General features: G+C 41.5%; 1 protein-coding gene across 6 annotated transcripts; it reads left to right on the top strand.

Annotated features, from left to right (window-relative positions):
• The first annotated feature begins 3,723 nt into the window (after nucleotides 1-3,723).
• LYPD6B (LY6/PLAUR domain containing 6B) lies at nucleotides 3,724-240,668 on the top strand. 6 transcript variants are annotated; one of them, XM_086352692.1, is made up of 7 exons: nucleotides 3,760-3,903; nucleotides 7,811-7,945; nucleotides 206,764-206,819; nucleotides 225,049-225,201; nucleotides 227,886-227,984; nucleotides 231,933-232,063; nucleotides 239,938-240,668. In XM_086352692.1, the coding sequence occupies exons 4-7, from the start codon at nucleotides 225,087-225,089 to the stop codon at nucleotides 240,100-240,102; spliced, it is 510 nt and encodes a 169-aa protein (XP_086208818.1). In that variant the 5' UTR covers nucleotides 3,760-3,903; nucleotides 7,811-7,945; nucleotides 206,764-206,819; nucleotides 225,049-225,086; the 3' UTR covers nucleotides 240,103-240,668. The 6 variants fall into 6 exon arrangements, with proteins under 6 accessions (XP_086208809.1, XP_086208824.1, XP_086208818.1 ...); XM_086352691.1 differs by lacking the exon at nucleotides 7,811-7,945 and adding an exon at nucleotides 123,209-123,279; XM_086352683.1 differs by lacking the exon at nucleotides 7,811-7,945 and having other exon boundaries at nucleotides 3,724-3,903.
• The last annotated feature ends 47,690 nt before the right edge of the window (nucleotides 240,669-288,358 follow it).

The following is a 288,358-nucleotide window of genomic DNA, read 5'->3' on the forward strand; positions in this document are numbered from 1 at the left end:
TGCTTCAGACTCAGCACCTGCCAAGATTAGCCCCAAAAGAAGCATGTCCCCTGTGGGCCTCACACACCAAAATGGCACTAGACCTAAGTCCTCTGTTTCAGGGTCTTATTAGCCTGTGGCTTTAGAATATGGGACAAAACATCGACATTTTTGTAGGATGTCACTTGGGAGTGTTAGCTGAATAGCCTCAGCTGTTCAAATAGCAGTGCTAGATACGACTTGTGTGGAGGGGGTGTGTGGAGGGGGATGGCTGGACTGAGGGATGTGCGTGCTGGAGGGGGGTGTCCTAGCAAGACAGGTTTAGGCTCCTTTAAGATTTAACAAGCTAGCTCTCAGGTAGCTGCACATGTTATTTTCCTCATGAAAGAAGGCTGTTTTGTTCGCTGAGTGCTCCTTGTGCAAAGCTGGGTTGTGCAGGGAGAAACATGTCTTTCCCTTGGTTTGGGTGGGGTGAGGGCTTGGCTGATTGGCAGATGTGGGCTGGAAGGTGATTCCAAGTGAGCTGATCCCTGGGGCTGCTTCTCACCTGAGAGATGAGAAGGTTGGATGCTATCAGTTTCCTAGGCTCACCGGTTGGTAAGTAGCACCTAACTGCTTATCCCACAACCTGTCGGCCCTCCTGAATCAGACTTCTCGGGCGCAGTGGTTTGCACCTTGAGCAGGCCTCCTGGTGAACCTCCTTCTCAAGGATCTCTGCCCTTTGTGGGGGCTCACAAGTCTTCCAGTCCTAAAACCGCTGGCTAAGTTTGGAAGACTGATTCCTAACTGGTCTTGAGACCCAAGGCTTATTTGCAAATATAAGGACAGTTGTGGATGCTCTCTTAAGGAAAAACTGTAAGATATAGAATACTGAGTCCAGGTTCAAGGTTTGTGATTCCTGGATGAATCCCCACTCTGAAGTCAACTGTGAAAAGAAAATCTAAGCACCTAACATCATGACCAGCACAGAGTAGCTGCTCAATGAAGGTTAGCTATTCTTTTCATGTCTCCAGCTTCTTCCTCTGATATACTAGTATTATCTTCATTTTATAGATGAGGAAACTGGAGCATAGTGAGATTCATAAACCATGACTGGATTTTAACCGAAATGGTCTGATTCCAGAACTAGTGAACTTAAAATTCTGGGTTACCTAATAAACTGATTCTCAGATTTGCCTGCCTGAATCCATGGTTCTTTCTGATCCTAGTAATTCTGATCACTTCAACACCTCTCCCGTGTTAGTTGTAATTAATCGAGCAGTTATTATGTGCTGGGAATTATCCTAGGTACTTTATATGCATTGTTTCATTGAAAAATGTGCACAGAAAATGGTGTACCATGTTAATGTACATACTGAGTGCTATGTAAAAGTAGGAAAAATTAGGAAGGTAAATATATTCCAAGGTTCAGAAAATTGGAATTATTTCCTCTTTGGATAGCTTCTCTTCCATTATACTATCAAAGATCTAGAGATGGAAAAGAACCTGAAGATTTCCTAGTTCGGATATCCTTCTCCTGGGGATCACAGCTATTTGCAAGGATTAATTTAGTATAGATTCTCCAGGAGTCCATCAATGGTTTGGTCTTTATTTTCAGCACTATAATAGCTAACAGATATCAGCCGGCTCTCTTGGCACTGCCAGGCTGAGCACCATTTACTGAGCAGGTGCTTTGTGTGGCCCTGTGCTCATGTACTTCATGTACATTCTTTCCTTTAACCTCACAATGGTATCAGCCCATCATATTTTGGATACCCCTTTCAAGTAAAGGACTTCAAGCACAGAGTGTGTCTGATTTCATGCATACACATTTCCCAAGTAGGAGAAATGCATAACTGAGGAAGATGCTTAGGGCTCCTCAACAAGCCCAGAGCGGGGAGAGAGAGAACAGGAACATCAGAGCACAACTTGCATTTACTTTCCTGATGATTCTCAGGTTAGCCCAGGTGGCATCACCTACCAGGTTGGCCCAGCCAAGATCACACACAGAGTGGGAGGATCCTAAATCACAGGGGATCACACACTCCACTGACTGAAACCAACATGCAAGAAGGGCTGGGTCCATGTCACGTGGGTGAGACCCAGAGGGATTCCTGGGTTCAGCCTCACCTACTAGTGCCAGTGGCTGTCCCAAGGCTGTCCCTGTCACAGTCCCGGGAGGGACACCAGCCTCCCCACCCACCATGGAGGGAGTGCAGCTGGAGGAGGGCACACTGGGTGGGGCATCCTCTGTGGCTTTTTTCTGGGTTGGCCTTGCCCAGTGCCAAGTGGCCAGCCAGGCCATACCACATCTTAAACACCCATCTGTGCAGGACTCACTGATGAAGGGACATGGGGTCCAGGCCTTAAGAGGGTTGAGCCTATTGTTCAACACAATAGGGGAGGGGTGGCCTTGACCTCATCTTAAGAGCCTCCAGTTATGGCTTCTGAGGTTTAATGTGCAGTCATTGAAGAATATAGAAATAGTTACAAGGAGGAATAGTCTCTATACAACTTTAAAGTTGTACAGTGTTTCCTGTAGTGGGCTTGAAATGGATTTCTTTAATGAGTCTGGAAATTAACATGTTAGTAGCAGCATCACACATCATCTCCTGTGTGTCTGTGTGTGAGAAGACTATTCATTTGTTCAATGAAACACTTACGAAATATACCACACTCTTTCTATCCTATTCTAACACGTCTTTGTTTTTGAAACTGTCAGGGCCTCAGTAAATACAAATGGCTCAGGTCACACCTGACCTTTGAAAAGCTGGGAAAGGCCATGGATTAGAGAACTCAGAGCAAACCCAAGCCCTACTTCTGCAGAAGGTCAAGACTTCCCATCCACAAGTCCCCCCACTCAGCTCTGCTATCAGCTGTGGGATGTCAGGTCAGTCGCCCAAACTCTGGGCTGTGCCTGAACAGGGTGGGGCTGGCAGGACAGCATTGTATGTCCGAGTTCCTCTGCCTGTAACATCTTCAGGAGGTAAAGATTTTCCAAAGGTGCCCCTAAGACCTTTGCAGACCTCCCACAAGTCAGCTTCTCGACTGGCACTGGGAGGGAGGTACGCAGTACAGAGAGGATGGGTGGTCTGGAAGCCAGGCAGCTTGACTCTGGGCTCTCTGACAAAGTGGGAGGGGGGACGCTCCAGCAGACTCTGGCCTGGGGGGACCAGTAAGAGGCTGGTCACGCCTCAGTTATTCATCAGCCCTTAACTGAGCACCTGCTCTGCCCTTGGTTTGTTCACCTCTAATGATTCATCAAGGACAGGAGAGTTTGCTGTCCCACCTGGGGCTTACAGTCTCCAGGTGGGGAGGACATCACTATCTGAACGACCTTATTTATAGTTTAAAGTCATTATTTTAAAAAGGATCATTTGAAGTGCGGATGGGAGGGCAGAACGATTAGAAAAGGCCTGTCTGAGCTTTCCAGTTCTGAACTTGCCCTTGGCCCCATCAATTTAACCCGGAGGCTCTCGGTTCTTGATTTCTACAGCCCACAAAGAGAAGGACTGGCCTCTCCTTTTCCTGTTCAGGGGTTCCGGCTCCCACGCTCCGTGATCCATTTCCCCAATGGGCCAGACTGTGTGGAAACGGTCTGTGTGTGAGCCGGGTCCTGGCTCCCCGCCCCTCCCAAGCACTAACTGTCCCAGGTGTCACTTATTACGGGGCCGCCGGGGCCCCGCTTCCACCCCGCGGAGGATCTCGAAGGAGTCCCGGGCTGCGGGCTGCGGGCAGCGGGCGGGGCCCACCTGTCCCGGCCCTGCCCCGCCCCTTCCCGGGCGCCCCAGGTGGCTCGGGGCGGGGAGGAGCCGCACCCCGCCCCGTCCCTCCCTGCGCGGCCACACCAAGGCCGGCCCGCAGCGAGTGCGCTCTGCGCTGACTGGGATCTGAGAGCCGAGACCCGGGCTGGCGCACGGAGGCCCGGCGAGCGCGGCGGTGCAGGTGAGCGGGACAGGCGCACCGCGCTGGGGGCGGCGGGCCCCCCAGCCTGGTCCCTGCGGGGCCGCGCGGCCGCGGTGGGCAATGCGGGCGCCCCTGCCCGGCGCCGCTGGGGAGTGGGGGCGCCGGGGGCGCGGCACAGCTGAGGGGTCGGGGTCGCGTCGCTGCCTGGGGGCAAACAGCTGCAAATATCTGCCCCGGACCCGGGCGCGGGGACATGATCCGGGCTGCGCGGGTCTCTCAGCGGCCCAGGCGGCGCGGAGGCAGGGTTTGCCGGGAGCTGGTGGGGAGAGCAGGGGGGCCGGCTGCTGCGGAGAGCGCGGAGCTGGGCGGGGGGGAGCCCAGGGCGAGCTCCCGCCTCTCTCTCTCTGCGGTGCTTCCCGGGCCCGCGCAGGTGTCACTGTTCCTTCTGCCCTGGTCTTTACTTCTGGCGCTGGTGTTGAGAATCCGACAGACACCTGGGTTAGCTACCTGCGGCTTCCAGAAAACTGGGTATGCGAGGCTGCCCTGACTGCAGGGGGCCGAGGTTGTCAGGGTCCATCCAGGTCTGTGTGTCCTGGGGCGCTGTCGGTGTTGGGGTGAAGGTGGAGGGCTGCGCTCCATCTCACAGGCCCTGGCCATCAGAGTGATAAAGTGGAAAAAGTATAGAATTTAAATTCTAGTTACTAGCTGTATGGCCTCGAGTAAGTTACTTAATTTCCCTGATTCTGTTTGCTCAGAGGTAAGAAGGGTATTATAATCATCACAACAGTTAAGTTATAAGATATTTGTAAAATCCATAGTAGGTTGCTTGATGAGAATTCTCTCCATTTTTTTTCTGTATCTAGTTAATGTAACACTTTGTGCCTCCCAGAGGTTCAAATTCATTTCTGAACAGAAGAGAAACAGATGAGGTTCAGATTACCCTCCTTTAGGAGGAAAGGCAGTGATCATGGTGTGTGTTTTGTTCCCCGAGAAGGCAATGGCACCCCACTCCAGTACTCTTGCCTGGAAAATCCCATGAACGGAGGAGCCTGGTAGGCTGCAGTCCATGGGGTCTGGAAGAGTCAGACACGACTGAGCGACTTCACTTTCACTTTTCACTTTCATGCATTGGAGAAGGAAATGGCAACCCACTCCAGTGTTCTTGCCTGGAGAATCCCAGGGACAGGGGAGCCTGGTGGGCTTCCGTCTATGGGGTTGCACAGAGTCGGACACGACTGAAGTGACTTAGCAGCAGCAGCAGGCCTCCTCCAGGCTATCTTAATTGCCACCACCATCCTAGAAGCCAGGTTTTGAGAAGTGACAGCGCACAGGTCCTGAATGTAGAAGAGATGGTAACAGTTTGCTTTCAACATTATTGACTGTATTTGTCAGAATTCTTTTCTTTGGGTTGTGTTTTAGTCACTTGAAAATTGCCTTATGCTATATTGAAATTGCGGAGAAGGTGATGGCACCCCACTCCAGTACTCTTGCCTGGAAAATCTCATGGATGGAGGAGCCTGGTGGGCTGCAGTCCATGGGGTTGCAAAGAGTCAGACACAGCTGAAGCGACTTAGCAGCAGTAGCATATTGAAATTGATTGAGTTACATAAATGAAAAGGCTGAGGGTTTCATCTGCAGGCATAACTTGATCCCGGGCACACATAAGGTGGCATGGCTTTTTCTCTCTCTCGTATGTATCTTAGCTCTTTCCCCCCACCCCCACCCCCCATGTTGACTCCTTCTTCATATGGAGTGATAAAAGCACTGGCACCTTCAGGCTTATCTGTTCCTTTGTGGGAGGGGTAGGGGGGATGTCTTTCTCCTCTTCCATCTCCTCCATCCTAACAGTAGATCTTATCGATATACTAGACTAAAACTGGGCCAAGCCATCTCCGTGGACAGGGAGTGGGTTTTCACCATAAGAGTGGGTACTTTGCTCAGGTGCCACTGTGATAGACAGCTCCACCCCAGCTTCCGGGGATTGGACGAGGATAGTTTCCAATGAGATGTCTGACTTCCAGGCAGATAAAAATAGGACCTGCTCATTGTACTGTCTCAGCCTTTGCTCACCACCACCTAAAGGAAGTCTTTGGTAGGATGTAGACAGCCTGTGTGCCATATTCCATCTGTCAGTTGTCAAGGCTTATCCAAGGCATGGAAGGCGTCCTGCATATTCATCCTTTGATTTCTTATTTTGCTGTTTGTTTGTTGGTTCATTCATTCACTCAGCATTTAGTAAGTGCCCAGTGTATGGCAGGGCCTCTGCCAAGGGTGAAAATGTTTGCTTTTGAGAATTTCACAGTTTAGTTGGAGAGGCAGATGTGCAGATAACAGAGTCTGTGTTTAACTATCTGGGGACAACCAAAGCCTTCCCAAGGAAACTAGTTGAGCTCTGAATCGGAGATAAGTAGAGCTGCTCTAGGAAGAAAGTTTGAGGGACTTCCCAGGCCAAGTGGTGGGTACTCTCTGTTGTAAGTAATATTGTTTAGGTTATGGGACTGTTTGCTTAAGAAGTCTAGAGGTGGATGGTTCAAAACAGCCACAGTTTTGGGTTGGCTTCTTGAAGATTCTCTAGGTTTCTGTCCTGCCACAGGGTGACTGGAGCTCCAACATGCCTTCACATGCTAACATCTAAAACAAAAAGGGAGGGAGAGGGCTTGCTTTCCAGTGATTATCTAGACAACAAAAGTCATAATTTCTCAGAAGTTCCCTATGTTCCCTATGGTCATGTGTCCATGCTCAACCATCAGTGGAAAAGGAGGCAAGCGTGGCTGTGATTGTCGTGGCCAAGCTGTGCTCTGGAGCTGGGGGAGGGTCACCTTCCCTGAGCACATCGGTGCCCATATCTGAAAATCAGAATTCTGTTAGCTAGGCAGAAAGCGAAACTGCCTGTCAGGCTGTTAGGTAGGCAGTCATCCGAGTCTCCCAGAGGTGGTGACAGATGATGAAAGACATGGCCTTGTGGGCAGACAGGAGAAGCTCAGGACAATAGGAGACGTCTAGGGTGTGGCCGAGGGAGGGAAGGGGTTGAGGTTGGAGGCTCTGGTAGAGACAGGAGAACCACTCTGGGCATCACTAAGAAGCCTAAATCTTGGTCCCATCCCTCAAAGAACTTATGCTTAGAACCTGGTGAAGCGTTTGAATCTTTCATACTTTCATAGTGACAGCAATGATGGCTCACTCTATGGGGGTAACTGTGGGTGGTTTAGGTGGAGGAGTTTAGGGCGGGGCTAAGTATAGTTAGAAAAAGCCTCACAGCTGGTTCTGCTGTGCCTCCCACCCGCCAGCACCCTGGCACCCTCTCCTCATCCCTTATTGGGAACATCTGCTCTCAGTCATGACTTTTAAGTGTTGTTAACTGTCTTCAAACTAACAGCTGGTATTTGGTGAAGATGCAGTTAGCAGTAGGTCCTGGATTAGAGAATGATTCTCCTGATGATAGTCCAGTGAGTAGATACTTTATAACTCTGTTCAGTAGGAAACCAGCCTCTACTGTCCTCTGCTTTTGGAGCATTTCTCCTGTTTGCATTGAAATTTGAAGTGAGCTGCTGTTTGTTTCCATTTGACATGGTGGACACGGTGGGCGTTTAGCATTTGATTGGGCCACAGGGTGCTACTTCTCATGATCCTTCATCCTCAGTATCTACTTAGCATAGAACTTGGCAGAAAAATCTAGTCACTAATCCTGGAAGAAAGGAGGGAGTGGAGGGCAGCATATTTTGTTGTTTCCATCAGCAGTCCTGCCCAGGGTCCCTGAAAGTGTGAGGGGATGAAGTAGAGAGATGCCTTGGGCAGTCAATTCATTCACACATATTTATTGAATACCCACTGTATGGCAGACACTGCTCTGGGGATTAAAAAAGTATATGAGAAGGACACAGTCTGTGTTCTCATGGAGCTCACACTTTACTGGAATGAGATATATTTGTTTTGTCTCCTGTGTCAGGTGATGAGAAGTCCTATAATGAAAAATACGTTAAGAGAAGACTGCAGTAGTGTTGAAACAAGCTGTGCATAGTGCTGGAAATCATCAAGGTTTAGTATCTTTCTGGTTTCCAGCAGAGAAATATGGCTTGCGCAGGTATGGTGTTGGTGTTGGGGAAGAAAGACCTTCACGTGGAGGAAGAGGATTATGTATTGAATAACTTGATCTTAAAGAATTTCCTTCATGCAGAATCTCTTTGTTTGCTATACCTCATTATCCCCAAAATGTGATTTTTAATGACTTACAAAACATGGTGCCAGGTGACAAAATAAGTGAAGAAATATGAGCAAAGGGAAAATAAGGGTCATTTCTTTCATCATGGTGTTCCATAATTGTTTAGATTTGGTAGCAGGGGAAGAAAGAAGTAGGGTGATTAAAAATGATTCATACTCAGGGTTCATTGTTTAAAAGGTGACAGTGTAAAGTTTCGATGTCCCACAGTTATAACTCATTTGGGTGTGTGTGAAAAGAGCTAGTTTTATTTGATAGGAAAAAATAGTCTCTTTATTAAAGTTGTGCATGCAAATTATCTTCTGAGTTCAAAGAAAATTAATAGTTTTATTTTTATAGGCCAGTTTAAAGTGCCCAAAGGTTAACAGAGATCAAAAGCCTAATTCCAAAATCAAAGCAATATAGTATAAAAAATTAGTGAGAAGTTGAGTTTGGTCTGATTACTAGCTGGGAAAAATAAACAAATTCAAATAAAAATTTATAAAATAGAAGTGTTATGCAAAGGTAATTTTGAATACCTATTTTTATTGGGTTGTTTGTTTTCTTATTGAGTTTTGAGCGTTCTTTACATAATCTGGGCTTCCCTAGTGGCTCAGATGGTAAAGAAACTGCCTGCAATGCGGGAGGCCTGAGTTCAATCCCTGGGTCAGGAAGATCCCCTGGAGAAGGAAATGGCAACCCACTCCAATATTCTTGCCTGGAGAATTCAATGGACAGAGGAGCCTGATGGCTACAGTCCATTGGGTCACAAAGAGTCAGACATGACTGAGTGACTGATACTAATACTACATAATCTGGATATATATCTTGTGTCAGAAATGATTTTCAGAGAAATTCTCTCAGCCTGTGCCAATCTTTTTATTCCCATAGCAGTGTCTTTCTTAGGGCAAAAGCTTTAAGCTTTGGTAAACCAGTTTATCAGTCTTTTCTTGTGGAAGTTTTCTACTACATTTTCTTCACGGTTCTGTGTTTTACATTTAGATGTAGGATTCATTTCGGGTTAATTTTTGTGTAACATGTAAACTGTGAGTCAGGCAATTTTTTTCATAGCACGTGGAATTCTAGTTCTTTCAGCACAATTTGTTGAAAAGACTATTTTTTCCCTATTGAGTTGTCTTGATATTTTGTTGATAATCGGTAAGGTTATAATCAAAGGTTTATTTTTGGATTGCCAGTTTTATTCCATTGATCTTAATGCCTGCTTTATACCACCACTGCACTGTCTTGATACTGTGACTTGATGATAAATTTTGAAAGCAGGTAGTATAAGTCCTCCGATTTTATTCCTTTTCAAACTCATTACGGCTCTCCTGGTTCCTTTGCCTTTTCATGTAAGTTGTAGAGATCTACAAAAAACCCTGCTGGGATTTTGAGTGGGATTGCTTTGTATCTATAGATTCATTTAGGAGGAACTGACATCTTTAGTTCCAGTTCATGAACACAGTATGGCCTATCTCTTTATTTCTGTTTTTATTTTTCTATCAGCATTCAGTAGTTTTCAGGATATAGATCTTCCACATGTTTTGTTAGATTTATACGTAAATGTTTCACTTCTGATATTGTTTTTGTTGCTCATATCCAGAAATACAATAGATTTTTGTATGTTGACATTGTATTCTGTTACTGTGCTAAAGTCAGTTATTGTTGTAGGTTTATTTGTAAATTCTTTGGGGTTTTTTACATATGCAGTCATATCATCTGTGAATAAATACACCTTTATTTCTTCCTTTCCACTCTGGTTGCCTTTTATTTCTTTTTCTTAATCAACTGGTTAAGAATTCTAGTTGAATGTTGAATAGAAGTGATGAGAGAGAATATCCTTGTTTTGTTTCTTATAATAAGAGCGAAATAATCTTTCATGATGAAATATGGTGTTAGCTGAGTTTTCCACCTGAGGTTAAGGAGTTTCCCTTTTATTCTAGTTTACTGAGTTTTTATTATGGATGGATTTTGAATTTTGTTGAATACTTTTTTTCCCATCTGTTGACAGGATCATGTGATTTATTCATATTCACTGTGGTGAGTTCAGTTCAGCTCAGTTGCTCAGTCGTGTCTGACTCTTTGTGACCCCATGAATCGCAACACGCCAGGCCTCCCTTTCCATCACCAACTTCTGGAATTTACCCAAACTCATGTCCATTGAGTCGGTGATGCCATCCAGCCAACTCATCCTCTGTTATCTCCTCCTCCTCCTGCCCCCAATCCCTCCCAGCATCAGGCTCTTTTGCAATGAGTCAACTCTTCACATGAGGTGGCCAAAATATTGGAGCTTCAGCTTCAGCATCAGTCCTTCCAATGAACACCCAGGACTGATCTCTTTTAGGATGGACTGGTTGGATCTCCTTGCAGTCCAAGGGACTCTCAAGAGTCTTCTCCAACACCACAGTTCAAAACCATCAATTCTTCATCACTCAGCCTTCTTCACAGTCCAACTCTCACATCCATACATGACCACGGGAAAAACCATAGCCTTGACTAGATGGACCTTTGTTGACAAAGTAATGTCTCTGCTTTTGAATATGCTGTCCAGGTTGGTCATAACTTTCCTTCCAAGGAGTAAGCATCTTTTAATTTCATGGCTGCAATCACCATCTGCATTGAGTTACACTGATTGCTTTTCAACTGTTGAAACAGCTTTGTGTTCCTAGGATAAATCCTACTTGATTGTGATGTATTTTTGGAAGAGACTCTGTAGGACTGCTATTATTTCTTCCTTCACCGTTTGATAGTGTTCGTTAGTGAAACCATCTTGGCCTAGAATTTTCTCTGGTAGAAGGTTTTTAAACTACAAATTTAACTTCTTTAGTAGATATAGGAAAATTCTGGCTACCCAGTTTTTCTTGATAAGTTTCAATAGTTTTTATTTTCCAAGGAATTGGTCTTCTTCACCTAAGTTGTCAAATTTATAGATATAGAATTGTTTGTGGTATTCCTCTATTAGCCACTTAATGTCTTTGGGATCTGTAGTGATGTTCCCCGTTTCATTTCTGATACTGGTAATTTGTGTCTTCAATAATTTTCTTAGTCTCTCTAGAAGTTTATCAACTTTATTGATCTTTCAAAGGTCCAGACTTTTATTTCATTGATTTTGTATCTTTTTCTGTTTGCTTTTTTCCTCCAAGCTAATTTATTTTTAATTGAAGGAAATTTTGTTTTCAATTTTATTGGTTTCTGTTCTAGTTTATTTCCTTCCTTCACCTTGCTTTGGGTTTAAATTACACTCCTGTTTTCTTAAGGGGTAAGCTCTTATTACTGATCTGAGACTTTTCCTCTGTTTTAATATATGCATTTAGTGCTATAAATTTCCCTTTACTGCTTTAGCGGCCTTCCACAATTTTGATAATGTGTGTTTTAATTAATTTAAAATGTGCAATGCTTTTTATTTTTTTAATATAAATTTATTTATTTAAATTGGAGGCTAATTACTTAACAACATTGTATTGGTTTTGCAATACATCAACATGAATCCACCACCCTTGTACACGTGTTCCCCAGCCTGAACCCCCTCCCACCTCCCTCCCCATACCTCCCTCTGGGTCATCCCAGTGCACCAGCCCTGAGCATCCTGTATCATGCATCGAACCTGGACTGGAGATTCATTTCACATATGATATTATACATGTTTCAATGCCGTTCTCCCAAATCATCCCCCCCTCCCTCTTGCACAGAGTCCAAAAGACTGTTCTATACATCTGTGTCTCTTTTGCTTTCTCGCATACAGGGTTATCATTACCATCTTTCTAAATTCCATATATATGCATTAGTATACTGTATTGGTGTTTTTCTTTCTGTCTTACTTCACTCTGTATAATAGGCTCTGGTTTCATCCACCTCATTAGAACTGATTCAAATGTATTCTTTTTAATGGCTGAGTAATACTCCATTGTGTATATGTACCACAGCTTTCTTATCCATTCGTCTGCTGATGGACATCTAGGTTGCTTCCATGTCCTGGCTATTATAAATAGTGCTGTGATGAACATTGGGGTACACGTGTCTCTGTCAATTCTGGTTTCCTCGGTGTGTATGCCCAGCAGTGGGATTGCTGGGTCATATGGCAGTTCTATTTCCGGTTATTTAAGGAATCTCCACACTGTTCTCCATAGTGGCTCTACTAGTTTGCATTCCCACCAACAGTGTAGGAGGGTTCCCTTTTCTCTGCACCCTCTCCAGCATTTATTGCTTGTAGACTTTTGGAAAACCCAGAGATAAATCCACGCACCTATGGACACCTTTGAAGAAGGAAATGGCAACTCACTCCAGTGTTCTTTCCTGGAGAATCCCAGGGACAGGGGAGCCTGGTGGGCTGCCGTCTATGGGGTGGCACAGAGTCGGACACGACTGAAGCAACTTAGCATGGACACCTTATCTTTGACAAAAGAGGCAAGAATATACAATGGAGAAAAGACAATCTCTTTAACAAGTAGTGCTGGGAAAACTGGTCAACCACTTGTAAAAGAATGAAACTAGAACACTTTCTAACACCATACACAAAAATAAACTCAAAAATGGATTAAAGATCTAAACATAAGACCAGAAACTATAAAACTCCTAGAGGAGAACATAGGCAAAACACTCTCTGATATAATTCACAGCAGGATCCTCTATGACCCACCTCCCAGAATATTGGAAATAAAAGCAAAAATAAACAAATGGGACCTAATTAAACTTAAAGGCTTCTGCACAACAAAGAAAACTATAAGAAAGGTGAAAAGACAGCCTTCAGAATGGGAGAAAATAATAGCAAATGAAGCAATTGACAAAGAATTAATCTCAAAAATATACAAGCAACTCCTGCAGCGCAATTCCAGAAAAATAAATGACCCAATCAAAAAATGGGCCAAAGAACTAAACAGACATTTCTCCAAAGAAGACATACAGATGGCTAACAAACACATGAAAAGGTGCTCAACATCACTCATTATCAGAGAAATGCAAATCAAAACCACAATGAGGTACCATTTCATGCCAGTCAGAATGGCTGCAATCCAAAAGTCTACAAGCAATAAATGCCGGAGAGTGTGCAGAGAAAAGGGAACCCTCCTACACTGTTGGTGGGAATGCAAACTAGTAGAGCCACTATGGAGAACAGTGTGGAGATTCCTTAAATAACTGGAAATAGAACTGCCATATGACCCAGCAAGCCCACTGCTGGGCATATATACTGAGGAAACCAGAATTGAAAGAGACACGTGTACCCCACCAGTGTTCATCGAAGCACTATTTATAATAGCCAGGACATGGAAGCAACCTAGATGTCCATCAGCAGATGAATGGATAAGAAAGCTGTGGTACATATACACAATGGAGTATTACTCAGCCATTAAAAAGAATACATTTGAATCAGTTCTAATGAGGTGGATGAAACCGCAGCCTATTATACAGAGTGAAGTAAGCCAGAAACAAAAACACCAATACAGTATACTAATGCATATATATGAAATTTAGAAAGATGGTAACAATAACCCTTTATGCAAGACAGCAAAAGAGACACAGATGTATAGAACAGTCTTTTGGACTCTGTGGGAGAGGGCTAGGGTGGGATGATTTGGGAGAATGGCATTGAAACATGTATAATATCATATGTGAAATGAATCTCCAGTCCAGGTTCGATGCAGGATACAGGATGCTCAGGGCTGGTGCATTGGGATGACCCAGAGGGATGGTATGGGGAGGAGGGTGGGAGGGGGGGCTTCAGGTTGGGGAACACATGTGCACGGGTGGTGGACTCATGTTGATGTATGGCAAAACCAATACAATGTTGTTAAGTAATTAGCCTCCAATTAAAGTAAATAGATTTATATTAAAAAAAACATAAAAACCATTCTTTGCTCATAGGTCATACTAAAACAGACTTTGGTTGCCATTTCCTTTTCCAGGGGCTCTTCCCAACCCAGGGATCAAATCTACATCTCCTGTGTCTCTGGCATTGGCAGGTGGATTTGTTATCTCTGAGTCACCAGGGAATCCCTAAAATAGACTTTGGGCTGAAGTTGGTTTGCAGGTTGTAGTTTTCTGACTCTTGCTTAAAACATTCAGTTACCTTTTATAGCAATTAAAAATAAAGAAGAATTGTATTTGACTTTTGTTTATTCTATTTATAGCACTTTAAATAGATCCAAGTTTCTGTCTGACATCATAGTCCTTCTGCCTATAAAACCTCAGTATTTATTGAGGTGTACGTCTCTTGGCAATGAATTCTCTCAATTTCTGTTGGCCTATTGCAGTTATTTCTTGCTCATTTCGGAAAGATATTTTCCCTAGGTAAAGAATTCTGGGTTGGCACTTTTTATACCTTTCAGCACTTCGAAGATGTTGCTTCATTTTCTTACTTGCATACCTTCTGACAAGGTGTCTTCTGTAATTCTTACCTTTGTTCCTTTGTATATAATGTTTCATTCTCCCCCACTGCATTTGAGACTTTGTTCTCAGTTGTCAGCTGCTTTAATACGGTATGCCTCTGTGTGTGTACGTGTGCACATGCATGCACATGCTTGGTATTTTTCCTCCATGGTGTTTTTGAGCTGCTTGTTTCTGTGGTTTTGTATCTGTCATTAATTTTAGAAAATTCTCAGCAATTATTTCTTCAAATATTTCTTCTTTCTCCTTCTGAAATTTTGACTACACCTACATTAGGACTTTTGGTATTAGTCCACAGCTATTGGACACTTTGTCTTGTTTCTACTGTTGAGAGCATCCTTCATTTCTCTTACTGTGTTTAGCATTTCAAGCATTTCCATTTGATTATTTCTTATAGTTTCTATGTTAAAATTATACATTTGACCTTTCATGTTGTCTACCCTCTTTTCCATTAGAATCTTTGACCACTGATTACTGTTATTTTAAATTTGGTGTGTCTGATAACTTCCCCATCTGTGTTGTATCTGAGGTCTAGTTCTGTTAATGGCTGTGTCTCTTGGCAGTGTTTTTTCTTTTTGTATGCTCTGTAATGTTTTGTCAAGACATGGACCTCTTGTGTAGGACGTTAGAGACTGAGATAGTTTTCATGTTTGGAAATGGGAAGGCCTCTCTCTTTCCACTAGGCTTTAGTGTAGGGAGTTGATCAGTCTGCTTGGGAGTTCACTGGATTCGCAGTTTGTTATGGGTGTACTTCTCCTCAATGCCCCACAGACTTGAGCTTCCTCTAGTGACACCTTGAGTTTAGGTGGGGGCTGGTTTGCTGCAGGGCTTGCCTCACTGTTTCGGTGTGAGCCTTGGGCCTCCTCGCGCCCTGTGCTCAGGGTGGTCCCTGTCTGTGCTCTGTCGACTCCCTCAGCAGGTTCCATTGGTGTTTGTTACTTGTGTCCCAGTGCATCTGCCTCGGGTGAGCAAGTGCTTGTCTTGTCTTTTGCTTCAGGTGCCTGGTTCTCAGATTCTGGGCTAGTTTGTTCCCCTGTCACCTCAGCTGTCTAATAGACTCAAGAGAGTCATGAACTTGCAGTTTATCTGTTTTATTTGTAAGCATGGGAGTAATGCTCTTTTCAGCTTTCTGTACCTGGAGCAGAATCCAAACCCTTGACTTGATGTTTTCCATCCACTTCTTTTTATGATCTTCAGGTACAATCCTGGTGCTGTTTTCCTTCCCTCTGTGCTTTATAAAATGTCATTTTTACATTTTACACATATAAATCAGTGGTTTACAACTCGTACCTGGGGAACGTGAAACAAAATACAAATCTTGGGCCCCAGTGTTTGAGTTGAGATATGCTGGGATCCAAGCATGGGTGTCTTTTACAAGTTCCCCAGATGATTCTGATGTACACCTAGGTTGAGAGCCCTCGGTCCAAGTATCACTTACAATGTTTCCTTTCACAGAGGTACTGTTCCAGTATAAATGACCAAATGAAATTTCACCTCTGTGACTTCATGGAGTTGTTTCCCTTCTAATTGTTCCTTCAGTGGTAATTAAGGGCCTGTGGTCTAGACTTGACCGTCTCATACATGGGGCAGATACTTAGAATTCTTCACATTTAACTTTCCACCAATGTGAATATCCTCCTTGACAATCTATGGCTTTGGCGCTGCTTAGAGTCTTTTAGAGGCTGGAAGCTGTCTGCCATTCACAATAATAAACCCCCTTGTGAGGCAGTTTCACTTGTTTGAGGTGTTTTCCTTCTTTAAATGTGTCTTTCTCACAATGTTTGTCTAATTCAGCCTTGCAAACTGTTAAGAAATCCATTTGTGTGACCCTGTGCTCATGCATGTGTGCACAGACATGTACACTCACTTTTATGACAAACATTTTATGAAACAGCACTTACTGCAAATGTTACCTCTAAATTGACCTCATGACCCCACTATGGGCTGTTTCTTGTAGGATGAGAAATGCTTACGGAGCCCATCTTCCATTAGACAAGCTTTCAAAACGTTCATGACCACTCTTCTGGCTCCCCAAGAGTTTTCATGTGCCTGGTGCTGTACTGGTTCTTTCAGCTGTGTTCAGCTTCCTCACTGCTCTGGCCAGAGTCCCACACTAGGTGGACTTCAGCACGTGGTGTCTTCTGCAAATGAATGGCCTCGTTCAGAGGCCAGGGCCCTGCAAATGGCAAATCAGTTCAGAGTAGAGAAGGTCCCTTGTTTTTCCATAGATAGCATTTCACTCCCCTGGCCCAAATTCAGTGGGATGTAAATTGAAGCCATCTCTTGAGGAACATTGTTGATGGCTCTTCTTTGGAGCTTATCCAAAGCTCTTACTTTTTCCATGTTAATTACATGTTATTCTACATATGGGTCTTAATTTCCAAGAGACTGTGAACTCCTTAGATATCAAGAAGAGTATTACCTTCTTTTTCTCCATAGTGAACAGCACACAAAATTTTGTTTGTTGAATTATTCTTAGAAAACTGCATTCCCAGTCAAGAAATTTTGGCCTTTAGCAGTATTGCTCACAATTATGCTACCAATTTTCTCTCTAACTTACCAAGGGGGCGGTGGACAAAGTGGGAATTAGATGAACTTGTCACCTTGGTACTCATGCATGAGACACTGTAGAAGGTCCTGGGTGAGATGCCTAATATGTCACAGCCTACAGCCTGGCACGGGGACACGTGCCATGCAGGATGTGTGTCAGTGAGCTGTGTAGGATTATGTTCTCTTGGAGGTCACAGGTGAAAGAAAGGTCACAGCACTGGTCAGGAAAGTCTTGATTTTGACCTTGAAGGTAAGCATCAGGCATATGGAATGGACAGTATTTGGGGGTGGGGAGGATTTGGAGGAAGAAGAACACTATATTAATAGTCTCCCAAGTTCTATAACACCTTAGCTCTCTCATGGGTTGACTTGGATCTGTAGAATCTGGGAGAAACTGTAGGTAAAATACAGAGGGAAATCTAATTTACATGGTTTCTGTACGAAGGATAGACATCAACAGAAGGTAACAGGCTCAACTTCCTCACCCTCGTCCCCAGTGTCTGAATCCTCAGGGACACTGACGTTGACAGATGTCGTGTGGAGGGGCTTCTCGTTGCGGTCTTCTTTCCAGGGCCACCTCAGGCCTGGTAGTTCAGCTCTGCCTCTCTGTGGCTTCCATCAGCTTTTGGAGCAAGCATCCATGGCCACTGACCTAATTTTTTCTACTTTCACTTCTCAGAGGGCTCTTAAATATATTATTAAGAAACTTACATTCTTAAAGTACATCACATGTACCAGTCTGTGATCCACTGCATCCGTAAGACAGTCTTCTGAGTATTCTTGTGAAAGTGACACCATCAGCATACTGCCTAAAAGCTGGATATTCATCATTGATGCCTTATTGAAAACATCTCATTCATCTTGAGACTATTTTGCTATGGTAGATAAATACGGATGGGAGTACATTATGAAAAAACAGGGGCTGGCTATGTGTGTGATATTTGTCCCTTAGTGAGCAGTGAGAACTTCAGTTCTTAAGCAACTACAGGAGTCATTAGAACAAAGTGTACATCATATATTTCTCCTAGAATCCAGTGCCAAGATGGTAGTTTATATCCTGGGAAGAACTGATAAGTCAAGCAGTGGAGACTTATATAAGTCTTCATTTCTCTCTGTGCCTTGGCAGTCAGGAGGCCTAGACTTAAATGTGAAAATACTCAACTATCATGATAATTTTATTTCAAGTTCTAAGGACAAAAATTTCCTTTATTAAATCATATGATTTCATCTTTTTAAAAACAGTAACTTTTTTTTTTCCTTATTACCTCAGTCATACATGTTCATTATAGAAAATGTGGAAAATAACAGATTCACCTCCCTCATCAGATATTTTCCTGCCACATAGTAGCTGACATTGTTTTAATTTTTTTCATTTTTTCCAAGCCTATGTATGTCTGTATTTTTTTCTCAAAAAATGAACTGATACCTCTTGGCGGTGGTTTCATTGCTAAGTCGTGTCCAACTCTTGCCATTCCATGGACTGGCTCCTCAAGGCTCCTCTGTTTATAGGATTTTCATATTGGAGTGGTTGCCATTCCCTTCTCCAGGGGATCTTCCTGACCCAGGGATTGAACCTGGGTCTCCTGCACTGCAGGCAGATTCTTTACCGATTGAACTACCAGTGAAGCCCAAGCATGTGTATGTATGTATTTTTTCCTTAAAAAATGAAATGATCCCTCTTACACTGTATTAAAGCTTTAAAAAATGTAACCTTTGTAAACAGCTTCCATGTCATTAAATACTCCTGCACAGCATTATTTTTAACAGCTGGTATAATACTCCACTACAAGGCCCCATCTCGTACTTTTAGCTTGAATTTAGCCTTCTGCTCTCATAAACAACTCTGTCATGTATGTTCTTGTAGGTAAACCTCTGAGCATATCCACAATTATTTCCATAGGATATTTTCAAGAAATGACGCAGTTGCTTAAAGGGCTGCAGTATTCTTAAGGCTTTAGGTATGTATTTCCATGTTGTTGTCCAGAAAGCATGAGCTAATCACCTAAACTTTGAGAGTGCATCTTCCCTAAGCCTCTTGCAGTTCCAAGGTGATGATTTTTCAGAATTTCTGTCAGGAGACAGGATTCTGGCTATGGCCACATGAGGAAGTTGCACATCTTCTTCCCCAGAAAGCAACTCTACATCTGGACAAAATTAGCAGAAATAGCCATTCTCATCACTCTGGTACCCATCCATCACACCACATCCATCTGCGAAGCTGCCCCACCCTGTGGTGCAGAGGTGTTGTCTCAGCAGGGGAGGGCCTGCCCTTTGCTGCCCAGATCAGAAGGACTTGCTCCATCTGTGGTGGGCGATCCCTGCTCCCAGTGAGGGTTTCTTCAGATCCCTTCTCCCTGTCAGTTTACTTTGAATCTTAACATAATAATAATAATAATAACAGTATTCTTTTATCCAAACATTTTCATTTATTACCAGAAAAGTGGAAAATAAGCACAAAGAAATTTAAAAGCGTCTACAAGGCCTCCTGGTGTGTATTCTTCTGTATCTGCTCACTTCAGTGGAACTGTCTGCTGTGAAGGGAATGTTCCGTGCTGTCCAGTACAGTAGCCACTGTTGCCATGTGCTTACTGAGCACCTGATGTGGCCAGTATAACTGAGGATCCGGATTCTTAATTTTTGTTAATCTTAAGAATTTAAATATGCACATGGGCTAGTGGCTATAGTTTGGGCTGCCTAGTTCTATTATTTCTATAATATGGAGGCATGAATACATACATATATAGTTTAAAAGCTGGAATCAAGATTGCAGGGAGAAATAGCAACAACCTCAGATATGCAGATGATACCACTCTAATGGGAGACAGTGAAGAGAAACTAAAGAACCTGTTGATGAGGGTCAAGGAGGAGAGTGGAAAAGCTGGCTTAAAACTCAAATATTAAAAAAATGAAGATCATGGCATCCAGCCCCATCACTTCATGTCTAATAGAAGGCAGAAAGGTGGACGCAGTGACAGATTTCCTCTTCTTGCCCTCTAAAATCACTGTAGACGGTTGATTGCAGCCGTGAAATGAGAAGGTGATTGCTTCTTGTCAGGAAGGCTGTGACAAGCCTAGACAGTGTGTTAAGAAGCAAAGGCATCAGTTTGCTGACAAAGGTCCATATAGTCAAGGCTATGGTATTTCCAGTAGTCAGTACGGATGTGAGAATTGGACTATAAAGAAGGCAGAGTGCTGAAGAGTTGATGCCTTTGAATTATGGTGCTGGAGAAGGCTCTTGAGAGTCCTTTGGACTGCAAGGAGATAAAACTAGTCAATCTTAAGGGAGATCAACCCTGAAAACTCACTCGAAGGATTGATGCTGAAGCTCCAGTACTTTGGCCACCTGATGCAAAGAGCTGACTCATTGGAAAAGACCCTGATGCTGGGAAAGATGGAAGGAAGAGGAGGACGATAGAGGATGAGATGTTTGGATGACATCACTGACTCAATGGACATGAGTTTGAGTAAACTCAAGGAGATAGTGAAGGACAGAATATCCTGGAATGCTGCAGTCCATGGATTTGCGAAGAGTTGGACATGACTTGGTGACTAAACAACAGCAGCAGCAGCTACATAGTTTAAAAAAACAAAAATATGATCAGACTTCATATTGCATTTTGTATCCCTCTTTTTTTCAGCTAACAGTATATCAATAAATATCATTTTCACAGGTGACTCCTTAAACTGAATGAATGTGCCATAGTTGGCTTAACAAAATCTCTGTTGTGCCTTCAGGGTATTTACAATAATTTGCCACTGTAAACAACATTACGGATAATCCTTAGAGCTAAAGTTGTGACTTCATAATTATTTATGGAGGATAAATTCTTAGAATTTATCAGGTAAATTTTGATACCCTTTTCCAGACCCCTCTTCTAAGAAATTCTGCCAGTGAACATTCTCACCAGCATGAAAATATGTGAAAATATCTCACTGTTATTACTGTTAATTGTAAATTGAGATAAATACATGTGCCATCAAATCCACCCTTTTAAAATATATACACTTCAGTGGTTTTTAATACATTCACAGAGTTGTGCAGCCATCATCACTGTCTAATTGCAGTATGTTTCTATGACTCCACAAAGACATCTCATACCTATTAACAATCATTCCCCATTCCCTCCATCCCTCAGCCCCTGGAAATCTCTGATCTACTCTCTAGCATATGGATTTACATATTCTGGACATTTCATATAAATGGAATCATCCAACTCAACATTCAGAAAACTAAAATCATGGCATCTGGTCCCATTACTTTATGGCAAATAGATGGGGAAACAATGGAAACAGTGACAGACTTTATTTTCTTGGGCTCCAAAATCGCTGCAGATGGTGACTGCAGCCATGAAATTAGATAATGCTTGCTCCTTGGAAGAAAAGCTATGACCAACCTAGACAACATATTAAATAGCAGAGAGATTACTTTACCAACAAAGGTCTGTCTAGTCAAAGCTATGGTTTTTTCAATAATCATGTATGGATGTGAGAGTCGGACCATAAAGAAGGCTGAGCACTGAAGAATTGATGCTTTTGAACTGTGGTGTTGGAGAAGACTCTTGAGAGTCCCTTGGACTGCAAAGAGATCAAATCAGTCAATCCTCAAGGAAACCAGTCCTGAATATTGACTGATGCCGAAGCTGTGATAGTTTGGTCACCTGATGTGAAGAGCTGACTCATTTGAAAAGACCCTGATGCTGGGAAAAATTGAAGGCGGGAGGAGAAGGGGACTACAGAGGATGAGATGGTTGGATGGTATCACTGACTCAATGGACATGAATTTGAGCAAACTCCAGGAGATGAAGGACAGGGAAACCTGGCATGCTGCAGTCCAAGGGGTCACAGAGTCGGACACCACTGAGCGACAGAACAACAAATATGCAGCCTTTTGTGTGTAACTTTCTTAGCATAATGTTTTCAAGATTTAAGGTTCATAAACCAGTACCTCATTCCTTTTATGACTGGAAAATATTCTATTGCATGGATAGACCGTATTTTGTGTATTCATTCATCTTGATGGAGATTTGAGTTGTTTTCTTTCTTTTTTTTTTTTACTATTGTAAATAATGCTTCTATGAACATCCATGTACAGATTTTTGTGTGGACATGTTTTCATTTCTGTTGGATATATGCCTAGGAGTGGAACTGCTGGATTATGTGGTTAAGTCTATATTTGACTGTTTGAGGAACTGCCAGACTGTATCCAAAGCAGCTGTCATTTTGCATTCCCACCAGCAATGTGTGATGGTTCCAACTTCTTTACATCCTCCTCTACACTTTTTATTGTCCATGTTTTTGCTTATAGCCATCTTAATGCATGTGAAGTAGTATCTCTTTCTGGTTTCAATTTGCATTTTTTTCTGCTAACTGTGTTGAGTGTCTTTTATGTGCTTATTGGCCATTTATCTTTTTTGAAGAAATGTCTATTAAAATAACTTTGCCAATTTTATTTGGGCTATTTGTCTTTTTATTTTAGAGTTGAGAGAGGTCTTTACATATTCTGGATATCATACCCTCATCAGATGTATGATTTACAAATATTTTATCTCCTTCTGTAGGTTATCTTTTCATTTCCTTGCTAATATACTTTGAAACACAAAAGTTTTAATTTTTATAACATCCTGTTTTTGTTTTCCATTGTGCTTTTATTGTCATATCTAAGAAACCACTGCCTAATCTGAAGTCACAAAAGTTTACTTCTATTTGTTTTATAATTTTAGCTCTTCCATTTAGATATTTGATCTGTTGTTGTTCAGTCACTAAGTTGTGTCTGACTCTTTGTGACCCCATGGACTGTTGCCCATCAGCCTCCTCTGTCCTCCACTATATCCCAGAGTTTGCTCAAATTCATGTCCCTTAAGTTGGTGATGCTATCTAACCATCCCATCTTCTGTTGCCCCCTTCTCCTTTTGCCTTCAATTTTCTCAGCATCAGGGTCTTTTCTAATGAGCTGGCTCCTTGCATCAGGTGGCAAAGATTTTAGAACTTCAGCATCAGTGCTTCCATGAATATTCAGGTTTGATTTCCTTTAGGATTGATTTAGTTTGATCTTCTTGCAGTCCAAGGGACTCTCAAGAGTCTTCTCCAACACCACAGTTGAAAAGCATCAATTCTTTGGTGCTTACCCTCCATTATGATCCAGCTTTCACATCTGTACATGACTATTGGAAAAACCATACCTTTGACTAGACAGACCTTTGTCGGCAAATTGATGTCTCTGCTTTTTAATGCACTGTCTAGGTTTGTCATAGCTTTTCTTCCACGGAGCAAGTGTCTTTAATTTTATGGCTGCAGTCACCATCTGCTGTGATTTGGGAGCCCAAGAAAATAAAATCTGTCACTGCTTCCACTGTTTCCCCTTCTATTTGCCATGAAGTGATGGGACCAGATGCCATGATCTTAGTTTTTTAAATGTTGAGTTATAAGCCAGCTTTTTTACTCTCCTCTTTCACCTTCATCAAGAGGCTCTTTATTTCCTCTTCACTTTCTACTATTATCATGCTTATCTGCATATCTGAGATTGATGATATTTCTCCTGACAGCCTTGATTCCAGCTTGTGATTCATCCTGCCTGGGATTTCACTTGATATACTCTGTATATAAGTTAAATAATCAGGTTGACAAAATACAGCCTTGTTGTACTCCTTTCCCAATTTTGAAAGAGTCCATTGTTTCATGTGTAGTTCTTACTGTTGCTTCTTGATCAGCATATACAGGTTTCTCAGGAGACAGGTAAGGTGGTCTGGTATTCCCATTTCTTTGTGAACTTTCCACAGTTTGTTGTGATCCACACAGTCAAAAGCTTTAGTGTAGTCAATGAAGCCAAGGTAGATGTTTTTCTGGAATTCCCTTGCTTTCTACATGATCCAGTGAATCTTGGCAATTTGATCTCTGGTTCTCCTGCCTCTTTGAAACACAGCTTATACATTTGAAAGTTCTTGATTCATGTACTGCTGAATCCTGACTTGAATAATTTTGAGCATTACCTTACTAGCATGTGAAATGAGCACACTTGTACAATAACTTGAACATTCTTTGGCATTGCCCTCCTTTGAGATTGGAATGAAAACCTGACCTTTTCCAGTCCTGTGGCCACTGCTGAGTTTTTCAAATTTGCTGGCATATTGAGTGCAGCACTTTAACAGCATTGTCTTTTAGGATTTGAATAGCTCAGCTGGAATAATTAAGCTGGATTCCATCCCTTCCATTAGCTTTGTTTGTAGCAATGTGTCCTAAGGTCCATTAGACTTCACACTCCAAGATGTCTGGCTCTAGGTGAGTGACCGCATCATCATGGTTATCGGATCATTACGACCTTTCTTATATAGTTTTTCTGTGTATTCTTGCCACTTTTACTTAATCTCTTCTGCTTCTGTTACCATTTCTGTCCTTTGTCGCACCATCCTTGCATGAAATATCCCCTTGATATCTCCAATTTTCTGAAAAGATCTCTAGTCTTTCTGATTCTATTGTTTTCCTCTATTTCTTTGCATGTACATTGAAGAAGGCCTTCTTATATCTACTTGTTGTTCTCTGGAACTCTGCATTCAGTTGGGCATATTTTTCCCTTTCTCCCTTGCCTTTTGGGTCTCTTCTCTTCTCAGCTATTTGTTAAGCCTCCTCAGACAACAACATTGGCTTCTTGCATTTCTTTTTGTTTGGGATGATTTTGGTCACTGACTCCAATATGTGTTATGAACCTCTGTCCATAGTTCTTCAGGTACTTTGTCTACCAGATCTAATCCCTTGCTTGAATCTATTCATCACTTCCACTGTATAATCATAAGGGATTTGATTTAGGTCATACCTGAATGGCCTAGTGGTTTTCCCTACTTTCTTCAATTTAAGCTTGAAATTTTCAATAAGGAGCACATAACCTGAGCCACAGTCAGCTCCAAGTCTTGTTTTTACTGACTAGGTAGAGCTTCCTTGTCTTTGGGTGCAAATAACATAGTCAGTCTGACTTTGATATTGACCATCTGGTGATGTCCATGTTTAGAGTCATCTCTTGTGTTGTAATTGTGTATATTTATGATCAACTAATTTTTTGTAGAGTTCTATTCAGATGGTGACTGCAGCCATTAAATTAAAAGATGCTTGCTCCTTGGAAGAAAAGCTATGGCCAACCTAGACAGCACATTGAAAAGCAGAGACATTACTTTGCCAACAAAGGTCCATCCAGTCAAAGCTATGGTTTTTCCAGTAGTCATGTATGGTTGTGAGAGTTGGACTACAAAGAAAACTGAGCATTGAAGAACTGATGCTTTTGAACTGTGGTGTTGGAGAAGATTCTTGAGAGTCCCTTGGACTGCAAGGAGATCCAACCTGTCAATCTTAAAGGAAATCAGTCCTGAGTAGTCATTGGAAAGACTGATGCTGAAGCTGAAACTCCAGTACTTTGGCCACGATGTGAAGAACCGACTCATTGGAAAAGACCCTGATGCTGGGAAAGATTGAAGGTGGGAGGAGAAGGGGACAACAGAGGATGAGATGGTTGGATGGCTTCACTGACTGGATGGACATGAGTCTGAGTAGGCTCTGGGAATTGGTGATGGACAGGGAAGCCTGGCATGCTGCAGTCCATGGTGTCGCAGAGTCAGACACACCTGAGCAACTGAACTGAACTGATGACAATCATTGGAGGAAAGAATACTCTTGTACACAAATGGTGCTGGGACAACTGGATACTTACATGCAAAAGAATAAATTTGGATCCCTAACTCACACTGTATACAAAAAGATCTATTTTGAGGTAGTTTTTGTATATGGTGTGAGTTAGGGATCCAAATTTGTTCTTTTTGCATGTAATTGTCCAGTTGTCCCAGCACCATTTGTGGACAATACACCATTTGTGTATTGTTTCCCCCATTGATTTTCATAGCACTCTTATAAAAAATCATTTGATCATAAATATATGCAATTACTTCCATGTTCTAAATTCTACTCTGTTGATCTCTATATCTATCCTTATGTCACTGACACACAGTCTTGATTGTTCTTGTTTTGTAGTAGTTTTGAATTCTGAAAATATAAGAGTTCTAACTTTGTTAGAACTTTGTTAGAACTTTGTCAAACTTCTAACTTTGTTCTTTTTTCCCCCCAAGATGCCTTTGGCTATTCAAGGCCTTATATTGCTATACAAATCTAGGATTATTTTGTTAATTTTGGTATTAAATCCAGTGGGGATTTTGATATTGATTACATTGAATCTGGAGGTGAATTTGGGGATTAATGCATTTTAACAATATTGTCTTCTTGTCATGAACATAGGATGTTTATCCAGTTATTTAGGTCTTCTTTAATTTCTTTCAATGATGTTGTTAATTTTCAGTGTTCAAGTATTGCACTTCTTTTGTTAAATTTATTACTGAGAATTTTATTCTTTCTGCTGCAGTGTAAATGAAACTGGCCCAGTTTTATTTTTGGATTTTCTATTGTTATTGCATAGAAATACAATTGATTCTTATGGTTTGATTGTATATCCTGAAACCTTGCTGAAGCTTTTCTTATTTATTGGCTCTAATGATTTTTAGTGAATTCATTAGAATGTTTATATACAAGATTATCTAAAAATGGAGATAGTTTTACTTATTTCCAGCAGAGATTCCTTTTCTTTCTTTTTCTTGCCCAGCTAGAAGTGACTTGGCTAGAAGTGACAGTACAATGTTGAACAGAGGTGATGAGAGGAGACATCTTTGTTTTGTTCTTGTCTAAGGTTCCTGGTTAATGAGATGGCGAGTGTTATTTATGCTTGTTTTTGATGATTGTTTTTATGTTCTAAGAATCTGAGTGATGGGGCAGGAGTTGCTGCTTGGTTCCTTCAAGGGAAGGAAAAATAATAAACAATCGAAACAATAAAATCACACAATAAACATTCCCTTTGTCTTGTACATTGGAAGGTTTGGCATGGTACTTACTAGAAAAGAAGCATTTTAATTGAGGTATTTATTCATGTAACATCTAGGTACCAAGGAGTTTGATTAAACTTTTTATTTATTATTATGTAAGCATTATTTTAAAATAAACCTTAAATTTTCCTATGATATTTTCTACCCTATATTTCTGCAGTTTTGGTTTTCCACTGTGAATTTCAGGTACCATGTGGGATCACAGAGATGAATTAAACACAGGCTGTGCCCCTAGGGTGCTTGTGGAAAAGTCTTTTGAGGGAGACAGGAAACAGGAAGTTTAATATTCTGGCAAGTGGTTTCCATCAAAGGATAACCTGTCAGAAGAGGTGAGCTTCACCGTTAGTATTTTTGGATCTTAGTTTTCTGATGGAACATTCACTTTCTACCCTATAGAATCAAAGAATTTTGGAACTAGAGGCTTGTAAATCCTTTTAGTAACATCTGACCTCATATTTTTTTAATAGGAAGAACCTCTTACCTTACCCACAATTGCTGTTTTCTCTTAGCAGTAAGCAACTCTTCTCACTCTGGAATGTTTTCTCGCGTACACAGACACACACGAATGTACATGTACATGCTAGGTTGCCTGAGTTGTGTCCAGTTCTTTGTGACCCCATGGACTGTAACCTGCCAGTTTCCTCTGTCCATGGAATTTTCTGGGCAAGAATACCAGAGTGGGTTATCATTCCCTTCTCCAGGGGATCTTCCTGACCCAGGGATCGAACTCAGGTCTCTTATGTCTCCTGTGTTGGCAGGTGGGTTCTTTGCCACTGAGCCTCCTGGGAAGCCCTACCAGTGTACACATGCACAATATTTTCCGTAGAGAGGCGATCCTGTTCAGTCCACTTCCTGCTCCATTGGTTGTTTGGCTGGGGTAATATAACACCAGCCCCCATGTTCATCTTCAGGGTGACTTGTCTAGGATTCCTGCTTCACTTTGCCGTCAAAGACTACTCAGCATTTTCCTTCTGATAGGTGTTGATGACGTGGAATTGACAAGGACAGGGTGTTATCTGACTCCAAATCTGAATGACCCAGAGGTTGTGGGAGGTTTCCTGTTCTTTTTAATTGTACATTCAACATTTTTTTGTAAAGAGCATACTCCAACCATTTTAAACTTGTCAATTCGGAGGATTACCTAGGACACATATAAAGACATACCCGTTTGCTTACTGTAAAGTCATCTTTCTAGAAAAGAAGGCAAGTGGTATTAACAAAAGCAATTAAATAGACACATGCCTTAAAAATCTTTACAGAGGCTTTTAAAAAACGTCAATTCAGGATGGTAGGGAACATGTGTTTCCACTTGGCTATTTAAAAGAAACTTTTAATGTAACTTCATTATATATTATTTATTATTAAAATTAAAATAACATGTGGTTACTTTTTATCATTCCACTGGTAAAATGGAATGTGAAGCTTATGGTCTTAGACTACAAAAGGAAATGAATTGTCCATACAAACCTTTCAAGTTTAATTAAATTTCAAACAAATATGAAGTTCTAGTTTCCTCTTCTCTTTTCTATTATAATGTGGTTTTTTTTTTTCTTTTTGATTATGTGAGGGTGAGATAAGGATGCAGGAGTGCTTTCTGGTTCACACTGTTACTGTGTATGATATAGTAGCCAATTCCATCCAAAGGGAAATAGGAAAATAACTACTCTGTTTGTGCCTCGTAAGCAGTCTGTAAAGTCCTCTTTAGTCTCTATGATTAAATATTGGCATCTCCCCTTGCAGGCTTCTAAAATGAAATTTAAAAGTGGAGCAAACAGCATTTTAAAACCAAGCACATATACTGTGTAGGAACAAATCCAGCAAAGAGAAGAATCACAGCACCGCAGACAGTCGTTTGATTCAGTGCTGTAGGAAATGCTACAGAGGGAAATGGATGGGGCAGGGGAGCTTGGGAAATTTCAGGCCATTGAAAGGCTCTGATGACTTGCCCATGTTGGGGGCATTTGGGCTGGGGAGTAAGGAGCATGGGATGGTAAAAAGCAGAGCTTTGCCTCGTGTGTGTGACAAATGCATCAGTAAGGCATATTGTCACTGAGTTCCTCTTTACCTCAATCTAAGCCCTGGAGTGGTCTGGGTCTTGCTCTGGGGAGGGTGTGGAAGAGAAAAGGGGGTGGCACCTAGAAAAGGGGGTGGCACCATGTGGAGGAAAGAGTGTTTGGTTGGGAGTCAGGAACTGGAGTCCTGAGCTTTGTCCTTCTGGCTTCCATTCCATGACCCTGGATGAGTCACCTTACTCTCTGAGCGGTGGTTTCCATACTGCAACATGTAGGGCTGACTTAAGGTACATGATTCCCAAACCAGATCCCCAGGCTGCCATCAACCAGCTCTGAGGCTGTTCCTGTACCAACACTGGGGTTCCTGGCCCTGCCCGCTGAAAGGAGCAGCCGCAGCCTCCTCTCTCGTAGCTGTGCTTCTGCAAGCTGTTGTTTGAACAAAGCTGTGACTGGAAAGTGAAAATTATTAGGTGGTCTGATCTTGAGGATCTTCTTGTTCTTATATTCCAGCTGTCTCTGTGACATCCCATCCCTGCTGAATGTGACAGGGGTCAGGAACACCCGTTATCCCGGCCTCTCCCATCTTGGCCAGGAAACACCAGGGACGTGTATCCTCAGCAACAGAAACACAGCTCATTAGTGAACGTGAAGCTGCAGTGAGGAAGAGTCTGTGTTTGTGGGATTTCAGCCTCTGACTCGTGGACAGACCAATTCACTCTCTTTGGATGTAGTTTCCCCCTTTCTCCAAGCCTGGGGCCTGGATCCTGTCTGTGGTCATGTGGTGTTGAGGGCAGCTGCAACCTATACCCCTCTACCCTAGTCAGCTTTCCACAGGTGCTGTCCGGGTGCTGAGTCCTGACCTTCACTGGTGTCTCTGAGGTTAAGGCAATGACAGCCACCTGTCAGCTGCAAGTTGGGGTTCTGAGCACTGGGCCTCTCGCAAGAGTCACTTGCTTTTTCTCCGTTGTGTCAAGTCATCACTTATCTGGTTTTGTCTTGATCATTCTCCTTTCACTTATTCATTATGTGACTCTCTCTGTCACAAACTTTCCTTTCTTTCTTTTGAAATGATAGTACATGTGCTCTTGTGTTGCCAGGACTGAACGTTTAGGGAATAGGCCTTTAATTTCCCTGCTGTTTCAAGCAGATATGTTACTTATCCCAAGACAACCTGATGAGAACAGAAGCCTATAAGGAAGGTTTGGCAGAGGAAACCATCATGATAGACCTATTTTAATTGACAAATATGTAGCTGGACACCCAGGGGTGTTGAGCAGTTTGATTAATGTTTATGAGGAATGAAGACATGTTGTTCAAGAATGAAAATCTGGACATTGTGTCTCCATATCCATTTCTCCATCATGTTGTGTTCCTTTCACTGTTTTGTAACTTAGCAGACTCTCCTTAAGTTCCCTGATGAGAGCATGGGCCTTGGTGAGCATGGGGCTGTCAGAAATGTATGAACCCAGGTGTTGCCCTCAAGGGGCATGTGGCTGGGCTCGGGCAGGAGCTGAGTGGTGACAGCTTGCAGTGGTCACTGCACTTTCAAGAAGGTCCTTGGTGTTGGGGACACTCAGGATGGGCAGTCACGTGCTCCTGGCTGGGGCAAGGAGTGTTCTTGCAGGAGGTACCCCAGAGGGATGACCTTGAGGTGCCCCAAAAAGTGGGGGATTCCAGGGGGAGGCGAAGGACTTGGTGGGCTTGGTCAAGTGTAGGAGCCCAGAGTTGTCATTGGGCCAACCCTGAGGGATAGATGAGGAGGGGGAAGGAACCTGGACAGGATGAGCAGAATCAGGCTGGGAAGGGTCTTGAATACTTGACTGTCCTGCCTGTCAGTTTGGGTTTTACCCCCAGGGCATGGGAACCCAGAGTAGAGTGTCAGGCAGACTAGGAAGTATGGCAGGAGGTTTGCAAGGTCATTGAGCATAAAGTTAATAAGCAAGGGCTCTTTGTGCAGGGGACTGGGGTTTGAAACCTGCCTTTACTACCTTCCAACCATGGGCAGGTTACTTAACTGTGTCTCTGTTGCCTCATCTTTCAAATAGGGATAATAGTCCTTTTTGTCTGATAGGGTTCTTGTGAGGAAAAAATAAGTATGTCCAACTTTTGGGGCTTCCCTGGCTCAGTCAATAAAGAATTCGCCTGCAATGCAGAAGACGCACATTCAATCCCTGGTTTGGTAAGATCCCCTGGAGAAGGAAATGGCAACTCCAGTATTGTTGCCTGGGAAATCTCATGGACAGAGGAGCCTGGTGGGCTACAGTCCATGGGGTCGCAAAAGTTGGACAGGACTGAATGAGTCAACCACCACTAAACCATGATACTCTTACCAAAATGGGCCCATAGTAAGCACTTATTAAAATGTAGTCATAATATTTTGGGCAAGGGGACATACCATATTTGCCATGAGCAGTTTCTTAGACTGTGTATCAGTTAGCTGTTGGCATAATAATGCTGGCTAACAAATATAACACAGCAGCTGACAACAGTGATTTACTATGACTTTTGCAGTGGTGGGTTGGCAGTGGAGCTTGGCGGCTCCACCTTGGACTTCACTCAGTGGCCAAGCCTCAAGCTGTGGCCTTGACTGGGCCTGCAGGTTGGTTCATGTCTGCTCAATGTGGGGTCCAGGCTGAGGGCAGCTGTGGTCCCAGGGTAGCTCCTCTCAAGGCTGTGGCAGAGCTGGAAAGGCTAAGAGGAATCCTGCGAGACTGCTTAAGGCCTGGGCTCCCTGCATCAACAGCAAGTCCAGGCCAGCAAACCCAAGGTCAAAGGGCCAGGGATTCTGATCCTTGTTGGTGGGAGGAGCTGTAGGGTCTCTTGGGAAAGGCCATGCCCACAAGGGGTGGGGGCCAACAGTAAGGAGCCGTGGGTGGTACTGGCATTCCTCCTAATGAAGCTTCTAGAGGGGAGTTTCCTTGCAGGGTGAAGCAACACTCAGCCGGACAAGGTGACCCCAGGGGCCTGACTTCAATTAGTGACCTTCCTGCGCTTGTCCCAGCACCGACCTTCAGGCTTTACAAACGCCTGCTTTCTCCTGCTTCTCAGAGTCTCAGGGAAGCCTGCACATTTCAGGGAAACTGTACTGGTGTGGGTTTGAATCTTCAAAGTGGGGATGGGCACAGGCTGTAGTGGCCCTTACTGGAAGGATGGGAGGTCCTACTGCAGGAACACTGGGCAGCCTCTTGCAGACTCACCAGGCTGTGATGACCTCCACTAGAAGACTTACTGCTTAGACCCAAGAATAAAATGTCTTCGCTTACATGTGTTTTTAGATGTCTTTCTCCCAGTATAGTTGAGGAATTGCATCTTTTTCTGGTTTCCCTGACATTTGCTTTCTACTCCCTGGGGACCTCCTGCGAGGTGTGCCTTGCTCTCCAGGGTCCAGCCCTGGGCAAGTGCTGGGAGGGAGGCAGGGAGAGGCAGCCGGGCAGGATGGGTTAGCGGGTAACTCTGCCTCTTTCTCCAGCCTCCCTGGCGCTTGGGAGGAGGATGGGGACAGAGATGGGAGGAGCCGAATGCGGTTGCTTTGCCAGTTTGTAAAATAATCCCTCCTCTTCCCTGGCCTCCTTATGCTGCATACAAAAGTGTCCATTCTTCTGTGACAGAAAAGAGAGAAGCAGAGAGGACAGTGTTATAGTTGGACTTTCCTATTTTATATATGAGACAATATTGTGAAGTGGAATATCACATTTCTTAATATGCTGTTCACATATTAGACTAAAAAATTAAGCAAGATCTCTAAAATTATACTTAATAGTTAAGGGTAATATTAAATTGAGCAATTTTTTCAGAGATGTGGAAAAAATGCATCCTAGGATTTTTTTTTTTTTTTGGTAAGCAGCACCAGATATATTATAACAAGTACATACTTAATAGCTTGGAGAACATTAGGTGCTCAGTAATTGTACCTTTGATGGTGGTGCTCTCTCTAGTTCGTTTTTGGTAGAGGGGATTGAAAGCAGAGAATGCCAGGCTGAGCACTGCCATCCAGTGCCTTGGTCCAGAGGAACCGCTCAGCCATTTCTTTTCTGGTTGGAAAAGCAGCAGGGAATTGAACCAGAAAAGCTCAGATTCTAAAACCAAGCCATGTATGAACCTTCGAGGTTATAATTTTTTTTTTTCATACAGTGGTTGCTTCTAAAAAACCCAATTCAAAATAGTTACTGCAAGAACAGACATGCTGAAATCCTAATGGTGTAATTCTGTTTTGTTGAGTCAAAAAAATCTGGATAATGATGAGTCCTAGCTATGCAAATGAAAGATCATCATGCCTTGTGCTTCAGGGTGTGAACTGATGGCAAAAATCCGTCCACATTACTGTGTAGAGGAGATAAATTCAGATGAAAGCATTCAGTGATAATATGTTGTTTTTCTTTTTTCCTTCAAGCATCACTTATGACTGAGATGCTAAGACAGTTGATCCATTGGCAGCCTTTCCTGAGTGTCCACTGTGGGTAAGGCTCACTAGAGGTCTCTGCAATGACTATACTTGAGTCTCTCCTTCCTTCATTGGCGAGTAGCTTCAGGCCTGGCTTTCCAGGAGCTTGTGTCTTGATGGGAGTGGCAAGGTGCAGACGTTAGAACCTAAAACACAAGAGCCGATTTACATAGTACACACTATGTATGGTAGGTTTCTAGTAGATCTGGAGGAAAAATCAATAGAGTAAAAATCCATGATTCTGAATCTTGACCAGTTAAACAATGAATTCTTAGACTTTTATTTTTCTCAGGGCAAAGGGGTATTATTTCCAGGTGTGTCAGGGTTAGAATAACATTGCCACCCAAGAAGTAGCCCCTCCCCATAAAATAAGCAGAGAATCCAAACAGTTGGTGACTCAGCTGCTGTATACTTATATACCCCACAATTACATACTAAAGCCTTGTACCGAATGGGAAGAACTGATTTTAGACGGAAATTATGGCTCAGTTGACTGATGCCCCACTGAAGATGAAATGGCTTGATGATGTCTTGATTTGCTCATAATCTCTTACTGAGATTTCTTACAAAACTCTTATGTATATTTGGATTTTTACTTTGAGGTTCTTGTACTTTAAAAAGTAAATTGGAATAATTTCCTAACTATAACTCAAATATGCTAAAATTTCAAAATAAGGCAATGAGGAAGAATTATTTAATAGATTATTTAATAAATGGTTTGGATATAGTAAGATATTAATTGGACCTTCACCAAATGTAAGCTCTGGAGAGTTGAATATTGCAAATCAAATGATAGAAACACTAGCAGAGAATATAGCATGTATTAGTTCTGCATAGGAGTAACAATTTTCATGGCTTTAAAGAAAAAGAAGCAACCTGTGAAGAAAAAATGAGCAGATTTGAATATGTTAAAATTTAAAACTTCTGTACAAATGAAGAGACAACATACTGGAAACATTTGCATTACATTTTTGACATACCTATATTCAAATGTATTAAAAAAACAATTGGGATTCTAATAGATGTAAAATATGATTGGTCCCATATATTGAATATTTTTCTATGCCCACATAGATTTACAAAAAATCAGGTTATAATGAATGTTTTGTAACCAGCTTTTCTCTTACTAACTAGTCTTCACAATTTCCAGGGGTTGCAAAATGTTGCACTGGGCAGGAAGTAACAACTCAGTTTTACTTAATTACGTTTTCAGGGCTGGATGTGAAGGTTACGGAAATCTAATTGAAGGTGATTTTTCTATTGTCTCTTCTACTTATGAAGCTCTTGTCTGCTATGGGAATGATGGTTATGGAAAAACACATCCCCTTGTACTGTACAAAGAAGCACACCTGATACTGTTTTTATCAACAATTTTTAGGGAGTGTTTGACCCTGAGATCTGTTTTAGCGAAAGAGGAAGTATCATTTGAGGTCCAATGCTTTTCACAACATATCATCAGTTGTCTTTAAAGGCTGTGGTAAAAGGAACACGTTAATTACCATTCCTGTGAGTGTTTCTAGGGTGGTGATGACTGTAGTGTTATATTAGGGCTCTCTGTCAAGCATGTCATTTCCTTATCTTGCTTTTATAGCAGAGGAAATAAAGGCACTAGAGAAATGTCTTTGAGGTCACACAACAAGTTAGCAGCTGATAAACATTAGAACCGGCAGCTCCGGAATTCCCACTGTGTGTAATTAGTTCACTGCAGGCAGGAAATGGCAGCATGGGGGATAAATGGCAAGTGTGGTGTTTGGGGACCTGGAGGCTGGTAGAAATTCTCTGTGTTCTTCTGAATGGTTAATTAAGTTTGTTTCTTTCTGAGGTTCTCACTGTGCAGAACTGGGAGGCCTCTCAGCCAGGCACCTTACTCCTTAAGGTGAAAGGAAACATTAGTCACCCTCTAGTGTCTTGATGGCATGGCACCCCACTCCAGTACTCTTGCCTGGAAAATCCCATGGATGGAGGAGCCTGGTAGGCTGCAGTTCATGGGGTCTTGAAGAGTCAGACATGACTGAGTGACTTCCCTTTCACTTTTCACTTTCATGCATTGGAGAAGGAAATGGCAACCCACTCCAGTGTTCTTGCCTGGAGAATCCCAGGGACGGGGGAGCCTGGTGGGCTGCCATCTATGGGGTCGCACAGAGTTGGACACGACTGAAGTGACTTGGCAGTGACTGGCAGATTAGAATCACCTGAGAGCTCCTTCGACCTGCTCTCACACATCATCTAGGTGGTTATTCTCAAGTTTGAGAAGCACTGGTATGTATGGTGTTAAGTTGTTTGACTTGGAAATGTAATTTGATCAGTGGCCAAACCTTTCTTCCTGATTTTATTTTGTATTTATATACTTATAAGTCTTAATAAATACTCAGTCCTTTGACATTTTGGTAATTTAAACATTTTTTTAAAAGTTGTTTTTCATTTTAAATTACTACATTCATTCTAAAAGCTTCAGAAAATACAGAAAAGTGAAAAGTAAAGGGCAACTTACCCTCAAATATACTTACTCAGAACATTTTAAAGGTAGGTTTTCTTTCTGTTTTTTTCTGTGCACAATTTTGAATAACTTCTTGTTTTTCATGGTAGACATAATATATAATCCTTGAAGAAAATCAAGAAACTAGGAACAAGCATAAAACAGAATGGAAGGCATCATATTTATTAGGTTTTGGAGTTTTGTATAGTGTAATAAAGAGGTGCTTCCTAGTCTTTGCCTCTATCCTTTGGTTTTAGAAGATCTTTTCAGAAAATGTTTTTAGTTCTTATGCTACTTAAAGGTTCAATTTCTTATTTCAATTTGATAAAATTTTAGAAGACGCCGGTGTAATCACCAGTGTCTCAAATACTTATTTTTATGGTCAGAACAGAGAACTTTTTTGTGCAAATGAGACGCTTACTTGACTCCTCATCCGGGGGGTGTGCTCTGTGGTATATGTGAATCTTTGATCAGAAACTTTTCTGTGGGTGGAAAAGCCTTTACTGTTGAAGGATGCATGACCACACTGGAAGATAAGGGATGGACCAGTTAGATTGATGATCCCTAGAGAAAGTTCTTCTTTCTTGAGTCAACTGATTAGAACCTTCTAGATGATTGGAGAACACTACTGCAAAGAAGCAGATTTTTGTTACCTGGACTTTCAGCCGAGACTGGAAAAATACAAGAAAATGAATCTTTGCCCAAATCTCTACCTTTTTAGGTAGTTTGGGAGAAATCTAGGTTTGATTCTGAATGTCTGTAGAGTACCTGGCTTCAGTGTTTGAGGTAGGCAGGGGACATCTGGTGGTGATTTTCTCTGTAACATCTTTGGCACACTTGGTTTTGGAATATGTCATTGCCCTCAGTAATGCAGACTGCATTGTGTCAGGTGAAGAATTCACTGCATTTTTAACAGTTTTATTTTTATTTTTTTATTGGAGTATAACTGTGTTACAATGTTGTGTTAATTTCTGCTGTACAAGGAAGTGAATCAGCTATATGGTACATATATCCCCTCGCTCTTGAGCCTCCCTCCCATTCCCCAGGCCCCCTTCTAGGTCGTCACAGAGCTCCGAGCTGAGCTCACTGTGATATACAGCAGATTCCCACTAGCTGTCTATTTCACATATGGCACTGTATATAGTCAGTCCCAATCTCCTGTTATCCCACCTCCCTCTCCCCCGATCGGTGTCTGTATGTCTGTTCTCTACGTCCTGCTTTTCAGATAGATTCATCTGTACAGTTTTCCTAAATTCCACATGTATGCATTAATATATTTGTTTTTCTCTTTCTGACTTACTGCATATTTTTATGTCTGTGAACTAGACTATTTGCTCAAGTCTGGTTGTTCCAAGAATGCTAAGTCGCTTCAGTCGTGTCTGACTCTGTGTGACCCCATAGACGGCAGCCCACCAGGCTTCGCCGTCCCTGGGATTCTCCAGGCAAGAACACTGGAGTGGGTTGCCATTTCCTTCTCCAATGCATGAAAGTGAAAAGTGAAAGTGAAGTCACTCAGTCGTGTCTGACTCTTAGCGACCCCAGGGACTGCAGCCTACCAGGCTCCTCCGTCCATGGGATTTTCCAGGCAAGAGTACTGGAGTAGGGTGCCACTGCCTTCTCCAAAATAGTTGATACAATATACCACCCAGAGGAACATAGTGCTGAAACTAAAAGTAACAAATATTTCTAAATCTCAAACTTTACTTCTTTTAGAGAACATGAAAAAGAGATTCAGTGTTTCTTTTTAAAAATTCCAAGTAACATCTCTAAAAGTTCTCTCCCTTCTCTGCTGCCTCACACTTCCCCTTTCATCTCTCCTCAACACTCATTTTCACTCCTATGATCCACACCTTCCTGGGGTTCTTAGTCACTTCTTCCCTGCAGTTTTTCACTCTATAGATCACTTTAGCCCCAATGACTTCTTTACTTTGAAAGAAGTTCTGAAAACTTCCAACCAAGAAGAGTTATGAAATAACCCAGCAACAGGAATTTGTCCATTTTTGTGGGTGGGGCAGTGGCTGTGGCCTCAGCAGAATCTGAATGGGAAGGATTGTGACTACTTAGTTATTAATAATAATAGCTTTTGAAAAAACTGTTGCTGTTATACAGGTTCCAGGTATGCCCTCTAGTCCACGCTTGTTCCCTTGGCCAAGCTGTATGTTCTTAGGAACAGTGGGGTCACTGCAATGAGTTGTGTAGAATTTCTTATGAATATTTGTTCATTAGAAGACTAAAGAATTTGAAAAAGAGTAGATACAAGTATATGTATAATGGAATCACTTTGCTGTATACCTGAAACTAACGCAGCATTATTAATCAACTGTACTCCAATATAAAATAAAATTAAAAATGGGAACACTGTGTATATGATGCATGAAACTGGGCTGATCAGGACTGAATGGAATTGGAAGATAGCCGATTTGAAGGTACCACCCCCCAAACCCTGCTGCCACAGATCTTGGCTGATAGCATCTTATTCTTGTTGAGAAGCTGGTTGGGCAGGAAAGGGGTGTGGCCTGGATACCGCATTAGCCAGCTTGGCATTTAAATTTGCCAGAGAGTTTGATGTATTGCAACATTTAAAAACATGTCCCTGTGGTAAATTTCAGTGCTTCAGTCTCCTGTAATTCTGCATGTTATTCTTTTTAACCAGTTTGACATCTTTCCATAGCATCAGTGCATGTCCCGTTGCCCATGGTGTTGAGCTGTGTTCTCTATTGTGATGCCTGGTCCCAATCCTATAGAAGCTTACACTCAGAGCTGCAAACTATTTCCATTTTTATTAATAGGAGCTTAGGATTTTCCCCTAGGCATATGTTGGCTTGCTGTCAATTTTTTTTTCTTTTTATAGAGGGCAGGCTGTTCTCTTGAATTATGCAGATACAGATTCTTGAAGAAATAACCACTGGAGAGTTTTGAGGAAGTGAAAATTAGATGGAAGGGTGGTCTTTTGTGATTGATAAAAAGGCCTATGTTGTCAAAGCAGGGTTCAGAATGGTCCTGTTCCTGATCCTCTAGCAGGCTTATTTCCTTGTCTCTCCCTGTGAACATCAGGCTCCAGCCACACTGGCCTTTGTGGGGCCCTCAACATGTCGCCCATGCTTTGTCATAGAACCTGGCATTTGCATCACATCTGCCGGAAATGCTCTTCCCCATTGATCTGTGAGCCTGCCCCCATCACTCCCTTCAGATTTAAATATGAGCCTCTCATTGAGGACATCATTGGTTGTGCATCCGTTAATTTCACTCCCTCCCTTCAGCCCTTTGACAGTTCGTATCTAGCCTCCTTGTTTTGTTTTTCAGGTTTTTTTTCCCCTTATCACTTATCAATACCTAACACGATATACATGTTGCTTATTTCTCTTGTTGATCTGTCTCTCTCTGTCACTGGATTAACCTTTGTGAGGACGTGGTAGGGTGTATCTCTCTGCTGTTCCTAGTGTTTAGATTCCTGCATGGACCATCATATAAATACTTTGCCATATGAAGTGCTCAATAAATAATGGCTGATAGGAGGTGGGAAGGAAGAAAGGTTGTGAATGGCTCTTGTTGGCTTCTCCCTGTCATAACTGTCCTCCCCACACCTTAGACAGCCCAGTGTCCGCTAGCCCACACCACACAGAACAGTGTGTGATTTCCAGGTGCATTTGGAGGCTCCCAGGTTCTGGCAGGCTTCAGGGACGGTAACCATAGGAAGTCAACTTTCCTTAGTGTTTGGTGTACGGAGGCACGTCTGGTGACACTGGTTCTGCTGTTTCATACATTTCCAGGAAGTCAACAGTTGGTAACAGAGGCAGCCTGATTGATTTCTTGGAGGTAAAGACAGCGTATTTGCTATGGGATAGGTGAATGGACTCTTTGGCACTGGGATTCCTTTATCTTTTGTCCATGGATAAAAAGTATATGATGAACTTATCATTTAATCCCACACCTGGCATTAGGGGTGGCGATAGGTGAGGGGGTATGAGGAGAGGGACTTGTAAATAGTGATAAGATGGTGGGAGCGTAAAACAGCTTTTTACCTTGTAGGAGGGTCTGCTGGGGTTTTGCTGATTCCAGAGTGATATTAATTAACTGTGCAAACATTCTGTTCCAGATAAGACTGTAACAGTTGCCTGGGGGAAAATTCTTTTGAGTCAATATTTGTTTGATCTTGTAGAGAGTATTTTGGCTCTACTCTAGCAAAGTTCCCATAATAGATGCCATTTTCAGGGATTTGCCATATTTACACACAAGGTCAGTCCTGGAAGAGGTTAAAGGATTGAATCACTGTCTAAATAGAGGTTCTAAGGGGTTTCAAATGAAACTTTAAACATGGAAATCCTTTGTTTCCATCACTTGACAATAATTATTAAAAACTAATGGTAAGTACTCTGGAGGAAAATTTAAAAATCCACACGTAAGATGTTGGCCCTCAATTTGCTTGTAACCTAGCTGTGGGAATAAGAGTTTAATTAGTATATGTGATACAAGATACTTAAACTAAATAACAGGAATAATGGCTCTGATTTATTGGCTAATAAACAGCACTGCAACATCCTAGTACTTCCCTAAGCATGAGCTGACCCGCTTAGTCCTCCCACTGAGGCAGGTGCTGTTGGTCAGTATGGTTTGCATGGAATAGACAATGCTGAGGGGTCTGGAGAAAGGGGAGAGAGGGGAGCAGAGACGTGAAGGAGAACCTTCAGGAAGAGGTTTCTCAATGACTGGGAAACAGTCATTGATGGCTGTGGCATGGGAAGAAGGAAAAGGGCTTGATGGACATTTGTTGGTTTTCTCTTGCATTCATACCTTCTTTCTCTCTGGGAAGTTGTCTTACCCTTCCATGACTCTCAGCACATGTGCTTCTGGTGAAGGGCACATGAAAGGCACACAGATATAGATGGAAACATACAGAATGTCAGTGTGATAAGTGCTGTGAAGAAGAAGAAATGCAGGGAAAAGAGCATTTGAAATTTAAAAAGGGTGGTCAGAGAAGGCTAATTAAGACATTTTGGTGAAGTTTGAAGGAGAGAGAAAGAGCTATGAAGGCACCTGTGGTCAGAGCCTTCTAGGCAGAGGGACTAGCAAGTGCAAAGGCCCGGGGTGTCCACTTACTCAGGATCATCAGAGGCCAGAGACTCAGGAGAATGGCAGCAAGTAAAGCCTTTTAGAGGCAATGCATGCCTGGCTCCTGCTGGTTTTGGTGATGAAAACACATATGCTGGACCATTGCCAGAGTCCTTGGGGCAGGGCTGTGACGCATGGACTCCTGTCAGCCAGGTTTGCCTGTGTCTGATCATTCCCTTTGGTCCCTGAGGCTGATCCACTCAGTTATAGGCAGAGACTGTTTCCGGGAGGATGGGGACTTGGCATGAGGGATGGGAATCCAGACCAGGCCGGGTGAATGGAGGAGGAAGCAGATATGAGGTATCTGAAGAAGCCTTGATGGAACACGAAGCAGCCTGCTCTAAGGAGACTCAATAAAGAGCAGAACCAGGACAAGCATTTAAGGGGTTAGGGTTGAATATTAATTAACAAGTTGCAAAGGCAACAAGCATTTTCCGTCTTATAGCTGAGATGTGACCAAGTAAAGTAAAGAAGAACGTGTCTGCCTTGGGGACCCCATGCAGGAACAGGTGGGGCTGGGTCCGTATGGGTTAAGTTCAGGGCAGATGGTCAAGCTAATGTTTGCTCTGAGGGTCAGCCACAGGGTCACTGGTGTGAGCACACACCCACGCACACGCTCATGTACACACATTCTCACCCATTCAGTCTTTTGGTTTCTGTTTTCAGTCGTTGTTACATCTGTGTCGATCTGAAACACCAACTTGGGTGCAGTTGAAAGGAACCATTTCAGTGCCAAGGGGCCCAGTTCTCAAACTTACAAGAGGTTGAGGTACTAGAAAGTTCTCTGCAATGAGAACCTGACTCACTAGGGGTACATATACCACATGGAAGCTTTTCCGAGTCTCCTGTGAATCAAAGCATGCTATTGGGCCCCTGTGGTGCTGGAGAAGAGTAGCGGGGTTGAAAAATGTTATTTCAATAAAAATATAATATTGGTGTGATCACAGAAGGTGATTAAGGCATGTTCCTTCTTTAAAAATAAATGCTAACAAAGTAAGTGGTCTCCCCGGCTTAACCACTTACTTTCTTCAGAAATGGATAAATTTAACATTCTGTTAGCTTCCAGAATATTCTATGCAATGCTTTAAAATTTTATAATATAATTTATTTTCTGAATAGGTAATTGACTCTTGTGATTCAACATTTAAAAACTACAAAAGAATATCATTGAAAACCTTTCCTCCACTCCCTCCTTGCAGATTGACTGGTTCCTTCCTCAAGGCAATTCCTGTTACCAGTTTCTGATCTATTTTGTTAATATACAATAGAATGTGCTCAACCTGTGTGAATATTAAGGAAGAACAAGGTGACTTTTCTCTTGTTAAGAAAAGGTGTGCCAACCAATCATTTATAGCTGTGTTTTTGAAACTTTTATTGTTAAGTCCAATAACGACAAAGTTCTTATGTGCTGAAGTCTGTATTTGCTACTCGGTTTTTTTGTTCCTCAGGGCTTCCCTGGTGGCTCAGAGGGTAAAAAATCTGCCTGCAATGCGGGAGACCAGGGTTTGATCCCTGGGTTGGGAAGCTCCCCTGGAGAAGGAAATGGTTTACCCAATCCAGTATTCTCACCTGGAGAATCCCACGGACAGAGGAGCCTGGCGGACTACAATCCATGGAGTCTCACAGAACCAGACATGACGGAGTGACTAACACTTTCACGTTTTTGTTCCTCAAACCAGCAGGGGTAAAAAGCACCTGAGAGCCTGTGAGAAAGCAGAATCTCAGGTTCCACTCCAAACGGTCAGAGTCAGTATTTCATACATACAAAGTGATTCTGAAGCGTCTGAAGATTTGAGAAGCCTCTGCTGTGTCTCATTGTCCCAGCATTGGCCTCAGGTAGCAGGGTAAGCAGAGGTCTGTGTTTGAGTGGAGAGAGGCAGAGATGGTCCTCATGTAGAGCTCTGTCCTCACCTTATTCTGAGGGCTCTGGTTTTTTTTTTTTTTTTTGCTGAAGTTACAGTGGCTGATCTTTTCTTAATTTGCCACAAGATTAAGTTACTATGTAAATTTTTGTGCTTTGATTTTTAAATCCAGAAGCCTTCCTCCTTTTCTCCCCTGCTCCTCCCTTATGAATTGTTCTTAAACCTTGGCATTTGCTGTTTACTTCCTTGTGGGGCCTTGCTGAGCGAAGTGAGTAAGTAATGAATGAATGTTAATAGGAAAATGTAGGAACAGCCAATCAGATATAGATTGGCAGGTTCTGGTTTGATGGTTACATGTTTATGGTTGTGGTTTTATGTTATGCTTTGCAGTGTGTTTGTATACTTTATTTTCACAATTCTGAGCACTTTAGACTTCATGTATGTGTGCTAATCTCAGGGTGATGGAGGTAGTTAATGGGATTCTGAAAAAACAATTTAAATTCCTTGAAAGTTGTCAACCTTCTCTTGGAGGAAAGAAGGAAACTCTGTAAATAGAGGAGTTCTTGTTCACTCGCTCAGTTGTGTCTGACTCTTTGCGACCCCATGGACTGCAGCATGCCGGGCTTCCTTGTCCTTCACCATCTCCTGGAGTTCAAACTCATGTCCATTGAATCAGTGATGCCATCCAACCATCTCTTTCTCTGTAATCCCCTTCTCCTCCCGCTTTCAATCTTTCCCAGCATCAGGGTCTTTTCCAGTGAGTCAGCTCTTTGCATCAAGGTGGCCAAACTATTAGAGCTTCAGCATCAGTCCTTCCAATGAATATTCAGGACTGATTTCCTTTAGGATTGACTGACTTGATCTTGCAGTTCAAGGGTCTCTCAAGAGTCTTCTCTAACACCACAGTTCAAAAGCATCAATTCTTCACTGCTCAGCTTTCTTTACAGCCCAACTCTTACATCCATACATGACTACTGGAAAAACCATAGCTTTGACTATATGGACCTTTTTTGCAAAGTAATGTCTCTGCCTTTTAATACACTGTCTAGGTTTGTCATAGCTTTTCTTCCAAGGAGCAAGGGTCTTTTAATTTCATGGCTGCAGTCACCCAACTCCCTGCCACCCCCAACCAGGATGATTTTGAAGCCCAAGAAAATAAAGTCTGTCACTGTTTCCATTGTTTCCCCATCTATTTGCCCTGAAGTGATGGGACCAGATGCTATGATTTTAGTTTTTTGAATGTTGGGTTTTAAGCCAGCTTTTTCACTCTCCTCTTTCACCTTTATCAAGAGGCTCTTTAGTTCCTCTTCACTTTCTGCCATAAGGGTGGTGTCATCTGCATATCTGAGGTTATTGATATTTCTCCTGGCAGTCTTGATTCCAGCTTCTGCTTCACTCAGCCCCACATTTAACATGATGTACTCTGCATATAAGCTAAATAAGCAGGGTGACAATATACAGCCTTGACGTACTCCTTTCCCAATTTGGAACCAGTCCATTGTTCATATCTGGTTCTAACTGTTGCTTCTTGACCTGCATACAGATTTCTCAGGAGGCAGGTAAGGTGGTCTGGTATTCCCATCTCTTTAAGAATTTGGCACAGTTTGTTGTGATCTGCCCAGTCAAAGGCTTTAGCATGGTCCAGAAGTAGATGAGTTTCTGGAATTCTCTTGATTTTTCTATGATCCAGTGGATGTTGGCAATTTGATCTCTGGTTCCTCTGCCTTTTCTAAATCTAGCTTGTACATCTGAAAGTTCTCGGTTCACATACTGTTAGAAGCCTAGCTTGAAGGATTTTGAGCATTATCTTGCGAACATGTGAAATGAGTGCAATTGTGTGGTAGTTTGAACATTCTTTGGCTTTGCCCCTTCTTTGGGATTGGAAATGAAAACTGACCTTTTTCCAGTCCTGTGGCCACTGCTGAGTTTTCCAAATTTGCTGACATATTGAGTGCAGCACTTGAACAGCATCATCTTTTAGGATTAGAAATAGCTCAGCTGGAATTCCATTACCTCCATTAGCTTTGTTCGTAGTGATGCTGCCCAAGACCTACTTGACTTTGCACTTTAGGATGTCTGGCTCTAGGTGAGTGCCAGACAACTATCATGGTTATCTGAGTCACTAAGATCTTATTTGTACAGTTCTTCTGTGTATTCTTGCCATCTCTTCTTAATATTGTCTGCTTCTGTTAGGCCCATACCGTTTCTGTCCTTTATTGTGCCCATCTTTGGATAAAATGTTCCCTTGGTATCTCTAATTTTCTTGAAGAGATCTCTAGTCTTTCTCATTCTATTGTTTTCCTCTATTTCTTTGCGTTGTTTATTTAGGAAGGCTCTTTTATCTCTTCTTGCTATTTTTTGGAGCTCTGCATTCAGATAGGTATATCTTTACTTTTCTCCTTTGCCTTTCGATTGGAGTAGAGAGCAGAAATGGAAAATTCTATGACAGGTGAACCTGTAAACTAGTGCAAATAATTTGAAATTAGCTCAAAACTTGTGGAAAATTTATAAAAAGAATATTAGAAAGTAGGTCATAGGACTATGTTGTTGTTAAATGCTTTAAAAATGTTTCTAATCGCTAAAGGTTTTACCTTCTAAAAAATAGGTAAGATAAATTTGTGACATCATTTAAAAACTAATGGTAGAGTGGGGGATGACCATCTGATACACCATCCAGACCTTGGACCGGGGCTGAAAACTTGACGTCCTAGAAATAATTAGGACTTATAAATAAAATCATTTTCATACGGAAGAAAAAGTTAATGGGATACTTTTTTGAATGTGTTGTGTCAGAGTTGGAGGATGAGTGGTGTAGAAACAAAGTCAATGCCTAACAAACCCTGACTTGTTAAAAGTGAGACAATGAAAACTTCCCGGGCAGTTCTACTACTGATGTGGGCAGGAGGTGTAAGGGAGGAAGGGAGCCAATTCAAGAGAGAAGTTTCCAGAGAAGGGTGGTTGAGGAGAAGAAAGTTTTCTGAATATGGGAGAGAACCCCTGAGACAGTGTGATAGTGAAAACTTAAGTTATTTGAGCATTTGGATAATTACTCACACCTGCAATAATTCTAACACTAGAAATCTGTTTTCAAGGAAATGTCTGAAATTAAAAATTTTTGGCATAAAAATGTTCTTTAAAGTATAATTCATAATAAAAATGGGAAGTGAGTTTTCTAGCAGAGAGGGAATGGATGAGTTAATTTTAATATATCCATAGGATGGGATGTTTTACAGCTAAAATAATGATTATGGCATATTCTAAATTAGGTAAGAAACAAGATAAAAATAGTTTGGAAAAATGACAGGAAGGAGGTTTGATGGTGGTTGTATATATGTTACGGGGTTACAGAAAAACATTCTGGATCTAAAAATAGGCCATAATAAGGATATATTACTTGATCAAGTGTTGGAAAAATCCTTTTTCTAATTTTTAAAGAAGAGCAAAGGTTGAAATGAACAGAAATTTGTTGGCTTTATTTAGTGAGGATATTATCATGATGATTTAAATTTGAGGTATTGAAGGTGTTTCTGTATATTCCTTAGCAATGTCATGTCAAGGTTAAGGTGTGCCGGGGTTGGAGTTGGTCATACAGGGAGGAGAGGGAAAGAAGGAATTCTTAGTGGGGAGAAGTAACACATTCCTAACCTAGAATTCACACAGTTTGCAGGCTCCCCTGACCCTGTAATGTGAGGCACTTACAATTTGTGGAGATGACAGTCAGTGCCTCTGGCTATACGTGGCTAAGTGGCTGGCTGCCTGGAATGCATGGACGGCCATGGACTACTTGGTGACCAGCGTTCTGTTAAATACCACAGGACATTTCTAATTCTGCCGAATTCCCTTGCAACTTTGAAAACATAAGGCGAGAGATCCTGCTGGGGCTGTACCCAGAGCATAAGCAGCCCCAGTGACGTCTGCAGGAAGCTCTGGGGACTGAAACCTACCAGACTTCCAGCAGCACAGGGAGGTGTGGGCTTGGGTCTCTGGCATGCTTTAAATAGCCATCTGGACATAATAGATGAACCCTGAACAATATGTTCCCTTTATATTTGGAAACTATCATATTTCTGTATGTTTGGATTTTTCTTAAAGACAATGTGACATATAGTAAGGAGTGGTAACTATAATTAAAAACAAATTTCCCTAGGATTGTCACTAGAGCAGCTTCTCAAAGGAGGTTTTAAAAGTGATTTTGAAGGGAGTGGCTTTTAAGGGTTTTATCCTTTTTCATGTATCTTATTCTTTAAAGTCGGTGAGTTGAGCACATCCACATGAACACACGCAACTATAATTGCTCCGTTTTTGAGCTTCTCTGAGCCGCAGTGAAAGATCAGCAGCATTAGCACAGTGTGTAAGCCTGTAGCCTCAAAGTACTGGATGTCTTTTTAGTGGATAAAATGCAAGTTTCATAATGTAGAAGCTGAAGTTCGTCACACTGATGTCTAGCCTTCAATTAATCATTTGGCTGAAAGTGACTGGATTTCATTGAGGAAGAAGATAAGGTGGAATGGCATGAAGTCCCAGCAGGGTAGCTTTGGGTTAAAACTTGAGTTGCTGCTTCAGGACGAGCTGAAGGGGCTATCACCGAGGCTGCTCTGAGCTGCTGGGTCCTCAACTGGAGCAGGAAATCCTGGGATTCATGCGAGGATGTGCCTGTCAGCACTCTTCGTTTGCCTGGTGGGCTGACACTGTCAGGTCAGAGTGCTGAAGGGCAGGCCAGGGGAGGGTCCTTGAAGGCCACAGGGGACCTCATATAATAAGGTGGTGTGAGTGCTCCGGGCGCCCCTGCCTCTCCTGGGAAAGCAGAATGATGGCTGGATGGAGGCCTGTTTCCTGTCATAACCCGATCTTCATCTCTGTTGATTTTGCTTCACTCTCTGTTCATGCGATGCTTTACTTAGATCTCCTCTGAGCTTGCTGGAGGGCATACTCCTTTGTGTAAACCAGTAATTTAAAATATGGACTTGCAGCCAAGATGTTGGACTTCCTGGGTGACGCTAGTGGTAAAGAATCTTCCTGCCAATGCGGGAGACATAAGAGACGCAGGTTCGATCCCTGGGTCGGAAAGATCCCCTGGAGGAGGGATGGCAACTGACTCTAATGTTCTTGCCTGGAGAATCCCCATGGACAGAGGAGCCTGCTGGGCTGTAGTCCAGGGGATCACAAAGAGTCGGACACAACTGAAGGGACTTAGCATGCACGCATGCAGCCAAGATAATAAGTGCAGGTTCTTGAAGTAACCTGGTCCTGTGAAGAGTAAATCAGTGACCCTGGTTTTCTCAGTCCACCCACTGGTCCTCTTTTGAAATTGGCGCACACACAAAGGGGAATGCCCCTCCCAGTCCATACACTGTACCCAAGAGGAGCCCAGAACCCAGCTTCTGGTGTTAACTTCGATGACCACCATCAAATGATGGCGGTCTGGCTAATTTTAAGACTCAGAAGAACAAATAGAAATTTCTAAGATGTTTGTCACTAAAATTTCTCCTTTAAAGACCAGCAGATATCACCTCTGTGAGTTACCTCTGAACTCTAGTTTGAGAGCTTCACTCTCAAATCTGTGAGGCTTTTAGACAGGCTGGTGTCTATTTTGTTCACCCCTGGATCTGCCTTTGAATGGGTGGACTGCATCCAGCATGTGGCACGTGCTCAATTAATATTTCTTAAATGTGTGGCTTTCCATTGAATAAAATCTGACTCTAGCCATATTGTTCCAGCTACTATTAAATACAATCTAGATATTACTGATATTTGTTGTAGTTTGAATTTTAGCCATAACTAGCACACACCAGAGATCTATTAATAAACTCTACCCTAACACTGATTGCTTTTAGAGGTTCATTTTTATTTTCTGTGGTTGCATTTGAAATGGACACCATTGTGCAAGCTCTTTACTGGACTGACACTTTTGGAACACAATGTAGATTAATTCTATATAAAAGTTCAGAGGTGATTCTGAACTTCTAGGCTCCCTAGATGTCTTAATACTTATTAAAATGCCATTTCTATTCACTTTTTTTTCTTGCATCATTTTCAGTCCCTACATTCTTTTTAGCAGATGCAGGCCTTTGAAAAGTAATTCATTCCCCCGCATGGGAATTACAAGTCTTGGCACAGGTATGCTGTGTTGGCTGAGATTTGCAGGGGTGGGGGCCCCTTTCTCTGTACACAGGCACCCCCCTCGGCCCTCCCAGACAGGAGTTAGCAGGCCTTTGGGGAAAGACAGTTCACCATTTTTTTCATGCCTTTATTACAACTTTTTGGATCACTTTTCCCCGTGATTCATGAGTTCTAATCTTGGCCAGTGAGGGCCAATACAACATTCTGCATTATTTCTCTGTACTTGTTTCTTCATCTACAAAGCCTTAACCCAGACTCAGGACCTTAAACAGCTCACAGTTCTGGAGGCTGGAAATCTGAGATGGAGGGGTCAGCAGGTCCATGCTCCCTTGGAGGACACTAAGGAAGGATGTGTTCCAGGTCTCTCCCCAGCTTCTCATGGCACTTCTCATGGTACTTCCTCATGGCACTGTGACTCCAGTCTTTACATGGCATTCCCCATGTATGTGTCCAAGTTTTTCTATTTATTTATCTTTTTTTAAAGAAACTTTTTTATATTGGAGTACAGTTGATTAACAATGCTGTGTTAGTTTCAGGGGTACAGCCAAGTGATTCAGTTATGTACATATCAATACACGTATCTATTCTTTTTCAAATTCTTTTCACATTTAGGTTGTTATTAATACATAATATTGAGCAGCATTCCCTGTGCTATACAGTAGGTCCTTATTGGTTATCCATTTTAACGTAGCAGTTTGTACATGTCAGTCCCCAATTCGCTAACTATCCCTTCCCTCTAGTAACCATAAGTTCATTCTCTGTGAGTCTGTTTTGTAAATAAGTTCATTTGTAACATTTCTTTTTAGATTCCACATATAAGTGATCAGATCAGATCAGTTGCTCAGTCGTGTCCGACTCTTTGCGACCCCATGAATCGCAGCACGCCAGGCCTCCCTGTCCATCACCAACTCCCGGAGTTCACTCAGACTCACGTCCATCGAGTCAGTGATGCCATCCAGCCATCTCATCCTCTGTCGTCCCCTTCTCCTCTTGCCCTCAGTCCCTCCCAGCATCAGAGTCTTTTCCAGTGAGTCAACTCTTCGCATGAGGTGGCCAAAGAACTGGAGTTTCAGCTTTAGCATCATTCCTTCCAAAGAAATCCCAGGGCTGATCTCCTTCAGAATGGACTGGTTGGATCTCCTTGCAGTCCAAGGGACTCTCAAGAGTCTTCTCCAACACCAAATGGTATTTCTCTTTCTCTGTCTGATTTCACTCAGTATGATGATCTCCATGTTGCAATATGTTGCTGCAAATGACGTTATTTAATTTTTTGTAATGGCTGAGCAATATTCCATCGTATATATGTACCACATCTTCTTTATCCATTCCTCTGTCTATGGACACTTAGGTTGCTTCCTTGTCTTGGCTATTGTAAAGAGTGTTGAAATAAATATTGTGATGCCTGCATCCTTTCAGACCATGTTTTTCTCCAAATATATGCCCAAGAGTGGGATTGCTAGATCATATGCCACTCTGATGAGTTTTTTTAAGGTATCTCATACTGTTCTTCACAGTATCTGTGCCAATTTACATTCCCATCAACAGTGTAGGAGAATTTTATATATATATATATATATATAAAAGTATATATATATATATTTTATAAGAATGCCACTTGTATTCAGGTCCATCCTCCTCCAATATGTGAAAGTGAAAGGTGAATGTTGCTCAGTCATGTCCTACTCTTTGTGACCCCATGGACTATCCAGTCCATGGAATTCTCCAGGCCAGAATACTGGAGTTGGTAGCCTTTCCCTTCTTTAGGGGATCTTCCCAACCCAGGGATCGAATGCAGGTCTCCTGCATTGCAGGTGGATTCTTTACCAGTTGAGCCACAAAGGAAGCCCAAGAATACTGGAGTGGATAGCCTATCCCTTCTCCAGCAAATCTTCCTGACCCAAGAATTGAACCAGGGTCTCCTGCATTGCAGGCAGATTCTTTACCAGTTGAACTATAGGTAAGCTTAAAGTGAAAGTGAAAGTCATGTGGTCGTGCAATTCTTTGCAACCCCATGGCCTGTAGCCCACCAGGCTCCTCTGTCCTTGGAATTCTCCAGGCAAGAATACTGGAGTGGGTAGCTGTTCCCGTCTCCATGGGATCTTCCTAATCCAGGGATCAAAATCAGGTCTCCCCCACTGCGGGCAAATTCTTTACTGTCTGAGCCACCAGGGAAGCCAAAGAGACATATTTTCATGAAGGAACTGGGGAAAGTTGTGAATATTTTGGTGGTGGTGGTTTTTTCGCTAAGTTGTGTCTGATTCTTATTATCCCATGGCCTGTAGCCTGCCATGCTCCTCTGTGCATGTGATTTCCCAGGCAAGAATACTGGAGTGGGTTGCCATTTCTGTCTCCAGGGGATCTTCCCAACCCAGGGATCAAACCGGAGTCTCCTGTACTGTAGGCAGATTCTTTACTGACTCAGCTACCTTTTCAGTTCAGTTCAGTTCTTGCTGCACCCAATTCTGGTCACTCCAGTGTATAACCTCATCTTAACTAATAACATCCACAATGACACTATTTCCAAATAAGGTCACATTCTGAGGACTAGGGGTTAGGACTCCAGCATACAAACTATGGAGGGAGACAATACAACCCATAACAGTAGCATCAAATAGTGAACAGTGAAAGATCAGATAGGTCAGATAGGATTGTGAACAGTGAAAGTTGCTCAGTCGTGTCTGACTCTTTGCGACCCCATGGACTATACAGTCCATGGAATTCTCCAGGCCAGAATACTGGAGTGGGTGGCCTTTCCCTTCTCCAGGGGATCTTCCCAACCCAGGGATTGAACCCAGGTTTCTAGCATTGCAGGTGGATTCTTTACCAGCTGAGCCACAAGGGAAGCAGATAGGATTGGGAGGTTTGAAGTAATAGACCTTTCTTGCTTTTATAGAATCTGATACATTAGGAAAAAATGCCAAACTGGGACACATAGATTTGCTTTCTAATTGGGACCCTGCTTATAAAGGCCAGACAGAAGTGAACTTACATGAAAATTTTCATTTAATCCTATTTTCATGTCAGGATGTTAGTACCATCTTGGTCCTTCCCTGAACTCAGCAGCTGCCATGCAGAGGTGCAGGGGCTGGGGTTGGTACAGTGCACAGATGAAGACACGCGGGCTTTGGCAGGACGCTGCTGGGCCTTGTTTGTTTCCTGGCTTCTTGGAGATCCCAGATAGAAGATATAATAAAGGATCAAATGCCTTTGATCCTAGCCCCAGTAGTTCTTGCTAATGCCTGCAGTTACTTGTACAGCCATGCAGGAACTGTGTCTCATTTCACTTTACACATGGACTTAAGATTAATTCCTAATCGCCTTGAGCTCTCACTTTCTTTGAGTGGATGATTTTACATAACACCATTTCTGAGGTCGTTTCAAAAGTAGGACTCAGAGATCTCTTGGTATAGGAATATTCAATTGTCTTCATATTTGTTTATGAAAAATATAACTGACATACAACTTTATATTAGCTTCAGGTGTGCAGCATGATGATTTGATATTTGCAAATATATAAAAAATGGTTTTATATATATTGCAAAAATGATCACCACAGTAGGTCTGGTTAACATCTGTCCCCATACATAGTTACAGAATTGATTCCTGTGATGAGAAACTTTTAACATTTACTTTCCGTGACTTTCAAATATACCCTTTACTATTATTAATTATAGTCACCATGCTGTACACTACACCCCTAAGACATTTTTGCTGGACATTTCTATCTTTTGATTCCCTTCAACTCATTTCACTCTTGCCCTACCTCTGGCAACCGCCAGTCTGCTGTCTGTATCTGTCAGCTTGCTTGTTTATTTTTTAAATTCCACATGTAAGTGAGATCATACAGTGGTTTTCTTTCTCTGACTTACTTCACGTAGCACAGTGCTCTCGAGGTCCAGCCATGTCACAAATGGCAAAATTTCATTCTTTCTTAGTGGCTGAAACACATGCCATTATATATGTATGTATGTGTGTAGATATGGACAGTATGAAAAAGTAAAATGATAGGATACTGAAAGAGGAACTCCCCGGGTTGGTAAGTGCCCAATATGCTACTGGAGATCACTGGAGAAATAACTCCAGAAAGAATGAAGGGATGGAGCCAAAGCAAAAACAATACCCAGCTGTGGATGTGACTGGTGATAGAAGCAAGGTCCGATGCTGTAAAGAGCAATATTGCATAGGAACCTGGAATGTCAGGTCCATGAATCAAGGCAAATTGGAAGTGGTCAAACAGGAGACGGCAAGAGTGAACGTTGACATTCTACGAATCAGCGAACTAAAAGGGACTGGAATGGGTGAATTTAACTGAGATGAACATTATATCTACTACTGTGGGAAGGAATCCCTTAGCAGAAATGGAGTAGCCATCATGGTCAACAGAGTCCGAAATGCAGTACTTGGATGCAATCACAAAAACGCAGAATGATCTCTGTTCATTTCCAAGGCAAACCATTCAATATCACAGTAATCCAAGCCTAGGCCCCAACCAGTAATGCTGAAGAAGCTGAAGTTGAATGGTTCTATGAAGACCTACAAGATCTTTTAGAATTAACACCCAAAAAAGATGTCCTTTTCATTATAGAGGACTGGAATGCAAAAGTAGGAAGTCAAGAAACACCTGGAGTAACAGGCAAATTTGGCCTTGGAGTACAGAATGAACTCAATGACTGTTAACTCAATGGCTAATAGAGTTTTGCCAAGAGAATGCACTGGTCATAGCAAACACCCTCTTCCAACAACACAAGAGAAGACTCTATACATGGACATCACCAGATGGTCAACGCCGAAATCAGATTGATTGTATTCTTTGCAGCCAAAGATGGAGAAGCTCTATACAGTCAGCAAAAACAAGACTAGGAGCTGACTGTGGCTCAGATCATGAACTCCTTATTGCCAAATTCAGACTGAAATTGAAGAAAGTAGGGAAAACCAATAGACCATTCAGGTATGACCTAGTTCAAATCCCTTATGATTATACAGTGGAAGTGAGAAATAGATTTAAGGGACTTGATCTGATAGATAGACTGCCTGATGAACTATGGACTGAGGTTCGTGACATTGTACAGGAGACAGGGATCAAGACCATCCTCATGGAAAAGAAATGCAAAAAAGCAAAATGGCTGTCTGGGGAGGCCTTACAAATAGCTGTGAAAAGAAGAGAAGCGAAAAGCAAAGGAGAAAAGGAAAAATATAAGAATCTGAATGCAGAGTTCCAAAGAATAGTTAGGAGTGATAAGAAAGCCTTCTTCAGTGATCAATGCAAAGAAATAGAGGAAAACAACAGAATGGGAAAGACTAGAGATCTCTTCAAGAAAATTAGAGATACCAAGGGAACATTTCATGCAAAGATGGGCTCGATAAAGGACAGAAATGGTATGGACCTAACAGAAGCAGAAGATATTAAGAAGTGGCAAGAATACACGGAAGAACTGTACAAAAAAGATCTTCACGACCAAGATAATCATGATGGTGTGATCACTCACCCAGAGCCAGACATCCTGGAATGTGAAGTCAAGTGAGCCTTAGAAAGAATCACTACGAACAAAGCTAGTGGAGGTGATGGAATTCCAGTTGAGCTATTTCAAATTCTGAAAGATGATGCTGTGAAAGTGCTGCACACAATATGCCAGCAAATTTGGAAAACTCAGCAGTGGCCACAGGACTGGAAAAGGTCAGTTTTCATTCCAATCCCACAGAAAGGCAATACCAAAGAATGCTCAAACTACTGCACAATTGCACTCATCTCACACGCTAGTAAAGCTCAAATTTCTCCAAGCCAGGCTTCAGCAATACGTGAACTGTGAACTTCCAGATGTTCAAGCTGGTTTTAGAAAAGGCAGAGGAACCAGAGACCAAATTGTCAACATCTGCTGGATCATGGAAAAAGCGAGAGAGTTCCAGAAAAACATCTATTTCTGCTTTATTGACTATGCCATAGCCTTTTACTGTGTGACAGTGAAAGTGAAGTCACTCAGTCATGTCCTACTCTTTGTGACCCCATGGACTGTAGCCTACCAGGCTTCTCCATCGATGGGATTTTCCAGGCAATAGTACTGGAGTGGGTTGCCATTTCCTTCTCCAGGGGATCTTCCCAACCCAGGGAACGAACCCGGGTCTCCTGCATTGCAGACAGACACTTTACCCTCTGAGCCATCAGGGAAGTCCTTTGAGTGTGTTGGATCACAATAAACTGTGGAAAATTCTGAAAGAGATGGGAATACCTGACCATCTGACCAGCCTCTTGCCAAACCTATATGCAGGTCAGGAAGCAACAGTTAGAACTGGACATGAAAAAATAGACTGGTTCCAAATAGGAAAAGGAGTATGTCAAGGCTGTATATTGTCACCCTGCTTATTTAGCTTATATGCAGAGTACATCATGAGAAAAGTTGGGCTGGAAGAAGCACAAGCTGGAATCAAGATTGCCAGGAGAAATATCAATAACCTCAGATATGCAGATGACACCACCCTTATGGCAGAAAGTGAAGAGGAACTAAAAAGCCTCTTGATGAAAGTGAAAGAGGAGAGTGAAAAAGTTGGCTTAAAGCTCAACATTCAAAAACCTAAGATCATGGCATCCGATCCCATCACTTCATATGAAATAGATGGGGAAACAGTGGAAACAGTGTCAGACTTTATTTTTTTGGGCTCCAAAATCACTGCAGATGGTGATTGCAGCCATGAAATTAAAAGATGCTTACTCCTTGGAAGGGAAGTTATGACCAACCTAGACAGCATATTCAAAAGCAGAGATATTACTTTGCCAACAAAGGTTCATCTAGTCAAGGCTATGGTTTTTCCAGTAGTCATGTATGGATGTGAGAGTTGGACTGTGAAGAAAGGTGAGCGCTGAAGAATTGATGGTTTTGAACTCTGGTGTTGGAGAAGACTCTTGAGAGTCCCTTGGACTGCAAGGAGATCCAACCAGTCCATTCTAAAGGAGATCAGTCCTGGATTTTCATTGGAAGGACTGATGCTAAAGCTGAAACTTCAGTACTTTGGCCACCTCATGCGAAGAGTTGACTCATTGGAAAAGACCCTGATGCTGGGAGGGATTGGGGGCAGGAGGAGAAGGGGACAACAGAGGATGAGATGGCTGGATGGCATCACCGACTCGATAAACATGAGTTTGAGTAAACTCCAGGAGTTGGTGATTGACAGGGAGGCCTGGTGTGCTGCGATTCATGGGGTCACAAAGAGTCAGACATGACTGAGTGACTGAACTGAACTGATGTACATATATGTTTTTGTGTTTATGTATAATTTCACATTTTCTTTGTCCAATCATCCATCAGTGACCACATAGGTTATTTTTTTTTTATCTTGAAAGAAAGTGAAAAGGAAGTCACTCAATCGTGTCTGACTCTTTGTGACCCCACGGACTGTAGCCTACCAGGCTTCTCCGTCCATGGGATTTTCCAGGCGTGAGTACTGGAGTGGATTGCCATTTCCTTCTCAAGGGGATCTTCCCGACCCAGGGATCAAACGCAGGTCTCCTGCATTGCAAGCAAATGCCTTACCCTCTGAGCCACCAGGGAAGACTCAGAACCAATTCAACTGTCATCAATCCCTTCCCCACAAGTTTCAACAATTGGGGAAGATTGACTTATCACTGGATAGGAGACTGGAAGTCAACCCAAACTTCATCCCAGACTCTCATACCTCCCACCTAGTCTTCAAAGCCCCTTTCATTCTTCCTAAAAAGCACTCACTCACTCTCTAAGAGCTTAGATCTCTCTCCCCTTTCTCTATGAAGATGGTCTAATCTTGAATTCTTTGCCACCTGGGGGAGTTACTAAGCTTCTCTGATAACTCAGTTGGTAAAAAAATCCACCTGCCATGCAGGAGACCCTGGTTTGATTCCTGGGTCAGGAAGATCCACTGGAAAAGGGATAGGCTATCCACTCCAGTACTCTTGGGCTTCCTTTGTGGCTCAGCTGGTAAAGAATCCGCCTGCAATGCGGGAGACCTGTGTTCAATCCCTGGGTTGGGAAGATATCCTGGAGAAGGGAAAGGCTACCCACTCCAGTATTCTGGCCTGGTGAATTTTATGGACTGTATGTAGTCCATGCGGTTACAAAGAGTTGGACACAACTGAGTGCCTTTCACTTTCATATCTTGGCTGTTGTTAATAATGCTGAATTTAACATGGGGGTGAGTGTTGGTATCTCTTTGAGATAGCAATTTCACTTACTTTGGATATGGATATATACCCAGAATGGAATTGCTGAATGTACAGTAGTTCTATTTTAAATTTTTTGAGGAACCTCCATTTTGTTTTCCATAGTAGCTGCACAAATTTACATTCCAATCAGTGTTGGAGGAGGGCTCCCTTCTCTCCAAATCTTCTCCAACACTTGTTGCATCATTTCATTTCTTTTCTTTTATAATAGCCTTACATCTAACAGATGTGAGGTGATATCTCATTGTGGTTAATTGTTTTCACATTTTTAAACTTTTGAAGTCTAACATACATATGGAAAGTACACACAGAAGAACGCAGTTCAGTGGATTTTCACATGCAGAACATTTCTGTGTAACCAGCATCTATATGAAGAAATAGAAGCTCACCAGCCTCTAGTGACAGTCCTTGCCCATGGTGCCCCTTCCTAGTTACTATTCTCTTCAAAAGTTACCACTGTTACATATGGTAACAGGTTACCATATGGTAGAAAAGCTAGTGAAAATCTGCTGTATGACACAGGGCGCTCAACCCAGTGCTCTGTGACAACCTAGAGGGGTGGGATGGGGCTGGGATGGGGCTATGAACCTATGGCTGATTCATGCTGATGTATGGCAGAAACAAACACAATATTGTAAGTTAATTATCCTATAATTAAAAATAAATAAACTTAAAAAAGTTATGAGAAAGAGAAAAAGTCACCACTATTCTGAATTCTAACAGCATTAGTTATTTTTGCTTGGTTTGAATTTTATTATATATACATAAATATATTTTAAAAATTAAATTTTAAATGAATAAATTATACAAATAAATCATATCAGTATATAGCCACATTATAGACTCTTTTAGTGTCTGGCTTCTTGTGTTCATTATATGAGATTTCATCCACATTGTTGCCTGTAGTTCCCATTTATTCTGTAGGGGAGGAAGAATTTTCCTTCAGTTCTGAGACCCCTGTATATAAAAGATAGGTTAACAAGAGAAAAACAAGTTAACATGTGTCCCTCATATATATATGGGTGATACAAGGGAAAATTTAGTAACTTCCCCAGGTGGCAAAGAATTCAGGATTAGACCATCTTCATAGGAAAAAGGGAGAGAGATCTAAGCTCTTAGTGGAGAGTGAGTGCTTTTTAGGAAGAATGAAAGGGGCCTTGAAGAGTAGATGGGAGGTATGAGAGTTTGGGATGAAGTTTGTGTTAACTTCCAGTCTCCTCTCCTGTGATAAGTCAATCTTCCCCAGTTGTTGGAACTTCTAGGGAAGGAACTGATGCCTGGAAAATCCCATGGATGGAGGAGCCTAGTAGGCTGCAGTCCATGGGGTTGCTAATAGTCAGACACGACTGAGCGACTTCACTTTCACTTTTCACTTTCATGCATTGGAGAAGGAAATGGCAACCCACTCCAGTGTTTTTGCCTGGAGAATCCCAGGGACGGGGGAGCCTGGTGGGCTGCCATCTATGGGGTCACACAGAGTCGGACACAACTGAAGTGACTTAGCAGCAGCAGAATTGGTTTTGGAAGCTCTATCTTTAGGCAGATAAGGGAGTTGGAGGAAATGTCTCTGTGCATTTTCTCTTCTCCCAGTGCCTACAGCTCAAGATAATCAATATACCCAAGTGACATCTTCAGGGTGGTGTGTCCTGAACCCCTGTGGCCCTGTTTTGGCATGCTGTATTCTGCTCTTCTTCAATTCTAATGGCTGCATTATAGTCCAGGGTTCCTTCTTATTAATAAAATATACTGCCTTCCGTGTAGTTACCAGATAGTTAAATATTAGAGTCCGTCACTAACAGTTGGCCATCCTTCCTGTTTTTGTCTATGTTCATGTGATTCAGCTGCCGACCTCCAAGATTCGAATGCCTGCCTAACTTCCTCGATGTTTGTAGGTCTTTTTCCCCCTTTATTCTATCCCAAAGGATATTTGAAGCTTAGTTTTCTCCACCCTCAATAACTATCTGCAGTCATGTTGAGGAGGGAACAAATGCTTTAGTCCTTAGAAGTTTCTAGAGCCAGTGTGTGAAGAGAGCTGTGAACGATGGCAAGTGATTGATGAGCGGTGACCTGGGAGGAGCAGCTGGGTTGGGTGATAGGGCTTTGCTTCTCCTGCTTTGGTTGCTGAATGGCAGGAAGACAGCTGTGATGTTTGACAGTGGTACATTCTTCCTCATGATAAATGGTTATGGAGGCCAAGACTTGAAAGACTGAGGGGGGATTCACAGTAATGGTTTTTAGGAAATACTGAACCTCCTCCCACCTCCAGTATCAATTCCCATTTTTTCAAGCAAAGATGACTCAGCCTTCTGAATGTGAGTACTATTGCAAATTACTTTTAGTCTTTGCCTATGCTGACGGTTTCAGTCAGTCCTGGATAGTAGTACTTAATGATGATATGATAAAGTACAGCTTTATCATGACAGCTCCTGTAAATCCACACATTAGGGTACATAAGGCACTTGGTGTCTGGCACTAAGTAAGTACTCAAGAACTGTGGTTGTTTTAACAGTTATTGGCAAATATTTGGCCCTTTTCTTGTGCCAGCTGAGGGCCCATACTAGCTGGACTCTGTTGTGTGGTTAATCATTATCAGCTTGTTAGGTGGCCGGAAAAGCCTGTTAGCTGAACCTGGCTGGGTTTGGCTATAACTCAGGCCTCCCTTTCTGCCTCACTGCCTGTAGGAAATAAGGAGTTCATGGTGTGGAACAGCATTCTCACTGGCTGCCTGTGTGCTCCCAGCTGCACCTCCAAAAAGGGAAGCCAGTGCCAGCACACAGAGCAGAGGCTCCGGCCATCAGATGAGAAAGCCGCTGCAGAACTCAGGTCCCCAGGCCAGAGTCTGGAGGCGCTGGGCCAAACGCGCTTGAGTGGGGGTCACGTGGCTCTGTAGGGCGTGACTGCAGAGCAGGTCTCTTACAAAAGGAAGAGCTTCATGGGTTCCCTGCCAGTATGCCGCCCCACAAACAATATTTTCCTCTATCTTCTCTTCTGTGAAGTTTCAGACATTAGAGCATCTCACCCCTGAAAACTTCAGAATGATCTCCTAAAAATAGGGACATTTCTCCTTCCTTCCAATAGTACAATAGAATGCCTAAGAAAATGAACAGTGATTGTTTTTGCCATCAAATATCCAGTATTTTCAAATTTCTGTGTTTATTTGAAAAATGTGTTATAGTGTTTTTTCAACATTAGGATCTAATCAAGGTTTATGAGTTACATTTGCTTATATCTTTTTAACAATCTCCACACCTCCTCCTCTAATGTTTTAGGGAGTCTAAGGGGAGAATGTCCCATATTATGGGTTTCTTGATGGTTTCCTCATGTATCATGTATTTATTCTTTAATGTGTATATATAGGTGGCACAGTGGTAAAGAATCTGCCTGCCAATGCAGGAGACACAAGAGATGCTTGGATTGGGAAGATCCCCTGGAGAAGGAAATGGCAACTCACTCCAGTATTCTTTCCTGGGAAATCCCATGAACAGAGCAGCCTGGCAGACTATAGTCCATGGGGTCACAGAGTCAGACACAACTGAGCATACACACACACACACACAAACACAGGGTGTGAATTTCTTATAAACTGGAAGTTAGTTTTAAAAGTGTGAGTAGATTTCAGGTTAAACATTATCTTAGTCCACTTGCATGCTAAATCACTTCAATTGTGTCCGACTCTTTGTGACCCCATGGACTGTAGCCCACCATGCTCCTCTGTCCATGGGATTTCCCAGGCAACAATACTGGAGTTAGGCTGCTCTAACAAAAATCCTGTAGACTGAGTGGCTTATAAACAACAGAAATTCCTCACAGATCTGGAGGCTGGAAGTCTGAGATCAGGGTGCCCCCGAGGTTGGGTGGGGGCCCCCTTCTGGGTTGCAGTAGGCCTGCTTGTACCCTACATGGCAGAAGGGGCAGTGAACTCTGAAGGGTCTCTCTTGTAAGGGCACTAATCCCACTGATGAGAGCTGTGCCCTCGTGGTCTAATCATCTCCCAAAGGCCCCACATCCAAAAACCATCACCCTGAGGAGGAGGTCTCAACATAGGAATTTTGGAAAACAGTCGCCAGAACTATTTCATAGGTGATGCTGTGAGTTTCATATCACATAACTGTCCTGATGTCTCAGTATTACTGATGCAGAGCTGGTGACTGCTGGGTCTTTCCACCAGAAAAGTATATTTTCCTTTGTAATTGGAATTTGTGGGCTGATTTTTGGGCAAACATCCTGTTTCCTAAAAAATTTTAAACCAAATTTTTACCTTCCTTTGATCCCTGCCTCAACCAGCGGTTACACTGAAAGTATTAACACTAAATGGAGACTTGGTATTCTTTTGTTGTTTCTATTTTGTTGCTCTATATTGAGCTGCGGGCGCTCAGCTGTAACGAGTTTTCCTTACTCACCATTTTCCTGAGTGTCACTATAGATTTGTGGATTTCTGATGGCTATTCTTTTTGATCCTCTGGATGACCTTCATGTTGAAAGGTTAATGGGAAATTGAGGTTGTTAGTTGACAGGTTCTGCTTGTGTAAGAATGATAGTGTTGTGGTTTAGTTTCTTAACTTCAGGCAACTGGCTTAACAGTTGGTTATGCTCAGAGGATTTAGGATGCTCCAGCGATGAGGGTGGATTTGTGGGGTGGGAGGACGTTAGTTCTCTTTATGAACCAGCTCTGTTTGGGGTGATTCTAAAACTGTAGAGCCTAAGAAGGGATTTGATGCTGAATATTGCTAGAGCAGGGAGGACAGTGAGGCATTCATCTAGTAACTCTCATGTTACGGTAACTGAAGCTTTTTTCTGATTTGAAGCATTATCCTTTCTCCAACTTTTTTGTCACTAACGTGGAAGAATGACCAAAGACGAGTGAGAGAGGATAAGAAGGTAGTGCTGTCCAGAAGGTTCATCAGTGAGGACTGGAATCGCTGAAAGCGTAAAGTTAGACCATCAGGGCCTCTCAGTTACTGCAGGCAGCCAGAGAAAGGCCCATTAAAAACAGCTCCATCAAAGTCCAGGAGGTTGCCAAGGATCTGTGCTCAGATGGAGGTCTGGGCCTTTTGAATGCACAGATGCACCTTAGGGGAGGTGTTTTGATGAGGGTGGAATGTAGCTCATTTTTCTTCCAAAATGAGATGTTTCCAGAATATACTCCCCCACCTCCATACACATAAACACTTCTCCAGTGTTAAACAGTCTGCCCATGTGTGGGTATATTTAATGATTGTAACACCAGAGGAGGCTCCATCTAGAAAATGGAAAGGAACCATCAGTTCTCTCCCTAACAAGAGAGGCAAGGATGAGGCAAGTTAGTTTGGGGTTTGTGGATATTGAACTTCTTTGCTCGCAGCCCTTCCCTCCCCACTTGGCTCCTCCAGGCCCAGGAGGGGAAGAGGAGTCACAGGAAGTGAGCAGTCGTGGTACCATGTGCGTCAGGGTATCACAAAGTGATACCTTGTTGAGAATCTGGCTCTGCTTTCTCTCTCTCCTTTTTCTTAGAGTGTTGACTCTGACCATGGCTGGCCTCCTTTCAGAACTAGGGCAAGTACCCTGTCCTAAGGAAGGTATTGGTTGAGATAGGATTGCCTTGCTGTTTATACAGGTATGTGTATTAGCTTGTGAAGCCTGCCATCACAAAGTACTACAGGTTGAGTGGAGTAAACACCTACCCAGGGTTCTTCTGAGACCTCTCTCCATGACTTGCAGGTGACCACCTTCTCCCTGTGTCTTTATGTTGTTTTCTGTGTCTGTGTTTAAATTTCTTCCTCTTAAAAGGACACCAGTTATACTGGATTAACACCTACCCCGATGATGTTGTTTTAACTTAAGTGAAGTTGCTCAGTCGTGTCCAACTCTGAGGCCCCATGGACTGTAGCCTACCAGATTCCTCCATCCATGGGATTTTCCAGACAAGAGTACTTGAGTGGGTTTCCATTTCCTTCTCCAGGGGATCTTCCCAACCCAGGGATCGAACCCGGGTCTCCCACATTGTAGGCAGACACTTTACTGTCTGAGCCACCAGGGAAGTCCTTGTTGTAATAATTACCTCTTTAAAGACCATATTTCTAAATACAGTCACATTCTGAGGGACTGGGGGTTTGGACTTCAACCTATGAATTCATATATGAATTTTATATCCCATAACAGTAGATATAGAAACACATCCTAATATTTGACATGACTATTAAAAATCATCAATATATTTGTAATTTAAAAGCAAGCTTCCTGGATGCTGCTTTAGTGTGCAACTTGTCCCTTTCCCTTTCCGCAACAAAAAGTACCAGAAATAAGAACAAGAGCACAGTCATCTACAATAAGTGAGTTTAGTGGAGGAAAGTACTTAACTGATTCTTTCCTTTATGTCTGCATCTCTTACTCTGTATTCAAGTTTTAGGTTTGTAAGGAAAGGAGAAATCAGTCCTGATAGACTCTGTAACACTCTTAATATACTTCTCTGAGCAGATTGTACATTGTTGTACAAGTACTCTGTACCTGTGCAAGTCTTGCTGCAGTTCGCTCACTCACTAACACATCTTCAAAGTCACGTGGTGGCAGCTGTCAGAATTGGAACCTTGGGCCCAAAGGAGGTTCTGTAGTCTCTCGATCTGGTGCCACCTTTATCAGAATCACATGTGGTGCTTTAAACGTGCTCATCATGGGCACTGCACTGTATCTAGTGCCTCAGTGTCTTTGGAAATAGGGCCTGGGAACATGAATTTTAAACACATGAATCAGGAAATTCTCAGGCAGGTAGAATTGGAGAACTACTGTGCTGTTGGCAGGGTTGCAAAGCTGCACCACCATGAAGTGCCACAGTCGTTTCACTTGTCAGAAGCCACTGTTTCTGCTGCTGCTGCTGCTGCTAAGTCGCTTCAGTCATGTCCGACTCTGTGTGACCCCGTAGACAGCAGCCCACCAGGCTCCCCTGTCCCTGGGATTCTCCAGGCAAGAACACTGAAGTGGGTTGCCATTTCCTTCTCCAATGCATGAAAGAGAAAAGTGAAAGTGAAGTCGCTCAGTCGTGTCCGACTCTTAGCAACCCCATGGACTGCAGCCTACCAGGCTCTTCCGTCCATGGGATTTTCCAGGCAAGAGTACTGGAGTGGGATGCCATTGCCTTCTCCGCACTGTTTCTAGGTAAATAATTTAATGCTGTGGCTTCCGGCCCCTGCCGTCTTCCTTCCATGTTTGGTCTCATTAGAACAGAGTTGAAATCTCCTTGTCCCCAAGTCCCCTACTCTCTGCCTTTGGAATTATTATGTTTAATTTGGTGTCAGGTGTCTCCTGGGATCATGCTTCTTTGTAATGGTGGGTAGTTTCTAGAACCTTGTATGACGTCTAGGAAACAGACTAACCATATAACACAGAGGTTTTGTTTGAAATGCTTAGGACCAAGGTCATTTGGAGACATTTTTCTAATTATCTGTGGTCTGTGTTCAGTGTAGACTAGATTATACCATCCCAGAATTTGGTTAACCTGGCAGGGGAGTAAAGTATGAACAGATACATTAACAAGTGTTCTTTTATTGAAAGCTGATCTTTTAGTTTCCAGTTCTAATTATGTGAGCATGTCGTCTTTTCAGTTTGAGAATTTCTTCTTTGGATCATTGATTCCTTGGAAAATCCTGATGTCCAGGAGCAAATCCCAGCCACCTTGCCTTCTCTTCTTCTGCTTGCTGGTGGTGCCCATCCTCCTGTTTACAGCCTAACACCATGATCACTGTGGTCAGCTCGACCACACACGTCCCTCTTAAAAATTTGTCTTCTAGGTGGAAGAATTTTTTTAAGCAGTGTTCCGTTTTGCACGGTGCATGTGTATTAGTAAGTTATAAATTGAACCTTTGATGTTTAGGACCGTATGCAGTGGTTATTCAAAGTGTAGTGGAGTTGACAATTTAGCAGATTTTCATGGTAGTCATAAACTGTCAGGGCTGGCACAGAAAGATGAAGACTGTGATATTCTCCTATTGAAAGTTAGTCACATCAAATAGACAGTTTGAGCCTTTGAAAAGACATGGAGAAACATTATAGTGTGGTGGTTAAGAGCACAGTTTTAGGGGTGAGAACTGAACAGACCTACGACATACTTCCTGGGTGTTTTTAGAGTTGTTTACCCTCTCAAAGGCTGTTTCCTCTCCTTAAAATGAGGATAATAACAGTTTCTAACATAATAAGGATCAAAAGTTACAATTAATGCAGGTAGTATAGTGCCCACCATGTTATAAGGGTATTTGTGTGCATTTCATGATCCTATGAATGTTATTTTTAATACTGAGATAGTTATTTGGCATGATGCATAACAAAAATAGAGAGCATTGTAGTCCATTAGTTCACCTTCAGTTGTATGTAAATCTAATAGTAATCCAACTTGGAGTTGGTTAATGTATTTTATTATAGGTTGAAAGTGGCTAATTGTCAAGCTGCATTGAGGATGGTGAGGCTGTGTCTGAATGCCAGGGTAATTGCTGGGGTGTTTATACAGGTTCTAGAGGGTAGATTGGAGACATCCATGTTGTGCATTTGCCAATCCTCTATGTCATAGCTAAGCTCTTTGATCAGTACTGTTTTCTTCTATATCTTTTTATACTAGATAGAAACAACTGGTTCTATAAGATAATTAAAATAGGTAAATCTGATGTTAATATTTTTCCCATGTGACCATCCATACTGTATGTATTTATGGTTTGGATATATTATACTTCACTAGATAGAGTAGAAAATTTAAGGAAAGAATCATTTTGCATAAGTATAGAGGAACTAAATTAACTTCTTCGGTTTATTAACAGTTCCTTTTTTTTGGTTAGTTTTTAATGTTGCTGTGCAGTCTTGCCTGTCCTGCTGCTTCTAATACTTTTAAAATATGTGTTTCAAATATTTGAGTTGTTTAATAAAGCAATAAAAAATCTATTGAAAAACCAAAATTGCTTAATTGTACAGAGGCTAGATGAGTGCATATTTTAAAAAAAAATTTTTAATTTTTATTTGGCTACACTGGGTCTTTGTTGCTGCATGCGGGCTGTCTCTGGTCGTGGGGAGTGGGGGCTGCTCTCTAGGCGTGGTGTGTAGGCTTCTCATTGCTGTGGCTTCTCTGGGTGCAGAACACAGGCTACAGCACTGGGCTCAGTAGTTGTGGTGCTTGTGCTTAGTTGCCCTGGGGCAGGTGAAATCTTCTCAGGCCAGGGATGGAACCCATGTCCCCTGCATTGGCAGTCAGATTCTTAACCACTGGGAAGTCCGATGGGTGCATATTTGGAACACTGTTGCAGCCAATCACATTTATCTTTTATAGGTGGGGGAAGAAATCTCGATCCTTTATGCACATATCCTACCTCACTTTCTTCCTCCACAAAAGGCACCTAACGGTGTGTGGTGGGGGTGGAGATGACCTATTCTGTCAACAGAAAATCCGTGAGTCTGCATTGATATGTATATTGGAAGGGCCAGGGAATTTGTGGTTCTTCTCTCCATGTATTCTCATTGTTCTGTTGTGGTGAAGATTTTGTGTCATCATAAGATGTTGAATTAATAATAACAGGTAATATCCTGAGAAAAAGGACTTTATGTTTCAGAGATTTATGTCCTTCAAAGGATGAATTCATATAACCAACCTAAGGTACTAAAATAGCATAGTGAAAGTGAAAGTGAAGTTGCTTAGTCATGTCCGACTCTCTGTGACCCCATGGACTGTAGCCTACCAGGCTTCTCTGTCCATGGAATTTTCCAGGCAAGAATACTGGAGTGGGTTGCCATTTCCTTTTCCAGGGGATCTTCCCTATCCAGGGATCAAACCCAGATCTCCCACATTGCAGGCAGACAAGTGAGCCATCAGGGAAGCCCAAAATAGCATAGAGTTACATGCAATTAAATAGGCATTTTTAGCAAATGGACTGATTTTCTGAGAATGGTTCAGATATAATTTCCAGCTGTCTAGTGGGTCATAATGATTTACATGGCAAATGAAACTAATGTGGGCTTAAGTAATATGATTAAACCAGTCTTTCTGGATCACTCTTTTTCATTTTAAACTGCCCCGCCAACCCCCTCCCCCACCACAGAAGCCAGAAGTGAGAGGTATTTACAGAATTTTAGGAGTGGAAATGATCCTTACTGTTGTTGGTACTTGTTTATACAGGATTGTTCATATTAAACCAGACTTAAATTCTACATACAAGACTTCCACAGAGGAGCTCAACATGGCAGAGTAGAGGCATATGGAGCTCACTTCCCCTTCAGATATATATATAAAAAATACATCTATATGTGGAGCAATTCTCACAGAATATCCACTGGAAGCTTACAGATCTCATACAACCAAAGCTGCAAGAAAGATCCCCACATTACTGAGTAGGATGAAGGAGGAAAAAAGAGGAAGAATGGGGAGGGAAACTGCCCCTGGGTGGGAGCTGTGAAGTAAGAAAGGTTCCATCACTCTGGCTGGAGATCTGCTGAGATAGTAAGGGAGCTTCCGAGGCTGGAGAGGAGAGAGTTTGAGCTTGCCTGCAGTCCTTCAGGGTAGAGGAACACCAACATAGATGGTCCTGACCGCATTGCAGCCCCTGAGACGCATGCTTGCTGATGTGTGCAGTGACAGGGAGCTGAAACTCAGGCTTCAGTGGATAGATTGGGGCAGGGGGGTAGTGCGACTTGATTTGGCTGTGCACAGACCACCCAAAGGGCCTACAGTGCAGTGCAGACTGCAGCTAGGGGCACATGCAGGATGGAGTGCAGATCTGCTGTAGGAGTCCCATTGTCAGCATGGAAGGGACGGGGCATGGTTTGCCATGGCTTCAGTGTTGGCATGCTTGCAGTGGGGCATGGATCTGGCCCCACGGGTTCTGTGAAGTTTGTGGGCTCACACACACATGTGGAGGGGGACCTGAAATCTGAACAAGTTACTGGTAGTCCCACTGTGGGTGCCAGGATGTGGCTACACTGGGTTCTTGCTCTGGTGAATTTGGAGACTTGGATTGTACATCCACATGTCTAAGGCCCTTTTGAGTCAATTACCTGCAGGTTGGGGACATGGCTTCTGTGGGTTTCTGTGCCAGTGGCTTTGTGAGTGCACATGTGTGCCTAAGGGGCTTCCTAGCCAATTACAAGGGGCCACAGGCAGAGGTCACCAGTGAGGGTGGTGCTGGCAGCAGTCATCTTTGTGGGTATGCACAGCAGGTGGTATCAGAATTGCATGTCCCATTGGACACCTCCTGTGGAAGAACGTGCAGCAACTTCTTTCCCAGTGGAGTCCTCCAGGTGGGCCTACCTCACACCACAGCTTAGAATCAGATCTGCGGCTTTTACTCCAGCAACTGGAGAGCAGACTCTGCTGCTGACAGGGTGATGATAACTGCAGAGCAAAGAGGAGAACCTGCCCAATATCCAGTGTAGGATCTGGTCATCACAATGCTTCTGTCAAGGGGATAATGGCCAGGACACCCTTAGGAAAGACATGGCATACATCTATACCGAATTCACTGGACTCAAGCAGGCTATGCAGGGATGCTCTCACATAAAAACAGCCCTTCAAGGTGAAAGTAGATAACTATTTTTCATAGAAAAAATTGAAGAAAAAATGAAAAAGCAGAGGAACCACTCCCAATTACAAGAACAAGAGAAATCCCTTGAAGAAAAGTGAAATGAGACAGACCTTTCCAGTCTACCAGATTCTGAGTTCAGGTGATAGGTGAAAGGAGGTGATAAAATTACTGAAGGGATTAAGAAAGGTTATTGATAGAAATGCAGATCACTGCAACTAGGAATTAGAAACTGTAAAGAGGAGCTAATCAAAATTAGACAAATCAATCATTGAGATAAAGTGATCTAAAGACAATAAATAGCAAATTAAATAATGCAGAAGAATGAATAAGTAGTCTGAAGGGTAGAATAATGGAAATCACCCAATTAGAGGGGCAAACAAAAGACAAATTAAAAAAAATTAGACATATGGGTCAATGGAACAGAATAGAGAGCTCAGAAATACACACACACCCCTACATCGATTAATCTTCAACAAAGGAGGCAAGAATATACCATGAAGAAAATACAGTCTTTCAGCAACTAGTGTTGGAAAAGCTGGACAAGCTATATGTAAATCAGTGAACTTAGAACACTCCCTCATGCCACACACAAAAATAAACTCAAAATTGCTTAAAGACTTAAATAAAAGACAAGTCATTATGAAACTCCTAGAAGAGGACATAGGCAAAACGTTTTCTGGCATAAATCCTAACAGTGTTTTCTTAACTCATTCTCCCAAGGCAATAGAAATAAAAGTAGTAATAAATGAATGGGACATAATCAAACTTAAAAGCTTTTGCACAACAAAGGAAACCATCAAAAAAGTGAAAAGACAACCTGTGGAAGGGGAGAAAATATATTTGCAAACAATTCAACCTACAACACTTTAATTTCCAATAATATACAGACAGCTCATACAGCTCAATAACAACAATTTAAAAAATGGGCAGAAGACCTAAATAGACAGTTCTCCAAAGAAGACATACAGATGACTGATAGGCACATAAAAGATTTTCAGTGTCACTAATTATCAGAGAAATGCAAATCAATCAAAACTGCAATGAGGTAGTCACACCAGTCAGGGTGGCCATCATCAAGAAGTCTACAAAAAAATTCTGGAGAGGGTGTGGAAAAAAAGGAACCCTCCTACCCTGTTGATGGGAATGTAAATTGATAATAGCTACTATAGAGAATAGTATGGAGTTGGGCTTCTCTTGTAGCTCAGTCAATAAAGAATCTGCCTGCAATGCAGGAATCTGCCTGCAATGCAGGAGACCCGGGTTCGATTCCTGGGTCCAGAAGATCCTCTGGAGAAGGAAATGGCAACCCACTCCAGTATTCTTGCCTGGAAAATCCTGTGGACAGAGGAGCCTGGTGGGTTATAGTCCATAGAGTTGTAAGAGTTGGACACGACTTAGTGACCAAAGCACCACCACCACCATTAAAAAAAACTAAAGACAGAGTTACCATATGATCCAGCAATTCCACTCCTGGGCATATATCCAGAAAAGACAAAAGCTCTAATTAAAAAAGATACATGCACCTCGGTGTTCATAGTAGCACTATTTACAATAGCCAAGACATGGAAGCAACCCAAGTGTCCATCAACATGAATGGAGAAAGAAGATAATGATACACCATGGAATGATCAGGGTTCAGTTCAGTCACATAGTAGTGCCCACTCTTTGTAACCCCATGGACTGCCATACTGACATGTATGGCATTCCATACACACCATGGAATGTTACTCAGCTATAAAAAGGAAATCATGCCATTCGCTGCAACATGAATGGACCTAGAGATTATCATCCTAAGTGAAGTAAGACAGAGAAAGATATGATATCACTTATATATGGAATCTTCAAAAGTATACAAATGAACTTATTTACAAAAAGACTCACAGATGCAGAATGCATATATATGGTTATCAAACAGGCAATGGGGGATATATTGGGACTATGGGATTAACAGATGTACACTACCATATATAAAATAGATTAACAAGGATTTGCTGTATAGCACAGGGAATTATGTTCAATATATTGTAATAACCTGTAACAGAAAAGATTCTGTAAAAGAATATATATGTATAACTGAATCATTTTGCTACACACCAGAAACTAACACTACATTGTAAATCAACTATACTTCAATGAAAAACTTTTTTAAAAAAGGAATGAAGGTCTACTGTGTATTATTCTGGGACAATCTCCATTGGTTCCTGATGATCCCCATGATTTAAGTGCTATGGGTCATTTCTTTAAAGATCAAGTTTAGGTTCTTTTCCTTGGATTTGCTATTTTGAGCTGCACGTGACTAGTGCGGATTCGTTATCTAGACAAGACTGGGTCTCTTTCTTTTTTTATCTCTTTCTGCATGTATATTCTAATGTTTTCTTCATTATCCCAGGCTTCTACAATTTGTAATTTTCTCTTTCCCCTAGAACATTTTTACACTTCTTGTATTTATTAAAAATTTGCATTTTGTTTTACTTCTTCAGCTGTCTGTGAATAATTAGATTTTTCCCAACTTACGATGGCTACTTAATTAAAATTTTTTTTTTCTTAGCTACACTAGTTTGTGATGCATTTTATCCTTCTCTTACCATTTTGAGATTCCTTTACATCAACTTTGTCTTTCTAATTATATTAAAACAAGAGTTTTCTTTACTTATTTTTGCTCCTGTTGTATTCTAATGCAATATTACTTTGGTCTTGAAAAGTTGGTATAAAGTTGTAGAGCAATAAATAGGTAATATAAACATATGTAATGAATAAGATTTCCTCTAGCAAATAAGAAAACAATTATCTACTTAGTTATCTCATTTAATTATTTTTGGTCCCTCTGTGTGAATGAATAGACATAATAAAATAGTACATAGATCAAATCTCTTTTGTCTTCCTTTTTAAATGTTCAAGCAAAGATCTGAATGCCAGCATGCAATTTCACTAAATATATATGAATGATGTTTGGACATAGGAATGATTGGACTCTGGCTCCCATGAGGAAAAATTGAATAAAGCCTTGTAATTTCACTTCTGGAATGCCAGGGACACAATATAGTCTGGGGGACATATTTTGCCTGTAAAGATCATAATTAGATTTGCTGAACCAACTGTGTATCCAAAAGATTGCCTGAAAAATACTCCTGAACCTCAGGCAAGAAGAAATGAATACTTAGACTGCTACCCTGGGGTTAACCACTTAGGGAGTAAGTTTTGCATATGCTGCATATTAGAACAGGAGAGTAATTACACATTTCCCGTAAGACTGGAATTCTTTGAGAATACTTGTTAATTCTCAGATTCTTCTTTGAAAACAAGAATGAATAAAAGTAGATTTTACTTTAAACTTAAATTATTGAAAAATGAAACATTTATAGACAATAAGAACATAGGTACCATTTGCATCCCTATTTTCATGACTGATCCTTCAGTTCAGGTCAGTTCAGTCTCTCAGTCGTGTCTGACTCTTGGTGACCCCATGGACTACAGCACACCTGGCCTCCCTGTGCATCACCAATTCCCAGAGTCTACCCAAATTCATGTCCACTGAGTTGGTGATGCCATCCAACCATCTCATCCTCTGTCGTCCCCTTCTCCTCCCACCTTCAATCTTTCCCAAAATCAGGGTCTTCTTTAAGGAGTCAGTTCTTCGCATCAGGTGGCCAAAGGATTGAAGCATCAGCTTCAGCATCAGTCCTTCCAATGAATATTCAGGACTGATTTCCTTTAGGATGGACTGGTTTGATCTCCTTGCAGTCCAAGGGACTCTCAAGCGTCTTCTCCAACACCACAGTTCAAAAGAATCAATTCTTCGACGCTCAGCTTTCTTTACGGTCCAACACTCATATCCAAACACAACTACTGGAAAAACTATAGCTTTGAGTATATGGACCTTTTCTGGCAAAGTAATGTCTCTGCTTTTCAATATGCTGTCTAGGTTTATTGTAACTCTTCTTCCAAGGAGCAAGCGTCTTTTGATTTCATTGATGCAGTCACCATCTTCAGTGATTTGGGAACCCAAGACAATTAAGTCTGCCACTGTTTCCATTGTTTCCCCACCTGTTTGCCATGAAGTGATGGGACCAGATGCCATGATCTTCGTTTTCTGAATGTTGAGCTTTAAGCCAACTTTTTCACGCTCCTCTTTCACCTTCATTAAGAGGTTCTTTATTTCCTCTTCACTCTCTGCCATAAGGGTGGTGTCATCTGTATATCTGAGGTTATTGATACTTCTTCCAGCAATCTTAATTCCAGTTTGTGCTTCATCCAGCCCAGCATTTTGCATGATATGCTCTGCATAGAAGTTAAATAAGCAGGGTGACAATATACAGCCTTGACGTCCTCCTTTCCCAATTTGGAACCAGTTCATTGTTCCATGTCTGGTTCTATCTATTGCTTCTTGACCTGCATATAGGATTCTCAGGAGGCAGGTAAGGTGGTCTGGTATTTCTATCTCCTTAAGAATTTTCCACAGTTTTTTGTGATCCACACAGTCAAAGGCTTTGGTATAGTCAGTAAAGCAGAAATAGATGTTTTCCTGGAATTCTCTTGCTTTTTCAATGATCCAACGGGTGTTGGCAATTTGATCTCTGGTTACTCTCCTTTTTCTAAATCCATCTTGAATATCTGGAAGTTCACGGTTCACTGCTGAAGCCTGGCTTGGAGAATCTTGAGCATTACTTGCTAGTGTATGAGATGAGTGCAATTTTGCAGTAGTTTGAACATTCTTTGGCATTGCCTTTCTTTGGGATTGGAATGAAAACTGACCTTTTCCAGTTCTGTGGCCACTGCTGAGTTTTCCAAATTTACTGATATATTGAGTGCAGCACTTTTACAGCATCATCTTTCAGGAATTGAAATAGGTCAGCTGGAATTCCATCACCTCCACTGGCTTCGTTCATAGTAATGCTTCCTAAGGTCCACTTGACTTCACACTCCAGGTTGTCTGGCTCTAAGTGAGTGACCACACCATTGTGGTTATCTGGGTCATTAAGACCTTTTTTGTATAGTCCTTCTGTATATTCTTGCCACCTCATTTTAATCTCTTCTGCTTCTGTTAGGTCCTTACCATTTTTGTCCTTTATCATGCCTATTCTTGCATGAAATGATTCCATGCTCCCAGATAAATACAGTTGAAAACATTTCATTCACAGTGAAAATTAATGTGTGTGTGTATCTCTAGCTGGGCTTTCCCCCTCTGGTTGGGACTATGGTTAAGCACAGTTGTGCTTTAGTGATTTGTATGCCCTTGGGTTGAATATGGAAAATGATTTACTCTTAGCTAATCTGGTTAATTATTGCTCTGTGTTTGATGTTGCAGGCATTAGATTCCGTGAGGTGGCAGAGAGGGACTGAGAGCCAAAACATGAATGCAGTGATGTGAGAGAGCACAAGTCAGAGCAAGAGATGTCAGGGGTGTTAGCAGGAGGGAGAGGCACACACAGACCCAGAGAGGAGGGAGGAGGGAAGGAAGAGAGAGGGAAGGAGGGAGAGAAAGAGAATATGCAAAAGCAAGCATCAGCAGGGGAGGGAACAGAGAGAGAAACGGAAGGTTGGGAATATGGTTGAGGAGGTCTTTGTTACACACCTTGGTAACTTCCTGTATTCCCTCCTAGTGAGTGATTATGAGCAAATGTAGGTTTGTTATATGCTGTTTAAGAAGCAGAAAACCATTTGAGTGAGAAGTAGCAAACTTACCCCTATGGGTTAAATTTCTTTGATTTCCACTTAGTCCATGCTTTCAGATTCTGAACTTGGGTCCTGAGCTGTGTTAATCATTACTTAATACTTATATGGAATTAGGTTTACCCTGTTGCAAGTCCCAGTTTCAATCAGTAAGTAATTATGAAAATTAGTCTTAAAAATGTTGTGAAGGGGTCTTGCTTTCTAGGCAATAATTAAGCCTCTCAGCCATCCCTGGGTGTTTTTTTTTTTTTTTTTCTTCTTCTAGTTATTTTTTTTCCCCAAACTTAGTTTCTGCAGGTGGGAAGAGATAGCAGGTTGCTGCCGGGGACGGGGAACCCTGGTGGGCTGCCATCTATGGGGTCGCACAGGGTCGGACACAACTGAAGCGACTTAGCAGCAGCAGCAGCAGCTGAATGAGGGATTCATTAGTTGAGGTAGATAAAGTTTCTATCAAGAGAAGGAATGAATGATCAGGATATTTTAAAGCTAAAGAAAAGAAGGATATCCTACTTTCTTCTGGCCTAAAGAAATATATATATATATTTTAATGTGAACAGAACTTTTAAAACTCCAGGTGTTTTCATGGGAGTATTTTTGATCTCAAAACATGGAGCTAAATCTCCATCTTCAGTGGGAGCCAACTAAAAATGCTTGTGAATTTTAGTTCCTGGCATTTAGTAAGCAGGTGCTCAGAAATAGCAACACATAATAATAATAGGAATAATAATAATGATCAGCATCCATAAAGTGCCATAGTGGCTGAGCATTTTTATATAAGTAGAGCCGATAAGTCTTACAGGCATGCTGCTCTGGTGGCACCAGACACCATTGCCTTCTGATCCTCCCGGGGAACCTGGGGTTTTAAAGGTTCTGTTGACATTTAAAAAAAAATTAAACTTCCCCAAATCATTGGCTGTTGATCCATCAGTGAGAAATACAAGTGAGCTTGAATCTAAATATCAGTAGTTTTCTTGGGCTCTTTGATTATTTAATTATGTACCCTACATGAGTTTTAATGTACAGCCACAAAATTTATTTAATGAGGAAAGAAAAAGGAGTCTAATATTTTTAAATTATTGAGAAAAATACTGCATTTTTATTACTTTGAGGCAGTATTATTTAAAGCTCTTGCAAATAAAAATTTTTTTATTTGTTGCATTTTATTTATTTTGCTGTAACTTGGGCTTTTGTTTGCTTTTTGAGGGTGTTAGCATAGGAGGGTGGAAAATCCTGGGAGTTAAAAGACCCAGTCTTTTTTTTTTAATTTATTTTTTTATTGAAGGATAATTGCTTTACAGAATTTTGTTGTTTCCTGTCAAACCTCAACATGAATCAGTCATAGGTATACATATATCCCCTCCCTTTTGAAACTTCCTCTCATCTCCCGCCCCATCCCACCCCTCTAGATTGATACAGAGCCCCTGTTTGAGTTTCCTGAGCCATATAGCAAATTCCCATTGGCTATCTATTTTACATATGGTAACGTAAGTTTCCATGTTACTCTTTTTTTTTTTTAATGTTATTCTTTCCACACATCTAACCCTCTCTTCCCCTTTCCCCATGTCCATAAGTCTAGTCTCTATGTCTGTTTCTCCATTGCTTCCCTGAAAATAAATTCTTCAGTACCATTTTTCTAGATTCTGTATCTATGTATTAGAATATGATATTTTTCTTTCACTTTCTGACTCACTTCACTCTGTATAATAGGTTCAAGGTTCACCCACCTCATCAGAGCTGACTCACATGCATTCCTTTTTATGGCTGAGTAATATTCCATTGCGTATACGTACCACAATTTCTTTATCCATTCATCTGTCCATGGATATCTAGCTTGCTTCCACGTTCTACCTATTGTAAATAGTGCTGCAGTGAACAGTGGGATACATGTGTCTTTTTAAGTTTTGGTTTCCTCAGGGTATATGCCTAGGAGTGGGATTGCTGGGTCATATGGTGATTTTATTCCTAGTTTTTTAAGGAATCTCCATACCATCTTCCATTGTGGCTGTTAATTTACATTCCCACCAACAGTGCAAGAGCGTTCCTTTTTCTCCACACCCTCTCCAACATTTACTGTTTGTAGACTTTTTGATGAGGCCTGACCGGTCTGAGGTGATATCTCATTGTAGGTTTGATTTCCTTTTCTCTAATAATGAGCGATGTTGATCATCTGAGTTAAAAGACCCAGTCTTGATGCTCTCCCTCAGTTATTTCCTTTGTGAGCAGGTGCCAGTGTTTTTACATCCTGAGTATCATTTTGAATTCTTGCTATGTAGATTTTCAGGGGTTTCCTTAACATTTATGTTCTCAAATTGATATGGATCCATGTTGTTCCTTGCATGAGTCCTATGGGACATGACCAAAGGGAATTTTAAAATGAGTTTGATTTCTTGCATTGCTTCTGTAAATTAAGCTTATCTATTGTATGAGTATGAGCTGAAGAAATGATGCTTTTGAACTGTGGTGCTGGTGAAGACTCTTGAGAGTCCCTTGGACAGAATGGAGATCAAACCAGTCAATCCTGAAGGAAATCAACCCTGAATATTCTTTGGAGGACTGATGCTGAAGCTGAAGCGCCATTACTTTGGCCACCTGATGTGAAGAGCCAACTCACTGGAAAAGACCTGATGCTGGGAAAGCTTGAGGGTAGGAGGAGAAGGGGACGACAGAGGATGAGATGGTTGGATGGCATCATTGACTCAATGGGCATGAATTCGAGCAAACGTTTTCCAGAAGATAGTGAAGCCTGGTGTAATGCAGTCTATGAGGTCACAAAGAGACATGACTGAGTAATTGTACAATAACAACGATATTTTATTATTGTAACAACTCATACAATAACAACAATTGTATGAGTACTTGAAACTTGGAGATATCTATGGATTGATCATTGATATATATGTAGACATACATATATCTAGTGGTTTTTTTTTTTTAATTCATGCTGTTTTCAAAGTGGAAGGTTTAAGACAAGTATGAGATGACGGGATGTTGATGTACTGCCAAATCCTGCACTTTAACAAGGCCCTAATGCCTTTCCCACGTATTGAACTGTCACAGCAATGATCAGTGGCTTCGAATGCCTCCTGAATTCCTGACCAGCTGCCAAAACAAGTGCTTAAGTAAATGTTTCCTGATGTCTGGTGACCGTCAGTGTCCCCCTGTATCTACTGGTTATGAGCTGAGATTTGAAAGATGTAACTGTTTGTACTCCAGTGAAATCTATGAAGAAGCTTTATTGTTGTAGTCCACTGGATGAGGGAGAGCAAGTAAAGCCTTTCAGAGGGACAGATGCACTTATCTTTACATCTGTTTCTTTAGAGACCACAGTGGGTCTCTGAACTGCCTGATGACTCTCATGGTAGCATCATGCAAGTACCAGGAGGAGACATGCCCTGTTCTAAGATCCCCCAAGCCTGGAACCCTCCAGTAGAATCAATCCTAAGACTGTTGGATATTGTATCTCTGAATAACAATGTGAGCCCTGGTAACCTGGATGTAGCAGAGCCCATCTCAGACTTCCCCCAGTTCTCCAAAGCTCTGTGTGTGGTACCAAGGGTGGTGCCTGGTCTAGGATTGCGTGTTTCTTGTTATGGTGGCTGATCTGCAGGAATACAAGTCTTAAACCTCAGTCAGTTCAGTTCAGTTGTTCAGTCGTGTCCAACTCTTTGCAACCCCATGGACCATAGCACGTCAGGCCTTCCTGTCCATCACCAACTCCTGGAGTTTACCCAAACTCATGTCCATTGAGTCAGTGATGCCATTCAACCATCTCATCCTCTGTCGTCCCCTTCTCCTCCTGCCTTTAATCTTTCCCAGCATCAGGGTCTTTACAAATGAGTCAGCTCTTCGCATCAGATGGCCAAAGTATTGGAGTTTCAGTTTCAAGATCAGTTCTTCCAATGAACACTCAGGACTGATCTCCTTTAGGATGGACTGGTTGGATCTCTCTGCAGTCCCAGGGACTCTCAAGAGTCTTCACCAGCACCACAGTTCAAAACCATCAATTCTTCAGCACTCAGCTTTCTTTATAGTCCAACTGTCACATCCATACATGACTACTGGAAAAACCATAGCCTTGAGTAGATGGACCTTTGCTGGCAAAGTAATGTCTCTGCTAGGTTGTCTAGGTTGGTAATAACTTTTCTTCCAAGGAGTAAGTGCTTTTTAATTTCATGGCTGCAGTCACCATCTGAAGTGATTTTGGAGCCCCCCCCAAAATAAAATCTGCCACTGTTTCCGCTGTTTCTCCATCTATTTGCCATGAAATGATGGGACCAGATGCCATGATCTTAGTTTTCTGAATGTTGAGCTATAAGCCAACTTTTTCACTCTCCACTTTCACTTTCATCAAGAGGCTCTTTAGTTCCTCTTCACTTTCTGCCATAAGGGTGGTGTCATCTGCATATCTGAGGTTATTGATATTTCTCCTGGCAATCTCAATTCCAGCTTGGGCTTCCTCCAGCCCAGCATTTCTCATGATGTACTCTGCATATAAGTCAAATAAGCAGGGTGACAATATACAGCCTTGACGTATTCCTTTTCCTATTTGGAACCAGTCTGTTGTTCCATGTCCAGTTCTAACTGTTGCTTCCTGACCTGCATACGGGTTTCTCAAGAGGCAGATCAGGTGGTCTGGTATTCCCATCTCTTTCAGAATTTTCCACAGTTTCTTGTGATCCACACAGTCAAAGGCTTTGGCATAGTCAATAAAGCAGAAATAGATGTTTTTCTGGAACTCTCTTGCTTTTTTGATGATCCAGCAGATGTTGGCAATTTAATCTCTGGTTCCTCTGCCTTTTCTAAATTCAGCTTGAACATCTGTAAGTTCATGGTTCATATATTGTTGAAGCCTGGATTGGAGAATTTTAAGCATTACTTTGCTAGTGTGTGAGATGAGTGCAATTGTGCAGTAGTTTGAGCATTCTTTGGCATTGCCTTTCTTTTGATTGGAATGAAAACTGACCTTTTCCAGTCCTGTGGCCACTGCTGAGTTTTCCAAATTTGCTGGCATATTGTGTGCAGCACTTTCACAGCATCATCTTTTAGGATTTGAAACCTAGGCACTTGTAAAACTTTATTTTCCCAGAGACTGAAAGGAGAGCTAGCATTCAAGGTGAGACCACCCTTGCTGGCCCAGCATTAAAGTTAGACACAGCAGCATGATAGTTAATAGATAAGTGGCTACAGGTTTTGATCAGGGACTACCTGCTCAGTTCATGCAGGCTGTGTAGAGCCATTCTCAGCAGGAGTGGTCCTCTGTTACAGAGTCCAAGCTCGCTCTACTCACCGCACAATAGGCCAGTAAATCCCAGAGACTGAGGTGTTGAGACAAGGAAAATGACTTTATTCAGAAAGTTGGCTGACCGAGAAGATGACACATTAGTGTTTCCAAATAACCATATTGTCGGGGCCTGAATGCCATATTCTTTTATGGATCAGAGTTGGGGGAGGTGAGGAAACAAAGTAAAAAGATGATTTAATTCTTGCAGATGTCTCCTAGAATGGGGAGCCTTGGGCAGGGGGATGTGTTCGTTTCACTTCCTCACAGTCCTCTCCAGGTGGGCAGGCTCAGGTTATCTCACTAACAACAAAAGCGGCAAGATAAGGGTAAAGGTCACAGAAGCAGATCCAGTATGAATTCAGAATTAACCCCTACATCTCCATGGTTTCAGCACTGTTCTGAATGAGGGTTTGTCCTCATTTTGTTCAGTGTGAGAAATTTCACATTTTTGCTCTAAAGAACCATTTATACCTGTTCCGTTTCCTGTTAGGAAAAGACTGGCTGTTGATGTCTGCTAGGGGCTACTGGGGAGGGATGGAGTGTGGTGGAGTAATTCATAGTCTAAACTTAATGATAGTATATTTTAAAGTTACATTAAAGTTTAAAGTTATAGGGCTTCCCTCATAGCTCAGCTGGTAAAGAATCCGCCTGGAATGCAGGAGACCCTGATTTGATTCCTGGGTCAGGAAGATCCCCTGGAGAAAAGATAGGCTACCCACACCAGTATTCTTGGGCTTCCCTGGTATCTCAGGTGGTAAAGAATCTGCCTGTAATGCGGGAGACCTGGGTTCGATCCCTGGGTTGGGAAGATCCCTTGGAGGAGGGCATGGTCACCCACTGCAGTATTCTTGCCTGGAGAATTCCATGGACAGAGGAGCCTAGTGGGCTACAGTCTATGGGGTCACAAAGAGTCGGAAATGACTGAGCAATTAAGCACAGCACAGCACCTAAAGTTATAGCCTCTTTTCCTGGGGTTCATGTATAATGCCAGAATGTTTCTCAAGTCAGTGTTCCAAGTTGTTATTGTTGTCCTTGCTTAGTTGTGTCTGACTCTTTGCAATTCCATGGACTGCAGGACCCCAGACTTCTTGTCCTTAACCATCTCCCAGAGCTTGCTCAAACTCACGTCGATTGAGTCGGTGATGCCATCCAACCATCTCATCCACTGTTGTTTCCTTCTCTCACCTTCAATCTTTCCCAGCATCAGGGTCTTTTCTAATGAGTGGGCTCTTCGCATCAGATGGCCCAAGTTTGGGAGCTTCAGCATCAGTTCTTTCAATGAATATTCAGGAATGATTTCCTTTAGGATTGACTGGTTTGATCTTGCAGTCCAAGGAACTCTCAAGAGTCTTCTTCAACACCACAGTTTGAAAGCATCAATTCTTCGGCACTCAGCTTTCTTTATAGTCCAACTCTCATATCCATACATGACTACTGGGAAAACTATAGCTTTGAGTATATGGACCTTTGTCAGCAAAGTAATGTCTCTGCTTTTTAATACACTGTCTAGGTTGGTCATAGCTTTTCTTTCAAGAAGCAAGCATTTTTAAATTGCATGACTGCAGTCACCATCTGCAGTGATTTTGGAACCCAAGAAAATAAAGTCTGTCACTGTTTCCATTGTTTCCCCATCTATTTGCCATGAAGTGATGGGACTGGATGCCATGATCTTTGTTTTTTGAACATTGAGTTTTAAGCCAGCTTTTTCACTCTCTTCTTTCACCTTCATCAAAAGGCTCTTTAGTTCCTCTTAGCTTTCCACCATAAGGATGGTGTCATCTGCATATCTGAGGTTACTGATGTTTCTTCCAGCAATCTTGATTTTGGCTTGTGCTTCATCCAGCCTGGCATTTCACATGATGTACTCTGTATGTAAGTTAAATAAGCAGGGTGACAGCATGTAGCCTTGACATACTCCTTCCCAATTTTGAGCCAGTCCATTGTTCCATGTTCAGTTCTAGCTGTTGCTTCTTGACCTGCATACAGGTTTCTCAGGAGGCAGGAAAGGTGGTGTGGTATTTCCATCTCTTAAAAAAATTTTTTTTAATGTATTTATTTATTTTAATTGGTGGCTAATTACTTTACAATATTGTATTGGTTTTGCCATACATTGACATGAATCAGCCATGGGTGTACATGTGTCCCCCATCCTGAACCTCCCTCTTACCTCCTTCCCCATCCCATCCCTCAAGGTCATTCCAGTGCACCAGCCCTGAGCATCCTGTATCATGCATTGAACCTGGACTGGTGATCTATTTCACATATTGTAATATACATGTTTCAATGCTATTCTCTCAAATCATCCCACCCTCGCTTTCTCCCACGGAGTCCAAAAGTCTGTTATTTACATCTGTGTCTCTTTTGCTGTCTTGCATATAGGGTCATCATTACCATCTTTCTAAATTCCATATGTATGCGTTAATATCCTGTATTGGTGTTTTTCTTTCTGACTTACTTCACTCTGTATAATAGGCTCCAGATTCATCCACCTCATTAGAACTGATTCAAATGCATTTTTTTAATAGCTGAGTAGTATTTCATTGTGTATATGTAGGTGTTCCCATCTCTTTAAGAATCTTCCACAGTTTGTTGTTCCAAGTCATCACTGCTACTCATTTGGCCTTGATTCATGAGCTGATGCAGCTTTGCTACTTCTGTTTTAGCTGAATTAGTTTCTCTGCTTCCTTCTCTAGAAATTTGTATTCAAAAGTGGCTATTTGGGTCTTTTAAAAGCAGGTCTCAGTTGGTGTCCCTTGGCTTTGGCAGGAAAAAAGGCCAGGACTGGAAACATCAGGGGTTTGGCATTGGAGTCCTTGCTTTTTCCCAGTACGTCTCCCTGCCCTGTCACCAATGGGGAGTGTGTCCTTGGACTAGGCTAGAGGACCTCATAAGAGACTTACCTTCAAGGACAGTGAACTTGTTAATATGCCTTCTTCTTGGACAAGTTTAATTCCGTCTTACCGCCCTCTTCCGTGGGACTTTATGGACCTTTATTATAGTGGCTTTGTGTGAGCTATTATAAAGTGAAAGTGAAAATGTTTGTCACTCAGTCATGTCCGACTCTTTGCAACCCCATGGACTGTAGCCTCTGTCCATGGAATTCTCCAGGCAAGAATACTTCAGTGGGTATACATTTCCTTCTCCCGGCATCTCTCCCACTCAGGGATCAAATCTGGGTCTCCCACATTGTGCAGATTCTTTACCATCTGACCCACCAGGGAAGCCCAAACTATTGCAAAAGGCTAAATGAATTCATCTTTGAACTTAACATTTTAGAATCTTCCTTTTAGAATCACCATGCAGGCTTGGCTGCGAGTTACCCAGAATTTGCAGTGTAAATAGTGAAAAAAATATAAATCTGCTGCCTGTCTGTGCCAGTACTAACTTAGGCCCCTCTGGCCACCCATCTCTTTGTAGCATTTTTAATCGGCACTCTCATTGCTTGGACCAGCCCTTGTCGGTGTTCTAATTTTTCAAGGCAGAGCTGTGTCTTCACACAGAATCCATTGACTTAAACAATAGACCTTCTTGTCAGTTCTGCTGCTTTCAATACTTTACCTTGACTTGAAGTTCATTAGTGTGTGCCATTGGCAAAAGAGGCATACCTTCAAACTTAGCTAATTACTCAGCTCTTCAGTAGCAGCATGACTAAGTAGAGCCTAGCCATCTCCACAAAGGGGGCTTCTCTGCCAGAGCCAGCCTCGAATGTAGTAGGTGACCGAGACAGGGCTAGCATCGATGAGCCAAAACCAGAGGAGTTGTAAAACTTTGAAGGCAACTGTTAGTACATCCATTCCTCCCCCAATAAATTCCCCTTCCACATTGCTGTGGAAGTACTGCTGAGCCACTGCCTAGCCCAAAAGCTGGAAATGCAAAGGAATTGGGGTGGAGTAGGGAGCGGACACCAGAGAGCTCTAGAAAGTCAGTAGACTTTCGAATTTAGTAGTAACTGGTGAAAGTGCTGAGGCTTAGCTCACGCTTGGCAAACTATCAAGTATAGCTGTGCCTATTGTTCATTGCACAAGGGCGCTGAGCCAGAGGGTTAAGTGGGGTCAGAATCCAGCCCTTGTTCTGTCTGGCAGAAGGCTGTATTGGCCTGGAGAAAGGGAGGCCATGTTCAAAGGCTGGCCTAGACACTGTCCTCTTACCACGCCACGCACACACACAGGGCTCGTCTGCTCAGGGAGGGCGCCTTTCCCTAGTCTGCTTAACAGTGCTCGGTGGGCTAGTAGGAGCTGTGCTGCTTATCCACAGTCCTTAGAGTATGTCAGACTTGTGTGGATTCTGAGTCCATCTTGACCTCAGGGTCTCCTGAGGAGATGGGTTCTCAGAGATCCTCGAGGGCACGAGAAGATTTCAGGTGCACACAACAGCACATGCGAGAGGTCGTGTGTGCTCTGTCACTAAGTCGTGTCCAGCTCTCTGCGACCCCATGGACTGTAGCCCACTAGGCTTCTCTGTCTGTGGGATTTTCCAGGCAAGAATACACGAGTGGGTTGCCATTTCCTTCTCCAGGGCTCTTCCCCAACCAGGGATTGAACCCAGGTCTCCTGCTTTGGCAGGTCAATTCTTTACCACTGAGCCACCAAGGACTACACATGTAAGAGTTCATTCCCTTTGAGCTGTTTCAGTCCTGCTCACTACTCAGGAAGAAGGTATTAGGGTGTTGAAAATGACTGTCAGCAGGCTTCCTTGGGGGCTCAGTAATAAAGAATCAACTTGCCAATGTAGGAGACACAGGTTCAATCCCTGATTGGGGAAGATCCCACAGGCTGTGGAGCAACTAAGCCCGTGTACCACAACCATTGAGCCCATGTGCCTAGAGCTTGTGCTCTGCAATAAGAGAAGCCACTGCAATGAAAAGCCCTTGCACTGCAACTGGGGAGCGGCCCCCGCTCGCTGCAACTAGAGAAAAGCGTCCGCAGCATCAAAGACACAGCACAGCCATGAATAAATAAATTATAAAAAGATAAAGCACTGTCAGCAAGTGCTGGAGATGCCAGGTTAGCCACCCAGCCCCATGAGAGCTAAACTTAGACCCAGAGGCCTTCATGCATGTCGGTAGCAGTTATTGTATTTATGTTTAGAATATTCTTTTATCTATGCCAAGGGGTCCTGGTTTCCTACTTAAAGAAGTGAAGTAATGCTTAAAATATAAGTAAATATATAAAGAAAGGAATTGCTGTCTTCATTATTTTAGTCAAATCTAAGTTGTCACTGGCATGGACTGAATTTAGGAAACAGATTTAGTGTGACGAGACCAAATATGAGAGTGAAGAAGAGAGGCCTTTTCAGAAACAATATAGGTTTCTGACAATTCTAACGAGGGTAGAAGGAAGCATTTGCACTGTTGTTGGAGAGATTTGGGTTCCAATGTGCAATGTGTGTTAGTGTGCACTTGTTCCACAAAGGAAAGTTGAGAGATTGTAGACTGAATTTTGGAGGGTGGGACTGGAATATGTAGGAGAGCCTGGAGCTATTTTGAAGTCGAGCAATTGACCCCACATTTTTTTCTGAATGGAAGAAAGTTCCAGAAGGGAAACACAGCTATTAATTGAGATTTGACTCAAAGGTCTCCCTTCCTGTGTCCTTCGTCTTCATTTTCTCTTTCTCACACACGAGTGCACTCACACTTGTATACACACCCCAACCCACCAAAGATTCAAATCTGCTGCTGTCTCCCTGGTAGGAGAATTTCCTGTAGAAACGACAATGTAAAGTAACAGGCATGCCGTGGAGAACTATAAAAGCATTGTTCTGAGACTTCTTCAGGTGAAGAAACATCCAGCTCTTGGCATGAGCATGACTGAGATAACTGCAGTGAAAGCATTGTTTGGTATCCAGTGGCAACCGTTATTTATGTTTACATAAAGGGAAAAAAGTGTCCTCTGATATACTCTCAGAAAACTGCTGCCACAGGCTTTTGAAACAATTAGACTATTTCACAGAGCATTAAGCTTAACAATGTCAGTCTGTTCCTAAAAGTTCTTTAAGAAAATTTTTGCAATGAGGTCAAAATTTAGCTTGGCAAAATAGAAACCTCAAAAGGCAATTTCATCCTTAAATTTTTTTTTAAATTGCTTTTTTGAGATATAATCAACCTAAACTAAACTATTTAAAGTATGTACTTTGCTCATTTGACGTGTATATCAGTGAAACAGTCACCATAGTCAAGAAAATGAACACATTCATCACCCTAGATGCTTTCTTTTGCACCTTGGTAATCCCTACCTTGCACCTGCCTCTGTGCATCCCTTTCACAGGCAGGAAAGTGCCTCTGTCACTACAGATTAGCTTGTCCTTACTGCTGCTGCTGCTAAGTCACTTCAGTCGTGTCTGACTCTGTGTGACCCCATAGACGGCAGCCCACCAGGCTCCCCCGTCCCTGGGATTCTCCAGGCAAGAACACTGGAGTTGTATATTAAGAGCACTTACATATGCACTTTTATCTGGCTTCTTTCAGCATAATTATTTTGAGATTCATATACATTGTATCTTAGTTCATTCCATTTTACTACTGAATAACATTCCATTCAGTAGTATGTATGGGTATGCCACAATCTATTATCCATTCGCCTATTGATAGTCATTTGTTGGGTTGTTTGTAGCTTTAGCCTATTACAAATAAAGCTACTATGAACATTTGTGTACACATTTTGGTGTGGATATATATTTTCTTTTCTCTTGAGTAAAAGGCTAGAAGTGCAGTGGCTGGTAGTTGTATGACTGACTAATAAATTATCCACTGTTTTCTAAAGAGTTATACCATTTTACATCCTCAACAAATGAGAGTTCTGCTGTTTCCCATGTAAGAGAGTTCCAGTTCCTCTGCATCCTCGTAAACACTTGGCATATTAGCCATTTTCTCTCTTTATGGTTTTAATTTGCATTTTCTGAGTAATGACACTGAAAAGTCAAAGTGTTAGTTGCTCAAATGTGTCTGAGTCTTGGCTCCTCTGTCCACAGGATTCTCCAGGCAAGAATACTGGAATGGGTAGCCATTCCCTTCTCCAAGGGATCTTCCTCACTCAGGGATCAAACCTGAGTCTCCCACATTGCAGGCAGATTCTTTAATGTCTGAGCTACCATGGAAACCTATTGAGAGTATCCTTTATGTATTATGTACCATTTGTGTATCTTCTTTCATGAGATGTCTGCATATTTTTAAAAATTGGGCTGTTTTCTTATTCACTTTTGAATCTTTTTATATATTGTGAATGTTTGTGCTTTAAAAATCTGTCGAAGAACTGAAGTTTTAAATTTTGATGAAATTCAATTTAATTTTCATGGTTTAGGTGTTACATCTAAGAACATCATCTTTGCTTAACCCAAAGTTGTAATTATTTTTCCTACCTTTTCTTCTAGAAGTTTTATAATTTCAAGTTTTACATTTTTATCTATGATCTATTTTGAGTTCAGTTTTCTCGTATGGTGCATGATATGGATCAAAGTTCAACTGTTTACAAATAGGTACCAGATGATTACAGCATCATTTGCTAAAAAGTCTGTCCTTTTCTCCATGGAATAGCCATTGCATATTTGTCAAAAATTGCTTGTTTATATATTTGTCAGTTCAGTTCAGTCGCTCAGTCGTGTCCGACTCTTTGCAACCCCGTGAATCATAGCATGCCAGGCCTCCCTGTCCATCACCAACTCCTGGAGTTCACTCAGACTCACGTCCATCGAGCCAGTGATGCCATCCAGCCATCTCATCCTCTGCAGTCCCCTTCTCCTCCTGCCCCCAATCCCTCCCAGCATCAGAGTCTTTTCCAATGAGTCAACTCTTCGCACGAGGTGGCCAAAGTACTGGAGTTTCAGCTTTAGCATCATTCCTTCCAAAGAAATCCCAGGGCTGATCTCCTTCAGAATGGACTGGTTGGATCTCCTTGCAGTCCAAGGGACTCTCAAGAGTCTTCTCCAACACCACAGTTCAAAAGCATCAGTTCTTCGGCACTCAGCTTTCTTCACAGTCCAACTCTCACATCCATACATGACCACTGGAAAAACCATAGCCTTGACTAGATGGACCTTTGTTGGCAAAGTAATATCTCTGCTTTTCAATATGCTATCTAGGTTGGTCATAAGTTTTCTTCCAAGGAGTAAGAGTCTTTTAATTTCATGGCTGTAGTCACCATCTGCGGTGATTTTGGAGCCCCCCAAAATAAAGTCTGACACTGTTTCCACTGTTTCCCCATCTATTTCCCATGAAGTGATGGGACCAGATGCCATGATCTTCATTTTCTGAATGTTGAGTTTTAAGCCAACTTTTTCACTCTCCTCTTTCACCTTCATCAAGAGGCTCTTTAGTTCCTCTTCACTTTCTGCCATAAGGGTGGTGTCATCTGCATATCTGAGGTTATTGATATTTCTCCCGGCAATCTTGATTCTAGCTTGTGCTTCTTCCAGCCCAGCGTTTCTCATGATGTACTCCGCATATACGTTAAATAAGCAGGGTGACAATATACAGCCTTGATGTACTCCTTTTCCTATTTGGAACCAGTCTGTTGTTCCATGTCCAGTTCTAACTGTTGCTTCCTGACTTGCATATAGGTTTCTCAAGAGGCAGGTCAAGTGGTCTGGTATTTCCATCTCTTTCAGAATTTTCCACAGTTTATTGTGATCCACACAGTCAAAGGCTTTGGCATAGTCAATAAAGCAGAAATAGATGTTTTTCTGGAACTCTCTTGCTTTTTCCATGATCCAGTGGATGTTGGCAATTTGGTCTCTGGTTCCTCTGCCTTTTCTAAAACCAGCTTGAACATCAGGAAGTTCACGGTTCACATATTGCTGAAGCCTGGCTTGGAGAATTTGGAGCATTACTTTACTAGCATGTGAGATGAATGCAGTTGTGTGGTAGTTTGAGCATTATTTGGCATTGGCTTTCTTTGAGGTTGGAATGAAAACTGCCTTTTCCAGTTCTGTGGCCACTGGTGAGTTTTCCAAATTTGCTGGCATATTGAGTGCAGCACTTTCACAGCATCATCTTTCAGGATTTGAAATAGCTCAACTGGAATTCCATCACCTCCACTAGCTTTGTTCATAGTGAGGCTTTCTAAGGCCCACTTGACTTCACATTCTAGGATATCTGGCTCTAGGTGAGTGATCACACCATCGTGATTATCTGGGTTGTGAATATCTTTTTTGTACAGTTCTTCTGTGTATTCTTGCCATCTCTTCTTAATATTGTCTGATTCTGTTAGGTCCATACCATTTCTGTCCATTATTGAGCCCATCTTTGCATGAAATGTTCCCTTGGTATCTCTAATTTTCTTGAAGAGATCTCTAGTCTTTCCCATTCTGTTGTTTTCCTCTATTTTTTTTGCATTGATCGCTGAGGAAGGCTTTCTTATCTCGTCTCGCTATTCTTTGGAATTCTGCATTCAGATGCTTATCTTTTTCCTTTTCTCCTTTGCTTTTCGCTTCTCTTCTTTTCACAGCTATTTGTAAGGCCTCCCCAGACAGCCATTTTGCTTTTTTGCATTTCTTTTCCATGGGGATGGTCTTGATCCCTGTCTCCTGTACAACGTCATGAACCTCAGTCCATAGTTCATCATACACTCTATCTATCAGATCGAGTCCCTCAAATCTATTTCTCACTTCCATTGTATAATCATAAGGGATTTGATTTAGGTCATACCTGAATGGCCTAGTGGTTTTCCCTACTTTCTTCAATTTCAGTCTGAATTTGGCAATAAGGAGTTCATGATCTGAGCCACAGTCAGCTCCCGGTCTTGTTTTTGTTGACTGTATAGAGCTTCTCCATCTTTGGGTGCAAAGAATATAATCAGTCTGATTTCGGTGTTGACCATCTGGTGATGTCCATGTGTAGAGTCTTCTCTTGTGTTGTTGGAAGAGGGTGTTTGTTATGACCAGTGCATTTTCTTGGCAAAACTCTATTAGTCTTCGCCCTGCTTCATTCCCTATTCCAAGACCAAATTTGCCTGTTACTCCAGGTGTTTCTTGACTCCCTACTTTTGCATTCCAGTCCCCTATAATGAAAAGGACATCTTTTTGGGTGTTAGTTCTAAAAGGTCTTGTAGGTCTTCATAGAACCATTCAACTTCAGCTTCTTCAGTGTTACTGGTTGGGGCATAGACTTGGATTACTGTGATATTGAATGGTTTGCCTTGGAAACAAACAGATCATTCTGTCATTTTTGAGATTGCATCCAAGTACTGCACTTTGAACTCTTTTGTTGACCATGATGGCTACTCCATTTCTTCTGAGGGATTCCTGCCCTCAGTAGTAGAAATAATGGTCATCTGAGTTAAATTCACCCATTCCAGTCCATTTCAGTTCGCTGATTCCTAGAATGTCGACATTCACTCTTACCAGCTCTTGTTTGACCACTTCCAATTTGCCTTGATTCATGGACCTGACATTCCAGGTTCCTATGCAATATTGCTATTTACAGCATTTGACCTTGCTTCTATCACCAGTCACATCCACAACTGTGTGTTGTTTTTGCTTTGGCTCCATTCCTTCATTCTTTCTGGAGTTATTTCTCCACTGATCTCCAGTAGCATACTGGGCACCTACTGACCTGGGGAGTTCCTCTTTCAGTATCCTATCATTTTGCCTTTTCATACTGTTCATGGGGTTCTCAAGGCAACATTACTGAAGTGGTTTGCCATTCCCTTCTCCAGTGGACCACATTCTGTCAGATCTCTCCACCATGACCCGCCTGTCTTGGGTGGCACCATGGGCATGGCTTAGTTTCATTGAGTTAGACAAGGCTGTGGTCCTAGTGTGATTAGATTAACTAGTTTTCTGTGAGTATGGTTTCAGTGTGTCTGCCCTCTGATGCCCTCTTGCGACACCTACCGTCTTACTTGGGTTTCTCTTACCTTGGATGTGGGGTATCTCTTCCCGGCTGCTGCAGCAAAGCGCAGCCACTGCTCCTTACCTTGAACGAGGGGTATCTCCTCCCCGCTGCCCCTTCTGACCTTGAACATGGAATAGCTCCTCTAGGCCCTCCTGTGCCCGTGCAGCCACCGCTCTTTGGAGGTGGGGTTGCTCCTCTTGGCCGCTGCCCCTGACCTCGGACGTGGGGTAACTCCTCTTGGCTGTCTCCCTTCGGGCATGGGATCCTCCCGGCTTCTGCCCCTGACCTCGGACGTGGGGTAGCTCCTCTCAGCGGTGTTAAATGCGCGGGTCGTGGCCGCCCGCACTAAATGAGCCGGTGTTTCATTGATCTGTGTGCCTATCCTGTTGTGATTACTGCAGCTAAGTCTTTAAATCAAGCAGTTGTTTTTGTTTTACTGGGTACTTTTAATTTACATATGAATTACAGAATCAGCCTGTCATTTTCTATAATAAGGCTGTTGAGGTTTTGATTGGGTGGTATTAAGTTTATACCCTGGAGAAGGAAGTGGCAACCCACTCCAGTATTCTTGCCTGGAAAATCTCATGAACAGAGGATTCTGGTGGACTACAGTCCATGGGATCTCAAGGAGTCAGAAACGACTGAGCACGCACATATGTGTGCACACACAGACACACACCACACACACACACAAACACACCCAAGTTTATAGACTGATTAGTGGAAAATTGCAGATTTAACAATATGGGCTTCCCGAGTGGCTCAGACAGTAAAGAATCTGCCTGCAATGCGGGAGACCCAGATTCAATCCCTGGGTTGGGCAGATTCCTTGGAGAAGGAAATGGCAACCCATTCCAGTATTCTTGCCTACAGAATCCCATGGACAGAGAAGCCTGGTGGGCTACGGTCCATGGAGTCACAAAGAGTTGGACATGACTGAACGACTAGCAGTAACACTAATCTATGAACAAGTCCATAACTCTCCATTTATTCAGGTTTTCTTTACTCTGTTCCAGCAATGTTTTGTAGTTTTCAGTAAACAGTTCTTTCACATTTTTATTAGATTTATCTTTCAGTGTTTTTTAAATTGTATTGTAAATGACTGAAAAATTTTTTGATTTCTTATGGTTGCTAGAGACTAGAAATAAAATTGATTTTTGTATATTGATGTATCCTGCAACCTTACTCAAGGCAGAAGTAACTATTTGGAGGATTCTGTTAGATTTTCTACATATATAATTGTGGTGTCCTCCAATAAGATGGTTTTACTTGTGTAAGTCTGTCTAGTCAAAGCTGTGGTTTTTCCAATAGCCATGTATGGATGTGAGAGTTGGATTATAAAGAAAGCCGAGTGCCGAAGAATTGATGCTTTTGAACTGTGGTGTTGGAGAAGACTCTTGTAAGTCCCTAGGACTGCAAGGAAATCCAACCAGTCAATCCTAAAGGAAATCAGTCCTGAATATTCACTGGAAGGACTGATGCTGAAGCTGAAACTCCAATACTTTGGCCACCTGATGTGAAGAACTGACTCATTTGAAAAGACTCTGGTGCTGGAAAAGATTGAAGGTGGGAGGAGAAGGGAACTACAGAGGATGAAATGGTTGGATGGCATCACCAACTCAATGGACATGAATTTGAGTAGGCTCCTGGAGTTGGTGGTGGACAGGGAAGCCTGGTGTGCTGCAGTCCATGGGGTCGCAAAGAGTTGGACATGGCTGGGTGACTGAACTGAATTTTATTTGTAACTTCTTGATCCATGCTTTATGTAGAAATGTTTAGTTTCCAAACATTTGTTTAGTTTATAAATATTTGGGGGTTTCCCAGAGATCTGTTATTGATTTCTACTCTAATTCCATTGTAGTCAAAACTATGACTTGAAGTAGTTTAAATCTGTTTAGGCTTGTTTTATGGCCCAGAATATGTTCTATTTTGATAAATGTTCCATGACCTTGTGAAAAAGTGTGTATTCTTCTTTTGATTGGTGGAGTATTCTATAATTGCCAGTTAGGTCAAGTTAGTTGATAGTACATCCTTACTGATTTTCTGTCTACTTGTTCTACCAATTAGTGAGAGAGGAGTATTGAAATCTCTGGTTATAACTATAGATTTGTCTATTTTCTGTTGCATTCCAATGCGTTTCTGTTTCATATATTTTGTAGCTCTGTTAATAGGTTCATAAACATTTAGGATTCTTATGTCATCTTGACTAATGACCACTTTATCAAATGGCCATTTTTAATCCTGAAAATATTTCTTCGCTCTGAAATGTTCACTATTTGTTAACACTGTCACTCCAGTTATTTATTTATTTGTTTTAAATACTGGGGCTGGCATGGTATATCTTTCCCCATTATTTTGTCTTTAATCTGTTTGTTTTTACATCTTAAGTGTGTTTCTTATCAGCAGCATGTTGTTGGGTCTGTCTTTTTCATCCGGCTGACAACTTTTGACTTTAAATTGGGCTGTTAGACCACCCATATTGAATGTGATTATTAATATGGGTCAGTTTAAGTTTTTGATCTTACTGTTTGTTTTCTAGTAATACCATTTTTTCTTGTTCCCCTTTCCTTATTTTTATGGATTCTTTTGAAGTTTTATTTATTTATTTATTTTTTAAAAAACATTGTATTTTAGTCACTTTGCTGACTTATTAGATATATCTGTTTTTTCATGGTTGCTTTAGAGTTTATTACATGTCTTCAACTGAGTCTAAAGTGGTTTTTTTCACTCACTGTATAAGGATCCTACAGTAGTATCCTTTCATTTTACTTATTTCCCCAACTTTTATGCTACTTTTCCATGCATTTTATTTATCTGTGTAAGTAAAGAAATGTATATGTATATATAAGAAACACCACAATCCATTGATATTGTTGTTTAAATAGTTATTTATTAAAGAGATTTAAATAATAAAAAATATAGACAACAGTGCTGTATTATAATCATGAAACTTGGTAAGAGATGAGAACTTAAGTATCCCAACCGCTAAAATAAATGGTATTTATGGGAACTTCCTGGCAGACCAGTGGTTAAGACTCTTGTTTCCCCTGCAGGAGGTGGGGTTCGATCCCTGATTGAGGAACTAAGTTATCACATGTGGCACAGTGTGGGGGAAAAAAGATAATTATGTGATATGATAGTGGTGCTAATTATTGCTACAGTGGCAATCATATTACAATATACAAATGTATCAAATTAACATGTTGTATGCCTTAAATTTAACAGTGCTATATGTCAAATATATTTCAATTTTTAACAAAGAAAAATTTTGGGTAAAGTATGTATTTATCCATGTACTTCTGGTATCTTTCATATTTCTGTGCAGACCTATACTTCTGTTTGTTTTCACTTTTCTTCTGTTTAAAAGACTTCCTTTGACAATTTTTTAGTGCAGATCTTAATGCTTTTGTATGTCTGAAAAAGTTTTTATTTCCCCTTTGTTTTTGAAATATATTATTGCTATGTATACAGTTTTCTAGGTTGATAATATTTTTCCTTTCAGAACTTTAAAAATACTCAATTATCTTCACACTTGCATTGTTCCTGATGAGAAATCTACTGTCTTGAGCTTTATTCCTGTGTAAATAATTTAGCTTTCTTCTTCTGGCTACTTTTAAGACTTTCTTTTATTATTCATTTTGAGTTTGATCATTATGTGTCTTGCTATAGTTAGTATTCATGTATCCTGTCCTTGAGGTTTATTGAGTGTCTTAGATCTGTCAGTTTATAGTTTGCATCAAAATTAGAAAAATTTTAGCCTATATGTCCTCGAATATTTTCTGTTCCCTACCCTCATTTCTTAAGGGAACTTCAATTACATACATCTTCCCTGGTGGCTCAGAGGGTAAAGCGTCTGCCTGCAATGCAGGAGACTCAGGTTCAATCCCTGGGTCGGGAAGATCCCCTGGAGAAGGGAATGGCAACCCACTCCAGTATTCTTGCCTGGAGAATCCAATGGACAGAGAAGCCTGGTGGGCTACAGTCCACAGGGTCTCAAAGAGTCAGACACGACTGAGCGACTTCACTTTAGATAACAAAGTTGTTTTTCAGTTTATCAATGGTCTTTCCATCTTAAAAATTATTTTTTCTATCTTTGTTTCGTTTTGACTAGTTTTAATTACTTTGTTGTCAAGTTCCTTAATTACCTGTAGGGAATCTCAGACTTTGTCAAATTGAACTCTTGTGGGTGAAAAATGGGGAGGAAAGATGAAATTAAGAATGGCATCAAAGTTTTGTTTTTTTTGCTAGTGCTTGCCCCTCCCTCCTCCCTTACCAATAAGAGAAATGAAGTTGTCATTTACTGGAATGGAAAAGAAAAGATTGGGAGAAGAGAATCAAGAGTTCAATTCTGAGTGTTTGAAGTTTTCTTTAAGTTGTCAAGAAGGCAGTTGGACATGTAGGTCTGGAGTTCATGGGAGAAGTATGAGCTGAAACCTGGGTTGAGAGTCATCAACATATAGAAAACATTTAAAGCAAAGCCTGGGGATGAGATCACCTAGGGGTAAATATAGATGGAGAATGAAAAAAGGCTGAGAATTGGGGTTATCCAATATTTAGAGGTGGATAGAGGAAGAGCCATTAAAGGAGATTGAGCTCCGGGATCACTAGGGCCTGCAGCTGGACTCTTGGAACCAGCTTTGCCTTCCAGTAGTCTGGGATTAACGCCAAAATCTGGTTTTACCTGCCAGTGGGTGGGCAACAGTCAGGGCCTTCTGGACTCTGACTTCACCCAAACATGAGCCAGCACTAGCCCTTGGGCCTTATCAGGTTCTGCAATGAGCTACCTTACGACTGGCCCCACTAAACAGCAGCCAGCAGCATCTACGCAAGGCAGGGCCTAGAAACCAATCAGACGAGGGGCCAACCAAACCTACCAGACCATCCACAGAACCTGCCACAACAGAGAGACCCATGTAGCCTCTTGGGGAAAACCCCTAGAGCCTGGGTGATGAGAGGGGCGTGCACCACTGGGATGCGTAGGACGTGTCCCAGAGAAGGCCGCTTCTCCAGGGTCGAGAAACAGAACTAAATGTCCACACACACAACCATACAGATAGCAACTTAGACAAAATGAAGCAGTGGAGGAACGTGTTCCAGCTGAAGGAAAAAGAACAACCCCTAGAAGAAGAACTAAGCAAAGTGGACATAGGCAATCTACCCGAGAAAGAGTTCTGAGTAATGATGGTAAAGATGATCAAAGAACTAGGAAGGAGTGAGTGTATAGAATGAGAACTTAGAAGTTTTTAAAGAAGAGTTAAAAAAAGTATAGAGAATAACCAAACAGGGATGAAGAACACAGTAACTGAAATGAAAAATATACTTGAGGAATCAATAGTAGACTAAATGATACAGAAGAATGCATTCGTGAGCTGGAAGACAAGAGTAGTGGAAACCACTGCTGCTGAACAAAATAAAAGGAAACAGTGAAAAGAAATGAGGACAGTTTGGAGACCTCTGGTACAATGTCAAATGCACCGATATTCACATCATAGTGGACTCAGAAGGAGAAGAGACAGAGAAAGGGCCTGAGAAAATAGGTGAAGAGATAATAGTTGGCAACTTCCTTAACCTGGAAAAGTTAAAGTCAGCCAAATACAGGAAATTCAGAGTCCCACCCAGGATTAACCGAAAGAAAAACACACCAAGAGACATTGTAATCAAAATGAGAAAAATTAAAGAAAGAATACTGAAAGCAGCAAGGGAAAAGCAGCAAATAACATACAAAGGAACTCCTATAAGATCTGTTATTTGTGTTTAGTTGCTAAGTTGTGTCCAACTTTTTGCAACCCTATGGACTGTAGCCTGCCAGGCTCCTCTGTCCATGGGATATCCCAGGCAAGAATATTGGAGTGGGTTGCCATTTTCTTTTCCAGGGGATCTTCCTGACCCAGGGATCAAACTCGTGCCTCCTGCATTGGCAGGCTGATTCTTTCACCATTGAGCTATCAGAGAAGCATTCCTATAAAGCTATCAATTGACTTTTCATTAAAAACTCTGCAGTCCAGAAGGGAGTGACATGATATATTTAAAGTGATGAAAGGGAAAACCTTTTGATACAGTCAAGAATACTCTGCCTGGCAAGGCTCTATTTCAGATTTGACAGAAAAATCAAAAGCTTTATAGACAAGCAAAAGCTAGAATTCAGCACCATCAAACCAGCTTTAGAATAGTTGTTAAAGGAACTTCTCTAGGAGAAAGAAAAGGTCACAATTAGAGACAAGAAAATTGAGAAATAAAAAAGCTCATCAGTAAAGGCAAATATATAGTAAATGTAGAAAATTGTCCACACCCAAAGTTAGTGGGGAAGTTAGAAGATAAAAATAGTAAAATCATCTATATCTACAATAAGCAGTTAAGGGATACACAAACCAATTAGATATAAAATATGATACCAGAAACAGTAATCATGAGGGGCTGCTGCTGCTAAGTTGCTTCAGTCGTGTCTGACTCTGTGCGACCCCATAGACGGCAGCCCACCAGGCTCCCCCATCCGTGGGATTCTCCAGGCAAGATCACTGGAGGGGTTGCCATTTCCTTCTCCAATGCATGAAAGTGAAGAGTGAAAGTGAAGTCGCTCAGTCGTGTCTGACTCCTAGCGACCCCATCCATGGGAGGAGAGTACAAACGCAGGGTTTTAAAAATGGATTTGCTATCAAGACATCAGAAACTTAAAACAATTATATATATATAATTGTATATATATATAATTATAATATATATATTATATACATATATATGTAGAGAGAGAGAGATTGCTATACAAAAACTTCACAGTAACCACAAACCAAAAATCTGTAATGAACACTCAAGAAAGAGATCCAAACATAACACTAAAAGTAATAAATCACAAGAGGACAGAAGAAAAAACTTTTGACAAATTCAACATCCATTTATGATAAAACCTGTCAACAGAGTGGATGTAGAGGACACCTACCTCAACATAATAAAAGCCATTTATGACAGATGCACAAGTAACATCATACTGAATGGTGAAAAGCTGAAACCATTTTCTCTATCACTAGGAAGAAGGCAAGGATACATACTCTAACCACGTTTATTCAACGTAGTATTAAAAGTTCTATGTTTTAATAATTAAATAAGGAAAAGAACTAAATGAAATCCAAATGGGACAGTAAGAAGTAAAACTGGCACTTTTGGTGGATGATACGATATTATACATAGAAAATCCTTAACACACCACCAGGAAACTACTAAACTCGTTAAAAAATTCAGTAAGGGTGCAGGATATAAAATTAATATACAGAAACCCATTGCATTTCTATATACTAACAACAAACTATTAGAAACTAAAAAAGCAATTCCTTTTACCAATGCATCAAAAAGAATAAAATACCTACAAATCATTCCAAGGAGATGAATGAAAACTATAAGACACTGATGAAAGATATCAAGGACAACATACACAGATGGAAAGAAACCACATAGATTAGATTGTGTTCATAGATTAGAAGAATTACTGTTGTTAAAATGACCATATTAACCAAGATGGTTTACAGATTTAGTGCAATTCCTATAAAAATATCAATGGCTTTTTTTTTTTATAGAACTAGAACAAAGAATCCTAAAATTTGTATGAAAACACAAAACACTTCAAATAACCAAAACAATCTTAAGAAAGAACAAAACTGGAGGTTTTGCACACCCTGATTTCAAACTATATTATAGAACTACAGTAATCCAAACAGTGTGATGCTGCCACAGAAATAGATATATCACTGGAACAGATCAGGGTTCTGAGTGAATAGAGAGCCCAGAAATGAACCTTCATTTACATAGGTGATACAGGACGAAGGAAGTAAAAATATACAATATTGAAAATATAGCCTCTTTAGTAAATTTTAATGGGGAAACTGGGACAGTTACATGCAAAGGAATCAAACTGAACTACCTTCTCACATCATAAACAAAAATAAACTCAAAATAGATTGATTAATGTAAGGCCCACAACCATAAAGTTTCTAGAAGCAAATACAGGCAGTGTACATCAGTCTAAGCAATATATTTTTATATATGTCTCCTCAGGTGAGGGAAATAAAAATATAATTAAATGAATGAGGCTACATCAAACTCAAAAGCTTTTGCACAGTGAAGGAATCTTTCAACAAAATGGAAAGGCTTTCTACTGAGTGGGAGATTTTTGCAAGTGATATATCCAATGTATCCAATAGTGGCTTAATATCCAAAATATGCAAAAAATTCATACCATTCAGCATTAAAAAGAAAAAACCCCAAAGCAACCAGATGGCCAACAGGTACATGAGAACATGTGTTTCATCACTTAATAAGGAGGGAAATGCAAATCAAAACCAGTGTGACATACTGCCTCACACCTGTCAGAATGGCTGTCATCAAAAACAGCAAATAGTAAGTGCTGGTAATGATGTGAAGAAAAGGGAACCCTTGTGCACTGATGGTGGAAAAATAAATGATGCAGTTTCTATGGAAAACAGTACGGCGATTCCTTTACAAAATAAAAATAGAACTACATGTCATCCAGCAAGTCCACTCCTCGATATTTATCCTAAAAACACAAAAACACTAGTTAGAGAAGATACATGTACCCTTGCATTCAGTATTATTTACAATAGTGAAGAAATGGAAGCCGCCTGTTTCCATTGATCAATGAATGAAGTTGTGGTATGTATGTGTTTGTATGCAGAATAGAATATTCAGTTCAGTTGCTCAGTTGTGTCCAATTCTTTGTGACCCCATGAGCCGCAGCACTCCAGGCCTCCCTGTCCATCACCAACTCCTGGAATTCACTCAGACTCACGTCCGTCGAGTCAGTGATGCCATCCAGCCATCTTATCCTCTGTCGTCCCCTTCTCCTCCTGCCCACAATCCCTCCCAGCATCAGAGTATTTTCCAATGAGTCAACTCTTCGCATGAGGTGGCCAAAGTACTGGAGCTTCAGCTTTAGCATCATTCCTTCCAAAGAAATCCCAGGGCTGATCTCCTTCAGAATGGACTAGTTGGATCTCCTTGCAGTCCAAAGGACTCTCAAGAGTCTTCTCCAACACCACAGTTCAAAAACATCAATTCTTCGGCACTCAGCCTTCTTCACAGTCCAACTCTCATGTCCATACATGACCACAGGAAAAACCATAGCCTTGACTAGACGGACCTTTGTTGGCAAAGTAATGTCTCTGCTTTTACTCAGCCATAAAAATAATATCTTTTTCTAATTTTCCTTGTTATGACTTCTTAGATACAACCATCATTTAAAAGTAGACATTTAATTACCAAATACATGGGTTCTTAAGGTATCTTTGATATTAATTTCTCATTTTGCTATTTCTCACTTAAGTGCTTTCTTTTCTGCAAACACCCTCTGTTGAGTTTTCAGTCTTCTAACTTTACCGAGGCTTTTAATGGCTAAGTCAAAGATCTCTCTTGGTAAGTGTCACGTTGCACTTGAAAATATGTGGGTTATTATAAAATATCTTTTGATATTGATTTCTAACATAATTCCACAGTGATAAGAGAACAGACTCTATATGATTTCAATACCCTTAGACCATGAAAGTTTTGCACATTGTTTTATGTCTCTGGATATGTTCCAGTATCTCCTAGTTTACAGTCAAGTTCCTATGGGAACTTGGAGAGAATTTGTATCCTACTGTTGTGTGAAAATTATATAAATCTTAATTATGTTGAGTTGGTTCATAGTGCTTTTCAGGTCTACTGTATTCTACTTTTCTGTATATTCATTCTATTAAATTTTGAGAGTTTGATATTGAAGAAAATAAAGGGCTTATCTTAAAAACAAAAAGAATGATATCTTGCCATTTGTATCATGGATGGACCTAGGGTTTTATGCTAAGTGAAATAATTCAGAGAAAAATAAATACTGTATGGTTTGACTTATGTGTAGAATCAAAGGGAACAAATGAGCAAACATAACTAAACAAAAACAGAGTTACAGACACAGAGAACAGACGAGTGGTTGCCAGAGAGGAGGGAGGTATGAGGAGGAGAGAAATATGTGAAATTAAGAGGTATAGACTTTCATTTACAAAATAAATAAGTCACAGTTATGAAATGCACAATGTGGGGAATATAGTCAGTAGTTATGTAATATCTTTATATGGTGACAGATGACAGACTTATCTTGATCATTTTGAAATGTATAGAAGTATCCAATCACTGTTGTATACCAGAACTAACCTAATTTTATAGGTCAATTACACTTCAAAAACAAACAAACCTGTAGAAGAAGAGATCAGATTTGCGGTTAACCAGAGGAGGGGGTGGGAGGAAGGGAAAGTGGATAAAGGTAATCAAAATGTGAAAACTTGCAGTTATAAATACTAGCGGTGTTATGTACAATGTGATAAATACAATTAACACTGCTATACAATATATAAAGTGAGAATAATCCCAAGGGTTCTCTTCATAAGAAAAAAATAATTTCCTCTATATATTTCATGTTGTATCTATATGAGGGGATGAATGTTCACGAAACAATATGATAATCATTTCATGATACAAGTCATTATGCTGCACACCTTAAACGTAAGACAGTGCATGCGTGTGCTCAGTCGCTAGTGCTATATGTCAATTACATCTCAGTAAAACTGGAAGAAAACATTTACTACTTCCATTAAGTGTTACTGTTAAATTTAAATGGGATAGCATATGTTAAGTCCCTGGAGATTAGTAGGTTCTTGGTCCATTATTATTATTCCTCTTATCTTGCCATGTTTTCCAGTGTTTTAAAAGGGACACACTATACATTTTTTTTCTTGTGTCATTAAAAGTTAGAACCACTAGAAACAGACTGGAACAACCGACCAGAGGCTCATAAAGAAGGTGATATTGGTCCTGGTGTCATTATTTGGCGTCCCCTTTATCTTTCAGAAGTGGAGGATACATTATATGATCCCCCTATTTGAGGAATGCAGAACCTTTACATGTTTTCACAGGACTCTATAGTGCTCATTGGAAAAGACCCTGATGCTGGGAGGGATTGGGGGCAGGAGGAGAAAGGGACGACAGAGGATGAGATGGCTGGATGGCATCACCGACTCGATGGACGTGAGTCTGAGTGAACTCCGGGAGTTGGTGATGGACAGGGAGGCCTGGCGTGCTGCGATTCATGGGGTCGCAAAGAGTCGGACACGACTGAGCAACTGAACTGAACTGATAGTGCTCCTGGGTGGTTTTGCTGAGAGTTGTATTTTAGGCTGGGAAATAGAATGGCGTTCCAGTGAGATTAAAAGGATATCCAGGTTAACTTCTAGATTTAAATTCTGCCATGAAGTTGAGAAAGATAAATAACATTGAGGATGGAAAGACAGACCCCTCCACAGTGAAGTTTTCTGTCTGGCAGTGTTATCTATGGCTGCCTGTTATAGGCCAGGGGGAGTCATATTAGGTAAAATATGCTGCAGACTCTATTCAAGTGAATAGTCCTTTTATGTGTATTATTCCATTTGAATCTCAACATATTCTCTAGTGTTTTTTTTTTAGCAGCTAGTAAGTGATCTGGGACTAAAACTCACATATCCTCATATTCTTTCCCTTATGACAAACATCTGGGAGCCTTCTCCGCTCTTGGGGTAGGGCTTTTACTGACAAGGACAAAAAGTGAGTTTAGGTGGTTTCCTGGAGTGAACTACAAGGTTACTTTTTCAGGGACCAATTAACTTTACTAGATAGGGTATCTTTGCTATATAAGGTATTGAGAAGATGTAGGGTTGTAGACTGAAAAAAAAAAAATCATTGTTCATTTCTAAGATGAAATAGTAACGGGTTGACTACTGTCAGATTTGGGTATGTGCCCCAGATGGCGCTAGTGGTAAAGAACCCCGCCTGTCAGTGCAGAAGACGTAGGAATCATGGGTTTGATCCCTGGGTCTGGAAGATCCTCTGGAGGAGGGCATGACAACCCACTCCAGTATTCTTGCCTGGAGAATCCCGTGGACAGAGGAGTCTGGCAGGCTACAGTCCTTAGGATCACAAAGAGTGGGACATGACTAAAGCAACTTAGCACTCACAGCATGCATTTTTCTTGATGCTAGAAATTTAATTCCTTTCTCTTTCCCTCAGAAAACACAATAAAGCAAAGGGAAGGAAAGCTGTGGGCAGAATTCTTAAAAGAGCTTCTTCAAAGGGCTGACCTGATAGCATCTGAAGCTGTTACTTAGTACCTTACTCACACACCAACTTCTAAATCAAGGATTACAGTATGGAATTTAGGAATTAAAAGAAAAAATAAGAGCTTATGGCTAATTGCTCTTTCAACTCTTTTTTTCTGAATAACTTTGGAGAAAAGTCTTATAAATTCTTCTATCTCAATGCCAGGCAATATTTCATTTTGATCTAGGAATCCAGGGTTTGGCTATATATTTCTTTTTGAAAAATGTTAGCATTTTTTTGCTGCTGAATTAAGTAACTACTTTAAAAAATCCCTATACAGCTCTTTCCTGCTGTCCTAAAACCATATCAAGACCCCACATAGCTGAGAAAAGGAAATTGTGCCCCAAGGCTTAACACAGAAGTCATCAAGGCTGTTCTCTGTAAAAGCTCAGCTGTCAGCAGCCTGGAAATTAGGACTGTAGGGAATGTTGAAATTTAAAGTTCGTTTTTAGCATGAAGGGGGTTCACACAGTGCTACTCTGAGGGCTAATCTTCAGTGACAGATGCAGAGAAAGAAGCCTGAAGTGTTATTAGGAGAACCTAAGCCTTCCCTCCTAAGTAAGCCCCATTGACTTTCAGTTCAGGTGTCAGCCAATCATTGCCAAGAACATGTCTGAAGAGACTGATCCCAGCTATTTCAAGGGGTCATCTTTTGTGCAAGGTACTTAGAGAATCATGTTGTGTTATGCTCTGTGGTATGTATTATGTATACCATAATGACCACAGATATCAATGATGCTAATGATTTTTTTTCCCCAAGTTAAGCATAGACTTGTGGAAAGAAAGCTCATATTGTTGGGAGACTATCCTTGTTACAGTGAATTAGATATTGCCGTTAACTAGATAAATTGTTTAAACTTGTTTCAATTTTCACATCTGCAAATGGAGCTTCAAATAACTTCTCTATATACTTTGTTGGGAAGTTTTCATAGTCAAATGGATAATTCGATGTCAGATCCTTTGAGAAACTAGCCTAGCCTCTGTCTAGCCTACATTGCTGATGATTTTCCTCGTTATCATTAAATTTTTACTTAATGATAATTAAGTTTGTCCATTTAGACATTTTACCCATTTTTATGTAATGAAATATGTTATTTTTTTAGGCTTTTGAAGTTAGTGTCAGATTTAGGGGATTAGCTTATGATGTGTGATGTAATGATGCTTAAAAAGTGAAAGGAGTGTCTGCTTTAAAGCCACTTTCTCATGCATAGGAGGGATGTGTTGTTCATCTACATGTTCTTTGGATTATGTAGCTTTACAGTGAAGGGGCTACGTTATTCCAATTCATATTATTGCCAAATTACCCTGGTTAGTGTAATAATAATCTATTGCAGTGTAACAGCGCCCCCCAAAACTTAGTTCCTTAAAACACCAACAGTCATTAATTATCTCTCATGGTTTCTGTGGTTCAGGCATTCTGAAGTAGCTTGGCTGGGAGATTCTGTATGAGAGTTTCCAGTGACATTGTAGTCTGCTGTTGGCCAGGGCTGCAGTCATCTGAAGGCCTGACGGAGGCTAGAGGGTTAATGTCTAAGGTGACTCATGTAGCTGCCAGCTATGCTGGCAAGTGGTCCCTCTTCATGGAATGACATAAGTGTCCTCACGACACAGTGTTTGACTTTCCCTAGAGCAGGTGACCGCAGAGACCAAGGCAGAAACTCCAATGTTTTTTATGACATAGCCTAAGGAGTCATATATTATCATTTCCACCTAATTCTATTAGTTGTGTAATAAACCAGCCCTTGCTTCAGTGTGTCTGTGTTGGAGGAAGGGGAGAGCACTGCTAAGGATATGATTACCAGGAGGTGAGGTCATTGAGGGCCATTGTGGAGGCTCGCTCCCACAGCAATCAAAGAGCTTCAATACATAAAATTTATTGAAGTGTATACTTTAAAAAAATTATTTTTATTGAAGGATAATTGCTTTACAGAATTTTGCTGTTTTCTGTCAAACCTCACACGAATCAACCATAGGTATACATATATCCCCTCCCTTTAGAACCTCCCTCCCATCTCCCTCCCCGTCTCACTATACTTTTAAACTTAGAAAACTGGAAAGCCAGATAATTAGCACTAGGGTTTATCCACAGTCCTGTTAACCTTACAGTCAGATATAAATGAGATGGATGAGGTTTTGCAGACTATTGGCTGGGAAAGAGCCCTCCATACAGAAGGTGTCCAAGAGTGTGCTGATGTGGTACTTTTGGTATACTTTCTGAGACTAACTTTGTTATTCTTGATATTCTACTTCATTAAATTTCTGTGAATCCAGATGTTTTGAAGAAAATAAATCAGGAGCAAGACAATGTTTGACAGAGTAAAATAGCTGCTAATAACAGCAGTATGTTTTATTTACTGAGTGTCTGCTGCATGTCAGACTCTTTTCATAAGTTACATCTTATCTAGTCTTGCCAGTAGCCATTGATGGAAGGTGATATTATCCCCATTTAAAATCTGCCACAACTGATGCTCATAGTAATTCACCTAAGATCATGTCATAGGTAGGGCTTCCCAGGTGGCGCTAGTGGTAAAGAACCCACCTGCTAATGCAGGAGATGTAAAAGATGCTGGTTTGATCTCTGGGAAGATTCCCATGGAAGAGGAAATGGCAACCTACTCCAGTATTCTTGCCAGGAAAATCCCATGGACAGAGGAGCCTGGCAAGCTACAGTCCATGGTGGCGCAAAGAGTCGGACACGATTGAAGCAACTTAGCACGTGCACAGCACACATGTAATAGGTGGTTAAGCTGAGACTTGAACCCAGATGTGTCTTCTGTAAAGGTTGTGGTTATTCTATTACCTCTCACCATATTCCATTGATATATTATAAATGCACGCATACATAAAATATATGGCTGAGAGAGAGTTGAAAAACTGCAGAGTTGTGTGTTATCTGGAAGGATTTGTCAAGGGTAAAAGATCTAGGAAAATGTAATTCCAGATACAAAAGCACTTTGAAAAAGAAAAGTGCTTTGTAAATGTAAGGTGGAAGTGTTATTCATATTATTCAGCTTGGAGAAATAAGAAAATGAATCATGTATAATTTCTCTATTTCTTCTTCAGTGAAATTATAGCAGAACACCTGCCCATTAATCCTTACCCTGTTAAAACAATAACTGCCTATGCAGGTAATACATTGGAATTAATGTGTAATTAAAGAAAATTATCATCCACTTGGCTATGAAATAGGAATGGCAGTATTTCAAGGTGATATATATTCTAGACCAATAAATGTTTTAGACTAGGAAACTCTGCTAAAATGTGTAATTCAGGAAGATATCAAATCATCGGTTTAAAATTAAAGCATAAAGAGCTTAATGCCTGTAAAAGCATTTTGTTGTAATGTTGATATGGTGTCATATTTGTCTTCAGCACAAAGACATTGCCTTTTTGACAACTGCTGTTTAAAGAAAATACACCTTGGGAATGGGAATAGCATGTTTCTTTCGGATTTCTCCTCTCTCAGCATGTTTTTTGGGGGTATTAGCACATTAATAGTGAACTGAGTCGGGTGGGGGACGATATGTAACCCTCGTTACAGCACCTTGGCACCCAGCCCACAGACACCAGCAGCTAAAGCCCTGATTTCATTGTGAAAGGAGTTAATTTGAAGAAGGTCACAGCCATCTATCTGTTATCACTCTGCTAGATAGAATCTCTTTAAGGAGGAGCATGAAACATATTTAAAAACATGCGATGAAGGCCCCCAAATGACGATGTTCATCTTACCAGTTTCTAATGAAACTGCTCAGCCTCTGAAACAGAGCTCACAAGGCCTGCACCACAAAATGTGAGCAAATGCCTTCGCTTTACATTGTCCTAGCTAGAGTCAGCATGTACAGTCACTGTATACAGTGAGGCAGGTTGTTGTTGTTCAGTCGCCAAGTCATGTCCGACTATGACCCCAGGGACTGCAGCATGCCAGGCTTCCCTGTCCCTCAGTATTTCCCAGATTTTGCCCAAGTTCATGTCCATTGAGTCAGCTATGCCATTCAACCGTCTCATCCTCTGTTGCCTTCCTCTTCTTCTGAGTAGGTTCAGGAAAGCAAAAAAATATTTTTCAGTCCTGTTAGGTTTCATTGACTTTGCATTCTTGTGAGTAGGACAGTAGTCAGTCCTATTGCAGAGGGAAAAAAAATGGAGACTGAAGTTCAGTGTTCTGCTCAAGGCTGTTTGTGGATTGGAGAGCAGCATAGAGTCGGAGGAGCCTTGATCTCCCAGAATGCTCCTCTCTTGTCACCAGGGGTAGCCGTGAATCCTGAGTATTATGCCCTTTGTTTTTCTTCTAAGGATATTTCAGAGAAGAAATTGAATTTGAATCCTCCAACATGGGATTTAGTTTTGTGAAATTTTATCGAATGTTTATGTGCGTGTTCAGTCGTGTCTAACTCTTTGTGACCCCATGGACTGTAGCCCACCAGGCTCCTCTGTCCGTGGAATTTTCCAGGCAGGAATACTGGAATGTTGTTGCTATTTTCTCTTCCAGAGGATCTTCCCAACCCCGGGATTGAACTCACATCTCCTGCATTAGCAGGCGGAGTCTTTAACTCTGTTTCACCTATGAATGTTTAGGTGAATGCACATTTGTTCTTACATAATTAAAATTCAGATGTTCAAATCCATTTTGCTTACTATTGTTTGCTACTACAAAATCTTAATTATAATAATATATCATGGTAACATCATAATCCATCAAGTTCATTTATCATAATTCAACTGTTGCATTACTATTAGACATCTAAGGTTGTTTCCAAAATTTCCTCTGCTGTAGATGAAAATGTAGTCAAGTTTGTCATGAATATAGCTTTTTTCCCCCCTAAATTATTGTTTTTCTTAAGCTGAAAATTTCACTATCAACTTAGAAGGTCAAGGCCAGTTTTATAGTTTATTTGATTATCTTCCTGATAGATGGTGAGTGCTTTTCTCATAGATGATGTGATTTTTTTTAATCTTAATTTTTGAGAGTCTAATCGTCACCTAGAGGTTCATATAGTACTGATTTGTCTGACCAGATTTAATGATTGTATCAGTAATGATCCCAGCAGGACACACGAACTTCACCTCATTGGTTCAAATGAAGAGAATTAAGTGAAGGGCGGCTCATAGAAGTGTGTGAGGTGAGAGAACCAACAAGAAACTACAACAGTGGGAAACTGTGGCCTGCCCTGGACTGAAAGTGTTTCGAGAGCACTCAGAGCTGCAGTGGAGGAAGTGAATGCCTGCTGGTCTGTGGAGGGATGCAGTTTCCAGCACTGGTGATGAGCATGCCGGGAGTGGAAAGAAGCACCCCAGCTTCCCTCTCCTCCCTTGCTCTCATCTCCTACCAGGGCTTCCACTGGCCCAACCCAACCAGAAGTCAGCTGATTCAGGAACCTGGGTGATTCAGTTTACAGGGATTGCCCTCCCAGGCCGCAGAGCAGTGTAGACAGTGGATCTCAGGCTAGTGGAGGCAAAGATGCAGATGACTAAAAACTAACACAATGGTGGGAACTTTCTCTCAATGGCACTACAAGGCCTATTTTCAAGTTTGGATTATGTTTCAGATCTCTCTAAACTATAGTCTTATGGAGAACAGTATGGAGGTTCCTTAAAAAACTAAAACTAGAACTACCAACTGGGACCCAGCAATCCCACTACTAGGCATATACACAGAGAAAGCCATAGTTCAAAACATGTACCCCCAGTGTTCATTACAGCACTATTTACAATAACCAGGGCATGGAAGTAACCTAAATGTCCATCAGCAGAGGAATGGATAAAGAAGATGTGATATATATATACAATGGAATATTAGCCACAAAAAAGAATGGAATTGGGTCATTTGTAGAGATGTGGATGGACCTAGAGACTGTCATACAGAGTGAAGTAAGTCAGAAAGAGTAAAACAAATATTGTATTTTAACATATATATGTGGAGTCCAGAAAAATGCTATGACCCACCAGGAAAGCCCAGAAAAATGGTACAGATGAACCTATTTCCAAGGAAGAAGTAGAGATGCAGACATAGAGAACAAACAAATGGATGCAAGGGAAGGGGAGGTTGGGATTGACATATATACACTGCTATGTATAAAATAAATAACTAATGAGAACCTACTGTATAGCACAGGGAACTCAATGTTCTGTGGTGAGATAAACAGGAAGGAAGTCCAAAAAAGAGGGGACATATGTGTACATATAGCTGATTGACTTTGCTAGAAAGTGAACGGTAGAAACGAACACAACATTGTAAAGACACATATTCCAATAAAATTAATTAAAAAACAAACTGTAGTCTCTGAGAAAGCTCTTAAATACTGCATTTTCTTTATTATGAAAACTTAGTGAGAGAGCATGGGGCCTCAGAAAGGGCACTCGGCACTAGTGGGAACAACTCACATCTCTGCTGGGCCCTGTGTTTGCTCCTTGGCAATTTTTGTTATTATCTTATGTCAACTCTGATTTTACCCTATATCCTAGCTGTTCCACCTCTCCTTCAGCTCCTAACCTCACCCCTCATGGTTCTGATCCAAGTATGTTCTTAGTTTCAAGGACACATTAAGGGCAGATTATTTGTAAGAACTTGGTCACAGCATTCCACAGGGCATTTCTTACATTGGAAGGTGAGTGTGAGCATTTGTAAACCTTGGGGGTTTGTGATTCTTCCATAAGAATTTTAAAATGTTGCTTCACTTTGGATAGCAGTAAAAATTTAGACATAATTCTATATCTTTGGATAACTGTCATAACTAAGCACTGTGACATGGTTTTTGTGTCTCTGCCTGCCTTTAGGTTTTTGGTTCGTGTTCAAATTAGCGTCAAGTCAAACCAAAATAAATGTAGAGGCTCTTAAGAAAAGTCAGAGTTGAATTAATTTGATGCCAAAGTACTATTTATATTTAAAGACCAAATGCTGACAGAGCAGGTTTGATGAAGAAAGGTTTCACAGTAGTTCCAGTGGGGAAAGTGGTGGAGAGTACAGTCATTGCATTGAATGTGGAGGTAAATACTCGCTGAGCTCAATAGGGCCCCGTTGTACAGCACTCAGTGACCAGCACCACATAAGTCTTCATTTGGGCAGCAGTGTGGTTTCAGCGGAACATCATGTAGTATGTTTTATTCATACTATTTGGGATGCTATTGGTTTTATTTATGTACTTTGAAATTTTTATTGACGTATAGTTGATTTACAATGTTGTGTTAGTTTCTGGTGTGTATATAAATATATGAATTGCTCTGCTGTAAATAGACTATACACTATATATAGTGCATAGAATACATAGTATATATACTATCACACACACATGTAATTCTTTTTCAGCTTCTTTTCCATTATAGTTTATTGCAACATACTGAATATAGTTCCTTCTGGTACACAGCAGGTCCCTGTTGTGTCTTTTTTATGTAGAGTAGTTTGTATCTGTTAATGCTTAACTTCTAACTTATCCCTACCTCCTCTTGCCCTTTCCCCTTTGGTAACCATAAGTGTTTTCTATGCCTCTGAGTCTATTTCCATTTGGTAAATAAGTTCAGTTGCATCATTTTTTTAAGATTCTGCATGTAAGTGATATCATATGATACTTATCTTTGTATACTTAATATGATAATCTCTAAGTCCATCCATGTTGCCACAAATGATATTATTTCATTATTTTTTATGGCTGAGTAATAGTCCATTTGTGTGTGTATATATATATATATATTGGGTGTATATATACACACACACCACATCTTCTTTATTCCTCTGTTGACAGGCATTTATTGTAGGTAGCTTCCATGTCTTGGCTGTTGTAAACAGTGCTTGGGTGCTAATGGTTTTGTAGTTGGGTTGTATTCATTTCTACATGTGCTTTGGTTTGTATTGGTTAAAGGTGATACATCTAAAGATTTCGTACTTGGTTTTATTTTGGTTGTTTTCTAAAAAACACACTAAAAACAATAGTCAACACTGGGAGATTTGAGGACACATTTTTCTTTTAAAATATCTGTATATAGTTCAAGTTGGACAATTACTGAGTGGAGTTAGGAACACTAGACTGGTAATCTCAGCCTCTGTGCACTGGATAAGGGAGAGAGGAAGGAAGGAAGGAATTTTGCAATTATCTCTTTTAACCCTATGAAGACTTTATGAATCTTCACCCCAAGAATTCATGAGGTTTTGGTTTATTTAAGAGCTCATATTTAGGAGATACATCAGCCAATGGAATCCCTCTGGCTCATTTGCTTTGTGCTTTTTCAGTTTGGGTCTCTTTTATATGAAATCCAAGGGCCATTCTACATGTTTCTGTCATAACCAAGTATATAGCATGATGAAATCTTGTAAATATTTGCTGACTGATTTTCTAAAATATTAATTTCATTGGTTGAAAATATTAAAGATATCTCTTTAATTCCTCACTGTGCTGCCCCTTCAATAATGTGGATTTTGAATGCAGGACTCCTTGGGGTTACCAATACATAGTCCTCTTTGGGGCTGGGAAATACTTCGTAATGTTTTCACTGGGCATTGTCTTCTCTGTGCCCATAGCAGATAGTGAACAACACTCAGGGCAACTACAGGCAAGTTGGGAAATCAGGAAATAGTGTGTTTGATATTAAGTTCACAGGTCTGTCCTTTGGGCAGGGGTTATAAAACATGTTATGTGCTCTGTGATGACCTAGAGGGGTGGAATAGGGGAGCGAGGCTCAAGAGGGAGGGCATATATGTATAATTATGGCTGATTCGTGTTGTTGTATGGCAGAAACCAACATAACATTGTAAAGCGATGTTCCTCCAATTAAAAGCTGAAAAAAAAAAGCAAACCAAAAAAACCCCACATTATGTGACTGAAGGGTCATATGATCCCATGGGCAGGTGTGCATGCTGAAGTAGCCTGCTAGTCTCAGCTAGGCAACACCTTTTGTTCTTAGCAGCTCTCCAGGGTAGAATCACTTCTCATGCTTCTAAAGTTATGGTAACAGGGCAATTATTAACGACTGTCACCACTCACTAATTCTTCAAATGGACTTCATCAGAGACAGAGATAATCTGAATAATAGATAGTTTATAAATAATTTGGAGCTGGCATTGAAACGAGTCCTGCAGTTTCTTCCTTGTCTATTGACCTTTCTACTGTTTGCTTTAGGATTAAAAGGGAACCTACATTCCACAGGTTAGCGTTCCACTTACAATGCTGCTCCTCTGCTCCTCTTCCCACCTCCTTCTCCCCCTTTAAGTCTCATTGCCCAGGTTGTCATGAAACACGATAAAAAAATGACCACAAGAAGCTTCTTTAGGTTGTTTTCCTGGATGCTGACCCTAATACTGAGCAAGACCGCAACTAAATAACCGGGTTGCAAGGAAGCCTTTGAAGAAGGAAGGTATGGGCTGTGATTTTTATTTTCCCAAGAAATAAGAACATTGATCGGGGTGGATGAGGTCAGACTGCATCTAACAGAAACATTCCAGGAGGAAATTGGGCTTTCCCAGTTGAACGTAAACCTTTCTCTTCTCAATACCTTTTGATTGGCAAAACCCAGAAACTCAAACACATCCTTGCCTACCAGTCCTTGCAGTAACTTTACAAATCACTCATCTCTAAGCCTGTTTGCTATAGTCAAACAACGCCTAGCCCCTACAAAGCCCTCCACAAACATAGCCACACCCAGCCTGCAGGTCAGGGTAAGTAGATTACTTTGGAGACAGCTGAAAGTTCGGCTGCCCAGACTCTCTGCCTTTCCTTCTCCTCCAGGCCTTTTCTTTGCTCAGGGCTCTTCCTCTGCTCTCAGGGAACCCACCCAGAATTCTGTTCTGTCAGGAAATGCATCAGATCTGCTGGTCTCACCCCCAGCCCCTTCCAGCTTAGATTACAACTAAGAAGAGTAAGTCTTGGGTATGAGGGGACGTTCAGGTGGATTAAGGCCATGCTCCTTCCCCCTACTGACAATGGAGTTAATCGGTATCATAACCTCTCTTCCAAATGACACAGCACCTTAGAGTATTGTAACTCATCAGCCTCTCTTTTTTCCTGAGGTATAATTGACACATAACACTATACTGGGGCTTCCTAGGTGACGCTTGTGATGGAGAATTCACCTGCCAATGCCGGAGACGTAAGAGACGCAGGTTCGATCCCTGGGTTGGGACGATCCCTTGGAGTAGGAAATGGCAACCCACTCCAGAATGGGCTTCCCTGGTGGTCAAATGGTAAAGAATCTGCCTGCAATGCAGGAGACCTGGGTTTGATCCCTGGGTTTGATCCCTGGGTGTAGAAGGTTCCCTGGAGTAGGAAATGGCAACACACTCCAGTATTCTTGCCTGGAGAATTCCATGGACAAAAGAGCCTGGTGGGCTACAGTCTGTGGGGTTGCAAAGAGTCGAGCATGACTGAGCAACTAACATTTTCACACTTTTCAACATTATACTAGCTTCAAGTGTACAACATAATGATTGGATATTTGTATGTATTATGAAATAATCACGCAGTAAGTCTAGTTGATATCTTTCCCTGTACATAGTTATAATTTTTTCTCCTTGTGATGAGAACTTCTAAGAATTACTTTCTCAGCAACTTACAGATATGCGATATGGTATTGTTAAGTGTAGTCACCATGTTGTAAATTACATTCCCAGGACTTATTTGTTTTATAACTGGAAGTTTGTAGCTTTTGACCTCTTGTGTCTAATACCACCACCTTCCCACCGTCTCTGGTAACCAGCAGTCTGTTCTCTGTATCAGTGAGTTTGCGTTCTCATTTCCTAACATAGTGTTACATGTGATCCAGCAATCCCGTTTCTGGGCATGTATCTGGGAAAAGATGAAAGGTCTGATTTGAAAAGACACATGTACCTTAATGTTCATAGCCACTCGATCTACAGTAGCCCAGACATGGCAGCGACCTAAATGTCCATCAACAGATGAGTGGATAAAACATGATATGTGTATCTGTGTGTGTGTGTAAATAATGGAATATTACTCACCATAAAAGAATGAAATATTGCCATTTGCAGCAACATGAATGGATCTGGAGGTGATTAATTAAGTGATATAAGTCAGAAAGAAAAGACAAATACCATATGATATTATTTATTTGTGGAATCTAAAATATACAAATGACTTATTTACAAGACAGAAACAGACTCACAGACATAGAAAACAAAGTTATGGTTACCAAAGTTACCTAGATATTTACCAAGTTTTCTGTTCACCATTTCTTGCATTTCAACATTTCTTTGGGTTCATTTTCTTTTCTAAAACATATCTTTTAAACATTTCTTTAGTAAAGTTATGTTGATAATAAAGCTCAGTTTTTGTTTAGAGGAAAATGCTTTCATTCTTAAAAAATAGCTTCACTGGGATTTCTAGTTATTTCCTCCTAGCACTTGGAAGATAACTTCTATCTTCTGCTTCTGCTTCAGTTGTCACTGGTTAGAGGTCTGCTTTCAGTCTAATTGTTGAAATTTTTTGTGGCTGCTTTTTGTAATAGTATTATTGTCTTTGGCATTCTATAGTATTACTTCAGTTATCTAAATGGAGAGTATTTTTTAATCCATATCTTATTATGTGAATTATTTTATATACAGAATTATTCTGTATCTAAGAACGTTAAATACTGGTAATAGAGGGTATAGTTCTATTGTTTGCAGGTAAATAATCAGAAGGTAAATAATCTGCCTGCAATGCAGGAGACTCAGGTTCGATCCCTGGGTTGGGAAGATCCCCTAGAGAAGGGACTGGCTACCCATTCCAGTATTCTTTTCTGGAGAATTCCATGGACAGTCCATGGGATCGCATAGAGTCGGACAGGACTGAGTGACTAACACTTTCTGTTGTTTATTGTTTCTGGCCACTCTGATTTATGTTGCTTCATGTTTTGAGGAATATTTTTTTCTGAGAGTTTGTATTTGATTTAATTTACAGTAGTATTAAGGGCTTAAGTTGAAAGCTTTCCTCCAGAGAAAATGTGCATTTCTTATGTCCTTATGGGACAGGATGGACCTGGGACTACATAAGCTACTTTCATGGGTCCCAGCTTAATGCACAAGCCTCAGACCCAGCTACCCCATCATATGAGGGATGGGAGTTCAGTCTCTGATGTCAGAGACTGAACAGCGTCTTCTTCCAGAGTGATCTTGACTAATGTATGTGCTTGCAAGTTACGATTTTGAATTTACCTTAAACTTCTTCCCTGTTCCTCCCTCCCTCCCTTTGCTTTCCATTTTCTTTCCACTCCTTTTAAATATTTTCTTTACTTTCTTTGATGGTCAGAAATGCATTATAAAGTTTGCTTTTCTATTTATCTAGGACCTTGTAATGTTGTAGCAGGAGGGCCTCTCAGAATATGGGATATAAGTAGAAAATCTGACTAATCTCTTGATAGGATGCCCCAGTTCCTTGATGCCTCTTGGTTATTGCTAACGTGTGTGTGTAAGAGTAGGCTGATCCGTGGGACTACTTTTGGCTTCTGAGGTATAAAGGTGTGCTAATCACCTAGTGTTTCACACACTAACTAACTTATGATCTTCTTTTACTGTACTGATTACTCTGAGGTCGTTGGTTAGGAGTGTGTCTTCAAAATACAGTACTACATAGGCAAATGAGTATTTTTTAAGGAAAAAATAGAATCATATATTTGGGGTTTTAATTTCTTTAAGAGGTTCATTTTCATGTAACATATGTATTCAACTGATTTATTTATTTAAAAGAAAAAGACCCATTTTTCAAGTTGCTCTTTCCACATGAATATGGTATTGCCAGCGTTTGCTTCTTGAAAATCAGGTTTGTATCTTATTTTTCTTTTTAAATTTTTCTTTTTTTATTGAAGTTTAGTTGATTTACAATGTTGTGTGTCTGGTATACAGCAAAGTGATATGTATACACACACACACATATATATGTACAATCTGATATATATGTATTCATGTATTTATATTTTTGGATTCTTTTCCATTATAGATTATTACAAGATATTGAATAAAGTTCCCCATGCTATACAGTAGGCTCTTGTGGGTCTTACAAGATCCTAATTAATTAAAAGCTCCTAATTTATCCCTCCCTGCTCTTTCCCCTTTGGTAACAAGTTTGTTTTCTGTGTCTGTGAGTCTGTTTGTGTTGTGTAAATAAGTTCACTTGTGTTTTTTTTTTTTAGATTCCACATATAAGTGATATGATATTCATCTTTCTCTGACTTCAGTTAGTATGATAATCTCTAGGTACATTCATGCTGCTGCAAATGGCATTATTTTTTATGGCTGAATAATATTCCATTGTGTGTGTTTGTATGTATGTGTGTCTGTATGTATGTGTGTCTATGTGTGGATATACACAGACGTATCACATCTTCTTATCCATTCATCTGTCAATGGACACTTAGGTTGCTTCCGTATCTGAACTACGGTAAACAGTGCTACTATGAACATTGCACCTTTTTGAATTAGCTTTCTCTAGATATATGCCCGGGAGTGGGATTGCTGGATCATGTAGCAATGCTGTTTTTAGATTTTTGAGAAACCTCCATATTGTTTTCCATAGTGGCTGAACCAGCTTATATTCCCACCAACAGTAGAGGAAGTTTCCCTTTTCTCCACACCCTCTCCAGCATTTATTATTTGCAGACTTTTTGATGATGACCATTCTGACTAATGGGAGGTGATACCTCAGTATAGTTCTGATTTTTATTTCTCTGATAATTAGCAATGTTAAGTATCCTTTCATGTGCCTATTGGATATCTGTATGTCTTCTTTGGAGAAATGTCTATTTAGATCTTTTGCCCATTTTTGATTGATTTTTTTGGGTTGTTATTGAGTTTTATGGGCTGTATATTTTGGATATTAACCCCCCCTTTTTTTTGGTAGCATCATCTGCAAATATTTTCCCCCATTCTGCAAGTTTTCTTTTTGTTAATGGTTTCTTTGCTGTGCAAACACTTATAAGTTTGTTTAGGTCCCATTTATTTTTGCTTTTATTTCTTTTGCCTTGGGAGTCTGACTATTAAAATATTGCTACAATTTATGTTAGAGAATGTTTCATCTACATTCTCTTCTAGGAGCTTATGGTGTTATTTCTTAAGTATTTAAGCCAGTTTGAATGTATTTTTGTATATGCTGTGAGGGAGTGCTCTAACTTCATTGATTTACATGTGACTGTCCAACTTTCCCAACTCCACTTTCTGAAGAGAGTATCTTTTCTTTGTTGTATATTCTTGCCTCCTCTGTTGAAAAGTAATTGACTGTAAGTGTGTGGCTTTATTTTTGGATTCTATTCTGTTTCATTAATCTGTATGTTTATTTTTGTGCCAATACCACACTGTTTTGATTACGGTAGCCTTGTAGTATTACCTGAAGGCCAGAAGGGTTATGACTCCAGCTCTGTTCTTTTTCCTCAGGATTGCTTTGACAATTCTGAGTCTTTTGTGGTTCATATAAAATTTAAGATTATTTATTCTAGTTCTGTGAAAAGTGTCATGGATAATTTGATAGGGATTGTATTAAATCTGTAGATTGCTTTCAGTAGTATGGCCATTTTAGCAGTATTAATTTTTCCAATACAAGAGCATGGTATATCTTTACATTTCTTTGAATCATCTTCAGTTTCTGTTATCTGTATTTTATAGTTCTTAGCATATAAGTCTTTCACCTCCTTGGTTGGGTTTATTCCTAGGCATTTTTAAATGTGATTTTAAAAAGGATTTTTTTTTAACATTCTCATTCTGATACTTCATTGTCATTGTAAAGGAGTGGAACAGATTTCTGAATGTTAATCTTGTATCCTGCTTCCTTGATGAATTCATTTATCAGTTCTAGAAGTTTTTGTGTGAAGTCTTTAGGATTTTCTGTATATAGCATCATGTTATCTGCATATAATGACAATTTTACCTCTTCCCTTCCAGTTGGGGTATCTTTTATTTCTTTTTCTTATCTGATTGCTGTAGCTAGGACTCCCAGTACTGTGCTGAATAGAAATGGTGAGAGTGGGCATCCTTGTCCTGTTCCAGATTTTAATGGAGGGCTTTCAGCTTGTCACAGTTAAATATTATGTTGGCTATGAATTTGTCATAAATAGAGTTTATGATGTTGAGATATGTTCCCATTATATCTGCTTTGGTAAGAGTTTTTGTCATGAATGGATATTAAATTTTATTCAAATACTTTCTCTGAATTTGTTGAGATGGTAATGTGATTTTTGTTTTTTCTTTTGTTGACATGGTATATCACATTGATTTGCATATGTTGAGCCATCCTTGTGACCGTAGGATGAATCCAAGTTGAGTGTGGCATATGATCCTTTTTTTTTTTAATGTGTTGTTACATTTGGTTTCCTAATATTTGTTGAGAATTTTTGCATCTATATTCATCAAAGATGTTGGTCTCTAATTTTCTATTTTTGGTAGTGTCTTTGTCTGGTTTTGGTATAAGGGTAATAGTGGCTTCATAGAATGACATTCAGAGTGTTCCCTTCTCTTCAGTCTTTAGGAAGATTTTGAGAAAGATAGGTGTCAGTTCCTCTTTGTACATTTGGTAGAATTCCTCAGTGAAGCCATCTGGTCCTGACCTTTTGTTTGCAGGAAGTTTTTTTTTTAGTACCTGGTTATTTAGTGATCTTTCTTGCAGCTTAGGTTGTATGACATCTTTTGCCAGCATTCAGTAGGTATTCCATGAGAGTTGTTTAATATGTAGAAGTATTTTTGATGTATTTGTGGGGAGGAAGTGCATTCCATTTCTAATATTCTGTCATCTTGATCTCCCAGATTATTTTTCTTTTTACATCTGGCTACACTTCAGTTCAGTTCAGTCGCTCAGTCGCGTCCAACTCTTTGCGACTCCATGAACCCCAGCACACAAGGCCTCCCTATCCATCACCAACTGCCAGAATTTACCCAAACCCATGTCCATTGAGTCGGTGATGCCATCCAACCATCTCATCCTCTGTTGTCCCCTTCTCCTCTTGCCCTCAATCTTTCCCAGCATCAGGGTATTTTCAAATGAGTCAGCTCTTCCCATCGGGTGGCCAAAGTATTGGAGCTTCAGCTTCAACATTAGTCCTTCCAATGAACACCCAGAACTGATCTCCTTTAGGATGGACTGGTTGGATCTCCTTGCAGTCCAAGGGACCCTTAAGAGTCTTCTCCAACACCACAGTTCAAAAGCATCAATTCTTCAGTGCTCAGCTTTCTTTATAATCCAACTCTCATATCCATACATGACTACTGGAAAAACCATAGCCTTGACGATACGGTAGCCTTGACAAGACGGACCTTTGTTGACAAAGTAATGTCTCTGCTTTTTAATATGCTGTCTAGGTTATAACTTTCCTTCCAGGGAGTAAGAGTCTTTTAAGTTCATGGCTGCAATCACCATCTGCAGTGATTTTGGAGCCCCCCAAAATAAAGTCAGCCATTGTTTCCACTGTTTCCCCATCTACTTGCCATGAAGTGATGAGACTGGATGCCGTGATCTTAGTTTTCTGAATGTTGAGCTTTAAGCCAACTTTTTCACTCTCCTCTTTCACTTTTAAGAGGCTCTTTAGTTCCTCTTCGCTTTCTGCCATAAGGGTGGTATCATCTGCATATCTGAGTTTATTGATATTTCTCCCAGTAATCTGGCTACACTTAACCATGTGATAATTTTCTGGAATTGAATTACATTTTTCCAGGTAGCTTGACAGAGATCTGGGTAACTGTGACATTTTAGGGATGTACCTTCAAATAGCATTTGAAATCTCCTGATAGATAAGTCTTAATTAGCAGAGCAAGTTGTTTGGTTCACCTTATAGATCCAAATCATGGACTTTAAAGATATTTTCTGAAACAGATTCCTTATCTTGGTTCTCATCATTGGTACCACTTCTCCCTTTCTGTTATTGATGAATAGCTGCTGTAATTACATGTGTCTCCCAGGATGGAAAGTGAAGGATAGAAATGGCTTTTATTTATTGTTAAGGCAATTTTGGGACTTCCCTGGCAGTCCAGTGGTTAAGACTTCACCTTCCAATGCAGGAGGTACAGGTTGAATTCCTGGTTGGAGGGCTAAGATCCCACATGCTTTGTGGCCAAAAACCAAGACATAAAACAGAAGTAATATTGTAACAAATTCAATGAAGACTTAAAAATGGTACACATAAAAATCTTTTAAAAGAAATCAAGGCAGTCTTTTGTGTTCTTGTCTCATCTGGGTAGAGATCATTGAAAAAAATGTGTAAGGTACTCAGTGTTTCAAATGAACAATGATAAGAGAATCTTTGCATGTGAAACAGTTCCTAAATTTTGTCTTTTCAACATGTCAGAATTTCAATTACAGAGACATTTGTACTAACAAAATAGCAAAAAGACGTGTTGTAGAAAGTTAAAGATCTGCTCATTGCTCAGATGCTATGGACATGCCGCATCACTTGCCTTTTTTTTTTTTTTTTTTCTTGAGACAGCTTGACTTTTAATGTTGCCTAGTTTTCTAATGCCCTTGATTATACTCCAGAAGAAAATCTGGTGAAAATTATATAGGCCACCTGCCTGAACTTCACAAAGGAGAGGAAGGGAGAATTCACAGGGAGAACGTCACAGGGGAGAAACCTTTGCCTTTGAATAGCAAAGGGTTGTATGGAGTTTTGAGGTCTACTGCATGCTTTCAGCATATACGGGATACCCTTCAAATACATGGAAGCCTCTGCTAGTTATATACTGGGGACATGCAAGACAAGAATAACCAAAATCCATATGTTTAGGAAGGTTCTTTAAATTGATCTCTTCTAGACTTCTAAGGGACTTCCCTGGTGGCCCAGATGGTAAAGAATCTGCCTGCAATGCGGGAGACCTGGGTTTGATCCCTGGGTTGGGAAGATCCCCTGGAGGAGGGCATAGCAACCCACCTCAGTATTCTTGCCTGGGAAGTCCCCTTGGACAGAGGAACCTGGCAGGCTACAGTCCATAGTGTCGCAAAGAGTCAGACATCACTGAGTTACTAAGCGCAAGACTTCTAAGACACTAACAAAAAAAGAAAAATCTAAGAGTTACAGCATGTGAAATTACTTCAGAGCAAGAATAATTTTCTGAACTTAAGAATATATAAAAAATAGCAAACAGGATGTTTTTTGGGAGTGTGGCCTGAAAGAATTAGGACAGGTGGCAGGCCTGGGCTGACCTCTGCATGTACATATACTCTGTACATCTTTTAGGGAACCAACCCTCAGACTCTGCATCCATCCCAAAGGGAGCAGTTCAGGTAGTTAACTCCTTCATACAGAGATATAAATCACTAATAAGTTCCAGGAGTTTCCTCCTCTTAGTTTTTAACTGGACACAATCTTCCAGTCAAGGGAATGCAGCTCCATTGTGTGAGAACCTTTATATCTACTTGGTGGGGGAAGTTACTTTTTGAAGGAGGAATGGGGAGTATGAAGTGCTTTATAGAATCATAAGGCTTTTTCTGTGATGTTGACAGCTTCTGCAACTGTTAGTGCTCATGATGAAATAGATAAAGCTGGTAGATTCCATCCAGCTTTCATTTGTTTCTGCTCTTTGTATCTTCGGAGCAGAGAACCCGTAGAATGCTTCTCTGCATACTTCATTTCTAACTCAATTCCTGGTGCAAGCCAGGAGCTCTATAAATCTTGGCTGTTGAATGGATTGGCTCAGGACCTACCAGCAGGGCTAGAGTATCTGGGAAGTACAAAGAAAGAGACATTCAGACAGGTACCTGACTCAGAGGGCTAACATGCTGACCACAAAAAACATTGTCTCATTTTTTTGTCTCATATTTTTGCCATGGTCCCAGATATCACTTTGCCAACTAAGGTCCTTGTAGTCAAAGCTATGTTTTTTCCAGAAGTTATGTACAGATGTGATAGTTGAATCATGAAGAAGGCTGAGTGCCAAAGAATTGATGCTTTCAAACCTCTGGTGAGCTTCCCTTGTGGCTCAGCTGGTAAAGAATCCACCTGTAATGCGGGAGACCTGGGTTTGATCCCTGGGTTGGGAAGATTCCCTAGAAAAGAGAAAAGGCTACCCACTCCAGTATTCTGACCTGGAGAATTCCATGGACTGTACAGTCCATGGGCTCGCAAAGAGTTGGACACAACTGAGCAACTTTCACTTTCACTTTTCAAACCTCTGGTGCTGGAGAAGACTCTTGAGAATCCCTTGGATAGAAAAGAGATAAAACCAGTCAGTCCTAAAAGAAATCAACCCTGAATATTCACTGGAAGGATTGCTGCTGAAGCTCCAATATTTTGGTCACCTGATATCAAGAGCCGACTCATTGGAAAAGACCCTGATGCTGGGAAAGATTGAGAGCAGGATGAGAAGGGGGCAGCAGATGATGAGATGGTTGGGTGGCATCACCGGTTCAATGGACATGAGTTTGAACAAACTCCAGGAGATGGTGAAGGACAGGGAAGCCTGGCGGGCTACAGTCCCTGGGATCACAAAGAGTCAGACTTGACTAAGTGACTGAACAACAATGGCAGTCCTTCTTGACATGGATTTTCCTATTGTGAACAAAGTGGCTCTTTGTTCTGTTTGTTTTTTCCTCCCTGGACTCCTGCTTCCGCTCCATCAGAGGCCCTCACCTTTGATCCAGGAGCCTGGGTGCTTTAGGCCTTATGCTCAAATATAAGGAATGCACCCCTTCTCTGTATTCCTTTGAAAGGCCTATTGGACCAGGACCCCGAACAGCTGCTCTTCTCCCTCCACATTTTAGGACAAGCCTCATATTTCTGTGCTTTGGGTTTCTGTAAGACATAGCCAGGCCCCGCTCCATCTATGTCTCCCGCTGAAGACTTCGTTTGTATCTCTCCGTTGACCTGTCCTCCAGCCCCTTCTTCTAAAATGGCAGATTTCCTGATGTATTGCATTGTATTGTTCTAGGGGGGAAAAAACCTTTAAATACGCTTTTAAGGGGAGGAGAAAGAGGAAGAGCCAACTGTTTTAATTTGGACATCAGCATGTTTTGGCTTCTGTCTTGTAGCCATTCGATAATGAGTCTTTATTTAGGCAGACATCCATGGAGTGATTAATCAAGGAGGGATGAAAGTTAGTCATCCATCTTAGGTACCTGGCAAGTTCTTTTTTATACCTGGAGGTAAAGTTCAAGGTGCTTGCTCAAAAACCAAAGGTTTCCACTTATGAAAAAGAGAGGGTGGCCTGGTCCCACTAAGTTATGTGTGCATATGTGCTCAGTTGTGTCCGATTCTTTGTGACCTGATGAACTACTGCAGCCCACCAGGCTTCTCTGTCCATGGGAATCTCCAAGAAAGAATATTGGAATGGGTTTCCATGCCCTCCTCCAGGGGATCTTTCCCACCCAGTGATCGAACCCACATCTCCTGTGTCTCCTGCATTGGCAGGTGAATTTTTACCCACTGAGCCACCTGGTTATAGCAGGGCTGAATTAAGTGATTCTCTGGGATTGGAAAGAGGAGCATTGCCTGTGCTCTCTCCTGTTCCCACCACTGCTGAAAATTTGCATCCACTCTGTCTACATTCTTTGGATATTTCTGCCTGGGGACAGGAGGACACTGTCGGAAGTCTGGATCTTTCTTGTATCTGGTTTGTGGCTGGGAAAGGTTACTGAGCCTAAGGACCTCTTTAAGACTTGTCCCCTGCCAAAGCCTCTTACTTACTATAAAAGCCTTTTATCCCAATTGTCTACAACATCAGTCATAATGATAACTTTCCATGTTCATTTGTTTAGATATGCCACACTGCTGCCTGCCTTTGGCAACCCTCCTGGACTAGGCTGCTTTTGTTAATCACATGGATGTTGTGAGTATTATGTTCACAAGTGGATGCAGAGAAGATATTTTGATTGAACTACAAATCCTTACCGTATGAGCTACTCGTGCTTAGCGAAAACTATATTAAACAGTGGTGATCCAGAGTTTCATTAATCTTGGGGATTATGCTGCGTGCACATCTGTTAAATACTGTGATTTCTGTATCTTCTTGTAATCATATCGACTCTTTATGAAAGAACTTTTGATACTGAGCTGTGTCTTGTAATGTTTCAATGTAGAGGTGGTTGTTGATCTTAATTTGTGATCCTGAATTCATTTCATCTCAAGTACTTTTATGTTGTAGCTTCCTCAATGTTTTTAACAGGAATGTACTTCAAACAGCTCTCAGTCCTAATCTTGTACTTCTGTTCATTGAAGATAAGCAGCAATTTCTTTTTTTAAAATTCAAATAAAGTTGATTTAAAATGCTGTTAGTTTCCAGTGTACAGCAAAGTAATTCAGTTTTGTGTGTGTGTATATATACACATGCACATATATATACATACAGAGATATGTGTGTGTGTGTGTATGCTTTTTCATATTCTTTTCCATTATGATCTATTATAAGGTATTGAATGTACTTCCCAGTGCTATACAGTAGGACCTTGTTGTTTATCTACTTTTATGTATAGTAATCTGTGTCTGCTGATCCCAAACTCCCAATTTATCCCCCCGCCCCCTTTCCCTTTGGTAACCATAGTTTGTTTTCTGTGTGAGTCCGTGTCTGTTTTGTAAATAAGTTCGTTTGTGTCATATTTTAGATTCCACATATAAGTGATATCATATGATATTTGTCTTTCTCTTTGTGACTTAATTCATTTAGCATGATAATCTCTAGGTCCCTCCCTTGCTGCAAATGGCATTATTTCATTCTTCTTTAGGGCTGGGTAATATTCCATCGTGTGTATATGTGTGTGTGTACACACACACATTCTTGATCCATTCATCTATTGATGGACATTTATGTTGCTTCCATGTATGGGCTATTGTAAATAGTACTTCTGTGGACATTAGGGTGCATGTAACTCTTTGACTTTGCATTTTCTCTGGATATAGCCCAGGACTGGGATTATTGGCTCATATGGCAACTCTGTGTTTAGTTTCATGAAGAACCTCCGTACTGTTCTCCATAGTGGTTGCACCAATTTACATCGCCATGAACGATGTAAGAGGGTTCTTTTTTTTTTCCCATACCCTCTCCAGCATTTATTATTTGTAGACTTTTTGATGATGGCCATTCTGACTGGTGTGAGGTGATCCTTCATTGTGGTTTTGATTTGCATTTCTTTAATAAGTAGCAAAGTTGAACATCATTTCTTGTGTTGGCCATCTGTATGTCTTCTTTGGAGAAAGTCCATATTTAAGTCTTCTGCCCATTCTTTGATTGGGTTGTTTGTTTTTGTTATTGAGCTGTATGAGCTGTTCATATATTTTGGAAATTGAGCCTTTGTCAGTTGCCTCTTTTGCACATATTTTTTCCCAGTCCTTAGGTTGTCTTTTGTTAATGGTTTTCTTTCTTTTTTTTTTTTTTTAATTTTTATACAAGTCTTTATTTACAACTTGTTTAACAACTGTACACTTTTTGCAGCCTTGAAAACATTTTTGTACTTGAATGGGAAAATATAGTTTGACCAAATCTTAACTTTATTCTTCATATACATATACATATATTATATGCATACATATAAACATATACATATAATTAATACCATAACAAGTTGGCAGTCATAAAATTAAAATGAGTGACATCAAAAGGAAATACAATATAAGATTTCAAAAAATTAATGTTAATGGTTTTCTTTGCTATGCAAAAGCTTATAAGTCTGATTAGGTCTCATTTATTTTTGCTTTCATTTCTATTGCCTTGGGAAACTGAACTAAGAAAACCTTTCTATGATTTATGTCAGAGAATATTTTGCCTGTGTTTTCCTCTAGGAGTTTTATGGTATCATATCCTATATTTAAGTCTTCAAGCCATTCTGAATTTATTTTTGTGTATGGTGTGAGGGAGTGTTCTAACTTCATTGTGGCAAGCAGCAATTTCTTATTTTATTTCCCATCAGTTATCAACAGATCTAAACAACTCTCTTAGTTGTGCTGCCAGGACTGAGGAAAGATGAGAAAGAGGGAGGGGAAAAAAAGACAGATTGACAAAGTATGAGATAAAGAAGGAAGGAGATACAGAAGGAAGATAGCATAGTGGGAAGGTGATGTAGGCTGCTAATCATTTGAGGGCTGTCAGTATCCTGCAATAGTTTATAAGTTGAATGTACCTGTTACCTGTCTGCAGGCCCCCAAAGAAAATGTGGGTGTGGGCCATGTGTCTGGTCAGTGACACTTCTCCGTAAGTTTGATGACCGAAGGATGGGAGAGCTGTCAGCGATGAGGGCAACAGAGAGCTCGAGATTGCTGAGTGTTAAGTCTGTCTCTTAAGTGACTTGAATATTCTCACAGGAAATTGTCTAGAGTAAGACCAAGTGAGAACCCCCGACGACCTGCATTTCAAACATGGCTCTTCTTTGGATATGATAACTCAAACTCTTGTCTGCCCTGTTTTATTTGGTTTTCTGCAGCATAGCTGATGGCTCACGATTCCGTTTCTAGAAGAGGCAGCCTAACCGTATGGAAAGGACCTGTGATACACCGCTTTGCGGCCACATACTGTGTAATTTGGGGCATGTCACTTCCTCTCTTGGTCTCGGTTTCCTCATCTTCAAATCACAAAGAAGAGGCTAAAATGATACCCAGGAGTGTTGTCACTCTAGGAGTCTCTAATTCTGTGGATTTTTCTGAGATACTTTTCTCTTGAAGGAATTATTTTCATCATCAATCCTTTTTGGCCACTCTTTGTGTTTTTTGCTCTTACTCATCCCCCAAAACTTTACTAGTCAGACTAGTAGGCTGCCTTTTCCAGGCTTAGTGAGACACCCCGAGTGCAGCAAATAAAAGCAACATTCTAGGTGGAGTCCAGGCTTCCTGGTACATACTTACACCCAAAAGGTTGATGTGGAAATGGACTCACCTTCCGTGTGACATGATTTGATTTCCTTTGGGGTAAGGGGAAAGAAACTTGGAAAAAGTGTGTAAGTTAAGGCCAAGTAGACATGATTCCTTATGTCTTTTCTCCAGGAAAGGAATCAGATGCTGCTTGAGTTTTTCCATTCATGGCTCTGGTGGCTCCAGTGGTGCTAGGTAAAGCTTCATGTTTTGCCAGCCCCTTTTCTGCAGATGGAAACAAATTCATTGGCAGCTACACACCGAGAGGGAGAAAGGCTTCAACACTATTTTGGAGCTCCTTAGCAAGGAGAGTTACTGCTGAAGATGAAGACAGCTTATTTCCATCTTACAGATGTGCAGTTTGTTAAATGCGCTTGGCCCTGCCCCATTAAATTAGCCTTCCACTCTCGGTAGCTTGTTGAAAGAATTGCTAGGGCTCTGCTTCATTGCTCCTTGGCAGGCAGTTTAGTAGAGCACTTTGGTAGCAAACGTCAAGCCAGAGTACGGAGGTTTAGAATTATGGCCTGCTTGAAGCCCCTTGGCTTCTATGGACTGATGCTTTTATTTATTTATTTATTCTTAAATTTCTTTCTTTCTTTTTTTTTTTTTTTTTTTTTTACTGTGGTCTGTTCCCTTGTAGTGACAGAACCAAGAGCAACTCTGGTTTAGACAATTTACTGCTTATTTAGTTGTATTTTATGATTCTCTTTTTATTGGTTCCTAGATCTCCTGTGATTTAAGTGACCCGCAGCCACCGATTTCTGTGCATATCTGGGTTACTTCCTCTTTAACTAAACTCAGTAAGGGCTTTACAGACTCATATTTGGGAAGGTGAATGTTTTGGCTGCAGAGATTCTGAAGTTCAAAGTAGCCTTTGTACCCATGGTACTCTGGGGCTGTGTGGTCCATTTAATGAGGTTCATGAATGCTGTATAGTATCGCTGTGTGTGTGTGTGTTTAGTATCATTGTTAATCAGTGATCTTACACTCTCCCAACTTCTTTTGGCTTAAGATATTGGAAAGGGAGTCAGTATAACCATGTTCCATTTCAAAGACATAACCACACATTCTCTTTGATTTCTGTTCCCTTTGAGAAACACTCAGAACATTTTTGGGAACCATGAAGAGTGGGCAGGTTTCAAAGGTGTCAAAACTGCTAAGTCAAAATACAATCAATGGTTGATCTATACAGTAAGGTTCTAGGTGGGCTGCCGCAGGAGTAACAGAACTTCTTGGAGCATTTTTTTAGATAGCTTTGGCTTTTTGTAGGATGTTGTTCTTTGCTAGAGTAAAGGAGAAGAGGAGGTTGGGAAGTATCCTTTCTACCTTCACTGTGCCTTAGTTTTTAGTATTGAGCTGCAAGGATGGAATGTGAATGAGCTAAACAGATTTTGAAAAACATCATTTATTTATTCAACAAATATTTACTGATGTGACTTCTTGGTGTCAGGAGTTGGAGATATAGTAGTGAACTTTTCTAGGGCATATATTGTATTAAAGAAAGAGGGGAAACAAGTGTGTTTCTGGTGATAAGTGGTATGCAAAAATAGGGAGAGGAAAAGAGAGAAAAGAAAAAAGAAGGAAACTTCCTTCCCTTGCTGCTTTGGATTTATAAGCTAGATATTGTCATTTTTACCACAGGTTTATGAGGTGGTTGCTGTTAAATGGGAGTCATGTGTATGAAATATTTGTTATGGTATTTGTTGTTGTTAAGTATTATCTATTACATGGTATTCTGACTTTTTTACAAAGTCACAAAAAAGACTCCAACCCACCAAACCCTTTATTGCTTCTGAGGTATTTGTAGGCATAGAAACTATTCCTTTGGGGATGGGAATGCTACATAGATGTAAAATTGTTTTACTTCCCCTGCAGTTCTAATCACTAGAAAGTGTTCCTCTGAAATAAAAGCAGTTTGCTTAGGGACAGATTTGAATCAATGCCATGCACCCCATTCTCTCACAGTGAATGACGTGGCAGAGGGGAAGGTTGGTGGAGGAGGAGGCAAAGGAATGCACTGGTTTTGCATTAGCCAAATCTGGAAGTAAGTCAGAATCCACCTAGAAAGTATAGAGTCCATCTGTGTTGTCCATCACCATCTACCAGCCCAGAGCTACTGGATCAACACCTCTGGGGTTGGTGTGCTAAACAGTAGTGAAGAGGCAAGGCTGAGAATGTGCTTAGTAAGAAGATACCTTCATATTTTTAAACAAAGTTACTTTGGAATCATGGAAAATATTCATGGCAAGAATGAACTCTTCAAAGCAGATTACTCCTAATTAGGTCTGGTTTTCCTAGAGACCTTGGTAATATCCTATTGTAAGCTATGATTTTATAACTTTTGAGAGTTCCTTTAGGTTAAAAGGATATTGTTTAGTGACTTTTATGGAAAGATTGAAGACAGGAGGAGAAGGGGGAGACAGATTGGATGGCATCACTGACTCAATGGACATGAGTTTGAGCAAACTCCAGGAGACTGAAGGACAGGGAAGCCTGGGGGGCTGCTGTCCATGTGGTCGGAAAGAGTTGGACATGACTTAGTGACTGAACAACAGCAACAAAGCTGTGTTTTTATAATAAATTTGAGGGTTCCTTTAGGTTAAAAGGATATTGTTTAGTGACTTTTATTTGTATGTCTAAATATGAATATGTATGATTAAGTATGTATTTTTTTCCAGTCTCTTGCTATGAAGGTTTAAAATTATTTTTAAAGAAAAAATTAGAAACATCAGACATCAAATGGGAGATAATTTACCAAGAACCAGAGATGATATCCAGAGAAGGCAATGGCACCCCACTCCAGTACTCTTGCCTGGAAAATCCCATGGACAAAGGAGCCTGGTGGGCTGCAGTCCATGGGGTCGCTAGGAGTCGGACACGACTGAGCGACTTCACTTTCACTTTTCACTTTCATGCATTGGAGAAGGAAATGGCAACCCACTTCAGTGTTCTTGCCTGGAGAATCCCAGAGACGGGGGAGCCTGGTGGGCTGCCGTCTATGGGGTTGCGCAGAGTTGGACACGACTGAAGCGACTTAGCAGCAGCAGCAGAGATGATATCTTATTGAATGTTTTGGGGGGCACCTTCCTTGATTCTCCCTGCTCACCCCTCCATTTCCCCAGGCTGGATGAAATGCTATTTCTATGAGCTCTCAGATTATCCTATGTATATCTCAGTCACAGAAATGGTCCCTTTTTAATTCAGTATCTGCCCATGGCTTTCTGAAAAGCTGACTGTACCCTTGAGCTCTGAATCATCAGGACTTTGCATGGTCCTTGACATGTAATAGGGGCTCCATGTATGTTTATTGAATAGATGAATGAATAAATGAGTTACTAAGATTTATATCTGGTTTGAACTTCTCGGTAAGCAAAGAAAAAATAAAAATATATTGACTACACAGTTCTCATAGGCATATAAAACAGAGAATTATTTTTACAGTATTTTTTTTTTCTTGGTGCTAAGTTCCCGAAAGTATCTGATGAAACATGATATAAAGATAAGATAGTAAGTTTCGAGAAGTGTTTTTGGTATTTAATCAGCTACTTGTGCCCTGGACTATACGAAAAAATTACTTTGGTAGAGCCTGGCAACTGGACGCCAGCTCCAGCACCTGGAGAACCCGAGTCTTCATTAGCCTTCTAGCAGATTACCTGCTAGAGCATCACTTTCCCAGACGGCAGGAGCTCCACGAGACAACTTATTTTATGCCACTGGACTTTATTTTCATGATTGGAACTGTGTAATAGATACTCTATTGAAAGATTTTATTGTGCTCACAGTCTCAGGTATTAAATGGAGTGTGTGAATTAAGGGAAAACATCCAATAGAAAGCAAGTGGTGAGGGTGCTGCGGTCAGTTTAGGACTTCAGCATGCCCGTGGGTTTTTCAAATTCTGTAAAAAAAAAAAAACAAAAAACTTTTTTTTTTTGCCCTTGCTGACATGTAGGCTTTATGAGAAAAGGATTATTTTTTGGAAACAAAAGTGACTATCAGAATACAGGTGAGAATAAGTTAATAGATATCTGCTTAATTAAAAAATATTTTTAAACCAGCTTCCTTTATGAAGAAGGAATAGTGCTAAGAAGTACAAAGATATAGCTACTGAAGGAAAGAAGTTTTTTTTTTTTTTTTTTTTCTCCTGTGATGTATGGACTGAGACAGGAAAAAGAGCAAGGAAATTAAAAATTCTTTGATTCAGCAACATAAATATTATTTGAATGTTTTTAAAGAATGTATTTTCTTTTAAGTTGGATAATAAATTAGTGGAGAAAGACACTGAATGGTTAAGGGTTTTGAATCTCGAGACAGTTTGAAAAGAAAGGACAGGAAAAAGAAATTTATTGAGTATCTACTTTTTTTCCAGGCAGCTCTAAAGAGTTTTTAGACAGTGTTTTTTTTTTTTTTTCTTTCTGTCTAAACTCTTGTGGTAATTCTGTGAGTCTGGAATGTAGACGTTAAATAAATTGAGATTGTACAGTTAGTGTATACATCAAAGCCAGGACTGAAAGCCAGTTAAGTGTGTTCTAAAGTTCAAGCTGGTGTTAATTTTTTATTTTAAACCTGCTCCAGTGGCTTCCTATTTGCATGGAAGGGACTTACAGGGGCTTCAGAGCTTTACAAAGGTTTCATTCAAGAGTGCATCTGGCATTACATCTATTACAGAAATGTCATACAGATATATGCATGTCTATACTTCAAGAACGCGTAGAATGTATTTGAAACCATTATGTCTAGAATATAATCTCAACAAGACCAGAGATTTTTTGGTATATTTTTTGTGAGGTAACAAACTGCCTAGAACCCCATCAGTATAGCAGATGCTCAGTAAGTATTTGTGCACGCCAAGAATGAAAGAGTCATGGTTCTTTGAACTAACCATGCTGTATTTCTATTAATAGAAATTCACCTGTTTCTGTTTTTCTTTTTATAAACGATACTTATACAGGCTACAGATACATTCTTATACGTACTTCTTTGCACTTCATAAGGAAATAGAGAAATATTATATTTTTTCATTGTAATAGAGTCTTGGGAATGGAACTGCTGGATGAAAGGAATAGATAGTTTGGATTTTGATATGAGGGCAATTCGACACAATGTATCAATGATATTATCTCTAATAGCATGTGAGATTATTATTTGTTTCACCTCAACCTGGCTGACAGGAGGAGTTTTCAGGCTTTTCCCTCTTAAACGCTCATTAATTTTGAAGTTTGGTAGGCTTACTGCTTTCTCACAGTTTCTATTTATCTTTCTTAGAAGCTGGGACAATACAGTGTGACTTCTTTCCTTCTGTGTTGAGAGAGTATGTATGATGATGCTACTCAATGAAATTATTTTTTTAAACCCAAATTATGTTATTTTCCCTACTCTCTGCATTCCTGTTCGAATATATGGACTCTGTCTTGTCCTTGGTGACTATGTGCCTAAAGAGAAAAAAATAAGTCTAGAATTGGTTGTATCTCATTAGCAAGTGCAATTGGACCACTTGGTGAGAAACCATGGATACATTTCTAAACCAGATTGACCGCTGTGGGCATCATCTGTCATTGGGAACTTGGGGTCTCTTGTTCTGGCCCAGCCAGCAATGCAAATGCCTGAGAGCCCATAGTATGTTCCTGCTGGCTGTTAAAGATGCACAGAAAAGCTGCTGTCTGACCTTGATTGTTGCCCCATAAGCCGGTGTGGGTGGGGTACAAATATGTTCTTACACATATTTGTGCAACCAACAGATCTTTCTGTTACCAACCAGGATTCTTGGCTTCCTCGATCAATAGCAATTGATCAGAAGCCAGGCAGGAAATTCAGGCTCGGGCTTATGGGGCCCCTGCTGCAGCAGAGGGGAAGGAGAACAATCAACAGGTTCCCTTGCCTGCTTACTCCCCCAGAGGGGTGAGCTGATTCCTTCCAAGGGGTGAGGTGGGGAGTGTGCCCAGGGGTTGGGTCAGGGGGTTGGCATAGGTGGTCTGCCCGCCCCTTTGGTGGTGGTGTGTGCAGGGGACATGTGCCAGTACTCTGCTTTTGCTCCTGGCTCCTCAGAAGGGGCAGTTTTGTATCTTGTTGTCCACAGTTCGCCCCAACTACCCATGCACACAGTTATCTTTAGTTTCTCTGTATTTTGCTGCTGGAGGACATGTTTGTGCATGTGCAAGCACCACAGCAAAGGGTCCCAGGTCTCATCTCCACCCAGCAAGGAACAGAGAGGGCCCTGGCTTCTTGCTGGCCTCTGCTTTGCATGGGTTTGAAAGCAGAGGACTTTAAAGAACTCAGAAGCATGTGCTCAACATTCTCCAAAACAATGCTCGCAGACTGGATCTTCTGACAGCGTTAATATTCTGTCTTATTCACACAAGAAAACTTTGTAAACAAGTATAGAGTTGACCCTTGAACAAGCTAGGTTTGAGGTGCATGGCTCCACTTGTAGGGGAATTTTTTTCAATAGTAAGTAACACAATACTACATGATCTCTTGTTGGTGGAGTCCACAGTTGGTTGAATATGGCTGTGGAATCGCAGACACAGAAGACCAACTCTAAGTTACATGCAGATTTTTGACTGCACAGAGGGTTGTCACCCCTACCCCCCTTCTCCTCTTTTTCTTTTTACTGGGTATTTTATTTTTTATTTTAAATTCTTATTTATTTAATTTTGGCTACACTGGGTCTTTGTTGCTACACTTGGACTTTTCTCTAGTCGTGGCGAGTGAGGCTGCTCTCTAGTTGCAGTACATGGAGGTCTCCTTGCAGTGGCTTCTCTACAGATCACTGGCTCTAGGAGTGGGAGTTTTGGTAGTTGCAGCTTGTGGGCCCAGGAGTGTGTAGGCTTCAGTAGTAATGGCAACAGGCTTAGTTGGCCTGTGACATGAGGGATCTTCCTGGACCAGGGATCGAATCTGTGCCCCCCTGCATTGGCAGGCAAATTCTTAACCCCTGGACCACCAGGGAAGTCCTCCTTTTTCCTGTCTTTGCTTAGGCTACCAGGAAGTTCAGAACCATGGGTAAATTCTAATAACTATTTCATTATGGCTTCAGTAGAAACATGCAGGGAGCTCCTATTCCATGTCAAGTACCGTGAAAGTGCCTGTGGGTTCAGGTTGCGGCTCATGAAGGAATAGTTTCTTGGCTTCTCGAGCCCCTTGTTTTGGATGCTTGCCCTGGAAGAGGAGAGCCCAGCTTTTCCCATGGAACATAACCGTCTCCATTAAACTTATTAGCACTAGAAAGGAGGTGGCTCATTTTGCTCTCAGGTGGAGACAAAGGCTGCTCTTGTCCCGGGTGAAGGGCCTTCGGTGACTTGATTAGTGCACAGGCTGGCCTCTGCTGATTTTCAGATGGAGACCATCAGATATCATCCACCGCCTCATTAGGCTGACACTGGTCCTGCCCCCTCTTGTAATAATGTCACCAGAGCACTTAATAATCTTGGTAAGTGCTATAAGCATGCACTGCAGAGGTAACCCAGGGTCAGCAGTGACAGATGCTCAAAAAAGCACTTGTTTTCTCATCCCCGGCTGTGGTTAAAATATAACAAGGCAAGAGGTATAATAATTGCACATATTTAAATATTGAAGGAGCAGTACTGTGGCCATATAGCTGTCTTTATGTCTGATTCAAGCTTGCAGGTTTTCACGATTGAGGGGACCATGAAATAAATTGGCTGATTGCCATGGACTTACAGAAGGGTTCATTTGTTTCAGAGAAGAGAAGGCAGAGAGGGGCCCTTAAGTGTTGGAAGATATATAAGGTGGGCAATATTTATGAACTCTTCTTTTCCAGTGATAATGGGAGAAATAAGTCTTATGTTGATTCAAGGAGTAATTAGATTAGACTGTAAGAAGAACTTGCTGGCTAAAGATTGGAAAAGCCCATGGGTGGGGAGTGGACTAGGCTCCCGCCTTTTTTTAATATGTTTACACATATGTGTATATGGTCTTCCCTGGTGGCTCAGTGATAAAGAATCCGCCTGCCAATGCAGGAGATGCAGGTTCGATCAATGGGTCTGGAAGATCCTCTGGAGAAGGGCATGAAACTCACTCCAGTATTCTTGCCTGGGAAACCTCATGGACAGAGGAGCCTGGCAGGCTGCAGTCTGTGGGGTTGCAAAAGATGTAGACATGACTTAGCAACTAAACAATGATGATAATGTGTGTATATATGTATGTGTACTACTTTTTAGAAGTAGACAGTTATTTTCTTTATTGGAATTGGATTCCAGAAACTGTTGGGCTGATACTGGGCTGTGCACTAATTCATAAATGTATATATAACCTGCCCTCAGAGAACCAGGGGATGTGGCAGGATTTGAACAGGTCATTCTATATTTTGTGGGGTACAAGGATGCAGTGGGAAGGGCTGGGAACAATGGAGCATTTGTCTGGTGCCACATAGCTGACACCATCTTCTCTCTGTGGGTCAGTGCTGGAAGAGTAGAGCCATGGGTGAGCTTGTGACAGTACTTCCCAGGATGTGGTTGTTGTTTAGTCGCTAAGTTGTGTCTGACTCTTTGAGAGCCTGTGGACTGCAGCACGCCAGGCTTCCCTGTCCTTCACTATCACTCAGGACGTGGGGCTCCCTTAAGCAAAAAGGGGGCGATGCCTTCAAAACAGAACAGTCTGGAAATGGCAAAGTGGAGAGACTACTTTCTGTCCCCATGATTCTCTGACACAGGTTAGCACCATTTCCCTGGTGAATTAAGCTGGGGGAACGTAAGTGTGAGGAGTCCACTAGAGAGCTGAATTTGATGGGAGTCCAGGGTGTCCTGCCAGGGGACAGGCAGCTGGATGCTTGATCCTCAGGGACTTGGTTAGATCTCATACACCTGCTTCTCCACGAGTGCTGAAGTCCCTCCCAGATGAAATAACTTCATCGAAGTTATCCTTGCTTTTAGAATACTTCTGTAGCATTGGGGTTTTATTCCTCATACTGTTTGAAAAGATTTCCCCTGACTTTTACAATTGGATGGCCAGGAAAATAAATGATTCTGAACCTGTAACATATTAGCTTGGTGAATTTAAACAAAATCCATCACCAAGGTTACAAGTTCTTTTTCCCTTTGTGAGTCTGTTCTTTGTCCAGAGAGAACTTCTCTCCATTTGCCCTCCCTTTGAACACTGTCTAGGTTAAAAGACTAGAAAAAGCTGCAGTCTTAAAAAATAAACTTACAATAGATGGGGTTTGGCCAGAAGATGAAGAAAACTATGCTATAGATTTCCTGCAAATTTAATTTATGTCACATACATTTATTTAGTGCCTACTGTATACTTTTAGGGACTGGTGAATAGCAGGAAACCTTGCCCTCAATGCTAGAAAGGGCTCACCTTCTCGCATGGGAAGTAAACAAATATGCATGTTAGGTAGTGCTGAGTGATGGGGAAAGTATAAGGGTAAGGGGATCTCAGCAAATCCATGGAGTAAGTCATGTGACTGGGGATGTGCTGCTGGAGTTGGTGGGAGTTGGAGGGGTATGGGTGGGACCAGCCCGGGAACCAAGAATAGCACCTGCCTTGAGGAAGGGCTGGAATTTCCCTGGTGTGTCCTCTGGGAGTAGGGAGGGAAGAGAGATCAGAAGGTAGCCAGGATTTATTAAGCTGGTTTGCCATGAAAGGAAGTAGTGTTTCATTTGTTTGCGCTGCTTTTGGCCTGTAGTTTTTGAGCACTTTCACGTGTACCAGTCACGTAACGAACCTTTCGCAAACCTTGTTGAACGTGTTTGCTGGTTTAACTGCACAGACATGTTAGACCTAATAGTTCATCATTAAAGGAATTTAAAGGGAATGTGCAAAAGGATTTGGAATATCTGCAGTTTATTAGGCTTCTCACTAGAGACTTCATTTTATTTAGATGCTGTATTTTAAATGAACGAATAAAGTGACTAGAGGCTTTTTGCCTGTTTATTATTTGAATAGTAATTCATAGAACATGGTAAAATGCAGATCATTTCTTTTAGTCAAAATAAGTCTTCCCTGTCTCCCGGTGCTTACAGAAGCAACCACTGCTAGCAGATTCTGTTAGCATGGTATTTTTCTAGAATGAAAATAAAGACCCTTTTCTTTATAAAAAATAAATGAACATGACTATATACATTGTTCCACACCTTAAGCATTTTAGAGCTCTTCAATATCATAAACATGGCACTGTCTCATTCTTGTTACTGTTCAGTAACCTGAGAAGACCACAGTTTAATCCTTCCCACATTGATGGACATTAAAGTTTTTGTATCTTTTGCTATAACAATCAATACTGTAATGAAAGTCCTTGTACACTCTTCTCTTTGCACATGTGTAAGTGTATCTATATAAAAAATTCCAGGAATGGATTGGTGGGCAAGGAGGAAATGTGTATTTTAACTTTTGATATTGCCAAATTACGACAATTAAGACTCCCACCTTGGCCAGGAGTCCGTGTTTCCTTACATCCTAAACAACACCTTGTGTTAGGCTTCACTTGTGTTTGCAATATAGGCAAGAAATGCTGTTTATTGTAGTTTAATTTTTATTTCTCTTAGAACAAAGTTGAATTCAGAGATGAACAGTATTGTATTTTGGTCAAGAAAGGATTGTCTGTGTGACCATGGTTCTTTGAAATATGTGGGGACTTCTTGGAAATCTGCTGCTGCTGCTGCTAAGTTGCTTCAGTCGTGTCCGACTCTGTGTGACCCCATAGACAGCAGCCCACCAGGCTCCCCCGTCCCTGGGATTCTCCAGGCAAGAACACTGGAGTGGGTTGCCATTTCCTTCTCCAATGCATGAAAGGGAAAAGTGAAAGCGAAGTCGCTCAGTTGTGTCTGACTCTTAGCAACCCCATGGACTTACAGCCTACCAGGCTCCTCCATCCATGGGATTTTCCAGGCAAGAGTACTGGAGTGGGGAGACATTGCCTTCTTGGAAATCTAGTACCTGGCTAATTTTACAAATTGTCTTTTGTGCTAAAAAAGAAAAAGGAATGTGAATTCTGTTTGTTGGGAGCAGGGTTTTGAACGTATTTTTAATCTTGCCCGTTAAATTGTTCACATTTTCTGTCGGCCTACTGGTGTTTTTCCCATCTGTTCTCCAATCACTTCTTCTAGAAGAGAATATCTCCCACTCTGGGTTTTTCCAGTTGTCCTTATAGTCAGCTTTCCCCTGACATTTTTGGAGATGATTGTTGTTTAGGAACATTGCAGTTATTTCTCTCTGGTGCATTGCATGCGTGAATTGCTCCTTTTTATCTCTGATATTAATATTGCTACACTTGCTTCTTCTCTTTTTAGGTGGTGTCTGGTATATCTTTCATTTTCTGTGTTCTTTCTACATTCCTATCATTTTGTCCTGTCCTAGAAATGTCATTTGAAAACTGCATAGATGAATCAGATTTGTAAACCCATTCGGCATTTTGTATTCTAATAAATGAATTTCATATGTTCGTACTTTTTGAATTACTGGTGTATTTGAATTTATTTCTGCTATGTTATTCTGCATTATGTAAAAACTTCTTTTTCTATTAGGAATAGCTCCTGTATTCTGTTGAATTAATAAAATTTTCTGTTATTCTTTTTCCCCCCTCCCTAATTGGAAGCTGAGTTAGTTTTCTAAGGCTGCTGGAACAAAGTGTCACCTTCTGGATGGCTCAAAACCACAGAAATTTATTCTCACAGGTCTGGAGGCTAGGAGTCTGAAATCAAGATGTCTTCAGGGCCATGATCCTTGGAAACCTGGAGGGGAATCCTTCCTTGCGTTGTCTCAGTGTCTGGTGGTTGCTGACAATGTATTTAGTATTTCTTGGTTGGCACCTGCATCACTCCAAACCCTGGCATCCTGATCACATGATCTCCCAAGGGTCTCTGCAAGGTTTCTGCTCTTATCTTTATTATTTCCTTCTGTCTGCTTGCTTTGGGTTTATATTGCTCTACTTTTTCTAGATTCTTGGTATGAGAGCTAGAGTATTGCTTTGAGACATCACTTTTTTAATGTTTTCATTTAGTGCTATACATTTCCCTCTCGGCACTACTTTAACTGTGTCCAACTTATTTTGACCTATTGTATTTTCATTTTCATTCAATTTAACAAACTTTAAAATTCCTTTTAAGACTTTGACACATTTAGAAGTGTTGTTTGGAGTTTTACCTGTTACCTTCCGTTACTGATTTCTGGTTTGCTTCACTGTGCTTGGAAAATATGCTCTGACTGATACAGATTCTTATAAATTTGTGGAGGTGTGTTTCATGGTCCATGATGCCTCTTTTGGACAGAGTTCCATGGGCATTTGGAAAGAATGTATTTCTGCCGTTTTGGGGTGGAGTGTTGTATAAATGTCTATTACTTTCTGTTGATTGATGGTATTTTTGTCTTATATTTTTCTGTATCCTTGCTGATATTCTGCCTAGTTGTTCTATTAATTGTTGACAGAAGGCAATGGATTTTTTAGTCTTTCTCCTTGGAATGCATTCTTCCTCTCTGAAGACCAAAATATTTTCTGAGTTCATAAGAAGCATTAATTACTGATTGATCAATCAATAGACCATGGTGGTTAGGTGACCCCACTGTCCCCTCCTCATATCTTTAACTCTTTTTAAAAATATAAATGTATTTTAATTATGTTTTAAATTTAAATTTTTATTGAAATATAGTTGACTTATAATATGGTATCAGTTTCAGGTGTACTGCAAAGTGATTCAATTATATATATGTTACTTTATATATAAATAATATTTTACACTTATGTTATTACAAAATATCAAGTATAGTTCCCTGTGCTATACAGTAAATCCTTGTTGCGTATCTATTTTATGTATGGTAGTTTTATATGTTAATCCCACTACTTCTATTTTCGTCTTCTCTCCCTCCCTTTCTTCTTTGGTAACCATAAATTTTTCTGTGTATGTAAGTCTGTGTCTATTTTCTATATAGATTCATATTTTAGATTCCACATAAAAATGATCATATAATATTTGTCTTTCTCTGACTTCACTAAGTATAATATTCTCTAGGTCCATCTGTGTTGCTGCAAATGGCAATATTTCATTTTTGTTTTTATGGATGAGTAATAATCTATTGTGTATGTGTGTGTGTGTACCAGACCTTCTTAGGCCAGTTCTCTGTTGATGGGCACATGGGCTGCTTCCATGTCTCGGCTATTGTAAATAATGTTATGTACATTGAGGTGCATGTTTCTTTCCAAGCTAGAGATTTCCCAGGATTGGGATTGCTGGGTCATTTGGTAACCCTGTTGATTAAGGAAGCTCCATACTGTTCTCCGTTGTGGCTGTACCAGTTCACACTCCCACAAACAGTATAAGAGGGAGGGCTCTCTTTTCTCCACACCATCTCTAGCATTTGTTATTTGTTGACTTTTTAATGATGGCCTTTCTTTGAGTCTTCTATAGAAATGTCTATTGAGATTTTCTGTCTATTTTTGAAAAGATTTATCATTTATTTGATATTGAGTTGTATGAACTGTTTGTATATTTTGGATGTTAATCCCTTATCAGTTTTCAAATATTTTCTCCCATTCTGTAGGTTGTCTTTGTGTTTGTTGATGGTTTTCTTTGCTGTGCAAAAGCTTTTAAGTTTAATTAGGTCGCATTTGTTTACTTTTGCTTTTACTTTTTTGACTTAGGAGATTGACCTAAGAAAACATTGATATGTTTCATGTCAAAATGTTTTGGTTATGTTCTCTTCTAGTAGTTTTATGGTGTCATGTCTTATATTTAGATCTCTACAGCATTTTGAGTTTATTTTTGTGTATGCTGTGAGAGAGTGTTCTAATTTCATTGGTTTACATGCAGTTGTCCAGCTTTCCCAATACCTGTTGAAGAGACTTTTTCTTCATTGTGTATCCTTGCCTCCCGTGTCATATTTTAATTGACCTAAGTGCCTGGTTTCTCTCTGGGCTTTCTATCCTGTATTTTTTTGTGTCAGCACCACACTGTTTTGATTACTATATATGTGTAGTGCAGTCTGAAGTCAGGGAGCATGATTCCTGCAGCTCTGTTCTTTCTCAAGATTGCTTTGGCTATTTGGAGTCTTTTGTGTTTCCATACAAATTTAAAATTCCTTTGTTCCAGTTTTGTGAAAAATGCCATTGGTAATTTGATAGGGATTGAATCTGTGTAGACTGCCTTAGGTAGTATTATCAATTTAGCAATATCGAGTCTTCCAGTCCAAGAACATGGTATATATTTCCATCTCTGTGATCTTCAATTTTCTTTTACCAATGTCTTATAGTTTTCAGAGTACAGGTCTTTTGCCTCCTTAGGAAGGCTTATTCCTAGGTATTTTATTCTTTTTGCTGCATTGGTAAATGGGGTTGCTTCCTTAATTTCTCTTTTTGATATTTTATTATTTATTGTTAGTAAATAGAAATGCAACAGATTTCTGTATATTAATTTTGTACCCTATAAGTTTACTGAATTCACTCATGAGTGCCAGTAGTTTTCTGTTTTCGACTTTAGGATTTTCTATGTATAGTATCATGTCATCGCAAAAAGCAACAGATTTACTTCTTTTCAATAGACTCCTTTTATATCTTTTTTTCCCCTCTGATTGCTGTGGCTGTTTTCTAAAACTGTGTTGAATAAAAGTGGTGTGAGTGGGCCTTCTTGTGTTCCTGATCTTACAAGGAATGCTTTCAGTTTTTCACCATTGAGTATGATGTTAGCTGTGGGTTTGTCATATACGGCCTTTATTATGTTGAGGTAGGTTCCGTCTACGCCCATTTTCTGAAATTTTTTTATTATTATAAATGGATGTTGAATTTTGTCAGAAGCATTTTCTGCACTTATTGAGATGATCATATGGTTTTTATTCTTCTATTTGTTAATGTGGTGTATCACATTGATTTACAGATACTGAAAAATCCTTGCATTCTTGGCATAAATCCCACTTAATTATCATGGATGATCCTTTTAATGTATTGTTGGATTCAGTTTGGCAGGATTCTGTTGAGAAGTTTTGCATCTATGTTCATCCATGATATTGGCCTGTAATGTACTTTTTCTGTGGTATCATGGTGTGGTTTTGGTATCAAGGTGTTGGTGGCTTCATAGAATGAGTTCAAAAGTGTTCATTCCTCTGCAACTTTTTGGAATAGTTTTAGATGGGTAGACATTGATTATTCTCTAAATGTTTGGTAGAATATACTTGTGAAGCTATCTAGTCCTTGATTTTTGTTTGTTGGGAGTTTAAAAAATTACTAGTTCAATTTCCATGCTTGGTCTGTTCATAATTTCTATTTCTTCCTGGTTCAATTTTGGGATATCATGCCTGTCTAAGAATTTTTCCATTTCTTCTAGGTTGCCCATTTTATTAGCATATAGTTGCCTGTAGAAGTGTGTTATGATCCTTTGTATTTCTGTGTTGTCAGTTGTAACCTTTTTCATTTCTGATTTTATTAAATTTTGCCCTCTCCCTTTTTTTTCTTCATGAGTCTGGATAAAGATTGATCAGTTTTGCTTCTCTCTTCAAAGTATCAGCTTTTAGTTTCATTAATCTTTTCCATTGTTTTTTTGACTCTATTTCATAAATTTTTGTTCTGATCTGTATGGTTTCTTTCATTTTATTGAATTTGGGTTCTGTTGGTTTTATTTTTCTAGTTGCTTTAGAAGTAAAGTTAGGTTATTTGAGGTTTTTCTTGTTTCCTGAGGTAAATTTATATCACTATAAACTTCCCCCTTACAACTAGCTCTTGCTTTGTCCTACATGGTTAGATTAATGTATTTTTGTTTTCATTTGTCTGTAGGTATTTTTTTATTTCCTGTTTAATTTTGTCAGTGAACCATTGGTTGTTAAGTAGCATATTATTTATGTCTTATTTTTCCATCTCCTTATTTAGTCCTTTGTCTGGAACATATTCTTCTGCTGCCTCATTTTGTCTGAGTTGCTATTTGTATTTTTATGTGTATGATAGGCTATACGTTTCTCGATCTTGGAGAAGTGGCTTTCTGTAGGAGACGTCCTATAGATCTAACAGTACACTCCCCTCTCGTCACCCAAGCTACATGCTCTAGGACTTCCCTTAAGAGGGCTGCACGAGGCCTTCTGTTGTGGCAGACTGACTACGTGGGCAGTGTGTGGTAGGTTCAGTTGGTCCCTAGTCTGATTGGTTTCCAAGCCCTGCCTGTGTGGATGCTGCTGGTTGCTGTTTGGTGGGATTTGGTTATAAGGTAGTGGGTGCAGAACCCTAGGGGGTCCTAGGGCTAGTGCTGACTCACTGGTGGATGGAGTCAGCATCTGGAAGACTCTGGGGCTGTTGCCCACCCACTGGCAGGTGAAGCCAGATCCTGGGATTAGTGCCAGTCAACTGGCAACAGAGCTGGTTTCTGGAGTCTGGCTGCAGGCCTCAGGAGGGGTTCCAGAGCTCACTGGTGCAGGGATTTTGGTTTCTGATGCAGTTGGACATGGGGTCCCGGGTATCTTGAGAGTCATGTTGACCTGCTAGTGGGCAGGGCCAGGGCCCAGGTGGCCCAGGATAGGGTCTGGTCTGTGTTGGTGAACTGGGCCCACAGGCTGTAGGGATCATAGTTGTTTTGTTTCTGGTGTCTGCCCTGTGGTCAGTGAGGTGGTCTAGAGACTTGTGCAGGCCTCCCGGTTGGGGGCACCTGCCCACTTCTGAGCAGAACTGAGACTTGGCCCTCTAGTGAGCCGGACTGTATCTAGGGGTGTGTCCAGAGGCAGGAGTGGGCTCAGGAAATCTTTATGCAGCCTTTGGATGGTTGGAGCTTTGTCTCCCACCTCTTCTCTCTAAGACCAACAGTTAGGTCTGGCCCAGGCTCCTATCAGAGTACTGCTTTTGTGCTGGGTCCTGGTGCACATGAGATTTTGCATGTGTCTTTTAAGAGTGAGTCTCTATTCCCCTCAGTCCTGTGGGGCTTCCGCAATTAAGCCCTGTTGACCTTCAAAGGCAAATGCTCTAGGGGCTTGTCTTCTTGGTGCTGGAACCCAGGTTGGGGGGCCTGGTGTAGGGCTCAGAACTCTCTTCCTACGGGAGAAACCTCTACAATTTGATTATTCTCATTTGTTGGCTCCTCACCTGGGTGGTTTGGGAGTCAACTATATAGAGATTCTGTTCCTCTGACCCAACTCATTGTGGTTCCTTCTTTATATATTTATATGTAAATCTTTTCTGGAATGTTCCAGTCTCTTTCATCAATGGTTGTTCTGCATCTGCTGTGACTTTTGTGTGCTCGAGCAAGGAGGTAAGCTAAGGGTCTTTTTATTCTGCCATTTTGGCTGCTCTCCCACTTTCTGTGTCATTTCATCTGCTCCTCATTGCTTCTAAATTGGTTTTTATCTCAGCAATTGAATTGCCTTCTGCATCTTTATATTTTCTAGTTTCTTTTTACTGTGATCTGCATTTCTATCGATAATCTTTCTTAATACCTTTAGCATTTTTATTACCTTCTATTTGAACTCAGTCTAATAAACTGTTGAGATTCGTTTCATTATTTGTTCTTTCAAGGGCTTTCTCTTGTTATTTTACTTGGGAGTAGTTCCTTGACTGTTTTGTTTTACTTAACTGTTTCTCCTAAATGCAGAGACAGAGTAAGTTATCTACTGTGGTTTTTGAATGGGTGTTTTTATGTGGGAGCATTCCTCAGTTCAGTTAAGTTCAGTCGCTCAGTTGTGTCCGACTCTTTGCGACCCCATGAATCACAGCACTCCAGGCCTCCCTGTCCATCACCAACTCCCAGAGTTCACCCAGACTCACGTCCATAGAGTCAGTGATGCCATCCAGCCATCTCATCCTCTGTCGTCCCCTTCTCCTCCTGCCCCCAATCCCTCCCAGCATCAGAGTCTTTTCCAATGAGACAACTCTTTGCATGAGGTGGCCAAAGTACTGGTGTTTCAGCTTTAGCATCATTCCTTCCAAAGAAATCCCAGGGCTGATCTCCTTCAGAATGGACTGGTTGGATCTCCTTGCAGTCCAAGGGACTCTCAAGAGTCTTCTCCAACACCACAGTTCAAAAGTATGCACAAATTCCAGGAGATAGGTGAGGACAGGGAAGCCTGGCGTGTTGCAGTCCATGGGGTCGCAAAGAGTTGGACACGACTTAGTGACTGAACAACAACATTCCTGTGTAGACCATGTGCGTCCACTATTTTTAGTTTGAGGGGTGGTGTGGCTGCTGGCCACATCTTTCCTCAGAATGTGTTGGCCGTTATTCCCTTAGACTGGTGTTGTGGTGAGTTTGCACTGCTTGGTGGGCGGGGCCTCTTTGCTCCATGGCCATCCCGGCTCTGTTAGGGGTGGGGTCTGTTCTTCAGTCTGAGTGGAAGCCCTGAGGAGTTTGATCAGGCTCTGTTGCCCTCAAGCATGGGTCCAACCCCAAAGGAGGTGCCCACTGAAGAAAGTCAGGCCCATGTAGTCACAGTGGACCTATGTGCCACCTGGGCAGGCGTCTGTGTTTCTGCCCAGGAGCAGCCTAGGGTCATCCCCCTTTGGCCTCTGTATTCATCCCAGACCGAGTGCTACGCTGTGATGTGTCCTGGGCTGCAGCTTGGGCACTGTGGCTGCAGGAATCAAGGTGGTTGTGCTGGGGACCTGGACTGCCTCTGTGGCAGGGCTCTCCCAGGACTCTGTCCATCCCATCCCCCTACTCTGTCACTTGATCCCCTTCCCTGTCCTTAACTTTTAAAAGCAGAACTACTGTACACATTTCAGCTGCTCCAGACATGCACAGTGAATTATAGCTTCTGAAGGAAGAGAAAATAGTAATGACTTGAAATTCCCACACCTGTACTGCTGTAATAAATACTTAACTGATCTCCTCACATCCAGGCTGGGTTTACTCTAGCTTGTCTTATAGCCTCACCCTATAGACTCAACCCTGCTGCATTTAAGAACCTCCTCGGAAGCTTTTTAAAAAAATACTGATGTTTTGGCTCACACCCAAGACCAATTAAAGTAGAAACTCTGTTGGCGTGGCTTTGGGCATTGTTCTTTTTAAGAGCTCCCTGGGTGAGTTCACTGTCCAGGCAGGGCATTGCCCGGACAGTCTCCCCAGGTGCTTATGAAGCACCCACAGTCCGCAGGCCCTTTGCTGGGTCTGGAAGGGCACAGCTGAGGAAGGTTTTTGCATATTCTGAGAATGTTGTCCCACAGCATTTATTGAGGGTCTTCACCTTCAACTCAGTTAATATTTCTTGATTGGTTGATTTAGTCCCAGAAACCTGATAAGCTGCCTATGGTAGGAGTCAAAATTCTTAAGAATGAGGAGGAAGGTGGAGGATAGCAGCTTAATATTTATTTAGGGAGAAAAAGAGATACTACATTCTTAATGTGCAGTTCTTAATTTTTGCCTTGTTCATCTTTGCTGTACTGTGCTCAGTTGTATACGACTCTTTGTGACTCCACGGACTGTAGCCTACCGGACTCCTCTGTCCATGGAATTCTCCAGGTAGGAATACTGGAGTGGGTTGCCATTTCTTCCTTCAGGGGAAGGAAGCCCCCACCCCCCTGAATATATTCTTATTGCCTGCATTCTCTTTGATTAAAATTTTCAAAAAATTTACATTTTCCTTCCCCATGTAATTGTAAACTACATATATTAATTATGTTCTTTAAGGCAATGGCAACCCACTCCAGTACTCTTGCCTGGAAAATCCCATGGGTGGAGGAGCCTGGTAGGCTGCAGTCCATGAGGTCACTAAGAGTTGGACACGACTGAGCGACTTCACTTTCACTTTTCCCTTTCATGCATTGGAGAAGGAAATGGCAACCCACTCCAGTGTTCTTGCCTGGAGAATCCCAGGGACGGAGGAGCCTGATGGGCTGCTGTCTATGGCGTCGCACAGAGTCGGACACGACTGAAGCGACTTAGCAGCAGGTGTTACTTCTATTTTTTAAAGTTAATAAAGTTTTTTGTACTATTTATTTATGACCTCTGTTGCATGCACCTTTAAAGTCATGGTGATGGTTTTTTCCTAGTACAGAGTAGCAGTTCAATGAATACATTTTTTGGGGGGTGGGGCATGCTGCATGGTATGTGGGATCTTAGTTCCCTGACCAGGGACTGAACCTGTGCCCCCTGCATTGGAAGTGTAAAATCTTAACCACTATATGGCCAGAAAAGTCCCAATACACATTTTACATTAGAATAGTTCTAGATTTTAGGAAAAGTTGGAAAAATAGTACAGAGAGTTCCTCTATACCCCACACCACTATTTCCACTATTATTAGCATCTTATATTAGTGTGGTACATTTGTCACAATGTATCAACTAGAAATGACACATTATAATTAACTAAATTATAATTTTTTTTCACATTTCCTTAGTTTTCACCTAATATCTTTTATCTGTTCCAGAACCCATCTGGGATACCACATTACATTTACAGATTTTTTTTTTTTTTGGCTGCATCAGGTCTTAGTTGAGGCATATGGAATCTAGTTCTCTGACCAGAGATTGAACCCAGGCCCCCTGCATTGGGAGCATGGAGTTCTAGCCACTGGACCACAGAATATCTTTAATTTTTTTGTATTCATGAATCAATTTATTTTCCAGCAAAGTTTGTTAATTGGTAGCTTTCTCTCTTATAAGACAAGAATATTAACATACTTTAATTCCCCTTTGTTTTTCCACTACAACTTCTTAGCTAGTGTTATGTAAATTTTGGTTCCAACTCTTTTTAGGACTGTAAATGCTAATGAGTTTAGAATTCTGGCAAGGACATTCAGTGAGAAATGTCTGTTCTTGGTCTTCCTATGTTTAGAACATCAGTGAAAACCACAGGTCTGTCAAGTTTTAGCTATCCATTTGATGATTTTTGAAATTTGCCTTCTGAAATTGCAAAATGATGTTTTTCTCAAATCACTCCACCTTTACTCCAAAGAATGGCCAAGAAAATTATCTGTGAGTGGCAAAGACTTGTTTCAGTCTCAGCAGTTTCTCAACAAAGATATCTCCATTCAATTGTGTCTCATTTGGGGAGCATAAAGACAGACTCATCATGAGATGCAGTAAATAACACTGACAGAGTTTAATTGTTTTTTTTAAATTGCAATCATAACTAATTAAATACTGAGATGTGAACAGCTGCACAAGAATATTTAACAGATTTCTTGGAGTCATCCCCACTTTTGATATGACTTTTGAAAAGCCTAGCTTATGGAAAGCTGAGTGAGTGGTTATCTTATATTTTACATTAGAAAGTGAAAAACCAACCTGAAAACTAGCAAGAAATGAATTGGCAAGTCTTCGTGAAGGTGTCATCTAAGCTCAGTCTTGAAAGACGAGTAGGATCCTTTCATTCAACCTGTATGTATTAAACTTCCTTCACTACGTTAGAACGTGGACCCCAGGGTGACTTTTGCCTCTGAGGAGCTTATAGTGTGGTGGCGGTGGGGAGTGGGGATGGGCTGACTCATTGGTGGTTAGTGCAGGGGCCTGTGGCCAAAGCCAGCCTGTCACCTGCTTTTGTATGACCCATGAGCTGACAGTGATTTTTACAAAGCAAAGAGGAAGCAGGGATGAGCAAGGGACTTTCCAGCCCTGCTTTTTTTTTTTTTTTAATGTTTCTAGCCTAAGTGGAGTCCCTGTCTAGCCCCTTTGGATAAAGACTTAATATTTTATGGTTAGAATTGCAGCATACACGAGGGGCTACAGAAACAGAGGAGGGACAGCTAACTATGACTGGGGAGACCAGAGAAGTCACCCCCAGAAGAGGAGAGACTAGGGGAACAAACGTCAGATTGCGCTTGCTGGGTCTTCAGATACCAACTGCCAAGTTGTCCTTCCTTGATTTTTTTCTTTTAAGATTTAGTCCTTCTTTCATCTGCTCCTTATAAAACGTGACTTTGGTTGCTGAACTTTTCATTATCTGTTGGCTGTGTTCCCTGTAGATGGGGGTTCAGGGGTTCTGAGGACCCCCTAAATGGATACATGTGTGCATTTTTCTGGGAGAAAGACACACGGCTTTCATCACATGCTCCACAGGCTCCATCATTCAGAAATTTTGGAAGCACAGTTTTAAAGTGGATGTCTTTAAAATTGGGACTGTTGATGGTGGGTTCTGACTAGTGCAGGGTTAAGTAGAGGGGTTATGCGTTTCCTGAATATTCATTGGAAGGACTGATGCTGAAGCTGAAACTCCAATACTTTGGCCACCTGATGCGAAGAGCTGACTCATTTGAAAAGGCCCTGATGGTGGGAAAGATTGAGGGCAGGAAGAGAAGGGGACGACAGAGGATAAGATGGTTGGATGGCATCACCGACTCAATGGACATGGGTTTGGGTGGACTCCGGGAGTTGGTGATGGACAGGGAGGCCTGGCATGGTGTGGTTCACGGGGTCACAAAGAATCGGACACGACTAAGTAACTGAACTGAACTTACTGGTCCAGGCCCAGATACCCAGGGTCTGTGCACTCAGAAGATGTTCAGTGAGAGGCTTCTCTCAAGGTATTCTGTGCTAGGGCTGCAGGAAGGGTTGCTTCAGGGACACTGGGAATATCAGAGGATATCAGCCTGAATGTTTGAGAGAACAGGGTCTGAGAGAAGGACTAAGAGGCCAACAATTTGTTGGGAAGATGCGAGCCCTGGGTGATGGGGGCAAAGAGGAGACTGCTTTACTGCTGGCTGACCCCTTTCAGCAGCTGTGAGGTGCCATATCTGTCCCTCAGCCACTTACTCTTGGCTCGACACTTCTCTGGGAGGACTGCAAGAAGGGGCCACACCTTGCAGCAGCCCCTCGGAGAGAGGAAGGAGGTTTAGGTGCCAGCTTCACTTGTGTCTCCTTGTCATGTCAGTAAAGCTAATTCTCCTCACTTCAGGGTGCTCCCCACCAGCCTGCAGGGACAGCTCGGGGAGCTGGATCACATGCACCTCAGGGCTGGAGTCTGGTCTATCCAGAAGCAGAGGGCCAACCAGGCATAAGCAGGAAAGACCATTAGAAGAAGAAGCAATTTAGAGAAGTGTGTCAAGGTGTCGGAAAGTGCAGGTTTGTTTCTATCAGTAGGAGGCAGATCTCTGAAGAAACAGCAGATGTAGGGTTGGGGTAGGACCATCTTGGCAGAGGACACAGCTGATCAGAGGTGGCAATGGAGGGAAGAGGGAGAGGAGAGTAGTCCCCCCGAGGTTGTGTATCACCCTCTCTTCTCTGCACCCGTCTGATACTTACTCAGCTTCTGTTCTGTGCCAAGGGTGATATGATGAGTGAACAAAACCAGATCTGGTCTCTTCTCTCACAAGGATTAATCCAGTGTGGGAGACAGAGAGTATGCACATCATCGCACTGGCAAATGTGAAATTGCGGCTGTGTTAAGTGCTCCTGGGAGACAGCTCTGAGAGCCTTTGTTAGATGGATTTAAACACAGTGAGAGAGGTCAGATAAGACGTCCTTTTAATTTTTTATTGGAGTATAATTGCTTACAATGTTGTTAGTTTCTGCTGTACAGCAATGTGAATCAGCTATGTGTATACATATATCCCCTCGCTCTTGGACCTCCCTCCCACCCCTCTAGGTCATCACCGAACACTGGGTTGAGCTCCCTGTGTTATAACAGCAGTTTCCTCTAGCTCTCTGTTTCACACATAGTGGTGTATATATAGTCAGTGCTACTCTCCCGATTTGTCCTACTCTCACCTTCCCCTCCATGTCCACATGTCCATTATCTACATTTCTATTCCTGCCCTGCAAATGTGTTCATCTGTACCCTTTCCCAGACTTCCCTGGTGGCTCACACTGTAAAGAATCTGCCTGCAATGAGGGAAACCCAAGTTCAATCCCTGGGTTTTGAAGATCCCCCTGGAAAAGGGAATGGCAACCCACTCCAGTATTCTTGCCTGGGAAATCCCATGGATAGAGAAGCCTGGCAAGCTATAGTCCATGGGGTCACAGAGTCAGATAAGATTGAGTCGGACACACACACATACCCTTTCTCTAGACTCTGTATGTGTGCATTAATATAGGATATTCATTTTTCTCTTTCTGACTGACTTCAGTCTATAGGACAGATTCTAGGTTCCCACACGTCACTACAAATGACCCAGTTTTGTTCCTTTTTATGGCTGAGTAATATTCTAGATAAGGCTTTCCAGGCCAAGTGGCTCATGACCTGAAATAGAAAGGACTGGTGGGAGTTAAGGGCAAGAGCAAGAGAAGGGAAAGCTCTTTTGGTTGGAGGATAGACACCATGTCCAAAGGCTCTGTGGTAGGCTGGAGCCTGGCACACGTGAGTGTCAGAAACCAGGCCAAGGTGACTAGAGCAGTGAGAACACGTGGGACGGGAGGTAGGTGTCGGGGGCGGGCTTCAGACTTCCATGCCAGAACTGGGGCTGTTGGAGCCCTTCCCAGCAAACACCAAATATTAACAACCCCAGGGATATCTGAAGGACAGGCAACCCCAGGAAAATCTCTGCAGCACCAGGCTAAAGGCGGTAGAGACTTTGGGGCTGGTAGCTGTGAGCCCAGCTTCCCAGGTGGTGCTGGCGGTAAAGAATCTGCCTGCTGATGCAAGGAGACACAAGAAATGTGAGTAACGTGAGTTCAATCCCTGGGTCGGGAAGATTCTCCTGGAGTAGGAAATGGCACCTCAAAAAGGCCCTCACACTTGCTTGCTGGCCCCAGGAACATTTTTAAATGTCGCAGAGCTTTTTCTTTTTATTATTTTTTAAATTCATTTTTTAATTGGAGGAAAATGACAGTGTTGAGTTGGTTTCCATGGTACAACAATGCTAATCAGTCATAATCATATACATATGCACATATGTGTGTGTGTGTGTGTGTGTATCCCCTCCGTGTTGAGCCTTCCTCCCATCCACCCCCATCCCACCCCTCTAGGTCATCGCAGAGCACCAGGCTGAGCTCCCTGTTACACAGCAGCTTCCTGCCAGCTATCTGTTTACACATGGCAGTATGTATATGTCAATGCTACTTTCTCAGTTCATCCCACCCTCTCCTTCCCCCACAAGCCCATTCTCTATATCTCCTGGAGATTTTTTTAGACTATTCTCTTTTTAGGCTTTCTAGCAACACTCTCACGTGGGGCATGAATCTCAAGGTGCCTGCATGGAAAGTTCCAGAACTGAACCTAGCATACAGACCTCCTCCTGGGGGACATCCCACAGTGGCAGTGCTGGGGCAGGTCAGTCAGAGGGCTGGCCCACACAGTCCTGGGCCAGGACTCCTCATAGGAGGACACACAATCCCAGTCCTCAGTGTTTGCCCCGGGGATTGACTCACATTCTCTTGGAGCAATATCTGCACTGCTTCCAGGCACTTTGCAGATGGTTATATGGCCCATAACTCTGCACACTTCAAACAAAGCACAAACAAAGCAGAAACCCCACAGTGAAGCTATTTGAGAAAGAACTTTTATCCGTCCGACTACCAAGTTACTTTTGGCTTGTGATAAACAAAATAATCCAACTCGTTAACCTGGGAGAAAGTATCTCTGAAGGGCAGGCTTTTGGTATCTTGAAAAGCTTTGAGAGGAATTTAAATGTATTCTCATTTGGCAGAAATTTATGTATTGTGATTACCTCCAGTCAGAGCAGATTGTCTGATGTGACTGCAAGAAGCCTTGGGATTGGTTAGAGCAGTTTTGGCTGATTACAAATTTATTCATCTGAGCGTGTGTGTGTGTGTGTGTGTGTGTGTATTTTTCAAGTCAGAGATGGTGGTTGTCTTGTGTTCTGAGCTGTGAGTAGTTTTGATTCTTTTTTTTCAGAATATTTCAAGAGTGCTGCAAGAACAGACCTCTCTGGACCCATTTATCTATGTAATTTTAATGCAGGAGAAATAATAGGGGAATATCTAGATACAAAAACTCCAAGTCCTCGCGGACTCTGGAATGCTTGGCATTTTTCCTTTCTAAACTGGGCAGCTGCCTGTGAGAAGCTGATTTAACATGTCAAATCTTGGATATCCCTTGTAAAAGCTCTTAGGCACACTCTTGATTGGTAATTCTGAACTGTGGGAAAAGAAGTGCAGGACTTCATGAGTGGATTTGAACAAATTGGAGGAATTTAGAAAGAGTCATAAAAGTGATTAAGGGTTGGAGGGAGTGACTGAAAAGAGATTAAAGGAGTGAAATGCATGTCTTGGCCAAACTACAGATGTGGGAGAAGCAGAGGGCAGAACTCTTAGAGGATCATAAAATGCTGGGAGGAAGTGGGGCTGATTCAAGGCTCTTAACTTCTTTTGGGGTCACGGACCCTTTTGCAAATCCAGTAATAGCTCAGAATCTCTCTTCAAAGGAGCGCCCAGGCTCTCATAGGCTTGGTTTACCTGTTTCTTGCTCTTTGTTCTTGGCTCTGCACATGTTGGGTTCCATGAGTCTGGAATTACCGCAGCTTTTAATTTCTTTAAAGACAAATTGGAAGTGTGGATTTCTATGTGATTGTTTTCAAAGAAACAGTACTGACCAAATTAAAGGCCATTCTGGGCCACTGTAGCCTCTAGGTTGCCATGACATCTTTGTCTTTTTTGTTGTCCCTGAGTATCTGTTTATCTGTTTAGTTGGTTCCACTTTCTCACATGGAGACTTTCCTCAGAGGTCTGGTGATCCTGGCTGTAAGTGGGTGGGATTTTCCTGTAGGTGATGGATGGTGAATATATATGGGTGTTTCTTTGCAGCACTTAGTTTTTCCAGAGAATTGCTCAATCTCCCAAGAGAGGGAGCAGTGAGTTGGGGTATAAAGGGGGACGGGGGAGAGAGAAGGTCTGTGGTTCTGTAGCTGGATGCTGCTGTTGCAGGGATGGGCGTTTGAGTATGTGGATTACTGATAATCCACCTCTTGTCAGTATTCTACTTCATCCCACTGCTCCACTGTGCCTGATCCCTTTGAAGCCAGAGAATCCTCTTCTTGATTTTTTCCAAAGGGTGAAGCCCTATTTTTTTAGGGTTGGATGTCTTGTTGTACAGAGCTGGGGAGAGGCTCTGGAGGTCTGAGTTGGCCTGACTGCTTTTAAACAAGCTTTTTTTGACCTGAGAGCCACACTTGCCCTCTTGCTGCCTAGTCTTCAGATGCTGAACCCTCCAGGGATTCTGCAGAACAAATTAGTTTGTTTCCTGTTGGTATCCTACTTGGTAGGTTATTGGTAGAGCAAAGAATATCATAAGCTAAATTAGTTGCCTTCTATTTTCCAAAATCTCTCTTCTGTAGTTAGCTCCTTCTAGTTCTTTAGTAAAGAAAAATTCAACCGTTTTGACCAACAATCTTTTTAGCGGGGAATTGGGAAAAGGACAGAAATTGTATATTATAGTCTGCTATTAAAAAAGTTGAAATACAGATGACTCGCAATATTGTGTTTAAGGGGTACAGCAAAATGATTCATTTATTTTTTCAGATTATATTCCATTATCAATTATTATACAATATTGACTATAGTTCCTTGTGCTCTACAGCACGTCTTTATCGCTTATCTATTTTATGTATAGTAATTTGTATCTGTTAAGCCTGTGCTCCTAATTTCCCTCCCTCTCCCCTTTGGTAACCATAAATTTGTTTTTTATGTCTGTCAGTCTGTTTCTCTTTTGCGTATAGATTAACTTGTATTATTTTTAGATCCCACACATGGTATTTGTGTTTCTCTGTCTTCACTAAGTGTAATATTCTTCAGGTCCCTCCATGTTGTTACAAATGGCAATATTTATTTTTATGGCTGAGTTATATTCCATTGTATGTATATGTGTGCATATGCACACCATATCTTCTGAAGACAGTTGCCTCTTGGTGGGCACTTGGGTTGTTTTTCTGTGTTGGCTATTGTAGATAGTGCTGCTATGAATGTGAAGATAGGCACAGAGATTAGAGCTGTGCAATTACAAGCCAAGGAATGCTAAAGGTTGTCAGTAGCCACCAGAAACCAGGAAGAGGTTGGCATGGAACACATTCTCTCTCAGAGCCTTCGGAAGGCATCAGCCTTGCTGACTTCTTAATTTTGGTCTTCTGGTCTTCAGAATGCTGAGAGAATAAATATCTGTTTGCTGTTTTTTTTTAAGCCACTAAATATGTGGTAATTTGTTATAACAATTTAGGAAACTAATATAGTTATGTTCAGATTTTAAAACAGAGGACAGGAATTTGCTGACTTTAAAGCTCTGTCTGTAACCTTGCTGTTTTGTTTGATCTCCTGAAAAGATGGACATTCATTGTGATCATGCTGTTGCTGACGTTACCTGGCTGGTGGCATAGACGGCAAGAATGAGGAGAGGCTTGCGTTGTTGAGTAAGTGAGGCAGGTGGGTTTCCCTAGCGGCTCAGAAGGTAAAGACTCTGCCTGCAATGTAGGAGACCCAGGTTCGTTCCCAGGGTCGGGAAGATCCCCTGGAGAAGGAGATGGCTACCCACTCCAGTATTCTTGCCTGGAGAATCCCATGGACAGAGGAGCCTGGTAGGCTGCAACCCATGGGGTTGCAAAGAGTCGGACTTGAAAGTGAAAGCCACTCAGTCGTGTCCGACTCTTTTCGACCCCATGGACTATACAGTCCATGGAATTCTCTAGGCCAGAATACTGGAGTGGATAGCCTTTCCCTTCTCCAGGGGATCTTCCCAACCCAGGGATTGAAACCAGGTCTCCTGCATTGCAGGCAGATTCTTTACCAGCTGAGCCACAAGGGAAGCCCTCAAAAACAAAAAGCAATCAGTAACTGACCCTTTATCATGTTTCTGTCTTATGTCCAACAGTATCTCTTGTTCAGTCATTCAGTTATGTCTGACTTTTTGTGACCCCATGGACTGCAGCATGCCAGGCTTCCCTGTCCTTCACCATCTCCCAGAATTTGCTCAAACTCATGTCCATTGAGTCAATGATGCAGAGAGATTAGAATTAGATTCCATGTGGACACTTGAGATGCTCACAATTCAATAATTGAAACAAAACCATTGGCAAGCTAATATATAATTTATTGGTAAGAGGCATAAGGAAGGTTGAACTGGATAAGGAACCTCAGTTTATTTATTAGTTGGATACTTGATTTTTTTTTTTTTTTTTCTTCTTCAGAATTCATCACTCAGTTTCAGGTTCTGTGACAAAGTCACTCAGTAGGATGTGTCCCTGGATCCCATTAAGGTCAGATTACCCCTTGGCTTGAGTCAAGGTGTGTGCTGCTTACATAGCAGAGCACTGGCATTTGTAGGCCGAGAGATCATTCCTCTTTTTCCCCCTTACCTCAGTGCTTGGGCAGGCAGTGACTCCCTCTTTGGAAAATGCAATGCAGCTGGCAGAATCAGCAGGGGTGGGAAGCACAATCACCCTCTAGGATTGGGATCGGAATAAATTAAAGTACTGTCTTATCTAAATGGTTTGACAAGTTCCCGTTTGCCTGGCTAATTGCATCAGTCCGCTTGCCTTGCTCCTCCGAGGCTGGGATTCTCAGGCCAGTGTTAGCAGCCCCTGCCCTGAAGTGTGCCCCAGCCCATACCTACAGCCTAGAGGGGACCCCGGGGTTTTATCTGCTGACCCCAGGAGTGCTCCAGGGCCCTTCTTTTAATAATAGATTTCGCAGTCATTGCTGGATACTTCCCTGCAAAGCTGTGCCTAGCTTGTGTTAACTTTAGGGAGGTGGGCTGAGCAAGACTGAGGAGCCTAGGACTGGCTAGGTGAAGCCTTGTGCTCCTGCTGTCACTTGTGACTTACCTCCAGCAGTCCATCTGGTTAGGATTCCCTCTGAGTCTAGCACAGGCCCCTTCAAGTCATAGCTCCTGGAGCCAGATCTAACACTGGGCAATTGGCCAAACATGGAGAGTATGGAAATCAGACCAGTGTTCGTGGCTCCCAGCACTAACAAAGCCCATCAGTTAACTCTCCTGGATGAACTTTTCCAGTGAAGGAAAAAATAATTAGTGTGAATTGAGTGTTAAGGCAACTGCCAGTCCTTTTGTCTCTGATGATCTCTGGCTCTGGACTTGCTTCCATAATGTACGAGGTGCTTAGGCCCCCAACTCTGCCTTTTCTCTTTAGGAAGAATAGGGAACTGAGGTTGCCCAAAGCATCTGAGCCAGCTGCAGGGATTGAGGCAAGAGAAAGGAGGACTCAGTTTCTGGGAAGAGTATCCCAAGGATGCTGTTTGCAGGGAACTTCTAGTTAGCACAGAGCATTTGGGAGAAGCGGAGGAAATTCCTGTGAAATGGAAGTCAGAGGCTTTGGAGCAGGCAGTGGCTCCCTCTTTAGGGGTGTAGGGGTCTTCAGTTTATTTGAGAGATGTTCCTGTTTGTCACTCTCTTTGGATTTAGAGATTACCCATTTGGGGTAAGGACATGGATGGGGTGGGGGACAGTGTCCCTGTGACTTCTACAGACTCCTGCCTGGGAATCCTGGCATTCTGAGGAGAAAGACAAAGACAAGGGATTAGTTACCTAGGCCTGCCGTAACAAGTCATGCAGGTTTGGTGATTTTAACAGCAGGCATTTATTTCCTCACGGTTTTGGAGGCTGGAAGTCTGAGATCAAGATATTGGCAGGGTTGGTTTCTTCTGAGGCCTCTCTCCCTGGCTTGCACATGGCTGTCTTCTCCCTGCGTCTTCACGTGGCCTCCCTCCTGTCCTTGTCTGTGTTTTGTATCCAGATTTACTCTTGTCAGAACCCAGGTCATATTGGAATAGGGCCCACTCCAGTGGCCTCATTTGAAGTTCATCACTTCTTTTAAGACATTATCTTCAAATATAGTCACATTCTCGGGTTCTGGGGGTTAGGACTTAAACCAGTGAGTTTTGGAGGGAGAGGGACACAATTCAGCCCAGAACAGAAGCAAATTGGCATTCTACTAAGTGTAAGTTTAATTTTGTAACTACTGGTGAACCCTAGTTGTCTTGTTGGGGTTTCTTACCTTTGAGAAGGTTTTCAGGCCATGGGACATTTTTTTTTGAGGGTGTGTGTATGCATATCAGAAAGGCTTGAATGAACTTCACCTTACTTAGATGTATGGAATGAGTATCACAGGTAAAATCTTAGTACTCAGTTTATGCCTCTTATCCTTTTCCAGAGTGTGTATTACTGATACCCTAAGAAGAGGGGTTGAGTAATTACTTGGGATGGAGAGCTGAGTATATTCTTATTCAGGAGTCTGCTGATTAGACAAATTTGAGATCTATGCTATTAAAATCTTCATTTCAGCCTGTTGGGGACTGGCTTCTACAACCTATGGAAATGTCTCTTGTTCTAGAGACAATGGATTCTTTACCTACTTACTAAAAAGAACAATCTTTCTGGCATTTATTTTGTTTTTATCTTTTTAAAAAAAAAAAAACCTCTTGTTCTCAAAGTCAGTGTTAAAAAAACATACAGGAGGAGCTCAAGGCTGGATTCTCTGTAATTTTCTCAAACAGCTTTTGTGTAAATGACATGTTCCTAGCTAAGTGAACGCAGAAGTAGCGGATGAGCTTAAACTCAGCCAAGTGGTAATGGTCTGGGATGACAGCAGATCCTCCCAGCTGAGACGTTTGTGCTGTACAAGGTAGCCTGCATCAAAGCGGCTCTTGATTTTGCTGGCAGTTCCCTTGCCAGAGTGCGAAAATGGTTGTTTTTCATCAGCTTCCTGCAGACACCTTTTGATGACTCTCACCGAGCCACTGCTGTGAACTCAGGTGTACAGTGGCATCCCGTCATGCTCCTTTGTGCACTCTGAAGGTGGAAGCCAGAGTGGAGCGCAGCTTCTCACTTCTTCTTTCAATACTAAGATGTCTTGCTGCGGAACTGTGTTCTTCTTAGGACCCATGTCTCCACGCAGAGATTGGTTATCTTATTTATGTGCCCTAGAAATGAAAAGCTTCTGATGGATAGCAGGCAGGTGAGGGGAAGGATGTGCTTTTATAGTTGACTTTGTCAGAGTATTTCATCTGCAGAGAGAAAGAAAGCAGAGCCTCGCGGTCCTGCAGTTTCTCCGACTTCTTCATGTCAGCTGTTTTGATAGCTCATTATCAGTGGGGCAAGGGTCAAGAATGACACGTTATAAGCTTTAGGCACCATGATATGGAGAGTCGCCGTGTACACTGGCCACAGAGTGAGGCTGTTTTCATCTCAGGTCAGCTTTCAACATGAAGAATGTTAATTAAGATTATAGTGGGGGATTTATTTAACTCTCAGGGAAGGAAAACTATTTAACAGACTTTTGTTTTCTCTCTGCTGCTACTGACTCTGAAGCTAGGATTTGTACAATTAATTGGCTCCTTGCAGAATAGCTGTTCTGCCTCTTAAACACTGTTCTTAGAATAGAGTTAATATTTAAAAAGTCGAGACTTTGTACATTATATTCGATCATTGGTGGTGGTGTTGGTGGTTTAGTTGTTCAATTGTGTCCGACTCTTCCAAACCCTAGCCTGCCAGGCATTTGATCATTATTTGTTGAATTAGTTATATAAAATAGTATATAGTCATAATAATAATATTCAGCCATAAGGGAACATGATGAACCTTGAAAGCATTATGATAAATACAGACACAAAAGGACAAACATGGTATGATTCTACTTTTATGAGGTACCTCAAATAGGCATATTCATGGAGACAGGAAGTAGAATGATGGTTACCATGGGCTGGGGTCAAGGGCGTAAGTAGCATAGTGGTTACCATGAGCTGGGGTCAAGGGTATAATGGGGACTTTCTGTTTAATCAGTATGGAGATTCCATTTGGGCTGATGAAAAAGTTCTGGAGATGGATAGTGGTGATGGTCACACAACTGCAAATGATTTAATGCCACTAAATTATACTTAAAACAGTAAATTTTATGTATACATTACCATAAAAAAAGTTTTTAAAAATTGATTCCATTGCAGGAAGAGCTTCTAAAAATGCAAAAATATAAAAAAGTTTAACTTGCTATTTCTTATACATGTATTACCTGAGTTTATAAACCCGAGAGCAGTTTTTCTGTGGTTCTGCCCTTAATCAGCAATAGAGACAACCTTTATTCCATGGATGGAGTAGTCACGTATGGATGTGAGAGTTGGACTATAAAGAAAGCTGAGCGCTGAAGAATTGATGCTTTTGAACTGTGGTGTTGGAGAAGACTCTTGAGAGTCCCTTGGACTGCAAGGAGATCCAACCAGTCCATCCTAAAGGAGATCAGTCCTGAATATTCATTGGAAGGACTGAAGCTGAAACTCCAGTACTTTGGCCACCTGAGGCAAAGAACTGACTCATTTGAAAAGACCCTTATGCTGGGAAGGATTGAAGGTGGGAGGAGAAGGGGACGACAGAGGATAAGATGGTTGGATGGCATCACCAACGTGATGGACATGAGTTTGAGTAGGCTCTGGGAGTTGGTGATGGACATGGAAGCCTGGCATGCTGTAGTTCATGGGGTCACAAAGAGTCAGACACGACTGAGCAACTGAACTGAACTGAACTGAACTGAACTCCTCCAGTAATTGTAATTTTCCTCCTTATCTCAGGACAGATGATGAGATGGCTCCTTGGCCTCCTTTTTTGACTTTGTTCAATCACTTCAGCATGAATTGTGCTTTGGCCTCCTCTCTCACATTGAAGGAGCAACAGGAAGCACTTCAGGAGACCCCCTACTGTCTATACCTAGAGGCACTATTAACTGATTACTTCCCCTCCCCAATTTCCCAGTGTTGGATGATAAAGGATACTTTATCACAATTTACCCAAGGAAGGGAAGATTAACTACTTTGGGAGAAATTCCTCAGTGATAAGAAAAACTAAGCTCTGGAAGTATGTACATTGCATTGTCTTTTACAGTCAATGTCTATTTTATGTCTGTTTTCTTCTTTACCGAGGCTACTAGGATGCTCGGAACCTAATATATGAACCACACCAAATAATAGTTTAGTACTTTATAAAAATATGTCTGTGGACTGCCTTTTCCTCCTGCTCTTCTAGCCTTTTTTTTTTTAATGTTGTCTTCTTGACATAGTGAACATATTTTATGTCATTCCATCCTATTTTGACATTAGATGGTGTGTTGGGGTTCTCCAGAGAACCAGGACCAGTAGGAGGGTGTTTGTGTGTGTAGAGAAGGAAAGAGAGAGACATATTAATTTTTAAGGAATTGACTTACATGACTGTGGAGACTGGCAAGTCCAAAATCTCAGGCAGGCTAACAGACTGAAGATGCAGGAAAGAACTGATGTCACAGTCTTGAGTCCACAAACTGTCTAGAGGCCGAATTCCTTCTTCCTTGGGGCACCTACGGCTTTTCTCTTAGGGCCTCAACTGATTGAATAAGGCCCTCCCACACTGGGCTTCCCTGGTGGCTCGGACAGTAAAGAATCTTCCTGCAATGCAGGAGACCCAAGATCAATCCCTGGGTCAGGAAGATCCCCTGGAGAAGGGAATGGCAACCCATTCCAGTATTCTTGCCTGGGAAATCCCATGGACAGAGAGGAGCCTGGCGGGATACAATTCATGGGGTCACAAAGAGTTGGAAACAACTGAGGGACTAACACCTTCACCTCCCACATTATGGAAGGTAATCTGCTTTACTAAAAGTCCACTGACTTCATTTTGATTAAAATATAGTCTTTGTATAATATTACATGTTTTACAGGTGTACAATATTGTGAGTCACAGTTTTTAAAGATTATACTCCATTTATAGTTATAAAATATTGGCTATATTCCCTGTGTGGTACAAAATATCCTTGTAGCTTATTTTATACATAATATTAATAGTTTATACCTCTTAATTCCCTACCCCTATATTGCCTCCTTCTACTTCCCTCTCCCTACTCTCTCTATCTTTCTTTTTGTTCTGTTCACTAGTTTGTTTTAGATTCCACTTATAAGTGATATAATACAGTATTTGTCTTTCACTGTCTGACTTATTTCATTTAGTATAATATCAAATCATCCATGTTGGAAATGGCAAATTTTTGTTCTTTTTTATGGCTATTTAGTGTTCCATTGGGATTCCCAGATGGCTCAATGGGTAAAGAACCTGCCTGCAATGCAGGAGACACCAGAGACATGAGTTTGATTCCTGGGTTGGGAAGATCCCATGGAGGAGGGCACGGCAACCCACCCCAGTATTCTTGCCTAGAGATTTCCGACAGAGGAGCCTGGCGGTCTACAGTCATAGGTTGCAGAGTCGGACACGACTGAAGCGACTGAGCACAGCACAGTGTTCCATTGTGTGCGTGTGTATGTTGTGTGGTATGTGTATATATATACACGCACATATATCTATATTTCATAGCTTCTTTATCTATTCATTTGTTGATGAACACTTAGGTTGATTCCACATCCTGGCAATTGTAAATAATTCTGCAGTGAACATTGGAGTGGGGAGTTTGTTTTTTTGGAACTGGTAGATCATAATGGTAGTTTTATTTTAGTTTCTTTTTTTTTTTTTTTTTAGTTGGAAGATAATTGCTTTACAATGTTGTGTTGGTTTGTGCCATACAACAATGCAAATCAGCCACCATTATATATATATCCCCTCCTTCTTGAGCTTCCCTCTCCCCTTCCATCCCACCCTCCTAGGTCATCACAGAGGGCCAGAGTGGGCTCCCTGTGTTATGTAGCAGCTTCCCACGAGCTATTTTACGCATGATAGTGTATATATGTCAATGCTGCTTTTTCAATTTGTCCCACCCTTTCCTTCCCCCATTGTGTCCAGAAGTCTGTTCTCTGTATTTGTGTCTCCATTCCTTCAAATAGGTTCATCAGTAGTATATTTTCTAGATCCCATATATATGTCTGTTAATATACATTATTTGTTTTTCTCTTTCTGACTTATCCCACTCTGTATAACAGGCTCTGGGTTCATCCATCTCACTACAACTCACCCAAATCCATTATTTTTTATGGCTGAGTAATATTCCATTGTATATATATACCACGTCTTCTTTATCCATTCATCTGTCCATCTGTCAGTGGGCACAGGTTGCCTCCATGTCCTGGCTATTGTAAATAGTGCTGCAATGAACATTGAGAAACAAGTATCTTTTCAAATTAATGGGTTTTTTTTTGTTGTTTGTCTATATACCCAAGAGTGTAATTGATGGATCATATGGTAGTTTTATTTTAAGTTTTTGAATTAACCTGTATACTGTTTTTGCACAGTGGCTGCACCAATTTACATTCCTACAAACAGTATAGGAGGATTGCCTTTTTTCCATGTCCTCACCAACATTTTTTATTTGTGTACTTTTTGATGAGTCCTCTGACAGGCATGGGGTGATAGCTCATTGTGGTTCTGATTTGCATTTCCCCCAGTGCTTACTGATGTTGAGCATCGTTTCAAGTGTCCGTTGTCCATCTGCATATCCTCTTTGGGAGAGTGTCTATTCAGTTTCTCTGCCTACTTTTTAATCAGGTTGTTAGTTTTTTGATGTTGAGTTATATGAGCTGTTCATATGTTTTGGGTATTAACCCTTTACCAGTCATATCATTTGCAAATATTTTCTCCCATTCTGTAGGTTGTCTTTTCATTTTGTCGATGGTTTCCTTTGCTGTGTAAAAGATTTTAAGTTTAATTAGGTCCCATCTGTTTATCTCAGAGAAGGCAATGGCACCCCACTCCAGTACTCTTGGCCTGGAAAGTCCCATGGACGGAGGAGCCTGGTGGGCTACAGTCCATGGGGTCGCTAAGAGTCAGATACGATTGAGTGACTTCACTTTCACTTTTCACTTTCCTGCATTGGAGAAAGAAATGGCAACCCACTCCAGTGTTCTTGCCTAGAGAATCCCAGGGACAGCGGAGCCTGGTGGCCTGCCATCTACGGGGTCGCACAGAGTCGGAAGTGACTTAGCAGCAGAAGCAGCAGCAGCATCTGTTTATCTTTGCTTTTATTTCCTTTGCTTTGAGAGACAAATCCAAAAAACACTGATTAGTTCTAGTAATTTTCTGGTGGAGTCTTTAGGATTTTCTATGTAGAGGGTCATGTCATCTGCAAACAGTGAGAGTTTTACTTCTTTTCCAATTTGGATTCCTTTTATATCTTTTTCTGCTCTGATTGCTGTGGCCAAAACTTCCAAAACTATGTTGAATAGTAATGGTGAAAGTGGGCACCCTTGTTTTGTTCCTGACTTTAGAGGAAATGCTTTCAATTTTTCACCATTGAGGATAATGTTTGCTGTGGGTTTGTCATATATAGCTTTTATTATGTTGAGGTATGTTCCTTCTATTCCTGCTTTCTGGAGAGTTTTTATCATAAATGGATGTTGAATTTTGTCAAAGGCTTTCTCTGCCATTAAAAAGAATACATTTGAATCAGTTCTAATGAGGTGGATGAAATTGGATCCTATTATACAGAGTGAAGTAAGCCAGAAAGAAAAACACCAATACAGTATACTAACACATATATATGGAATTTAGAAAGATGGTAACAATAACCCTGTATACGAGACAGCAGAAGAGACACTGATGTATAGAACAGTCTTTTGGACTCTGTGGGAGAGGGAGAGGGTGGGATGATTTGGGAGAATGGCATTGAAACCTGTATAATATCATATATGAAACGAGTCGCCAGTCCAGGTTCAATGCACGATACTGGATGCTTGGGGGTGGTGCACTGGGACAACCCAGAGGGATGGTACGGGGAGGGAGGAGGGAGGGGGGTTCAGGATGGGGAACACGTGTATACCTGTGGCGGATTCATGTTGATATATGGCAGAACCAATACAATATTGTAAAGTTAAAAAAGAAAAAAAAAATATATAATAATAATAAAAAAAAAGAATTTTATAGTTCCTGGCCTTACATTTAGGTATTTGATCCAGTTTGAGTTTGTTTTTATATGTGGTGTTAAAGAATACTGTCTAGTCCTTAGCACCACTTCTTGAAGAGACTATCTTTTCTCAATTTTATATTCTTGCCTTCTTCATTGTAGATTAAGTGACCTCTAATACATGGATTTATTTCTGGGCTACATTTTCTATTTTATTGATCTATGTGTGTTTTTGTGTTAATACCATACTGTTTTGATGATGTGTCTTTATAGTGTGGGCGAAAGTCAGGGAGCTTGATTCCTCCATGTCTGTTCTCCTTTCCCAAGATTGTTTTGGCTGTTTGGGTCTTTTCTGTTTCCATACAGATTTAAAATTATTGTTCTCATTCTGTGAAAAATGTCATTGGTATTTTGACAGGGATTGCACTGAATCTATACATTGCCATGGGTAATATGGTCGTTTTAATACTCTTCTTTCAATCCAAAAAATGGTATATCTTTCCATGTATTCACGTGACCTTCAGTTTCTTTTATCAATGTCATACAGTTTTTGGAGTGCAGATCATTTTGTCCTTAGGCAGGTTTATTCCTAGGTATTTTTTTTTTTGTGATGTAATGGTAAATAGAATTGTTCCCTTAATTTCTCTTTTGAATCTTTTGTTTAACTGTGTAGAAATGCAACAGATTTCTGTATATTAATTTTGTGTCCTGCAACTTTACTGAATTCTTCAATGAGCTCTAGTAGTTTTCTGGTGGCATCTTTAGGATTTTCTATATATAGTACCATTTCACCTACAGTGACAGTTTTACTTTTTCCTTTCCAATTTGGATACTTTTTATTTCTTTTTGTCTGACTGCTGTGGCTAGGACTTCCAATACTGTGTTGAATAAATGTAGCTGGAATGGGCATCCTTGTTGTTCCTGATTTTGGGATTCTTTCTAGCTTTTCACTGTTCTTATGATGTTAGCTGTGAGTTTGTCCAGTATGGCCTTTATTAAGTTATGGTAGGTTCTCTCTATGCCCTCTTCCTGGAGAATTTTTTTTAAACATTCATAAATGGATGCTAAATTTTGTCAGAAGATTTTTCTCCATCTTTTGGGATGATCACCTAGTTTTTATTCTTCAGTTTGTTAATGTGTATCATGTTGATTTACAGATATTGAAAAATCCTTGCCTCCCTGGAATAAATCCCATTTGATCATGGTATATAATCCTTTTAATATATTCTTGAATTCGGTTTGCTAGTATTTTGTTGAGGATTTTTTGCATCTGTGTTTCTCAGTAATATTGGCCTGTAGTTTTCCTTTTTTGTGGTTATCTTTGTCTGGTTTGGTATCAGGGTGATGATGGTCTCACAAAACGAGTTTGGGAGTGTTCCTTCCTCTACAATTTTTTGAAATAGCTTCAGAAGGTTGGGCATTAACGCTTCTCTAAATGTCTGTTAGGATTCATCTGTGAAACCATCTAATCCTGGATTTTTGTTTGTTGCGAATTTTAAAATTACTAATTCAGTTTCACTAATGGTAACTCAACTGTTCTTTTTTTTTTTTTTTTTAATTTCTTCCTGGTTCAGTCTTGGGAGACTGTACCTTTCTAAGAATTTGTCCATTTTTCTAGGCTGTCCATTTTATTGGCATACTGTTGTTCATGATAGTCTATGATGATTCTTTGTATTTCTGTAGTATCAGTTGTAACTTCTCTTTCATTTCTGATTTTATTGATTTGGGTACTTTGTTTTTCTTGATGAATCTTGCTAAAGGTTTATCAATTTTGTTTATCTTTTCAAAGAGCTAGGTTTTACTTTCATTGATCCCTTCTATTTTGTTTTAGTCTCTATTTTTGCTCTGCTGTTAATGATTTCTTTTATTAATACTAACTTTGGGTTTTGTTTGTTCTTCTTTGTGTAGTTGCTTTAGGTATAAGGTTAAGTTGTTTATTTGAGATTTTTGTTCCCTCGGGTAAACTTACTATAAAATCTCCTCTTAGAACTGATTTTTCTGGGTAGAGTATTCTTAGTTGTAGGTTTTCCTTTTCATTACTTTAATAAATCATGCTAGTTCCTTCTGACCTATAGAGTTTCTGCTGAGAAGTCAGCTGAAAGCCTTATGGGTGTTCCTTTGTATGTTATTTGTTGCTCTTCTCTTATTGCTTTTAATATTCTCTTTTTTTTCTTTAGTTTTTGCCATTTTAATTACAACGTGCCTTGATGTGTTCCTCTTTGGGTTAATCCTGTATGGGAATCTCTGTGCTTCCTAGGCTTGGGTGACTGTTTCCTTTCCCAGGTTAGGGAAGTTTTCAGCTATTATGTCTTCAAATATGTTCAGAGCCCCTTTGCTCTCTCTTCTCTTTCTGGGACCCCTAGAATGCAAATATTAGTGTGCTTGATGTTGTCCCAGTAGTCTCTTAAACAGTCCTCATTTCATGTCATTCTTTTTTCTTTTCTTTTAGGCCTCAGAGATTTCCACTACTCTGTCTTCCAGCTCTCTGATCCACTCTTCTGTATCATTTAGCCTATTGTTGATTCCTTTTAGTATATTTTTCTTTTCATGTATTGTGCTCTTTATCTCTTCTTGGCAGTTCTTTGTATTTCACTTTGTTTAAAATTTCTAACTTCTCGCTGTGTGCATCTATTTCTCTCCTGAGTTCTTTGATCTCCTTGTAATCACTACCCTGAACTCATGCTTGGGTTATTTGCCTGTCTCCAGTTCACTTAGCTCTTCTTCTGGGGATTTATCTTGTTCCCTCATCACCTGGAGCATGTTATTCTGTCACCTGAGTTTGCCTTGGGCTTCCCTGGTGGCTCAGACGGTAAAGCGTCTGCCTGCGATGCGGGAGACCCGGGTTGCTGTTTGTATTTTTATGTATCTCTTTTGTTTTCCAACCTTGAAGAAGTGGCCGTTTGTAGGCGATGTACTAGTCATCCCAGAAGCACTCTCTGCTCTTGTCACCCAAGCTATAAGCTCTAGGAGTTTTCCTGACAAGGACAGTGTGGGTTCTTCCATTGCAGTGGGCTGTGTGGGCAGTATGGGAGGCTTCAGTTTCAGTTCAGTCACTCAGTCGTGTCCAACTCTTTGCGATCCCATGGACTGCAGCATGCCAGGCTTCCCTGTCCATCACCAGCTCCTGGAGCTTGCTCAAACTCATGTTCATCGAGTCAGTGATGCCATCCAACCATATCATCCTTTGTCATTCCCTTCTCCTCCTGTCTTCAATCTTTCCAAGCATCAGGGTCTTTTCCAGTGAGTCATTTCTTCACATCGGATGATCTTAGTTTTTTGAATGTTGAGTTTTAAGCCAGCTTTTTCACTGTCTGCTTTCACTTTCATCAAGAAGCTCTTCAGTTCTTCTTCACTTTCTGCCGTAAGGGTGGTGTCATCTGCGTATCTGAGGTTATTGATATTTCTCCTGGCAATCTTGTTTCCAGCTTGTGCTTCATCCAGCCGGGCATTTCTCATGATGTACTCTGCATGTAAGTTAAATAAGCAGAGTGACTATATACAGCCTTGATGTCCTCCTTTCCCAATTTGGAATCAGTCTGTGGTTCCGTGTCCAATTCTAACTCTTCTTCTTGACCTGCATACAGATTTCTCAGGAGGCAGGTTAGGTGGTCAGGTGTTCCTATCTCTTGAAGAATTCTCCACAGTTTGTTGTGATCCACACAGTCAAAGGCTTTGGTGTAGTCAATGAAGCAGATGTTTTTCTGGAACTCTTGTAGGCTTGGTTGGCCCCTGGGCCAGAAACTTGCCAGGCTCTGCCTTGTACAGAGGCTGTTGGCTTCCAATTTGCTGAACTGGGTCATGAAGATGACGACTGTGGAACTGGGGAGTGTCCTGGGGCTAGTGCTTGCTTACTGGTGGGCAAAAAGGATACAGAAGACTCTTGCCTGCCTATCGTTGGATGGAGCTGGTTCTGGGGTTAGTGCTGGACTACTGGGAGGTAGAGCCAGATCCTGGAATCTGGTTGCAGAGCCAGGGATTCCACAGCTGGTGTCAGATTGCTGGGAGGCAGGAGAATGCAGTTCTTGACACGGGTCCAGGGTCCAGAGTTTCCTACAGCTCGTGGACAGGGCTGTAGCCCATCTGGGCCCAGGTCAGGGTCTGGCTTACTGGTGGGCAGGCTGAGTCTGCTGGTTGTGGGATTGTGTTTCCTTGCGTTTGGTGGACGAGGCTGGTCCAGAGGCTAAAGCCAGCTTCCTAGAGTGTGGGGCCAGGGCCCAATGGATTCTGAGAGTGATGCTTGCCTTATCTAGGGGGTGGAGCTGGGTCCTGGGCCCCCTGGTGGTCAGAGCCATATACAGAGGCAGCTGCAGGCTCAGGGAGTCTTACGGCAGCCCCACCCAGTTAGTTACTTGGCGGGAGGTGTCCCAGCACTAGTGCCTGTAGGCTATTGGGTCAGGGAGGGCTGGGTGCTGGTAACAATAAGCTATAGAGAAGATTCCAGAAGTGTCCACCAGTGCCAGTGTCATGTGGTAGAAGAGACTCCCAGGAATGGCTGCCAAAGTGTCTGTGTCCCTCTGGTGAGCTCCAGTTGCCTCCTGCCCCTCTGGAAGACTCTCTAACGCCAGCAGATAGGTCTGACCCCAAGCTCCTATCAAATTACTGCTTTTGCCCTGGGTCCTGAAATATGTGAGATTCTGTGTATGCCTTTAAGAGTGATGTTTCTATTTCCTCCAGTCCTCTGGGGCTTTCCTGAATTATGCTCTGCTGGCCTTCAACACTAAACGCTCTGGGGGCTCATGTTCCTGGTGCCAGACCCTAGGCTGGGGAGTCCAGTGTGGGGCTCAGGCCTCTCACTCTTTTGGAAGGCCTTCTCCAATTGTAATTATTCTCCAACTTGTGAATCACACACCTGGAGACACAGAATTGACTCTATTGTGAGTTTACCCCTCCTCACCCATCTACTTATGATTCCTTCTTTGTTTCCTTAGTTTAGAAGAACTTTTCTGATAGGTTCTGATTTTTTTTTTTTCATTGACGGTTTCTCTGCAAATAGTGGTGATTTTGGTGTGCTCACAGGAGATGGTGAGTTCAGTGTTTTTCTACTCAGCCATCTTAGCTGGTCTCCCTTGTTTAAATGTTAATCATATCTAAAAAATAACTTCACAGTGATATGGAGCCTGCTATTTGGCGTCATAACCCAGCCAAGTTGGTTAAACTCATAAAATTAATCTTCACAGATAGGAATATAAATATATAATATAATATCCTTAAAATGTGGCATGATTGTTATTTGTCTTTTACAGTGCTTCAGTTCATGCAGAAAAAAATATTCTGACTCTCCCATCTCCTCATCTAGGTTCAAGTCTCATGTCATTATTTCATCAATTATCAGGGCTTTCTTCCAAGGCAGTGTTGGTTAAATGGCATAGAGTCTTCATTGTATGTGGATGTGTGAATGCTCTGACCTGCCAACATACCCTGATACATGTCGGTGTTACACAGAGTTCTGCCAGCTCCTTGGTAAACAGCCATTTTTGTGGAGGGATTTGATGAAGTGTATGATTTCACCAATTATTACCATTTCCAATTAGCCAGGGTCCAGGTGTGTGTGAATAAAACCTTAGCTCATCCTCTCTGTAACCTTAACAGCCTCCACCTGACTTGATTCCAGGGCTTTCATGTGTTAAATATTGTTCAGTTGATTATATTGTTGCTCTTCAATTCTGGAAAGTCTTCAAATATCCGGGGACCTGCCTTCTGTTAGAAAATACAGTTGTTCAGGAGTATAACTCATCCTTGAGGGTGGCTCTCCCCTTATCTCTTTATCTTTGAGAGGCTGATTACTTTATTTGGTCACAAAACTCTTCACTTTTGGAGAGAGGAGCTGACAACCTCCCTTGCTGTCTTCAGCTAAGAATTAGGTGATTACGGACAATGGTCGGCTTCTTGTTTGGAAGTGCTGGGCTAGGTCAGCATCCTTGTGGACGCCGGAACATCTTGGGACTCTGTCTTTGACCATCTCCTCAGCAGTTTGCCAGGTTTGCAGTTTGCCTGTTCCATCCTAACCCTTTGCTTCTCACTGTTGTCCTGAGATTCAGAAGCCTGGTTTTGCCTTAATTATGTTTCTGATGAGCCCAAGGGAGGAGGGCTGATGCCTAGGGAATGGTTAGTGGTGAGACTTCTCTGCTTCCCATATGATGTACTAATTTGATCAGTTGAGAGAAACTTCTAGAATAACTGTCCCAGAGATGGGGGTGGGGATATATGTGTCTTTTGGGGGAAGGAGGAGGGGTAGGAGCAATAAGATGGTTTACTCCTTGCCTTTTTAAAAGGACAACATTGCACTACCCTAATTAGGTTCAAGAAAACAAGTAGCGATAGTAACTACTTGCTATTCTGAGTATTTGTAATTATAGGACATTTATATGTTCAGGATTAGAAGATACTTCCTGATCCAAAACAGGATAAGGGTGTGTCCCCAGCCAAGAAGAGGTGGCAGCATCCATGTGAGCATGTTTCAAGTTACATGTTTTGCTGATGATTGCTCTTTACCTCATTCATTTGGCCCTTTTGGTTTTAGGTGTGGTGTTTAATACACAAGTCAACCAGTATTGATTGATAGGTCTGTCTCCATTTTCCTGGTGAAAAAAACTGAATCTAACATCTGATTTTCCAAGGTCCAGGCTACCAAGGCCAAGGAATATCTTCTTGAGGCCTCAGGGACCTGAGCCTGCCTGGTCTACTGAGTAGTCATCTGCCTGACTGGGCTTTCAGTTCCCAGCCCAGAGGCCCTTTGCCTTGTAACCAGACCTCCCACCTTGCATCTGATGAATGAGGGAGGCAGCCTCCAAAGGAAATTGTCTGAGATTGTGAACTGATGGGGCCAAGGCCATATTTACCCTTCCTGTTTCTTGTCTACAAAGAGCAGATTGAATCATTAGTGCTCATGTTTGTTAATGATAATTACATGTTTCAAGTACAAAGCATTATTCTGTAGAATATTTACTAAGATGGTTTACTCCTTGCCTTTTTAAAAGGACGACATTGTACTACCCTAATTAGGTTCAAGAAAACAAGTAGGAATCTACATAACATCATCACTTTTCTCCCTAGGGCATACTGGGTGGTGTGCAAGCTATTACTTGAACTTAAGAGTCTGCTATTAACCTGAATAATATGAAGATCAGAGAAGTGATGTCCACCAATGAGACATACAGAGAGCATTGGGTTATCTCCCAAAGCTAGGCAATGTAATTCCTTTATAGTTACAGGTTCAACACAATGTTAGGAACACGGTAATGATAGTCACGATAATCGTAATAATAATGATAATAATGGCAATAAAAATAATAACTCTAATGTGAACTATCTCTATCTCCACCATCACAACAGCTAATATTGGTTGGCTCCTACTTTCTACCAGGCCTAGATTAAGCATTTTATTTGCATTCTCTCCATCTGCATAGAATGCTGATTACTATGAGGAAGGTCCTATTAACATTCACTTTTTACAGTTGAGGAAATTGAGATTCAAAGAGATTAGATAAGTAGCCCAAAGTTAGACCGCTAAGTCCCAAAGGGGCAGAACAAGAAGTAACCCTCCAAATAGCACAGAAGGTGGTCCAACCTCGCTGCAGCTTTGACCCACAGGCAGGTGTCGTGGCCAGTACTCTTCCAGGTTTTCACACTTGTCCCTGCTCACTGGCCCTTTGCCCCTACCATTGACATTTTGTGTCTTTTGCATTGAGGCAGCCAAAACATTCAAATATATATAAATAGGTCAAGATCGTTCAAGAATATTCAGGCTCTAGGGGACAGCAGAAGGAATGAAGAGTAAAAATCACCCAGTTTTAAAAAAATCCCAACTCTGGAGTCACAAACACATTAGTGTGTCCTGCTGTGGCTTTTCCTCTTGTAAATAGTTTGTCCATGTTTATTCCATAGTTATTCCATATTTAAGTTTTGAATTTTAAGTTTAACATAAGTATTTTCTTATGCCTTTGCTCTCATAGTCCTATCTTTTTTAATTTAATATTTTTTAATTAAAAAGTGATGTACTTATTTTTGTGCTGGGTCTTCATTGCGCCGAGGGCTTTTCTCTAGTTGCAGCAAGCGGAGACTACTCTCTAGCTGCAGTGTGTGGGCTTCTCATTGTGGCGGCTTCCAATGTTGCAGAGCACAGGCTCGAGGGTGCGCGGTCTTCTGAGTTGTAGCGCATGGGCTCAGGCGCTGGGGCTCTCGGGCTTTAGAGCACAGGCTCAATAGTTGTGGTGCATGGGCTTAGTTGCTCTGTGGCTTATGGGATCTTCCCAACCCCGGGATCAGACCCTGCATTGGCAGGTGGATTCTTTACCACTGAGCCACCAGGGAAGCCCTCATAATCCTACCTTAATGGCTGCTGAGCTCTCTACTAAGTGCATATGGTTAGCGGGCTTTTAAGTCTATGCCACAGGAGGTGGTATCCTTCCATTGCTCCCATGTGCCAGGCGCAGGCTTTTGCTCAGCATACTGAGTGCTTGTTTCTGTCTGCTGCCAGGTGGGTTGGAATTGTGGGGTGTCTCTACCCCCTCACATTGTAAATAGCTTGTATCTTGAGAGGGGTCTCTATGGGGTTTGGCAGGAGTCCTACTGGCCTGGAGCTCAGGAGACCCAGATTAGGCTTTGTATGAAATTAGCTGCAAGTCTTTCGGGTAAATTATTAATATTAATACTTCATCTTAGCATCTCCACCTCTGGGCCACTTACATCTAGTCAGTGCTGTAATTGCGTGAAATCAGGAGTTTTCTGCAGTCTCTTGGTTTATAGCCCAATCAGTTCCAAATCGCTGCAGCAATTTTGGTAGGGCTCAGCTGAGTTATGCTGAGTTGCTTCAAGCAGAGAATTAGTTTTCAAGATGACCAGACCCGTGGGCTCTTGAAAGCTGCAGTGTCTTAGCTGCTTCAATTTGATTCTTGCCGTTCCCACTTCTGTGTTTCCACCCTGCCAACTTTTTCCCCGGCCTACTCACCAGCATAGATAGTACAAAGTCTGTGCTAAACAAATGTGAGTTGAGCAAATGAATATATGTGCAGACAAATGATCTTGGTCCTCGTTTAAAAATCTTTAGCACAATGGCTGACCTACCTCATCAAATTAATAAGTAAGATTAGTTCATGTAGATGCAATGGTCTTATTTGTAATAAACAGGGACTTAAGCTTGTGAGTCTCTCATAACATCTTTCAGAGCAATTTTCCTACAAATTTGATTATCATTTCTTCCCTCATGTTACAGAAAAAAAAACAAACAACACACTTTGTGGAACTTCGTATTTTGTCCCCTGTATTGTAGGGTGAGATGGGTTTTTGTTTATGTCATAGCAAAATCACAGCTTAGGATGTAATCATTATCTCATTTGACCAGCAGAAAAAATTAGAGAGTTGAGGGTTTCCTGCTTTCTACGGCCACAGAGCTGGACCCATGGGGTGACGTGGTTTCTTCTGACTGGCTCTCTGAATCTTCCCTGGTGATACTAACCTTTAATTTGTTTGCTTATGTCTTGAAGGCATCTACCCACATCTTCGTACAATATCTAAGACTCCTAGAATAAAGGTGCTTCCAAGGAAGCCAAATCTTTGCATTTCTGGCCCTATGTTCTATCACAGACTAAAAGAAACAAAACTTTGAGTTCCCACTGCCCTCCTCAGAAAGACTTAATTTGGTGTCTACCTCAGTGCAGAAAACTTGCCTCCATCTCCCCAGATATCATTAATTGGTCTTAGTTTTCCCAAGCTGATGTGCTGACTGCAATGGCCCCCTGTGGGTGGATGAGAGCTTGGAAGCAGCATGCGGTGGTTGGTAAATCTGCTGGCAGATAGACAAGTGGCCTGGTTTTGTGTGTGTCTGTTTGACATGTCATTGATAATAATGCCTCATTTGTTTAGGCCTTTGTATCTGTTATCTATTGTGTAAAGTAGATACACAAACTCAGTGGCTTAAAACCACCACCATTGTATTTCTCATGATTGTGGGCCAGCAACTGGGGCTGGGCTCAGCTGGATGGTGGGTCTGCTAGGCTCCCATGGGGTCCGTGCCACCGTGTTCAGCCAGTGCCTGGGAAGTTGATATAGGGACCTCAGCTAGGATGACTCAGCTCTGTCATGTGGTCTCATCCTCCAAAAGTTCTCTCAGGCTCCTTCACAAGATAGAAGTGTCTGGTAAGAAGGTAAGTATTGAAGTAGCACAGTCTGTTGGCCAAAGAAAGTCATAGATTTAGCCCAGAGTCAAGGGGAGAGTGTTGAAAATAGACTCCAACTCTTGGTGGGAATAGCTGCAATGGATTCACAGCCATTTAAAATTTATCTGGGCTCTTAACTTTGATATGAAAGCATTCTGAAATTAACATTACTTTATATGACTTTAAGGGCTTCCCTAGTGGCTCAGTGGTAAAGAATCGGTTGCCAAGCACAAGATGTGGGTTCAGTCCCTGGGTTGGGAAGATTTCCTAGAGAAATGGCAAACCATCCAGTATTCTTGCCTGGGAAATCCTATGGACAGAGGTGGGCTATAGTCCATGGGGTTGCAAAAGAGTCAGACATAACTTAGCAACTAAACAACATCAACATTTGACTTTAAATCATCCTGGAATAGAGATAGTGTTGTCATTGCATCTGAGAGCAGAGAAATTTGGAAAACAGTTCTTCTGTAGCATACCCGAGAGTATAAGAATAAAGATAATGATAATATCAGCAAATACTAATAATTGTTATTACTATATGCCAAGCAGTGTTTTAAGTCCTCTAAATATCATAATGCATTTGGTCATTACAGAATCTTATGAGTAGGTATCACTTTAATCCCCATCTTGGTGAGAAAACCAAGGCACAGCGAGGTTGAGAACGTCCCCCAACATTGTAGGGCTGCTAAGTGGCAGAACAGGGACTTCTCCCCAGGTGCTCTGGCTCCAAAGTCTGTGTATTAACCCCAAGTGCCTGTCAAGTGATGGAATTTAAATCTCCCTCTGAGAGTGCTCTCTTGGGCCATGTAATTTTTCTAGAGACAAGGGGATTGGCTATTTGGAGAGGGACATTAGGTCTTTCTGGGTACACCCATGGGGCCAAAAATGGGTCTAGTCACACTGCTAGAGACCCTAATTGGACGTAATAAAGACACCAGATCCCTGAAACAGAGAGTAATTCTCCTGGATGTGTATGGGGAGTGGGGGGTGTCTGATCATGGTATCACTCTGCTGTTCTTTTGGTGGGAAAGGCATTGAGGAATGAGAATATTTAATGTTCTTGCCAGTCTTTGGACAGCCTCTTGTTCTTAGATTCAGGTAACCAGACAACTTCGGCTCCAAAGAAAAGAATGTTGTGTTTACTTAGCTTTTTGTTGGAGGACTACCCCTGAGAAACCTTTTTTATACAGTGTTTGTCCATCTCCAGGTGGGACCAGGTGGTTTACCTAAGGGGAGAGACACATTTTGTTGAATTTGTAAGGCCATCCTCACAGCCATGGATTAAGTGGTCCACGGCACCTATATCTTAGTCTTGAGCCTGCAGCCCCTCCTCAGTGTGGGTAGTGTAGCTGTGAGTCAGATTTTAGAGCCAGGATTACACTGGAATCTCAAAGTGGTGATTTCCCACTTTGCATCTAGCACCAGAATGGGGGAAGAGACCACAGTCTGAGGCTTAAGAGCAGTCATTCTAGCCATCTGACGTCTCCTCTCCATTAGATCCCATTGTTGTCTCTTGACTCCACAACTACCCTCCTGCTAGTTGGACCTGATGTCCTGGTCCTCCTGTGGTGACTCATGTTATCATCAGTGCCTGTTTCCATTCCTGAGAGGCATTTGCTATTAATATATCTTCTGCATAGATGAGAACCTGCATATTCACGCCAATGGACTTGAGTAGAAACTGAGTGGAAAGCCAGGCAATCTGGATGGGCACAGCCCACCAGAACAGGCAGGAAGTGGGGACGGGCTGGGGAGACCCACACTGCTGGCTGCCCCTCCCTTTCCAGCACGTCTCACCTTCTTACCCCAGGAACTTCTTGATTGTCAAGTTCAAACTCCTAGAGAAGCCTTCCCCATAGCAGTGGAACCTCTGTTAACCTTTATCATCTTTTCCTTCAGCTACTCTTGAAGAGTTTATGATCCTGTCCTGCGTTAAGTATTTTTCCTCTTTGGATGCTTACATCCTATTTTTCTTATTCAAACCAGCTGGAACAGTTGATCCCCTAGCATAGAAACAAAACCCTGCCAGGCAGGTCTCTACAGGAGAAATTCTCCAAGCAGTGCTTGGCTGTTGGAGATCACAGCCGAATAGCTCAGACTGCCTTTACGGCAGGGAACGAGAACAAGCAGGAAGCTGCTTTTGTGTCTGAGGACTTTGGGGCTTTTCTTTCCTGGCCATAAACCTAATTGCTTCCTGGGATGGACCTGGTCAACAGACTGGTATTCCTCTAGCTCCCTCCTGCCTGGTCAGCCTGGAATACCAAAGCCTGCACCTTCATCATTGGATGGGGTTGAATACCATTGGTTGCCTTTGGCTCTTGCTGACATTGCCTATTTTGGGGATTGGCAGTGCCCAGGAGATGGATGTGAGCGTGTGTGTCGTGGGGAGGCAGGTGAGAGACACAGCGGTGAGCAGGATGAGACTGTGCACTTCACACACTGGGGTCCACTGTGTGCTCTTGAGAGCGCTCAGATGGGTGTGCTCCAGAAGGGTGGTTATTCACCTTATCCCCTTAGAGGATGCTTCCGACGTGGCATTTCCTTGAATTTACTGCAGTTTCGACTCAACCTAGGATTGCTATGTTTCATTGTTCCCCTTTCTGGTTGGTTTTATGACCAGTGTTGCAGGATGACAACCCCTGAAAGTTTGTGTAAACTCCCCTTTCTTTTCCCAGCAGTGAAGATGATTGCTCAACAATAAACATAGAAAGGAAGTTAAAAAAAAAAAAAAACACACATAAAACTTTGCTCTAGGCTGGCTCTTGGCAAGGAAAGCTGAGCTGGCAAAGGCAGTTCCTAAATAGGATGCCTATTCACATGCCCCACAGTCTAGGGCTTGTTAGTAAGTTTCTTATCCTGTGGCTCTTTCTGGAAAGGTGGTTATCAAATTTCATCTTCAGGAAGTCTTTCTAGAGAAGAGATGAAAACTTCCTCTGTGTCTACACATGTCAAGCCCATGCATAATTCTCCTGTTCTCACCACGGTGACTTTCCATATTTAACCCGGAAATACTGAGTCCTGTCCACTAAATAGCTATGTTTCTCCTGTTTGTTGAATGTGGGTCCATCTTAGGATAAAAAGGGCAGAGTTGGTTATTCTGGGATGGCAGATCTGTGCCAACTACCCAGGATAGCACCACCAGACGGACAGTGAATGGAACCTGTTAGAACAGTGATGTCACCTACACCATACACTCTGATCATAGGGGCCCAGTGTCTCTTCTGCATTTAAACTTCAGGTATACTTCGGTCCCAGGTGGCGCTAGTGGTAAAGAATCCACCTGCCAATGTAGGAAATGTAAGAGACGTGGGTTCGATCCGTGGGTTGGGAAGATCCCCTGGAGGAGGAAATGGCAACTCACTAGAGTATTCTTGCCTGGAAAATTCCATGGGCAGAGGAGCCTGGTGGGCTGCAGTCCGTGGGGTCTCAAAGAGGTGGCCAGGACTGAGTCACTGAGCACACACATATTTTGATCAAGTGTGTGGTCAAGCCTTTTTATTGAAGTTTACGTTGGAGTTTCAGCAATATATCCAATTAGATTATTGCCATAATCACACATGGTATCAACCTATTTGGCTTTTATCCCATAGAACTCAAATAGGAGGCAGTAATGTAGGTGGTTGCTTGCCATCTATTAGTTTAGTTTATGTATTTTTATTTTAGTGCCTTATTTGTAATTAAATGATATTCTAAAATTTTAAGTGAAATATATTTGTCACATAACTGTAAATTTAAGGTACACAACATGCTGATTTGGTACATTTGTATACTGTAACATGGTTGCCGCTGTAGCAATAGCACCTCTGTCATGTCACACCATTATCTTTTAGTGGTTGGAATAATTAAAATGTAGTCTCTTCAGTTCAGTCGCTCAGTCGTGTCCGACTCTTTGCGACCCCATGAATCGCAGCACGCCAGGCCTCCCTGTCCATCACCAACTCCCGGAGTTCACTCAGACTCATGCCCATTGAGTCAGTGATGCCATCCAGCCATCTCATCCTCTGTCGTCCCCTTCTCCTCCTGCCCCCAATCCCTCCCAGCATCAGAGTCTTTTCCAATGAGTCAACTCTTCGCATGAGGTGGCCAAAGTACTGGAGTTTCAGCTTTAGCATCATTCCTTCCAAAGAAATCCTAGGGCTGATCTCCTTCAGAATGGACTGGTTGGATCTCCTTGCAGGCAAGCTTGATTATAATGCGGAATTGTTGTCTATATTCACTATACTGTGCTTATTTGTCTACTAGTTTCAAGTTAACAATATTTTAACCTCTCTCCCCCAAGCGGTACCCGCCTGGTAGCTCAGATGGTAAAGAATCGCCTGCAATGCAGGAGACCCAGGTTTGATCCCTGGGTTGGGAAGATCCCCTGGAGAAGGGAATGACAAGAACCACTCCAGTATTCTTGCCTGGAGAATTCCATGGACAGAGGAGCCATGGGGTCACAAGGAGTCAGACAATACTGAATGCCAAACAGTTTCACTCCGCACCCCCCCCCCCCGCCCCAGAAAGGGTAAATTAGAGTAAAGCAGTATGGAGAATAGTGGGGAGAATCAGATTAATTAGGGAATGAGAGTGCCCAGTGCATTTCTCGGAGAAGGCAATGGCACCCCACTCCAGCACTCTTGCCTGAAAAATCCCATGGACAGAGGAGCCTGGTAGGCTGCAGACCATGGCGTCACTAAGAGTCGGAAACGACTGAGTGACTTCACTTTCACTTTTCACTTTCATGCGTTGGAGAAGGAAATGGCAACCCACTCCGGTGTTCTTGCCTGGAGAATCCCAGGGATGGGGGAGCCTGGTGGGCTGCTGTCTATGGGGTCACACAGAGTCGGACACGACTGAAGCGACTAAGCTGCAGCAGCAGCAGGAGTGCATTTCTGGATTTGCTCCCTGCATTGGTTACAACTCTGAAAGGGAAAGGTTTTCAATTTTCAAGTCTTTAAAATGTACTGCCACGGCAGAGGCTTTTACTTTCAGTCTTCCGCATGTGTTCACCCTATTATCGTCTTAGTTTTATAGAACACATTCCTAAAATAGCCAAGGCAGTGACCACAAGCAGAGAGCCATGTGCTGTTCCTCTAGGATTTCTCTCCACTGAGGTCACAGATGTTCTCGCCTCCATCTCTGCCCATCTCCTCCATCTCTGTGAAGACTAGGGGCCTAATGGGGAGTTCTGTGGAGAGGTTGCCTGGAATTGTGGGCTGAAATACAGACTGTAAATACCGAGTTTTAAGATGTGAGGAAGGAAAGTGACATTGATTTATTTGTTCTGTTCTTGGCCAGCCTGAGAAACCTGTCCCATGAGGTAATCAACAACTGCTTTTATCCTAACTAGTGACTTCAAGAGGGTGATTACTCACCCCGTCATTACCATTCTCCCTGAGTCATCCAGGCTGGCTCCTGTTGGTTTCAACTGAATAAGAATCTTCAGGCCGTGGACTCTAGGGCCAAGGTGCCTATTTAGTAATGTGAATTACAGACACAGGCCTTGGACATGGAAGCTCGTTCTTCTTCTTCTTTTTTTTCTTTAATTTTTATTTTTGGTTGTGCTGGGTCTTCGCTGCCGCACTCGGGCTTTCTCTAGTTGTGGAGAGTGGAGGCTACTCTCTAATTGCAGTACACGGGCTTCTCATTGTGGTGGCTTCTCTTATTTTGGATCACAGGTTCTAGGCACGTGGGCTCAGTAGTCGCAGCTTGTGGGCTCTCGAGCCGGGTAGTTGTGGCACACCGGGCTTAACTGCTCTGCAGCATGTGGGATCTCCCCAGACCAGGGATCAAACTCGTGTCTCCTGCATTGGAAGGGGGATTACTACTGAGCCGCCAAGGAAGCCCCATGGCTCATTTTGAGAAGATATTGTGTAGGTTCAGGTTTTTAGTTATGTGTCTATTTGAGGAATTGAATTGTCTGGTATCATCTACGTGGCCATCTTAATGGTCAACATAGAATGATTCTAGGAGTAACCAGACCCTCCAGCCTGCCTGCTGATGATATAAAGGACAAAGACATGATTATGCAAAAGGATGGTGACTTGGGGGCATCCCATGCTGGTTTCTTCTCAGAAGTGCTTCAGATTGACCACTGTGCATTAGGGGGAGGTCTTAGCAAAGACCCCTGAAAGCCTTGGCCTTGTGATGGTGCTGGGAGGGCTTTGACACTTAGGAAGACGTGTGCTGTTATGAGTACACTGAAAGGAAGCCGAGATCATGTCCATTTTACAGATACCCTCTGTCCCCTGATAAGCCACTCTCCTCAGTACTATTCTTGAGTCATATTGTATATGATTTGGACAATCAATCTGACACTAAATTGTCTTGGGCCAAATTTGGATGTATGGGTCATTGTAGAGATTAATATTGATTGGCACATGTGTTTAGTTCTGGTTCATTCCAAAGTTCAGTCTGTTTCCAAGTTTTGAATGTTTATGTTCATCACAGACCTAAAGAAACTTAGTTTTGAAGGGGAGCAGTCTTGTAAGCCTTAGTTGAGGCATCACATGTTTATAGGAGAGTTTGACATGTTTTGAAATAGAAAAGGAAAAGGCAAATCTTGGGATACACATTTATGGGTTAGTTCAAAATCCTACCCCTTTTACAGTTTCTCACCTAATCCTTCCCGGGTTTAAATAAAATCAACAGTTGCTTTTACAACAGCTATTCTGTCACTGTTGTCTATCTCCAGGCACTTGAAATATATCATTAAACAACATCAGAATTAATCCAAGGCCCTTTAAACTGTAGACTGGGCTGCTTGGGGCAGGGACCTTTCCTTTGTCATCTTGAATTCCTAGGACTGAGAAAAACAAGGACTGGGAAAAATGCTTGTTTTATAAGCAGGCATATGTGAAATAGTAATAATGGAAAGAAGAAATACTGTGATCCTGAAGTGCTGGTGGATTGGTAGCTTGTCCTGTAGCTGCGTTGGATGGGAGCCTGGGTGCAGGTGGGAAGCAGCTGCTCTGAGGTTCTGGGACAGGCCTCAAGGAAGGCACTAATGCAGGTCACTTGGTGGGTTGACTTTTACCATCCTCCATGATTCCTGTGTTGAAATAGGAGGGTTCAGCCCAGACAAATGCTAAGGAAACAAAACCAACTCTTTTATTACTCTCTCCAACATTTATAGCCAACTCTTATTCAATGCCCTTATCCTGGAGCCATTCTGACAGTCATTTTAATGATTTATTTTCTTTTTCACAACCAAAAAACAAATAAAATATTTTATCACCTTTTGGGTAGACTTGATGTCTTTCTCTTCATTTCATCACTTTCTGGGTCTATAAAATTTCCCTTACCTTTCAGTTTTTATAACACAAGGGATAGGAATTCTGTTTTTTTCATTCTTTATGTGAAAAAAAATTTTTTTTCAGTCTGAGGATTTTTTTGGTCCTATATCCCCAGGCTGTTGTTATGTGTGGTGGAGGGAGGGGGTTAAGGAAAGGGGGACACAAGGCCACGTGTTTGCTGAAATATGTAGATGGCAGGGAGAGGTTTTGAATAAGAAAAATATATATTTTCAGTGCTGTTCTCCACTATGGGGCTGTTGGAGCCTTTGGTGGTGAAGAAGTGGTTGTGCTGGTTTAAGAGGGAAATACTACTGCAATTTGCTCTGTGGTTTCTTTCCCAGGATCTACGATAAAAACCAATGATCTGTGCGAGAACTCACAACATTGTGATTACCCTTCTCCACTCAGAATTATATGTCTTCACCCTAAACTTCCTGTGTTATAGCTCACATAGGCTTTTTTTTTTTTTGGCTCTTTGCCCTGTTTTGCTTATTTCTGCCTCATTTTTTGTATGCCTCCTTACAAAGTAATGTCTCTGCTTTTGAATGTGCTATCTAGGTTGGTCATAACTTTCCTTCCAAGGAGCAAGCGTCTTTTAATTTCATGGCTGCAGTCACCATCTGCAGTGATTTTGGAGCCCCCAAAAATAAAGTCTGACACTGTTTCCACTGTTTCCCCATCTATTTCCCATGAAGTGATGGGACCGGATGCCATGATCTTTGTTGTCTTAATGTTGAGCTTTAAGCCAACTTTTTCACTCTCCTCTTTCACTTTCATCAAGAGGCTCTTTAGTTCTTCTTCACTTTCTGCCATAAGGGTGGTGTCATCTGCATATCTGAGGTTATTGATATTTCTCCCAGCAATCTTGATTCCAGCTTGTGCTTCCTCCAGCCCAGCGTTTCTCATGATATACTCTGCATATAAGTTAAATAAGCAGGGTGACAATATATAGCCTTGACGTACTCCTTTTCCTATTTGGAACCAGTCTGTTGTTCCATGTCCAGTTCTAACTGTTGCTTCCTGACCTGCATATAGGTTTCTCAAGAGGCAGGTCAGGTGGTCTGGTATGCCCATCTCTTTCAGAATTTTCCACTGTTTATGATGACCCACACAGTCAAAGGCTTCCATTATCTTCCGTTATTTCCTGGAATTTGCTCAAAGCATTTGCTCATGAAGCAGATGTTTTTCTGGAATTCTCTTATTTTTTCTATGATCCAGTATGTTGGCAATTTGATCCCTGGTTCCTCTGCCTTTTCTCAACAGCTTGTACATCTGGAAGTTATCACTTCACATACTGTTGAAGCCTAACTTGAAGGATTTTGAGCATTACCATGCTAGCATGTGAAATGAGCATGGTTGTGGTAGTTTGAACATCTTCACGTTGCCCATCTTTGGGATAGGAATGAAAACAGCAACACTATGTATATAGAGCTTCCCCAGGTGGCTCAGTGTTACCAAAAGCATTGAATATGATTTAGCGACTAAACAACAACTAAATATGTAAAATTGTGAGTCTTTATATATATATATTCACACACATATATATTATCTATCTATATTTGTATAAAAAATCATGTGTGTATATGATGTGTATGTGTGGGTACATATGTATATATTGAATGACATGCTGTTTTTAGTTACTATAAAATTCATATAAATTAATTTGTCTAGTAAGGTCATGGTTATTCTCTGCCTATGCTGTTGATAATCTAAACCAAAATATATAACTTTATATTTAGTATCATGTAGATTTCAGCTTCATGATATAATCTGTCAAGAATTTTTTCTGTCATGAAACAGTAGCTGTCTTTCCTGGCTTTCTGCCCTCAGTAGGTTTCATAGGAAATCTTATCTTCATTCAAGTAGCTGATAGAAGTATTAAAACAGCATAAATAAAGACAGAATTCTGTAGTATTACGAGAATGTTTGGGGTTGAAAGTGAAAGTGTTAGTCACTCAGTCATGTCCAACTCTTTACAACCACATGGACTATAGGTCACCAGGCTCCTCTGTCTGTGGAATTCTTCAGACAAGAATCCTGGAGTGGGTTGGCACTCCCTTCTCCAGGGGATCTTCCCAACCCAGGGATTGAACCTGGGTCTCTTGCATTGCAGGCAGATTCTTCACCATCTGAGCCCCTCGTTTGTCTATTAAAAAAACATAATTTGGCAGCTCATGATTTGCTGTTGTTCCCATAAGGATAAAGAATTTTATGTATTGAGTTGCCAAATCCAGGTCATGTGTGGAATCACTGCATATGGTGACTTCAGCCATGAAATTAAAAGACGCTTACTCCTTGAAAGGAAAGTTATGACCAACCTAAATAGCATATTGAAAAGCAGAGACATTGCTTTGCCAACAAAGATCTATCTAGTCAAGGCTATGGTTTTTCCAGTGGCCATGTGTGGATGTGAGAGTTGGACTGTGAAGAAAGCTGAGTGCCGAAGAATTGATGCTTTTGAACTGTGGTGTTGGAGAAGACTCTTGAGAGTCCCTTGGACTGCAAGGAGATCCAACCAGTCCATTCTAAGGGAGATCAGCCCTGGGTGTTCTTTGAAAGGAGTGATGCTAAAGCCGAAACTCCAGTACTTTGGCTACCTCATGCAAAGAGCTGACTCATTGGAAAAGAGTCTGATGCTGGGAGGGATTGGGGGCAGGAGGAAAAGGGGGCGACAGAGGATGAGATGGCTGGATGGCATCACCGACTCGATGGACGTGAGTTTGAGTGAACTGCGGGAGTTGGTGATGACAGGAAGGCCTGGTGTGCTGCGATTCATGGGTTGCAAAGAGTCGGACACGACTGAGCGACTGAACTGAACTGAAGTATATTACAAAAGGAGAGATTGGTTTGGCTATATTTTACATTACTTTACCCATCCTAGACCTTACTAATCACTTCTTTCTTCTCTATTTGCTCACAAACCAACTGTTTACTAATCTGCACCTTTGTTTATTCAAATTCAGAGAAGTTTATTTGTGAAACTTCAGTGTCTAGTATATGTGACTCAGTTCTTGTCACACTCAGTATATGTGACGTAGTTCTTGCCTTTAAAAAGATGATAGTCTAGTGAAGGAAAGAGACATATAACTATAATACTCTGTTGATAATATACATATATGCACATGGGTATTTATGTTACTTATATAATAAAGATGGAGTTTTATAAACACAGTATAGTAAATAACACCTACTAAAGGTTTATCCAAAAGATCATGGACAAATGCAATTATTTGGGCCTTGCAGAATAAGGAATTAATGGTTAGTTTTGGGAAGGATAGAAGCCATTCAATGAAAGGAATAGTCTTCAAGGATAAGTGGCTTGTGCCTAGATTCCAGACCCTGGCCTGCCCAGGACTTTCTGCCTGACAACATGACCTCCAGATTCTCAGACCTGTGGCTTGCACTTGGTCATGTTAACTGCTGTTTTGTTTTGTTTTTGCCTTTTCCTTAACTATTTGACTCACAGATTTCTAAACAAAGTCTGATGTTTGGGATTTGGGGCATTTAGTATAATCAGGTGACTACAGGCAGTTGACAGGACCTATCTGGTAGCTGCCTACATCCCAGCATGACAAGTCTCCCATAGATACTGTGGAAAGCAGTGGTGTTACGACCCTAAAAGTTGTCACATGCAACCATATAGGATTTATGTCTGACAAACTTTAAAATTAGGTAGTGCCTCTGTTTTAAGCCAGTAACTAGTGAGAAGATACCTTTCCCCATCCACATATCCACTATCCTCATGCCCTAGGACATCCAACCAACTTCACTTTGAAATGTCTCATCTCCCTTCATCTGTTGTTGAATTGTTCGGGAAGATGTGAAGTGGATAAATTCAGCTGTGTTTGCATTTTCTAGAGCATGAAAAATGGTGTTTCACTGATTACCTGTGGAGATCGAGGAACCATTTGTACAGCCCAGTGTCTTAGATTGCAGGTGGAATTGGTAGTTAGAGAACGGCCCCCAAGCATGGGAGCTGAATAAATTCAGTTCATGCTGCACAGAGAGAATAAACCTGGAACACCACAACGGTGTTTTCTTCAAACGCATTTCCGACCATTCCTCATTTGCTGAAGAACTTGTGTTTTTCCACGTTGGCCCTATGTTTCCATCAAACATGCAGCCAGTTGGCTAAGATAGTAATTTGCAAAGCTGGCTGGAAACCTGCTTTTAGCATCCTGGCAGGAAAGAGATGTTTGTTATAGTTGGGCGCCTTAGCTGTTCTTCCATCTGGCCATTTCCTCCTGTCTCTTACTCCCCTTCACCTTGTTTCTTTGGGAGCCAGTATGGCACTAGTGGTAAAGAATCCTCCTGCCAATGCAGGAGATGTACAGGGCAATGTAGACGTGGGTTCGATCCCTGGGTGGGGAAGATCCCCTGGAGGAGGGCATGGCAACCCACTCCAGTATTCTTACCTGGAGAATCTCATGGACAGAGGAGCCTGGCAGGCTGCAGTCCATAAAGTCACAGAATCGGACACGACTGAAGTGACCTGGTGTGCACACATGCACAGTGCTGCTGCTTATATGGAAGTGTGATGTGTTATTCGTTCAGGTGTGTCCAGACTCTTTTCGACCCCTTGTACTGTAGTCTGCCAGGCTACTCTGACCATGGAATTTTCCAGGCAAGAATATTGAAGTGGCTTGCCATTCCCTTTTCGAGGGGATCTTCCCAACCCAGGGATCAAACCTGGGTCTCCTGCATTACAGGCAGATTCTTTACCATCTGAGCCACCAGGGATGCCTCTTTACCGTCTGTCTCATTCATTTTATATGGAAAATGGATGTAAATGACTAAGGGCCATGAAACATCTCATGCATCGTGTTTTGGCTGAGAGGGTGGGCATTTTGAGAGTCAATACCAGGAAGCTTTGCAGTGAGTTCTGCAGGAGGTTGGGAGAGATGGCTAATGTTCTGTGAAGAAATGTCACACCTGTCAAGCACTATGTTGCTTGCCTGCAACAAGCTACTTCAGCAGGCAGTCCTCAGAGCCTGCTTTCAGGACTGAGAGTGATTCAGCTAAATCTGCCACCTGAACAAGAATAAAGCTCACACGGTGTCAGCTTCTTCCGCTCCCTGGCCCTGTTCCTTTGCCACAATTGAAAGTTAACCTAAAAAGGGAACTAACATTTATTGAGCACTTACTGTATGCCAGGCATTGTGAAACATACGTAATAGTTAATTCACCGAATTCTCACTCTTTCTTAATTACTTCTTACCATGCTAGCACCAATGAATTGATGCTTTTGAACTGTGGTGCTTGAGAAGACTTTTGAAAGTCCCTTGGACTGCAAGGAGATCCAACCAGTCCATCCTTTAGGATATCAACCCTGAATATTCTTTGGAAGGACTCATGTTGAAGCTGAAGCTCCAATACTTTGGCTACCTGATGTGAAGAGCTGACTCACTGGGAAAGACCCTGGTGCTGGGAAAGATTGAGGGCAGGAGAAGGGGGTCACAGAAGATAAGATGGCTGGATGGCATCACCGACTCAATGGACATGAGTTTAAGCAGACTCCAGGAGATAGTAAAGGGCAAAGAAGCCTGGTGTGTTACAGTCCATGGGGTCACAAATAGTTGGACATGACTTAGTGACTGAACAACAACAGTTTTGAAATTGAAAGTTTACCATCCTGATTTATAGATAAGGAAACTGAGACTTGAAGAAGTTTAGCGATTGGCTCAAGTTAATCAATTTCTGACAGTGATGATCAGACCGAGTTCAGGATCTAAATAAGGTTTCACTGACTCCAATTAAATCCAGTACACCAAACCTTGAGAAAAACTTGTGTTCTTCTGGGGGTTGGAGATATAAGTACTCAGGCTGAGAAACAACTGGGCTTCCAGTGCAGCTTTTTATATAGAATGTGACATATAGACAATGACTTGTTCTTTATTGCCATCCAGTAATGTCAGTTCAGTTCAGTTCAGTCACTCAGTTGTGTCTGACTCTGCGACCCCATGAATCTCAGTACACCAGGCCTCTATGTCCATCACTAACTCCTGGAGTTTACCCAAACTCATGTCCATCCAGTCGGTGATGCCATCCAGCCATCTCATCCTCTGTCGCCCCCTTTTCCTCCTACCCCCAATCCCTCCCAGCATCAGAGTCTTTTCCAATGAGTCAACTCTTCACATGAGGTGGCCAAAGTACTGGAGTTTCAGCTTTAGCATCAGTCCTTCCAATGAACACCCAGGACTGATCTCCTTTAGGATGGACTGGTTGGATCTCCTTGCAGTCCAAGGGACTCTCAAGAGTCTTCTCCAACACCACAGTTCAAAAGCATCAATTCTTCAGCACTCAGCTTTCTTCACAGTGCAACTCTCACATCCATACATGACCACTAGAAAAACCATAGCCTTGACTAGACGGACCTTTGTTGGCAAAGTAATGTCTCTGCTTTTTAATATGTATCTAGAGCTTTATAAAAATTGTAAGATATTGTAATGACAGCATCTTGTCACTGCTGTGACCTAGAGGTCAGTGTAAAATTAACTCAGTTTTCTACCATTCTGCCCTCTCCCAACCCCCTGAAAGACCAAATAGTGCAAGCTGTATGTGCTATCCTTTTGTTCTTTAATGGTTAAGTTGTGTCTGACTCTTTAGAGACCCCATGGACTATAGCCCACCAGGCTCCTCTGTCCATGGGATTCTCCAGGCAAGAATACTGGAGTGGGTTGCCATTTCCTCCTCCAGGGGATCTTGCCAGCCCAGGGATGGAACCTGCATCTCCTGCATTGGCAGGCAGATTCTTTACCACTGAACCATCAGGGAAGCTCATGGGCTTGTCCTCTAGCCTATGACAGACAACAGAAGTGACTGAAACTATGCAGAAGCTGTGCCCTGCTCACAGAGCTGCTGCTGCTGCTGCTGCTAAGTCGCTTCAGTCGTGTCCGACTCTGTGCGACCCCAGAGATGGCAGCCCACCAGGCTCTGCCGTCCCTGGGATTCTCCAGGCAGGAACACTGGAGTGGGTTGCCATTGCCTTCTCCATTGTGTGAAAGTGAAAAGTGAAAGTGAAGTCGCTCAGTCGCGTCCGACTCATAGCAGCAGAGTCTGTCAAAATTAAAGACCTCTGCATTTCCAACAACTTCAGACACATTGGCAGCTGACTCAGCTTGCTTTTCAGATTTTTTTTTTCCCTTTAAACTTGAGAAATGCCTTTCATGTTTTCCTCCTGATAATAATGCATTGTAGATAAGATCTTCTAAGCCAAACAGCTGTTTTTTGAGGTCCTGAAAGCCTGTTGAAGGTATTCATTTTCTTTCTCAACACATGGTGTATCCCTGCACTTGCTCAAGCCAGTAGGTCTTGTCAATAAATCTGCCAAAGGCCAGGCCAGTCTGCACAAAGCATGCTTTACATCTTCTCCAACAGGATGAAAGGCAACCTCTTAGAGCTTGGTACAGTGGACATTATCAAGCTCAAGAATAAAAGTATACATCTATCAGTTTGCCTTCTTGCCTGCCTACTGCAGTGGTCAGGAGATTATTTATTGTTCCTTCATTTGTTGTCGTTGTTCAGACGCTCAGTTGTGTCTGACTCTTTGCAACCCCATGGATGGCAGCATGCCAGGCTTCCCTGTCCTTCACCATCTCCCAGAGCTTGCTCAAACTCATGTCGGTTGAGTCAATGATGCCATCCAACCATCTCATCCTCTGTTGTCCCCTTCTCCTTCTGCCTTCGATCTTTCCCAGCATCAGGGTCTTTTCTAATGAGTCGGCTCTTTGCATCAGGTGGCCAAAGTATTGGCGCTTCAGCATCAGTCCTTCTAATGAATCTTCAGGATTGATTTCCTTTAGGATTGATTAGCTTGATCTCCTTGCAGTCCAAAGGACTCTCAAGAGTATTCTCTAACACAACAGCTCAAAAGCATCAATTATTTGGCACTCAGCCTTCTTTATGGTCCAACTCTCACATCCATACATGGCTACTGGAAAAACCATAGCTCCTTCATTAGCTAATTTGTAAATACCCACGTGTGGGGCCAAGGAAAGAGAGTCCCAGCCATGCTCTGTGATCTCAGAACCACGGACTAGTGGCAGGCAGGAGAGAGAAGTGCATGCCGGGAAGTCCACTTTCCTGTCCCACAATGATGCTTGAGTGCTATTCGTTCAGGAATAATTGAAAGGGAGGTTTGTGCATACAGTTACCAGACAGGGGATCAGAGAGCCTCAACTTCTCCTGGCATAATTATGGTTCTTCCAGGGGATTAGAAAGCTCTGCAGTTATGCAGATGACTTGCAAAGGCAACATGAGATATTTTACTACTCAAACCAAGTTGATCCATCTCAATAACCCAGCAGCTAGCTGACAGTGCCAATCACTATTGTAAAATCAGGCGGTTTTGTGTTGGTGAATTGCTTGGAAGCCCAAAGAGCTGGTTAACCTATTTTAAGGAGATTTTTATATTTCTGACAGGGGTGATTAAAAAACAGGCTCTACTGCTCATATCAGCAGACAGGCTGCAGACATCATATTTTCCCCAGATTGCTAAGTGGGATACAGTTCTGTTTGCAGTGTTGGTGAATGCTGGAAAAGTAATTTTGATTTGTCACTTGGTAAACTGGGCATTCTGAATATGAAGGAGTTAATCAGTTCACAGAGGGCTGTCATTAATCCATAACTTACAGGCCCTTTTGGAAATGTGTCTTGCCACTAATGTCATTGCAGGCAAAGTCACAGTCCCCTCAGAATCCTTCATCCCGAAATGGTCCCTTCCAGTCCTGCCAGGGGCGAACTCAGCTTGCACTGTTGGTTTGTATATCATCTGTATAAACTCCAATTTTCCCAAATTTACAGTTAGGAGCATTGATAGTTTAGGAGCTTTTTTAATTAGATGAGATAATCCACAAAACTGGTAAGAAATCTTTCAACCTTAGTTAAAATGGAAAGAGCTATATCTTCAGTAGAAATTGTCTGTAAAATTCTACCACCTTTGCTTATTTTTCTTGACAGTAAGGAGAGGAAATACCAGAGCTGAAAGTCTGTCCCTTAGTAACTGGCAAAAAGGTGTGTTCTGGTCTCCCGAACTTTTCTCTGGGTATATTTAATCAGTGTTTGCTGTCAAAGAAGAGAAATGTCTACTTTCAGCAAAGACACTTTGTCCATCTCGATAAACACGGCTAAGGTGACGGTAGGCCCTGTGTGAAGAAGTGAGGAGAATGCTTTTTTTATGACTGGAATGCAAAAAGACAGATTTACTAGGGACTCTGCTGGGCTTTTCTCCCTAAACTTCCTGATTCAGCGGGTGATGCAGTCTCAGGTACGTTATGTGCTGTTATACAAGTAAAACCAGCAGATTTAATGACTCTGTGCTTCTGGGTCATAATTCTTTGGTAACAGCGAGAATCTCAAACCTGCAGCACTCCTTTATCTTCCCCAGGGCACAGACATTTCTCTTCGTAAGGTGGGGTTTTGTTTTGTTTTGTTCTGTCTTTTTGCCTTAGTCTCCAAAAAGACTATAGTGAGGAAAAGAAATAACCAAGTGTTGAAATATGAACGAGTCAGAGAAAAGTATTCACCAGACTCTTGCCTTATTAGAAGTTCCCTAAGAGGCTTAATGTGGGAAGAAGCTCAAGCCGGCATCAGTCCCACTGTTCTGAGGCCAGCCTGCTGAGCGTGTGCAGGGGCTGTAGCCCCGTCACGGTCCCTGCCACCTGTGTGGGTCGGGGTAGGGCACTGGCTTAGGCCACAGGCACAGTAAAGGGCTGGGGGACCCTGGCCTGGGTCTTCAAAGTACATTAAATGGTTTTTGCTTTCTGAGTTCTCGGTTGCCCAGTGCCCCCACCAGCCACCCCCGGCTTTATTGAGGTGAAATTGACAAAATTGTGTTAAGGTATATAGCATGGTGATTTGACATGCATATTCATATATATTGTGAAATGATTACCACAATTAAGTTAATTAACACCTCCATCACCTTACATAGTGACCATTTCTAATGGTGAAAACACTTCTTAAAATTCGCTGTCTTAGCTAATGTCAAGTATGCAACACAGTAGTATTAACAACAACAACAAATCACTGTGCTGACCATTAGACCCCAGAACTTATTCATCTTATAACTGAAAGTTTGTGTCCTTTGACTAGAACCTCCCACTCCCTCTACCCCCAGCCCCTAGCAACCATCACTCTACTCTCTAGTTTATGATTTTGACTTTTAAATTCAACTTTTAAATGATAGTGATACACTAGTTGTCTTTCTTTCTTTGGCTTATTTCACTTAGCATACGGCCTTCCAGGCTCATCCATGTTGTCACAAATGGCAGGATTTTCTTCTTCTTTTTTTTAATGTCTGAATAATATTCCTTATATATGAATCCCAAATATGTATACTACATTTGAAAAGAATTCATTCATTGGTTGATGGACTTAGATTGGTTTCATATCTTGGCTATTATGAATAATGGTGCATTGAACATAGGGGTACAGATATCTCTTAGAAATACTGATTTCATTTCCTTTGAATATATACCCAGAGGTAAGATTGCTAGATCATATGGGAGTTCCATACTGTTTTCCATAGGAGCTGCATCTTTACTATCCCACCAACAGTGGACAGAGTTCCTTTTTCTCTACGTTCTCCCCAAGAATTGTCATCTCTTGTGTTTTTCATTGCTAACCATTCTAACAGGTGTGAGGTGATATCTCATTGTGATTTTGATTTGCCTTTCCCTGAGGACTAGTGATGTTTGTGCTCAGTCACTCAGTCTTGTCCAACTCTTTGCGACCCCCATGGACTGTAGCCCACCAGGCTCCTCTGTCCATGGGATTTTCCAGACAAGAATACTGGAATGGGTTGCCATTTACTCCTCCAAGGGGTTTTCTTGACCCAGGGATCAAACCCACGTCTCTTGCATCTCCTGCATTGGCAGCCAGATTCTTTACCACTAGTGCCACCTGGGAAGCCCCTAGTGGTTTAGCACCTTTCATGTACAACAGAGGACGAGGTGGTTGGATAGCATCACTGACTCAATGGACATGAATTTGAGCAAACTCCAGGAAATGTTGAAAGACAGGGAGGCCTGGCGTGCTGCAGTCCATGGGGTCACAAAGAGTCGGACACAACTGAGTGACTGAACAACAACAAATGTACCTGTTGGCTGTCTGTATGTCTTCTTTGGAAAGTATCTCTTCAGGTCATTTGTCCATTTAAAATTGGATTATTATTATTATTTTTTTTTTTTTTTGCTGTTGAGTTGTATGAGTTCCTTATATATTTTGGATCTTCATGCCTTATCAGATATTGCTTTACAAATATTTTCTCCTGTTCAGTAGGTTGCCTTTTCACTTTGTTGATTGTCTCCTTTTGCTGTGGAGCCTTTTCAGTTCCTAGTTTAAAGTATTAATAGTTACAAATGCCCCTCAAGTGGCCTCACTTGCCTGTGACCTTGGGCCAGGCCCTGCATCTCTCTGTCCTGTCTTCCTCATCTGTTTGTGGCTAGGATTGGACTGAATCAATGGTATTCAGTTGTTTTAAGCCATAGAACTCCTTACCCATTTTGTGAAATATCCAAATAAAAGCAATTTTATAAAATCAGACCTATTCTCAATTGAGTGTAGGTGAGGGATGCAGGGTACCTCCCACCCTATTCAAATCCCTTCATCTGTTGGAGCTACAACAGCTTGTAATCAGTTCAGCTGATAACAGCCTGGCTGAATGCAGGAAGTCAAACGAAAGCCTAAAAATGCAGGTAATTTTACCTTTGTCAATCCTAAATGCTTGAGACAGCGTATTTTATAAGCTTTATGTCAACCAACCTAAAATGACTTAATCCATCATAAATTTCTAAGCACCAGTCATCCTTCTTTTATATGCCCTGTTCTTGTAACTGGAGTATTTTTAGCTTTGCTGTTGTTAGTGACGTGCAAATGAATTGGGTGATGAATTCTGTAAAGCATGTCTACCTCAACATTTTAGAACTATGCCAGGTCATTCCTCCCCCCACTCCCCCGCTCCTGAATTGCAGAAACTCAGACTGTTTGCCTCCCTACCATCCACTTTTCTAACCTGCCTGCTGCTGTAACACCATGTCCCCTTTCTTAACCTCTATATTGTCTCCTTCCAAAAAAATAGCCTCTTTGCTAGAAAGATGAAAACTCAACTCCTGATTTCAACTTTCTGCAAATTCCATGATCATTTAGTTTTCCTATCAAGCTGTATTTCCTACTTCCTTCTAATATACATCTCCTTTCAGTAAGTTGTTCCCTCCCAGTTCTCTGCCTTCAAGCCCATGGTCATGTTCTTTGCCTATTTCTCTCTTTTTCTTTCTCCATGAAGACCCCATATCCTTCCTTTGCCTACCAGTACCCTTTTCAGCTCCCCTTTCACGTCCTTCCATGCTCCTTTCTCTTCAGTGGTACTTAGCAAAGAAGCAGCATGATGTGGCACCAAGATCACAGAACAGAGAGGCAGTGCTAATACTACTACCCTGGAACTCTGACACTTATTTGCAAGGTGCCCTTGGCTACCCTGGGCCTCACGGTTTCCTCCTCTATAAAATGAGGTTAATAATGCAGTATCTCCCTTGCCTACCTCACCATGTGGTCATCAAAATCAAAAGAACTATTGTATGTGAATGTATTCTATTATCACTTACTGTACCCTAAAGCACTTTTGATAATTATTAATCATCTCTGCCCTGTTCTCACTGTAGTCATTTCATGTGTGATATCTAGTCCCAATAGTTCTTTAGGTCAAAGACTTTTCTTAAATATAAAGTATAACTCCATTTCAACTCTGTAGTGGTCATCACAGTGCTGACAACACAGCAGGTACTTCATATGGATTTAATAGAATTTTGATCTCTGGTATTTCCCAAGAACCTACTATTTCGGATGTGCTGGCAATAGTGGTCATTTAATTATCAGACGGTTATTTGAATTTCTGGCATCTTCCCAAAGCAAGATTGAAATTCTAAGGATCTAAAAATGGATGTGGGAGACCTTAGAAGCAGGGTTGAATAAGTTGTTTGGGTGAGATACTCTCTTGAAAATGAACTCAAGGTAGAACTCAGTTCTTGGACCAGTTGTAATGAGTCTGATAGTCATCACTACAGCTTGTAAAATTCTGTCATGTTATTATGGTTCCCTGCATCGTACAGTAGGTCCTGGTTAGTTACCCATCCTATATATGTGCTGCGCTGTCATTTCGGTCGTGTCTGACTCTCTGACCCTACGGACTGTAGCCCGCCAGGCTCCTCTGTCCATGGAGTTCTCCAAGCAAGAGTACTGGAGTGGGTTGCCATTTCCTGCTCCAGGGGATCTTCCCGACCCAGGGATTGAACCCGCACCTCATTTTGTTTCCCATATTGGTAGGCAGGTTCTTTACCATTCCCAGACTCCTAACTATCCCTCCCCTGCTTATTTCTCCAGGGGTAGCCATAAGTTTGTTTTTGATATCTGCAACTCTGTTTCTATTCTATAAATAAGTTTGTATTATTTTGTTAAGATTCCACATATACATGATATATGAAAGTAAAACAAAACAACAAAAAAACTTTAAAAAACTCTGTGGATGCTCACAACGGACAGGGAGAAAGTGTCAGTAAGTGAGGCTGCCTGCCAGACTCTAAGGCTACACCACATTTCACTGAGGAGACTGCTTCAGTCTGAAACAGCAAAAGAGCCCTTTGCTGGCTTCAGCTGGTGACACATTTTAGCAGTCCACATGAATTTGCATCCAACTTTTTCAAGTCAAAATAGGAAACAGGTTCTTATATTATGTCCATTGTAAGAGTCAGGGCTCTTGGTGCTCAGTAAGGTGATGGCAAATACTTCATGTAAGTAAAAATTATTTTATTTTGAATCATACAGAAATATACCATTTCTAAAAGGTATCTAAAGTGCCTTCAGGAAAATAAGCTAAACCTGTTGTGACAAACTCACCTTGGAGGACAGGGACATACTGGGTACCTCTTCCTACACTGGACATTTCATTTGCAATGAGTAAACTGGTAATCAGTAAAACTTGATTTTTCCAAGCTTGTCATATCTAGTGTACTTTATGCTTCTGGGAGAATTGAACTTTGTTGGAAGGGTGAAGTTTCTGAACTGAGAATGAGGACATGAGGGCTCTGAAGTTTGCTGAAAAACAGAGTGTTAGGCTACCAAGTTCCTAGTTCAGAATGTGGACACAGAGCCTCAACATGCTCCCCGTCAGACCACAGGTCTCAGTGTGTCCACCCCCATTCATTTATTCTGGTGATACCTGTGGAAAGTCACAGCCAGCATGCTTCTTTTTCTCTTGGTAAGAAAAAAATGTTTTTTCTCTAGACATTTCTTCTGTTGAACCAAACTAAACACATGTAGATTTGTTCCTTGCAGACTTGCTTATTTCTAGGAGCCTCCCTACAAGATTTCAGCATAAATAATACACTTCCCTACCTACTACAAGCTTAAGGGATCACTAGAAATCATTTTATAAAAGTAAATGGAGCAGTTAGTAACACTGCACAATCCACTGTATCTATAGCAACCTTCACCTGTTGGCCATTTGTGCATAAACTGTCTTCATCACTGTATTCAAACTTTAGGGCATGGACCCTGTCTTACTTAATTTTTATTTCTAGCTCCTCATATAGTGCATAGTAGGCATTCAAGAATGCCTATTGGAGAGAGTAGCATTGACATATATATACTGCCAAGTATAAAATAGACAGCTAGTGGGAAGCTGCTGTATAGCACAGGGGGCTCATCTCAGTGCTCTGTGATGGCCTAGAGGGGTGGGGTTGGAGGAGTGGGGAGGGAGAGGCTCAAGAGGAAGGGGATATATCTATACACATGGATGATTGATGATGTTGTACAGGAGAAACTAATGCAACATTGCAAAGCAATTATACTCCAATTTAAAAAATATAAAGAGGTTTATATATATATATATATCTGTTTACATATATGTGTGTGTGTGTGTATATATGTATCAGTTTTCCATTTAAAAAGTTTGTTAATACTTCCTCAGCTAAGAAAAACTCCAAAGATAAGTTTGGATGGATGGTGCCGAACGTGACACTTCTATTCCAGTGCTCAGCATAATCACTTACACAGAGGAAGCCAAATCCATGGACTACATGGTATGGCGATGCCATGGCTGCAGGGCATTGCCAAATTTTCTTTGGTCTGTTCTGCAGGGCCCAGTGAGCCCAGACCCAAAGGAATTCTAGCGACAGTGCTCTCTCAACTCTTGGTCTTGAACTACCATTGCCAGAAGGTACAGGAAGTTAAGTAGAAGCCTAAGCAGGGCTGGCAGTATTTTAATATACAACCTACATCGTAGGTCTCAGTAAGGTATTAAATTCCTGCAGTTCTGAAATTTTCCTTGAAGGATTTCATAACCAAATTAAACTTGTGAGAGTGTTGGTTATTGCTCCCACTGCTGTTTTTCTCAGTGCAAACTCCTGATTCTATGTCTGTTTGATACTTTTCTCCTGTATTTCAATTGCAGCTTTTAACTGTTTTAAGTTAATGGTGAAAACTCACTAGTATTTGCTATAAAATATGTACTAAGGGCTTGCCTTGTCTTTTCAACATTCTTTCTTTTTATTGAATTATAGTTGATTTACAATGTTATTTTAGCTTTCACATGCATACCAAAGTAATTCAGTTATTTATATGTATTCTTCTTCAGATTCTTTTTGACTATAGATTATTACAAGATATTGAGTATAGTTCCCTGTGCTGTAAAGTAGATCCTTCTTGTTTATTTTATACACAGTAGTATCTGTTAATCTCAGATTCCTAATTTATCCCACCCACTTCTTTTTTCTTTAACAGTTCAGTTCAGTCGCTCAGTCATGTCCGACTCTTTGCAACCCCATGAGTCACAGCACGCCAGGCCTCCCTGTCCATCACAAACTCCCAGAGTTCACCCAGACTCACGTCCATCGAGTCAGTGATGTCATCCAGCCATCTCATCCTCTGTTGTCCCCTTCTCCTCCTGACCCCAATCCCTCCCAGCATCACAGTCTTTTCCAATGAGTCAACTCTTCGCATGAGGTGGCCAAAGTACTGGAGTTTCAGCTTTAGCATCATTCCTTCCAAAGAAATCCCAGGGCTGATCTCCTTCAGAATGGACTGGTTGGATCTCCTTGCAGTCCAAGGGACTCTCAAGAGTCTTCTCCAACACCACAGTTCAAAACTATCAATTCTTCGGCACTCAGCTTTCTTCACAGTCCAACTCTCACTTCCATACATGACCACTGGAAAAACCATAGCCTTGACTAGACGGACCTTTGTTGGCAAAGTAATGTCTCTGCTTTTGAATATGCTATCTAGGTTGGTCATAACTTTCCTGCCAAGGAGTAAGCGTCTTTTAATTTCATGGCTGCAGTCACCAACTGCAGTGATTTTTGAGCCCCAAAAAATAAAGTCTGACACTATTTCCACTGTTTCCCCATCTATTTCCCATGAAGTGATGGGACCAGATGCCATGATCTTCGTTTTCTGAATGTTGAGCTTTAAGCCAACTTTTTCACTCTCCGCTTTCACTTTCATCAAGAGGCTTTTTAGTTCTTCTTCACTTTCTTTAACAACCAAACTTTATTTTCTATGTCTGTGAGTCTCTTTCTGTTTTGTAATTAAGTTCATTTGTATAATTTTTAAAGATTATACACATAAATGATATAGTATTTATCTTTCTGAATTCACTTAGTACAGCAATCTCTAGGTCCATCCACATTGTGACAAATGGCATTAATTCATTCTTTTTTATGGCTGAGTAGTATTCCCTTGTGGAGAAGGCAATAGCAGCCCACTCCAGTACTCTTGGCTGGAAAATCCCATGGACGGAGGAGCCTGGTGGGCTGCAGTCCATGGGGTCGCTAGGAGTCGGACACGACTGAGCGACTTCACTTTCACTTTTCACTTTCATGCATTGGAGAAGGACATGGCAACCCACTCCAGTGTTCTTGCCTGGAGAATCCCATGGACGGAGGAGCCTGGTGGGCTGCCTTCTATGGGGTCACACAGAGTCGGACACGACTGAAGTGACTTAGCAGCAGCAGCAGCAGCAGATGTATACAAGGGAATACTGCTGCTGCTGCTAAGTCGCTTCAGTCGTGTCCGACTCTGTGTGACCCCATAGAAGGCAGCCCACCAGGCTCCGCCGTCCCTGGGATTCTCCAGGCAAGAACACTGGAGTGGGTTGCCATGTCCTTCTCCAATGCATGAAAGTGAAAAGTGAAAGTGAAGTCGCTCAGTCGTGTCCGACTCCTAGCGACCCCATGGACTGCAGCCCACCAGGCTCCTCCGTCCATGGGATTTTCCAGGCAAGAGTACTGGAGTGGGGTGCCATTGCCTTCTCTGATACATGTGCTACATCTTCTTTATCCATTCCTCTGTCAATGGATGCTTAGGGTGCTTCCATGTCTTGGCTGTTTTAAATAGTGCTGCTGAGAACTTTGGGGTGCATGTGTCCTTTTGAATTAGAGTTTTCATCTTTTCTGGATGTATGCCCAGGAGTAAGATTGCTGGATCATGTGGTAGCTCTATTTTTAGTTTTTTAAGGAAAACAGTGGCACTAGTGGTAAAGAGCCCACCTGCCAGCGCAGGAGACATAAGGGAGGTGGGTTCCATCCTTGGGTCAGGAAGATCCCCTGGAGAAGGGCATGGCAATCCACTCCAGTATTCCTGCCTGGAGAATCCCATGGATGGAGGAGCCTGGAGGGCTACAGTCCAGGTTTCTAAGAGTCGGATGTGACTGAAGTGATTTGGTGCTCATGCATCTTCATTTCAGTGTAGTATGTGATATGTATATCCCCCATGCAAGTATTTTATTATTAGATGCATTGTCCCATCAAGTGCCCCTTAAAGGAGAAGGTGACTGTACTTTTTATACCTCCTTTCTTCATTCCACAATATTCAGCAAACACTTGGGCCCCTGCTCTGTGCCAGTCCCATTGCTGGAGATGCCAGACTACTCCTACCTTCAGGAAGCTTAAATATGATGAGAGAGGGAGACAGATACTGCCTGTGGGCACACCTTCTTCTTCCCATTGAAGAATCTGATGTCTGATGAATGGTTGTGTGGGCTGCTGGGGCATTCAGGGCCGACAGGCAACATTTATCAGTGGGCTGGGTAAAGACATATCAAGGAGAATAATTGTTCAAGTTTGGGGCTTCAGACCCTAATATCACATTAACCTGGAAAAATAGTAGCAGTGATTGCCATCAGCTGACATACCACCCCCAGAGAGAGTAGTTGTTCTAGGCAGGCCAGGCCTCCTGTGAGCCGAGTCAGGAAAGTATCCCTAATTAGAGTAGCTCCCTGAGCTGGTTCATAATTTGCTTAATCACACTCACTTCTCTAAACTATGGTTTTGGTTTTAGGCGGGGAAAATGCAAGGTTTGGGGAAAGGGAAAGGAAGCAATTAGAATTCAGACTGATCCTCCTCCCTAGTCAGTTTGGGATTGGCAGAAAAGACAGCAAATGACATCAATGACCAGGTGTAAATATAAGGAAGCTGATTTGGAAAATGGGTCCTTTGAGTCTTATTTGGGTGAGAATCATTGAGATCACAAAAGGAAGCAGCTGGTAAGTTCCAAAAACCTTTTTTATGTCAGCCTAGAATATGAATAATACACTAAATGGAGTGTAGTGCATATATTTAAATATTTATGTTCAAATGGCTGTCATTTTTTAGCCTGCTCTGCCATGGTCCCATGACTGGATACAATTGCTTTTAAATGATCATTTTGTAGATGCTTGAAAGACATTGTTTAGAAGATGAAAATTACAGCAAAGCAAACAAAGAAAATGCAGAAGAGACCATTAGAAACCGAATATATCCATCCTGGCCAACTCTATTTAGGAAGTTTTGAAGGCAGTTTAGTTGTAAGGATTAAGATGGAGGAGTTTGTAATTGGACCTGAATTTTAATTCTGTTTGTGATTTACTGGCTATGTGGTTTTGAGTAAGTTACTTTTCCTGTCTTTAAATTTCAAACTCATCTGTTAAAAGGGGATAATAATAGTACCACTTCACAGAGGTGCTGTGAGAATTAAATGAATTAATGGTGTTCAGCGCCTGACACCCATAAGCCCTCAATAAATGTTAGCTTAAAAAAAGGAAGTTGTTCTATATGAGGGCTCATGGAGGAAACCATTAGTAAAGCATTGAAAAGTCTGACCTCTGAGAGCAGCATCTGTGTTTTAGGGACTAAAGCTATGGTGGTGAACAAAACCATGCTGGGCATGTGGTAGGTGATCCATAAATACTGATTGAATAACTGAAAAAATGGATTGTGTGCATTTACAGTGTATAAACTGGATTATTCTATGAAATTAACATGTACATTTTAAAGGAGGAAAGTATAAGGCAAGAAATAATGGGTGAAAATTTTGAGTGTGGCAAAGGTATATATTTCAAACTTTTAGCCAGGAAAATGTTTATCCTGTGATTTCCCATTAGGGATGCAGGATCTGATTTCCTTTTCTCCTCTAAGGTCAAATGATCTGGGGGAGCTGTTTGTAGCGTTCTGGATGGTGTCTTCCTGACTGTCCACCCTCACCTCCCGTCCTCTCCAGCTTGCGTAATGTTATGATGAGCCACTATTGGGGAGGGACAGGCACACATTGAAACTACTGATTAAGGATGTTCTTTTTTCCCGTTTGCTTCTACATCACAACCCTGGGGGCTCAGACGATAAAGAAGCTGCCTGCAATGCGCAAGTCCTGGGTTCTGTCCCTAGGTTGGGAAGATCCCCTGGAGGTTGGCATGGCTATCTATTCCAGTGTTCTTGCCTGGAGAATCCCCATGGACAGAGGAGCCTGGCAGGCTACAGTCCATGGGGTCACAAAGAGTCGGACACGACTGAGCAACTAAGCACATGACACTTTAACATCCCTCTGTGATGGAAAAGAGAAGCTTGGAGGTGCCAGATCCCAGAGTCCAGCTGCGTGTCTGTTCTATTTGTGAGCTGGCCCAACCCGGTGTCTCTTCTAAACTTCCCGGGGAAGCGGTTGACTGGTTGGTTCCACCCCTGTCTGGGTGTCTTCCTCTGCTCCCTGTGTTCCAGGCCTCACACAGAAGGTGGGGAAAGGGGGTGATATTCTCTGCCTAACCCTTGCCTGAAGTCATTTCTAAGACAAGACGTGATGAACAAATACTGTCTATGGAAGAAGATGTACAGATTTGCTAAGGAGAGAATGTAGGTCTGGGACCTCCTGGTTACAGAATCGTATAAATCACTCAACACTAGTAAAGTTGAAGTTTTGAAAGTAGATAATTTCCATTTGTACCAGAGCTAATTAGTCTAAGGAAAATGGTGACAGAAATGTATTCTGTAACTTCTCAGGCAGCCCTGGAAGTCTGGCTCCAAAGACAGAGTTTTCAACGTACTCATCTCTAAGATGTTACAGGCAGGCAGCTAATATTTACTGAGTTTGCACTGTCTTCAGACATGATTCCAAGTGACTGTGATGTTCACTCACTCCCTTGAGGTTGTATTTTTTTATCTTCTCCTTTTACAGTATGGAAACTGAGGCACAAGGGGGTTAAGTGACTTCCCCAACGTTAGCACTAACTCTTAATACTTGATTCAACATGTGAGGAAACTGCCCACGAGATAAATATTTAACTTGGTACCCAGCTAAATAGGAATTTCCCCCCAACTATGTGCACAAGGAACCATTGCATCCTTTCCTGTGGGAGTGGGTTATAGGCCCCTCTTACCTGTGAAGCCTTCATGTGGAGATGGGGGAGGAGGTTGCTGAATTCTGAGATTTCAGACTGTCAATTGGAGTCCTGGGAGATAAGCCATTTCTCATAGTTCAAAGAGCCTAACAGAAAGTGCTCATTTAGGGGCAATAAACAATGTGGGCTAATGAACATAAAAATTTTGTGTGTGTGTGCTTGTCAAAATTCTGTATATCATATTAAGGTAATTATTTTTTGTGGAACATGCTTTTCATGGCAGTTGTGCATTTTGTTTTACAACTTAAAACCTGGTTCACTGATTATCTTCTGCATTGTTGTTGTTCAGTTGCTCAGTCATGTCTGACTCTTTGTGACCCCATGGATTGCAGAACCCCAGGGTTCCCTGTCCTTCACTAAGTTCTGGAGTTTGCTCAGATGCATGTCCATTGAGTCAGTGATACTATCTAACCATCTCATCCTCTGCCACCTTCTTCTGCTTTTGCCTTCAGTCTTTCCTAGCATCAGGGTCTTTTCCAATACAGTTTATTTAAATCCTTCTAAAAGTGGAATCTGGGGTCTGGACTTTAGGAATGAAAAAGTTAGAACGGATTGGCCTGCAGTGCGAGAGGGATGTGTTGCTAATAGTCAACAATCACAGTGGATTCAAATGGATAGACCACTCCTGTTCTGCTGGGAGGCAGCGCTTCCTGGCTGTTCTCTCCCTTTCCTACATTTTTAATCCACTGTCATATTGCAGACAACTGTGACTGTGTTCTTATTAAGATCTCAGGGGCTTTCCCAATGGAATTTGCAAAATGTAATTAAGATGGTGAATTGTCTTTGACTCCCATCCCTACCACTAAATTAGAGCATTTTTATTTGGCTCTGCAATGTTTTTGTATCATTTGCTCTTTGGATTTACAAAGTCCCTGGTCCATTTAGAGAGAACTGTTGATCTTTAAATATACAGTAGGTGCTTATCTATAAACTACAGAGCCAGTCAAACCCTGTTTTAATTTAAATTTTGAGTAAGTTACGCATTCATATGGATCAAAACTCAAAACAATGAAATGAGATGTGCTTTGAGAAGTCTCCATCCCGCTTCTGTCCTCTAATTAGGTGTATTATTTACCCCCGTCCCTCCACCTACATGTCATCACTTTTATTAGTTTCCTATAAACTGTTCCTGAGTATATTTATGCATATAAGTATGAATACATATAGCAGTTTTTGTTCCCTCTCTAACACACAAAAATGACATGATACTCATATATTTATAACTATCTCTATTCATATATATATATATCTCCTAGAACTTTTTCACAGCAGAATATAGGGAGTATCTCCTTTTTTTTTTCTTTTTTTGGCTGTGCCATGCAACATGCAAGATCTGAGTTCCCCGACCAGGGATGGAACCTTTGCCCCCCGCAGTGGAAGTATAGAGTCTTAACTGCTGGACAGCCAGGGAAATCCCATTTTTTCAAATGGCTGGATCATATTCCATTTTAGGTGTGTATATATATATATGTATACACTCCCCTACACACACACACATACTCTTGATGGACACTTAGGGTTTTGTCCAATCATTTGCTATTATAAACAATGCTCCAAAGACTATCATGGCAGTATATTATTTTGCATGAAAGCAGACCATCTGTAAAAAAAATTCCCAGAAGTGAGATTTTGGGTCAAGGGTAAATGCATTTGAAATTTTAATAATGTTTCCAAATTGCTCCTTGGAGTCACGTTCCCTCCAGCAGTGTATGAAAATGACTGATTTCCTATGGTCTCCTCAAAAGAGTATTAGAAAACATCTTTATCGATCAGAGAAGTCAAAATTTGGAATTTATAAAGTATAGTTTTAATTTATATTTTTTCTATTTGAAAAGATGGTCAGCTTACATCATGTTGTTTAAAGGCCATTTTATTCATTTTTTTCCCACAAAATGTCTATTAATGTCCTTTACTAATTTTTCTGTTGGGTTCTGATAATTTTCTTATCAATTTTCAATGTTAGTGAGATTATCCATTGTTTTGTCTGTGACATGAGTTGAAAATATTTCCCCCAGCTTATTTGCTTTTTTTTTTAACTTATGATATTTTTTTGTTATACAGAATTTATTGTTGCTTAATGTAATTGAATTTTCAAACTTTTTAATACATTCTAATTTTCTAATCATAGTCAGAATGGCCTTTCCCCTCTCCAAGGAAGTCATTTATATTTTCTTGTATTTTTAAAATATTTTATTACAGATAATTTTAAGCATAGACAAATTAGAGAAAATAGTATAATAAACCCCAACTACCTGTCATCCAACTTCAACAATTTGGAATATTGTGCCAGTATTATTTCATCTTATTCTCCCACCCATTTTCAGAATATTTAAAGCAAATCCCAGACATTATATTTTCTTTGTAAGTGCATCAATATATATCAATAACATGTCAAACTTTCTAGGATATAATTTCTATTTCATTATTATACCAGTGATTCCTTAAGATTATCCAGTACCAGTCTGTATTCAAATTTTCTTTTCTGGAACACTTATGGCTTTGTTTTCTGTGTGTGCAATATGATATGTGTACCCAGTTATCCCAACTCAGTTTCTTAAAGTTTATTCTTATCTTACTGGTTTTAGATGCCATTTCCCCATATAACAGACTCTCATGTGTATTTCAGTCTGTTTTCCAGACTTTCTATTCTGTTCCATTTGTCTGTCTACTCAAATGCTGCTGCACTGTTTTAATTACTGTGGCATTAGAGCATGTTTTATAGTCTTTCTGAACTAGTCATTCCCCAAATGAAACAGTAAGTAATCTACTCCAGTTCGTGCTATGTAAAATGACAGAAATATACAGTCCAGCCTCCTCAGATCAGGGATGGGTCTGGTGACTTACAAATCAACAAGGAGTGGGAGTACCATGTGTGAGCATAAACCTGGTCCCTAAGAAAAGTAACAGTAATCACACTGTGGGGAAGTAAATAGTAATAACATAAAAGCTGAGAACCTGGGAAGGGTCTTCATCTGGAGCTAGGAGGAGGAAGCAGAACTGGCAAAGCAAAAAGGACATGGTTTTGGTGGTTGAAACGTGCTTCTCCCTTGGGAGCAGATAATCCTGGTTTTCTTTGGCAAAGTCAGAAAGGCCGGTGGTAGAGGAAGTTGCAGAATTTGCTGTGTACCTGCCCTAGGAAACCCATCAGAGACATAAAGCGTGCTAAGAGCCAAGAGGGCCTGGCTGAAGTGTGTTGGGGAGACTGTGCGATCATTGTGCTCTAGGAAGTTCACAAACCTGAACAGGCAATAACCCTGAACTCCAAGGCTGCCTGTGTGCTGGCTGTGCCTCTGAAGTTGCAGGAGTGAACCTTATTGTCCCTTTCTCAGGAAAAGGATGATGTTTTATTCTGAACCCTCTTTCCAGGAGACAGTATTAATTCTACCTAACAAGATACCTTTACTGGAAAGTATCTGAGAGAGGACTTCTAATATGAGTTATTATGGGCAGAGACATCTGAAGTATTTAGCAAGGGCACATTTTCTTCTTGTAGTTTAGTCGCTAAGTCATGTCTGACTCTTTTTGACCCTATAGACTGTAGCCCTTCAGGCTTTTCTGTCCATGGGATTTTCCAGGCAAGAACATTGGAGCAGTTTGCCATTTCATACTCCAGGGGATCTTCCCAACCCAGGGGTTGAACCTGCGTCTCTTTTGTCTCCTTCATTGGCAGGGAGATTCTTTACTACTGAGCCCCTGGGAGGGTATACCATAATACCTCTTTTTCCTTTTGAAATGCATGTATCTGCTGGACTCTGTCTGCACCATCACACAAGTCCAGAAAATGATAAGGTGGTCACAGCACAAGGAAAAGACCTGGATCCATAGTGAGTGGAAAGACTGAACCAGGATGACTGTGGAATGACTTCATCCCTGGCAGACACCCTTAATAACCTTTGACAGAGCCGGTAACCTCTTCATCCCCAATTTCCTCCTTATAAACTGCAGGAGAGCATACCCGCTTACCTCACAGGGATGTGAGGAACCTTAATTAGATTCTGATGGGAAAGTTCTTTACTGATGAGTCATGATATAGTGACTGTGATAATTTGAGGCTGCATAGCCATGAGTTGCCTGCTGCCCAGATGCAGATGCCAAAGGGTAAATGGAAATCGGTCATCATCAGAGTCAGGGGAGTGGACTTTTCGAAGTGAATGAATGGGTGAAGTCATCCTTGTTCGGGCATAATCAACAGTTCCTTACTGAGTGTCTACCCTGTGCGAATGGTAGCAAGCAACTGTATTGGAGACAGGAGGAGGTTAGCAAGGAGTGGCAGGCCTGAGGTGCATGCCCTGAGCTGGCTGCTGGAGTGGCTGTTGGCCTCCTTGGAAGACAGTAGCTCAGATTTGTGACTCTTTGGACCAGAAGTCACCTTTGCCATCAGTGGTGCGAGCTGGGTGTTGGTTATAGTTGGCTTCACATTCCAGCATGATTTAAACAATAAGAGTCACTGGGGCTCCCCCAGACCCCCTCACTTTCCAGATGCCACTCTTACCAAATCCCTAAGCTAGCTTTCTCTCTTAGGTGTTCCAGTGAAAAGAATCTTTGTGTTCATTAACAAAAGGGGAAAAGAAAAGGGACCCCTCTTTTGGCCTCTTTGACTTCTGTATTTGCATGAAGCTGTTTTACAAAGTACTTTCAAGGTGTGCTTTATTTTAAGCACAAGGTAAAAGGGACTGTTTTAGGCGTTATCATAGAACACTGTCTCTGCCAATAAGGAGTTTTATGGTCTGGAAATTGGTACAGAATATGGATGAGATCTCAATGTACATTTCAAGCTGAACCTTTTTTTTTTTTTTTTTTTTAGGTGTCCTTGGGTGAGAGTAGCAGGAAGTGAAAGAGGAGGTGAAGAGAAAATTAAGGGTGAGTACAAGTAGATTTGGAAGGTGAAGTAAATGGCTTCTCTGGGAAATGAGGCTGCTAAGACCATTATCCCAATAGGAAGTTTTTGGACTGTGGAAGGTGAGAGGTAACCAGAGAAAAATCAGAGGAAGTTCAGGAGAAAGTCCTTCATTTAAGTGACAAGCCCATTGTCACATAAATATAGTGTTGTTTATTGAAACACAAGATTTTAAGGAAGGAGAACAGGGCAAATCATAATTGTGTTAATATGGAATTCTGGTTTTCAGTGAATTTATTTTTATTTTAATATTAAAAATATACAGTTTTTAAAGGTTATTTTGCATTTATAGTTATTAGAAAATATTGTCTACTGCCTTGTTGTACAACACAGCCTTGAGCCTATTTTAAACCCAATGGTTTGTACCTCCCACTTCTCCCGCCGCCCCACCCCCATGCTGCCCCTCCCACCTGACTCCACTTGGAACTATTAACTTGTTCTCTACATCTGTGAGTCTGCTTCTTTTTTGTTATATTCACTAGTTTGTTATATTTTTCAGAGTCCACATATAACTGATAGCGTGTATTGTATCTTTCTGGCCTATTTCATTTAGTGTATGCCCTCCACGTCCATCCATGTTGCTACAAATGGCAAAATTTTGTTTTCTTTCTGTGGCTGAGTAATGGCACCCCACTCCCGTACTCTTGCCTGGAAAATCCCATGGCTGGGGGAGCCTGGTAGGCTCCAGTCCATGGGGTCGCTAAGAATCGGACACAACTGAGCGACTTCACTTTCACTTTTCACTTTCATGCATTGGACAAGGAAATGGCAACCCACTCCAGTGTTCTTGCCTGGAGAATCCCAGGGACGGGGGAGCCTGGTGGCTGCTGTCTATGGGGTCGCACAGAGTCGGACACGACTGAAGCGACTTAGCAGCAGCAGTATTCCATTGTTATGTATGTACCACTTCTTCTTTATCTGTTCATCTGTTGATGGACACTCAGGTTTCTTTCCCGACTCAGCAGTTGTAAATAATGCTGCTGTGAACATTGCGGTGCATGCATCTTATTCAACTAGTGACTTAAATTTTTTTCAGTAATAGCTGGGAGTAGAATTGCTGGGTCATACAGTAGTTCTATTTTTAGTTTTTTGAGAAACCTCTGTACTGTTTTCCACAGTGGATGCACCAATTTACATTCCCACCAACAATGTATGAGGGTTCCCTTTTCTCCACATCCTCACCAACATTTGCTATTTGTATTATTTTTGTTGATAGTCATTTTGACAAGTGTGATGTGACATCTCATTGTGCTTTTGATTTGTATTTCTCTAATATTAGCAATGTGGAGCTTCTTTACATGTTCCTATTGGCCATATGCATGTCCTCTTTGGAAAAATGGCTATCAAGTTCTTCTGCTCATTTTTTAATTGGGTTGTTTACTTTTTTACATTGAGTCCTTTGAGCTGTTTACGTATGTTGGTTATCAATCCCTTATCAGTCATGTCATTTGCAAATATTTCCTTCCTTTCAGTAGGTTGTCTTTTTGTTTTTCAGTTGTTTCCTTTGCTGCACAAAATCTTTTCCGTTTAATTAGGTTTCATTTGTTTATTTTTGCTTTTGTCACCTTTAATTTAGGAGACGGACCCCAGAAATATCGCTGTAATTTATATCAAAGTGTGTTCTAAGTTTTCTTCTAAGAGTTTTAGGGTTTTGGTCTTACTTTTAGGTCTTTAATTCAGTTTGAGTTTGTTTTTGTATATGGTGTGACAGAACGTTCTAATTTCATCCTTTTACATGTAGCTGTCCAGTTTTCACTTACTGAAGAAATTGTCTTTTCCCCATTGCATATTTTTGCCATCTTTATCAAAGTTCAAGTTGATTATTGCTGATTATAAGTATGTGGGCTTATTTCTGGCCTTTCTGTCCTATTCCACTGATCTGTGTTTTTGTGCTGGTACCACACTGTTTTGATTACTGTTGTTCAGTCGCTCAGTCGTGTCCAACTCTTTGCGACCCCATGGACTGCAGCATGCCAGGCTTCCCTGTCCTTCAGCATCTCTGGGAGTTTGCTGAAACTCGTCCATTGAGTTGGTGATGCCATCCAACCATCTCATCCTCTGTCCTCTCCTCCTCCTCCTGGCTTCAACTTTCCGAGCATCGGGGTCTTTTCCAATGAATCGACTCTTTACATCATGTGGGCAGAATATTGGAGCTTCAGCTTCAGCATCAATCCTTCCTATGAATATTCAGGGTTGATTTCCTTTAGGACTGACTGGTTTGATCTCCTTTCAGTCCAAGGAACTCTCAAGAGTCTTCTCCAACACCATAGTTTGAAAGCATCAGTTCTTTGGCACTCGGCCTTCTTTATGGTCCAGCTCTCACATCCATACATGACTACTGGAAAAACCATAGCTTGGACTATATGGACCTTTGTTGGCAGAGTATTATCTCTGCTTTTCAATACATTATCTAGGTTTGTCATAGCTTTTCTTCCAAGGAGCAAGGGTCTTTTAATTTCATAACTGCAGTCACCATCTGCAGTGATTTTGGAGCCCAAGAAAATTAAATCGGTCACTGTTTCCATTGTTTCCCCATCTATTTGCCATGAAGTGATGGGACTGGATGCCATGACCCTGGTTTTTTGAATGTTGAATTTTAGGCCGGCTTTTTCCCTCTCCTCTTTCAACTTTGTCAAGAGGCTCTTCAGATGCTCTTTGCTTTTTGTCATAAGGGTGGTGTCATCTGCATATCTGAAGTTATTGATATTTCTCCCGGCAATCTTGATTCCAGCTTGTGATTATTGTAGCTTTGTAATATAGTCTGAAGTTAAGGCATGTGATTCCTCCAGCTCTGTTCTTCTTTCTCAAGATTGTTTTTACTATTTGGGGTCTTTTGTGCTGCCAGGAGCAGTATTCATGGGTGGAATGTTCCCCATTATGGCTGTGACTGGTGTCTACATCCCCTCGGTGAGCGGCAGCCACCTCCCATCTTTCTGAGTGACTCTCTTAAGACAAGCAGGGAGGTCTGGCATGGGTTCCTATCAAATTACTGGTTTTGTCTTAGGTCCTGGTTGTATGTGAAATTTTGTGTAGCCCTTTTAAGAGTAAAGTCTCTATTTCCCCCTGTACTGTGAAGCTCCTGAAATTAAGCCCTACTAGCCTTCAAAGTCAAATGCTCTAGGGCAGAGGTCCTCAGCCTCTGGGCCACAGACTGGTACCTCCTGTCAGATCAGCAGCATCATTAGACTGGAAATAAAATGCACAGTAAATGTAATCATTTGCACTTGAATCATCCCAAAACTTGCCCCCTCTCCTGCCGGCCCATGGAAAAATTTTCTTCCATGAAACCAGTCTCTGGTGCCAAAAAGTTTGGGGACTACTGCTCTAGGTCCTGATGCAGGACCATGAAGGCTGGGGAATTGGACATGGGGTCCAGAATTCTTATGCCTTTTCGGAGAACCTGCACAATATAATTCTCCAGTCTGGGGGTCAACCCCCCCAGGGGTATGGGATTTGATTGTATCCTGAGTCTGCCTTTCCTAGTTGTCTTGTTGTGGTTCCTTCTTTATGTCTTTAGTTGGAGAAGATCTTTTCTGATGGGTTCTAGTCATTTTTTATGGATGATTGTTTTGCAGATAGTTGTTTTGCTGTACTCATGAGAGGAGGTGAGCTCAGGGTCTTCCTACTCCCCCATCTTTCCCCCTTCCTCAGTGAAATGTTTGTGTTTAAATAAACTTACATTTCTGTGTTAGGTTCTATGATGGAGTAAGAGTACAGCTTTGAATACACTAAAGCTTCCATGGGCTCCAGTGCTATGTTCATCAAAATGTGTTCATTTTTCTCAGCTCTTTTATTAAATAAGGTTCAGGAATTTCACCTCCCTCTCTCTCCTTATTTCATGATGTTCTTTAGTGATGGTAGGAGCAGAAAAAAAGATGCATTTTGGTGGCCTTATGATATTTGCATGGGATTATAAAATATTTTTCAGCTAGATTTTTCTTGTTAATATTCTCATTTTCTTTCTAAAGCCTTCATTCTCCCCTTGATTAGTTTGTAGCATACATCCAGTTGTAACAGTTGCTCTTATACTCTCCTGGTAAAGAGGTATTGTTTAGTCACTGCAGCTATCCCTACAACGCCTGACACTTTGGTTCAGTGTGACTCACTTCCTAGTGTTTTGAGACTAGATTCACAGCTTCGTCAGGGTCTTGGAAGGAACCAGATGGCATATTCAGACTGGTGTTATTTGAGAGAATGAATAAGGGGCTATTTACAGTGGTTTGGGCTAGGTTTAGGAATATCAACAAAGGATAGTCCCAGCCTTCAGAGATGGCAACAGAGAGAAGCCATTTCTCTCCTACGGGCCTGAAGCTGTGAGTTGCTCAGTCGTGTCTGACTCTTTGCAACCGTATGGACTGTAGCCCACTAGGCTCCTCTGAACATGGAATTCTCCATGCAAGAATACTGGAGTGGGTAGCCTTTCCCTTCTCCAGGGGATCGTCTTGACTCAGGGATTGAACCTGGGTTCCCCTGCATTACAGGCAGATTCTTTACCATCTGAGCCTTGGATAAGAAAAAATGGTTACTGGAACCCAGGAGAAGGTAGCTATGAAGTTAGGGACCTGACAGGATCTGAGAGGCATGATGACAGCCTGGCAGGGAGTGAGTCTGGGGAGTAAATACCTCAGTCTCACTCTCTGCCCACTCTCCAGTCTGCTAGTTTCTGCCATTGACCAAATCAAATTGAGAGCCCGTAGGAAAGGGAACTGTGTGCCTGGTCATCATAGCTTGGCTTTGCAGGGCACAGATCAGGGTGGACAAGGCTGGATGATGGGGCTGGAGGAGCAAGAGATGAAAGCCCAGCAGGGCTTAGTCCCTTTCACCCTTTTAGGATAGCTTGGGAAGATCATGTGGTCGGAGCTTATTTAAGGCCCAACCTAGTATGTGTTGAACCACATGTGAATACACTAGGCCAGCGATGGGCAGAGCTTTAGTTGTTGAAAACAGAGCTCTCACAATCTTCATGTGTTCACCTAAAATCTAAATGAACAGTCAACATGGAAATGGAAATTCTGTTGGTGGAAAAGATGAAAAAGCTTTTTTTTAAAAAAAAAAAACACGTAATGCCTATGTGTGTGAGGCATTTAGAGACCTTTAGCTCAAGAATTGGAGCTGCAATTCCCACTCCAGTGCTCAAGAAGGAAGGGCAATCTTGTATCCCCAAACAAACCCCAAGCATTTTCTAGGGTGGAGACTATTCCATGGGGCAGAGTAGACACAGAAAGTTTTCATGAGGAAGAAATATTGGAGCTTAGCCTTTAAAGAAGAGTGAGAAATACAAAGTATTTCTTTAAAGAAGAGTGAGAAATACAAGCAGAGTCTACTGTTCTTTTTTGGAATTTTAAAAAAATTTACTTTTAATTGCAGTATCATTGCTTTACAATGTTGTGTTAGTTTCTGCTGTACAGCAACATGAATCAGCCATATGTATGCATATATCCCCTCCCTCTTGAATTCCCCTCCTACCCACTCACCATCCCACCCCTCTAGGTCATCAAGGAGCACTGAGCTGAGCTTCCTGCTAGTTATCTATTTTACACATGATAGTCTATATATGTCGATGCTACTCTCTCAATTTGTCCCACCCTCTCCTTCCCACACCACAGTGACCACAAGTCTGGTCTCTACATCTCCATTCCCATCCTACAGATGGGTTCCTCAATACCATTTTTCTACATTTCATATGTATGTGTTAATAGCCAATATTTGTTTTTCTCTTTCTGACTTATTTTACTTTGTATGACAGACTCTAGGGAGCCTGTTGCTTTTTAAAGCACGCTTTATGAGAACTGTTTTTATTTATAAGCATAGACAAAGATGCATGGATGTGAGAGTTGGACTATAAAGAAAGCTGAGCACCAAGGAATTGATGCTTTTAAACTGTCGTGTTGGAGAAGACTCTTGAGAGTCCCTTGGACCGCAAGGAGATCCAACCAGTCCATCCTAAAGATCAGTCCTGGGTGTTCATTGGAAGGACTGACGTTGAAGCTGAAACTCCAATACTTTGGCCACCTGATACGAAGAGCTGACTCATTTGAAAAGACCCTGATGCTGGGAAAGATTGAGGGCAGGAGGAGAAGGGGATGACAGAGGATGAGATGGTTGGATGGCATCACCAACTTGATGGACGTGGGTTTGGGTGGACTCCAGGAATTGGTGATGGACAGGGGCGCTTGGCATGCTGTGGTTCATGGGGTTGCAAAGAGTTGGAGACGACTAAGCGACTGAATTGAACTGAATAGACAAAGAATATAGACTTATCAGAAAGCAGTTAAATGAAAATACTCCACTGAGGCCTAAATATTGTGCTCACATATATTCTAGAGTAGTTTTCTTAAAACTCATCTTCAGAGGAGTTTTACATTCTTCTCTCATATGTACTTAGATAATTACAGCATTTGAGAGCTGAAAATAGGTGTATTGAATTTGTCTTAAATCTGGCCCAGATATGGTATAATCTTAATCATATTGGCTGGTATGTAATCCATTGAGGAATCATAAATCTCAAATTTTAGATTTTTTTTTGCATTATAATGCGTTAGTTTCTGCTGTACAGCAAAGTGAATCAGCCATACATATACACATATCCCCTTTTTTGGATTTCCTTCCCATTTAGTCACCATAGAGCATTGAAGAGAGTTCCCTGTGCTATACAGTCCTTATTGGTTATCTATTTAGAACATAGTAGTGTATATAAATTAATCCCAATCTCCCAATCCATTCCACCCCCTTCTAATTGTAGTGTTTAATACTTATTTAATAGTTTGATAATTAAACCAACAGTGTATAGGGACTTAGTCATTCTCCTTTAATTCCCACAACTCTGTGCAAAATAGATATTTAATATCTCTGTTTTACTGATAGGAACCTGAGTCTCAGAGCAGTAGAGGAATCAGCCAGAGGCGGCAGGTCCAACTAATGGCAGGGTCAGAATTTGCTCCCAGGCCTGAGCGCCTCTAAAAGCCATTGTCCCCGCACTAGACTGGTCAGCATGTACACTTGACTTTACCTTTGTAGGACTGTGAACCATTGCTTAAATGTCATCTTTCATGATGCAATTAAGACACTATTTATTGCCTATCATTTTTCAATTCCTCTGGGAATATAAAATGATGCACATATATATCTTTATGTGTACACTTTCTTCTGCTCCAAGTGGTAATATAGTGACAATTTATAGGGCAAGTGACATGCTGTAACTTTGTTATATATGTAGAATGCAGACTTTTTTTAAATTAGAATTGCTTTTATAAGCTTGTTACCTTCCAGAGAGTTCTTTGAATAATCTGTTCTGGAATTTGTGACTGTGCAAAAGTTAGCATGATATTCTTTTGCCATTGCATGTAGTTTATTGTTGGTTTTCAAATGGCCTCCTGTTTTAGAATGATAGCCATGAACATGTTCTTGTGCAATACAATTTTAGATATAGAATCAGGAATAATTTGAGCTAGTTCTATAAATCATGGTCCGTGACATAAAGCCTCAGGACAGAAGAAAGACACCAGGACAAATGCATAGCAACAGTTCTGCATCCTAAAGCTTTCCCAAATGAAAGATAACCGTGTGGATGCTGAAAGCAGCTGACGTGATTGGTAATATAGTCTCTTACACAGAGTTCTAGGGGCTTCCCAGGTGGCGCTGGTAGTAAAGAACCCGCCTGCCAATGCAGGAGATTTAAGAGATGCAGGTTAGATCCCTGGGTGGGGAAGATCCCCTGGAGGAGGGCTTGGTAACCTACTCCGGTATTCTTGCCTGGAGAATCCCATGGACAGAGGAGCCTGGAAGGCTATGACCCACAGGATCACAAAAAGTTGAACGTGACTGAAGCGACTTAGCAAGAACACATGCTCACGGTCACTTTGTCATAGCACTTAAGCAGTTATTTCATTCATAAGATATGTATGTACATCTGCATATATGTACACACATATAAACACATATATGTATACACATATATACATACATATATACATATGTACACATATACACACATATCCAGATCAAATTATCATCTCAGATTTCTGTTTTGGTACAGATATTCCATCATGTTAGAATATATACAGAGAGATTCAAATGAGACACACATCAGTATACATACTTTATTTCTATGGTCATTTTCCTATGTCTGCTGAGGTTAAATGCAGTCAAAAGTGCTCGCTGTCACTTGCATGTCTAGTGACCTTGAAAGCTAAGTTTTCTCAGTTGAGTTCTGTATGCCATGTGTTAGAGAAGGCATATTTTGGATTGTTCTCCTCTACTCAACAATTGTAGAATATTGGGTCCTTAGCCAGTGTTCTTGCATGGAGAATCCCAGGGACGGGGGAGCCTGGTGGGCTGCTGTCTATGGGGTCGCACAGAGTCAGACACGACTCAAGTGACTTAGCAGCAGCAGCAGCCAGCTATTGGACATTACAGCCTAGATTTCTATTATGAGAACTTTGATTGGCTATTAAAAGACATGAGTTCAGTACAGCAAGCACGGATGGGGAACATAAAACACAGTGTCCTCCGTGCCTAGCCTCTGCTGCCACTCGGTTTACATCCATGCAGGTCTGCGGGTGGCATGGCGCATTAACAGCACCAGCACCTCTGTGCCTGCAGCTCTCTTGAAGAGGTTCTGTCCAGTTATTCTGTCTTCCTCTCAAATTTAAAGACACCTCTCTTACACAGAAAAGAAAATAACATCCCTCATTTGCCTGCCTGACAGCGGAAATATCTTTATAAAATTGCCTCAATATTATGCCTTTGGCTTTTTTTCTTTAAAGAAATGGCCAAATGAGGGATGTGTCTTGAGCTCTTCAAAACAAATTTCAGGCATTATCTGCATGTTCTTTGGTGCTTTCTGTAGAAAAATGCATAGGGCCCATTAATTTGAGAATTAAGGACTAGGGAGTTTTCTGTTTGCAAATCATGAGAATGTGTATTCCACATATGTTTCCCTTGGTTCCTGGGCAGTACAGAGCAGAGCGTGACGTACAACAGAGGAACACCATTTGTACAAGGGGTTAGGATCTTTATTTTTCCTTTCATCCAATATGGTTTTTACACCGTATTTTGAGAACCTTAATGCTTTAATTGACTTGGCATCGGCCTCTTAAAAATCACTTATGGAAGCAAACTGTGTAAAAATTATTCCACCCATGTGAAGGATACTATTAGATATAATCAATTAACATATTTTATTAGGTCTCTATCATTTGTCCAAATAGTTCAATGAAACACAATAAACCAATCTTGATCCTTTGTAAAAGGAATCCATTTTCCAAGTCTTAAACATCTAAGCTTTTAAATATTGTTCATTTGGAGTTCTTACTGTCTTATTTCTCCAGTGTCATGAAAGCCTTCTCAAAAAGATGTAAAATTATATCTTGGACAAAAATGCAGCTGAAAAGCTATTACGTTGGAAGTATCTTTTAGCTATTTCTTAAAATTTGAATCCCATTTAAAAAGATTTCTTTACAATTGATTAGACTATTTCTTCACCCAAATTACATACTTATGGGCCCTGTATTAATTCACAATTAGATTTAAATTTGGTTTGCATAATGAAATGATTTTAATGTTAGCACAGTTTTAGACAGTATCTTGTACCACAATGCATGTAGTAGGAACAACTCCCATCTTAACACTGTAAAATGCACACCTTTATGTTTAGAAATGAGATACTCAGTTCGGTGAGTTTTTGATCCTGTGTTTGAGATTTTTTGAAAGATTTTCTTTAAAAGAGAACAGTGGGAATCTGAAATATTATGGTAATATTGTATTTCATTATGACTTTTTAGGGCATAACTAAAAGTCTTCATTAATATTCTTCCCCTAAAATCATAGAATATTAGAAGTGAAGGAACCTTGGCAGTCATTCATCCCAGCTTTCCACTTGGTTGCAATAGAGAGAACTTCAGAATCTTCTTGAGAAATGAGTGCCCAGAACTCCACACTGTGTACCAGGTTTGGTCCAGCTGGTATGGAATGGAGTTAGACAGTTATATCCCTTGATCTGATCTCTATTCTGCTAATATTGTCTGAAGAAGCCTCAGGGCAGGAAAGGAGAGGGAGAACAAGTCTTGAACATCATCTCAGTAAAATAGGAATTACCTATGTTATTGCACTCAGTCCACACAATTTAGAAAATTTGCCCACCTGACTCTAAGCCTCACTCGTCTTACTGGCAATGGGGACAGTACTTCTTTTTTTTTTTTTTTTTTCTAATTTTATTTTATTTTTAAACTTTACATAATTGTATTAGTTTTGCCAAATATCAAAATGAATCCGCCACAGGTATACATGTGTTCCCCATCCCGAACCCTCCTCCCTCCTCCCTCCCCATACCATCCCTCTGGGCCGTCCCAGTGCACCAGCCCCAAGCATCCAGCATCGTGCATCGAACCTGGACTGGCAACTCGTTTCCTACATGATATTTTACACGTTTCATTGCCATTCTCCCAAATCTTCCCACCCTCTCCCTCTCCCACAGAGTCCATAAGACTGTTCTATACATCAGTGTCTCTTTTGCTGTCTCGTACACCAGGTTATTGTTACCATCTTTCTAAATTCCATATATATGCGTTAGTATACTGTATTTATGTTTTTCCTTCTGGCTTACTTCACTCTGTATAATAGGCTCCAGTTTCATCCACCTCATTAGAACTGATTCAAATGTATTCTTTTTAATGGCTGAGTAATACTCCATTGTGTATATGTACCACAGCTTTCTTATCCATTCATCTGCTGATGGACATCTAGGTTGCTTCCATGTCTTGGCTATTATAAACAGTGCTGCGATGAACATTGGGGTACACACGTCTCTTTCCCTTCTGGTTTCCTCAGTGTGTATGCCCAGCAGTGGGATTGCTGGATCATAAGGCAGTTCTATTTCCAGTTTTTTAAGGAATCTCCACACTGTTCTCCATAGTGGCTGTACTAGTTTGCATTCCCACCAACAGTGTAAGAGGGTTCCCTTTTCTGCACACCCTCTCCAGCATTTATTATTTGTAGACTTTTGGATCGCAGCCATTCTGACTGGTGTGAAATGGTACCTCATAGTGGTTTTGATTTGCATTTCTCTGATGATGAGTGATGTTGAGCATCTTTTCATGTGTTTGTTAGCCATCTGTATGTCTTCTTTGGAGAAATGTCTATTTAGTTCCTTGGCCCATTTTTTGATTGGGTCATTTATTTTTCTGGAGTTGAGCTGTAGGAGTTGCTTGTATATTTTTGAGATTAGTTGTTTGTCGGTTGCTTCATTTGCTATTATTTTCTCCCATTCTGAAGGCTGTCTTTTCACCTTGCTAATAGTTTCCTTTGATGTGCAGAAGCTTTTAAGGTTAATTAGGTCCCATTTGTTTATTTTTGCTTTTATTTCCAATATTCTGGGAGGTGGGTCATAGAGGATCCTGCTGTGATGTATGTCAGAGAGTGTTTTGCCTATGTTCTCCTCTAGGAGTTTTATAGTTTTTGGTCTTACGTTTAGATCTTTAATCCATTTTGAGTTTATTTTTGTGTATGGTGTTAGAAAGTGGTCCAGTTTCATTCTTTTACAAGTGGTTGACCAGATTTCCCAGCACCACTTGTTAAAGAGATTGTCTTTAATCCATTGTATATTCTTGCCTCCTTTGTCAAAGATAAGGGACAGTACTTCTTAACTCTGTGGTTACCTGATTATGAAAGGTAGACCTAGAATTTTATCCTGTTTGTTGTTGTTCAGTCGCTACGTTGTGTCTGACTCTGTGACCCCATGGACTGCAGCATGCCAGGCTCCCCTGTCCATCACTATCTCCTGGAGTTTGCTCAGATTCATGTCTATTGAGTCAGTGATGCTAACTAACCATCTCATCCTCTGCTGCCCCCTTCTTTTGCCTTCAGTCTTTCCCAGAGTCAGGGTCTTTAGGTCTTCCTGAATCTAAAGCCCATCGTTTCCCCCTCAAAGATGACTGTATTAATTTTGACAGTCATAATTCACCAGTGGCTCACGTTAACTTTTGGACCCCAATAATGTGTGACAGCACAGGGACCATGTCTCTAACTCACTGTTGTATATAAGTGCTTAGCGCAGTACCTAGTATGAATGTATGACTTATAAACATGCTGCTTTCAAGATCTGGACAAGCTGTAAAGAGAGGTCAAATCATGATTCCATTTTTCCCTATTGAATGTTTTTTGCAAGAGTAAAATCCATAGTACTCTATGGAGATTTTTGTATTTTCAGATAAAGATGATGGACTAAGCATAAGCTAAAATTCTCTCTTGTATTTTGCTTCAGGCACATAGAAATGCTAAATTAAATATCTTTAAAATTAATTTTAAACTTGGGTTGCGGGGGAGGGGAATTATCCAGGTGCTGGAAACAGAGAATCTGTCAGAGAGGGTCAACTCTGAGCTGCAGGGCCAGGCTCTCATTGCCCAGGTCAGGTCCCCTCAAGGAAGACAGCTGAAGCAGTCTCAACCTATAGCCCGTGATTCATCTTGCCAAATTTCTTGGGAACCAGAATATCACCATTGGTCAAACTCAAATAGCTGGAAACAAGTAGTACTACCCTTGTGATAGACTGTAAAGTTTCCTGGCAAATTTCTCCTTTTCTGAGGAGTGTTTTCATCTTTTCCACTGTGAGTAAAATTCCAGCACTCAGGTTGCATTTTCTCTTTGCTTTCTATTCTTTTTACAAGGGAAGGCAGGCCCATTAGGTTTGCCATTAAAGTGTCTTAGCGCAGATAAGTGATGCTTGCGGTAAGGTGTGAATGCAGGTCTTGATAGGCATGTTGGACTTAGGAGAGCTGCTCCCCTTAAATTATCTATATTGCATTTGTTTTATTGGCAGTGGCGGTTGGCCTGGTGCTTGCTGACTCATTTTTAGCAATTGTATAAGCTGTGCTGGTGTTTACCACCTCTGCCTGATCTCGGGTTTCAAATCCCCTTTTGATCCCATCATGGTTTTATCATCATTGGATGCCCTGCCAGCTCCTTATTGCCCACAATCTGTCTTACTTGCTAAGGAAGGTGCTCCTTATAGGTCATAACTAATGATGTTCGTTCTGTTCCAAAATGTATCTATTGAATATCTACCATGTGCTGAGTGTGGACCTAGGGGATATAAAAGTGATGGAGGTCCTTTTCCTATCTCAGAAGAGCTTGAGGTCAAGGATGTGCCATTCCTGAGGCCTGCATGTACCCCAGGAAAGCTTAAAAATGCCACATATAGGATGGGATGATGACCATGGCTGGGACCTGGGAAATAGTCATGCTGCTGGACCATGAGCCATGTACATCCATTACTCCTGGCAGTAGTGGGCCAGTCTCATATGGAGCTTCCTAAATTTACACATCTGGCTACCTGCCATTCCCTGAGTGCCTGAGAGTTGCCTGTCCCTGCTGTAACCCTACAGATGTGCCTTGCAGAAATCCCTTCTCTTGGCAAGGAAGCACACTGCATTCTGGAACAAGAATGAATATACTTTCCAAAGAGAGGACTCCTAAAATAAAGACCAGCATCAGAGGTGAGGGGTTTCTGACCAGGTCTTCTATCTGAGAAAGATGGATAATGGTGATGAGCTTTGTTGGGGGTTGGTGGGGTGGGGATGTTTTGAGCCACCCGTGGGTTTGAGAAGTGTGGACCAGGTACCTAATATCTATGTGAGGCTATGTTAGTGTCAAAGTAAGAAAACATCCAAGTTACAGGAAGCTGAATTATGATGGCTGTATTCTAAGTCAGAGAGCAGCTGTTGTTAACCATTATGTGTGGGTCTTAACCCAGGGGGAAAATATGTATGGACATGATATTGCAAATAACCTTAAGTTCCTTGCAGGTCCCCCTCCCCTACATGGAGAACTCTGCTGTGTGATAGTCGTAGAGAAAGTAACAGAATGGTTTAGTTTAGCTTGTGTTCAAGGTTTTTTTTTCCCCTTTTTGGAGCAGAATACAAATTCTGCTATAACCTTGTTCTGCAAGAAAGATTGCAACAAGAGCCTACTCAGCAAAGCCTCAGCAGATAAATTTTAGTTCAGAGTCTCCATGAAATGATTCCAAATGTGAAACTACTTTCAGATACTATAATTTAGTCATTTGCTTTTTCATTATCCTAATGTCTTTGGGTTGTGAAAAATAAAACAGTCATGTTAACACAAACCTATACACTGAAAAAGAGAGATAAATATAGGTGCCATGGGAAAAGCAGTATGTAGTAGATTATAAAACATGCTCTGGAAAATATGAGATATTGTTATTTGGTGCTTCCCTCATCTGACAGGTAAAACCTTTGCAGTTTGAGAGGATCTTGATAGAATAAGACTATGCTGTTTTAACTAAAACCAGAAAGGAAAATACATCTAGTCTATATGGAAGCAACATTCTTGTGGCCTATTTTTCACCATTATCAACTTTTGTGCTAGAAGAAACTGCACAGACACATTTTGAGGGCATGCTGTGTTCCAGGCTGCGTGCTAGGGTCTTTGCATGTATTGCCCCTGAACCCCCACCTTGTGGAGGCAATAGTAATGAGACTATATTCTCTACAGTGCTTTTTCCAGGAAAGGGGAAAGCACAACACATGTCTAATTCTTGGGTTTGTTGTTCCTTCCATTGTTTTTAAGTCTTCCATGAGCCATCATATCATGCTTGATGTTATCCAGAAGAACCTTTGAGGTATATCTGAATTCTTCCTTCCTCTGTGTTCACTGTTATTTGTATTCCTTTCTTCCCAGAGCTAGAAATAGGACTAGGCATTTTGGACCAGTTACTACTTTCCAGAGACAAAGCTTTCTTGAGAGTAGTTTTCAAAACTAGATAATCTAAAACAGAACAGTTTCTCGACTCGGCTGGATCTGAGATCCTTGCCATGGCCTGGAAGTGCCTGTGTAGTCTGGCCTCACCGACTCTGGCTTTGTCTGTTCCCCCTCCTCTCATGCTCTGGTCACACTAGCTGCTTTCTGAGTTCCCCCAGTGAGGCACACTTCTTCTGATCTAAGGACTTGGTTTCTTTTCCCTTGATTCTTTGCTTGGACATGTCCTTATCAACATTTAATTCACCTGTATAAATGTCACCTACTCAGACGTATTGGGCTCACCATATATGTTAAACACTTCCTTCTGTCCACTGACATAACACCTTACCATGTTCCTTCCACAGAATTTACAATGGTCAGAAATTATGGCCTTTTCCATATGTACTGCCTGTCTTCTCCCTCTAAAATGCAAACTGCCTGAGAGCAAAGACTTTGTTGGGGATCCAGCGATGAAAATGTCTGTTATGTACTAGGTGTCAGTAATGGTGTATTGAATGGATGGGCTTTTGTCTGAGATGACGTGAGGAAAATTAGGGGTTCTGACTTGCGATTCCGAAGTACTTGGTGATGTGTTCATAATAGTAAATGCTTCAGAATTAGCAAAATGCTGAGCACATAAGTATTGAGATAGATAGATATGTATGAACAAATTTGTATACCCCTATGAGGTAGATATTATTATTATTCCCACTTTATAGATGCAAAAATTATGGTACAGAGAGGTTGAGGAACTTTTGTTAGGTGCTATTCAGATGGTAGGTTTGAAGGCAAGTACTTGAGCTAATGCTGTTTACCACTGAATAGAAAGTGCTCAATGAATACGGTTTTGACCATGTGCCCAGCACTGGCTGATTTCTCTCTGCATGATGTCACTTAGCCCTCACCTCCATACTGTGAAGTAGGGACTGTCATTATGCCTGTTCTGGAGATGGGGATGCTGAGGCTTGGGAAACTTAAGCAACTTGTCTCAAGTCCCATAGTTGTCACTTAGTGATGCAAAAGGGACTTGGATATAGATAATATGAACGCTGTGATCTTATGCATTCTCTCTATATTACAGGGGGTTTCCAGGTGGCTTAGTGGTAAAGAATCTGCCTGCCAGTGCAGGAGACATGGTTTGATCCCTGGGTCAGGAAGATCCCCTGGAGAAGGAAATGGCAACCCACTCCAGCATTCTTGCCTGGAAAATCCCATGGACAGAGGATCCTGAGGGGCCACAGTCCATAGGGTCACAAAGAGTCAGACGACTGAGTGACGAAACCACCACCACCACCTTATTTACAAGAGCACTTGTGAATTGCTCTTAGAACACAGTCATGTTTGTGAAAGAGGGGTTAGTCTCCCCTACTTAGAGGGTCTCCACTAATGTAACAAAGAGGGTATCCATTACTTGGCTACAGATTTATAATAGACATGGAATAGTCCAACTCAGAGAAAGAAATAGGAGAAGTGGAATTGTGTCAATATAGCCACTTGTTTATAAGGAATTATAGAGTTGGTTAAATGTTCAATTTTTTTTTTTTTTAAGAAAGAGCATAACAATAGGATTTGGAAACCCAGTAACTGTGAAAGGTCAATTGTGATTGACCTTTGGAAAATGAACAAGGGCAGAATGAGATACATATTTGTATATCACTAGGTCTGATTTTGGACTGAGCTGAGATGCAGTGTATACAGCATTTAGCATTATTGTTTTGTGAAACTTGCCAAGTTTTTTCACCCTGAGTCCTTCCTTAGAGACTTAGTTCTCTCAGAGGCAGAAGCCAGCTGTAGGGATGGTATGATGTCGTGGGTACATTTTGTCTAATATTCAGCTTATAGGTAGGCATTATTATCCCCTTAGGCAAAACCAGTATACTCAGAGATGGCATAAAATCCCTAGAAATTATGCATTCTTAATCTTAGCTGCAGGGAAAATATCCATGTCAGGGATTATGCTTAGCTATGTGGAGATCTTTTTTTTTTTTCCTTTAGAAGATTCCCTAAACCCACTGAGACCTATTGAATTAGCAAGAATACGGGTTCAGCCATTTTCTTTGAACCCTAAGATTGCACCATTTTCACAGAACTTGTCTTACAAGTGCTCTTATGCACGCAGTTCTATGTGATCTTACTCAAGCCTCTATTGGATGGTCACAATGACCCAGGGTGTAGGCAGGCTGGGTGTTATTAAACCCCTTTACAGATGAGGAAATTGAGGTTAATAGAGTCTAAAGAGCTTGCCCAGGGTCAGGCTGCTAATAAATGGCAGAGCCAGCACCTGAACCAAAGTCTTTGGACTCCAGATGACTTCCTTTTTCTGCTGCCCACACCTCCCGCTTGTGAAACGAACCTGGTGATGTTACAGGCTCTGAGCATCTCTCCTGAAGGTTTCCTTACTAGCAGGTCTGCTTCAAGAGGGTACAGTCAATGGGCTTAAGATGAAACACCTTACTGAGTGCTGTGTGCAAACCACTTTCTCTGGGTTTTGGCCCTGTCAACTTTAAGTGGCTGAAAGCAATAAGCAGTATCTGTGGGCCAGAACTAACATTATGTGTGTGGTTTTCAAACAACTGTTACTCTGTTCCCTTGCGAACCTCCTGGCCACGCCCCTTGCTCCTGGTGAGACAGGATACAGGTGGGGACGGCCTTCCACAGTTACTTTCATTTCTCTTCTCAGTGTCTGTGTGCTCTGGGGCCCAGTAGAGGCTTTGTTTCTCAAACTGGTTGCCCTTTTACTCACCGTCCTTCCTCCTGTTCCAACTTTTATTGTGTCTTCCAAGTTTTGAAAAAATTGCAAAATTCATCAAGTTTTAAGTATTGACTCAGGGACTGGAATTTCAGAGAGGTGGTTCAGCAACTTCAGTGGAGCAACCCATTGAACCAAAGTGCGATTGTTAAAAGATCAGGTGACTCAGCACAAAGTCACCCAGCCAGCTCTGGCCGAGCAGTGATGGAATGGGGTGCAGGCAGGCCAGGACTGCTGCTCCATCTCTTGGGACCTAAGCCAGCACGTGTCCTGCAGAGCCTGCCCAGTAGAAGGTAGCAACGGCTTAGCTTTCACCTGATGGGGAAGAGTGCACTTAAGTCACAGGTGTGGCTCTATAGAACAAGTAGATGGTTGGATACGTTTAAATAATCAAGCTTTTCCAAACAGAAGCCAAACACTCCTCCTGGGCTTCCCTGGTGGCTCAGCTGGTAAAGAATTGCCTGCAATGTGGGATACCGGGGTTTGATCCCTGGGTTGGGAAGATCCCCTGGAGGAGGGCATGGCAACCCACTCTGTATTCTTCTTGCCGGGAGAATCCCCATGGGCAGAGGAGCCTGGCGGGCTACAGTCCATGGGGTCGCAAAGAGTAGGACACGACTGAGCGACTAAGCACAGCACAGTGATGTATAAAACGCAGATAAACTCAACTCCTCTCTTTTCACCACAGGTATATGAGTGTTCGACTTCCCCACACCTGGGGTCAGAATGCTGCTCCTCTGTCACGCCCTCACTGTAGCTGTGGTCCAGACTTTTATCTTCTCTGAAAACCGGGTGTTTGCCAAGAACATCAACTTCTATAACGTGAGGCCTCCTCTTGACCGTAAGTAGTGGTTGTCACCGTTGTCCGTGACATGGGATCGGAATAACTAAAATCTGTTTCCCTATAGTAACCTTGCTGATTCTGGAACATTTGGTTTATATCAAGCATAAATCAGAAAGTCTTCATTACTTCCATGGGTAAGGGTGACACATGGTGACAGAAATTTTCTCCATTTCTTTAAGATGGTTTGGCTTCCTGCTGAAGTCTTAAAAGGGTTCATGTTTAAAATCATTTGCTGAACACTGTCCCTAAGAATGGCTCAGCAGGGGAAATTCAGTGTTCTTTGCTGATCCTTGGAGAAGGATTTTGACTGTAGGAAGATTCTGCACAAATTATGTATAAAATCTCCCCTCCTTTCTCTCTCTTCAGACAAGTAAAACTTCTCTGATATATCTTATAGTTTTAGAAATGTTAATGCCAGTGATTCACAAACCTGGAAGAGTATCAGAATCACAACAAAAGCCTTTAAAATTACATATTCCTTGGTTTCTTCTCCAGAGAGTCAGTAGTCAGGAGGGTGGGATGTGAAATTCTTTCTCTTTTTCCTCTCTTCTTTTTAGTTACACAGTCAGGTTTGGGAACAACTGTCTTTATACTCGTCCATGAGGAGTGTTCATACTCCTGTATAGTTACCATTCTGCACTTTGAATTTTGTTATTTAGGACATTCAGTCATAAGTAAGTAGGTGTGTATACATATATATTCTACATAGCCATACACACATACACCCCACACACCTTGAACTACCATTTATTACAAATTTCTAAATTGGTAGTGATTGTATACTTGATAGCTTAGAATAGACATCATTATCATAAAATCTGAATTATTGACAAATTTTTAACCTTTTAAGCCTGATATAACTTTATGATGAGCAAATTATTAAAGATATGATGAGCAAATTATTAAAGATATAAAATTAATACTTGATTATTACAGAAAATTCCAAAAGACTGGCAAATATGTAGAATAAGAAAATTTATTCATAATCCCAAGATTCAGAGCGAGGTCTTCTTTACATTTTGGTATACATTAGGCATACATTTGGACCACAATGGATTTGAACTGCCTGGGTTCACTTACTTATATGTGGATTTTTTTCAATAGTAAATAGTACTACGTGGTCTGCAGAGGGACATATGGAGGGCTGACATAAGATTATGTGAGGATTTTCAACTGCATATCCTTCTGTTGCTTTTTCTCTGTATATGTTTTTAAATATGTGACATACTGAGATCTAACAGATTTAATTTTGCAATAGCTTTTATTCCTTTACATTGTATTTTGAATACGTTTCCATGATTTTGAAAGTATCTTAATGTTTTACATTAAAAAATGTTTTCACTCATACAGCTGGCAGTGACACACACACACAATCATAACCAAACTAAATGTTTATGCTTCACTGAAAATCTTTTAAAATGCATTTTCCATTGGCTAATGACCTTAGAACAGATTTTAGGAATTACTAAATCAAAAAGGTAGTGCCAATTTTTACATTAACTATTCACCTACCAGCAATGAGTTTTAGTATTTTTAAAACTGCACTGAATTAGTAGGTGAAAATGGATTTCATTATTTATTTACCTACCTAATTCACTTTTATGCATAGGCAAAACTGAAATGTATTTGTGGTAACTAATTTTGTGTCCTCTGAGTTTTAGCTTTTGATAGTTTGCTCTTGGTTTATGCATCAATAATACCCTCCCCTGTATGTGAAATACCCACTGCTTTCTAATTATCATCCCAACTTGGGGTCAGGTTACTAGGATGGTTTGGGTTACCTTGATCTTTATTTCAGTCTTCAAAAGTAGGAGAATTAAATGTTTCACACAGGGCTTTACACTCTCATCTATAGAGAAATGTCAAATTTATCCTTTTGATTTCTTGCCCATCAAAATAACAAGATACAAGGCAGAAAAAAGAAAGCATAAAGACAAAAAGAACATACTAGTAGTTGTCATTCCAGACTGCCAGCAGCTCATAATTCTTGTTTCTATAACACTCTTGCCTGAGCACAAAGGCCTGAGAATTACTATCATCCTGATATTAAATGTTACATTCCCGGTTGATGTCTAATGTAGGGATAATTGACATATCAAATGAAATTACTTGTTTGAAGTTAAGCCTAGCTGTAAAGCAACTACATAGGGATGGAAATCAATGTGGTTTCATATGCCAGGGATCCTAAGAGAGATCTTTCATGCAATCTCTTGTTTAACCTTTATTATACCTCTGCAAGTCATGGGGATCTTTAGGTAATAATAATAAATTACTTCTTAGTCAAAAGGGCAGAATTCAAGCTCAGGTTAATGACTCCAGTTCTTTTCAGGGCCAATAATATATCAAAGTATTGGTCCCAATACTACCACCATCTTTGCCCATGCACTCAACCTTCACTTATTCCCAAATTATAAAAGAACAATACCATGGGTATTTCAAAGTGGCTCGTGGAATCATCTGCAGAACTGTGTAGTGCATATTCATAGATGAAATATTCAAAGAAAAGGGGATAAAGAAAATGCCCCAAAGTCTGGCAGTTAAGCCCAGCTTGACAGAAACAGAAATTGTAAGGATAATGATTTGTAAATTTTATTTGCTCTGGTAAAAGTTGCTAATTTTATTCCATATCTGATGTTTTAAAAATTTAACTATATTGTTTCCCTTTGCATTTTTTTTTAAAGCTACACCATTTCCAAACAGCTTCAAGTGTTTTACCTGTGAAAATGCAGGGGATAATTATAACTGCAATCGATGGGCAGAAGATAAATGGTGCCCACAAAGTAAGTGTGCTGAGTTTGGAACTCTCTTTGTGACCAGACCTCATTTAGATCTCTCTCAACTGGCTCTGAGCAAAGGCATCTTATGTGATGAGATTAGCAAACCAGAAGGCTGGTGATGTTCTATAGAAATCAGAGAACTTTTGGCAAGACTATCCAGACATCAGACTAATCTGGGAGTACATGGAAACTGATGACAAGCCTCAATTTATACTTGTGTGTGCTTTGAGGAAGAATTTCTTAATTAATATTTACCAGTGAGAACAAATAGACCACAATGTTGACTAAGGCATTCTAAGAATGTCAGAAATGCTTGATGATACCTCTAGAAAAGTCCTACTTACTGTAAATCAAAAGAAGGTTTCTGTCCTCTTGAGATACACTGATGCTTAAATGACTCCTTTGTTTACTTGACAAACGTTTGAGCATCTCTTTAGTTTGTTTAGTTGTCTGGTAGATCCCAGTGTGTAATCCAGTACCTGGACCATATTAGGCACTTGGTAAATATTGACAGAATGAGTGGATGCCTTTGACTATGTAGTCAGGAAATCTCTGAGGAATCTACATTTGCACTAAGATTCGAATGACCAGAACAAATCAGCTCTGTGGAGATCTATAGGAAAAACATGTCAGTAAGAGGGAACAGCAAACGCAAGGGTAAGATTTGGCTTCTACAGTGAACAGGAAGGCTGGCTGGTGAGGCTTAGTGGAAGGGGGAGAAAGGATTTGATGGAGATAAGGACCAGGACATGCAGGATCTTCGTTTTGGTAAGAAGTTTAGATTTCATTGGAAATGTGTTGGGTGTTGAAGCTATAGAGTATATTGTAAAATACTGCTCTGGCTTCTGTGTGCAGAATGAATGGTTGGGGACAAGAGAAGACGCGGGCACCAAGTGGGCTCTTTCATTATCTTTTCGGGCAGCAGAAGATGGTCTTAGACGAATATAGGGGGTGAGAAGTTGAATGACTTAATACAGACAAACAAACTTGGATGCAAAGCAGACAGGATGTGCTGATAGAATTGAAAACCTCTACTTAGAACTATAAGGAAATCAGGCTGTTTGTATTTTAGGATACACTGTTTTTGTAGGTTTTCAGACGTGAAAGGCCAACAAAAACAAACTCTTCCAGACTTAGCAATTACCAGCTTTGATCTACTATTACTGTGAATCTTTTGGAAGTTTCTGTATCACTTTACGGGAGTGGAATAGCCCTTCCTCTTCCAGATAATGCCAGTGGTTGTGAGTGTGCTGTGCTCAGTCGTGTCCGACTCTTTGTGACTCCATGGACTGCAGCGCATCAGGCTGCTCTGTCCATGGGATTCTCCAGGCAAGAATACTGGAGTGGGTTGCTGTGCCAGCCTACGGGGGATCTTCCCCACCCCAGGACTGAACCCACGTCTCTTTCATCTCCTGCATTGGCAGGTGGGTTCTTTACCACTGAGCTACCTGGGAAGCCCTTGATGATGCCAATGGGTGGAGCCAATGGATAGTAACACTGGAGACCTCTATGGGCCTGAGAATCTTATGCTCTAAATTAGACAGATGACTATGACATTTGCATGGACAGTATTGTTCATTACTTCTTTTCAAGAATAATTATGAAGATTTATTTTTCTTAATGTTCTCTTCAGCTCTCAAGAGTGTGTGACTGAATTGTGCTTTTGAGTACATGTGTGTCTGTGCATGTATTCTTTTGGGGATTTGTTTCTACATTTTCACAGATGTTTATTTCAATGTTTGCCAGGTAGGCAGATGCCTCTCCTTATTAGCTTGTGTGAGAGGGCTGGTAAAATTCTTTAACTATTTGCTTTAAATTTCCCCGAGAACTGGGAGGGGGAAGGGTTTGGAACAGCAGTAGATTGGGGCATTGATGTCCAGCCTCTTTATGACTGTCGCCCATTCTTTTGAATTTTACCAAACGCTGTTCAAGAGAAGGGAGCAACCAAGGATGAGATGGTTAGACAGCATCACTGACTCAATGAACATGAGTTTGAAACAACTCTGGGAGATGGCGAAGGACCTGAAAGCCTGGTGTGCTGCAGTCCATGGGGTCGCAAAGAGTCGGACATGACTGAGTGATTGAACAACAACAAAACGCTGTTTCTACTAATTCTGTACATGTTCCAATTTGTAATTCATTAATCAAAGCCACTTTTAAGGGAACTTGCATGGGCATTTCTGGGTTTTAGAACTTTGTTGAAACATGGGAGCAAAAGAGGGATGCTGCAGTTTTCTGCCTCCAAGAAAATGTCAGGGAGGGGAGATAGGGGTCTTCCCTATCCACCCTGAAAACCTGACTCAGAGAGAGAGGGACACGAGATGACCCTCCATTCCAGCGTGTATGAGTGTACACCAGCCAAGCCCGCAAAAGAGTAATCATCTGGAGTTCTGAGGCTGTAACTGCTTACCTTTCAGCTTGTCATTATCAAGGGGAGTGAGAGCCAGCCATTTCTTGGGACCAACAGGCTGTGGCTGCTGTTCTTTGTCATCTCAGGTTTCCTTTATAGCTCTGCTGCTGCCGTCAGCCAGTGGCGTTAAAAGAGAGTCTAGGTAACAAAACATGACAAGAATGACACGTCTTATTTTGTTTACCTGGTTCTTACTCTGACGTTATAGGGCTGCTTTAGGCTGTGTGACAGACTCTGAACACATGCACCTACCAGTTTTCGATTCTTCGTCTGGAGTTCAAATTGGAATGCTTTCAGAACATGGAGTGGTTCTCTCTCCTTCTGAGTCCCAGTCAGCTGCTCTTGTAGAGGTGCTCTGCTGACACTCAGCTCGATGCTGAGTGTACAGAGTGGCACAGTTGTGTGCTGGTGGAGAGCACAAACCCTGGAAAACCACCTCCACAAGAATCTCATCTTCCATCACTTTCTACCCATGTGACTGTGAGCCTCAGTGTTTTATCTGTGAAATGAAGATATTACTATGACTTGTCTTAAGGCCGATTGTGAGGACTGAATGAGTGAATGCATATTAGAAGAGTGCCTGGTTGGTGGTACACACTTAATGTGCATTTGCTGTTGCTAACATGAAAGCTTACAACAAGTCTATCCAAATGCCAGTGCACTTACCCTTTTGCTAAAAAGAAAGTAAGCTCAAAGGCTGTCACAGGGCTTGTTCACTTGTGACAGAGGCAGCTCTCTAAGTCCTGTCTTCTCAACTTTAGTCGAGTTTTCCTCCTCCCTGCCCCTACTTTTTGGCAACTGCTGCTTTAGTCCCTTCTCGGTAAACTAAGAAGCATTTCATTGGCCTGAGATATCTAGAATACGAGGCACAGAACTAAAGTAGAATGTCCCAGAATAGTGAGTGAAATCAGTTTCCTGAGAGACCTCTTAAGTAATTAAATGTGAATGGTTAAAAGTAACTTTGTATAAAAATGAACTAGCCAAGCAGAGGAGGACAGAGAAGGTAAGAGAGACCTAAAGAGGAAGAGAAAATACAGAAATACTTTGGGGAAAAATCACACACGTTGGGAGGATTAAAGCCTAAAGAACTAGATGAGTAAGGAAAGCGCCTTGGCGTGTAAGTCGAAGCTCCTGCTTTCACTCCAGTTTGCCACATGGCCTATTAGTATATAAAGAAACAATGAAACAGGAAGAGCTATGGCCCACTTCCTTTTTACATTTGTAGTTTTCATTTTATTTTAGAGTTACAGAACATGTGCTTCAGAGGGAGAGAGAAAGATACTGCCATTTTCTTATGAGCAGACCTGGAGTTTTGATGAGTCTTGTTCAGTTTTTTTCTCAGCTTTACCTTGCACCAAAGGATAACTGCCCATTTGTATTCATTTTAAAAATACACATACTTCAGAAGCTAGTAGCTATTCAGAAAAACCGCCTAGAAACTTAAGGATCATCCCGAATTTTAGTCATTTCTGAAGTGATTGTTCAAAGTTTTTTTGTGTGTGTGATGTAAAATGTGAAATTGATTTTTTCCCCCTGCCTAGATACACAATACTGCTTGACAGTACATCACTTTACCAGTCATGGAAGAAGTATATCCATCACCAAAAAGTGTGCCTCCAGGAGCGAATGTCATTTTGTTGGCTGCCACCACAGCCAAGATTCTGAACACACGGTAAGGAGTGTATGTGTAAAGTTATTGTCCAAAAGTTTCTTGATGGATGGTTGTATATAGAGGCAGGATGGATAAATAGTATGTCAAAGGTGTATACTTTGAGAGACTCCTTTACACTGATACAATGGAGATGAAAGAAGGTGAAGACTTTCTGTCCATCAAACAGTATCATTACTAAAAATAAATGACAATTCTCAGACTCCAGAGACGCTAGGGTCTTGACCTTGGACTTTGGGTGCGTTGCCTGAAGTAAGCTCTGGAATTCCAGGAGTAAACCATCCCTGCATGAAAGGATGCCCGATGCTACACAGAGAAGGTGCAAAGAGGAAAATGGTGACACCTTTTATAAAGGAAACCTTGTCTTACTGCTTCTTAGATGAAGTGAGAGTCTGAAAGAGTAATCCCAGCTTATTATGATGAACTACAGGTAACAGTTTAGATCAATTGGTTGCTTCAGTTTTCTCATTCTACCATTTTAAATGAGCATTTGACTCTTTTATATGCCTGGAATCCTGAAATGTTTGAGAAAAAAATTACTTAACAGTATATTAATCTCATGAGATCTTAGAATTCAGTTTAGCCTATACATACATAAAGTGGTCCTGACACCAGTGGCTTTTATAAAAAGTGTTATTTTAGTATAGTTGATTTACAATGTTGTATTAATTTCTGCTGTAGAACAAAGTGATTCAGTTATACTTTGTCATATTCTTTTCCATTATGGTTTATCACAGAATACTGAATAGAGTTCCCTGTGCTACACAGAAGGACCTTCTTATTTATCCATCATATATATAATAGTTTGCATCTATCTCAAATTCCCACTCCTTCCTTCTCCTACCCCCTTGGCAACCACTAGTCTGTTTTCTATGCTTGTGACTCTGTTTTGTAGATAAGTTCGTGTGCTGACCACTAGTGGCTTTTAGCTCTGGCTACACAGGAGAATTTCCTGGGGAGGTTTTTATAGGCTCTGGTAAGGGGGTGGCCGGAGAAGGAAATGGCAACCCACTCCAGTATTCTTGCCTGGAGAATCCCAGGGACGGGGGAGCCTAGTGGGCTAACGTCTATGGGGTTGCACAGAGTCGGACACGACTGAAGTGACTTAGCAGCAGCAAGGGGGTAGCGATGGGCAGACTCAGACTGACTGAAACAGAACTTCAGAGTGAGGTCCTGGGCATCAGGATTTTTTTGGTAAGCTTCCTCAGGGTGATTCTGATGTGCAACCAAGATTGAGAACCACTGAGATAGATACTTTATCCTGAAAGCCTCTGTGAATGTCTGGGTTTATCAGGTGGAGGTGTTGTACCAGGTATTATGACAAGAGCATGCTTCTCTTGAGACAACCTTGTGCTGTGAGAGAGCTAGCGTTTTTCACCAGTCAGCAACCAGATTAGCAAGCCAGTGTCACTGTAAAGATAGGGATGAGGCATTAGTATAGACAATAGAGTCATAATTATCCCCTAACAAGTAGTACTGAGAAGGAAAATCAATGACTAATCCACAAGGTTCCTAGCTTTCCTTTTTGTTCCAGTGTTTCCCCTTGCAAACCTTCAGAAGATTTGTTGACTCCATTAAACCGTTTTACTCCATTTGCCTTTCTCTTGCTTATGCTTGGGTTGATGTAGATAAATCTCAGTTAAAGTGAAAAGACTCTCAAGATGGTTTTTACTTTGAGGTCAGTTGTGGGGAAGGGTGCCCAAGGGCCTGGATGACTCATAGATCAAAAACCAACTCAGTTCTGTCCTCAGAGCAGTTTCTAACCTCCTGATGTTTGCACTTCAGTTACTGTCTCACTTAAGAGACCACCCCCAAGCCAGAACTGCCCAGCCAAGCCCGTCCTAAATTCTTGAAAAGTTCCACTTAGAAAAATTACAGTATGAAAATTTACCTAGTAGGAGACAAGATAGTGGAGTAGAGGATGTGAGCTCACCTTTTCTTATGAAAATCCCAAAAGCACAGGTAAAAGCTGAACAAGCATAGACAAAACATGCTGGAACCTACCAAAAAAGATATCCTACAACCCAAAGACAGAGAGACACAACGAGATGGTAGAAGAGGTGCAATCATGGTTAAAAATCAAATCCCATACTGGCCACATGGGCAATCCAAACTGAAAAATTATTAGAGACGTTCTCTCACAAGAGTGAAAGTCCTGAGCCCCACATCAGGCTCCCCTGCCTGGCAAGGGGAGTTTGGCAATGGAGGAGGAGCCCCCAGAGAATCACTGGCCCCTTTGAAGGCCAGGGCTTCCCTAATGGCTCATTGGTAAAGAATCTGCCTGCAAAGCGGGAGACCCAGGTTCGATCCCTGGGTTGGGAAGATCCACTAGAGGAGGGCATGGCAACCCACTCCAGTACTCTTGCTTGGAGAAGTCTGTGGATAGAGGAACCTGGCAGGCTACAGTCCATAGGGCAGCACAGAGCTGGACACGACTGAAGCAACTACGCAGCAGCAGTGGAGTTAGTTTGTCTTAAGAATTCCACTGGACTGGGGGAAAAAGAAACTGTACTCCTGGAGGGCACACAGACGGCCTTGTGTGCACTAGAACCCAGGGAAAAAAGCAGGGACCTCTTAAGGGCCTGAGCCAGACCTACCTACTGGTTTTGGAGGGTCTCCAGCCTAGGCAGAGTGTGTGTGTGGGTCACTGCAGGGACGCAGACACTGGCAGTGGTAGTTCTGGAGAGCACTCTGGAAGGTCACCAGATCAGAGAGAAATGAAAAACACAATCCCATTTACCATCAGACCAAAAAGAATAAAAATACCTAGAAATAAACCTACCCAGGAGGCAAAGGACTTGTACTCTAAAACTATAAGATATTGATGAAAGAAATTGAAGAGGACACAAACGGATGGAAAGGTATACCATGTTCTTGAATAAGGAGAATCAGTGTTGTCAAAGTGACTCTACTACCCAAGGTAATATACAGCCTCAGTGCAATCCCTATCAAATTACCAATGGCATTTTTCACAAAACTAGAACAAAAAAATTATTTTGTATAGAGACACAAAAGGCCCTGACTAGCCAAAGCAATTCTGAGAAAGAAAAGCTGAAGGAATCAGGCTCCCCAACTTCAGACTACACTGCTACAAAACTACAGTAATCAAAACAGTATGATACTTGCACAAAGTCAGAAATATAGACCTATGAAAAACCTAGAAATAACAAGAGAGCCCAGAAATCCACCCATGTACTCATGATCAATTAATCTACAACAAAGGAAGTGAGAATATACAATGGAGAAAAGACAGTTTCTTCAAAAAGTGGTGCTGGGAAAACTGGTCACTCACATGTAAAATCATGAAAGTAGAATATTTAACACCACACACAAAAATAAACTCAAAATGGATTAAAGACCTAAATGTAAGATTGGATACTATAAAACTTTTAGAGGAAAACATAGGAAGAACACTCTTGAACACAAATCACAGCAATATCTTTTTGGATCAATATTTAGAGTAATGGAAACAAAAACAAAAAAACCCAAATGGGACCTAATAAAACAAAAGCTTCTATACAATAAAGGAAATCATAAACAAAATGAAAAGATAACCCACAGAATAGGAGAAAATATTTGTAAATGAAGCAATCAACAAGGGATTACTCTGTAAAATATACAGACAGCTAATGCAGCTCAATATATATAAAAAAATAACACACAATCAAAAAATGGGAAGAAGATCTAAATAGACATTTCTCTGAAGAAGACATACAGATGGCCAAGAGGTGCTCATTACTACTTATCAGAGCAATGCAAATCAAAACTATAAGTTATCACCTCATACCAGTCAGAATGGCCATCATCAAAAAGTCTACAAACAATGAAGGCTGGAGAAGGTGTGGAGAAAAGGGAACCCTCCTATACTGTGGGAATGTAAATTGGTCCAGCCACATGGAGAACATTATGGAGGTTCCTTAAAAAAAGCTAAAAATAGAGCTTCCATATGATTTAGCAGTCCCACTCCTGGGCACATATCCAGAGGAAACCGTGGTTTGAAAGGATATGTGCACCCCAGTGTTCATTGCAGCACTGTTTACAATAGCCAGGACATGGAAGCAACCTAGCTGTCCATCAACAGAGGAATGTATAAAGATGTGGCATATATATATATACACACACACACACACACACACAATGGAATGTTACTTCGACACTAAAAAAAAGATATTATGCCATTTGCAGCAATAAGGCTGGGCCTAGAGATCGTCATACTAAATAACTCACAGAGAAAAACAAATATATGATATCACATATGTAGAACCTCAAAAAATATATAAATGAAGTTATTTACAAAACAGACTTTGAAAACTTATGGTTACCAAAGTGGAAAGATGGAGGGTAAAATGGAAGTTTGGGGCTGACGTATACACACTACTATGTTTTATTAGTAGATAGCCTACAAGGATTTACAGTATAGAATAGGGAACTCTGGTCAATATTCTGTAATAACCTATACATGGGAAAAGAATTACATGTATAATTGAATCACTTTGTGCTACCTGAAACCAACACAACATTGTTATTCAACTATACCCCAATATAAAATAAAAATTTTTATTTTTCAATTTGTTAATGTGGTGTATTACATTGATTGATTTGCGGATATTGAAGAATCCTTGCATCCCTGGGATAAAGCCCACTTGGTCATGGTGTATGATCTTTTTAATGTGTTGTTGGATTCTGATTGCTAGAATTTTGTTAAGGATTTTTGCATCTATGTTCATCAGTGATATTGGCCTGTAGTTTTCTTTTTTTGTGGGATCTTTGTCAGGTTTTGGTATTAGGGTGATGGTGGCCTCATAGAATGAGTTTGGAAGTTTACCTTCCTCTGCAATTTTCTGGAAGAGTTTGAGCAGGATAGGTGTTAGCTCTTCTCTAAATTTTTGGTAGAATTCAGCTGTGAAGCCGTCTGGACCGGGGCTTTTGTTTGCTGGAAGATTTTTGATTACAGTATCTCAATAGATGCAGAGAAAGCCTTTGACAAAATTCAACATCCATTTATGATAAAAACTCTCCAGAAAGCAGGAATAGAAGGAACATACCTCAACATAATAAAAGCTATATATGACAAACCCACTGCAAACATTATCCTCAATGGTGAAAAATTGAAAGCATTTCCTCTAAAGTCAGGAACAAGACAAGGGTGCCCACTTTCACCATTACTATTCAACATAGTTTTGGAAGTTTTGGCCACAGCAATCAGAGCAGAAAAAGAAATAAAAGGAATCCAAATTGGAAAAGAAGAACTAAAACTCTCACTGTTTGCAGATGACATGACCCTCTACATAGAAAACCCTAAAGAGTCCACCAGAAAATTACTAGAAATAATCAATGACTACAGTAAAGTTGCAGGATATAAAATCAACACACAGAAATCCCTTGCATTCCTATACACTAATAATGAGAAAACAGAAAGAGAAATTAAGGAAACAATTCCATTCACCATTGCAACGAAAAGAATAAAATACTTAGGAATATATCTACCTAAAGAAACTAAAGACCTATATATAGAAAACTATAAAACACTGGTGAAAGAAATCAAAGAGGACACTAATAGATGGAGAAATATACCATGTTCATGGATTGGAAGAATCAATATAGTGAAAATGAGTATACTACCCAAAGCAATTTATAGATTCAACGCAATCCCTATCAAGCTACCAACAGTATTCTTCACAGAGCTAGAACAAATAATTTCACAATTTGTATGGAAATACAAAAAACCTCGAATAGCCAAAGCGATCTTGAGAAAGAAGAATGGAACTGGAGGAATCAACCTACCTGACTTCAGGCTCTACTACAAAGCCACAGTTATCAAGACAGTATGGTACTGGCACAAAGACAGAAATATTGATCAATGGAATAAAATAGAAAGCCCAGAGATAAATCCACGCACATATAGACACCTTATCTTTGACAATCTCTTTAACAAGTGGTGCTGGGAAATCTGGTCAACCACTTGTAAAAGAATGAAACTGGACCACTTTCTAACACCATACACAAAAATAAACTCAAAATGGATTAAAGATCTAAACGTAAGACCAGAAACTATAAAACTCCTAGAGGAGAACATAGGCAAAACACTCTCCGACATACATCACAGCAGGATCCTCTATGACCCACCTCCCAGAATATTGGAAATAAAAGCAAAAATAAACAAATGGGACCTAATTAACCTTAAAAGCTTCTGCACATCAAAGGAAACTATTAGCAAGGTGAAAAGACAGCCTTCAGAATGGGAGAAAATAATAGCAAATGAAGCAACCGACAAACAACTAATCTCAAAAATATACAAGCAACTCCTACAGCTCAACTCCAGAAAAATAAATGACCCAATCAAAAAATGGGCCACGGAACTAAATAGACATTTCTCCAAAGAAGACATACAGATGGCTAACAAACACATGAAAAGATGCTCAACATCACTCATCATCAGAGAAATGCAAATCAAAACCACTATGAGGTACCATTTCACACCAGTCAGAATGGCTGCGATCCAAAAGTCTACAAATAATAAATGCTGGAGAGGGTGTGGAGAAAAGGGAACCCTCTTACACTGTTGGTGGGAATGCAAACTAGTACAGCCACTATGGAGAACAGTGTGGAGATTCCTTAAAAAACTGGAAATAGAACTGCCTTATGATCCAGCAACCCCACTGCTGGGCATACACACTGAGGAAACCAGAAGGGAAAGAGACACGTGTACCCCAATGTTCATCGCAGCACTGTTTATAATAGCCAAGACATGGAAGCAACCTAGATGTCCATCAGCAGATGAATGGATAAGAAAGCTGTGGTACATATACACAATGGAGTATTACTCAGCCATTAAAAAGAATACATTTGAATCAGTTCTAATGAGGTGGATGAAACTGGAGCCTATTATACAGAGTGAAGTAAGCCAGAAGGAAAAACATAAATACAGTATACTAACGCATATATATGGAATTTAGAAAGATGGTAACAATAACCCGGTGTACGAGACAGCAAAAGAGACACTGATGTATAGAACAGTCTTATGGACTCTGTGGGAGAGGGAGAGGGTGGGAAGATTTGGGAGAATGGCAATGAAACATGTAAAATATCATGTAGGAAACGAGTTGCCAGTCCAGGTTCGATGCATGATGCTGGATGCTTGGGGCTGGTGCACTGGGACGGCCCAGAGGGATGGTGTGGGGAGGGAGGAGGGAGGAGGGTTCGGGATGGGGAACACATGTATACCTGTGGCGGATTCATTTTGATATTTGGCAAAACTAATACAATTATGTAAAGTTTAAAAATAAAATAAAATTGGAAGAATAAAAAATAAAATAAAAAAAAAATAAAAATTTTTAAAGAAAACTTACCTGTTTAAATATTCAGACATATTCTTAGTGGCTGCATAATATTAAAATGTTCGTAGCTATAATTCATCTACTTCCCTATTAAGAATACTAGGCAGCTTTTAATATTTCTCTAAATAAAAACCCACATAATCTTTGTGGTGCACATTACTAGATTGATTTATATAAAGTTCTTGATAAAGATTACCAAATTACTCCCCAGAAAGACTGAAGCAATTATAGTCTCAGTAACAGTGTTTGAGAACTACGTCCTGGACCCAAGCTCGCATACTTTTTGGAAATCTTTGTTAGGCTAAAAGGTATATTTTCAAATTTATAATTTTTAGTCTCAAACAGTAAACATTTAAAAAATAAGATAGCCTTTTTCTCTTGTAAGTAAGTCATTACTCTTTTGAAAAATTTTGCACTTAAAATTTATATACTCAGATAAAAAAATTCTGTCCTCAGAGCTGGAGAAGGTTTTTGTTTGACCCTCCCCTCTTCTTCCCATTATTCACTGGCTCTTCCCCTCTCCTCTTCCTTTTGTAACAGGAGTGTAGGTCTTGCTGTGAGGGGATGATCTGCAATGTTGAGTTACCCACCAACCACACGAATGCGGTCTTCGCTGTGATGCACGCTCAGAGGACGTCTGGTAGCAGTGCCCCTGCGCTCTACCTACCGGTGCTGGCCTGGGCCTTCGTGCTCCCGTTGATATAAGGCCACCTTCCTGGGAGAGGCAGAGACCCGTCCTCTGAAGCACAAGCTAACAACTGTAAAATGGCGAACTTTGAAGACCAATCTCTTCAAGATTGAAGGATGCGCATTGGACCTCACAGCAGAAGCCAGCTGTTTGCTTAGCTCAGATGCTCCTTCAGGAGGCCACAAGAAAGGGGACTTGGCAGAGACTGAGCGATTATGTAGCTGTTAGGTTTCTTGATCAAAAGGGGGCTGCATTTTGTCTCTTCTGCAAGGAGGGTCCTGCCAGCATCTACCACAGGCAGGTTCAGCAGCCTGTGTTGTCCCCGCCAGACCAGACCTTTGGGGGAAAGGACTCTGACCTGATTGACTCCTTCAGGGGCTGCTGGAACAGACCCTCTAGATTCTGTGATTGGCTCAGAGCATCTCTGTGAAATCTAATCCTTCCCTGAAGAGAAAGCAGTTTCCCCACTGAGGGTGAAGTAACGAGAAAGCCCACTATAGGAAGGAAACTTCCAGTTGAACTAATATGAAACCTATTTGCTAATTGTGGGGGAAAATAAAGCTTTTAAATTATAAGTGTAGAATGCATGCTTATGTGTTTCTTGGCCGATGTGGAGACCTCAGATGAAACACATTAACGAGTGTCATAAAGGAGGCCAATTGAAGTTGATCATGCACCACAGGTGCTATCTTCTGGCTTAAAGTATGCACGTCTATGCCAAGGTGACTTAATTTTTTCTTGGGGGGGAAAGAACCCTTCTAAGGATGTCAAATGCAAAATTAGTGAACTGAGAAGGTGAGGAAACCTCCCTGGGCAAGGAGGGTGATACCTTATCACGTGATAGAGCCTCAGAAGTAGCAGTTTAGGAACTTCCCTGGTGGGCCAGTGGTCAAGACTCTGTGCTCCACTGCAGGGGGCATGGGTTCCATCTCTGTTAGGGAACTGAGATCCTACATGCTGAGCAGCATGGCAAAAAATTAAAAAAAGAAAAAAGCAGCTTAAAGACAGAGAAACTGGCGACAGTGTCCCTCTCCCAGTCAACCTGTCTCAGTGGGAGGACCATCAAGAGAAACTTTCTAAATCCATGCTAAAATGTCTGGTCCCCTGTCTTCTCTTTCATTCTTATAACACAGTCCTAGACTTTCAAAGGAGCAACTTCCGTTTCTAGAATCCTAATTTCTCGCCTTTACACTTTGGAGTGACCTTTAAACACTCTGCCTTTATATGTATAGTGAGAAGTTAGTGGAGTGTTTGTTGTTTTGTTTCTCAGTAGAGCATCTACCATTAGAATGCTGAGTGCCCCATAGAATCCACTAATGATGGTGTCCTTGCCACACTGGCTCATCCATGATGGGGGTCGGCCATGGATCAAATACATCCCACCACTCTTAGTCTGCCCAACTCTACTAACAAATATTCTGTTGCCCTGGTGTCTTCAACTCAAACATGTATCCTCACAGTTCTGGAGGCTCAGAGATCAAGATCAAGGTGCCAGCAGATCTACTGTCTAATGAGAGCCCTCTTCCAGATTTGTAGACTGGCCTTTTCATATATGCTCAGGACAAAGGGTGAAGAGTGAGCATAAGGATTCTAATCGCATTTATGAGGCCTCCACCTGAATGACCTAGCATCCCCTAGAGGCCCTACACCCAAATACCATCACATTGCGGCTTTAGGCTTCAACACATGAATTTGGACTTCCCTGATGGCTCAGACAAGTAAAGAACCTGCCTGCAATGCAGGAGACCTGGCTTCAAACCCTGGGTCAGCAAGATCCCCTGGAGAAGGGAAGGGAACCCACTCCAGTATTCTTGCCTAGAGCATTTCATGGACAGAGGAGCCTGGCAGGCTACAGTCCATGGGATTGAAAAGAGTCAAACACGACTACCACCACCATGTGAATTTGGGGGAGAAACAAATATTCAGTCCGTAGCAACTCCCCTAACCACACCTATTCACTTACATGTTGTCTACAGGCTTCCTTCTTGCTACAACACCAAGGCTGAGTAGAGGCAGCCGAGAGCACATGGCCTGTGAAACCTGGAAGGTCTGCTAGTTTGCCCTTTGCAGGAACAGTGTGCTGACCCCTAGCCTCTGAAATGGCAGAAGTCCATGGGGAAAAAGCTGCTTGCTGTGCACGGGCTGTGGTGCTCATGGCGGTGACTTGGCCTCTGCACTTGTTTACCAGATCACTTCCTTACGTGCATCCATGAATTTTTCTTCATTTTGTTTGTTCTATTCCTTTGATTCAGCCTCTTAGTAGTTATGTGCTACTGTCAGGTGCTAAGCTGTATATGTTTCTTCTCGACCCTGATGCAGTGGGAGTGTCTCATCTTAAAGCTCTTTACCTTCCAATAAAACAGGGAGGAGACAGATGTCATTACCTCCCTGTCTCTGGCCAAACCAGAGACTCACCTGGAAGCAGCAGTTTTGAAGTCTGATGTAGATCTATCTTGCCTTTCACTCAGCACCTTGAAGTATTTGAATTTTCATAACTATGCTTGTTTGAAATTAATTATATATGACTTCAATTGAAACATTTTAAGAGCCATCTTTGGTGGGTGTCTTTTTATTCCTCAGGGTTTCTTTTGTCTGAGAAGTTGATGAATTGTCTGGTAAAAAACCATTAGCAGACAGTACTTCTTTTTCTTCTGTCTAGATTAATGAATTTTCCTCTGTGTTTTTTATTTTTCTTTCCCAAGGAAACATCTTAATTTTCTCTTCTTCACCCCACATATGTTTTCATAGATTGCCCTCCTAACCACCTCTCCTCTGAGCATTTAAAATAGTTATCCTGAGCCAAAGAGAGAACACGCAGAGGAAACAAACTGCAAAGACAGCCAAGTGAATAGGGTGCCAGATTTACAAATAAAAGCATCAGATGTCCCATCAAATTGGAATTTCAGATAATTTTTTAGTGTAAGTTATTCATGAACTCATAAGTCTGACTTATCTGAGGCAATGTTTTCAAGTCCTTGTAATCAGAATTTTCTGGCCAACTTCAAAATAAGACAAATTCTAAGGGCCTCCTGGAGATGTTGACTCAGGAGATGGGATGGAGCCCATGCCTAATCCCAATAATTAGATGTTAAATAAGCAGCTCCCAGATGACTGTGATGCTAGGTGTGTTACCCTTGATCTGAGAGGTTTACTCCTTCTTCAGAAGCCCAGTCCGTGGTCACATAATAAGTGCTAATGAATAATAAACCTGGGTTGGAGTTGTGGTTCTCAGTGTGGTCTCTGGACCAGCAGCATAGGCATCACCCGGGAATTTGTGAGAAATTCAAATACTCAGCCTCCATTCCAGACCTACTGAATCAGAAATGCCAAGGGGTCAATTTGGGTTTTAATAAGGTTTCCAGGTGCTTCTCATGCACACACTAGTTCAAGAACCACTGGACCAGAGAGGTGCTTCCTAAATGTCTTCGTAAATAGGTCCTTGGTGGGGGCATGGAAATTACTCAGGGAGTTTATATTTAAAGACGAAAACTGGACTCACAGACCGCAAATCCAGAAAGTCAGATTCTTTTTGTTAGAGTTGAATCAGAAAATCTGTATTTTTAGTAAACTCCTCACGTGATCCTGATACACAGCCACTTTTGGAGCCACTACACTAGAGAATAAGAGATGGGGGTGATGTTAGTGAACAGAAGCCCCAAACCTTTAACACTTGACCTTGAAATCCCTATGCATTATAAATGGACTCTATGTGGGGTCTCCGATGTAATTGTTTTAAAACTAGAATCCAAGAATCTAATCAGAGTCCATTTGCATGGATTTTTTTAGTCCATTACATAGTGACTTAGAATGGCCAAGTGATCCAGACCTCAGATTAATTTCATATGCCCCCTAATGAACAAGAAGATGAAGAGTACCTTGTCAAAATGTCCCGTGAGAACTGGGGTAGTGGAGGCAGGAAAGGAGAATATGTAGATTTGTTCTTATAAAAAAGACAGGGGGATTAGCTATGAATACGAGGAAAGTATGGGGGAATGACATGTCAAAGTTCCATTTTGAATATAACTACATTCTAGAGTAAATCTTGAGTTCCTGTCCATCATTCACTTTCTGAAAAGAAAAAAGTTGTATAGGACACATCTTTTCCCTGCTGTGTCTAAACTCTCCCTAAATCCAAACCTGACTGAGGTTAGCAGCCAGAAATTACAGGCATTGTCTTCTGTACCGTCTGCATTCTGCTGTGTCACGCGCTGTGTAAAACACATCTCATAAGAAGAGAAAGAGGTGGGTTGGTTTTCTTTCTCACTGGGAGAGGACTTAAAAGCTGTGCAAAGCATGAAACAAGCAGCATGAACCAGCATGGACTTGGAAAGTGAGGTGTGGTGTGGAATTGGGAAATATTTCACAATTGAGAAATTACCCTTATGCACAATTTTTGTGATGTGTCAATTGCCATCTTATAAAATTCTGCTCTGACCTTTGAATCTTGTGCATTTTATTTTTCACCTCATTGTTTGTCACCGACTCTGATTTGTGGAGAGTTTCACTGTGATTCTGGATATGTGTGTGTGTTGTGGGTGGGGAGGAGGCGGGCAAAGCACGCCAGAGGACAGAGGTGACTAGTGGATGCAGGGAGGTGACAGCTGTACAAACTGGAGAACAAATGGCTGTCGTCATGTAATTCGAGTCTGCCTTTAGGCGTAGCTCCTTGGCTGTGTACCTGATACAGTCTAGCATCTTCCTGGTATCACACACCTCCCACTTCTCCTTTGGCCTTCATAGTTCTACTTCCTTCCCTGTCTTCTTCCCTCATTGCCTTGGCCTCTTCTATTAGATGCTGAGGCTAGAAGCTGAACTACATAGGGGGTTAATCCAGGATGTGAGCTACTCAGAGTGTAGGCTGTGAAAAATATGGCTTTCATAGCTTGATCCCCAGGAATACTATTCAAGGAGTCTGGGAATCTGCAGTTTGAACAAGCATCTACCTGGTCGTGATTCTGGTACTGGGAGTCCGTAGGGCATTATCTTTAGAAACAATAATGCAAGGCCTCAGTAAAGGCTGTAGAGGCTCAAGAGCATCTACCACATAACTCCTAAACCTCCATTTCTGCACTTTTTTGGTCTATGAAAATTGGTCCCAGGGAAAGGGCTAGGATAAGCTGGAAGACACTCTGGCTTGGCAGAGCTGCCCTAAGTGGATTGTCCTGGGTTCAGTTCAGCTGTTCAGTTGTATCCAACTTTTTGTGACCCCATGGACCGCTGCATGTGGGCTTCCCTGTCCATCACCATGTCCCAGAGCCTACTCAAACTCATGTCCATTGTGTCGGTGAGGCCATCCAACCATCTCATCCTCTGTTGCCCCCTTCTCCTCCTGCCTTCAATCTTTCCCAGCATCAGGGTCTTTTCCAATGAGTCAGTTCTTCACATCAGGTGGCCAAAGTATTGGAGTTTCCGCTTTAGCATCAGTCCTTCCAGTGATTTCCTATAGGATTAACTGGTTGGATCTCCTTGCAGTCCAAGGGACTCTCAAGAGTCTTCTCCAACACCACAGTTCAAAAGCATCAATTCTTCAGTGCTCATCTTTCTTGATAGTCCAATTCTCACATCCATACATGATTACTGGAAAAACCATAGCTTTGACTAGATAGACATTTGTTGGCAAAGTAATGTCTCTGCTTTTTAATATGCTGTCTAGGTTGGTCATAGCTTTTCTTCCAAGGAGCAAGTGTCTTTTAATTTCATGGCTGCAATCACCATCTTCTGTGATTTTGGAGCCCCCCAAATAAAATCTCTCACTGTTTCCATTGTTTCCCCATCTATTTGCCATGAAGTGATGGGACCGGATGCCATGATCTTCATTTTCTGAATGTTGAGCTTTAAGCCAACTTTTTCACTCTCCTCTTTCACTTTCATCAAGAGGCTCTTTAGTTCTTCACTTTCTGAAAGAAGGGTGGTGTCATCTGCATATCTGAGGTTATTGATATTTCTCCTGGCAATCTTGATTCCAGCCTGTGCTTCATCCAGCCCAGCATTTTTCAGGATGTACTCTGCATTTAAGTTAAATAAGCAGGGTGACAATATATAGCCTTGATGTACTCCTTTCCCGATTTGGAACCAGTCTGTTGTTTCATGTCCAGTTCTAACTGTTGCTTCTTGACCTGCATACAGATTTCTAGGAGACAGGTCAGCTAATCTGGTATTTCCACCTCTTGAAGAATTTTCCACAGTTTGTTGTGATCCACACAGTCAAAGGCTTTGGCATAGCCAATAAAGCAGAAGTAGATGTTTTTCTGGAACTCTCTTGCTTTTTTGATGATCCAACAGATGTTGGCAATTTGATCTCTGGTTCTTCTGGGTTTTCTAAATCCAGCTTTAACATCTGGAAGTTCACGGTTCATGTACTGTTGAAGCCTGGCTTGGAGAATTTTGAGCATTACTTTGCTAGGTCCTGGGGAGGCCTAGAAAATTGGGAGCTCCAGGAAACCAGGGCCTCTTTCAGCCAAGCAGGATGTCCAGGGTTCTGACCACTAACTGGACTCCCTATGAGTCATGGCTGAGTGAGTATAGTAAAAGTCAAGGGCAAGGCAAACTTATTCACAGGGGCTAAGCAGAGAAGAAATACCAACCCAATTCAAATATTCTTTAAAGGAGGATAAGCAACAGGAGTCAAACAGGTCCTGGAGACAGACCCTATCTAGGTTGTTGAGGGTCCCTGAAGACAGTAGTACTTTTTAGAGAGTGATGTATCCATCAGGATGACTTCAACTACAAATAACAGAGAGGCCCAATGCAATTGGCATAAATTTGTTGGCTCATACAACCAGAAGTCCAGAGGGAGAGTGGGATTCAGGGTGGACTTAAATCAGTGGTCCATTCTTTGCTGTTTTTTTGGCTCCATCTCTCCAATGTCTCTGGTAAGGAGATGGTCACAGCTCTCCCAGACATCCCAGCCGGTGTCCAGAGAACAGATAGAGGGATGCTACTGGACACTGACAAGGAAGTGAAGATATTCACCCAGGCCCCCAGCAAATTGCACCCAAGCAAGATGTGGTTGCTCTTGACTTAGTACAGCTAAAAGGAGCTCAGTGTCCCCTAAGGCATGTGTGATGCATGACAGGAGGTAGATAGATGAGCAAAATAGGAATTAAAGAGAAGGAAGGAAAAAATGGATCTGGGAGGGCAGCCAGAAAGGTCTGCTCCAGATTCCCACAGTCGGAAGCCGTGTTGGGAGGCAGTTGTCAAGGTGGCTGAGAAAATGTTCTGGTTAGAGATAAGCCAGGCAAGCCCTCTGGAACTGTACAGACTTGCCCTAACCGCACAGTTGGTAGCAGACCCAGACAGAGAAGCTCCCCTGTCTACTGCAGTTTCTACCACGTTCTCTTTTGATTAATGTACATTATAAATCTGCAAGGAGTGGAGACAGTATTCAACACTTCCCAAAATATTCTACAAGAGAAACTTTTCTTTCTCAAGCATCTAAATTCCATAGAATACACTCTGTTTAAATCAACATCACTTTGCAAATATAGAGAAGTATGGGGTGGGGGGACCTGCAGAACTCAAGACGATGGGTAAGGAACTGACCCCTAAAATAAGGTGGTCGGTTAACACATGCCAAGTGCATGAACCTTGACTCCTTCAGAAACACTCATTTCTCCAAGAGCTTGGGCTCCATCCTATGCTTGTATAAATGACATCCTTGCATCCATTATCCTCAGGTGAGTAGAGGCAGAAAACTGAGATTTTTGCCCTTGCAAAAAGGGCAAAATACTTTAAAAAAATTATGTTCTTAAATTGTTCCTATCAGTGTCCTGAACTAATTTTGATCCCACTCATGGCATTTTCCTCTAGGTCCAAAAGGCCTGCTACTCCTTAAGACCCAACTGTAAGCCAATCTGGAACACATTGTTTTCTAAAGATTGTGTTTTCCTCTCTTTCCATATGCCCTTTGAAGGTAGTCACTGAAGTAGTCAATTGTTAGTTTAAATATTTTTAGATTTACTATGAAATTAACCTTGAGTCAGAAATGGGTCCTGAATACTAACCACTTATCTTTATTTCAACTATGCATTTAGACCAGAATTTCTTAATGGACTGAAGATGTTTTTTTATCAGAGATACGGACATATTCTCAAGGAAAGTCTTTTGGTATCTCATCCAACAATAAAAAAAATGAAGATAGAAGCTTCTGAGTGGTGAACACATGGCAGTTCAGAGGGCAAGGAAGCTCGCACCCCTTCCCACAGACTTGCCTAAGCATCTTTTATCATGAGCCACCTCCCACTGGTCACAAAGCTCTGCCCGTGTGTCAACATGGGGGGGATGTTGTTATCCATCCACCATGATGCCTTGACCTGCACCTTGGCCACTTGCTCACATGAAAGGAGGAGACAAGATGTAAGAATAGAATGACTTTAACTCACCTCCTCTCACAAAAACACCAAAATCACAACTAATTGCTTATCAACCACTGACAAAAAAAACCACTAGAGTCTACCAAAAAAAGATACTCTACATCCAAAGACAAGGAAGAAGACAAAAAGAGATGGTAGGAGAGGCATTTTTACCATATACTCAAATCTAACACTTACCAGGTGAGCCACCCACAGACTGGAAAATAATTATATCACGGAAGTTCTCTCACAGGAGTAGGAGTTTTGAAACTCAGGTCAGGCTCCCCAGCATAGGGATTCTGGCATTGGGAAGAGGAGCCCCTAGAGCATGTGGCTTTCAAGCCCAGTAGGGCTTGAGTGCAGGAATTCCACAGGACTCCTCAGGGGAAAACAGAGACTCCGCTGTTGGAGGGTGCACACAAAGTTTCATGTGCACTGGGACCCAGAGCATCAGACCTATCTGTGGGTCCTAGGGGGTTTCCTGGGTAAACGGGTTGGCTATGGCTCACTGTGGGGGCAAGGACACTGGAGGCAGAGGCGCCAGTGAATACTCATTGGTGTGGACTCTCCTGAAGGTCACCACTTTGGCACTGAGACTTGAGCCCACCCAACAGCTTGTAGGCTCCAGTGCTAGAATACCTCAGGCCAAACAACAAGCAGGGTGGGAACACAGCCCAGTCCATCAGCAAACAGGCTGCTTAAAGTTGTCCTGAGTATGCAGCCACTTCTAAACACACCCCTTGATGCAGCCCTGCCCACCTGAGGGACAAGAGTCAGCTCTACCCGCAGTGGGCAGACACCAGTCCTTCCTACCAGGATCCCTGCACAAAACCCTGGATCAACCTCTTCCACCAGAGACAAGGGGAACTACAAACCTGCAGCTTAAGAAACGGAGATCACAAATAAAGAAAGTTAGACAAAATGAGACAGCAGAGATATATATTCCAGACGAAGGAACAAGATAAAACCCCAGAAAAACAACTAAGTGAAGTGGAGATAGGCAATCTGACTGAAAAAGAATTTAGAGAAATGATAGTAAAGGTGATCCAAGATCTCAGAATGGAGACACAAAGAAGATAGAATATATGTTTACCAAAGAGCTAGAAGTGTTAAAGAACAAATAGATGAACAATATAATAACGGAAATGAAAAAATACACTAGAAGGAGTCAATGGCAGGAAAACGAGGCAGAAGAAAGAATAAGTGAACTGGAAGATAGATAGGTGGAAATCACTGCTGTGGAACAGAAGAAAGAAAGAATGAAAAGAAAAGAGGACAGGCAATGGCACCCCACTCCAGTACTCTTGCCTGGAAAATCCCATGGACAGAGTGCCTGGTGGGCTGTAGTCCATGGGGTCGAGAAGAGTCGGACACAACTGCGCGACTTCACTTTCACTTTTCACTTTCATGCATTGGAGAAGGAAATGGCAACCCACTCCAGTGTTCTTACCTGGAGAATCCCAGGGATGGGGGAGCCTCGTGAGCTGCCGTCTGTGGGGTCACACACAGTCAGATATGACTGAATTGACTTAGCAGCAGCAGGGACAATGTTAAATGTGCCAACATTAGCATTATAGGGTCCCCCCAGAAGGAGAAGAGAGAGAGACAAAGAACCTGAGGAAACACTTGAAGAAGAAATGGCTGATATCTAACATGGGAAAACAAACACTCAAGTCCAGGAAGCACAGAGATCCTACACAGTATAAACCCAAGTAGAAGGATACCAAGACACATAGTAATCAAATTGACCACAATTTTTTTAAAAAGAAAATATTAAAAGCAACAAGAAACATACAAGGAAATCCCCATATGGTTATCAGCTGATTTTTCATCAGGAACTCGGTAGGCCAAAAGGAAGTGGCATAACATTAATATAATTAGAATGATGAAAGGGAAAAATCTACAACCAAAAATACTCAACCCAGCAAGGCTCTTGTTCATATTTGACAGAGAAATCAGACATTTTACAGATAAGCAAGAGCTAAGAGAATTCAGCACCACCAGACCATCTTTGAAACAAATGCTAAGGAACGTCTCTAGGTGGAAAAGAAAAGGCCACAACTAGAAATAAGAAAATTACAAATGGGAAAGGCTCACTGGTAGGCAAACATAGAGTAAAGGTAGGAAATGACACACAAATATGATACCAAAACCAGCAATCATGAGAAGAGTACACATGCAGAATATTAGAAATGCATTTGAAATTAAGAAACTAACATTCTATATATAAATATATATTTCTATATCAAAACTTCATGGTAACTCCTAATCAAAATCTACAGTAGATACCCTCACAAGAAAGAAAAAGCAATCCAAACACAACTCTGAAGATCACAAGAGAGCAAAAAAGGAAGTGAAGGAAAAGGATGTACAAAAACAAATCCTAACAATTAACAAAATGGCAGTAAGAACTACATATTGATAATTATCCCAAATGTAACTAGATTAAGTGCTCCAACCAAAAGATACAGACTGGCTGGGTAAATACAAAAACAAGACATATATTTGCTGTGTGCATGAGACCCACTTCAGATCTATAAACACATACAGACTAAAACTGAGAGGATAGAAAAAAGTATTTCATGCAAATAGAAATCAAAAGAAAGCTGGAGTAGCAGTACTCATATCAGACAGACTTTAACAAAGACTGTTACAAGAGACAAAGAAGGACGGTACATCATGGTCAAGGGATCAACCCAAGAAGAAGACATAACGATTGTAAATATATGTACCCAACATAGGGGCACTTCAATACATAAGGCAAACACTAATAGCCATAACAGGAGATACTAGCAGTAACACAATTATAGTGGGAGACTTTGTCACCCCACTTATATCAATGAACAAATCATCCAACCAGAAAATCAGTAAGAAAACACAGGCCTTAAATGACATGTTAGACCAAATGGGCTTAAATTGATGTGTGTGTGTGTGTGTGTGTGTGTGTGTGTGTGTGTGTATAAGACAGAGACAGAGTGAGAGAGTGTGTACATTCCATCCAAAAGCAGCAAAATACACATTCTTCTCAAGTGCACATGGAACATTCTCCAGGACAGATCATATGCTGGGCCAGAAAGCTAACCGTAAATTTAAGAAAATCATATCAAGCATCTTTTCAGACCACAACACTATCCGATAGAAATCAACTACAAGAGAAAAAACTATAAAAAACACAAACAGATGGAGGCTAAAGAATATGTTACCAGACAACCAACGGATTGCTGAAGAAACCAAAGAGGAAATAAAACATGTAGAGACAAATGAAAATGAAAACAGCGATCCAAAACCTATGGGACACAGAAAAACACTTCTAAGAGGGATATTTGTTGCAATATAATCTTACCTGAGGAAACAAGAAATATCTCAAATAAACAACTTAACTTTACACCTAAAGCAACTACAGAAAGGACAAACAAAATCCAAAGTCAGTAGAAGAAAAGAAATCATGAAGATCAGAGCCAAAATAAATGAAATAGAGACAAAGAAAATAATAGGGGAAAAAAAGGAATGAGACTAAAAGCTGGTTCTTTGAAAAGATAAAACTAATACACATTTAGCCAGACTCATCAAGAAAAGAAGGGAAAGGGCTCAAATCAATAAAATTAGAAATGAAAAACGAGGAGTTCCAATGAACACTACAGAAATACAAAGCATTGTAAGAGACTACTATAAGAAACTATATGACAATAAAATGGACAACCTAAAAGAAATGGACAAATTCTTAGAAAGGTGCAATCTCTCAAGACTGAACCAGGAAGAAATAGAAAATATTGAGACCAATTATAAGTACTGAAACTGAAACTGAATTAAAGCTCCCAACAAACAAAAGTCCAGGATCAGATGGCTTCACAGGCAAATTCCATCAAACATTTAGAGAAAAGTTAACACCTATCCTTCTAAACTCTGCAAAAATTACATAGGAAGGAACACTCCCAAACTCATTGTATAAGGCTACCATCACCCCAATATCAAAATCAGATATCACAAAAAAAGAAAATTACAAGTCAATATCACTGACGAACATAGAGAAATCCTCAACAGAATACTAGCAAACCAAATCCAACAATACATTAAAAGGATTATACACCATGATCAAGCGGGATTTATCCCAGGAAAGCAAGGATTTTTCAGTATCCACAAATTAATCAGTGTGATACACCACCTCAATAAACTGAAGAATAAAAATCAGATGATCATTTACATAGACACAGAAAATATTTTTGACAAAATTCAACACCCATTTATGAGAAAAACTTTCCAGAAAGTGGGCATAGAGGGAACCTACTTCAACATCATAAAGGCCATATACAACAAACTCCCAGAAAACATTTATTCTCAATAGTAAAAAACTGAAAGCATTTCCTCTAAGATCAGGAATAAGACAAGAATATCCACTCTTGCTAGTTTTACTCAACATTGTTTTGGAAGTCTTACTCATGAAAATCAGAGAAGAAAAAGAAATAAAAGGAATGAAAATTGGAAAAATAAAACTATCACTGTTTGCAAATGACATGATACTATACATAAAAAATCCTAGCTATGCCACCAGAAAAATACTAGAGTTCATCAATGAATTTGGTAAAGTTGCAGGATACAACTTTAATCCTAATTAATACAAAATTAAGTGACTAATACAACTAATGAATTAATATTAGTAATTAATACAAAATTCATACACAGAAACCTGTTACATTTCTATACACTAACAACAAAAGATCAGAAAATTAAAGAGACAATCCCATTTACCATCCAATCAAAAAGAATAAAATACCTAGGAATAAACTTGAAGCTCTATACAGTCAGCAAAAACAAGACCAGGAGCTGACTGTGGTTCAGATCATGAACTTCTTACTGCCAAATTCAGACTTAAATTGAAGAAAGTAGGGAAAACCACTAGACCATTCAGATATAACCTAAATCAAATCACTTTCGACTATACAGTGGAAGTGACAAATAGATAAAAGGGATTAGATCTGGTAGACAGAAGGCCTGAAGAACTATGGACAGAGGTCCGTGACATTGTACAGGAGGTAGTGATAAAAACCAACCCCAAGAAAAAGAAATGCAGAAAGCTCAAATGGTTTTCTGAGGAGGCTTTATAAATAGCTGTGAAAAGAATAGAAGCAAAAAGCAAAGGAGAAAAGGAAAGATATACACATCTGAATGCAGAGTTCCAAAGAATAGCAAGGAGAGATAAGAAAGCCTTCCTCAGTGATCAATGCAAAGAAATAGAGGATAATAACAGAATGGGAAAGACTAGAGATCTCTTCAAGAAAATTAGAGATACCAAGGGAACATTTCATGCAAAGATGGGCAAAATAAAGGACAGAAATGGTATGGATCTAACAGAAGCAGAACATATTAAGAAGAAGTGGCAAGAATACTCAGAAGAGCTATACAAAAAAGATCTTCATGACCCAGATAACCATGATGGTGTGATCACTGACCTAGAGCCAGACATCCTGGAATGTGAAGTCAAGTGGGCCTTAGGAAGCATCACTACAAATAAAGCTAGTGGAGGTGATGGAATTCCAGTTGAACTATTTCAAATCCTAAAAGATGATGCTGTGAAAGTGCTGCACTCAATATGCCAGCAAATTTGGAAAACTCAGCAATGGTCACAGGACTGGAAAAAGGTCAGTTTGCATTCCAATCCCAAAGAAAGGCAAGGCCAAAGAATGTTCAAACTACTGCACAATTGCAGTCATCTCACACACTAGTAAAGTAATGCTCAAAATCCTCCAAGCCAGGCTTCAACAGTACATGAACTGTGAAATTCCAGATGTACAAGCTGGATTTAGAAAAGGCAGAGAAGCCAGAGATCAAATTGCCAACATCTGCTGGATCATCGAAAACCAGGAGAGTTCCAGAAAAAACATCTACTTCTGCTTTATTGGCTATGCCAAAGCCATTGACTGTGTGGATCACAACAAACTGTGGAAAATTCTTCAAGAGATGGGAATACCAGACCACCTGATCTGCCTCCTGAGAAATCCATATGCAGGTCAAGAAGCAAGTTAGAACTGGACATGGAACAACAGACTGGTTCCAAATTGGGACATGTCAAGGCTATATATTGTCACCCTGCTTATTTAACTTCTAGGCAGAGTACATCATGTGAAATGCTGGACTGGATGAAGCACAAGCTGGAATCAAGATTGCCAGGAGAAATATCAAAAACCTCAGATATGCAGATGATACTTCCCTTCTGTCAGAAAGTGAAGAAGAACTAAAGAGCCTCTTGATGAAAGTGAAAGAAGAGAGTGAAAAAGTTGGCTTAAAACTCAACATTCAGAAAACTAAGATCATGGCATCCGGTCCCATCACTTCATGGCAAATAGATGGGGAAGCAATGGAAACAGTGAGAGATTTTATTCTGGGGGGCTCCAAAATCACAGAAGATGGTGACTACAGCCATGAAGTTAAAAGACACTTGCTCCTTGGAAGAAAAGCTATGACCAACTTAGACAGCATATTAAAAAGCAGAGACATTACTTTGCCAACAAAGGTCTGTCTAGTAAAAGCTATGGTTTTTCCAGTAGTCATGTATGGATGTGAGAATTGGACTATCAAGAAAGATGAGCACTGAAGAATTGATGCTTTTGAACTGTGGTGTTGGAGAAGACTCTTGAGTCCCTTGGGCTGCAAGGAGATCCAACCAGTCAATCCTAAAGGAAATCAGTCCTGAATATTTTTTTTTTTTTGAGTCCTGAATATTCATTGGAAGGATGGAAGGACTGATGCTGAAGCTGAAACTCCAATACTTTGGCCACCTGATGCGAAGAACTGACTCATTGGAAAAGACCCTGATGCTGGGAAAGATTGAAGGTGGGAGGAGAAGGAGAAGACAGAGGATGAGATGATTGGATGGCATCACCAACTCTATGGACATGAGTTGAGTAAGCTCCAGGACTTGGTGATGCACAGGTAAGCCTGGCATGCTGCAGTCCATGGAGTCTCAAAGAATTGGACATGACTGAGTGACTGAACTAAAATGAACTGAAGTAGGTAAAAGTCCTATACTCCAAAGACTAAGACACTGATTAAAGAAATTAATGAGGACACAAACAAATGGAAAGATATACCATGTTACTAGATTGGAGGAATCAATATTGTGAAAATGACTATACTACCCAAAGCAATCTACATAGTCAATGCAATCTCTATAAAATTACCAATAAAATTTTTCACAGAACTGAAACAAACATTTTTAAGAATTTGTATGGAATACAAAACACCCTGATTGCCAAAGCAATTTTGAGAAAGAAAAATGGAAATAGAAGAATCAGGCTCCTGACTTCAGACTATACTGCAAAGCTACAGTCATCAAAACAGTATGATACTGGTACAAAAGCAGAACTATAGATCCATGGAACAAGTTAGAAAGCCTAGAAACAACCCCACACACCTGTGATAAATTATTCTGTGACAAAGGAGGCAAGACTACAGAATGTTGAAAAGACAGTCTCTTCAATAAGTGGTGCTGGGAAAACTGGATAGCTACATGTAAAAATTGAAATTAGGATATTCTCTGCCTGCTGTATCACACAAAAAAAGAGAATTTTACTTTTTGAAATTAATGCTTATTTTTTTTGCCAGTTTTTTAAGATATCCTAAGGAAATCTAATAATGATGTGTCAGATACAAAATTTTAAATATATTTGTGTAGGATATAAGATTAATATAAATTAATATAAATAGAAATCTATTCTATTTAAATTATTAATGACATCAGTCAAGATGCTCCTATTCTTATTTCCTCTGTACTTGATAAAATATTCTCAGACGAAAAATGTTAGTATGTCTCACTATGATTATATATTTTTTTCTTTTCCCTTATATTTCTTCTGATCTTTGCTTTATGTATCTTTGTTTCTTTGTTGTTAGGTGTTTAATGCTTATGATGTCTATCTTCTTGATGTCTATCTTCTTTGTGAATTGTACCTTTTATCATTAAAAATGTTAATCTTTGTTTCATTTAAAAATAAATAAATTTAATAAAACTGTGAAAAGAATATTCTCAGCCCCTCACTGTCTGAGATGGCCCACACTCTGTCTATGGAATGTGTTTCTCTCTAAATAAATCCAATTCTTACCTAAAAAAAAGAATATTCTCTAATACCACACACAAAAAACTCTTAGAAGAAAACTTAGGCAGAACACTATTTGACATAAATTGCAGTAATATCTTTCTGGATCCACTTCCTAGAGTAATAAACAAAAGTAAACAAATGGGACCTAATTAAACTTAAAATGTTTTGCACAGCAAAGTAAATCATAAACAAAATGAAAAGACAACCCACAGAATGGGAGAAAAGATTTGCAAATGATGAGACCAACAAGGGATTAATTTGCAACTGACACAGTATTAATCTCCAAAATATTCAAACAGCTCTGCTGCTGCTGCTGCTGCCAAGTCGCTTCAGTCGTGTCCGACTCTGTGCGACCCCAGAGACGGCAGCCCACCAGGCTCCCCTGTCCCTGGGATTCTCCAGGCAAGAACGCTGGAGTGGGTTGCCATTTCCTTCTCCAATGCATTAAAGTGAAAAGTGAAAGTGAAGTCGCTCAGTCGTGTCCGACCCTCAGCGACTCCATGGACTGCAGCCTACCACGCTCCTCCATCCATGGGATTTTCCAGGCAAGATTACTCGAGTCGGGTAAGCAAAATAACAAACCACTCAATCAAAAAATGGGCCAAAGATCTAATTAGACATTTCTCCAAAGAAGACATACAGATGGCCAATAAACACATGAAAAGCTGCTCAACACAACTAATTATTCAGTTCAGTTCAGTTCAGTCCAGTCGCCCAGTCGTGTCCGACTCTTTGCGACCCCATGAATCACAGCACACCAGGCTTCCCTGTCTATCACCAACTCCCGGAGTTGACTCAAACTCACATCCATCAAGTCGGCGATGTCATCCAGCCATCTCATCCTCTGTTGTCCCCTTCTCCTCCTGCCCCCAATCCCTCCCAGCATCAGAGTCTTTTCCAATGAGTCAACTCTTCGCATGAGGTGGCCAAAGTACTAGAGTTTCAGCTTTAGCATCATTCCTTCCAAAGAACACCCAGGGCTGATCTCCTTCAGAATGGACTGGTTGGATCTCCTTGCAGTCCAGGGGACTCTCAAGAGTCTTCTCCAACACCACAGTTCAAAAGCATCAATTCTTCGGCACTCAGCCTTCTTCACAGTCCAACTCTCACATCCATACATGACCACAGGAAAAACCATAGCCTTGACTAGACGGACCTTTGTTGGCAAAGTAATATCTCTGGTTTTGAATATGCTATCTAGGTTGGTCATAACTTTCCTTCCAAGGAGTAAGAGTCTTTTAATTTCATGGCTGCAGTCACCGTCTGCAGTGATTTTGGAGCCCCAAAAAATAAAGTCTGACACTGTTTCCACTGTTTCCCCATCTATTTGCCGTGAAGTGATGGGACCAGATGCCATGATCTTTGTTTTCTGAATGTTGAACTTTAAGCCAACTTTTTCACTCTCCTCTTTTAGAGACATTCAAATCATAACTAAAATGAGGTCTCACCTCACATTAGTCAGAATGGCATCATCAAAAAGTCTACGAACAATAAATGCTAGAATAGGTGTGGAGAAAAGGGAATCTCCTACACTCTTGGTGGGAATGTAAATTGGTGTAGCCACTGTGGAGAACAATATGGGAGTTTCTTAAAAAATGAAAAAAAGAGAAAACATGATCCAGCTATCCCACTCCTGGGCCTATATCTGAAGAAAACCATAAATCAAAAAGATATATTCATCTCAACATTCATTGCAACACCATTTACAATGCCAAGATACGGAAGCAACCTAAATCTCTACTGACAGGGGAATGAATAAAGATATGGTATATATACATGCAATGGAATACTACTCAGCCATAAAAAGGAACAAAATAATGCCATTTGTAGCAACATGGATGGACATAGAGCTCATCATACTAAGTGAAGTCAGACAGAGAAAGACAAATAGATGCTATCACTTATATGCAGAATCTAAAAAGATTATACAAATGAACTTATTAACAAAACAGAAAGAGACTCACAGAGTTTGAAAACATGGTTACCAAAAGGGAAAGGGTAGGGGATAAATTAGAAGATTGGGATTAACATATATATATTACTATGTGTAAAACAGATAACCAGCAAGGAACTACTGTAAAACACAAGGAATTCTACTCAATATTCTGTAATAAGCTAAATGGGAAAAGAATTGGAGAAAGAATGGATATACATATATGTATCATTACAACTGAATCACCTTGCTGTACACCTGAAACTTAATACCTGAAGAGTTAGTTTCAACTATAACTCAATATAAAATAAAAATTAAATTAAAAAAGATGATGATATAACTAAGTTGAAAGTAAGGGAAACACTACAGTATTTCCCCTAAGCTATTTCTTTTGATGGATCTTTTCTTTGTAAAAGATCCGAAATCCAAATATCCAAAATTGATTTCGGAAGATGTTTTCTCAGCTGTATTCAGGTTATGACTCTTTATACTTACCTGGCCTTAAAAATTGTGGAATTTGAAAAAAGACAAGAGAAAGATTTTGATCATAGTTGCACCAGTGTGTCATCTGTAACTACCTGGAGGCAGGGAGCAATTATTTGACTGATAAAATAGATTAGTGAAATAATTCTACATGACATCTGTGTTTTTCTTTTTAATGCAAAGTTTCAAAGTGAAAGTGAGTTTAATTAAGTGGAAAGATAATCCATGATTAAATAAGATAACGAAGCACATATTGCAAACAAATGACATGGTAAAAGCTTAGAGTTCATGGTTAGGAAAAGACAGTGAAATAGTTTGAGGCAATACTTTCTTGATTATTTTTAAAAAATCAAGACTGCTGGATCTTATCTACATCTTGAGTTAGGCAAGGCCAAATCTTCCCATTTCACTACCTACAAACTGCTCTGAAAATACAATTACTTGAAGTGGTTTGATGTCTCTTGTCAGCCATGGGTAACTGTCTGTGCTAACGAGGCAAGGACAGCAGTGTGGTATATGGGGTGCAGTTCTCAGGGAGCACGTGCAGAATCCTAACAAGCATTTAATTTCTTTTACTTGGAGAAGCCTGCAGTGCCTTGGGGGAAATGTAATCGCAGATTTGCAGAAATGAGTAGGAAAACCACACGTGCAGAGGGGCTTTGCATTGCTTACTCTTGGAATCAGGTGGGGTTCAGTGGTACCTTAAATGAAGCAGGGGACAAGCCTGGCCTTACAGGTTGCCCTTGGGGAGCTTCAGCCATTACAGCTGAGTTCTGAGAGTTTAGCTTTAGAAGCAGCCAGGGTTTCAATGACTTACGCCCTCACATCCTAAAGACACTCAGGACCAGGTGGTTGAATGAGGATGACTCTTATTTCCTGTGGTTATCTTGGATGGGGGATGGGTGGATGACATTGGGCAGATCAATAGGTGTGAAGACGAATTATTTGTAAATTGGCATCAGGGTATGGCTTAGCAATCTATTATCCCATTTGAGACTCAGATTCTTACCAACCTGTTTTGCCCCATGTGACTAAAAACTACCTTTTTTACATCAAAGGTTGGCTAAAATTTCTAAGCTCTGAAATTGTAGCCAACTTTTGATGTTTCTTTGTGGGCTTCCTGGGTGGCACAGTGGTAAAGAATCTGCCTGCCAATATAGGAGATGCAAGCGACCTGGGTTTGATCTGTGGATTGGGAAGATCCCCTGAAGGAAATGCAACCTACTCTTAGTATTCTTGCCTGGAAAATTCCATGGAGAGAGGAGCCTGGCATCCATGGAGTCACAAAGAGTTGGACATGACTGAGCATACATACATGCACACATCTTTGGAGGAAGTAGTTAGAAACCAAGCTCTGGTGGGATCCTTACTAAAAATGAACAGGCAGGAAGGGAGGAAGAATAGAGAAAGAGGCTTAGATCTTAACAGTCTTCAAAGTTTGTAACTTAGCCCTGAAAGAGCTGAATGTGACAAGAGATGATTATAAACAAAAACTGGGTACAGGGAGTCCTAAATTCCTGCCCCTCCCATCATACCTGACATTAATTCCTATAATTGGGCCAATAGCAGGTAAATCCAGGCTTCACAAGGAAAACCTGTTGAAATGAACCCATGAAATGTTTTTCACAAAGTACTTAACCTCACCAGCATTCAATGTCTCATTTGTGTTTATTATTTATTGATACTGCAGAAGAATCAAGTAATGAATCAGGTATTGGTAGTCAGTAAGTACCACAAACAATCATGAACTTATATTATCTTCACTTTATGTCATGTCAATCAGTAATATTCTATGTGTTACCCTTTATATTTTGAAGTCATTACGGCGATCCTTCTGGACCCACAGAATTGACTTCATTTTATTGGCAAACAGATTCTTACTTATTTTTCATTAATTGGTTACGTTTCCTCAAATTTCAAATGCCTATTAAAAAAAAACACAATAGGAAGTATATGTTTTATATTAAAGTGCAGAGCTCCATTTAATGGATTGTTTGGCTAATTTTCTTTTAGGCAAATAATCAAATTAATTTATATAAGCTATTAATACCAATTATTAATGCTTTTCATTTTGTTGGTTTCAACCATCTCTGCATGACACACACTGCAACAAAATGGAGATTGATTTCACTAAGTTTGGCAACACTGCAGTATTCTATAACCTTTGCAACAATGCTTATTTGAAAGGCTGGGTTTAATTATCCTTTTTTTTTTTTCCCCTGCATCTCAAGATGCTGATAGGTAACAGTTCTATTGCACTTGACAGTTAAAAGTAAATTCATCACAGTCTTCCTACACTGCCCTTGATGCTTGTCACATAAGGAGACTTTAATATGCCTACCAGAAAAGTATCAGCCTGGCTTATCTGCCTTAGTTTTTATACATGGGCTGGGAGTGGGGAGAAAGTCAGCTACAAAGCAGGGCAGGAAGCAGGCCTGCTGGGCAGAATAGAACCTGACTCAGTCTGTTCTAAGACTGCGTTTCCTGGGTGGCTCAGTAGTAAGGAATCTGCCTGCCGTAAAGGAGACTCAGGTTCAATCCCTGGGTTGGGAAGATCCCCTGGAGGAGGAAATGGAGCCCACTCCAGTATTCTTGCCTGGAGAATCCCATGGACCGAGGAGCCTGGCGGCCTACAGTCCATGGGGTCACAAAGGCGGACACGACTGAGCACACATGCACGACTGGAACTACAGGTGCACGGGAATTCAAGACCTTACAGAAAAGGAGCCCGGGTCCTCCCCCCACTGCATGGCCTTTACATGGCTTTCCAGTTATGCCTCTTTTTGATGTCTTCTCATTTTACCCCTGGAGAAGGTAATGGCACCCCACTCCAGTACTCTTGCCTGGAAAATCCCATGGGCGGAAGAGCCTGGTAGGCTGCAGTCCATGGGGTCGCTAAGAGTTGGACACGACTGAGCGACTTCACTTTCACTTTTCACTTTCACGCATTGGAGAAGGAAATGGCAACCCACTCCAGTGTTCTTGCCTGGAGAATCCCAGGGACGGGGGAGCCTGGTGGGCTGCTGTCTCTGGGGTCACACAGAGTCGGACACGACTGAAGTGACTTAGCCGTAGCCATTTTACCCCTACTCCTAAGAACTGGCTCCCTGACCCTCTGTCGGTTGTGCTGTTTGGTTGCGAAGTCACGCCCGATTTTTTGCGACCCCATGGACTGCAGCACTCCAGGTTTCCCTGTCCTTCACTGTCTTCCGGAGTTTGCTCAGACGCAAGCTGTTGCTTATTCAGGCATTTGAACCCTTCCTGACTCTGGCTCTCTGGGCTTCTGTCACCTCTCTGCCTCGTGACCTTTATGCATTTGCTCCTGCTGCACCATCTGAGCAGCTCAGCACTTCCTTGCTTTGGATGTCATTTTCACTCTGCGGCCCTTGACCTGCCCCTGGTCCACGGAATACGGTCCAACAGTGGGGAAGGAGAACAGGGCTTTCTGACTCTCCCCTCCGTGAGGCAGCCAGGCAGGGCAGCTCCCTTCTAAGTCATGATGGGCAGGCTAGATACTAGGGTTGATCAGGACCCCAAATAATCAGCCAGGACACACCTTTGAGGGTCTTTTAAAGCTAAATGTGGTATTAATAACATAAAGGCATCTAACTCTCATGATCTCTCTTCTCCCTTCCACATCCTAACCTTCCTCAACATTGAATCTATTCCATCATATTTGAATTTCAATTAATAAGACTGTAACTGGCTAGCTATTACATTTTCAGTGGCTTAAAATTTTGAAGAGAGGTGGGAAACATATTACGTTCCCATGTTCTAGACAGTGGGAGCTGTGTTTATAAAAGGATACAACCCACAAGGACACAATGAAGGCAATAGAGGTGACGGCCCCAAATGCCTGCTTTCCCTGAGGGCCTGACCTTCTCATTAGCTGTTCTGAGTTTTCACCGATCAACACCTAGCCATGCAGCAGAGTAAGAGGCTGCCAGCCCAGGGCTACTTTAACTGGGATAGGGAATTAGAATGTTCAAGATTTGTTTATATACATAGCATTTAATTAAATCTCATGGAGGTGAAGTCCATTTTGAATGCATTCGAGCTGTAACTCACGGCATGTTTGCTGGTGTTGCTGGTGTGATAATTGATGTAACATTAATCAGTCTTTCAAGTATCTACACTCACTCAGAAGACACATGTGGTTCCGCTTTGGGAGACTTATGACCTAAATATCTTAAATGCAGCTTTCCAATTTCCTGCTGATCTTGCTGGTCTGTCTGAGAGGAGAGAAGCAAGATTGATAAGATTTGCTTTGGGAAAGAATATTAAAGCAAGGAATAAACAAGGTAGCTTTATTTGGTCAATATTCGATTAACCTTTTTGTCTTTATTCTGACTGTTTAGATGGTGGGGTTGCATTTCTTTATTATGCTCGAGGAGGATTTAATTTTCCTGGGAGAGAATTTCTGTGAAATGTCTGACACTTTAAGATAACCAGATTTTTGAAAAGCCAGCCACAAGGATAAAGGTGTTTAGTAAAATGATAGGAATAATGAAAACTAGAAACTGATTAAAAATGTGATTTCTTGCTTCTGCCTGGCCCTGCGGTTTATGCTTCAGCTAAGCTTCAGTAGAGGTCCCGAGGAATAGCCTGGATTCTAGAAGCCAAATCTGCACCAGTCACAATCTAAACGGTGTTTCTCATTTCTGGAGGACATGATCTCTTTCTATCCCCATCCTGATATTACAAGGTCTCCATGTCACTAAACACTGGGCATGCCTGGCTGGGCTCTCTCCCTTCATTGTGCCCCTCCCCAACCCCTCATAATGGATGAGGGTCCTCCCTGCCCTTTGGATTTGCCTGTGCGTATGGGGGAGGTGGCAGTTCAAGAGGAGGTCTCATATAATACCAGTTTTCTGGATCATTTGATTTATTTAAATACCTACAATGCCAAGGCCCCTGGGCATTCATCCAACCAACTGCTTATGTTTCCATAAATAATGTCAGCTCTGGGACTCAACTGAATTAGGCCAAAGGGCTGTGTCTCCTGTTCCCTGAAGGTCAAGAGCTTTTGAGTATCAGTGTATAAGAACTTTTTTCAGAAAAGTACTCCAAGTACAAATTTTTCAGAAACACTGTCTCATTTAACATTCAAATTTCAGCACATTTCAATAATCTATGTGTAGGGTTTGTGTCGATTGGCATGGAGAAAGGAGCTCTAGAAACTGATGTGGAGAATTAGAATTTAACACTCACTGATTAACCCTAACAGGTTTATATTAAAAGGCAAAGTCTAGTAAGCTGATGTTGAAATAGCAGTAAAGAATTCAGATTGATGAATTATGTTTTCAAATGCCAAGGTCAAGGAGAAATCTGAAAGTTTGAAAATTCAAATTCCTTAATAGTTGCTCCTAGGCCCTAATGACTAATATAAACATATTGTACTAAGTTTATATTTTTATTTGTTTTTATTTTAATTGGAGGATAATTGCTTTACAGTGTTGTACTGGTTTTTGCTGTACAACAATACAAATCAGTTATAACCATATATATATATATATGATAATATATATATATATATATTCCCTCCCTCTTGAGCCTCCTCCTCACCCCATCCCAGCCCTCTAGGTCATCACAGAACACCAGGCTGGGCTCCCTGTGTTATATAGCAGCTTCCCTCTAGCTAGGTATTTTACACATGGTAGTATATATATATGCCAATGTTTCTTTCTCAATTTGTCCTGCCCTCTCCTTCCCCTGCTGTGTCCACAAGTCCTTTCTCTATGTCCATGTCTCTATTCCTTCCCTGCACATAGGTTCATCAGTACCATTTTTCTAGATTCTATATATATGCATTAATATATAATAGCATTTTTCTCTTTCTGACTTGCTTCATCACACCAAGTTTAAATGAACAAATCCTTAACTTGAGTCTTCACAGCGAACCAGCACTATAATCAATACATGTGTTTCTTCCTGCCAGATAGTTAGGAGATGAAGCGGTGTTTGGACACTACTTGGTTACTCAAGAGAGAGGGAGAAGTCACTTTCAGCTAGTCTGCTACAAGGGGATCTCTTGGGTAATATGATGCCCATACCACCATGCAGAAGAAACAGATGTAATTGCCTGTGACCAAAGACATCCACAAAATGCTCAGCAGACCCACTCTGAGGAGACTTGGGGACAACAATCAAAGAGTAAATCTAGTTGTTTTTAAAAATTTCCCCAACGTGCTGTTTTCTATGGAACTGATTCTCTAAGTCCTTCTGTTCTATTATCCCCTCCCCCACCCCCTGTGCCAAGATGAACTCCCTTGTGCTCTCCTACTGCCCTCCCCCGTTCACACCACTCAGCACTCAGAGGGCAAGGCATGGCCCCTGCTACATTAATCCTCTCCTTCAGCCCTCTGTAGCTGAGACCATACTGCCAAATTTGCACAAACCTTCATCAAAGGTTGGGTGATCTTGGAGAGCAAGTATAATACAACATACAGTAATTGATGTTGACACTTCAAGGGGCTGCCCAGAGTCGCTCCACAAGGTCTGCCTCCCTGTGCTGGCAGCCACTCACCACCCTTATCCATTCCCTACCTTGCCCACATTTGCAACCACCACAATTCCACTGGGCATCTTAATACTTTAGTTACTTGAGGATCCATCTGTATCTGGCACAGAAAAGGAAAGCATGTCTTTCCCTTTTTAGTTTAGTCTGTCTCCCAGAACTGTTTTCTTACCCCAGAAGCCACCTCATCTCAGGATGACTGAATAGGAAAGTCTACTTGAAGCATTCAACAGACCCCACTCCTGACTCTTATGGGACATTATGGTCCACTAACCTAAAATATAATTGCATAAAAAACAGTGTTGTTATTTAGTCATTAAGTCCTGTTTTAGTCACTAAGTCTGACTATTTTGTGACCCCATGGACTGCAGCCCTACAGGCTCCTCTGACCAATGGGATTTCCCAGGCAAGAATACTGGAGTGGGTTGCCACTTCTTTCTCCAGGGGATCTTTCTGAACCAGGGGTTGAACCCATGTCTCCTGTAGGTGGATTCTTTACCACTGAGCTACCAAGGAAGCTCCAAAACAGTGTTATCTAAGCCTGTTTGTTTAACTTCTTTTTTTTTTTTTTTTTGGTTAAAAACCCAAAAATGGGTAAAATTAGGCAGTTGGAAATATGTTTGATGCTCAATGGAGGAGATTTTAACTTCTATGCAGAGTACATCATGAGAAATGCTGGACTGGAAGAAACACAAGCTGGAATCAAGATTGCTGGGAGAAATATCAATAACCCCAGATATGCAGATGACACCACCCTTATGGCAGAAAGTGAATAGGAACTAAAAAGCTTCTTGATGACAGTGAAAATGGAGAGTGAAAAAGTTGGCTTAAAGCTCAACATTCAGAAAACGAAGATCATGGCATCTGGTCCCATCACTTCATGGGAAATAGATGGGGAAACAGTGGAAATAGTGTCAGACTTTATTTTTGGGGGCTCCAAAATCACTGCAGATGGTGACTGCAGCCATGAAATTAAAAGATGCTTACTGCTTGGAAGGAAAGTTATGACCAACCTAGATAGCATATTGAAAAGCAGAGACATTACTTTGCCAACAAAGGTCCGTCTAGTCAAGGCTATGGTTTTTCCAGTGGTCATGTACGGATGTGAGAGTTGGACTGTGAAGAAAGCTGAACACTGAAGAACTGATGCTTTTGAATTGTGGTGTTGGAGAAGACTCTTGAGAGTCCCTTGGACTGCAAGGAGATCCAACCAGTCCCTTCTGAAGGACATCAGCCCTGGGATTTCTTTGGAAGGAATGATGCTAAAGCTGAAACTCCAGTACTTTGGCCACCTCATGTGAAGAATTGACTCATTGGAAGACTCTGATGCTGGGAGGGATTGGGGGCAGGAGGAGAAGGGGATGACAGAGGATGAAATGGCTGGATGGCATCACTGACTCGATGGATGTGAGTCTGAGTGAACTCCAGGAGTTGGTGATGGACAGGGAGGCCTGGCGTGCTGCGATTCATGGGGTCCCAAAGAGTTGGACACGACTGAGCAACTGAACTGAACTGAACTGAACTGAAGCCTTAAAATGAAAACCACAATCACAGAAAAATGAAACTGATCACATTGATCACAGCCATGTCTAACTCAATGAAACTATGAGCCATACTCTACTGGGCCACACAAGACGGACTGGTCATGGTGAAGAGTTATGACAAAATGTGGGCCCCTGGAGAAGGAAATGGCAAACCACTACAGTATTATTGCCTTGAGAACTCCATGAACATTATGAAAAGGCAAAACATACAACACTGAAAGATTAACTCCCCAGGTCAGTAAGTGCCCAATATGTTTCTTGAGAAGAGTGGAGAAATAACTCAAGAAGGAATGAAGAGGCTGAACCAAAGTGGAAACAATGCCAAGTTGTGGATGTATCTGGTGGTGCAAGTAAAGTCTGATGCTGTAAAGAACAATATTGCATAGGAACCTGGAATGTTACGTCCACAAACCAAGGTAAATTGGAAGTGGTCAAGCAGCAGATGGCAAGAGTGAACATCAACATTTTAGGAATCAGTGAACTAAAATGAATGGAAATGGGTGAATTTAACTCAGATGCCCATTATATCTACTACTGTGGGCAAGAATCCCTTAGAAGAAATGGAGTAGCCCTAATAGTCAACAGAAGAGTCTGAAATGACAGAAATGATCTCAGTTCGTTTCTAAGGCAAAACACTCAATTTCACAGTAATCCAAGTATGCCCCAACCAGTAATGCCAAAGAAGCTTAAGTTGAACAATTCTATGAAGACCTACCAGACCTTCTAGAACGAACACCAAAAAAAAGATGTCCTTTTCATTTCAGGGGACTGGAATGCAAAAGAAGGAAGTCAAGAGATATCTGGAGTAACAGGCAAGTTTGGTCTTGGAGTACAAAGTGAAGCAGGGCAAAGGCTAAAGAGTTTTACCAAAAGAATGCACTGGTCATAGCAAACACTCTCTTCCAACAACACAAGAGGTGACTCTACACATGGACATCACCAGATGGTTTCAAACTGATTATATTCTTTGCATCCAAAGATGGAGAAGAGGTTTGTAACACTGTATAAGAGGCAGTGAACAAAACCATCCCCAAGAAAAAGAAATGCAAAAAGGAAAAATAGTTGTCTGAGGAGGGCTTACAAATAGCTGAGAAAAGAAGCAAAGTGAAAGGCAAAGGAGAAAAGGAAAGATATACACATTTGAACGCAGAGTTCCAAAGAATAGCAAAGAGATAAGAAAGGCTTCCTAAGTGAACAATGCAAAGAAATAGAGGAAAACAATAGAATGGTAAAGACTAGAGATCTCTTCAAGATAATTAGAGATACCAAGGGAACATTTCATGCAAAAATGGGCACAATAAAGCACAGAAATGGTATGGACCTAACAGAAGCAGAAGATATCAAGAAGTGGCAAGAATACACATAAGAACTGTACAAAACAGGTCTTAATGACCCAGATAAGCACAATGGTGTGGTCACTCACCAAGAGCCAGACATCCTAGAGTGTGAAGTCAGCTGGGCCTTAGGAAGCATCACTACGAACAAAGCTAGTGGAGGTGATGAATTCCAGCTAAGCTATTTCAAACCCTAAAATATTATGCTGTAAAAGTGCTGCACTCAATATGCCAGAAAATTTGGAAAACTCAGCAGTGGCCACAGGACTGCAAAAGGTCAATTTTCATTCCAATCCCAAAGAAGGATAATGCCAAAGAATGACTTTCTCTTGCTTGGCTAACTCTTCAATTCAGTTCAGTCACTCAGTCATGTCTGACTCTTTGCTACCTCGTGAACCACAGCACACCAGGCCTCCCTGTCCATCACCAACTCCCAGAGTCCACCCAAACTCATGTCCATCAAGTCAGTGATGCCATCCAACCATCCCATCCTCTGTCATCCCTTCTCCTCTCAATCTTCCCAGCATCAGGGTCTTTCCCAATGAGTCAGCTCTTCACATCAGGTAGCCAAAGTATTGGAGTTTCAGCTTCAGCATCAGTCCTTCCAATGAACACCCAGGACTGATCTCCTTTAGGATGGACTGGTTGGATCTCCTTGCAGTGCAAGGGACTCTCAAGAGTCTTCTCCAACACCACAGTTCAAAAGTATCAATTCTTCGGCACTCAGCTTTCTTTATAGTCCAACTCTCACATCCATACACGACCACATAACTGCACTGAATTAACATGCTAGCAAGGTAATGCTCAAAATCCTTCAAGCTAGACTTCAATAATATGTGAACTGAGAGCTTCCAGATGTACAAGCTGGATTTAGAAAAGGCAGAGGAACCAGAGATCAAATTGCCAACATCTGTTGGATCATAGAAAAAGCAAGAGAGTTCCAGAAAAACATCTAGTTCTGCTTCATTGACTATGCTAAAGCCATCAACTGTGTGGATCACAACAAAATGTGGAAAATTCTCAAAGAAACAGGAATACCAGACCACCTTACCTGCCTCCTGAGAAACCTGTATGCAGGCCAAGAAGCAACCGTCAGAACTGGACATGGAACAATAGACTGGTTCAAAATTGTGAAAGGAAGACATCAAGGCTGCATACTGTCATCCTGCTTATTTAACTTAAATGCAGAGTACATCACTCAATATGCCAGGCTGGATGAGGCACAGGCTGCAATCAAGATTGCCAGGAGAAATATCAATAACCTCAGATATGCAGATGACACCACTCTTACGGCAGAAAGTGAAGAGGAACTAAAGAGCTTCTTGATGAAGGTGAAAGAGGAGAGTGAAAAAGCTGACTTAAAACTCAGCATTCAAAAAACGAAGCTCATGGCATCCAGTCCCATCACTTCATGGCAAATAGGAAACAATGAAAACAGCGATAGATTTTATTTTCTTGTGCTGCAAAATCACCGTGGATGGTGACTGTAGCCATGAAATTGAAAGACGCTTACATCTTGGAAGGAAAGCTATGACAAACCTAGACAACATGTTAAAAAAGCAGAGATATTACTTTCTGACAAAGGTCTGTATAGTCAAAGCTATTGTTTTACCAGTCGTCATGTACGAATGTGAGAGTTGGACCATAAAGAAGGCTGAGTGCCAAAGAATTGATGCTTTTAAACTGTGGTGTTGGAGAAGACTTTTGAGAGTCCCTTGGACCAGAGGAGATCAAACCAATCATAAAGGAAATGAACCGTGAACATTCATTGGAAGGACTGATGCTGAAGTACCAATACTTTGGCCACCTGATTCGAAGAACTGACTCATTAGAAAAGATCCTGATGCTGGGATTGAAGGCAGGAGGAAAAGGAGATAACAGAGGACGAGATGGTTGGATGGCATCACCAACTCAACAGACATGAGTTTGAACAAGCTCTGGGAGATGTTGAGGGACAAGGAAGCCTGGTGTGCACAGTTAATGGGATTGCAAAGAGTCAGACACAACAAGGGAATGGGTACTACCAGCGAGCAGCAGGAGGGAAGGCAAGGTGGCTAGGATTTGCTCCCAGACATCAGGATTTTCCAAGGAATCAATGATCCAAAGACGAAATTCTCAGACCTAAAAGACGACATGCTCACATAATTAGAATTGGAAACTAAAAGATCAACTTTGAACAAAGGAAGATTTATTAATTTACCTGTTCATATTTTACTCCCCTGCCAAGTTAACCATATTCTGGGATGGTATAATCTAGCCTACATTGAATACAGACCACAGATAATTAGAAAAATGCCTCCAAGTGACCTTGGTCCTAAGCATTCAAATAAAACCTTTGCAAGTGTCACATGGTTGACTGCTTTCTAGATATCTTAGAAGGTTTCAGGAGCTCCTCATCATCACACTGAAGTATGAACCCAAGAGACACCTGACATCAAATAAGCATAATAATTCCAAAGGCAAAGAGTAGGGGATGTGGGGTCAAGGAGATTTCAACCCTGTTCTAATGGAGACCAAACACGGAGGGAAGATGGCAGAGGCCAGAAGCCACAGCTATTTACCTACAAATGGCTTCTGGGAAGTGAAATGACTGTCAGCACTTCATGGTGGTGCCGATATGCAAGCCTTGCCAATAGCACAGTAGTTCTCCAATTCTACCTGCCTGAGAATTCCCTGATGCATTTGTTTAAAATGCATGTTCCCAGGCCCTATTTCCAAAGACACTGATGCACTAGATAGTGTGTAGTGCCCATGACGAGCACGTTTAAAGCACCACATGTGATTCTGATGCAGGTGGCATCAGATAGTGAGGCTACAGAATTGAAACCTTGGGCCCAAGGTTTCAATTCTGTGACTGTGAAGACATGTTAGTGAGTGAGCAAACCACAGCAAGACTCGCAGAGGTATGGAGGAGCTGCGCAACAATGTACACTCTGCTCAGAGAAGTATATTAGGGCTATTACAGAGTAGTGTCTACCATGATCGATTTCTCCTCTCCCTACAGATCTAAAATATGAATACAGAGTAAGAGATGTAGACATAAAGGAAAGCATCAGTTAAGTACTTTTAAATTATTGTAGATTGCTATGCTTGATCTGCCTCTTGAGAAATTTGTATGTAGGTCAGGAAGCAACAGTTAGAACTGGACATGGAACAACAGACTGGTTCCAAATAGGAAAAGGAGTACGTCAAGGCTGTATACTGTCACCCTGCTTATTTAACTTATATGCAGAGTACATCATGAGAAATGCTGGGCTGGAAGAAGCACAAGCTGGAATCAATATTGCCAGGAGAAACATCAATTACCTCAGATATGCAGATGACACCATCCTTATGGCAGAAAGTGAAGAGGAACTCAAAAGCCTCTTGATGAAAGTGAAAGTGGAGAGTGAAAAAGTTGGCTTAAAGCTCAACATTCAGAAAACGAAGATCATGGCATCTGGTCCCATCACTTCATGGGAAATAGATGGAGAAACAGTGGAAACAGTGTCAGACTTTATTTTTGGGGGCTCCAAAATCACTGCAGATGGTGACTGCAGCCATGAAATTAAAAGACGCTTACTCCTTGGAAGAAAAGTTATGACCAACTTAGATAGCATATTCAAAAGCAGAGACATGACTTTGCCAACAAAGGTTAGTCTAGTCAAGGCTATGGTTTTTCCAGTGGTCATGTATGGATGTGAGAGTTGGACTATGAAGAAGGCTGAGCGCCGAAGAATTGATGCTTTTGAACTGTGGTGTTGGAGAAGACTCTTGAGAGTCCCTTGGACTGCAAGGAGATCCAACCAGTCCATTCTGAAGGAGATCAGCCCTGAGATTTCTTTGGAAGGAATGATGCTAAAGCTGAAACTCCAGTAATTTGGCCACCTCATGCGAAGAGTTGACTCATTGGAAAAGACTGTGATGCTAGGAGGGAGTGGGGGCAGGAGGAGAAGGGGACGACAGAGGATGAGATGGCTGGATGGCATCACTGACTCGATGGAAGTGAGTCTGAGTGAGGTCCAGGAGTTGGTGATGGACAGGGAGGCCTGGCGTGCTTCAGTTCATGGTGTCACAAAGAGTTGGACACGACTGAGCGACTAAACTGAACTGAACTGATGCTCTTGTCCTTATTTCTGGTATTTTTTGTTGGTGGGGGAGGACAAGTAGTACACTAAAGCAGCATTCAGGCAGCTTGCTTCTAAGTTATAAGTATACTGATAATTTTTAATATTTAAATACTAGGATGGGTTTCTATATCAACTTTATGGAATATTAATGTTCATGTGTGTATTCCTATGTTGTAGTCCAAACCCCTAGTCCCTCAGAATGTGAATGTATTTGGAAATAGTGTCTTTAAAGAGGTAATTAATTTAAAATGAGATCATCAGGGTAGGTGTTAATTCAGTATGACTAGTGTCCTTGTAGGAGAAGGCAATGGCACCCCATTCCAGTACTCTTGCCTGGAAAATCCCATGGACAGAGGAGCCTGATAGGCTGCAGTCCATGGGGTCACTATGAGTCAGACATGACTGAGCAACTTCACTTTCACTTTTCACTTTCATGCACTGGAGAAGGAAATGGCAACCCACTCCAGTGTTCTTGCCTGGAGAATCCCAGGGATGGGGGAGCCTGATGGGCTGCCATCTATGGGGTCACACAGAGTCGGACACGACTGAAGTGACTTAGCAGCAGCAGTGTCCTTGTAAGAGGAGGAAATTTAAACACAGAGAAGATGACATAAACACATAGGGAGAAGGCAGCCATGTACAAGCCAAGAAGAGAGGCCTCAGAAGAATGCTGGGTGGTTGTTTATCCCACCAGTCTGCAGTACTTTCTGATGGCAGGCTTTACAAACTAAGACACTCCTATAAACTCCTAAAATCTCCCAGAGCTTGCTCAAACTCATGTCCATTGAGTTGGTGATACCACCATCCAACCATCTCATCCTCTGTCATTGCATTCTCCTCCTGCCTTCAATCTTTCCCAGCACCAGGGTCTTTTCCAGTGAGTCAGCTCTTCAATCAGGAGACCAAAGTATTGGAGCATCAGTCCTTCCAATGAATATTCCAGGGTTAATTTCCTTTAGGATTGAATGGTTTGATCTCCTCTGGTCCAAAGGACTCTCAAGAGTCTTCTCCTACACCACAGTTCAAAAGCATCAGTTCTTTGGCGCTCAGCCTTCTTTATGGCCCAACTCTCACATTCGTACATGACTACTGGGAAAACAATAGCTTTGACCATACAGACCTCTGTCAGAAAGTAATGTCTCTGCTTTTTAACACGGTGTCTAGGTTGTCATAGCTTTTCTTCCAAGGAGCAAGTGTCTTTTCATTTCGTGGCTGCAGTCATCATCCACAGTGACTTTGCAGCACAAGAAAATAAAGTCTGTCACTGTTTACATTGTTTCCCCATCTATTTGCCATGAAGTGATAGGACTGGATGCCATGAGCTTCATTTTTTCTTTCATCTTCATCAAGAAGCTCTTTAGTTCCTCTTCACTTTCTGCCATAAGAATGGTGTCATCTGCATATCTGAGGTTATTGATGTTTCTCCCAGCAATCTTGATTCTGGCTTGTGCTTCATCCAGTCTGGCATTTTGCATGATGTACTATGCATATACGGTTGATCCCCTGGTGGCTCAGACGGTAAAGTGCCGGCCCACAATCTGGGACCCTGGTTCGATCCCTGGGATGGGAAGATCCCCTGGAGAAGGAAATGACAACCCACTTCAGTACTCTTGCCTAGAAAATTCCATGGATGGAGGAGCCTGGTGGGCTACAGTCCATGGAGTTGCAGAGTTGGACACGACTGAGCGACTTCACTCACTATGCATAGAAGTTAAATAAGCAGGATGACAATACACAGCCTTGATGTACTCCTTTCCCGATTTGGAACCAGTCTATTGTTCCATGTCCGGTTCTAACTGTGGCTTCTTGACCTGCATGCAGGTTTCTCAGGAGGCAGGTAAGGTGGTCTGGTATTTCCATCTCTTTAAGAACTTTCCACATTTTGTTGTGATCCACACAGTCAATGGCTTTAGCATAGTCAATGAAGCAGAAGTTGATGTTTTTTTCTGGCATTCTCTTGCTTTTTCTATGATCCAGTGGATGTTTTCAATTTGATCTCTGGTTCCTCTGCCTTTTCTAAATCTGGAAATTCCCTGTTCATGTATTGTTGAAGCCTAGCTTGGAGAATCTAGGTGAGTGATCACACCATTGTGGTTATCTGAGTCATTAAAATGTTTTTGTATTGTTCTTCTGTGTATTTTTGCCACCTCTTCTTGATATCTTCTGCTTCTGTTAGGTCCCTATCATTCTTGTCCTTTATTGTGCCCATCTTTTCGTGAAATGTTCCCTTGGTGTCTCTAATTTTCTTGAAGAGACCTGGAGGAGCCAACTAGGGAGAGGAGGGCTGCAAACAAAGAAGTTCAATCTCCACAAACCCCAAACCAGCTTGCTTCCTCCTTGCCTTTCTTCTTAGGGAGAGAACTGATAGGCTCCTTTCCATTTTCTAGATGGAGCCTCCTCTGGTTTTATAATTCTTTTCTTGAGGTCTTTATTGAATTTGTTACAATATAGCTTCTGTTTTATGTTTTTGACTCTTTGGCCCTGAGGTATGTGGGATCTTAGTTCCCTGGCAAGGGTTTGAACCTGCACCCCCTGTATTGGAAGGCAAAGTCTTAACCACTGGACCACCAGGAAAGTCCCCGTTTTATAATTATTAAACATACCCACACATGGGCAGACTGTTTAACATTGGAGAAGTGTTTATGTGTATGCAAGTGGGGGAGTATATTCTGGAAACATTTCATTTGGGGAGAAAAATGGGCTACATTCCATCCTCATCAAAACACCTCCCCCTAAGGTGCATCTCTGCATTCAAAAGGCTCAGGCCTCCATCTGAACACAGCTCCCTGGCAACTTCCTGGACTTTGATGGAGCTGTTTTAAATGGGCCTTTCTCTGGCTGCCTGCAATAACTGAGAGGCACTGATAGCTTAACTTTCTGCTTTTGGTGATTCTAATCCTCACCGATGAGCCTTCTGAACAGGACTACCTCCTCCTCACTAGTCTGGTCATTCTTCCATGTTAGTGACAGAAACGTTAGAGAAAGGATAATGCTTCAAATCAGAAAAAAGCTTCAGTTACCTTAACTTAAGAGTTACTAGATGAATGCCTCACTCTACTCCTTGCTCTAGCAATATTCAGCATTAAATCCCCTCTTGGGCTCTACCATTTTATCACTGTCCCAAACAAGGCTGGTTCTTAAAGAGAACTACCCTCCCTCATCCCACAAATCCACCCTGATTTCTTGAGCATCCTAAATACTTCTGAACATAACCAACTTTTAGGCCAGTTGTCTATAGTTAAGAAATTGCTTTAAAGGACACCACTATCATTCTTACACAAGTAGAACTTGTCAACTAACAACCTCAATTTCCTATTAACCTTCAACAAGAAGGTCATCCAGAGGATCAAAAAGAATGGCCATAAGAAATCCACAAATCTATAGTGATACTCAGAAAAAGGGTGAGTAAGGAAAACTCACCAGCAGCTCAATACAGAAGCAATATAAGAATCACCAAATCTCTGTTTAGAACTTTCGGTGTAATCGCTGATTCAGGTAAGAATCAAAGGAAGGTAAAAATTTGGTTGAAAACTTTTAAGGAAATCAAGATATTTGTACTCTGCCAAAAATCAGCCCACAAATTCTTACTAATTGTAAAGAAAAATGTACTTTTCTGGTGGAAAGACCCAGCAGTCATCAGCTCTGCATCAGTAATACTGAGACAGCGGGACATTATATGATGTTAATTTCACAGCATCACCTATGAAGTAATTTTGGTGACTCTGTTTGGTATAGACTGGATGTCTGTACCCAAACCCAAAATTCCTATGTTGAGACCTCATCCCCAGGGTAATGGTATTTGGAGGTGGGGCCTTTGGGAGATGATTAGATCAAAAGGGCACAGCTTTCATCAGTGGGATTAGTGCCCTTACAACAGAGACCCTACAGAGTTCACTGCCCCTTCTGTTATGTGTGGGTACAAGCAGGCCTACTGCAACCCAGAAGGGGGCCCCACCCAACCACGGGGGCACCCTGATCTCAGACTTCCAGCCTCCAAATCTGTGAGAAATTTCTGTTGTTTATAAGCCACTCAGTCTACAGGATTTTTGTTAGAGCAGAGTAAGTGGACTAAGATGATATTTAACCTGAATCTGCTAACATTTCTAAAACTAATTTCCAGTGTATACGAAATGCTAAAGAAAAACTAAATGATTCATGTGGAAACCTTTAAGAAACACATAATGCGGGACATTCTCCAAGACAACTAGCCTGGACTCTCCAAAATGTTAAAGAAGCAGGCGTGGCGGCTGTTAAAAGTCAAAATGGACAAAAAAAAAAGACATAACCAAAGGCAATTCATGAACCTTGATTAGATCCTAATGTTGAAAAAACACTAAGACATTTTTCAATGAGTATGGAGATTTGAAAAGACTGGATACTACATGGTAAAACCATCACTAACATCATTCTCAGGTGTGCTATTGTCTATTGCAAGGAAGAGGAAATATCCCGATTTTTAGGAGCTGCATTCTGAGGTTTTTAGGGGTGAAATGCTCTGATGTCTGAAGCTGAAGAAAAGAGCAGATAGAGCAAAATACTGTTTGTGGGGTAGCATACTGGCAGGGAACCCGTGAAGCTCTTCCTTTTGTAAGAGACCTGCTCTGCAGTCACGCCCTACAGAGCCACGTGACCCCCACTCAAGCGCGTTTGGCCCAGCGCCTCCAGACTCTGGCCTGGGGACCTGAGTTCTGCAGCGGCTTTCTCATCTGATGGCCGGAGCCTCTGCTCTGTGTGCTGGCACTGGCTTCCCTTTTGGAGGTGCAGCTGGGAGCACACAGGCAGCCAGTGAGAATGCTGTTCCACACCCTGAACTCCTTATTTCCTACAGGCAGTGAGGCAGAAAGGGAGGCCTGAGTTATGGCCGAACCCAGCCAGGTTCAGCTAACAGGCTTTTCCGGCTATCTAACAACCTGGTAATGATTAACCTCACAACAGAGTCCAGCAAGTTTGGACCCTCAGCTGGCACAAAACAATTGCCAATAATTGCAATGACAACCACGATTCTTGAGTACTTACTAAGTGCCAGACACCAAATGCCTTATATACCCTAATGTGTGCATTTACAGGAGCCATCAAACTTTATCATAGCATAGTTAAGTACTACTATCCAGGACTGACTGAAACCTTCAGCATAGGCAAAGGCTAAAAGTAATTTGCAGTAGCCCTCACATTCAGAAGGCTGAGTCATCTTTGCTTGAAAAAATGGGATGATACTGGAGGTGGGAGGAGGTTCAGTATTTCTCTCCCAAAGAACCTTACTGTGAATCACCCCTTACTCTTTCAAATCTTGGCCTCCATAACCATTTATCATGAGGAAGAATGTACCATTGTCAAAAATCATGGCTGACTTCCTGACATCTGGCAATCAAAGCAGGAGAAGCAAAGCCCTATCACCCAACCCAGTCGTTCCCTCCCAGGCCATTGCTCATCAGCTACTTGCCATGGCTCACAACTCTCTTCACACATTAGTGTAGAAAATTCTAAAGACTAGAGCAGATGCTCCTTCTTCAATATTACTGCAAATGGTTATCCAGAGTGGGAAAACTAAGCTTCAAATATCCCTATCCCTTGGTGATAGAATAAAGGGGGGAAAAGACCTACAAACACTGAGGAAGTTAGGCAGGCATTTGAATCTTGGAGGTCGGCAGCTGAATTACATGAATATGGACAAAAACAAGAAGGGTGGACAATCATTTAGCAACTGACTCCAGGATTTAACTATCTAGTAACTACACAGAAGACAGTTCAGTTCAGTTCAGTCGCTCAGTCGTGTCTGACTCTTTGCGACCCCATGAATCACAGCACACCAGGCCTCCCTGTCCATCACCAACTCCCAGAGTTCACTCAGACTCAAGTCCATCGAGTCAGTGATGCCATCCAGCCATCTCATCCTCTGTCGTCCCCTTTTCCTTCTGCCCCCAATCCCTCCCAGCATCAGAGTCTTTTCCAGTGAGTCAACTCTTCGCATGAGGTGGCCAAAGTACTGGAGTTTCAGCTTTAGCATCATTCCTTCCAAAGAAATCCCAGGGCTGATCTCCTTCAGAATGGACTGGTTGGATCTCCTTGCAGTCCAAGGGACTCTCGAGAGTCTTCTCCAACACCACAGTTCAAAAGCATCAAATTTTCCGTGCTCAGCTTTCTTCACAGTCCAACTCTCACATCCATACATGACCATAGGAAAAACCATAGCCTTGACTAGACGGACCTTTGTTGGCAAAGTAATGTCTCTGCTTTTCAATATGCTATCTAGGTTGGTCATAACTTTTCTTCCAAGGAGTAAGCGTCTTTTAATTTCATGGCTGCAATCACCATCTGCAGTGATTTTGGAGCCCCCCAAAATAAAGTCTGACACTGTTTCCACTGTTTTCCCATCTGTAAATTTTACTAATAAGAAGGCACCCTATAATGCAGCCATTGGAATTGAAGGGGAGCAGAATACACCATGCCAAAACAGGTCCACAGGGATTCAGAACATGCCACCCTAAAGATGTCACTTTATTATTTTGAGCTGTAGACACTTCAAGAAGAGTAAATGAAGAGAGATGCTTCCTCCAACTCCCTTGTCTGCCTAAAAACAGAACTTCCAAAACCAACTCAACTGTTATCAATCCCTTCCCTGGAAGTTTCATCAACTGGGGAAGATTGATTTATCACGAGAGAGGGGACTAGATGTTGACATAAACTCACAAACTTTGTCACAAACTCTCATAGCTCCCACCTACTCTTCAAGGGCTCCTTCATCCTTCCTAAATACCATTCACCCTCCCTTAAAAGGCTTAGATCTGTCTTCCCTTTCCCTATTAAGATGGTCTAATCCCTAATTCTCTGCCACCTGGGAGAGTTACTAATTTTCCCCTGGTATCGCTCATGATGAGGTAGGCATGTTAATAAACTTTTTTTTCTCTTGTTAATCTGTCTTTTATTATAAGAGTCTCAGCTAAGAACTCAGAAGGGTAGAAGAAAAAGTCTTCTTCCTCCCCTGCAGAATAAATGGGCATCACTGCAGGCAACAACATGATTAAATCTCATATAATTTTGAACAAAAGAAGCAAGACACTGAAAAGTACATACTGTGACTATATGAGCTTCCCTGGAGGCTCATTGCTAAAGAATCTGCCTGCCAACGCAGGAGAAGCAGGAGATGCGGGTTTGATCCTTAGGTGGGAAAGAGCCCCTGGAGAAGGAAATGGCAACCCACTCCAGTACTCTTGCCTGGGAAATCCCACAGAGGAGCCTCACAAAAGACTCGGACAAGACTTTGCAACTAAACAACAACAATAAATTACTATAATTTATTAAAATTTTAAAATATTTAAAATCTGTATATAGAACAAAATTCAAACCAGGAAAAAATAATAAACATCGTTAATATTCAGAATAGTGGCAACTTTTGAAGACAGTAGAAACTTAGAAGGGTCATCATGGACATGAAGTATCTCTGGGGGCTGCTCAGTTTCTATTTCTTCATATGGGTGCTGGTATACAGGTATGTTCCACATGTGAAAATTCACTGAACTGTACTTTTCTGTGTGTACTTTTAATATGTATGCTATACTTCAAAAGTTTAATTAAAAATGTGACAACAACCAAAACCACAATGAGATATCACCTCACATCTGTTAGAGTGGCTATTATTTAAAAAAAAAAAAAAAAGATAACAAGCATTGATAAAAGATTTGGAGAAAAGGGAACTCTCATGCATAGTTGGTTGGAATGTAAATTTGTGCAGCCACTATGGAAAACAGTATGGCCATTGCTCAAAAAATTAAAAATATAACTACTATATAATTCCGCAATTCTACTCTGGGTATTTATTCATACCCAAAGGAAATGCAATTTCTATCTCAGATAGATAGCTACATCCTGCCATGTCAATGCAGCATTGTTAACAATAGCCAAGAGATGAACATAATCTATGTGTTCATTGATGGAGGAATAAAATGTGAGATTATATATATGTATGCACACACATACACACATAGTGGGAAATCTTGCCATTTTCAACATGGGTGGATCTTGAGGGTATTATGCTTATTGAGGTCAGACAGAGAAAGACAAATATTGTATGATCTCATGTATACATGGAATCTAAAAAACAAAGAAGCAAGCTCATAGATACAGAAAACAGACTGGCGGCTGTCAGAGGCATGGGGGAGACAGTCTGGCATCTGGGACCCTTTGCTGCAGTGCATGCACCTGGACAAAATACAAAGAAACCATATAGAACTAAAAATAGCTGTGAGCATGTGCAGTTTGGGCAAACTATGAACAAGACACAAAAAGACTAAAAATCCAACTGCTACTTCTAAGGAGCTGGGGGCAAAAACAGGGTACTGCACATGCCCCCTGCACACAGCACCACCAAGGGGTGGGTAAACACCGAAATCACTCCTCTGGCCCAACCTCTGAACCAGTCCCTACCCTCCCTCCATCAAAGGAACCAGCTCCCACACCATACCAGGGAGCAAGCAAGGGAAACTGTTTCTTGTTTTCACTCTCCTTTGCTGCAGCAGGGGCCCCAGTAAAGCCTTGCCTGAATCTCTTGTCTGGCCTCTTTTCAATTTCCATTGATTAAGGAGGCCAAGAACGCTGGCCATTAACAGACTTTGTGGCACCCAGCATGGGGCAGGGGGAGGAACTGGGCGCCTCCGGGACCCGAATGCAGCTTCCCCGTGGGTAACAAGTAGCCACCTGAACCTCTTGTCTCAGTGTCAGTTCCTTTCTGGTCCCGGGGGGCCTCAGTACCCTAATTCAGACACTTTCCCCCTCTCCTTTATCCCTTTCCTCTCCTCTATCTCCTTCTCTCTTGCCCTCTCCTACTTCTCTGACCCACCCTTCTAAGACAGTGGACGTCAGGCAGCTGCAGCATCACTCCTCTCAGCGTGTGAGACCTATTCCTTTGGGCCAGCAATGGCTCACCTTGATGGGTGACAAGCAGGTGTGCAGACCTTGGTCCAGGGGGTTCTCCCTGATGGGAGACTTATGAGGGTGATAGAGGTTTAAACTTCATATGATGTAGTGGCTGGAAGTCTGATCATCCCACTCTCACTTTTATTTCCTGCTATTTTTTCCGTCCCTCCTTCCTTTACCTTGTCCTTGATCTTTATGCCTGCACTCGCATCCCCTTTATCCTGAAAACCTCTTGTGTCTTTAAGTTTCTGTCATTAGTCTATGTTGAGTAGAAGGATCTTTGTCTTATGTAGTTTTGCCTGTCCAACTGCTCCTTCAAGTCTCTGCCAAAACTGTGGGCACAGTGGAGCATTTAAGCCTTGAAATACAAATGCAGCCCACATTACCTGAGATTCCATCCAGCCTTGGGTTACTTAGTGGGATTTTAAAGAAAGAAAAAAAAAAAGAAGAGCTTGCATTTCTCTCTTCTGACTTTGCAATGTATCTATGCTCTCATGAACTGTCTGATCCATCTATAGTCCTCTAGACTGAGGGGGGAAAAGGGCCTTTTTAAACTCATGCAGATGTATACATATGGCTGATTCATGTTGATGTATGGCAAAAGCCATCACAATATTGTAAAGTAATTATCCTCCAATTAAATAAATTAAAATAAAAAACTCAGGCAGGAAAACTATGAGATCTCTGGTTTTGTCTGTCTTTAAAAATTAGCTTGTAAATGAGCTGTATTTAGTTTGCTTAAATCAAGCACTTACGTACATTGTGTCATGGGTAGAGACACAGGCCCAAATCAGGAGCACCATTGGGATTATAATTCCCCAAAGGGAACAGAAGCCAGGAACCACATAGAGGGGAGAGTGCTCAGTCATGTCCAACTCTTTTTGAACCATGGACTGTAGCTCGCCAGGCTCTGCTGTCCATGGGATTATTCAGGCAAGAATACTGGAGTGGGTCGCCATTTCTTCCTCCAGGGGATCTTCCAGACCCTGGGATTGAATCCACGTCTCCTGCATCTCCTGCATTTCAGGCAGATTCTTTATCCACTGAGCCACCCGGGAAGACCAGGAACCACATAATCCAATGTGTATTAGAAGGAATGAGAAAGTGCATCAAAAAGCCAGACTATATGTATCAAAACTCAACTATGAAAAGATTAAAGGAGTGACCCAAGAAGAAAAAGAAAATCTAGTTCTCTTTCAGGGATGGCTTGTGGAGGGTTTTAGAAATAGTGATTCATCCTCTCCTGAGGGTCAGTCCATCCACTCCTGCTGGCACAACATTTTATCAGCCAGTCCATCCCTGATATTAGGCCAAAGTTACAATCAGACCCACAAGTTACAATCAGGCCCACAAACTCCTATGCCCCCAATTCCTAGAGGTAGTCTTTGGGGTATTTAATAACTGAGATCAAGCTGAGGAGGAAGAGAGAATCCATGTGAAAACAGGCAGGCCAGGGCTCGTGCAGCCTCAGGACAACCCAAGGGGGCCAAGAAGTTTTAACCATCTGTCTGGAGGTAAAACCAGCAAGGCAGAATGCTTCAAATGCAAGTCAACTAGCCACTGTGCCCATGAATGCCAGGAAGTACCCCCAGGTCCATGCCCAGTCTGTAAACAAACAGGTCACTGGAAGTGGAACAGTCCCCAGTCCCAAAGGGGGAGAGGGGCTCCTGATCCTGAGATGGCCATGCCAGACAACTGAGGCAGCCCACGGATTCTGGTGGCAACCACTCGCCGCCACCCTGCGGAGATATCTGTCTCCATCAAGGAGCCCCAGGTGATCCTTGAAGTGGTGGGTAAGAAAATCAATGTTAAAACTGATACAGGAGCCACTTACTCTGTTTTGATCTCTCACGTTGGGCCTCTTTCCTCCAAAGGTTGTGCAGTGACTGATGTCATTGAACAGCCTCGCGCCCATTACTTCACTGGGCCTCTCACTTGCCAATTTAAACTCCATCTGATCTCACATTCCTTTTTAGTTGTGCCTGAATGTTTGACTCCAGTAGTGGGGAGAGACCTTCCGGACTCCCTCAGGGCCATATTAGGACTACGAGGCCCCAAACAGCCCCTTTTCTCGACTCTAAGACAAGTCAGCTGGAAAAATAATGGCCTATTCTCAGACATATTCTACACACGGCTAACCTGACAGCTTGGGACAAAGGAATCCCTGAAAAGGCTGTAAATGTGAAACTTGTAAAAATTACCCTTAAGCCAGAAGCCACTTACCCTAACAAAAGATCATACCCCAGAAATTTGGAAGCAAAAACGTATTTTCAACCCCTCATAGATAAATCCTTAAAACATGGCCTCTTGGTGCCCTGTCCGTCTCCAGGCAATACCCCTGTTCTGCCAGTTGTTAAGCCAAATGGGGAACATGGAATGGTACACGACCTTAGAGCAGTAAATGATGCAGTGGTCCTATACATCCCCTTGTGGTCAATCCTTATATTAATTCAGGTTCCTGGAGATGCTGAATGGTTTACTGTTCCTGACCTCAAGGATGCCTTCTTTTGCATCCCAGATCATCCCTCATCTCAGGATCCATTTGCCTTCCAGTGGACTATCCCTACTAAAGCCAAATACAACAATATACCTGGACAGTATTGCTGCAAGGGTTTCAGGACAGCCCACACTTGTTCATCCAGGCCCTACTAACAAACTAAGGGAAATCCTCCTGAAAGAAGGGACTATTCTATAGTATGTAGGTGATAATATGTAGTACTCTTCATGGAGTCATCAGATCAAAATATCATTGAAGTCCTTAATTTCCTTGGGGCATAGGGTCTCTCAGAAAAAGACACAAATTTCAAAACAACAATTTAAATATCTGGGATATATTATAAACCCTAGAAGTAGACAGTTATCTCCAGATAGAAAACAAGCTATATTACACCCAAGTGCCCCAAAAGACAAAGAAACATTTAGAAACATTCCCATACCTTCTAATGCATGACAGGATTTTGAAGAATTTGAATTCCAGGATTTGGACTAATGACTAAGCCCCTAGATAAAGCCACTAAAGGCCTAGATATAGAACCATTACTTTGGACTGGGGAACAAGAAAGTGCTTTCAATAATATCAAACAGGCCCTCACCAGATCTCCTGCTTTGGGTGTCACCAATTTTAAAAAGCCATTCATCTCATACATAGCTGAAAAGGAAAGGACAGTCCTGGGGGTCCTTATACAGAAGCTAGGTGCAGTTCAGAGGTGTAGCTCAGGCCAGAGGCTATTTTCCCAAACAACTAGATGCCATGGTCCGATGCTGGCCTGGCGCTTCCAGTAGTAGCTGCCACTGCTTTAGTAGTGGAAGAAGCTAACAAGCTTACCTTTAGACAGTCGCTGCAAGTCCAGACCCCATTAAGTACAAATAATTCTGGAGATAAAAGGTCACCACTGGCTAACTGCAAGCCTCCTTACTAAGTACCAGGCTTTACTTCTTGACTCCTCAGAGGTAACCCTCCAAATTTTCCATACCCTCATTTGGGCAACACTGATGCCTGTTGAAAGCCCCAAACTAACATGTTCGTGCCTCAAAACCCTCGACCAGGTCTATGCCTGTAGGCTTGATGTAACAGGCCAGGCCACAGAAAACCCTGAGGAGGAAAGGTTTACTGTTGGCAGCAGTTTACAATTAACCACCAATCCTCACTATTCAATACGGGTGAGGAAATTGAACACTGGTTCTCTAGCTTGGTCTTTGGATCTCACAAGGTATAAAGACTTTCTGGCAGGAGATCTTCATTTTCTAATAACCCTTCTCTTTACAGTCATACTGATTTACGATATATTTCATCTAGTGCTCCATTGTCTTCCCTCTTATAAATCTGTGACTAAGACTTTTTGATTCAAAAAAGAGACCTAAGACCAATAGGTCCAGATGTCCCATTTAAAAAATAGATAAACATGTTAAACTTTAACTCTGAAATTAACAACTGTACACCCAAGCAGAATGGCTTCACAATTTTGACCGGAGCAACACTGCCTCCACTGCCTGATCATCAGTTAAGGAAGTGCTCCCAAAGTTAACGTGCTTCCTTTCCTTTTCTAGGCCCTTCTAGTGGCAATTATTGTTGTCCTTTTGGCCCTTGTTTAACCTTTAGCTTAAGTTTGTATTTTTAGGCACCAACAGTTTCAACTGAGTCACACCATGGCTCAAGGAATTCAATCCATTTTAGCAGAGGATGACCCAGGTAGCAAAGATCCTTGGAGCAACCAGCTAGGAACTTCTAACAGGGGGTGGGTGAAATGGGTAAAGGAGGTCAGAACATACAAATTTTCAGTTATAAATCATGAGAATACAAGGTACAGCATGGTTGAGGCAGTTAATAATGTTGTTTAGTTGTGCAGTCATGTCCGACTCTTTGCGACCCTGTGGCCTACAGCCTGTCAGGCTCCTCTGTCCATGGGATTCCCCAGGCAAGAATCCTAGAGTGAGTTGCCATTTCCTTCTCCAGAGGATCTTCTTGACCAGGGGATTGAATCTGCATCTCCTGCATTGACAGGCAGATTCTTTACCATTGAACCACCAGGGAAATCCAATAATACTATATAGTATATCTGCTGTTGCTGCTGCTAAGTCACTTCAGTCGTGTCCGACTCTGTGCGACCCCAGAGACAGCAGCCCACCAGGCTCCCCCGTCCCTGGGATTCTCCAGGCAAGAACACTGGAGTGCGTTGCCATTTCCTTCTCCAATGCACAAAAGTGAAAAGTGAAAGTGAAGTCGCTCAGTCGTGTCTGACTCCTAGTGACCCCACGGACTGCAGCCTACCAGGCTCCTCCGTCCGTGGGATTTTCCAGGCAAGAGTACTGGAGTGGGGTGCCATTGCCTTCTCCTATAGTATATCTGGAAACTCCTAAAAGAGTAAATCCTAAAAGTTCTCATCACAAGGAAAAAAACCTGTAACTGTGTATGGGGACAGATATTAACTAGATTTATTGTGGTGATCATTTTTGCAATATATAAACATATTGATTCATATCATATACCTAAAGCTAATATAATGTTGTATGTTAATTACATTTTTAAAAAATGAATAAATATGAAGACAACTTAATATTCCTATACCAAGAGATCAGACTTCTACTTCCAAAACAACCTTAGAAATGGTGCTGTGTAAAAACACCCACTCAAAGAAAGTGAGATCTCAAGGCAATTCAGAATCAGCATCTTAAGTCCATGTGTAAAGTGAAATTAGACACAGATCCTGCAATAGCTGTACAAATAACTCTGCAGGCATTAGCAAGAACTGCTGCGAGGAGTAATTACAGAGGCCTTTGATCCTCTATTATATCTTCTATCTGGGATCTCCAAGAAGAAATCAAACAAACAAGGCCCAGCAGTGAGCTGCCAAAGCCCTCATGTCTTCATCTGTGTACAGCACCAACCCTAGACCCTTCACCGCTGCGTGGCAGCCACTGAATTCAGGGAAGGACCAAGGTGGTACTAATGTCCTGACATGAAAACAGTATTAAATCAAAACTCCATGTAAATTCACTTCTGTCTGGTCTTTATAAGCAGGATTCCAATCAGAGAGCAAATCTATGCCTTCCAGGTTGGCATTTACCCTAATATATCAAGTGCTATAAAAGCAAGAATGAACAAGAGAACTTGAGAGATTAGTACAGTCCATTACTTCAAACTTCCCAAGCCTATTTGACCTTACCCTGGTTTTTCCTGTGGTCATGTATGGATGTGAGAGTTGGACTGTGAAGAAGGCTGAGCGTCAAAAAATTGATGCTTTTGAACTGTGGTGCTGGAGAAGACTCTTGAGAGTCCCTTGGACTGCAAGGAGATCCAACCAGTCCATTCTGAAGGAGATCAGCCCTGGGATTTCTTTGGAAGGAAAGATGCTAAAGCTGAAACTCCAGTACTTTGGCCACCTCATGCGAAGAGTTGACTCATTGGAAAAGACTCTGATGCTGGGAGGGATTGGGGGCAAGAGGAGAAGGGGGCGACAGAGGATGAGATGGCTGGATGGCATCACTGACTCGATGGACGTGAGTCTGAGTGAACTCTGGGAGTTGGTGACGGACAGGGAGGCCTGGCGTGCTGTGATTCATGGGGTCGCAAAGAGTCAGATACCACTGAGTGACTGAACTGAACTGAACTGTTATGGGTTGTATTGTGACCCCCCGTAATTCGTATGCCGGAATACTAACCCATAGTCCTCATGACCTTATTTGGAAACAGGGTCATTATAGATGTAAGTAGGTAAGATGAGGTTATTAAACAGGAGTAGGGTGGGCCTGAATACAACAAGAGTGGCATTCTTATAAAAAGAAAAAAAAAAACTTAGGCATGTGTACACACACAAATTGGAGAAGGCAATGGCACCCCACTCCAGTACTCTTGCCTGGAAAATCCCATGGATGGAGGAGCCTGTAGGCTGCAGTCCATGGGGTCGCTAAGAGTTGGATACGACTGAGCAACTTCACTTTCACTTTTCACTTTCATGCACTGGAGAAGGAAATGGCAACCCACTCCAGTGTTCTTGCCTGGAGAATCCCAGGGATGGCAGGGCCTGGTGGGCTGCCGTCTCTGGGGTCGCACAGAGTCGGACACGACTGAAGCGACTTAGCAGCAGCAACAGCACACACACAAACACACGGAATACTGGAGTCACACGGCCATAAGGAAGTAACAGAAGCTAGAGAAAGACCTGGAACACATTCTTAGTGCCTTCCAAGGGAGCATGGACCTGCTGACCCCTCCATCTCAGACTCTGGCCTCCAGAACTGTGAACTGTTTAAGGTCCTGAGTCTGGGTTAGGGCTTTCTTCTGTATTAGCAAACTAACATATCTACAGAGCCCAGGTCTGGCAATGTTGGTGAACAAGGCATTTTATTCTTATCTTGGAGATGAAGAAACAAGTATAGGGAAATAATTCAGGATGCTGTAAGTCAGAAAGCCCCCATTGGCCAGGATTAGAACTCAGAAATCAAGAAAAAAAGTGCTCCAAAAAGTTGTAAGAAATAAAAGCATGAAAGAAATGGCAAATT

The sequence above is a fragment of the Bos grunniens genome, chromosome 2 (assembly GCF_055505025.1).
Source record: "Bos grunniens cultivar Pamir isolate PY7600 chromosome 2, Bosgru_T2T1.0, whole genome shotgun sequence".
NCBI lineage: Eukaryota > Metazoa > Chordata > Mammalia > Artiodactyla > Bovidae > Bos > Bos grunniens.

What these genes read in the sequence shown, in the direction of transcription:
- LYPD6B (XM_086352683.1), top strand. Translation starts at nt 225,087, where the DNA reads ATGCTGCTCCTCTGTCACGCCCTCACTGTAGCTGTGGTCCAGACTTTT. An exon ending in CGTGAGGCCTCCTCTTGACC is followed by an intron (nt 225,202 to 227,885) that starts GTAAGTAGTGGT and finishes TTTTTTTTAAAG; the next exon opens with CTACACCATTTCCAAACAGC. An exon ending in AGATAAATGGTGCCCACAAA is followed by an intron (nt 227,985 to 231,932) that starts GTAAGTGTGCTG and finishes CCCCCTGCCTAG; the next exon opens with ATACACAATACTGCTTGACA.